At 40.1% G+C, this 286,520-nt stretch overlaps 22 protein-coding genes across 54 annotated transcripts; 10 read left to right on the plus strand and 12 right to left on the minus strand.

Annotated features, from left to right (window-relative positions):
- The first annotated feature begins 9,252 nt into the window (after positions 1–9,252).
- On the plus strand, positions 9,253–17,660 carry prr35 (proline rich 35). Its single transcript, XM_079487703.1, has 4 exons — positions 9,253–9,285; positions 10,083–10,149; positions 13,209–14,783; positions 15,367–17,660. Exons 3-4 carry the CDS (start codon positions 13,420–13,422, stop codon positions 16,031–16,033), a joined length of 2,031 nt encoding a protein of 676 aa, XP_079343829.1. The 5' UTR covers positions 9,253–9,285; positions 10,083–10,149; positions 13,209–13,419; the 3' UTR covers positions 16,034–17,660.
- Positions 17,661–30,242: 12,582 nt separating this feature from the next.
- On the plus strand, positions 30,243–35,478 carry metrn (meteorin, glial cell differentiation regulator). The gene is made up of 4 exons (XM_079487628.1): positions 30,243–30,571; positions 31,221–31,654; positions 33,262–33,321; positions 33,540–35,478. Exons 1-4 carry the CDS (start codon positions 30,471–30,473, stop codon positions 33,851–33,853), a joined length of 909 nt encoding a protein of 302 aa, XP_079343754.1. The 5' UTR covers positions 30,243–30,470; the 3' UTR covers positions 33,854–35,478.
- A 5,928-nt stretch (positions 35,479–41,406) lies between these two features.
- Positions 41,407–50,725, minus strand: ccdc78 (coiled-coil domain containing 78; the record flags this gene model as incomplete). Its single annotated transcript, XM_079487966.1, has 14 exons — positions 41,407–41,647; positions 41,718–41,818; positions 42,279–42,348; positions 42,421–42,446; positions 42,525–42,699; positions 44,321–44,508; positions 44,610–44,735; positions 45,101–45,179; positions 46,028–46,113; positions 46,245–46,286; positions 49,108–49,440; positions 49,512–49,598; positions 49,743–49,874; positions 50,651–50,725. 14 exons carry the CDS (start codon positions 50,723–50,725, stop codon positions 41,554–41,556), a joined length of 1,614 nt encoding a protein of 537 aa, XP_079344092.1. The 3' UTR covers positions 41,407–41,553.
- A 2,304-nt stretch (positions 50,726–53,029) lies between these two features.
- ift140 (intraflagellar transport 140 homolog (Chlamydomonas)) lies at positions 53,030–82,282 on the minus strand. 2 transcript variants are annotated; one of them, XM_079487770.1, is made up of 30 exons: positions 82,117–82,268; positions 81,368–81,525; positions 80,886–81,110; positions 80,639–80,760; positions 77,956–78,098; positions 77,700–77,875; positions 77,528–77,619; positions 77,341–77,447; positions 76,770–76,909; positions 76,336–76,539; positions 72,907–72,979; positions 72,746–72,837; positions 72,517–72,644; positions 72,302–72,419; positions 72,099–72,220; positions 70,276–70,414; positions 70,062–70,193; positions 69,906–69,941; positions 69,214–69,422; positions 59,167–59,344; positions 58,600–58,790; positions 58,410–58,505; positions 58,180–58,312; positions 57,811–58,083; positions 57,159–57,341; positions 56,810–57,016; positions 54,193–54,405; positions 53,906–54,072; positions 53,670–53,811; positions 53,034–53,533 (listed from the first exon to the last, which is right to left on the minus strand). In XM_079487770.1, the coding sequence occupies exons 2-30, from the start codon at positions 81,512–81,514 to the stop codon at positions 53,345–53,347; spliced, it is 4,377 nt and encodes a 1,458-aa protein (XP_079343896.1). In that variant the 5' UTR covers positions 81,515–81,525; positions 82,117–82,268; the 3' UTR covers positions 53,034–53,344. The 2 variants fall into 2 exon arrangements, with proteins under 2 accessions (XP_079343897.1, XP_079343896.1); XM_079487771.1 differs by lacking the exon at positions 69,906–69,941 and having other exon boundaries at positions 53,030–53,533; positions 82,117–82,282.
- Positions 60,026–67,769, plus strand: tmem204 (transmembrane protein 204). Its single transcript, XM_079487773.1, has 3 exons — positions 60,026–61,045; positions 62,136–62,291; positions 65,919–67,769. Exons 1-3 carry the CDS (start codon positions 60,799–60,801, stop codon positions 66,161–66,163), a joined length of 648 nt encoding a protein of 215 aa, XP_079343899.1. The 5' UTR covers positions 60,026–60,798; the 3' UTR covers positions 66,164–67,769.
- Positions 82,283–82,577: 295 nt separating the features above from the next.
- On the minus strand, positions 82,578–88,727 carry telo2 (TEL2, telomere maintenance 2, homolog). 6 transcript variants are annotated; one of them, XM_079447495.1, is made up of 21 exons: positions 88,426–88,727; positions 87,970–88,314; positions 87,612–87,892; positions 87,479–87,547; positions 87,246–87,393; positions 86,911–87,013; positions 86,285–86,353; positions 86,063–86,204; positions 85,787–85,923; positions 85,286–85,392; positions 84,977–85,057; positions 84,808–84,896; positions 84,614–84,705; positions 84,413–84,529; positions 84,266–84,337; positions 84,024–84,188; positions 83,855–83,943; positions 83,683–83,782; positions 83,507–83,571; positions 83,304–83,419; positions 82,578–83,218 (listed from the first exon to the last, which is right to left on the minus strand). In XM_079447495.1, the coding sequence occupies exons 2-21, from the start codon at positions 88,278–88,280 to the stop codon at positions 83,106–83,108; spliced, it is 2,466 nt and encodes an 821-aa protein (XP_079303621.1). In that variant the 5' UTR covers positions 88,281–88,314; positions 88,426–88,727; the 3' UTR covers positions 82,578–83,105. The 6 variants fall into 6 exon arrangements, with proteins under 6 accessions (XP_079303621.1, XP_079303623.1, XP_079303622.1 ...); XM_079447497.1 differs by having other exon boundaries at positions 88,529–88,693; XM_079447496.1 differs by having other exon boundaries at positions 88,504–88,590.
- A 625-nt stretch (positions 88,728–89,352) lies between these two features.
- rab11fip3 (RAB11 family interacting protein 3 (class II)) lies at positions 89,353–118,071 on the minus strand (the record flags this gene model as incomplete). Of its 3 annotated transcripts, none has more annotated exons than XM_079447278.1 (13): positions 89,353–91,434; positions 91,524–91,664; positions 91,740–91,895; positions 91,988–92,125; positions 92,396–92,477; positions 92,851–93,095; positions 93,786–93,873; positions 93,960–93,995; positions 95,176–95,394; positions 98,143–98,309; positions 101,407–101,480; positions 102,074–102,167; positions 114,586–118,071. In XM_079447278.1, the coding sequence occupies 13 exons, from the start codon at positions 116,944–116,946 to the stop codon at positions 91,321–91,323; spliced, it is 3,915 nt and encodes a 1,304-aa protein (XP_079303404.1). In that variant the 3' UTR covers positions 89,353–91,320. The 3 variants fall into 3 exon arrangements, with proteins under 3 accessions (XP_079303404.1, XP_079303403.1, XP_079303405.1); XM_079447277.1 differs by having other exon boundaries at positions 98,143–98,312; XM_079447279.1 differs by lacking the exon at positions 114,586–118,071 and adding an exon at positions 113,345–113,401 and having other exon boundaries at positions 98,143–98,312.
- Positions 118,072–118,425: 354 nt separating this feature from the next.
- decr2 (2,4-dienoyl CoA reductase 2, peroxisomal) lies at positions 118,426–124,657 on the minus strand. Of its 3 annotated transcripts, none has more exons than XM_079447646.1 (10): positions 124,274–124,657; positions 123,917–124,041; positions 123,707–123,775; positions 123,473–123,524; positions 123,254–123,389; positions 122,642–122,766; positions 120,020–120,113; positions 119,455–119,559; positions 119,184–119,372; positions 118,426–118,798 (listed from the first exon to the last, which is right to left on the minus strand). In XM_079447646.1, exons 2-10 carry the CDS (start codon positions 124,012–124,014, stop codon positions 118,764–118,766), a joined length of 903 nt encoding a protein of 300 aa, XP_079303772.1. In that variant the 5' UTR covers positions 124,015–124,041; positions 124,274–124,657; the 3' UTR covers positions 118,426–118,763. The 3 variants fall into 3 exon arrangements, with proteins under 3 accessions (XP_079303772.1, XP_079303774.1, XP_079303773.1); XM_079447648.1 differs by having other exon boundaries at positions 119,132–119,372; XM_079447647.1 differs by having other exon boundaries at positions 123,917–124,035; positions 124,274–124,433.
- Positions 124,658–148,042: 23,385 nt separating this feature from the next.
- On the minus strand, positions 148,043–160,666 carry chlsn (cholesin). Its single transcript, XM_079447721.1, has 6 exons — positions 160,607–160,666; positions 160,099–160,243; positions 159,355–159,480; positions 149,574–149,797; positions 149,224–149,305; positions 148,043–148,354 (listed from the first exon to the last, which is right to left on the minus strand). The coding sequence occupies exons 2-6, from the start codon at positions 160,231–160,233 to the stop codon at positions 148,172–148,174; spliced, it is 750 nt and encodes a 249-aa protein (XP_079303847.1). The 5' UTR covers positions 160,234–160,243; positions 160,607–160,666; the 3' UTR covers positions 148,043–148,171.
- LOC306889054 (G-protein coupled estrogen receptor 1-like) lies at positions 157,478–159,980 on the plus strand. The gene is made up of 2 exons (XM_079447720.1): positions 157,478–157,731; positions 157,908–159,980. Exon 2 carries the CDS (start codon positions 157,998–158,000, stop codon positions 159,114–159,116), a length of 1,119 nt encoding a protein of 372 aa, XP_079303846.1. The 5' UTR covers positions 157,478–157,731; positions 157,908–157,997; the 3' UTR covers positions 159,117–159,980.
- A 220-nt stretch (positions 160,667–160,886) lies between the features above and the next one.
- uqcc4 (ubiquinol-cytochrome c reductase complex assembly factor 4) lies at positions 160,887–161,980 on the plus strand. Its single transcript, XM_079447722.1, has 2 exons — positions 160,887–161,014; positions 161,526–161,980. The coding sequence occupies exons 1-2, from the start codon at positions 160,926–160,928 to the stop codon at positions 161,854–161,856; spliced, it is 420 nt and encodes a 139-aa protein (XP_079303848.1). The 5' UTR covers positions 160,887–160,925; the 3' UTR covers positions 161,857–161,980.
- An 8,371-nt stretch (positions 161,981–170,351) lies between these two features.
- On the minus strand, positions 170,352–172,989 carry h3f3d (H3 histone, family 3D). The gene is made up of 4 exons (XM_079487835.1): positions 172,889–172,989; positions 171,781–171,923; positions 170,992–171,145; positions 170,352–170,888 (listed from the first exon to the last, which is right to left on the minus strand). Exons 2-4 carry the CDS (start codon positions 171,906–171,908, stop codon positions 170,760–170,762), a joined length of 411 nt encoding a protein of 136 aa, XP_079343961.1. The 5' UTR covers positions 171,909–171,923; positions 172,889–172,989; the 3' UTR covers positions 170,352–170,759.
- Positions 172,990–173,403: 414 nt separating this feature from the next.
- cUnh8orf33 (chromosome Un C8orf33 homolog) lies at positions 173,404–175,340 on the plus strand. Its single transcript, XM_079487836.1, has 5 exons — positions 173,404–173,759; positions 173,937–174,142; positions 174,227–174,317; positions 174,417–174,563; positions 174,645–175,340. Exons 1-5 carry the CDS (start codon positions 173,735–173,737, stop codon positions 174,854–174,856), a joined length of 681 nt encoding a protein of 226 aa, XP_079343962.1. The 5' UTR covers positions 173,404–173,734; the 3' UTR covers positions 174,857–175,340.
- A 27-nt stretch (positions 175,341–175,367) lies between these two features.
- anks3 (ankyrin repeat and sterile alpha motif domain containing 3) lies at positions 175,368–181,865 on the plus strand. 4 transcript variants are annotated; one of them, XM_079487943.1, is made up of 16 exons: positions 175,368–175,481; positions 175,831–176,012; positions 176,247–176,445; positions 176,596–176,717; positions 176,863–176,944; positions 177,252–177,369; positions 177,489–177,626; positions 177,711–177,836; positions 177,927–178,039; positions 178,579–178,746; positions 178,835–178,959; positions 179,038–179,179; positions 179,272–179,503; positions 180,482–180,541; positions 180,609–180,700; positions 180,920–181,865. In XM_079487943.1, exons 2-15 carry the CDS (start codon positions 175,834–175,836, stop codon positions 180,689–180,691), a joined length of 1,887 nt encoding a protein of 628 aa, XP_079344069.1. In that variant the 5' UTR covers positions 175,368–175,481; positions 175,831–175,833; the 3' UTR covers positions 180,692–180,700; positions 180,920–181,865. The 4 variants fall into 4 exon arrangements, with proteins under 4 accessions (XP_079344069.1, XP_079344070.1, XP_079344068.1 ...); XM_079487944.1 differs by having other exon boundaries at positions 175,369–175,481; positions 175,819–176,012; XM_079487942.1 differs by having other exon boundaries at positions 175,369–175,481; positions 175,828–176,012.
- A 165-nt stretch (positions 181,866–182,030) lies between these two features.
- On the minus strand, positions 182,031–187,409 carry wdr24 (WD repeat domain 24). Of its 6 annotated transcripts, none has more exons than XM_079447290.1 (14): positions 187,155–187,234; positions 186,511–186,622; positions 186,235–186,325; positions 185,962–186,069; positions 185,521–185,881; positions 185,242–185,419; positions 184,670–185,094; positions 184,253–184,518; positions 184,072–184,181; positions 183,895–183,995; positions 183,502–183,606; positions 183,071–183,405; positions 182,808–182,992; positions 182,031–182,720 (listed from the first exon to the last, which is right to left on the minus strand). In XM_079447290.1, exons 4-14 carry the CDS (start codon positions 186,061–186,063, stop codon positions 182,552–182,554), a joined length of 2,337 nt encoding a protein of 778 aa, XP_079303416.1. In that variant the 5' UTR covers positions 186,064–186,069; positions 186,235–186,325; positions 186,511–186,622; positions 187,155–187,234; the 3' UTR covers positions 182,031–182,551. The 6 variants fall into 6 exon arrangements, with proteins under 6 accessions (XP_079303416.1, XP_079303417.1, XP_079303414.1 ...); XM_079447291.1 differs by having other exon boundaries at positions 186,501–186,622; positions 187,155–187,232; XM_079447288.1 differs by having other exon boundaries at positions 182,032–182,720; positions 183,071–183,408; positions 187,155–187,409.
- On the plus strand, positions 187,225–189,628 carry LOC306888814 (uncharacterized protein). 2 transcript variants are annotated; one of them, XM_079447295.1, is made up of 6 exons: positions 187,225–187,555; positions 187,652–187,793; positions 188,164–188,257; positions 188,426–188,585; positions 188,668–188,820; positions 188,977–189,628. In XM_079447295.1, the coding sequence occupies exons 2-6, from the start codon at positions 187,654–187,656 to the stop codon at positions 189,174–189,176; spliced, it is 747 nt and encodes a 248-aa protein (XP_079303421.1). In that variant the 5' UTR covers positions 187,225–187,555; positions 187,652–187,653; the 3' UTR covers positions 189,177–189,628. The 2 variants fall into 2 exon arrangements, with proteins under 2 accessions (XP_079303421.1, XP_079303420.1); XM_079447294.1 differs by having other exon boundaries at positions 187,335–187,531; positions 188,977–189,461.
- A 2,834-nt stretch (positions 189,629–192,462) lies between these two features.
- rhbdl1 (rhomboid, veinlet-like 1) lies at positions 192,463–216,836 on the minus strand. Of its 3 annotated transcripts, XM_079488146.1 has the most exons (10): positions 216,709–216,836; positions 212,888–212,996; positions 204,601–204,675; positions 202,327–202,485; positions 200,798–201,022; positions 200,529–200,677; positions 199,518–199,630; positions 197,097–197,197; positions 196,480–196,540; positions 192,463–193,566 (listed from the first exon to the last, which is right to left on the minus strand). In XM_079488146.1, exons 3-10 carry the CDS (start codon positions 204,601–204,603, stop codon positions 193,295–193,297), a joined length of 1,083 nt encoding a protein of 360 aa, XP_079344272.1. In that variant the 5' UTR covers positions 204,604–204,675; positions 212,888–212,996; positions 216,709–216,836; the 3' UTR covers positions 192,463–193,294. The 3 variants fall into 3 exon arrangements, with proteins under 3 accessions (XP_079344272.1, XP_079344271.1, XP_079344270.1); XM_079488145.1 differs by lacking the exon at positions 204,601–204,675; XM_079488144.1 differs by lacking the exon at positions 204,601–204,675 and having other exon boundaries at positions 216,504–216,766.
- Positions 216,552–218,077, plus strand: h1-0 (H1.0 linker histone). Its single transcript, XM_079488163.1, has one exon. The coding sequence runs from the start codon at positions 217,005–217,007 to the stop codon at positions 217,596–217,598; it is 594 nt and encodes a 197-aa protein (XP_079344289.1). The 5' UTR covers positions 216,552–217,004; the 3' UTR covers positions 217,599–218,077.
- Positions 218,078–220,153: 2,076 nt separating this feature from the next.
- On the minus strand, positions 220,154–228,725 carry rhot2 (ras homolog family member T2). Its single transcript, XM_079447379.1, has 19 exons — positions 228,530–228,725; positions 226,815–226,873; positions 226,652–226,733; positions 226,535–226,578; positions 226,397–226,450; positions 226,265–226,317; positions 226,075–226,183; positions 225,863–225,964; positions 225,685–225,783; positions 225,473–225,581; positions 224,636–224,756; positions 222,670–222,754; positions 222,440–222,585; positions 222,085–222,185; positions 221,868–221,998; positions 221,398–221,478; positions 221,200–221,322; positions 220,905–221,104; positions 220,154–220,622 (listed from the first exon to the last, which is right to left on the minus strand). Exons 1-19 carry the CDS (start codon positions 228,564–228,566, stop codon positions 220,505–220,507), a joined length of 1,854 nt encoding a protein of 617 aa, XP_079303505.1. The 5' UTR covers positions 228,567–228,725; the 3' UTR covers positions 220,154–220,504.
- Positions 228,726–228,964: 239 nt separating this feature from the next.
- On the minus strand, positions 228,965–242,362 carry wdr90 (WD repeat domain 90). Of its 5 annotated transcripts, none has more exons than XM_079488062.1 (41): positions 242,172–242,362; positions 241,878–241,975; positions 241,583–241,759; positions 241,299–241,440; positions 241,027–241,197; positions 240,813–240,939; positions 240,474–240,541; positions 239,848–239,966; positions 239,498–239,716; positions 239,061–239,123; positions 238,866–238,934; positions 238,683–238,793; positions 238,213–238,358; positions 238,089–238,146; positions 237,899–238,017; positions 237,645–237,806; positions 237,377–237,507; positions 237,056–237,172; positions 236,735–236,970; positions 236,481–236,626; positions 236,176–236,306; positions 235,926–236,056; positions 235,196–235,357; positions 234,858–234,986; positions 234,603–234,777; positions 234,361–234,480; positions 234,045–234,289; positions 233,776–233,878; positions 233,565–233,686; positions 233,271–233,427; positions 231,899–232,089; positions 231,646–231,814; positions 231,419–231,548; positions 231,175–231,346; positions 230,900–231,022; positions 230,647–230,827; positions 230,442–230,572; positions 230,206–230,349; positions 229,915–230,034; positions 229,683–229,767; positions 228,965–229,503 (listed from the first exon to the last, which is right to left on the minus strand). In XM_079488062.1, exons 1-41 carry the CDS (start codon positions 242,182–242,184, stop codon positions 229,346–229,348), a joined length of 5,571 nt encoding a protein of 1,856 aa, XP_079344188.1. In that variant the 5' UTR covers positions 242,185–242,362; the 3' UTR covers positions 228,965–229,345. The 5 variants fall into 5 exon arrangements, with proteins under 5 accessions (XP_079344188.1, XP_079344189.1, XP_079344186.1 ...); XM_079488063.1 differs by having other exon boundaries at positions 237,645–237,682; positions 237,782–237,806; positions 238,089–238,358; XM_079488060.1 differs by having other exon boundaries at positions 238,089–238,358.
- Positions 242,363–242,834: 472 nt separating this feature from the next.
- cluap1 (clusterin associated protein 1) lies at positions 242,835–248,683 on the plus strand. 7 transcript variants are annotated; one of them, XM_079487570.1, is made up of 13 exons: positions 242,835–242,896; positions 243,188–243,250; positions 243,454–243,565; positions 243,720–243,804; positions 243,947–244,123; positions 244,260–244,439; positions 246,644–246,777; positions 246,850–246,991; positions 247,186–247,258; positions 247,566–247,676; positions 247,882–247,934; positions 248,152–248,211; positions 248,324–248,683. In XM_079487570.1, exons 2-13 carry the CDS (start codon positions 243,229–243,231, stop codon positions 248,510–248,512), a joined length of 1,338 nt encoding a protein of 445 aa, XP_079343696.1. In that variant the 5' UTR covers positions 242,835–242,896; positions 243,188–243,228; the 3' UTR covers positions 248,513–248,683. The 7 variants fall into 7 exon arrangements, with proteins under 7 accessions (XP_079343696.1, XP_079343697.1, XP_079343698.1 ...); XM_079487571.1 differs by having other exon boundaries at positions 242,840–243,101; XM_079487572.1 differs by having other exon boundaries at positions 242,840–243,101; positions 243,440–243,565; positions 248,324–248,682.
- Positions 248,590–259,178, minus strand: nlrc3 (NLR family, CARD domain containing 3). 2 transcript variants are annotated; one of them, XM_079487569.1, is made up of 19 exons: positions 258,965–259,178; positions 256,562–256,736; positions 256,111–256,371; positions 254,212–256,033; positions 252,888–252,974; positions 252,677–252,760; positions 252,395–252,478; positions 252,059–252,142; positions 251,900–251,983; positions 251,315–251,398; positions 251,121–251,204; positions 250,965–251,048; positions 250,761–250,844; positions 250,019–250,102; positions 249,850–249,933; positions 249,686–249,769; positions 249,351–249,434; positions 249,187–249,270; positions 248,590–248,934 (listed from the first exon to the last, which is right to left on the minus strand). In XM_079487569.1, the coding sequence occupies exons 2-19, from the start codon at positions 256,650–256,652 to the stop codon at positions 248,844–248,846; spliced, it is 3,444 nt and encodes a 1,147-aa protein (XP_079343695.1). In that variant the 5' UTR covers positions 256,653–256,736; positions 258,965–259,178; the 3' UTR covers positions 248,590–248,843. The 2 variants fall into 2 exon arrangements, with proteins under 2 accessions (XP_079343695.1, XP_079343694.1); XM_079487568.1 differs by lacking the exon at positions 248,590–248,934 and having other exon boundaries at positions 248,959–249,270.
- Positions 259,179–286,520: the final 27,342 nt, after the last annotated feature.

Below are 286,520 nucleotides of genomic sequence, written 5' to 3' on the forward strand. Positions count from 1 at the left end.
CTGTCAATCACACATCTCCCATAGAGGTTTATATACAGTGCAAGTATAAAGTGACTCTTAACTCCATGGGCGTTAGTCAACATGTGTCAGGACCTACTCACCTTCGTAATCATACTTTAGATTTAATATTGTCTTACGGTATAAACGTGGGCGACGTAAAAATCCATAAGCAGAGCGAAGACATTTCGGATCATTATCTGGTATCATGCTTGCTTCACTACCCAATGGTGGCAAATCAAACTCCAAGTTACAAATATTGTAGAACAATAACTTCGACTACAAAAGGTGCGTTTCTTGATAATTTGCCTGAATTGTCTCAAATCTCTAGCATGTGTAATAACGTTGAAGATCTTGACTTTACCATTGAAAATATTAATGCCACCTTCTCGGAAACGCTAGATATAGTTGCTCCTCTGCGCTTAAAGAAGATTAAAATGACAGACCGACACCGTGGAATAATGAACACACTCTCGCTCTAAAGAAAGCGGCATGAAAAATGGAGCGCAACTTTAAGAAAACTAAATTAGAGGTATTTTGTACTGCCTGGAAGGATAGTATTAAAAAATACAGGAAAGCCCTAAAAACGTCTAGATCTGCCTACCTTTCATCACTAATAGAAGAAAACCAGCAAAACCCTAGGTTTTTATTTGATACAGTGGCTAAATTAACCAAAATAAATCGTCAGTGACTTCTGATTCTGTATACCAGCATAGCAGTGATGATTTTATGAACTATTTCACAAATAAAATCCAAGATATTAGAAAAAAAATTATAACTATGCAACCAGAAGTGAATCCCGCTGAACAAACGACTAACTACACCGGCTCTAATGAGAAATTACGTTTATTTTCTACTATAGATAACGATGAACTCTCTAAAATCATTAGATCATCTAAATCAACTTCATGCATGTTAGACCCTATACCTACAAATCTACTGAAAGAGATGCTCCCAGAAATTATAGATCCTCTACTTAGCATTATTAACTCATCTCTGACATTAGGACATGTGCCTAAAGCATATAAAGGTGGCTGTTATAAGGCCCCTTGTCAAAAAACCCCATCTGGACCCTGGAGAACAAGTTAACTACAGACCTATTTCGAATCTACCTTTCTTATCTAAAGTTCTGGAAAAAGTAGTCTCAACTCAAATATGCTCCTTCCTCCAAAGGAATGAGATTAATGAAGATTTCCAGTCTGGATTTAGAGCACATCACAGTACAGAGACTGCTCTGATTAGAGTTACAAATGATCTGCTTATGGCGTCCGACCGAGGTTGTATCTCCTTATTGGTGCTGCTAGATCTTAGTGCTGCATTCGACACCATTGACCACAGCACGCTCCTACATTGACTTGAAAATGATGTCGGTATTAAGGAAATAGCTTTGAAATGGCTTAGATCTTATTTATGCGACCGTTTTCAATATGTAGCAATAAACAATGAGGTATCACGCAAATCGCAAGTCCAGTACGGTGTACCACAGGGCTCAGTCTTAGGGCCTATGCTCTTCGCATTATACATGCTACCTCTAGGAGATATAATAAAGCGACACGGAGTAAGCTTTCACTGTTATGCTGATGATACGCAACTCTATATTTCCTCGAAGCCTCATGAAACACAGCAATTCCATCGAATAGTGGAATGCATAGTCGATATAAAAAAGTGGATGAGTAGCAATTTTTTATTACTGAACTCGGACAAAACTGAAGTGTTACTTATCGGAGCGAAAACCGCTCTACGTAACAACCAAGAATACTGCTTAACTATTGATGGATCTTCCATAAAACCCTCATCTTCAGCTAAGAATCCTGGCTTTATATTCGATAGTACTCTGTAATTTGAGAACCAGGTTGCCAACACCTGTAAAATTGTGTTTTTCCATCTTAAAAATATATCTAAACTACGTCATATGCTGTCACCATCAGATGCAGAGAAGCTTATACATGCCTTTATGACATCAAGACTAGATTACTGTAATGCACTATTAGGTGGTTGCCCTGCAGGCCTATTACAAAAACTCCAACTGGTCCAAAATGCGGCAGCTCGAGTTCTTACACGTACAAAAAAGTATGAGCATATTAGCCCGGTTCTGTCAACCTTGCACTGGTTACCTATAAAGCGTCGCATAAACTTTAAAATCTTGCTTATTACCTATAAAGCCTTGCATGGTTTAACTCCTCACTACTTGAGAGAACTTCTAACGTATTAGAGTCCATCACGTGCACTACGCTCTCAGGTGTCAGGTCAGTTGGTAATACCTAGAATTTCAAAATCAAGTGCAGGGGGCAGATCCTTTTCCTATCTAGCGCCTAAACTTTGGAACTGTCTTCCCTGCACTGTCCGGGAGGCAGACACACTATTTCAATTTAAATCTAGACTAAAGACGCATCTTTTTAATCTTGCATACACTACACTATCATAATATATATATTTCAAAGATCTAGGCTGCACTAGTTAGATCAACCGGAACCAGGGACAATTCCAATAACAACTGATGCATTTGTTGCATCAAAGAGTGCAGAACAGTACTCTACTCTCAGCTAGTCTTGTCTCATTGTTTCAAGGTTACTAGAGCGGGCAGGATGCAGTCCAAGGTTACCGGAGCGGGCAGGGTGCAATCCATTCCCAGACCTGACAAATGCTGGACGAAGGACGTGGCGACTCTACAAAACTTCAGTCGCTATTAGATTATTAATGATAATTTTAAATCTAACTTTTTTTATTTTGCCTTATTGTGCAAGCATTGTCGAGCTTGTGCAGAGGCTGCAGTTTTTGCCAGAGGGGAACTGGAATCCCCTGGTTAGGCCTGGTTTCTCTCTGAGGTTTTTTTTTCACCTCCAATGGAGTTTTGGGTTCCTCGCCACCGTTTGCATACTGTTTTCCACTGTTTGCCTGGCTGGGGGGGCTGCTAGAATTTGATAGTCTTATTTAATTAACACTGCATATAGGAATTTATTGTGTGTCTGATATTTTACTTGTGTTTTGACTTCCATAACCTTTTATGTTTTACTTATAGTCAATGTTTTCTAGTACAGCTGCTTTGTAACAATGAAAATTGTAAAAAGCGCTATATAAATAAAGCTGACTTGACTTGACTTGACTTGTGTTGCACTGCGACATTTGCTCCTTTAAAAACGGTTTCTGATTTGACAAAATCTTTCTGATTTTATGATTAAATGAAAACATTTTAACCACATGTGTTCCTGAGTCAATGTTTACACCAGTAAAGACATTGTTTGATAATGCCTGTCAATTTATGTGATTTTTTCTCATAAATTCCTGACTCCCTGACAAATCACCACAACACCCTATGACAAAATGTTTGTTTCAAAGTCAGCCCAAAACCAAGCCCAGCAAGTTATGAAAAAAACACCTTTTTAATCCAGGGAAAATAATTGTGTTGAGCAGGGGGGATTAGAGCCGTGAAAAATGCGAGACCGGTGCACGCACAGCTGATGCTCGATATCACTCAGGTGACCGGCATCGCGCCTTTCCCTCAAGGCTCTCGTCCTGCCCTGCTCACCACAATAATATAATATTAAAATGACATTATGATTATTATAATATATTTTATAATATATTTAATCTTGTATTATATTTGTAACTTATAATATATTAGATAAAAATAATATATATTATTAGAAATAAATAATAGTTCAAATATACATTATAAAAAGTATGAAATATAATACAGTATTTTTTAAATGTATAATAAAAGTCTTGGTACTTTCGGAGAAAATTTGATTCTATAGAACACGTTTCAAATGAAATGACCCAACAAATAATCATAATTCTTTCAGCAGACATCTGCTTAACAACCTGAAATTTACTTCTAAACTTAAGTTTGTGGATATAAACAAATCAAATTCACAAATTTACAAATAAAAACCACTTTCTCTGCTCCTAAGAGGGTTGAAGCAATTAAAAAGTCAAATCCAACCCCTCAACCAATGATCAACATCCAGGCTTTTAATAATTGTTGTGAGCATTGTGCCACACTATCAGACACAGAAACAGGACTGGCTAAAAACTAAAACTGGCCGTACTAAAAAGAGCAAAGGGAAATGATCAAGCGACATGAAGTGAGAGAGACAGAGTGAATAATATTGCAGCATGGCTTCCCTCTAGCTATGGCTTCTTGACTTGTTTATGTATGGCGGAGAGAGGGGTGAACATATGGTGTACTAAAGCGTGGACTTGTCTTCCCCGCACCCACAGGGCGGTCTGTCTCACTGCATAACTCACACATGAACACACAGGACCGGGCCCTGGTTCATCTCTCTTCAGCACCATTCTGCGTTTTAGTCAAAGTAAAAGTCATTTACTCAGTTGCTGGTTATTTAAGGCCAAAACCTTTAAAACTCCAGACATTATATCAGATGATGAAATCTCATCTCATATCTTCTGAACACTTTCAGTCTCAACCTTTTGAAACCTACGTGAGCAAATACGCTGCACTGAAGATCCTTTTACTTTTATTTTGGGCAGGATGACTTTTTTTATCTGCAAAAAATTATGTTTTTTATCTTGTTTTGTCTTGCTTTATATAAAAAATCTGAACTCTGAAAGTCTTTTCTTGATTAGAAAGTAAGAATTAATTTTCCTGCAGTGACTGAATGAATTAAATTTGAATTGAACAAAAAGTAATTACAATTTACAATAAAAGTTTCAATTCTACTAATAAAGTACATTTATTGTTTAAAAAAAGTGAAAAATTAAAGAAACATTTTTTGTTTCAGAATTTCAATACAAAAATCGAGTGAGAAGTATTTGAACCAGACCAACACAAGCTGACACACGGAAAGATGCAAAATCAACACACACATACACGCGCACAAACACACGTCCCTGAAGGTCGAAGCATTTACAAACACACACACACACATTTACTCCCTACAGGTCAGTGAATTCACACACAGCAGAACCCTGCAGGTTGTTTGCAGTGCGCGCACACACGCTCATGACAGCAACACACACTCGCTCCCTGCAGGGAGGGGTGATTGACAGCTCTCCTGATCGCGGGTGGCAGCAGCTGATGTTTCCTCTCATTTCCTCTTCCTGTTGCCTGGGTCAGGTGACACCCACAGGTGCAATGGTGAACAGCCCTACAGCGCTGGCGTTCCACTCTCATATGCCGTGTGTGTTTGTGTTGATGTGTGTGTACGTGCCGTGTGTGTGTGTTTGTGGGGTGGGGTGGGGGGGTCTGTTACTCATAGATCAGAATCACAGAGGCAGAAAGCAGATGTTCCCCATCACTGTCACACAAACAGATACACTGACATTAACAACACACCCGTTAAAGATCTAGTGCTCCGAACGCTCCTGGCCACATATACACACCGACACAAATGCCACTCGTAGATGTCAAGTGAAGTGATGCTGAGAAGAGCACACGACATACTACACTATTTCTGATGGATATACAATATCTGAGTAAAGCAAATATCCTACTGTGTAGTATATAGAGAACAAATAATATGATATCCCATAATGAAACACACTCGCCTGACCTTTGATTATCTAACTCATTATTGCATGACAGCCAAATCTCCCGTAAGTTTCTGAAGAGATGTGTCGAACAGAGCTCAGATTTGTCAAGTCTGCAATCAAAAGTCAATATTATTGAACATCTCAATATAATGAACTGTACCTTTACACGTGAAAACTATTACCTCATAATACCGAAAATACATTTTAATAATCCCACAGAAAGCACACCAAACACATGCTCTCTCTCTTTAAATGTAGTATTGATCCCAAAAATGTTAAAAGAGATAAAAGAGAAAAAGAGGCGGGGGAAAGAAAGTAGGGTTAGTTGAATAATTGATATTTGCTGAGAGCGATATGAGTTTTCCTAATGTGCCTCACAGCATTAGCTAAGAGTGCTGCTGTTAGCGTTCAACATCACAGGACTTAAAACACACCATGCCAAAGTCATACATTCACACACCAATTCAATTAAAATGACTGTTAACCTGTTATTAAGGGCTGTCAAACGATTAATAATAAATTTCAGAATACAAATTTTTGTTTACATAATATGTTTGTGTACTGTGCATATTAATGTTGTATTTATAAACACATTCTTGTACACATACATATACATGGATACATATTTAGGAAATATTTACATGTATTTATTTATATTTACCAATAATTCGAATTATATATAAATGTTTATTAATTGTATTTATTTATTAATTTTTTTTTCTTAAATATATGCATGTATGTGCATGTGTTTATAAATACAAAATTCACAGTACACAGACATGTATTATGTAAACACAAACTTTTATTATGGATGCATTTAATAGCGGTTAATCGTTTGACAGCCTTATTATAAATATATATTTCATTTATGACGTTTCGCCCAGTTAAGGACTCCACAGCTTTTAAGTTAGAATTACCATCTAGGACAAATCTTCTCGCTAAACCGGAAGTAACCCTTCAATTTAAACCTCAACTCACCAAACCTGTAATCAAATACTCTAATGAATTTAGCATTATTAGTAGTAATATTATATAAATCTACTCACTGAAAAGTCACATGCAGAAAGACTATGTGTCTAATTCACTGTAGCACCAACCTGTGTCTTTAGTCCTTTAACTATTCTCTATGTATGTGTTTGTGTGTAATGTTTTTTGATGAATGTGTTGATATTAAAATAATGATGTAGCCCGTGAAAATGTATGACTGCACAGCTGGATCGCTGCATCGGCCCAGCGGCCGCAGTGTCTGCGCGTGTGTCGCGTGCCTTGGGTTGCTCCATCTGACTCATAATGAAGACTAGCTGTCACGCTCACAGATGCTTCGACATACGGACACACAACGTCTACTTTATCTTCAGACACACATGAAGAGTACACAAACACTTCAAGGATGCTTGTTTGTAGCTTGAGAATGTGAACACCACAGTAAGAGTCATTGTTGAGGTCACTCAGATGAGATTATTGAGATGTTTTTTTTCAGAAGAAACATCTCAAGAGGCTGGACGTCTCTAAGAAGTAAAAAAAGTCTCAAAATTCTCTCCGTTTAAATTGATTGTTGTCAATGAGAATAAAAGTAATTTTGCTGTCATGAGAACGGATTCTTTCTTTTAAAGAAGCAAATCAATAAAACACTCTTTTTTGTAGATTTGAGAGCAAAAGGACAGAATTCTATTTTTGCAGTACACTCTTTCTTATAAATCTGTTACAGTACCTGTACAGTACAGTTAGTTCTAATAGAATCCACACTTCTCTCTCTCACCTCATCACGTAAGTCTCTCAATCTCAGTGTGTCCCTCCCTCTATCCCTCCCCCCGCAGCTCTCTTTCTACAGATGGTTAGGCCCTACGGATCACGCTGTCACAGTACATCTTCTCTTGTGTGTGTGACAGCACGCCTGATTCTCCAGGAAGGACTCACACCCCCCCACAAACACAATGACATTTCTCTGAGGACCCGTGTGCTCGCGCACATCTCTGTCTCTCCCCGTTCACATATACAGAGGCATAAACGTGTGGTTTATCGGTCACTGAGACCCTCTGATCTTCAGGTGAAGACTTTTTTATGAAATATCTAATGTTGTTTTTGAGGACTTTTGTTTTTTACTGCATACAATTATTTTCCTGAAATGAGATAAAACATTTTGAACAAACAAGATCACTAGCAGAACTGCGTAAAATAAAACTTGTTTTCAAGAGAATGTTTTTTATATTAGTTTCAATGTTTTCTTGTCATAACGTTGAAACATTTGAAGATATTTTTGCCTACAACAAGAAAATACGTTTGGCCATGGGGTAAGAAAAATACTTCAAAGTGATGAAGATCTATACCTAAAATTATCCATCAGGTTTTCATATGCGGACTGAATATCAAATCATGTCTGTTTCCTCCGAGACAAACCCTGAACTTCTCTGAAGTGATGTCGTGTTTAACTCTTACAGTCAAAAGTGAATTTTGCGGCGGGTTTGTGCTAAAGATATTAAATTATGCAGGTAGTGGAACCACGGACAGACAGACCTCACCACAAAAACACAGATAAGGAGACCATCAGAACATCTTTAGTACTTTAAATGGTTATTTCCAAGCTTTCTCCATCCAAACCATACACAGGTAATGAATGATTGATGTTTATTTACCTGAACTGAGCAGTGCGCATGAAAGCTTGATTTCGCTTGACTTTATCCACTCTTAAACTGGGTCAAACCGCAAACACAGAGAGAAGGAAAGGTCTGCTGACAGAATCAAGCCTGTAAATAAAAGATTCCTTCAGTGACTTTAAACTACACTATGGTCCAATTAAAGCAATAGTTCAGCCAAATCTGAAAGTTCTGTCAATGTTTACTCAACGTTACGTCAGACCAGATCCCAATGACTTTTGTTTACACTGTAGGACACAAAATACATTTGTATTTACAGTATATATACAGTAGTGACAAAAATGATGTCCATCATTTTGCATGTGTGTTGTTTTGTGTTTGGTTATGTAAACACATAACCAAAACTTGAGAAGAATGAACACCATGGCGTGGTAAAAAAATAAAGATCAGCTAAATGTTAATAATTGATTTAACATAAAGGCTTTGTTACCTGTGAGCTTGTTGTTTGTCTATGCATTTTGTGTATATCAGAATAAAGCCCATATTGCCTGATATATCCTAGTTTGTCAAATAGGTTTGTAAAAAAATATCTTAAACAGGTTGAAAATATCTGTAAATATCATCTCAGTTCTCTCTATTTTGTACCACACACGCCTGATACTTTGATGGTTTAATGCAACCTGAGGTGGCATTAAACGCAAATACTGTTAAACTGTAAAACACACATATTTTTATTTCTCACATTTTTTAATTGATTTATCAGTAAACACACCTTTCTTGTGACACAAAGACATGAAGCTGAATTCAGAAATGAGTTTATAAAGTGCAGCGTTCAGACTCCCAGAACTTCCACCTGTGATTTTAAATTGCACCCTGGCCCAATTAAATAAACTGTCCCAGTACACTCCTCATGTCTCCTGTATGGACTGTACCGGGACACTTTCCTAATTTGGAGCCACTTGTGCTTGTGCCAATAGCAGGGGAGGCAGGAGGGGCTGTGCATGATTGTACTGCCCCAAGGCAACCCTCCTAGAGAATATATATATATATATGCCTTTCTCTCTCTCTCTCTCTCTCTCTCTCTCTCTCTCTCGTTCATCCATGTGTGTGTGTGTGTGTGTGTCTGCATCTCTCCCCTCATAAAACATCAGAACGCACATCATCAGCCGCCTCTGTGGATCATGACACAGACACACAGCAGGTAAGAGAACATCATCATCTGTGGATAAAAGTTATACTGATGTTAACAGAACTGTTTTACGTTTGTTTAGAGTTGTGATGCTAAACTCGTCTGGTAAAACAGCTGTTTTAGAATTCTCATACACTGTTGAAAAGTCAGAAACTATATGTGTGCTTATTTTATAACATAAAAATGTAACATGATTTCATTTGAGATTTATTATTTTATGATAAAGCATTGAGCTTTTTCTGCAAAGTATGAAACTGTAAGTTTAAAGGCAGCAGTTGTCACATGGGCTATACAGCTGTATAATATCTATATAGAAATGCCAATGGTTTAATTCCAGTTTCATAAATGTTTGATTTCTCTGTAGCGGTTTCAAAATACCTAAATCTATGAAAAGAATATTATTGCTAGTGTTTTTTTTCTATGAGTATGAAAGTAAAGGTCTAGTGCTGAACATATTGTTTTTTTTTGTCTAGAATTTTCAATTAAATTCTAATCAATTACCTGCTATTTGCAATGTCATGGTAAATTTTATACAATTATATTACAGTAACGAAGACTGTTTTTTCACTTTTTTTCATAAGTGTTGAACAAATCATCTATTCACTGCAATATAATTACAATGATTTTCCTTCTAAAATCAGGATTTCTAAATTAAGATTTTTTTCACGTTTTACTTGATGCTGTAATAAAATGTAGAAAATTTAGAAAGGACTGAGTTCAAAATATATAATTTAATACCAAGTTTAATGAAAGCTATTAAAACCTGACACATTTTTCTATATTATTAATGTCATTCTGTCGATTTCCAGACACTTCAGTGGAATGAGAAGATTGCGTGTGTCATGACTAAAGTCATTCAGCACAACCGCTGTGGAGGTATAAAACACACACACGACACAAGATAACAGCACATACACATAAACATGATGACCTTCACTATAATTCACACAAAATGATGTCAAACAAAAAAAAATAATATACATTTCAATTAGAGCCACCAAAAACATTATCACAAAAATAGATTTTAAAAGACACGTTACATTTTTGTCTATTTTTTTTCAAACATTTTCGTTCTATTCATGCGATTGTTCACAGCTGTGGCTATTTTATGTGTGTAAGTGTGTTATCAGTGTTTAGAATTGTCCTGCATGTCGATGCTTTTAGTCTCTATTTAAGTGAGACAATACATTTATGATCAGAAACCGATCGAAGTGAGTCCATGAGAGTCATTATCAAACCCTGAGGGCCTTAAAACTTAACACAACACAAAGACTGTCCCGCAGTGAGAACATCTCTAAAATAATTCTATTGATTAACACTAACAGTAGCATTTCATGTCCATTTAAAACCAGAAAACAGGAAGAGGGGGACGTACACGCAATGACCACGCACACATATAGCTCTGTCCTGGGATGTTCCTGTAAATAAACTATAAAATACACGAGAGAATTAACCCAAAGATTTTAAAATCTTTCATCCTCTACTCATGTCATTTCAAACCTGTATGACATTCTTTCTTCTGCAGAACACAAAAGAAGATGTTTTAAAGAATGTTGATAACCAAACAAAACTGAACTCCATTGACCTCCATTGACATTTTTCAAAATATCTTCTTTTCTGTTCCACTGAAGAAAGAGTGATGATGATAAATAAACGGTGACAGATTTTGTGGTTTTAGGTGACATATCCCTTTAACGCTAAACTCCGAAACATGACGCTTAGTGACAATGCAACAGACAGACATTTTACATTTATGCATTTGGCAGTCGCTTTTATCCAAAGTAACTTACATTGTATTATCCTATACAGACACAAAGTTGCAGTTATGAGCTCCGTCTCGCTCTGACTGTTGTAATAGATGAAAGTTTGGTGAAATTTGTCCTCAATCGTGTTCTTTAGAACTAAATGACTGCAGGCTGTAACTGTACACAATAAGTAGAAACTCAAGCCTCCCAGCAACACATTTTCCTGAACCTCCTGCCTTCAGTTCTATTTCTTTCTGGCCTTTTACCTGAAGGATAATGCCAGAAGCAAAAAATAAATCATCAAGAAAATATATTTTCTACTGAAGATTTGGCATAAGAGAGAACTGTTTTAAAAAACGCTCTTGGTGCCATCATTAATTACACTGTAATTCTGTTTTTTTTTTTGTCGTCCCTTAAAAGAGAAAAATAACATATCTGTAATATCTCTATGATTTCTCTTGGAGATCAATGAGATTAAATGAAGAAAACTGAAACGATTGCTTGAATATCATCTGCATCTCAGATATTTTTCCTGAGATAAAGAGTAAGAAATGTCACAAATCTCTTTTTCAATGTGTCAAACTGAGCTCATTTATGTCAAGTCTGCAATCAAAAGTCAATATTATTGAAGATCTCAATAACTCATATAACTCAAATATTTCTCATCAGATTTACCCAAATCCAAATGATTTTACCTCTACAATCTGACATTTTTCACAACTCCATACTCTTCATTAAACCTTCCGAGCTATGAAAGACAAAAAAAAAATATTTTATCCCTTTACACTTTGGTGTTCAAATAATTTGTCATAATTAGAAATAAAGTGTAAAACAAATAGTGAAATACTGAATTGCTTGAATGATAGTAAGTGATTTGTGCATCAGCTTTAGTGTATTTGTTTTGTTTTAAACACTGATTAAAAGGACGTTTCTCTGATACAGAAACAAAATTAGAGTTTATGAGTATAAAATGTAAATTGGTGCATTCTTTAATTCAAGGAAACGCAGGACAAAGGTAAATCCTTCATAATGTCTTAGAACAAAAGGAAAGTGCAGAGGAATGGACAGATATGATCTAATGAATGAGAAGAGTGGTGGATTGTTGGTGGATGGTCTGATAGAATGAGAGTAACCGCAGTCAATCTGTCTTGACCCACATTCTTTCACTAATGATGCCTCACGGGCATCATGTCAATCTCTCATTAACACACATACACACGGACACGCTCGCATCCCTCTGCCCTTTATCAGCGTGTGCCTACAGCTGACCTTCAGGGTCTTACACTCAACATTAGAGCTCATGCACAGGTGCAGACCCCTCACAACACACACACACACACAATAGCAAATCACCTGTCTTTGCTAATATCGATATGTACACATATCCGCTATTATGTATTACTACTTGTGTAAAGCGAAAGATTTAAAATAACATACCTTTTCAGATGAAATCACCAAGTCTTTATTTTTTAACCCTTCATCTCCATCTACCTGTCATATAGAGACCACCAATCAGAAAGCAACAGATTCATATTTATGCAGAATTTAGTTCACTACAAAAAAATGATTTCTTTCCAAGCATTTTTGTCTTGTTTTTGAGTACAAATGTCCAAAAAATTCAATAAAGATACATTAATTAGATAAGGAAAGTGACCTTAGAAATGCAATCTTGTTAAAAGGAAATATAAGAAATAAGGATATTTGTAAAAAAGTTAAAAATCTGCAAATGTGGAAGAAAAATAAACTTGAATTTAGTTGTACATTAATGTTCTGACAGATAGACATTTGTTTTAAACATAATTAAATTTCTGCATTGTACCACATAAAATATTTGCCAGTAGGTTAAGAAAATTTTAAATATATGAAGTATTTAATAAAGAGGTAAAACTAAATTTTATATTTTCTCTCAGGAAACAAAATTTTTTGTCAGTTTAGATTTATTTAATATTAATGCATTTGGGAGAAGCATTTATTTAAAAGGACATAAAGACAGCATTCAAGGTATATATTTGTTTTTCAGTATGTGTGTGATCGAACCAACTACCTTTGTGTTGCTAACATCAGTTGAACCCAGATGTAATCCCACATTTTTCATGTTGATAATCCTCATTACCTTTTATCAGATTCTGAGATATTTAATAAAAACCTGAATACTCATGTTTTAACCAATTTCTTTTTTCTTCTCAACAGCTGACATGGAAACTTTGGCCATCTGATGGTTGCATCCCTCCATGACTCAATTCTGACCTGATAAAGTGCTCACACTCACAACACACACCATTTTTTATTATTGTTTCAAACAACACAAACACAAATCTATTCAGCCACACAACACATAGAAAACCATTCTCCTATAATCATATACACCTAGATTCTCTTTCTCATCTGTCCACGCCCCGCCATGTCGAAGGACGACTGTAAGGTGGGCTGTAAACACAAGGAACGAAAGCCCAAAAAGCCACACTACATCCCTCGACCGTGGGGCAAACCGTACAATTACAAATGCTTCCAGTGCCCCTTCACTTGCATGGAGAAATCCCACCTGTACAACCACATGAAATACAGCCTGTGTAAAAACTCCCTCTCGCTGCTTATCGAATCTGACTGGCCTTATAGAAAAGGCAGCCCGCTTCATCCTGATCAACTCCGGCTCCAGCAGGGAAACCCCCACTCACGCAGTCCTGGCAAGAGTCAGTCGGAGCGGGCTGTCATGCCAGAGGAACCTCCTCATTCAGGCTCGGGGGATGGTGGGACAGGAAACACAGAGGGTGAGACTGCGGAGATGGAGCGAGAGGCTGAGAAAGACAGCGAGGGAATGGAGAGAAGGGGATCCGGCGCAGATCCGGCGGCGACATGTTCCAGATTAGGAAACAAACGGTCCAAACAAGAAGCGGATTTGGTGATGGCCGACATGTTCTCGCTGGAGGAGCAACTCTTGCGAGCACGCTCCATTGAAGTTGAATCCAAACTGAGACACTACAGGCTCTCCAAAACATGCCTTGCTGGACCGACCGCCTTGCTTTCGGAACAATGGCGCAGCGTCCTTAGCAACCAGACCTCCAACACCAAACCTAAATCAGACACAGTCCCATCATCTCTGTCGTGTTACCCCCTGCCATCATCAACAGGACAGCTAGAAAGCTCCGACACTCCTGGTTTCAATCTGTCTTTGCTCGGGGTCGGATACCCGCTGGCCCCCGGACTCCTCTCATATCTAAACCCTGCGCTGGGCATCCCGACGGCGAGCGCGGCAACCACAACAGCACACGCTCAGATCTCTCCGCTGCCATTCTTAGGATCTAGTGCACAACTCGCTCACAGTCAGAGACACTCGGACAGACCTCTGATTTCTCCTCACCTCTATTATCCGTTCCTGTGTGAACACAGCTTTGGAGCTTCAAACATGACTTCATCCGAGACAGGTAAAATCATGAAACCCGCAGCCGTGAGTCTGACACCCCCTTTGTACCCCTCAAAACTCAGCCTGTGGAAGGTCCCGGCTTTACGGCCAAATGAAAGCTCACCAGCGGGCTGGCTGTCTCACACCTGTTCCTCAACGGAACCGAGTCTTGGTGTAAAGGAGAGGCACCGGTCGAGAGAGGGGAGGAGCGGATGGCAGCAGGACACTTCCAAAGAGCAAAGTTTGAAGAGGACGGCATCGTCGCTGGACTCCCACAGTGCACCCGTGGAGAAAAAATCAACATTGGGAATTTCCCTCGACTCGCTAAAACACTCTCAGAAATTCAGCCGGCTATCTGTACACAGGTAAGACAGAACATTTGAAAACACTTGAACAAGACAAATTGCTCAAAGGTTGCTCTTTTATGGCTCAGGAGATAATAGATGAGATTTCTTTAATATCTGTATTATTTATCCTAGACATCAATGAGATTAAATGGAAAGCCAATTGAAATGTTTGCTTGAGTCTCATCTGTGTCTCAGATATTTCTCCTCAGAAAAAGATGCCGATATCTCACAAATGTCTATGTCATTAGAGTTTCAGAAGAGATGTCAACAATGTCTCAAACTGACCTCAGATTTGTCAAGTCTGCAATGAAAAATGTAAAATGATTGAACATCTTAATAGGAACTCAAACATTTCTCTTCAAAGTAACCCAAATCCAAATTATTTTACATCTACAATTTATCATCTTAGAAACATCAGAGAGTAAGTTGATGAAACACAACTGAGGACTTCATAAAATCTCTTGAGCTCTGAAAGAGCAACATCTGTTTGACAGTCTATTATCTCTCTCTCTCTTTCTCCCTCTCACCCGCTCTATTCTGTGCACACTCAGGTTGGAGTTGATAAATGGTGTTTAGATTCAATTAAACTGTCTTTCCCCAGTGCCCACAGTGAAGCCGCCTCCCCGCTGGATGTGTCTGAACAGCTGGAGGTGAGACAGAGAGGAATGGAGACGGAGACTGACCCCGCGGCTGCACTCCTGCAGGATTTCACCACCCTGCTGCACGAGTACCAAAACACGGAACAGCAGGCTGCGTCACTTTCTGAGCAGAGCCACCTGTGGGCTCATCTGGGAAAGATCCGCTCGGAGCTGTCGCACATTCAACAGGCGCTGGAGCGGACGACTCGCTCTAACGACGGACCCCTTGACCTCTCTGTCAAAAAAGACCCGATGGGCACCACAAACGTGGTGGGGTACGGCAGAGAAACGAAAGACACGGCCGATGAAGCTTACACGGAAACAGAAGAGGAGGATGAGGAGGATGATGATAGCGAACAGACAGTGAGAGACAGACAGAAATGTTCTTTGGACACATTGATGAAGCTTCAGTCGCAGGGGCCAGTTGTTAAGACGGAGGTGATGTCTGACGGAGGGCTCACGATACGCTCTGACAGCGCTGAGGTTCTGTGGCACAGCAGGACCACGAAGTGTGAAGCCGATTCGAGCGTTCTTCTGTGTTCTAAAACCCCAAACAGACCTTCATCCATACAGCACATGGACACACTGTGTCCGACCAGCCCGCTCACAACCACTGATACCATGGTGTAGCAGACAGAACCGCAAAAAAATATGAAACAGAAAACATTTTGCGCAAATACAGTAAGGTTCAAAGTCTGAGAACACTCACTTAGTTTGAGTTAATCACAATTAACGTTTTAATTATTGTTTCAAGTGAAGCATTAAATTGATAATTGACTTTTTTTGCTGTAATGTGTACGAAACCTGCACGTTTTATTAGCACGACATGAGAACGTTCAAGAACATCTTGTGTGCTTCAATCAATGTATGAAAAACCATCTGCACTACTGTGCAAAACATTTAACACAAATCTGCTTATTGTGGCCAAAATATTTCGTATTCATCTGAATATTTCTTTGAAATTTTTTGAAATCCTACTTTCTATTTCTAAAGTAAAGATTGTGAATCACAGGTTTTTTATGAGGTCTCAGACATTTCAACTCCGCTGTATACCAAAGCTTACTGTAAAAAACTTTATATGAGATATTCAAAATGTAAGATAAACACATTCATTTGTGATTCTCTGGAACATTTGCTTTCACAAGAGTACACAAGCAGCTCTGAACTAAAGTGTATTTAATATTCATTGATTCACCGTAACATCTGTGCACAATAATTGAATTTAATTCTTTAATTTAATGAAGGACAAAATAAAGCGAAGAATCATCATACTTAAATGCCTTACAACAGAGAGAAATAAAAAGAAATAACTAAGTACATGGGTTTTGACCATTACAGTTCTCTCATGTAAATCATTTTGATAACTACATTACAAATAATCCAGTTTAAAAAAATCTGACATAGATTAAGGATCAATAAACTATGAAATGTATGTTTTATTATTCATTCTGTGTGATATAATAATGAATTAGTCTCACTTATTTGACACATTTGTTTAATTTCACATTAATTACCTTTACCTATTTATGTTAATATGCTAGGATCTCTCACAGAGACATTACAACTGTGATATTCCAAAGAGAGGATTGTTTGACATTAAAACAAAACATGCCAGAACATACTGCTTTAATCTGACATTACTGTTTCATCTCTGTGAATTTAAACTGTTTTCAGAGGTGAATGATTCAGCAAACAAATAAAAACACCCAGTAATAAAATGAAATTAGTGTGAATGTTTCAACCTGTTTGGAGAAAACAATTAACCTGTTTTCAAAGCACATAACAGAGTAAATAACAGAATACATAAAAAGTAGGTTTTGGGTAAATTTTTTGGTTAGAAGTTTTCAGCTCTGTCACACCATGAGGTAAAATGTGCTTGAAGATAATTATTTTAAAGCTAACATGTATGTGCTCACATGTTAACAGTATGTGTATTGGTGTTGACATTGTTTGATAAAGGTGAACATACCTGAGCAGAAAGGTCTCCAGTGCTCAAATGTTAAATCTCCAGAGGGCGGAACAGAAAAGCGGAAGACGGGCACTGAACAGAAGCTTTGAGCGTCCCCACACCTCTCTCACCGCTTCCACACACACCTCTGAAAGGTCACCTGACATAAACACAGGTGACAAACTGCAGCGTGGTCACACCAGACAGGACAAATGTGACTTTATTTCGTGTTCATGTATTTCATTTGACCAAACAGTTCTGTTAACTGTTGATTTAACGTTTTTTCAAATAAAATACAAAACAGTAGGCCTATAAGTGGTTAGATGCATTTCTGGATGCTGATTCCCTGAAAAAAACATAGTCTATCGTTATTCTATTTTAATATTATAATATATTTTTGATAGGTAGGCCTATATATAATTAAATGTTTCTATTTTCATGTGTAAACCGAGCCAAATACGTAAATTAACTTTATTTTCTATTAGCATCTTTATGAATACATTCTATTAAATCTTTTTTAATAGCTTGTTCAACAATATAGGCTAATGTTTGCAAAAGACCTAAACTGAATTGATGATATTTATATGATGTTTTAACCAGAGAAGACTTATTTCAAATTCAGCAATCGTCGTTAAGCGTCACACGTTCACACCTGCATACAGCACTCGCAACTTAAAAAGACGCTGTTTCACGTCTCAAAAAATCACCAAACAAAGGATTTTATAGTACACATGTTACACTATGTGCCTGAATATGCGATTTTAAATATCTATATACCACTATCTTCGAAAATACAAATTTCAGTCAATCACTTTTAACAGCAACCACGAAAGATGATAAACTTCCATAAACACATTTGTGACAGTGACGTTTTTTGAGTCTTTAAACAATCACCTCATATTTCCTGGATGAGATCAACGCGCAATTTGCTGTCTTGGTCAGCGCGTGATCCACCGGGGATTTTGTTGTCACGTGACTGTAGGGGGCGCTAGAGATCTTTCCTGCACTTGAAGCTAAAAAAATTGTTTTTTCAAACCCCGGGTTTTAATTAACTGGTCAATTATGAATGTGGTTTGTAATTCTGTATTATCAAAATGTTATACACATTTCCTAGTTAATTTTGTTTAATTATTTTCCCCTGATTATTGTTTTTCCTATAAAAAATCATGTAGCTCTAGGATGTCATTTAAACAATCTTTTTTGGTAACAATCTTTGGGAACTAGTGCCATACAAATACTAAGTAAAGAATCTCAGAATATTTCCCCTGACATGTCAAATCTTCCAAAGCACATGTTAAAATTATTCAGCATAACAGAAAAGCTTAGCAAACATAAAGACTTTAAGATTCTCTAGAACTCAGACAGACATCTTTCTGGTCAACATTTTATTTTACAAAACAGCTCAACAGACATCAAATCTAGAACGAGTGAACAGAATCACATATCTAAAGATCACAATCAGATCCTGTGCACAAAACAATTATTGTGTGTGTGTTCAGTTCAGCATAGCAGGGATTAAGACTGAGCCTATAGATAAACATATAGCTACACACACACACACACAAACACACACGGACGGACATGCAGTATTACTGAGCTCGACACAGCTGTGATTGCCAATCCCCAACAAATCCTGTGAAATGAGTCTAAACCCCACATTTGCTTTCAAGACTCCACGTCAGAGGGAATATATAAACATAAGCAGAAACAATTTAACTTTAGTTCTTTTATTTGTTTATGAATGATTTACAGATGAAGATTTTTATATCTCAATTATTTATCGTAGATGTCAATGAGATTATGAAGAGCAAATTGAAACGTTTGCTTGAATATCATCTGCATCTCAGATATTTCTCCTGAGATAAAAAGAGTCAGGAATGTCACAAATCTCCCTGTCATCAGAGTTTCAGAAGAGACGTCAACAATGTGTCAAACTGGGCTCAGATTTATCATGTCGGCAATCAAAAGTCAATATTATTAAAGATCTCTTCAATACTCTTTATTTTCTATTAACACTTACACCCTTCTTATTTCGCATTTTATTTATCTTGCCATTTGTAGAGAAACACCTGAGACTAAGTTGATACTTAAATGTAACATGTATCAAAACTCATGAGCTATGAAAGTGCAAGAACATTTAAAAAAAGAAGTGTTTCTGTCTGGTGGCAGTGTATCAGAGTTTGTGTCCGTGTGTGTGTGTGCGTGTGTGCGCCCGTGTGTGTTTTGGCAGTCTGACAGAATGTGAGGAGCAGTCCATTCATTAACATTCATTCATAAGAATCAGTCTCATTTATTAAATCAAAAGTTCAGTTAATCCACTTCAGTTTTCTTTTACAGTCATCACATACTAAATGTTGTATCTTAGTTTGTGTTGGGTCGCGTTCAGGCAACACTTTATGCATCCTGTAGTTTGGGTCACTGTTGCCCTCAGCTGTGGGGTCAAAGGTCACACACACCCTCTGATGAATGTTTCCTGTTTAAGGAGATATAAAAAACTCCCTGCCCTGGGGAGACACTTTTAGTCACAGTGTTTGAGCAATGACACTGGCTCATTACAGCTGCTATCCCAGCCAAGAATCACTATTATTACTGCCAAACATCGGAGAATGAAATATGCCCTCAACTCAAAAAAACAACTTATCTCACATAGTTTGTGTTGCAAATAATACAGATGCTGTCATGTTTCTAAATAAATTAGATTAAAAGGTAAATTAAATACTGATTTTCACTGATGGAGGGACCCGAGCCATATATACAGAGCAGTATGACATGGATTTGACAGTGAAAACTTGAAGGGATATTTCAGCCCAAAATAAAATTTATTTCATCATTTATTCCCCTCATGTCATTACAGTAACGAAGAGTGCACGCGATAAAACATATATATCTTGAATGCACTGCAAGTCATTTCGTATTAAACACATCTAACAAATGCCTAATGTAGTAAAAGTAAGCAACTTTAACAACCCAAAACCACCTTGGTAAGTTTTGCAAATGCACACATATCTCTCATTTGCAGAAAATTTAAATGTATAGTATTTCATGCACTTAATGTTTTCATTGTCTAGACACAAGCTCTGCTGACTCCTAACACATAGACAATCAGTCATGAATAAAGAGATTTTCCTCTAAAACCTAAACCCTAACCCCAACACATACACACACTGACAGAGAGAGACAGTGACTGAAATTAACTTAAAGTAAAGAATCCAGCAAGTAGCAAAACCAGGATTTAGTCTAGTCTCATTGGAACCTTTTAAGCTCCACAAAGAGGTTTTAATTTTCTTCAGAATGTATCTGAGCACCATCTATACATGAATGCTTTAAAGAAGAACTACATTGCTAAATACCAGTTAAGAAGATAATAAGAAACAACTGAAGAACTAAAAGTCAAAATCATTAGGAACAAAAGATTTCCATATGTAAGATTTAAGATGTACACAATTAATAAAACAACTGATATTCACTTGTGTGTGTTTACAGCTGAGGTCACGTGTTTACATGCCATATCAGCGAAATGTTAATAATAAACATATCTCCTATAACTCTTATTTGAATTCACATTTTACAGATTCCAAAATAAGGGGATTGTAACTCTATAGAAAATTGAAAAATGTCTCTTAACTTTTGTCTTGATTTCAGAAAATTGTGACAAAATGTTATTGTTTTGGATTTAAGAAAGAAAAAGCTGTTTGCTAATGGAGCAAAAAAATGATGTTATTCAAAAAGAAGAAACTTTTTCTAGTTTTAAGCCAAAACATTACTATATTTGGCCTGATTTTTCCAAAGCAACAAAGTAAATAACAAGTAAGAGAACCATGTTTACTACAGTTAGCCTACATATTCGAATGAATATGTCTTGTTTTAAGAATGTTAAGATAATAATAATAAACAGATACAATTAAAGACCATTTTATAGCCGTAAACACGCCCAAAAGCACATCCGTTTCACAATATTACTTATAAAGTCTTAATGTTGTTCATTTAATGTTTTATATAGTTGTAAATGTTCTGTTTGTTGTATCATCACATACAAATGTATAGTATAATGCAATGTAAGTCGCTATGGATATAAAAGCGTCTGCCAAATGCATAAATGTAAATTTATCATGTTCTAAGGTTTGTATAGTGTTAAAAACAAACAAAACAGGAAGTGTTTCTGGGCCAATAATAAAATAATCTATAAGAATAATTGATGTCACTTTGCTTCTGAAATAAATATATCTTGATTTAAACATTTCAGACTTATTTACAGTTTTTTGGCTAAATGTGTTTTGTTTGAAGATAAAATTATCATTTTCGTTTCATTCTGTGAACTACTAACAATATGTATCCCAAATGTCAAATAAATATATTGTTAATATTTGCATTTATTTGCAGAAAATGAATTCTGGTGAAACAGGTGAAAATAACAGAAAAGATGCTCATATTGTTTCGGATCCTCAAATACTCCAATGAAACAAGTTGTACGTATATTTAGGAAAAGTTAAAAAAAATCCTAATTAGTTTGTACTTCAGCTGTCAGTAACAAACAATTCAATGCAGACAGTCAATTGAGGCTTCACTGTTAATCACTGTAAATCTCACAAAGAGCCTCTTTTCTCATTACAATATGTTCTCTCTTGTACTCTTGTGGTCAGTAATACAGGTGACTGCATCTCTCCCCCGCTGTGACTGCAGTGGTGAACCCCTGTGAGGCTAAACACACAAATACACACACAGCACAGCCTCAAGCCGGCAGCGGATTGTTTGTGTGTGAGTGCGTGTGTGTGTGTGCGTTCATGTGTGTGTTTATCCCCCGAGGGAATGAGATGAGCTGATGAATGAGAAAATAAATTTTGGAGGGAACTTCTTGTTGAGTCAGGGGACACAACACACCCCCTCACACAAACACGCACACAGTGTTGCGTCTGGCCAGAAGGGGTGTGTGACCCTAAGGGCACAGTCTTTGGTGTGATGGAATGGATGTGTGTGTCACAGATGTGCGATCGGTTTCCCTCCAAAACTTACTGATTTACAATGTATCAATAACAAAAGAGTCACACAATCACAATCAGTCACACAACACAGACAAGACGACGGAATAACAATCACAAAACAACAAGCAACAGGGTATTGACAAAGAAGCCAAATCTCACGTCAAACTTTGTCAATAATAAAGTCCAGTTGTTAAGAAATTCATGAAAATCATTTTGACATCCGACAGGACTTTTTGGGAATCGTTTTAACTGTCTGGCATTTGTGAAGATTTTGGTAACAGTATATTTTAACAGGTACAAGTCATCACCTGTAATTTAATACTGTTGATGATGACCCTTTTGAAGAGCTTCAACTACATTTGGGCTTAGACCTTTTGGACAATGGGTCTAAAGAGAAAAAACTACTATTCTTTGTGAAACGACTCATTTTACAAAAACGGCTTGTCTTATAATACAAATAAAAGAAAAGAAATAGAGACACATTATTGTTGTGACGATATATATGACAAGCAGTCACGAGACACTCAAGAGCCAATGAGATTTAAAGGTATCGACATGGCGGTATATTTCAATTGTGTGCTCAGATGGGTTTGTTTCGGGTTCATTTTTGCTCAATAAGCTCCAAATAAGAATATTTTTCTCTTACAAATACTGTTTAAATTCAGATGGTCATTCGGGTGATTTTGGTAATGGATGTATATGCTTTTAGTAGTTTAACAAACTAGGACTTCGGACATAAAGTCACATGTATTTGAATAAAAAACTAAATGATTGTGTTTGACCGATGAAATGCAGTCATTTATATCAGGGATGGAAATAGAGAATTAATTATGAGAGATTTTTTTACTCTTTTCAGATGAGATTCCTATAATATCTCAATTTAATTTAATTTAGTTTAAAGATCCTTGAAATGATGCCAGTCATCTTCAGTGCCTTCTCCGGGTCAGAAATTAAATAAACAGATCTGCCAAAATACCTAAATAAAACGTATAAACTCAAACATTGCCAAAATATTTTAACTCCATAGACCCCTTAAGACGATGTAAACAATGATGGAACTTCCTGTTTCAGTTCTTTAACACTGCACAAACATTTTGAACCAAATACAACCAACTAAACATTTATAACCAATGTAAAATATTTAACAAATATCTTTAAGATTTAATTACATGTAAGATTGAAAAACCGCAGTGGTGCTTCAAGACCACTGTTTACATCTTGCCAAGTGGTCTATATTAATACTGCATGTCTACAAGCTAGACAGTAGATAGCAGACAACATTTTGGATCTACGTGTGTGAGTGTGTGTGCGTGCATGTGTGCGTTTCCTCACATCTTAAAAAACGCGGTCTTTTTTCTGATTGGTTAAAGTTATTGAAGTTATTAGATAAATGAAACCCACTGACAATAATCTTTGTGCAAGTCGGCCAGTGTGTGTGTATGTGTGTGAGAGAGCCAGTGTGTGTTTGACTAATGATCTCTGACAACACAGACTCAGGGGTCAGTCGCGGTCAAGGCAGGAGGTCAGGGGGCAGCTTTTCACAGTCACTCAATGGCACTGTCTTTAAATTGTGACATACTACCATTTACCTTCTGTGATCGAGTTTGGGTATAATTCTTGCAAAATTGGGTTCTTGAATTCTATTTTAAACTTACTGAAGTCCAGAGCACTGTTATAATTTATATCTTCTCGTTTTCATCCACACAACCTCTGGTCACACAGTTTGCACGGTCAGCTCTATTGTGCTTTTATTGATCCAACACACCCAAGCCCCCAGGGAAATCGTATTTATCCTGGAACTCTATTTCTGAATTCCTCAGGAATGCTAAATAGCACTAAAATTGTCTTTGGGGCTGATATCTACTCAGACTGACTCTTTATTTGTCCCGTCTTTGTATCTGAACCCTTCCATACGCATTACCATCACAAACGTCAGAACCTCACTGACCCCGGCACAAACACAGGCAAACCCGAGTCAATTAGAAAGCACATACATATGCAGACACATACACCAGTGCGGGTATGCTTTCTGTGTAGAGGGGACTTTTTGATGGTAAATCTGGTGGAAAGCTATTTGGACTGGCTAATAAGAAATGCAGACACAGAGGTGGGCCGCTGGCATTCAGGATATAACCACTGATTTGTGTTTATGTGTTAAAATCTCTAACCATGAGCAATAGTAATAGTGGCGCTTGCATTACTAAACATTAGCAATGACAGTCTCAGGGGCCACGGGACATGTCGCCTCATTTGAGAAAAGATCTCTCCCACCTGTTAGATGGTCCAGTCCTGGTTAGTTTGTGTGAAAAAGACCACCAACTCGAAAGGAAGTCCTTATTAGGAAAACATCCTGATAAAAGGATCTATGAGAAATAAAAAGAGAAACAAATGAGACTGTAGTTGTGAAATCCACAGAGAGTACAGAGATATAAAATGAATGTATGAATAATCTGGATTTTGCGTAAATTTGATAAGAAATGTTTGAGTTCATATTGCGATCTTCAAGAATATTGACTTTTGATTGCAGACATGCAGCAATTCCAGCGTAATGGATGTGACATAAAAACTCTAGGGGAATGTTTTTTTACCAATATACTGAACCATTTGTTTACATATGGAGACTAGACTTTAAACATCAGAAAAATACCAGTCTATGCACAAGTAGTTTTCTTTTAAAAAAAGGGAATTAAACATGCGTTATGGATGGAACAAAAAATGGACAAGGTTTTTGGGAGAAGACAAACTTTGTAGGATTTCTGTGAATTATAATGCACAAACCTGAAGCAATAATACCCAACAAATGCATAAGGGATGCTTCTTCATAGAACGTAAAAAAGATTTATAAAAATTGCCATGTGGCCAATTATGAGGAATGTGTACCGTTGTCGATATTTAAACCACCAAATGTTGATATCTGTGCTGTTATATCGTAAGAACCTTTGGTAAAATAATTTCAGACATTTTCACGGAATTGCCCACATCTCTTCTGAACTTCTAATGACAGAAACATTTGTCAGATTTCTGAATCTTTTTCTCATTATAAATGAAATGAAATGAAACGAAAGGAATGAATAAATAAATAAAACAGAATCATAGAATAGAATAGAATAGAATAGAATAGAATAGAATAGAATAGTTAGTGTTATCTGTATGCACCATGGGTCTGAGAGTAACGCAATTTCAATCCTCTATATGTATGTACTGTACATGTGGCAGAATTGACAATAAAGCAGACTTTGACTTTTGACTTTGAGACACAGATAAGACTCCATTTGACCTCATTAATAAATACGAGAGAAAATTAGATATTAAAGAGATCCTATCTGCGATTTTTACGGGATATTTTATGTATGTTTATGTATTATTATTAAATGTTGCAATTTAGGACACAGACACATTTTTTTTATATTTGTGCATTACCAAAAGGTATTTGTAATGCTCACATATTGCTCTTTGTTGCTCAGGAGACTTGGAAAAGGAATTTCTCAGATTTGGTTTCTTGAAAACAAATGTAAAAAGAAGCAGAAATACAAATAAATCAGATAATTATCAACATACAGTTAAGTTACAAAACATAGAGAACTGTTAGGTCAACAAGAATGGCACAGTTCAGATCATTTGGTCTCTGACGTTTGATCAAAGACTTTTGTATCTCACAAATCTGCTCAAAGTGTGAGACATGGTTAAGATGAATTTCTAAATGAAACACACAAATGACACGTTAGTGGTGTCTCATGCTCAGCACAAAAAAATCTGAGCGGTTGGAACCTTAAGCAAGAGTCTTCATTTACTCACAATGCTGTCTAGGAGACACAAAAGAGATATTAATGAGATCTTGTGATTTTCTTCTCCTACAATTCTTGCTAACGCAGGCCTGTTTAAAGAATCCTCTTTGACTTTTAGTTCTGAAAGGACGGCAGATATTTTAGATGCTGGTGCAGACAGCAGGGGGAGGGGCGACTCGCAGGGGTCAAACTGCATCGGCATGCGTTCATTGTCCGTGAATGAGAGTGGGTGAACGTGTATGCGAGAGGGTGTGAGCTAATCACGCTTAATGCGAACGGACACACAATGAGAGAAGAGTCCAGACTGAGGGAGCAATACGGAGACAGAGAGAGAGAGAGAGAGAGAGAGAGAGAGAGAGAGAGAGAGAGAGAGAGAGAGCGTAGATATCAGTTTAAGTCAATGATTGAAGAAAGGGGATTGTAGTGGGGGGCGTAATAGAAGATGGAGGATGGGTGGACACACTTAAAATGATGAGATGCAGAAATACAGCTTCAGACAGAGAGAGAGAGAGAAAGAGAGAGAGAGAGAGAGAGAGAGAGAGAGAGAGAGAGAGAGAGAGAGAGAGAGAGAGAGAGAGAGAGAGAGAGAGAGAGAGAGAGAGAGAGAGAGAGAGAGAGAGAGAGAGAGAGAGAGAGAGAGAGAGAGAGAGATGAGTGGAGTGGGAGATGGGGGGATGAGGTGGTGAAATACAAGCCCCAAAATTAAATGATTAAAGTTTCAAAGTTATCCAAACTCCAAAAGAATCATGGGATGCATCCTGTTAACTTTTTAATCGCTAATAACTGTAAAGTTGTGTTCTTAAAATGAAATGAAAATGAATGAATAAAAATCATAGAATAGAATTGAATAGAATAGATACATAAAAATAAATAAATACATAAATAAATAAAATATCCAAACGTTTCCTCTTTTTCAGGAGAAAAGGTTTAGTCATGCTTGTCGGTGTTGTGCTAAAGACAAGTCAAATATTCTTACAACATTTAGGAGGAAAAACAATAAATAAACATGACTACAGAGATGTTGTGTAACTGTGAAAGTATACTGTGATATATGTGTGAGGCTGAATGTGTGTGTGTTCAGTGTCGCTCGTGTTTACGGTAGATTCACTTTCACGTTTCTCCCGAGCTCTTGCTTACACATTCATTCATTTTCCCAAAGCATCACAAGACCAGAACAGTGTTCTCAAACACAATTACCTCAATGTTACCAAAATTTGACCCGGGCCGGTAAGCGACACCATAGAAACTCCCACACCAGCCCAACCTACCAATTCTGCCGAGCATCACTGACATTATGAAATGTGTTTGTTGTGTGTGATTTATTGTACCAACTAAAACCCAAATTAAAAGACACTATCACACATAGTTAACCTAGAAATTATCATTTACTTTTTTAGTAATGTTTTGTATGTTGCTATACATTTTCTATTAGGTTTTCCTGAATGAAACGTTCCTCTTGACCTTAGGAACAGTTTCACATCTTAAATTACTTTAATAGACAAAAATATTATTAACAGTCTTTCATTAGAAAAGTGAAATTAAATAACAAAATATATATATATATATATTTATTATTTATACATATAAATGCATGGCTTGGACTGAATAATAAAGAGAATCAGCCAATAAGAGGTCAGTCCTTCAATATTGCTTAAAAGCATCTTAGGGTCAGACCTCGAGAATCTGCTTCCTAAAATCACAACATTTCTGGAATTTTTACACAAAGACTGACATCACAGAATAAGTTTTAATTTATTTAGGTTTTTTTTAGTCACAGCATAATTCTTAAAGTTACATTTGTGTTATTCAACAGATTTGATTAGTTTACTATTAATGTGAAATTTGTTAAAAAGTGACCCTTAACTTTTGACCGGTTTTGGCTAGACTAGATGCTGTCAGTTGTATTCTGTTTTATCTGTGAAGAAGCATTTTTAATGTACTTTGTACAAAGTACTTTGAAGCCAAAAAAATTAAATGTAAAACAAAGCTCATAAACAAAAAGATTCCATGTACTCGAGCTAAGCCAGGCGTTTAGCAAGAACTTCACACAGACTGAAAGTTAAGATATAACATTTCACTCTTTCAACTCTAGATTTTCTGTCTTTCTCACAATGTCACAGTTTCTGTGTTCTTTCATCTTTCCATGGTAATAATGTAAGAAGTGGCTCATTGAGGAAACATACACAATGCTGTATTTGCAAGCAAACCCCTATAAGGGAGCTGTGAAAACGACACTGTTTTTCTCAAGGGTCTTTCACATGTGTGTGTGTCAAACGGAAAGACTGCAAACACAGCTGGATTAAGATCTGAGGACAACCGAAGCTAATACACCCCCACACACACAAACAGCAATAACCGGAACTGGACCTTTAATATCCATGGAACCTCTTTGTTACACAAAAGTGATTTTGTGGTGATAAAAGCTTTTTTTAGATTATATAAAGGTAAGAAAGAAATGGTCATTTTTAAAACCGTCTGAATGGTACTTCAAACTATTTTTTCTATGGCATTGCTATCCCTTTATTTTAAAGGGTACGGGAAAGGTACGGTTGATATTTTGCAGTTCCTCAACCAATTTTTAACTGTTTAGCATGTTAATAAAGCTAATTGAATCTTTAATCGTATCACACACAGACGTTGCCAATGTGTGAAATGTCTGATTTGCCAATTAATCGTTCATCTGAATCTTTTAAAAGGATTCAGTCGAACCGATTCGCATTTGCGAAAACATGTCAAGCAGGAAAAATCGAATTCAAACTTCCTTTTCAGTACAGTTTAGATTGCTTTTCTGTCATTAAAGTCAAGCATCACAACATCATCACATTTACACAAGGATTAATGGCATTCCCATCGCTTTTTGACATTTAGAAAAGAGATCAAGTCAACACTACTACGATTGCATTGCAAACATCACTGGAAATACAGTTGCTTGCAAAAATCACATGCAAACACGCAAACATGCACGTTCACTTTTGCTTTCATGCTTTACATTCTTTGAAGTGGCCAGCAGAGAACAAAAGCCTCACTTTACACACACAACACACACACCTCAGCAGGGCTACTGGACACAAGAGTTTGACTGTGTCAAAGGTCCTGTCATAACCACATCAAAGACACGCACATATACACACAATCCATAAAGATAGATTGCAATGGCCATACAAAAGAATATTTGATTTGCTTCTAATGCAGTGAGATGAAAGAGAGCCACAGCATGGGCCAGAACGAGGGCAGGGCAACACGCAGAGAACTCCATTTACCCCCGACCGCCGCACCCTTCCCCCTCAGCAGTTCTATCACCGCTGTGGATTTATCATGCCTTTAGATAACTTCAGTGGTGTGTGTCGCCAATCTTATCTTCAAACTTAATCCTAACCTTAAAACTAGAATTTACAGATATTTGTTCATTTGAATGCATCGTCTGCCCTTCAGATTAACAAAACCATTGCTATTAAAATGTAAATGAATGCACTTCTGGTCACCGTAACGGTGCAATTGTATTACCATTAAGATTGATTAGATTACAATGATGAATTTTGACTACATGCACTTTAAATGCTGGGTTGTTTTACCCCGTTGTTGGGTCAAATACGGCAAACCAGATTATTGGTTAAAATGAAGCTATAAATGTCCGTATAGAACATTGGGACTAGAAACAGTCCAGAATGTTTTGGGTTTTGTTTCAGTAGGATTTAATTATGTTCTTTTGTTTCCCATTTGCCAGTCGCCAGATAACATCCCACCAATAGAGACCCACATTAAAGTTTCTAAACTATTACAGTTTCCATTAAAACCATTAAGCTTCCCATTCCAACCAATAAATCCAACATAATTTCTGTGGTGGTTTCTATTTTTTTCAGCAACAGACAGTTGCATCAGATTTTAAAACCAGTTCACGCAAACTTCTAATTGGCTCAATTAGAATTGCGCCCCTAACGAAACAAATCCATGTTATCTTTCAAATCCTCCGCATAAATTCAGTGGAGGCTGATTTAATATTCTTCAGTCGTCTTCACCCCATGTATATAGAAGAGATGCCATTCATTGGACTCAATCCCCACGCCTCCAGCTCAGGGGGGTGGTTTAAAGTTTTGTCCAGTCTTCAAACTCTTGCTGGTCTGCTGCGAGACTTAAGTCTGTAGTTGCACTCACGGTGTCCTTTACGCGTACTGCGGGCACACTGAACGTGTTGATCGGAGGAAAAGAGAGTGGACGTTTAGTGTAGACAGATACTAAAAGAGTATGGGACCGGGAGACTTGTATTGTTTTTAACGACAGAGTTCGGAAAGTAGGGGAGAGAAGGGCTCGACGCGCGCTCGTCTCTGGATAACTGGAGTGTTTCTTCACGCGCAGTTATGGAGGTTTCGGGTTTTAAGAGTTTCGTGGTTTGGATTTCATTTCTGACGGGGTTTACGATGGCAAATTACTCAGAAGACCAGTGCAGCTGGAGAGGAAGGTAAATATCCCAGCCAAAAATATCTTAATATTTCTGGATTTATACGCATTCCGTTATGTTTAATCTGATTAAGTTTTACTATGACCTCCGCATTTTATTGTATCTGTTATGATTTTTGTGTAATTTCAAGTGTGCAAATGATGTTAAGAGGATAAAAATACTTCTAGATACAGTGCAATATGTTTTCAACTTTCTGTATCGTGTCGGAAAGGTGCAGCAGCTAAATAGAGTATGAATTGGCCTGCCTGCTGGATGCATTTGCGAAAAGACGTCTGCGCAAATGCAAGCATGTGCCAAACACAAAGCGCAAAAAAGTTTACTAAAGTGATTCGTTTTTAACATAGTAAAATAACGTGGATCGGTATGGAGGATGTTCCGTTACTTCGGTCTTTAAAAGGCTGAATGCGCATTTTAAGTAGCCAATAGGGGGAGTTTGCTTTTCCTTCAGCTTTTCGCATCAGCCAAATTACTCCCGTTTTGGAGTGACTATGATACTGAAATTAATTACATTCAGTTTCTGTTTTTAAACTGACTGCTTCACATATTGAGTTTTGGGTGTTGTTCGTTTAATGTCTTTCCATGCCTTTAGGTCAATATATTCTGTAATATTCCCTTAGTTTAATCTCTCACTTCTACTCTTCTTCTGCAGTGGTCTCTCTCAAGCGACCAAAAATGTGGAGCAGGTTTGGTTGAGGTGTGCGGAGGGCTCCGTTGAGTGGCTGTACCCCGCCGGAGCTTTACGTCTTACTCTTGCTCCCCGGCTGCCATGGAGTGCCATGGGCCCAGGCGAGTCCAGCAACCACCCAGTTTCAGCCTGCATCAAGCCGGATAAGCACTGGGGTGGTGCTCAGCTCTACCTGGAGCGAGATGGTGTCCTGGAGCTGCTTGTGGGAGACGGTGAGGAAAAACCCCATTCGGCACACGTGCGATGCTTCAGTGCCGTGCCAGGAGAACGACCGGCCCTATTCCTACAGGCCACACCTCACCAAGACATAAGCAGACGCATAGCGACGTTTCGCTACGAGCTGAGAGGGGATTGGACGGCACAGTTGTCAGCCAACACGGTTCCGATCAGCAACGAAGGTGAATTTTCTGCAAGCATAAAATATTGAATCTCATTGCATATTGAATGCATTTCACAATTACATTACATTTTACAATTTAGTATGTAGAAAGTTTAGAAAGTATTAGGAAATAAGATTCCCATAAAAAATTAATGTTCAAGACCTAAACTATGAAACGTCCAAGGTTGGAATCAAAGTTCTTTTAACATTAAATTTGGGTTTGCTAGTGACCTTTGAGTAGTTGGGGGTGGGGTTATCTGAGGAACCAGAAAAGATTTAAAGGACCGAACCCATCCAAATTTAAGGAACAGAGGATTCATTCAGACTTTGGCTCGACTTGAACTCTTCATTAGTTTAGATTTAAACTGTCACACAAACACAACAGAAATGGCAACAAAGTTTCAGGACAAGCATGAACGAGTTACAAAACTTTAACATTTAGCCAGGGAATGCGATTCTTTACATGCAAAGTTTGTAGGTCATCTCTGCCGTCCAGCAACTTCCAGCCAGCGGTGAGAAACGGGGGGTGGTAGTGTTTGGATTTGAAGAGAGGAAAAACGAGGGGGGGAGGAATAGGGAAAGACAGACAAAGGCTTAGAAAGCAGCAATCTCCATAGTGAGACATTTCAGAGAACTGCATGAGAGCGCAGTCGCCGTGGTAACGGGAGGGGGGGTCGGGTGAAACTGAAAAGCAGATCTTTTGTTCTGAGTTTTGGGAGCAGAGAGGATAAAGGAAAGGACGTTTAAAAGTTTTAAAGGGCCAGCGACTTTCTCTCCCTCGCTCGCCCACACACACCTGTTGCTTTCTTTAAAAATGCAAGTGGGGCTGCACTTTTAACTTGGAAATGGTTGGAAAATGTTTAGCAACCCAGAGGGGCTCAGAGGTTTCTCTTTCATGCCTCAGGAGATCTGATGGAGTTCTCAGATGTTTCTCTTAAAATTGCTTAGGAGAAACAAAAATGGAAGGAAATGTGACAATTGTTAAAATACACAAACATTATAGTGGTGTAAATGAATTTAGACTGTGGAGGAAAAAAATCTTGATTTTGGTCAATTTGATGAGAAATGCTTGAGTTCATATTGAGATCTCTTGACCTTTGATCTCAAAAGTGACAAATCTGAGCTCAGTTTGAGACATTGTTTATATCTCTTCTTCAACTCTAACAGAGACACTTTTGAGCAGAGATTTCTGGCTCTTTTTACTTAGGAGTAATATGACGCAGGTGAGACTAAAGCAAAATATACATTTTCTCGTCAAGTAATCTCTCACTGATGTCTAGGAGCAATAAGTGAAATATGAAAGAGACCTAATTTGTCATTTTATTATTAGAATTTCTCAAGGAGGAGATTTTGTGGGTGCTTAAAGCTACACAAAATGCACCATCTGATACCATTACTATACCATAGTACCGCAGTTATTTTACTGTCACACCTCACACGTGTTTGAGGGAGGTGCTAGTTGATGAAATGAGAGGATACACACCTCTCTCTCAGGCTTTGATCAGGTGAGATAGGTCACACCTATCAGGAGGTCTTTCCGCCCACACAACACTTAACAAAGCTATAAAGTAACAGCTGCATGTTTATACGCATCTCATGTTCTAATAGTTCTCATTTTCTCTACAGGAGCTTGCAGGCCCTGCAACAACACAGAGATTTTGATGGCCGTGTGCACTAGCGACTTTGGTAAGTGTTTGTGTTTTACTAAACACTTGTGTAGTTGTTCAATTGACGAAAGCAAAAAAAAAGCATTGCCCCTTGGGGGTTAAAACCAATCATTTTCATCACACGCCCCAATCTGCAACATCAACGCCCAAATTTTAGTTAGCTTTACAGCAGCTCACCTCTTTAGATATATCAAATGAAATCAGTTGCCAAACTTAAATTTCCCTCTGTTTTTTCAGTGGTTCGTGGAAACATCCGTTCTGTGGAGACCGACTCGAACCTGAGAGCAGCGGTGATCAAAGTCAGCGCTACGAGGGTCTACCGACAGAAGTTTGCTCTGTTTCCCGATTCGGGTCGTCTGACGCGGTCCGGGGAGATTCGGACGGCACTTCAGTGTGGTGTTCGTCCAGGACCCGGGAGCTTTCTGTTTACTGGTCGCGTGCACTTCGGAGAGGCGTGGCTAGGGTGCGCCCCACGTTATAAAGACTTCCTGAAGGCGTACGAAGAGGCCAAACAATCTCTTACTATTCCCTGCACCCTGGTCAACGACTGAGCAAAGAACCAGGATCGTGTGTGGATGAAACTTGACGGACCCTTGAACGGTTGGACCGTTACGCTGTGTGAGATGCACCTGAAATCTCTCCTGGATTTGCCGAAAGAGAGAGATGATAATGGTTGAATGACGGGTGAAGGATGGAGAGTCTGAATGTTTGATACCCAGAGGGTCCCGGTTTGTCTCTCAGTTTGGGGACCATGACAGGACCCCTTTCTTATCTCAGGAAGTCTTCCCTTTGGACACTTTGTGATATCAGAAATATCCAAAGTCCTTGTGACGTAGAGGACAAAGTAAAACTCCACCTGTGTGTTGAGTTCTTAAATAAGCTGTACGCAGTGCATGTAGCGCAGAACGCCAACGAAAAACATTTTGATTTGTCATATTTTATAGGAAAAGAAATATTTTAAATTCAGAGTTTATATATTTTCAATTTCATTCATTTTCTAAATTTGCACTGGTATGAAGATGAGGACGATAGGTGCGAGATATAAATGCTGCAAGCACTGAAAACCAAAATGAATTTGACTATATGTAGTATAGCAAAGAAAGAGGTTTCTATACATATATATAAATATATATATATTCCATAATATTGAAAAGTTATCAACTATGATCTTATCCAACAAGGAATAATAATAAAACAGATGAAACAGAAATAGAATGTTAATCATTTCACGGTTACCTCAAGCTTAACATCACCACTCCCATTTTACAACAAAAGTTTTGCGGGTAATGCATTCAGAGATAGAAATACAATAAAAGTTATGTTTGTGCTGGCCTAAAGTTGTTGTACATGGTAAAGGAGGCAGATGGAGCACTTTTCCTTAAAAAAAAGAAAGAAATTATTGTCTTTACCGTCTGTGAAACATGCAACAGTCAAAAATCTTAATGACCTTCTGTGAATAAACTTCTGTCAGTTTACGCACGCATCAACAGGGTATCCTCAGAAATCTAGACAAAGCTGGACTTCATCTTTAGTTAAAATATATATGTCAGTCCTTACTGTGTATCTATGAATATGATAAAGAGTTTAAAAACCAGATGTAATGCTTTCTAAATCCCAATACTGACACTAATGCTGCTTCTCATTGAAGTTTCACCATCTGTGCGCTGCTGTCCTTCATCTCATTCTGTTCTTCCACTTTTGCTTTTCGTTTCTTTATCAACTGTCAACGATGTTTGTGCACCAAACGAATGAACTGCAAACCAAATGTGAGCGAACAGAAATGCAAAGCTGCCGTATTGTATGCTGCCTGTGTGTGTTCATGTTCAATACGTCTTTAACTGACTGCTGTAAGAAAAAAATATATATATGTGTGTGAGTTTATGTGGATATTGATGTACATAAGATGTTTTAAAATGATGAAAAAACTGGACGAAGAAATGAAGACTTTGGTTCCAAAATGAGAAAACTCAAATTCAAAAAGCCTGTTTTTCATTTTGCAGTCCAATTAATATCAATCAAGCTGCAGTTGGTAACTAACACTATATAACACTATAAAAACCTGTTAACATGTAAAACATGATTTTTTTATTTAAAAAAAGAGTTATATCATTTTGGAACCAAAATCATTAAATATTCTGTTAACGTTGAAGAGTTTGTACGGACGTCTGTTTAAAGGAAAATAAATTATAAAAAGCAAAACTCATACCTGTTTGTCGGTTTCTGGTTAAAAGCTTCTCCATTTTGCCCACAGTAGACTCTTTGCACTCATATAGGCTGTGTGTCAAAACTATATTATTTTCATGTAATGATCATGTAATAACCATAAAGTGTAGTTGTAAGGTGAATAACAGGAAAACGAGGAAGGGTGTTGCTGAGCTATCCAGTGTGTGTGTGTGTTCAGGTGTACAGTTTGTGTGTCTGTGTGTTTGGGTTTGGCCTTCCAGAGATAGAATAGGAAATGAGTTTAGCCCGACCTTCATACAGCCGCTCTGACCTGCACACACAACACTGTATGTATGGCCACACACACATACAATTATCAAAGTATAACAAACTAAATTTAACAAACCCTTTTTTTAAACCTATTTTCTTTTACCTCTCACACTTAAGCAGTGAAAATATTGTCCACACACATGCTGAGCTGGGTGGGGCTGACTCGACAATCCCATTAGAACAAGCCGTGTCCGGTCGGGTGGTTGTAGACACGGTGTAAGGATGTAGAGAAGAGTAAAGGTTTAGAAATTTGATAAGTTAATGAAAGGATGGATGTATTTAGCAATTTTTTCTATATATATTAATTTATCTATATACGTATATACCACTGATCATAAATGACTGGATTGCTCATGACATCATTACACTGAAGCTGCCATGTTGGTATGTTCTTGCTAAATTAATAGGGAGTTATCACATCTTAATGATAAAACAGTAATTTACCAGTCCCCATTCTTAGAAGGTAAATGTCTAAAGCATGTAAATGGTTATTTATTCAAAGTCGGGATTTTTACCTTTCTATAAAATATTGAGTGAGTTACGTTCATTTACATTACAGTAGCATACTGTACATATCAGATCAACAGACTAACAAGACACCTCCACATGACAAATGTGCTTATTCTGAAATATAAAAACTGATAAAAACTGTAGAGTTTATTCATGTCAAGAAGCTTTATATCTAAACATTTGCATGTGCCACTCACTCACCTTATACTTTGATTTCTATACGTCGGTATTCTGCCCAAAATAAACACATTGGGAAAAAAGCATTCAGAAGTAACAATTGATTTAAACACACATGTGAACTACAAACGTATCGTGCGCCTAATAAGTTTTAAAACGGGTTATTTTACATAGTCATTTTAACTGTATGTCAATGGCGCTCTCTGTCAGTTGGGCATACCAAGATGGCGGCGCGATCGCTTCTGGTGGCTTAACCTCCTGCCGTTGGTTTAGTGTTCTAGGGGCAATCCAGGCATAGATAGAGATCAGCTGATATATACTGAATATATCTAATCTGAACTAATCTACAAACAATGTTTTTCTATTGTGCATCTTTTAATTTAAAACAAAGTATTTTAAAACAGAAATATTTTATTAAAACATATGTTTATGACAAATGTGTTGCTTCAAAATGTATTGTATAAAACATAATTACACCTCAATCACCATAATTCAACCGAATGTTCCATCTATTATAGTTTGCAGTTTAGTGTCCTCGTGTATATTCCTTGGCATATTTTTCGTATATGTTCTGTGTACATTGTGAATTGTTATTTGTACAGTATCTCTAATTGTCTAATTGTATTCTGCACTGCATGTCTGAAGCATACATGTGGTGTTGGTAATGTGACATTAAAAAATATTTGACTTTAACAATCGTTCATTTAAAATGCATATTAGACACTGACGATGAAATGTTTTTATAAAGTTAAACGTTATCATGACAAGTGTAATGTTCAGGAAAGTTCACGATTGTGCTTCGGCCTCTGGCGTGAGTAAATCAAAAAGCGGATGCAACACTTCAACCCCCCGTGAGAGCACAAGATCTCCAGGAACACGAACTTTTGTTCCTAAGAGTCTGCAGATGGCCCTAATCCCATTAAAATGCGGAGGGAAACCCAAGTGTGTGCTGGACTCCTCAGGTTGGGGTGGGTGGTCTTTCTGATTTCCCGCCAAATTGAATCTAAGTATCACCTTTCACACACATTGCAATTTTAAACCAAATTATAGAAGAAACATCACAATGACAGACGTATAGAAGCACCTTTATCACTACAAATTTCAATACCAGAGACACAAAAAAAGTCCTCTTTTACTGTAAATCTTGTTCATTTGTTTTTCCATTTCTTCATTCGAGGGGTTTCTTTGGTTACAAAAGTAAAAGTGTATAAAAATTGTGATGCTTTCCATAGCAAACCACTAATATAGAAAGTCAATGACAGGTTGGGTTTACAGCTCAGTGTTTGGCACCTAAGATCACTATAATTACTGGAAGACTCAACCTGTGTTACTAGTCAATCACGTTAGCGTGTGCAGGCGAAAAGTGTGTGAACATGTTTGGCTATATGTCATGAGTTTTGAAATGTTCTCACAAATATAATGAAAGATGTAGAAAACCAGCGTGTGAAAAGATTTCAGGTGTCTCGCTAGTTTCAAAAGCTCACAAATCATCTGATTTTACTTGAAAAGAAATCAAGTTTGCTGTAAATAACATGAATACGGTCAATACATGAAATGAATGAATAATATGATTGACGATCAAAATAAATAAATATCAATGAATAAAGCATCATTTGATTGTTATGAGACAATGTAAGAGATCAAATATTGCATAAACTTGTTTATGAGTACTATCCAAAAAATAAGAACCACTGCACTGACTGTTATATATAAAAAACAGACAAAGCTATTACAAGATATAATGAAACTGGGTCTGAAATGTTCTGCATGGGAAACAGCATGTGAAACACTTCAGTTTAAAAAGACAGATCTGGGTTACGGATTTTTCCCTGCGGTACAATCACGTTTGCTGTTAAACTTGTGTTATAATGAAGAAAATGTGCGAACACATGGAAACAGACGGTGGGAATTCTGAGAGAGAGGGGGGGTATGGAGCCAATGTGAGTTGTTGTACAGAAGGAAAGATTTAGATCTGTCAGGTCTGTATGTTTGACTGTGGGAATGTGAACGGTTTGTTCATGTGTGATTAGACAAGCGTGTGTATATGTGTGTGTTTGTGTGTGTGAGAGAGAGAGAGAGAGAGAGAGAGAGAGAGAGATGCCTGGTCTTTGTGTGGAGGGACTACAGGAGGGTGTCCGAATTCCAATCTAATCATGTTGGGATTACAGACGGGAGTATACTTACAAGGGCAGAGTGTGGGAAAAACTCTCCAACTCCCCCACCTCCCATTTTTTTGCTCACACACACACACACACACACACACTTTCAAACTTGGTTATATACTTTCTCTCACATGTGATTCACTTTCACAGAATCTTCGTCATCATTGTGGTTCCTTCCTACAGACATGTCTAAAGATGAACATCTGAAAACAGCAAGCAGGGGATCCAGAGAGAGTCGGAGAGAGATCATAAAATTATACATATTTCACCCTATATAACTTTAAAAGGTGTATAGAAATGAACTATTCCATAAAATCTATCCCTCAACTCCAAATATATATAGCATCTAAATGTTTCATTTGGGACAATTCTTTCCATTTATAGAACTGAAACTGAGCCAATAAAAAATAATATCTAGAAAAGGTTTGCAGTGTAAAATCTACCTGATTTCTGTTATTTCCATTGTAACTAATTTCAATTGCATACAGGAAGTATAAAAAGCATACACAACAATTTAAATAAAAATGACTAGATAAAAACAAAACGTTTTAAACCAAATATTGTGAACTAAATGCAAGCTGTCATTCATGAAATGTTCTGTGGACTGTATTCACTCAAGCATTATTTTGATAATCGAGTTAAGATCGCTCTCCGGTGAAATTCCTCTCTCACGCACCCCACATTCCATCACTATTGACCCCCCCCCCTCCACAGTCACCATCAGACTGTTCTCATGAATTACTGCTGCTCGCACGCCGCTCCAGTTCACACATACAGACACACTGCCAAAACACTTCCACCATCTAAACACAAAAAAACTCACATACAGATGCAGGTATGAAATCGTTCTGTTTGAGTTCTGCAAGATGATCAGAAGGAAAATATCAGAGCATTTCAAGTTTTAAGGACTGGTGACATCTAAATATTTAAGTTTTGTATATCTAAGAAAAAGATCAAATTTCCAATCGTGCCAGTTGAAAAAATTTATATAAAATGTGAAAGAGTACATGTAAAAGTGGATATAATAAATGTATGAAAAACAGAAAAACATTTCAAAGGTTTATGAAAGGTTCTTTTTCGGACAGTGTGGTTTTATATAAAACCTTTAACATTCACAGGATCTTTCTGTTGTGAAATGGTGGAAAAAAGGTTCTACAGACTATAAAAAATAAATAATTGGTTGTTTCAAGAACTTTTAATTGCAAGATTATTTGAGCATGCAAACATGTAAATATGTTTTTGTATTTATTCTTACGTTAACTTATTCAATTTGAGTTCAAATCTGAATTCTAGGTTTAGCGAAGGTAAAATAATGCTGAATAGACTGAAAAACTTTCTTTCATCTGCAATCCAAACTTTCAATCAGTCTCTTTTTCTCTTTGGTTTTACATTCTCATGATGTCAACGTGTCTTTGCGGCTGCCACCCAGTGTGAGCTGGCACACAGTCGGCCGGCCGGCCAACCCCCGAAAGCCCCTCACCAATTACCCGCTTTACCCGTGAGCCCCCTCCCCGCGCCTGCTCCTTTTCCCAGGGGTTCAGGGGCCACTGTACTCACTCCAGCCCGTTTCCCATACGCATAATCTGGAGTTTTTTCTGCCTCATGAAAGAGCCGCTCATACGCTCTCAGTCTGAAGCCCATTTCCCAAACACTCTCCTTTATCTGACAAACCCCACGGCTCTCTTTCTGTTTCTCTCTCTCTCTGCGGATAATCCGTGTTCTTTTTTCCCTCAATAACACGCTTCCCAGATTTTCCTGCAGCGTTTTAGGCTTTCATTTATTTTTTGTTTGGGAATGGGGTACACCGTCCCATTTGAGCTATCAGTCACACAGTTTGTCAGTGGAGAAGTTACAATCAGAAGTTTTGTTAGGAAGCAAAAACTTTTGCTTTAGTCTTTTTTTGTCAAATGTTTTTAAACTGTTTTCTGTTTGAAGTCCTTTCGAAGTTTGCATAAAAAACTAAAACAACTTTTTACTGTTGGTCATAATCAAATATTTATGGTATAGTTATTTTTTCTACAGCCAGTAAAAAGTTTATTTTAGAAACTGTTTGTAAGTGCCATTCTGGATCATTCTGAGTTAAGTATTAAAATGCGAAAGAAAAGTTTAAGAGATTAATTCTGGCAATTTGTTCATGTAAAAATCACTTGGTGTTGTCAACTTGCACGTTTTCATGAAAAGCAGGTGTGTGAACTGCATGCACTGTGATGAAATTACTCTAAACCGTCAGACAATTGCCGGCAGCTTTCAATCCTGCAGCCCATAAAATCGACATAAGTTATTCAAACATTCCACACATAGTTTCTCAGGAAGGAAGAGCAAACACAAACTCATACACAGACGCAGGCGCAGGTTGTGAAACGCAGCATCAGAATAAAGTGTTGTTGTGCCTTTCAATATTAAAATTAATGACCAGAACAAAAAATATCAAAAAAGTAACACTGCTTTCGGAATGAACATTTAAGAAAAATTGTCAATTATCTATCATACTGATAAAATCTAAGTGAGAAATGCATTTAAACATGCAAATGTCTGCCCTTATGTGTGTGTTTACGTATACAACCAAACATGATAACCATCTAAAAACTCCTAACGAACGCTGACAAAGATGTTTACACCCAAAGTGGCATTCATTAGTAAAACAGAGGCAAACATCTAGCCAGGTTGATCAAGTTTCGCCATACGTTTATTTATTCAACTTATTTGCATCTCACTTTTTACAATATTGACACCACAGGTTGTGTTAAAAGAAAACACTGTCAGCCTTAAGACATTTACATGATCCTACATGTTCTCTGTTTATTGGGTATCATCAGAATAAAATGTATTGTCTTATCATATTTTTGTTGTTTTTAAATCTTATAATTGTTTGGATTTGTAAAGGGGCGGGGCTTATGTACCACATTGCACTATATCTCATAATTGTTGTTTTTGATTGATGTATGCAGAGGGCGGCTGTTTGATCCAAGATGTCTGCGCAGAAGCATTATCTCCAGCTTGTACCTGCACAGAGATGTCACACTTGAGGATCACCTCCAGCCACACGATTTAACGAGGTTGAGGATTCACATACCTGCCCAGGTGGTTGTCCACATACTCCTTCAACTCAGACAACTGCTCCTCGGCAACAGTCGCCCTGGTGATGAGCTGGGCGCGTTCTTGCTCTTGAGCATCCTGTTGGAATTATACTGTTTTAATAAGGCTGTGATTTGGCTCAGTGGTTTTCAAACTTTTTCGTTGTAAGGCACCCTTTGTGTAGTGAGCATCACTTAGAAAAACTTAGGATTTGAATTCAAGCAAAACATATTCAGTTACACAATGCTGGAACATCAATTCTTTTGGTTCGTGGACTTATTTTTTTTACATTTGATTGCATAAAATTTATGATAAATTTCTATAATTCATAAAATTTAACAATTTAACACAAAATCTGTGCCCCCCTGTGTCACAAAATCTGTGGAGTCCCCCTGGATCAATCTTGGGGTCGCCCAGGGGTCCGCAACCCCCAGTATGAGAACCACTGATGTAGCTTGAACAGCTCTAGTCTGCATTCATTCCACTGTATAAAAACAGACACTCTGACATCTGCTAAATCCTTTTATCCCGGTTGTTAATTTCTGGTTGTTTTGTTTACCTGTGTGGTGTTTGTCATTTCTGTGAGCTGTTTTTTAATATCATTCCATGCCTCTTGGGTCAGTCCTGATCTACATGGTGAGAAACAGCACATGAATAATCCAGAAAATCAGCTAGTATGAAAGAAATGCTCCATTACTCACCTCTCAGACTCTGACAACACAGCCATCTGAAATACCAAACACATGATTCAAACCCACAGAACTAATCCATTACGTTACACACACACACACACACACACACACACCTGTTCTTGAGCCTGTCTGAGTTGGCTCTCCAGTCGAGCTTTGTCATCTCTCAGTCTCTGTAATTCTCTCTCTGTCTCTCCTCTCAGCTCTGAGCCCGCGGGACTGAAGTGGGCCTCTGGGGGTCCGGCATCTACAGCGCGACCCGGCAGTGCCAAGATCTGCTCACGTTGCTCCCTACAATACAAAGCCTCAACTTACCAGACCAATTCAAGACCTCTGTGTATGTGTGAGCAAAGTCTGTAATGCTTTTTGGGAAAATCTGGGACCGGATTCACCAAATGTTCTTAAAAAGAAAATTCTACTTAACTACCATATTTTTTCTTAAATTCTAATTTTAATTTCAATTCAATTTTATCTATATAGCGCTTTCCACAATGTGCATTTTCCAAAGCAGCTTTACAAGAGAAAATTTGAAAAACTGAAAAACACAAAAAAGGTAAAACACAGTATAGTGCATGTTGTTTATAAAACAAGCGAGATTATTCTAGTTAATCATATCTAATAAATGTAGTCTCCTGTTGGTTTATTTAGCATTTTTTGCATTAAGTGAATGCTTGGCTGAAAAGATGTGTCTTTAATATAGTTTTAATTCAAGAAAAAAGGAATGTTATGTTTTCCCGAAAAAAAATCTTAAAACAGTTCTTGAAATGTTTTGCAAGATTGATCTAAGGAAACAAATTAAGAACAATCCAAGTTCGTGAAACAAAAGCTGTCGTAAATATCATGTTAAAATTAAGACAGCCTCACGGTTGTCTTAAATCTCAAAAGGTAAGATGTTTAATACATGTATATGGTTGTTTCACATGTGATGTGTATTGTATTGGGCCAGAATCATAATTTTGAAGTTTCTTGTCATTAAGGAATATTACTATTGATATATTAATGATAAGGTCATGCTCCCTTGCTTTAGTTTTCATAATTAAAAACACCCTTTTTACATTCATTTTGGGACAAAGTGTGTCAAAATATTACACCATAGTAACACAAAAAAAGTATTAATAAGTATAATTTTTACACTTGCTAACTACGTTTGCTATATGACTAACATTTCAGCTTACATGCAATCATAAATGCCGTGTAACACATCACAAGTTAATATATATAGGCTTATTTTATTTTATTTTATAGATAAACATATGCATTTACCACACAAGCAAGCAAGTGTAATCATTGACAAAGTGTATCATTTTATTCTTACGATAAAAATTAAGATGTTCTTAAGGACATTTTTGAGAACTTTTTAAGAAATGTTTCAGAATCGAAAGTAATTTCACTTCAGCCTACGTAAAGATAAAAATGACAAGTAACCTGCAATTTTATATTTAAAACAGAGATGGCAAGAAACACTAAAACTACATCTAAACATGTTCAATACATAAATAAATCAATTGCAAATTAACAAAAACAGTTGATTATGAAATAATGGTTATAGATTTTATTGCTTACACTTAAACTCTCAACAGAAAGTGCAAAGTGCCTTTTTTGTATGCTACTTTCTTTCTTTATCTTAACAACAAATCAAAAAACTTTAATATCAGTGAGATGTTGGACTGTCCTTTGTTGTTTGATGAACATTATAAACAGAGATCATTATTATGCTGCTGCCCCTTTAAGAGCAACAGATTTTCTTGCGAGTATGTGATAAGGATATACGGATCTAATACTGTGACACATGCGTTTTGTTTACTTCATGACAACTTTACAATGATCCTTTGCTAATACGTCATTTTGAGTTTGTGTCCGTTTCAGAGTAAGAAGACCTTAAGAGCCCTGGTATATGTCATCATGGAATCACCTGTAAGCGATGAGCAGTCTTTGATACGTGTTGCTTAGACCCTGTATGCGTTTACGAGATATTCGGACCGCTCTGGTGAGCTGTTCCTCTCTGGAGCGATATGATGCTTTCATCTCCTCCAGCATTGACTCAACAAACCCCTTCAACTTGTTTCCTGTATTGCCAACATCTAGTGCGGTCACACACTCCTACAGCGAAAGATCAAAACACTGTGTTGTTCTCAAGAGGCTATTTCATTAGATTTCTGTGATGATGTTTTGTGTATATTGTCTGTTATGTGTGCACATACTGTGACGTCCTGTATGTAGCGTGCGAGTCGAGCTCTGTATTCTTGGTTGAGTGCCTTCAGATGGTTCTGTACTTTAGAGAGCTCAGCCTCGGATTCCTTCAGCTGGTGTTGAGAAATCATCAATGTCTGAATAAAGACAGACACAATACAGCGACCTGACATATACTGTTTGTGTGTGTGGACTTGGTTTTATTTGATAGTGGGGACCTAAACCTGAATGCACACCAGCTCATGGGGACCCGTGTCACTGTGGGGACCAAAATTGAGGTCCTTACGGGCACAAAAGCTTATAAATTGTACAGAAAAATAATTTTGAAAATCTAAAAATGCTAAATGTTTTCTACAATCTTTCGGTCTAGGGATTGGGTTAGGGCATAAAATATACAGTTTGTACAGTATACAAATGATTACGCCTTTGGACTGTCCCCACGGAGATAATAAACTAATAAACATACATGTGTGTGTGGGTGTGTGTGTGTGTGTGTGCTCACTGCAGATTGCTCGGTGAGTTTGAGTCGAGTATATTGAATGGCTTTTTTATTTTCCTGCTGCTCCTTTCCCAAAGCAACACTGAAAAACAAAACAAAGAACACACATAAACATTTCAGCTTAACTCACCACTCATACCACGTGACAACTGACAATTCAGAAACAATTCAGATCTCCTATCATAAAAACAAAAGCTTCCACGCCCAGTCACACACATTAAATTCAACATAGCAGATTTAAGATCAAATTCGTATTAACTCCTGAATGTACCAATAGCCCTTGTAACTTTATATTTATATTTCACGAAATTAAGTTACAGGTGGTCAGTCAGGACAAAGTGCCATTTACACATACATTCAGGATTTGCTCCTTCATACTTATGTGATTTATTTGCTTCATACATTCCTCCTCAACCTCCCCGCTCTGCAGATCTGCATCTCCTTAAACAGCACTCTTGCAGATTAAAAACCATGTGAAAGAGCTGCGGGCCGTAGGTTGTGCAATGCACTTCCTTTCATCATAAGGAATGCTCCCACTTTAGGTAGTTTTAAGAAACCGTTAAAGACAGCGTTTTAACTTTGCTAGGTTTCACTCATTTATTATTTATGATAATTTGTAGTATTATTGTTGTCCTTCTTGATGTTTTGTTGTTATATTTCTTAATAATGGATCTATTTACTTGTTGTAGCACTTTGGGTGCAAGAAAAGCACATTATAATTAAAATGCATTATTATTATTATTCATTATTACACCCGTGACAAGCATCACAAACACATCTCCAGGTACCACATCCGCGTTATAGGAATATTTTTTCATTACTTCGTAAAGCACAAAAAATGGCACAATGTTCCAAATATACTGCAAATGGCGAGACATAAACTATCAATGGCAAGTGCAAACTGGGCCTGTATGTTTGAATGTGTCTCACACTTTATCCTCTAGTTGTCGTTGTGGCTCTTCGTAACTTTTCTTGAGCTTCTCAAGCTCGTCTTTCATGATGTTGGGCACGTCCTGCTTAAAACACATCCAGCAATAGCACCACAAAATCACACAAATGACATATTTCATTACTACACAGACACACACTTTCATTACACAAACAAAAGCAAATAAGTAAAAACTAAGTTTATACTAATCATTCTTACATTTCTCATCAGTGGGTCCCTGTTCTGTTCAAACTCCTCTGGCTGTCAAAACAACACCAAAAACATGCATTTAAATAACTCTTTTAAGGCATTTGTGTATGTTATATCATATAAAGAATTCAATCCTTTAGATCTTTTATGTAATCAATATTATATAAAATCTTTAGGGTTCAATTAAAAAACAAGATCTGTATAATAAAAAAATCCAATAGAATTATAGAAATATTATATATAAATAATATAATGTAACATTAAAGGAGGGACCCAAGTAGTATTCATATATGTGATCTTTTTTCTATATATTGAAATGAAATCAATTTCCTAGCAACTTCCCGCAACATCATTGTATCGTTGACTTTTGCACAGTCAAGTATCACATATGCTGTGTTCAGACCAAACTTACGCGAAAGACATCATGCGACATGGTGTGTCTTCACTAGTCCGGAAATATATGGCAAACCGATGGTGTTACGATTACGCTATGGGATTAAATGTGTTTAATACCAAACACCGTATTTGACGGGTTTTAAACAGTATTTGCGCAACTTGCGCGGAAGAGGAGATTGACATTTCAGCATTTAATGCATATATAAAGATTTTCAGGAATAAGAGCTCTTTTTCCACAACAAACTAACATTATATTCTAAATTTCTTCCTTTCTTCCTAAATTCCTTCACATCACAATACAACACAGCACAAGTCAATGCCAAATGCCTTTCAATTTACCTCTGTGAAGAAACTGACGCTATACCATGTGTGGAACTGATTTTCAGCTGAGCATTTAGATATAAGTGATTTTGCTTTACAAAGCATACAAAAAAATAATAAAATGATGACCATGCTGCCTTGAGTGTTTATGCATGTCCTCTACGTTATTTTGTGGAGTCTGCTTTATTAACATTTGCATTTACATTTAGTCATTTAGCAGACGCTTTAATCCAAAGCGATTTACAAATGAGGTGAACAATGGAAGCAAATGGAACAACATAAGGACAACAAAAAGCAGAGGTGCAATAAAACAGGTCTCATATAGCCTATCAGAAAAGGTACTAAATCATTCTTCAGCTCATTATTTTTCACTGCTGCTTGCTCCTTGCTGGTGGAATGATCTTCCAAATACAGTACGGTCAACCACGTCTCTCACACTTCATTCAAGAAACAACTTAAAACATACTGTATTTTTTGTAAATAACTGGTAAAAGTTGACTTCTCTATACAAAAAATATTTGACACATAAAATCTGTGTATTCTAGGCGCTACAGGTGGCTTTTCGCAAGTTTTTTACGGCGTTTTGAATCGCAACGCATTGGGATGTAAACGCATTTAATCTATAGCGTAATTGTGACACCATCGGCTTTCCATACAAACAGTAGGTGTCAATGAGCTCTTTGCACGAATTTCAAAGAGCTCAAAAGTTTGTGCCTCCTGATTCGCGGCATTCGCATCGCATGTTGCGAGTTCACGTCTAATTTACTTGTGCAGATCGCTTAATGTGGCTTTCACTGTGCTGGCCGCTGGGTTCAGCGTAGTTCTGTGCTGGGCAAAGCAAAGTAGGCGGAGATTACAAAACTGGAGTTCTATACATTTTCTATAGAAAAAGAGCTTTTTATAAAAGTTTTTTTTCCGTTGATAAGTATCTTTATACAAACACAAGCCTTTTCATTAAGAATCTAAGAATATAATGTATGTTTGTTCTGGTTATAGCTTGTTTGATTAATTTATTAATGCAAATGCCACACCTTATAATATCCAGTTACTGTGGCTGCATAAATTGTCTTTTTTTTGTTTCTTTTGGACTCCGCTGTGTTCCGTTGTCCTTTGATTTGAGGCTCTGTATTTTTCATAAAAATTTTTAATAAAGGAAACACTTCTTTGTAATTGCACGTTGTTCCGCATTAAATAAATAATAAAAAAATATATTTCCTTTTAAAACTGCTGTCTTAGTCCTTTAAACACATTATAAAACAATAACCCCAAAATTGCGCCTTGGGTTCAGTGAATGAACGGCGCCTGGTAGGTCACAAAAGGGTACCAGTTGCCTTTTCGCAAAAAATTTTTTGCGCCGCAAACACTGTTTAAAACGCTGTCAAATAAGCCGTTCGTTTATAAACGCGTTTAATCTATAGCTTAATTGTGACCCCATCGGCTTGCCATACAAACAGTCTGTGTCAATGAGCTCTTGAACCAGTGAATTTCTGGTTTGAGTTGAATGCACAGCCGCTGGGTTCAGCTTAGCACTTTGTTTTGCTCTGCGCTGGCCAGAGCAAAGTAGGAGGAGTTCTATACATTTTCTATAGCAAAAGAGCTTTATTTTAAAGAAGAGGAGGTCCTACCTACAACAAGCTACCTGACTTAAAATACACCTGACATGCCAACTTGAATTGACATATGTCTCCACGACACAACATTTCTCCCGATGTCCCTATTCAAGCGCAAATTTGTGTTTTGAAGTTCAGAAAATGACGACACACACACAGTAGCTGTTCATTCAAAAGTTGAACTATTTTGACCTTTGACCACGGTGTGTGCGCAAGCTCGACAGCGGGGCACTCCTCTGCGTCGGCGCTTTGGTTGACGCAGCAACAAACTGCCCTTTTCCGCATTCTATACTGTATGAAAGACACATCATTTGCGTTTGGTGTGAACCCAGCATTAGAACATAAAAATCATATTGTTTTGTTTTCTCAAGGCTATGATCGATGTCGCCTGGATAAAACGAATTTATGATTCACATAAATACTTGAATTTTATATTTTTTAGAGGACTTATTCTGATTCACATCAGAATAACATAGGTATATGAAGGTACACATCTTGCCCAAGGACAGGTGTGATAAGAACAGGGGTGAAGTTAAATCTCTTACTCTGATTCTGTTCTGGGACGCCCTGCTGATGAGTGCTCGAACCTTCTCCACCTCTAGCATGTGTCTGTGTGTTCTCTCTCTCTCCTGCAGGAGGGTGTCTTGCGTGTGAGCGAGGGCGAGCAGCTCTTCGCTGAGCTCTTCAGAGTGTGCATGCTCTCTTTCATAAGCGGCGCTCAACGACCGAAAGTTGCTCTTTTGTACCACAAGCTCTTCAGCCAGGTCACGCTCATTTCTCTCCATCACTTCTAAACGTGCTGATGTCGCTGACACTTCCCGTCCGACATTATCTCGCTCCATCTGAAGAGATGATATTGTGCCCTCCAGAGACAAAACCTAGGAGAGAGCATTACATTTATACACAAATATATACGGTATTCATAGATGTATTTATCGATGAGATGTACCATGTTTTTTAGCTCAAAGATCTCCGCTTCATACTGCTCTCTCATTTTATTGGATTCAATCCGCACATCCACCAGATCTTTTGAGATCTGAAACACAAAAAAATATGTTTGAAGTTAGAGTAATGGCGTAATTCTTTTTACATTTGAGCTATACAGTTTATCTGCTGGAATTCAAACCCTTGACCTCTGCACTCTGAGCCAGGACACACAGCAGTGCATGTCGGTTCCTACCTTTAGTTTTTCTTCTTCACACTGGACCAGTTTGACAGACAGATCGCTCTTTGAAGCAGCCTGCTGACCAAGTTTGTTTTGGACCGAGCCGAGCTTCCTGAACAACTCTTCATTTCGGTCACGCAGCTGAGCCTGTATCAGCAACAACATACAGTATATCAAGATAATATACCACTACTGTGCACTTTAGTTTTATACAGGCTTTTCTCTGAAACACTACATAATAAATTGACAAATAATAGAAACATAGTTTATATAGATTTAAATATAAGCATATACAAAATATTGTCAAATTGTAAGAGTATTTGTATTTGACATACATATTGATCTGTTAAAGGTCCAATCAGTGAAATCTAGCGGCAAGGTTTGCAAATTCGCAACCAACCGCTCACTCCATCCCTCCCCCTCCCATTGGAAACACTACTACGGTTTACAGAACATGGCAAATTACATGCAAAGGGACCCGTGGCGCATGTACATAGCTCATTCTTATGTAATAAAACATAACGCTTCATTGTGTAAGCTCTTTGTACACCCCTGAAGACATAGTTTTGTATATTATACTGCATTTCTGTCAAAAGATCCTTCAAAAAATTCCACACTGGACCTTTAAGGGGTGATTTCAACCAAAAATAAAAATTCTGTCATAATTTACCTGTCCTCATATCACTCCTTTGTGACTTTTTTTCTGCAGAACACAAAACAAGATATTTTAAAGAACGCATCGACGTCCATCGGATGAACACAAAACCACTGAGACGTTTCTCAAAATATCTTATTTTGTGCTCTACTGAAGAAAGAGTCTTGAAGCACATCACGGGTAATAAATGATAAAAGAATTTTTTTGTGACGGGTGAACTAAACCTCGAAGCATGAAACATTTCTTAGAATATGATAAAATGTCTTACGTTCTCATCCGTTAACGTGCGAATTTGCTCATGCAGTTGGTTTATTGAGTTAGATTCAGTCACAGAGTCCATCATCGTGCAGGAAAAGAGTCAGTGTACAGTCTGGTTTCTATAAACACAAGTCGCCATGGGTCACCGTATCTTAGTCCCCATGACCTGAATAACACGAACAATAACTCATGTTAAACAAATACAATATTATTGTGAAGTGTTACCAAAATGAAAGATATGGAGCACCGGCGGTATACAGACAGTGTTGCAGCATTAAAATAAATGTTCAAATGGCATTTTAAAATACTGGATGTTTCAAATAATGTTATATAGTTTGTTTAAGCAGATGTAGTTATCAATCAATATTCACAACATAATAACACTTACATGTACTTGGATGTGAAAAAAATGTGTTAACTGAAACTTGTTTTATATACACATAAGAAGCATTACAACAATACACAGTCTCATCTGATATGACACCCAGCTAGCCAAAATACGTGTGACTGTTCCGTAACGTCAACTTAATCTTGTGACCAAATTTACGTTGTGGGGACGTATGCGTCCGGAAAAGTGAAATTCCTGGCTGGATTCGTCGCCACGACGTAACCTCGTGATCTAATCTGTCGGCCGTGGTCACGTTACGACAACGCAATGGATTAAAAAATATTTTACAAAAAAAATTGGGAACCAGTAAGTAATTTTTATATTTGACTTAATATTCTTTTGGGGCAAATGCAGTACAACTTACTTAAATTTAACTTGTCCTTATTTGCCCATAACTGTTTTAGAGACTTTTTAAATAATAACGCAGACTCAGAGTTGGAATACTTTTCATTTATATAGATAAAAAACATATTAACAGCTGCATATCAAATCTCAAACAATTCCAACGTGTTTAAAAACATTAAAATGAACAATTAATTAAAATGTTACCAATTAACTTTATATTGCAGTTTATTTAAAACATAGCATACAGCATGCTTTACGACGGATAGCCAAAATAATTACAGAAGCATAAATATTACAAAAATGTGTACGTTTATTCATTGAGTAGTAATACACTCACTTAAAGGATTATTAGGAACACCTGTTCAATTTCTCATTAATGCAATTATCTAATCAACCAATCACATGGCAATTGCTTCAATGCATTTAGGGGTGTGGTCCTGGTCAAGACAATCTCCTGAACTCCAAACTGAATGGGAAAGAAAGGGGATTTAAGCAATTTAGAGCGTGGCATGGTTGTTGGTGCAAGACGGGCCATGTCACAAAGCTTGAATCAATTCAAATTGGTTTCTTGAACATGACAATGAGTTCACTGTACTAAAATGGCCCCCACAGTCACCAGATCTCAACCCAATAGAGCATCTTTGGGATGTGGTGGAACAGGAGCTTTGTGCCCTGGATGTGCATCCCACAAATCTACATCAACTGCAAGATGCTATCCTATCAATATGGGCCAACATTTCTAAAGAATGCTTTCAGCACCTTGTTGAATCAATGCCATGTAGAATTAAAGCAGTTCTGAAGGCGAAAGGGGGTCAAACACAGTATTAGTATTGTGTTCCTAATAATCCTTTAGGTGAGTGTAGATCCTGAAGAAGAGTTGTTGCTTGGCAGAAACAACAAAAACATAATTCGTCACGACTGTCGGCTCGGCTGTGTGTGTTTTGGAAACAGTATTGGTGAATTGGATCAGCAAACCAGTTTGGTAAACGTGAGATATATCAAAGAGCTCTTGAGAAAGCTAAAAAAACGTTTGTCCTTCATAATGGACATGGGTTGTAAATCCAGAGCAAATAATGTTTAGTTTGTCGGCACTTCCAAGTTAAATGTTAAACAGCCCCCTGGTCCATCTAAATAAAACTGTGCAAGTTACACCGAATAAACTGTATTTAACATGTAAACTCTTTTGACTCAATTCATATATCCAATGGTTTAAAATTAACAGATATATATTTCAGTACATTTTAGCCGTTTTTGGACGGACGGTTTAATTTAATGCGCATGCGCGATGACCATCAGAAGCAAATAACAATTATTTAAAATAATTACAGTTATCCGAATTACAAAAACGCTAAGGTCGTTCTGCCTAGAAGAACATGAGAGCAAAAATAAAGGTGGTGCTGAAGATGACTGTTATCGGTTTGTGACTCAAATTGTTTTTGGCGCGAAACGGGTCCAGACAGTGAAAGTATCGATCGAACCGAGTCAGAGTTCAGGGGGGACTCAAACGGCAACGATTATCGAACCATCACATACGAGAAAAACGTGTAAAGCTATGTGGTCGCTATGATTTATCGCAAGCTACCTGAGTGAAAAACGTCAACGTACATAAAATCGACACCATCTGACAATTGTGAACAATTCGTCATCAACAGGTGAGATTATGTACAAATTTTTTATTAAAATGCGTACAAAGAAAATCATACAAATATAGCAGAACAGGTCTGGTTATTAAATAATTGTACAAACAGACACGATTCATGGTCCCTGTAGACTCTTTATAAGGCCGCACACACATTACATACATAATAAGTGCATTTTGTGCATTCACACACAAACTGCTGTACTTAAGGCAAAAGTTGCTTCACCAGTCACACAACTGTCCTATTACACTGCTTCTCCAAAAATCTGGTATTCCCTTAGTGAATATGGCACACTTTACAAAAGTGGGTAAGCAAAGCGAGAATCAGGCCGTTATTGATTAATGTTCTCATCTTCCTCCACCTCATCATCATCTTCACCAGCGTGTTTATTTGTGGTGTCTCCGTAGGGCAGACGGATTCCAGCGGCGTTCTGTAGGGCTTGCAGGCTGCTTTGACTCACATATAAACTGAGATTTATATTGGGACGTGCTGATCGGAGATCCTCCAGTTTACTCCATGCCTGATACACATACAAAAACACAATATTAAGAGTTATGTGATGGAAATTGAAGTTCAACATGAAACTGTGTTCACAACCCATTTCACATGAAGTAATGTGTAGTCTGACATTCTTCTTGTTCACTGCATGAACACACCAGTTGGAAGTTGCCGTGTTGGCAGTAGTGTTCCACTAAGAAGCCATACACGTCACCCACACGTACTGCAGGGTCCAGATCTTTCTCTTCCAGCAGAGACTCGCATCCACGCACTGCTTCCCCTGGATCCTCCTTATACATTCTACACACGTGCACAAACATGAACACAGGTGTTGACAGAATTTGATCAAAGGTGGGGAAAGATGAAGAGACACACAATGAGGTTTCATAAGTACCTCTGTGCCTGAATGAATCTCTTGATAAGGTCGAGTCTGTGTGTCAGTACAAGAATCCTGGCATCAGTCTCATCTCCACTGCGACCCTTTACTTTTGACAAACACTTACAGGCTTCAGTCAGAGCTCCGTACGCCTTCTCGTAATTCTGATAATCATCGATTTCAACCTGTGCATTCACACAAAAAGTCATTGTGGCATTTCCATTAAGATCATATGGAACGCTGGAGATACAGCAATTCTATATTGTGTTTGGTCTCTTATTATTTGTGAAATTATTTCTGAGTACCTCAGAACAGGCCTCATAGAAGCCGGCGAGCAGGTCAAGGGCACGTCCTTTGGTGTAGAAGCCAATAATGTTCTTCATGATCTCCGCATCATTCCTCCAGTCCAGAGACTGCAGGTAGTTTGCCGCCATGACGTATATTTCCTTCTGTCTGGAAACACCTGCAAAAAATATGATTTTCTCTGTGTCGCCCGATTTCAACAGCGCTCGCATCGCCTGTCAAAGTGAAACAAGAAAGAAAAAAGGCTTTGGGTGAAAATTGGTCTTAGTGATATACACTGCAAAGACGCGGATTTTGATAACATGAAAAGCCGAGAATTCCATTCAAAGAGTATAGACACCAACAGGTGAAACTCAATAGAATGTTCCAATGCAACACTCGCGCCATTTTGGGTTGAAAGCGACTCGGCAGTCCAATAGGTTTTTTCTGTCGCGATGGCAATATCAGCTGCTTTAAAAAAAAAATTGAAGCTGAAAACCAACATGACTGATGGCAATTCATGATGACAAAACCTTTGCTCCCTAGAAACCATGTGAATTATCATGTATTAGCATTATTAACACTTTATTAATACCAACAAATTAAGGACATGCATCAGACAAATTGGCACTGCTGAACAGTGAATAGTAGGTAGGTTAACAAACTGTAAATATTACATTCTTTTATATCAATAATATTTATGTTTATAATATAAAACAGTAAAAGAGAGATTTTTCTTCATTGCTTTTTTCCCCTAAATTTAAGCGGTCACACCATAGGACACATTTTTTTATGCAATAACGAAATTATAATAATTATAAATTTATATATTTTTTTTTTATAAATAAACAAATTATTTTGTAATTAAAAATAAAAGATCACTAGATAAAATCTGAAATTGATAACAAAATGATTTGCATTGCGTGGAAATCTTTGAATTTTTTTCTTTGTGCACTTCAAAAACTTTTCATCACGAAACTACAAATATTAATCACTCTTTTCAGGTTTAAAACTTTTGCTTGCCCGGTGTTGTGCCGAACGTAGTGGGCGTGATCATATTGATCATACTTCAATCGGGAATGACCAATAGAAAAAGCCCTTACATATTGGTGGGTGGAGACCTGCCACTGAGATACAGCTTCACTCGCAAAAAAATTCAACTCGCAACCAAAAGTTTTAAACCCGCAAAAAGACAATCTTTGTAAATATTTCTAGTTTCGTGATGAAAAGTTTGTGAAGTCCACAAAGAAAAAAAATTCAAAGATTTGCACGCAATGCAAATAATTTTGTTATCAATTTCAATTTTTTTTGCAATCTTGTATTTTTTTAATTGTAAAATAATTTGTTTAACTCTCAAACACAGAATTTTGATTGCATAAAAAAGACACAAAAACTCCATACAAATTTGCATATATTCATCTGTCAAATAACCACATTTTTATGAAATTTTTATGAAATTTTAATGAGAACAATTAGAATTGGGTTTCTATTGTTTTTCCAGCAGAAGTGCATCCTTGCTAAAAAAACACAGAAATTCTATTTGCTTTTTGCCATTAAAAGTTTTACAAAATTCCCTTTTCTAGTGTGTTTTTGTATTATTCCAATAGCATTTAACATTATTACCATTAAATCCAATAATTTCTTTAGCATGGTTTTATGCATGCAATTGAAATACTCAATAAAGTAGGCTAAATGGTTGGATTCGACAGCTGACAACATAAAACATATACATTGGGTAAAATAAGTATTGAACACATCACCATTTTTCTCATCCAAATAATCCATACATTCAAAGGAAACAAAACAAATAAATTCACAAATTAAGAAATGTATAATAAAATGGAATGAGATAGGGAAAACATATTGAACACATGAAGAACGGGAGGTGCAAAAGGACATGGAAAGCCAAGACATCATCTGAAATCTATCAGTTATTAGAAAACTATTCTGCCCCTTGTCAATGGACGTTAAAATCAGGTGGTTCAGCCCCAACTGATGGCATATAAAAGGGTGTCTCTCATTACCAAAGTGTCATCTCATAATGGGTAAAAGCAAAGAGCTCGCTCAAGACCTTCGCAACCTTATTGTTACGAACATACTGATGGCATTGGTTATAGAAGGATTTCTAAACTTCTGAATGTTCCAGTGAGCACTGTTGGGGCCATAATCTGGAAGTGGAAAGAACATAATTTCACCAACCATAACCAACCACAACCAGGACCTCGCAAGATTTCTGACAGAGGAGTAAAAAGAATAATCAAAAGAGTGCCATGAGCCATGGACCACTTGTGGAGAACTTCAGAAAGACCTGGAATTAACAGATACAATTGTTTCAAAGACAACAATAAGTAACACAACATATATTTACTGGGAAAAATGGTGACATGTTTAATATTTATTTTACCCACTGTATAAGACAATAAAATATTTACTGTAGGTGTCATAACATTTACTGATGACTTCATTTGAGAATTTTCTGTTGTGCTATTTTGCAGCAGGCATTTTCATCCCAAAAGCCGCTAATGCTACCGAAGTGCCATCTACTGGCTGTTTCAAAAAGCACCAGACATTTGCCTCTTGAAGTCTATTCTCTTTTTTTTCATCTATTCCAGTCTCTGATTCTAGAACTAGCCTTCAAACCTTGGTTTTGTTTCCAGCCTGTGTGTATTTTTTCGTCGCTAGATGGTAGTTGCCCTGGCGCATACAACAGTCGGCGATCTTCTCCAACAATTCTTTTCGTCCAGACTCAGACAGATGGACAGAGTCTCGCGGCACCGTCAGACTTTCAGCCAGATCTTCTGTGATGGTCAAACTCTGGTCCAGACACAACTGTAGCGCCTCATTGTACTACAAACACAAATGCACAACACAAACATTTTTACTAACTTAACTTATTCCTCACTGCAGTGTAAGTGTTTAGTTTGTGATTACTGTATATTAAAGTGAATGATTGAGACAGTTTGACAGTGTGGGTTATGTCTTTCTTCACCTTTTTGGCGGTCACCAGTAACTCCACGGCTTTCTGGTACTGAGCGTGTTTAATGAAGAAATCAGAGCAGCGTGTGAGTAAAGCAGGATCACTTCTATCATTCAGATCCTCTGCGATCAGCTGTAAAGCTCCAAACTGCTCTGTGGCAAAAGCCAGTTCCAAAGCCTTCGACACATGACCTGCCTAAATATACAAGACAGATGGCAGAGAGACGTTTACATTTATGCAATCGATTGATGCTTTTATCCAAATCAACCTACAGCGCTTGCCGCTTTCAATGTATGTGGATGGCAGGGTTATTATAGTAAACTAAAGCTATTCAAACATTTCTGTTCATTGAAATAAAATAAAATTCGGGCTTAAATATAATTTGGAAAAACTTCCATTAAATGAACATTGAAAATGTGACTTAATTTATTTCCCTTAATTCCTAAGGAACTAAAAACAGAAATAAACTAAATTAAACTTTAATAGCAAAATAAAGTCTATAAAGACAAGACAATCCTTAGAGGAAAAAAAGCCTTAACATAAGCTGTCAGCTTCACCGTGTGGTAAAGTTTATCACTGCATGTATCAAATCCAGAACCTCTGAGCATCAAGAGCATGTTTGTAGGTTTAACTGTGTGTGCGCGCATACAGGTGTGTATTATACCTTATGATAAAGCATAACAGCTCTGTCCATGTGTGTTCCTTTCTCTTCGTAGTACATTGCCGTGTCCATCATATCCTCTGGATTACTGAGCAACGCCAGATTCATGAGCTGCTCGTCCAAGTTATTCTCTTTACACAGTCGGATGGCATTGTTATAGGCCTGCGCTCGTGTGTAAAAGTGCACCGATTGGCTGATTTCGTCCTGTCCCTCATACTGCCGTGCAACATGATAGGATGCTGCTCTATTGCCAGTCTCATTGGCTATCACACTCGCCTGTCAAATGTACAGCAAAACATCAAATATAATCATAATTTATTTCTTTAGTAAATTAAAAGAAATGAAATACTAAAAGATGTTAATTTAATTTACCTTTTGAATGTTCCCTAGATAACAGTGAACACGCACTTGAGACAGGTAGTCCTGAGCGAGGTCGTAGTAATGCAGTGCTGCCTCCATGTCTGATTGGCTCTCCAGATAATGTCCCCACCACTTATACAAATCTCTGACCAATCACAACCCAGACAACACAGGCGTGAGAATATCAGCCAATCAGAGAGCAGGGGCTTTAATCACGAATCAGTGGATGCGTTCAAACTCACTTGTCTTTCATTTTATTGATGTAGACCTCCAACGAAACATTATCATCCATTAACATCCTTGGAACTTCGAATCGGTGTGTGTCGGACTTCTCATAACTACAAATGAGAGAATAAACGGACCACAATTTTGTTTTAAACCATATTTCATTAATTACAAATATTTTGCATTCAGATTTTTATGTCCACTTACTACTGTAGTGAGAGACTCTTGTCTCCAGTGGCTTCCAGGTGTTTTGCATAGCTGTAGTAAGTCGTGCGGAGGTGGATGCGGTCGTGGGTCTCTGCCGCTTCGATCGCCTGCTGCCATTGGCCGGCCGCTTGATAGAACTTATTCAGCAAATCAAACCTGCCACATGACTTATACAAGTGTTCTGCATCCTCCTGCCGCGAGAAAGATGCTGTGATAAATCTGAATGTTTAGTTCTTTTATTGTTAGTGAGTGAATGAGAGAGAGCGGCTCCATGCGCTAGTTTTACTTAGATAACTTGTGTTTGTGCTTGTGAACTTTAAACACAATGTAAAACATTCTTCAGATGTGGCACATGTAACGTCCGTTATGTGACGTCCCGGATTGAAGGGTATTTACAAATAAACACAAATACAGATTTACATATACATGTAGGAACTAATGTGGGGCTTTTATACATTGGATGGAATCCAATGACTTTTTATGTTTTCCTTCGGATATTGTTCACTGACAAATAACGTGCAATAAGTTTTTTATAGCACTGTGATATTTTGTATGTGCGTGTCTCACCAGCATGCCCAGTTGTGTAGCCAGCACTGCGACCTGTGCATCCACCTCTGGCTCTTTCTCTGCATCTCTGAGAGCTCGAGCGGCCCGAGCGTTCCCCATGTTCCCCAGACACACACGGGCCACGTCCAGCCGACGACTCTTCACACACATCCGTGCCATGTTCTCCCATACTGCCTCGCTGGACACGCCAACATATAAACATAAGATGAATTCAATATCAAAGACACACACAACATTTTATGAACAACATGAAAACAAAGCTGCTAACTGCGATCAAAAAGTGTCCAACTACGTTCTTAATGTGGAACAGAAACAAGCTATTATTTTACACCCAAGGAACAGAAATGAAAGATACGATCTCTATGATTTCTAGACATCCATGAGATTAAATTGAGAGCCAAGATCACATTCACCCTAAACAATTGTCAACAATTCTCTTCAAATACAAAAAAAAAACAGTGAATGTGTTGTTTAAATGTGCAGCTGCAGTCGGTGCATCAGAAGAGAATAACTTCAGCTATGTGTGGAATGACCCAACGTCATCCAACACTTTCTCCCACATTCTCTCCATCCCACTCACTCGACCTTTCATGCCCTGCCTCCTTTTTCATCCTCTCCCATCTGGTCTCAATTTAACCAAAATCCCCCCCCCGTTCTCTCGCCCTTTTCACTCTGTTCAGCTTTACTAGATACAGATGTGAGCAGTTTATTAGAGTTAAACAACCGGAAATTCTTTCAATCTTTGGGGGCCCAGAACTGAAGAAAAAGCAAAGCACAGAATGCAATAACATTGTGTAAATCTTATTGGTTGCTGAGGGTTCTGGGGGATTGTGATGTGGTTGCAAATCCTCAAATCTTTGATATTCCGCTCTCTAGACATGACCTGCGTCCCTCCTTCAACGCACAGTTCACCTCTCGCTCCATTAATAAGCAACACATCGAGTAAAAGAGAGAGAGGACGGGTGTTGTATTCTGTTCTGTCTGTTTTCCTTCCAGGAAACACATCCTGTAGCTGTGGAGTAACATGTTTGTCAGAAAGAGAGAAAGAGAGAGAGAGAGAGAGAGAGAGAGAGTTTCTTCTGATGTGCTCCCTGCCGTCCCATCTCAGTTCTTCTGGCCTTTTCATGGATAAGTACACATGTTCACACTCAGAGAAACTAGTCAGAACGAGTCAAGTAATTTGAGATAGCACTTCAAATTGAGCCAGTGATCGAGAGAGAGAGACAGAGAGAGCGAGAGAGTGAGAGAGGGAGAGAGAGAAGAAAAAAGAAGAAGCAGAGACCACATCACGCTGATCTTTCTGCATTCCTCAGCGTTCCCAGCAGGGAATCGAGGAGAAAAAAGGAGGCGCGGACGTGTGGGACTTCAGAATAAAGAAAACCATTTTGGATAAACTCAGAAGATCAACGATTCGAAAGAAATTTTGTGTGTTTATGTGATGGCCTTGGAGGTCTACGGTCCAGCCTTACGAGCAGCTGTGGCCCCGGATTCAGAGGAGGGCTAGAGACACCCGTCCCCCCGAAACCCCTCAAAGCACGAGAATGAGCGGTGATGTCCTCTAGCTAACTTCTCACAGTGCGAGTGTGCGTTTCGGGCGAGGGGGAGACGGGCGCAGCGGGTTAAGGGGGGCGTATGGCCGTGCGCAGGTTGGTGGTGGTGGCTGCAGTGGTGGCGCTGCTTTCTCTGGTTCTCAATAACGTGGCTACGTTCAGCTCCAGCTGGGTGTTTCAGGTTCTGAAGGATGGACACAGACGGAGTGTGGGACTGTGGAGAATGTGTCCGCAGGATGATACGCACGCTCATGGGCCAATGGCCTGCAAGTGGCTGAGCTGGGGATCGGACACGGCGGGGTACCAGGAGTCCCACAGCACTGTCAAACGTGAGTTTAGTGACACACTGTTACACAGAACTTTGACAGCAGCATAGATTTAAATTAATGTAGATGACTCCTTCTATTTCCTACCAGGAGTCCTTCTATTCTTGGAAGTCTAGTTCAGAGATATTCTCAGTCAGTCTAGAATCCAATTTATGTTTATGAATATTCATGTTTCCATAATACAGTACGTTGTGCTAACATCTTAATATTTTATTTCTTGTGGTATTTAAAATTGATTAAAAATGTTTTCCAATGTTTTCATTCTACCTGCAAATCTGTGGCTGCCACGTAACTTTAAAACACAGCAGATCCCCCTAATGCATAACAGATGACAACATGTTTAAATGCTTCTCAAACCTTCTGGAAAGAAACTGACAGCATTAAAGGATATTTTAGTACCACGGAAGTTCAACAAACACAACAGATTGATTGCAAACGCATATGTTGCTGATGTTTGTGTACCTGATGACATCCCTGACATTCCTGAACCATAATCTCATACGGACTGAGAATTCTGTTTTTGCATTATGGTCTCATGAATCCAAGATCTTATAATATTTTTATATTGGGAAATGTAGACAACTGGTCAATATAACAAACATGCTTACCATCTCTGAAAGAAAAAACTGAGAACTGCAGATTTGTGACATGTAGCCTGGCACGTCTGTTGATCTTATCCTGATTTAGAAATAGGAAACGGATGGACACGGTGAAGAATAGTGGGTTTTAGGAAGTGACACCCACATGGCAAAGCTGTGTCTATGACTGCACATCTGCAGCTGGATCTTCCAGTGATTCAGATCCTTTACCTACCACACACACACACACACACACACACACACACACACCTATATCTGACTCTTTCATCTGTGGAACACAAAAGAAGATATTTTGAGAAATGTGTCAGTGGCTTTGGTTCATTCAATGGAAGTCAATGGGGTTCAATATTTTCTTCACAACATCTTATTTTGTGTTCTGCAGAAGAAAGAAGGTCATACATGTTGAAATGAGGGTGAATAAACGAAAGGATTGTCATTTTTGGGTGAACTGCCCTTTACGAAATCTACAAATATTGTTGTTCTTGTGATTACAGTTCAGTTTGACATGATGCGGGCGTGTAACATGATGGCCACGGTGGCTCTGACAGTGGGTCAGCTGATCTTCCTGTTTGGGGTACTGGAGATAAGCCACATTACCCAGGATTCTCAGTGGTGGGAGGAGGCCATCGCTGCCCTGTTCCAGTTAGCCAGTGAGTTCACACTATCAAGTGTTCTACATCATTCAAACCATTTCGTTAAAAAGGTTCATCCAAAAAAGATAACTCTCATCATTCACCTTCAACCACTTTTCACACATCCTGTAAATGTCTCCTTTGTGTTCCATAAAAAGAAACACACTCAAGAGTTTAGAACAACATAAGGGGGAGTAAAAGATAACTACTGCATTTTAATTCTTGGCTGAACTGTTACTGCTTCAATATCTAACAAAGCTGTCAGCGGAGATACGGCCTCCATTGTCTTGGGTTTGTCTATTCTACATTTAGGGAAAGGAAAGGAAAGATGGAGCTTTGAGGATCCATAACAGAATAAACAGCAACACAACGATCACAGTGAGACTACACACATAATTCAACAGGAAACAACAAGAGCCCTGGCTGCCGTCCCACTGACCAATTAAATCAAGTCCCATCAGAGACGCAAGTCTCTCAAAACTTGTTGTTCGTCTACCACAAAAAAAAAGCACGCAGGAGGTGATCTTGTGTTACTGAGAGTGCACTTGCATGTGTCCAGAATTGATGAGAAATTTTTGAGGTCATATTGAGATCTTCAATAATATTGACTTTGAGCTCAGCTTTGTCAAGTCTGCAATCAGGTTTGAGATATTGTTGACATCTCTTCTGAAACTGAAACAGAGACACTTGTGAGATCTCGTTCCTCTTTTTCTCAGGAGAAATATCTGGAGACACAAATGAGACTTAAGCAAGTTTCCATTTGCTCTCCATTTAATCTTATGGGGGTGATCACCTAGCAACAACCAAGCACATCCTAGCAACAGTCTGTGTGAGCTCAGTGTTGGTGCATGCGTGTTTTAAGTGACAATAGTTATATTTAGCCCTACGGGGTCCGGAGCACCGGCGAAAGGCGCACAGCTCCAGAGAGCGACAGCCAGGCGCCAGGATATCCCTGCTCAGGACGAGGAAGCGTCTGTAACTACCTGTTATGCAAACCCAGAGCAGCAGAGGAAAGACAGGGGTGTGTGACAGCGCGGAACGGGGGGGGGGTGTTGACTGTCAGAGTTTTAGATCGGGAATTTACGATATTTAAAGAACTAAAGACCGGGGACAGAAGAGTGGACATACAGTATGTGATACCAATCGCTTTATCAGCTCTCTGGACGCATGTTCGTCCGGGTGTGTATGTGTGTTATGGGCGGACAAAACAATTGTCCTGATTAACTCTCTTCGTGTGTATACACAGTGTCCGGGGACAGACAGAGATGTCTGACGGAGATAAAAAAATTATGTCGTCTCGATGCCAAATAAATTATAAACACGCACAAACTACTTCCCTCAAGTAAATGGGGAAGCCCAAACAGACCCGTCGACTCTTCATACATACATCAAACTTCACACTAGTCAAACGACTGGACTTTCACACAATGTCACAATAAACTTATTACAGAGTGGAAACCCCTGGAGCATCCTGAGACCGAGTGCTTTGCTCCTGAGGGAAGTGAACCAGAAAGCCTCAGGATTTCAGCTTCACAAATTCCTGGTCTTTCCGTGCATCATTCATGGAAAAATATCTTTATAATCTTTATAATATCTTAGCAAAATATCATCACGTTATAACGTGCACACGAAAATAAGATGCACGGTAGGGCTGCACAATATATTGAAATGCATAGTTTGGTATAGCTCAAAAAATAATCAAACTTTTAGGAGTGGCACGTGAAAAATGGCAATATCATAAATAATTTTACAAACGTAAAGCATTAACAGATCACATTAAGTCATTTTACATTTAGCAGACGCTTTTATCCAAAGCGACTTACAGATGGGGTAAACATTGGAAGCAATTGGAACAACATAAGGACAACAAAAGTGCAATAACAAAACTGGTCTCATAAAGCCTACCACGGTATACAGAGCTAAGATCACGCATTGTTTATTGCATTATTTATCATTTATTTCTTCAATATCTTCCAGTCAAATTGCACGACTGAGGAAATCCGTATTCATTAATAACCAAATATTTGACTGAAATACATTTGCATATTCACAAGAGAGCTTCTATATGGACCATATGATGTGTACAAAAACAACACGGGCTGACTGAAACAGACTTCAAAATATTTTTCTTTTCACGCACTTCTTTCTAATTCTTTGCGAGCTACTAATGACTGAATTTAGATTTCTCTGTGAATTATTCCTTTAATGCAGGGGTGCTCAACCTCTTTGACTCCAAGGCCCCCCACTGAATTCAACAATATTCAAATCCCCCCCTTCACGCTCACAAAAACTTCCCAATAAAAGAAATCAGAGATTGATATTAACTGGAAGAGTGTTTATTTAATATTAAAATTTTACAAATAATAAAACATATTTTGTCATTTCGGGTTTTTTAATGTTAATTGTGCATCGCCCCACCTCATCTTGCGTCAGGGCATGTAGAGCAACCACTAAATTATGTTATAGAAAACCATCCAGATAAATAACCAGATCTTAGAAACAGAGAGAGAGAGAGAGAGAGAGAGAGAGAGAGAGAAATATTTTAAAGTCTATAAGAAAAAACTCACAGAGCAAAGCATCTGTTCCCAAAATAAATCTAGTATAGACTGTTATTGTACACCATGTTCCAGTTCAATTGTACGACTGTGTAAGAATGGCGAGATTAAACTGAATGAAATGGAGGGAAGGAAGGAAGAATGGAAGGATAGAGGAGAAAAGGAAGGAAGAGGGATGACACCGAGCCAAAAACAGTATAAAAACCCCCCTTCGCTCTTCTCACACACACAAATGCAATATGATCAGAGTTCTGTAAGTCTCCAGCCCGGATTCATCTCACATCCTCTGAGTTCTGGATTTCTGGGAATCTACCGGGCAGCTATTAAAAGCATGTGCTCTTACAGGAAGAGAGAGACGCACAACTCACATCAGCCAAAACCAACCCAAATCTGTCCAAAAGAAAGAGGTATTGGGCCATTCCACTTTTTTAATAAAAGCAATATTTCGGGTTCAAATTCAACAACAGAATCTGGTGTCTGTTAGCAAAGTGTCCTTCCTTCAGTCTATCAGAAATAAAAAAAAACTGTAAAACACTTAATGCACATACATTTATAGTAATGCACTTAAAACAGAGGTTTAAAAATGAAAAATGAGAGGCTCATCTTTTGATAAAATGCAATTATATTATTATTCTACATACAAATGTTATTGGAGATGTTAAGTTTGAACAGCTGCACTTCTTTTCTACATAGATAAACTTCAGCATACTGCTGTGAGATTCCTGTCATTTTCCTGCGAGCAGTTTTTACGGATAGTCACGTCATGTCAAGTTCAGAAATATAAATTTAATAATTTACTCATCCCCACGTCATTGCGCCCAGTATGAGTTTCTTTCTTCTGCAGAACACAAAAGAAGATATTTTGAAGAACGTTGATGACCAACCAACACTGAACCCCATTGACTTCCATTGTAAGAGCACTAAACCAGGGAGACATTTCTCAAAATATCTTCTTTTGTGTTCCACACAAGAGTCACATAGAGGTTTTGACAACAACTGGATTTTTATTTTGGGGTAAACGGTCCCTTAAATGTGTCAGAATTGACCTTTTTGACATTAAATAAAAAAATCTCTCTATCTCTCTGTGCAGGTTTCGTGCTGGTAATAGGTCTTGTGACATTCTACAGGATCGGTCCCTACACTCACCTCTCATACTCCTGCTATATAAACATCGCTGCATGCTTGTTTGCCACGCTAGCAGCTGCCATGCTAATCTGGAATATTCTGCATCGCCGTGACGACTGTCTGTCACCACCCATCATTGTCATCAGCCGATCCTTGACCACACCCTTCAGGCCACGACTAGACAATGACTATGTAGAGTCACCTTGCTGACATGCGCTTGAGACATATGGAGACATACGGCCGATACAAAATCACGAGGATTATTCATTTTTATATGAACGTCCTGGAACTTCACACTTCAGGACACAAGCAGTGATGGTAACTGGGAAATGTGACGGATCATGATTTTGGACCGAATGGAATACTTCTGAAACTCTTGAAGTGGGATGACAGAGATCAAGCTGGATCTTGACAGTTTATATTCATAAAAAGGAAAAGCACATCTGTCTGCACATGTATCTATTATAGTTCTACAAAATGTAAAAGCAAAACAGATTTCAAGAGGTGTCTACACGTGGCTTTGAATGTCGAGTCACAGATTCCTACTGAATTGTATAAAATCCTTTCAAGTCCCACACAGAATCTACAAACTTTCCACAATAGAATTGGAGGGGGAAATCTCTGAAACAGATTTAAGGTGCCTATACACAACAACAAAGTACAAAAAACAGAACGTTTACCTTTTTAAAACTTTTGCATACAGACAACTTTGTCAAAATGATTCCAGTTTTCTGAATGCAAAAGAATAAAAACGCTGTATTATGTATGTCACTTTGAAAGGAAACACTACAAAACTGCGCACATACATCAAATCTTACAATAAATTATTTTAAAATATAAGCAAAGCAGTGAACTTCAAACATGTAATATGTATGTGCATGTACAACACCATTTTCTAAATAAAAAATTTCCCTAGTTTAGACAGACAAAACTGTTAGGCCCCAAAACGTTGTGTAAATGAATGGCCAAAACACAGAGACTGTTCTGTTATTAGTTTTTTAAAATGTTGTTGTGTAAACATCCTTTAAATGGGATAAAAACCTTAACCTACCCTACAAAACAAACAAACAAACAGAAAAATTCTCAAAAAAATTATTTTACCTCAAGAAAGTGAAGCCTTTAGGGTTTTTTGCATTGTGGCATTCATGACAATAAAACATATCTCACTTTCCCATACAACTATTTTTGTGATTCATATTCTCATTTTACAGTGTACTTTAAATATTATAATACAATTAAACCATACTATGTAAATACTACAACAAATTTTCTAAATCTGCTCACATAAAAATATCACAATGCAAAAAAATCTTAATTGCCCTAAAAAATAGGCTTCATTTTATTTTTGTAATCGTTTTAAATTGACATGTTTCAAGAGATAAAATGGTCATGTAAACATTTTTGCCAAAATGTTTAATTACAGATGTACAAGAGAATGGAAATTTGGTGAAAAGCTGTTGGTTGAATTGCATGGATTCTGTGCTGGCTTAAACATCTGGTACCAAGATCTGTGGGTTTTTTGGGCTGTTTGCTCACCTGAGATTATTACAATTGACATTATTATCTGTGACCTGTCAACCCTGACCCGTAACTTAAAACCATGATCAATTTCAGATCGATCATTCTGATGCTTTTTTATCAATGTTGGAACTATGTAAGTTAATTTCTAGACACAGAATTTGCTAACCTATGCCTGTGGTACCCATATATATAAATTTATAATACAGAGCTATATTAAGTATGTTATTAAAATCACATTTCACTCTTAGCAGTGCTGATATAAGAATAATATTAATGTAATAAAGACATAAAGCCATATGAGGTGTGTATGCATGTGTGAGATCTCAGCTCTGAATGAAGGGAAATTAATGGAGACAGACACACACATTCAGTGACCCTCTCATTCCAGCACTGACCCTTTAAGACGATAACACGAGTCTGAATTTATGTAGGTACACAAATCGTGTGCATTACTCACTCTCATGTTGTTTCCTTCTTCTGTTAAACACAAAAGACTACCTGAAGGATGCCTTACCGTGTTCTTTTACATACAATGAAAGCGCTTTTGAATAAACTATCCGTTTAAATCGTATTTACTTCATTGCACTTGCACTAGCCACGTACCACAACATACCAATATTATTGGAAATTTATGCTATCAATTGATGCGAATAGAAAACGTACATTACACATTTGCCTAACCTGAAAATACATGACTTTAAACAGGATCTTATCTTATGGTGCTTCTGGTACGTTTTGACAGCCCCTGTCCTTCATCTAAACTTCTATTCTTCACATAAGAAAGTTAAACGTGTTTGGAACAACAAGAGACTCTAAGTCAGAATGATTCCTTTAAAGGTCATGCTTGACAGACCCCAGAGAAACCCCGGTGTGACCCGTCAGAATTCTGTGGTAAAGATAGGTATCAATAGATCACTCAGCTCAAAGTCTTTTCCTCTCTTCTGCGTTTCATCTGTTCCTAAAATGAACTCGAACAATACACAAGGAATGTACAGTACACACACCCCTTTGCAGTCATGGAAATCTGCGTCTCTTTCATTCATACACACACATCTTCATATAAACATCAAAAAACTTACAAGCACGCAAAGTACAATTACAATTCCCATTATAAACACCTAACGCACACACACCCTTCCCAAAGCCATTTCTGAATATTTCATTCAAACAGAGTGTGTGTGTGTGTGTGTGTGTGTGTGTGTATATCCTCTCTGGAAATAAGACTGGGAAATGTAGCTCGAGGCATCAAGCTTTCCATTACCAAATCTATTGTTGGTATCATTGTTGAGATCACTTAGGCAACTTGTTCACCTATTGACTGTAAAAGCTCTGGCACACAAACACACTTCACATTCACTACTGTAGTGTGTGCCATCTTGCACGTCCTATACAGATGAACAGCAGAGGATGTATCACTCACTCAGTCACCCAAACAATCTCTATGGCTGCCAACGATATCCTTTCCTACAACCCACAATCACACAAACTAAAATACACATACTATACTTTCAAATGATTTGACTGATACGATTTGTATTGCTTCTGACAGAGATGTTTCAAATTTGTCATTTCGCTGATAAAGAGTCAAATTCAAGTCAAGTCTCTTTAAAGCTACCTCGGGTTAAGAGCTACGATCAGATGTTGAAAAACTGGGCAAAAACTAGTAAGGGCCAAAATTAGTATTAAAGTGATTTATCTATCTAAAAAACGAGTCAATGATATAACAAACGTATTTGTACCTCTTGATGAGTTTGATGGCTTTGAATGCTTCGTCCATGTCTCCAATGGTGAGGTAGAAACTGAAGTTCAGCATGGCATCTCGGGTGGGTTTCTCGCAGCCCTCCAACCCAACGAAATCTCGGAGGGCTCGTCGCACCACCATCTGAGGTGTGGAGGACACCTGGGTGGGCGTAGCGACCACCTCACCCTGTTCTCCCCTCTCACCCAGCTGAGAGAACGCAGAGAAAAATTTCTTAAGATTCACAGCATCAAAAACACACATTCAACTAATCTGATACATAATGACAATCACAGGTTTTACTTCACAGGTTTTATTTACGCTGTTCTATTTTATTTGAACATTATTAACAAAACTGGACACAAAGATTACTTTGTAAAAAAAAGTACATTTACATTTACATTTACAATAAGTGTAAAAAATAAAAATAAATATCTAATAACATATTATTTAAAAAATGTATTATTAAAACATTTTTAGCAAATAATCTTTTAACAAGAACTTCTTGCATTTCCCTCCCACACCCCTACGGGTGCTGTTGGAAAACCCAATGCAAATACTCTTTTTAAATAACTTTGACACATATGGACGAGAGAAGTGACAGCACACAGCACACACATCAAATATGATGACGTCATAAAACAATAATCATGTGACAGGAGATCAGCATGGGGCAGGTGGAGGGTTACTTACATCAGGAAGAAAAACTCCTCCCCTCCGAAATAAGATCTTAGCAGATAAACCACAATAACAAGAGTCAAGAGATGAAAGAAATGAAGAAGGCATAAAGGGGTGAAAAACGACAGCGGTACACATGAAAACACAGATGCACAGTGTGTGTGTTTGTACCTTGCAGATATAATAATAATAGGGTGTATCTAGAGCGAGTAGAGACAAGAGTGTGGCTGGTTTAGACTGTGAGTCCTGCAGGAGGAGACCATGTTCCTGTGTCACAAAGAACGTCACCACTAACACGTCTTCCTGCCAAGACACATGAACAGATTTAATATAAAAACACTTGTTCAAACCTACCAAACAATTAAACACAGATGCTGTGAAGTACCTTCTCCGCTTGTGATTGGGTGCTGCTGTGGAGGTCAAAGTTCACAGGAACCGTTTCACACACGAACAGCCGTGGCTCGTTCTCCTCCCAGAATTGAGATATAGGACAGCGTGCGGATGACTCTCCCTCACATCGCGTTCTGTGACACATCCCAGTACAACACTCATACATTTGCATTCTACACCAATTCGCGAACTTTAAAGCAGGGATTCCCAAAGTAGGGGTCTGGACCCCATGGGGGGGTTAGGGGTCGCAAGGCGCTTTTTTTAATAATAAGGAATAAAGTATTTAACCTGTTCCACGTCAGGGCCCTTTTTGAGCATTCACATGAAAACGCACTGTTGGAATTAAAATGGCTGTAACTCATGAAATCTTTGGAATAAAGACCTACAGTTGGTCTTGTTTGAAAGAAGACAATTAGAAGATTAGTCCTAAAAAAAAATATCACACCAAATAATGTATTTTTGGAAAGGGATTTTGTTATGTTTATTATAAAAATAAATAAATAAAAGGTTTAGGGTATAAAAAATAATAAAAAAGACAATTAAAAAATTCAAATCAGATTTTTTTTTCTCGAAGGTCAAAGTCCCAAGGGTCAACAAGTGTTGTATCAAGTTTGGTCATGATACATAAAATTTTGAGGGGTCTGTAAAGTTTTTTAGCCGCCATACCACCTAAATCCTTTAGGGGTGTTCCACGGAATGTATTTATTTTTGATACACACTCTCGTCCTTTATGCATCAATTTCATTTCCTACATACTTTATTTTATAAAAATATCATAAAATATGTATTGTAGAGTCTCAGACCTTTCCGACGATATATAGTTTGTCATAAGAAGATCAGAATTATCACAAAAATATGGAAGCAAACATGGGTGTTCCGTATACGGAACGGTGACAAGTGAAAGGACATTAACAAATCTAAGCACACTCTTCGTAAAAAAGAAACAATTACTCTTCCTGAATAAATTATTTGAAAAAACACCAAAAAGAATTGTATTCTAGAGTCTTAGACCTTTCCAAAAATATATAGTTTGTCATGATTCGACTAGAAATTCCATGCACAATATTGAAGCAAACTCAGGTGTTCCATATATGGAACAGTGACAGTTAACGGGTTTAATCAGTAATTGTAGCAAAACATACAAATATTAGTCAAGTTAAACATAAAACCATGCAAATAAAAAGCTATCAGCCTTTGGTATTTGCTCCCCCTCGATCGTGCCCCCTGAGGTGATTACGTCACATTAGCAACCGCATTAGGTTAGGTGCAGCAAGTCAATTTATAGCACCACGTTAAACATTCCCTTATGTGCACGCAGTTTATTCAGGCTTTAAGTTTAGGATATTTTTATTTGTCGAAATAAAATGTTGGTTAATATCGACAAAATACAAAGCAGGGAGGCCAGCGGAGGAGGCGGAGAAGCGCCACAGACAGAAAGGCCATCATCCTCAGGTATGAAAAGAGGTTGGCGTTTGCATAAAGAGGACATCCATCAGCACTCAAATCAGTTTGGTGATATTGGACCATCTGTAGTAATAGTTCATGGTGTATTTATAACAACAAGTAAAATAATGAGTAAATAACTATGAAGTCACATTCTGTGTTCTTTTATGTTGTCATGCGCGTGTTTGGATAAACCTAATTAGCTCATGTGCGCAGATGCATGCAATGTTTGTATACTTTAACTACCTAGGATAGTGGGGGTCTCGAGTCCCTGGCACTGTTATTTTGGGGGTCTGAAAAGTTTGGGAACCCTTGCTTTAAAGTACTAACAGGAACAGGAAACATATGTTCACAGGCGCTAAAGCCTCATGGTACCTCTGACTGTCCTCTAACTGTGTAAGACTGCTCGCTGGTCGCCCCGTGAAGAAGTCAAAATAAGACAGGGTGTCCAGCTCAATATCATAGAAATACACTTTGTTGTCTGGCCGTCCATTAACCTACAACACATCAGCAGAATTGTTTCAAACGAGCAATGTTGTTTCACCTGATCCAGCTCATGTTATGTACCCGCTGTGTACCTGTGTAATGAGGATGCTCATCTGACTGCCGCTAGCGTTGCATTTGACAGATCTCAGAGCGCCTAGATCAGGAATGAGCTCGGCCAGGTTTTTAGTGATGCCCACAGATTTGGCTTCTCTGTGCAGACAACAATTAACATACAAAACTACATTATACACACTTGCAAACACAGGTGAGAAGAAATATGATCGGTTGATTTGTATTGTGTGTTCACCTGCGTGTGAGGTCAAACACTCTGACATGTGATGTGTCTGTCCCGACAGCCAGGTAAGATCCACACACACTCAGCAGTGTGGGATTTCCCTCTGCTTCAGAGAACACCAGCAACTGCTTCACTGTACCCTGTGTGCGCGCACACAAACACACATATGAAGAATTTCTAAAGTGCATTCAAAATTGGTTGCTGTGATGTGATTTGATCAGACAACCGTGTGTGTGTGTACCTGTGGTGTACGGATCTGGACGCGGTTTGGTTCTACAGTATAAATGTTCTCCTCGTGTACAGCGAGAGCAGGAGACTCACACAGGAAAGTACCTGATGAGGAAACGCAGCAGATTTCAGATGGAGTCATACAAGATAATTATACAGATGTCATGTGTTTACCTGTGCTGTGGAGAGTTTGACCTGATGACTCGTACACAGTGATATATTTCCCGTTCCACACGGCGATCATATCCTACAAACGTGAAAATGCCATGAAAATGTCAACTTTACCATGAAAAAATCTAGGTTTTTACTGTACTAAGAGATATCAATATTTGGAGGTTTAAATATCCATGGCTCTCTTCAGGTTTTTAATGCATTTGTTTTATTTTTAGTGCAGGATTTGTCACAGTCAGGGAAGTGCCAGGATTGTCACATCCATAGCGGTACACATTCCTCATAAATGGCCGCATGAAAATTTTAATAAAGTAACTATGTTTTGTGAAGAGGCATCCCGTCTCCATTCATTTGGTGTTATGGCTTCAGGTTTGTGCATTATAATTCACAGAATTCCTACAAGGTTTGTTGTCTCCCAAAAACCTGTGTCCTTTTTTATCAAATCTATATCGCATTCTTACCTTTTTTAAATATTTTTCTGATGTTTAGACTCTATCAACAATGGTTAAGTAAAATATAAACAAATGGTTCCGTATATTGGTAACAAATACATTCTCTGCGTGTTATTATGTCACATCCATAACGCTGGAATTGCCCATTAATAGAAATTGCTTTTTCTTTTTTAAATACTTAAAAAGCCGTTGTCTTTTAAATCTATTAAATTTAAAAGAGTAATAGTAATATAGTTTTCTCCAATGCTATCCAGTAACACTCTTATTAATCTGAGTGATGTCTAAATTGACTTCCGTATAAAAATTACTAATATATTGTGATCAATGACTTTTCTGGACACAATTTAACATAATCAACATAAATAAGCTAATTGAATCTAATATAGAAATGCCATTAATTATCAATCTTAAATTTTTTATGTAAATTTAAGGAACTATACCTTAGTTTAATGTCTTATGTCCCACGTTACCAGATGCTGTCCATGGCGGTGGTGCTGAATTAATGGATATCGATCGTTCGACAATCAATTATTCACTCTATACAAGGACTGCTTCACTGCGTTATGTGAGGTACAATGTGTTCTTTATAAAATAAGCACTTTAGAAATAGTTAAAGTAATGAAATTACTAATTAACCCTTAATCTCCTGCCCAAATGTATCAACTGGCAGTAGGGGCATTTATATCAGGTTCTCAATCTTGCGTCGGAGGGTCAAAAAAGCCACTTGCTGTTGTGGTGAATTAAAAAAGTTAAAAACAATTACTTGCATAGTTCACACGTTTATTGTGCTTGGACACTGGATTTCATATCATTAAAAAGCTATCAACCATCAGTTTAAAGTCAATGATATTCTTTGCATGAAAACACGTCCATATACTGGTATTTTTAACTTTAGAACTTTATTTGTATAGACTGCCATGTAAGAAGCTTTTTCCACAGGGGCCATTAGCGGGGTGAACTCTTAACATGGATAAGGTATAGCTAAGAGCGCTCCATACCAACCTTTCGAATGTATGACTTACTTCACTAAGAACGTTTCGGGAAACACATATTAACAATAAGGTGCCGCTTAAGGTATAACTTAAGAACGACGGAGCGATTAGGAAGGTTTTGGGAAATGCGGCCCAGGTTGTTTCAAACCTGTAAAATCTTGCTTATTGCCTATAAAGCCCTGCATGGTTTAGCTCCTCACTACTTGAGTGAACTTCTCTCATATTACAGTCCTTCACGTGCACTACGCTCTCAGGCGTCCGGTCAGTTAATAATACCTAGAATTTCAAAATCAAGTGCAGGCGGCAGATCCTTTTCCTATCTAGCGCCTAAACTTTGGAACAGCCTTCCCTGCACTGTCCGGGAGGCACACACTTGTCAGTTTAAATCTAGACTAAAGACGAATCTTTTAAATCTTGCATACACTACACTATCATAATATATATTCCGAAGGTTTAGGCTGCACTAGTTAGATCAACCGGAACCATGAACACTTCCAATAACTACTCTCAGCCAGTCTTGTCTCATTGTTCCAAGGTAACTAGAGCAGGCAGGACGCAGTCCAAGGTTACCAGACGCAGTCCATGCCCAGACCTGACAAATACTGTGATGATAGAGCTGGACAAAGGACGTGGCGACTCTACAAAATGATTAATGATAATCTTAAATCTAATTATTTTTTTATTTTGCCTTGTTGTGCAAGCCCTGTCGAGCTTGTGCAGAGGCTTCAGCTTTTGCCAGAGGGAACTGGAATCCCCTGGTAAGACCTGGTTTCCCTCTGAGGTTTTTTCTCCTCCATTGGAGTTTTGGGGTTCCTCGCCACCGTTTGCATACTGTTTTGCTCTGTGTGCCTGGCCGGGGGGGCTGCTAGAATTTTATAGTTTTATATAATTAACACTGCATATAGGAATTTATAGTCTGCCTTATATTTGACCTGTGTTGACTCGTATAACCTTATATATTTTGCTAATACTCAATGTTTTCTTGTCAGCTGCTTTGCAACAATGAAAATTTTCAAAATCCAAATCCTACAGTGACAAATCCTACAGAATGCTGTTATTTTTCATAAAGGAGCAGTTTGTAAAATCCGCCACTAGAGGGCACACACCTCAAAACAGATACTTGTATGTTCAAAAGGCGTGGCTTGATGACACTGTGAATCAGACTTGAATGAGAAATCACGTTTATGGATGATGTAATAATAACGTTTCATAAATGTTGCGTTTGATGGCTTGATTTTATTTCATAATAATAAATAATCACTATAATGAATTAGATGCAATTCATAAAATGTATTTATTACTATTTAGTCAGATGATCTAAAAACGATCACTTGTAAAAGACATTCAAACAATAAGACGAACCTTGCTGATCGATATAATAATCATACATTTTCTGTCAAAAGAATCGAAACATTTGCTGACCTGTATAGCAAAACACATACAAGATCAGCGTCTCCGTCTAATAAAAATGTCTTTGTTGACAGAACCAGCTGCAAACAGTAAAGAATAATTGTGTTCCATAGCGACTGCGCAAAACAAGATAGTTGCTTGATAGACCCTACAAAATTAAACTTTCACATTTGTCCACAAGACTGTGTTGTCATGGTTTCAACGGCAGCAAAAGCGGGAACCGAGGGTAGACTGGTCTAAGGGCATACATGAATCATGTGAGGGACCTTAGACAATTATATATATATATAACAGCCTCTAGTCTGCTTTCCTGCATTACGTGATTTTTTTTTACTAAAGATTGCAGGCTTTCCATCTAGTGTCTTTGGTAACGTGGATATGACACCTTTGACACTGGTTAAAATGACAACGATTTACAAATAGTTGGAAACATTTGAGATATTGTAAGTACTCAAATTTAAATATAGAACACAGGCCTTGCGCTTTCTATATATTTTACAGAAAAAAGGTTTCAAACTGTATCTTTAAGATATACAGTGAAAAGTCATGCTATTGTGTGATTGAAAACTGTGTCTTACCCTGGTGACCTGCACAGCTCTGATGTGTGTGTCAGTTTGAAAGGTGATGTGTGTGTTGGTGTTGAAGTTGGCCAGGCTGAGCTGTGCTGGTGCGAGTTGCACTACTGCCACCTGCTGACTGTAGTGAGAACACATCACATGCTCGGAGAGAATCATCACACAACTGCTGCTGCGCACCGCCAACAGATGAGAGCTCGAACCCCACTGAGAGAAAGAGAGATAACACAAACCTTTACGTGAATAAACTAGATCATTTGGTTTAAATGTTTAATATAATGCTATTGCTGCCACTAAGGCAAGAACCCAGCAGAGGCCACAGTGATTTTACCATGGTAAATGGGGTTGGAACTTTGAGTCAAAAACTACCCTTATCAATGGTAAAAATCACAGTTACACATCAGTTATCATGAGTTATTGTTTTATATTTAATGTACCTGCAGCTGTGAGATGTTTCCTTCAACCTCTGCTGGTGTTTGGAGTTTCCATTGTGTTTTTGTGTCTCCTTTCTGATCATTCACTGTCACCATTTGCCACAGAGCCACACGACCCCTGCTGGTACCTGCTGCCAGAGCGTCTGCAGACAAAATCACAGACAGCAACACTGATCAGTTTGAACAAATACACAGGTCTAATGTTGTTTTTCCTATTTAAAAGACTTGAGCAATGCACAATAAATATTATATATACAGATTTGATGAAAGCATTAAAAAATGATAAAAATAAAGAGGTACCCTACTGTGTGCCTGCAAAAAAATGAAACTGAGAATTATACTTAAATTAAACTTTTAACAAAAATAATGCTTCAAACACTTCAAGATACAAAGAATTTAAATGCCAGAATGACATTTAAGAGCATTGCCCACAAGGGCCAGAAGTTCTGTGGCCGTTTTCTGTCAGGTCACCTACTAGGATTCTGAATAAAATCTAGCTTTGTGTTGAGCAAGTATGGGTTTTGTGATTCACGTCTAAGTATATGTAAAGACAAGATCTGTACAAAGCTCTTACTTTTAAACGTGCAAAAAGACACGCAGTTGAGCAGTTCTCCCTTCTCAAAGCCCAGAGACTCATCCAAAGACAGAGCGTAGTTATCATCTAACTCTACATCCCAGAGTCTACAAACACACACAAACACACATATTAACACACAGTGACATCGGTGCATCTGTAGAGAAGATTTGAATCTGAGCCCGACCTGATGTGCTGTTCCCCGGATGCTGTGATCAATAAACCGTCTTCTGTCCACACGATGTCTGTGTGCTGCGCACCTCTACCACTGAGCTTCACCTTCACACACACACAATGGTTTTCTGTCAGCTGATATTTGATTGGCCGATACGGAATGACTGCATTGTCCGATTGGCTACCTTACTGATCTCCTGAGTGAATCCCTCCGGCCCGATACTGAACTGAGACAGCAGCAGTGAGTCCGTTACTACAGCGAGCACGGCTCTCCTCTTAGAATACCACATCTTCTGTACCGCACTCTCCACAGACAGGAGTGCAACGCTCCGCGCTTGATCATCCACGCTGAACACATTCCCTAAAACGCATGCAAGGTTTCAGCAAACCAAAATAAGGTGTTTACGATTACCTCATTACACCTTCTGTCGTATTTCTTACCATCCGCTGTGCTAATGTAAAACGACAGGCCTTCCTGCGACCCCAGCGCGAAACCGCCTCCTTTATTGCTCTTTTTCCAGTTGAACATGTCCAGGGCGGTTTCATCTCCGCTGACAGCTGCGCGTGCCAACATCGCCACATCCCTGCATTTACACACTGCACTTTACAAGTCTGAGGTTGCCAGATCATTCATTCATTCATTCATTTTCTTCCGCTTATCCGGGGCCGGGTCGCGGGGGCAGCAGTCTAAGCAGAGATGCCCAGACATCCCTCACCCTAGACACTTCCTCCAGCTCTTCCGGGGGGACACCGAGGCGTTCCCAGGCCAGCCGGGAGACATAGTCCCACCAGCGTGTCCTAGGTCTTCCCCGGGGTCTCCTCCCGGTCGGACGGGCCCGGAGCACCTTCCGGGGAAGGCGTCCAGTAGGCATCCGTAACAGATGCCCAAGCCACCTCAGCTGACCCCTCTCGATGTGGAGGAGCAGCGGCTCTACTCCGAGCTCCTCCCGGGTGACCGAGCTTCTCACCCTATCTCTAAGGGATCGCCCAGCCACCCTGCGAAGGAAGCTCATTTCAGCCGCCTGTATCCGGGATCTTGTCCTTTCAGTCATGACCCAAAGCTCATGACCATAGGTGAGAGTAGGAACGTAGATTGACCGGTAAATTGAGAGCTTCGCCTTGCGGCTCAGCTCTTTCTTCACCACGACGGACCGGTACATCGACCGCATTACTGCAGAAGCTGCACCGATCCGTCTGTCAATCTCCCGTTCCATCCTTCCCTCACTCGTGAACAAGACCCCGAGATACTTAAACTCCTCCACTTGAGGAAGGAACTCTCCACCAACCTGAAGTGGGCAAGCCACCCTTTTCCGACTGAGGACCATGGCCTCGGATTTGGAGGTACTGATTTTCATTCCAGCCGCTTCACACTCTGCTGTAAACCGTCCCAGTGCATGCTGAAGGTCCTGGTTTGAAGGGGCCAACACGACAACATCATCCGCAAATAGCAGAGACGAGATCGTGTGGTCCCCAAACCTGACACCCTCCGGCCCCTGGCTGCGCCTAGAAATTCTGTCCATAAAAATTACGAACAGAACCGGTGACAAAGGGCAGCCCTGCCGGAGTCCGACATGCACTGGGAACAAGTCCGACTTACTGCCGGCAATGCGAACCAAGCTCCTGCTTCGGCCGTACAGGGACCTGACAGCCCTTAGTAAAGGACCACAGACCCCATACTCCCGAAGCACCCTCCACAGGATGCCACGAGGGACACAGTCGAATGCCTTCTCCAAATCCACAAAACACATGTGGCTTGGTTGAGCAAACTCCCATGAACCCTCCAGCACCCTGTAGAGGGTGTAGAGCTGGTCCAGCGTTCCACGGCCTGGACGAAAACCACACTGTTCCTCCTGAATCCGAGGTTCTACTATCGGCCGTATTCTCCTCTCCAGTACCCTGGCATAGACTTTCCCGGGAAGGCTGAGAAGTGTGATCCCCCTGTAGTTGGAACACACCCTCCGGTCCCCCTTCTTAAAAAGAGGGACCACCACCCCGGTCTGCCATCCCAGAGGCACTGTCCCCGACCGCCACGCGATGCTGCAGAGGCGTGTCAGCCAAGACAGCCCCACAACATCCAGAGACTTGAGGTACTCAGGGCGAATCTCATCCACCCCCGGTGCCTTGCCACTGAAGAGTTTCTTGACTACCTCAGTGACTTCGGCTTGGGTGATGGACGAGTCCACCTCTGAGCCCTCAACCTCTGCTTCCTCAACGGAGGACGTGACGGTGGGATTGAGGAGATCCTCGAAGTACTCCTTCCACCGTCCGACGACATCCCCAGTTGAGGTCAACAGCCTCCCACCTCCACTGTAAACAGCGTTGGTAGGGCACTGTTTCCCTCTCCTGAGGCGCCGGACGGTTTGCCAGAATCTCTTCGAGGCCAGTCGATAGTCCTTCTCCATGGCCTCACCAAACTCCTCCCAGGCCCGAGTTTTTGCCTCCACAACCACCCGGGCAGCAGTCCGCTTGGCCTGCCGGTACCTGTCAGCTGCCTCAGGAGTCCCACAAGCCAACCAGGCCTGATAAGACTCCTTCTTCAGCTTGACGGTTTCCCTTACTTCCGGTGTCCACCACCGGGTTCGGGGATTCCCGCCTCGACAGGCACCGGAGACCTTACGGCCACAACTCCTAGTGGCCGCTTCGACAATGAAGGCGGAAAACATGGTCCACTCGGACTCAATGTCTCCAGCCTCCCTCGGGATCTGGTTGAAGCTCTGTCGGAGGTGGGAGTTAAAGATCTCTCTGACAGGAGACTCGGCCAGGCGTTCCCAGCAGACCCTTACTGTACGTTTGGGTCTGCCGAGTCTGTCCAGCTTCCTCTCCTGCCATCGGATCCAACTCACCACCAGGTGGTGATCAGTTGACAGCTCCGCCCCTCTCTTAACCCGAGTGTCCAAAACATATGGTCGCAGGTCAGATGAAACGACCACAAAGTCGATCATCGACCTGCGGCCTAGGGTGTCCTGGTGTCCTGGTTCAAGCATAAGGGTGTCCATCAGTACACGTTGCCAGATCAATTATATAAAAAAGCAACTAACAAAATATAGATGCATGTTTAGAAAGGCTTAAACGTTTCATTAATTTTTCAGTTGCAATATTTATTTCAATATAATTTAAGACGTACTCTGCAGGTGGGGCAGGTCTGAAGATGCAGCACGTCAGTGGTTTGCCGTAGTCGTGTTTTATTAGGGGAGATCCCTGCAGTTTACATCGAGCGTCCACCCTCCATACTGCCATCACACCCGCCTGCACACACACACACACACACACACACACTTTAACCTTAGACATAAGCCTTTATTATATGACATAATGAAATGTATTTAAGACAGTGAGTAATGTTGTGGCTAAAATGTTTGCATGTGCGAGACCTGATCTCCCGTGACCAGCCTGCTGCCCTTATTGCTCCACTCCAGTAGTGTGATGCAGGAGGCGTGTGTGTTTGCTGGCAGGGGTGTTTGTTCACCAGACGGGTGTGAGAGGAGCAACGTCTCGCCCGTCTCCCAGCCCACCGCCAGCAAGGGTTTAGTGGGGTGCCACTGAAGCAACGAGGGGCTGAAACCCCGTTCCACATGACACAACTTCGAATGTTCTCCCTAAACGCACACACACAGATATCACACGTATATCTGTGTAATATACACTCAGTTCTACGTAAATAAGTAAACAAGAATGAGAACCATATATGTTGGTTTATATATTTTCCACTCTTTAAATATATTTTAATATAGATCAAATTTAACACGTTGCACATCACATTATTTAGCAAGCTATAACATTCAAAATCGCACAGCCCTAAAAATTTTGAAAAGTGAAGAGAAACAAACAGAAGTGTATATAAATAACTTTTCACCTGTTGCAGGTACAGATCCACACTACCCCCCGTGGAGGCGTTTACAGAGCCCACGGCCAGCACACACATACTAGAGTGCCATGCGATGAGAACTGCCTCCCCACTGCTGTCAGGGGCCTCGACACGATGATCAAAGTACACAGCCATCACCTACAAGTCTATCAAAAAAATGTGTCATAAATTTCATATCTGAATATACATCCTACAACACTGTGACTTCAACACAAATCATACAGCAAATTCAAATAATCCATCAAAGTGATTGATATTTAATATATATGCTGGAATAAGAGCTGTTTAGAAAATACATTACTAGGAAGTTTAGTTTGGCTATCTGTTATAGGTGGCATCAGACGAGAATGCTGGAACTATGTCGACTGTTATGACTTGACTATATCAACATGACATGGTTCTTAAATGAACACCTAACGTATGATAAAGAAAAGCATATTATTGTCATGGCAGCATCAACAAATGTGGTATTTCCAAGCTGACATATGCAAAAAAACATGGTAATACCGTGATAACCATGGCTGGTCAGAGTTCACGGTTTGCAGCTCTAGTGAAGCTGTAGATAACTAACATACATTTCAATTTGAAATAATGTTAATAACTATACATGATTGTAAGAGTATTGTGTTTCTGTTTTGCTTTTTTTGCAGTAAATCTGTTGCTAGCGCCGCTAGCTAATCCACGCTGAGGCCTGTCGCTTAAACAAAGTCATAAATAACGTTTTAATTTTTTTTTACCTGAAACCTTCTTTATTCTGCACATGCGCGTCAGGACCCCGTGTTGTTCTAGCAGCATATGTATGATTTATAAAAGAAACAATTGTATTAGCCCTTCAATATTTATGAGACGCTTTAGCGACGAAGCGTCGTTTGTGGTTGCCCGGACAACTGAGGGAATAAGCGCATAGGGGTGGAGCCGGGTGACGCGCTGTGCGCCTCAGCCAATAAGGCTAAACCTTTTAAAGGGACAGTTCACCCAAAAATGAAAGTTCTGTCATCATTTACTCGCCATCAGGTGGTTCCAAACCTGTATAAATGTATTTGTTCTGATGAACACAAAGAAAGATATTTGGAAGAATGATAGTAACCAAACAAATCTCATTGACTCCCATAGTAAATGGGGATGAGATCTGTTACAGACATTCTAGAAAAAATCTCTTTCTTTGCGTTCATCAGAACACAGCGATTTATACAGGTTTGGTGAGTAAATTATGACATAACTTTTTTATTTTGGGGTGAACTATCCCTTTAAACCTTTTACAATTTATAACTGTCACATTTTTTTATATTACATAACAGATCTATATTTTATATACTTTTAGAAAAGATACCAGCAAGAATTCAAGCACATATTAACATTCACAGACACATAAATGGCCACTATGCGTAAGCCATATTGGAACAGTCAAAGTTGGTCTGTGATGGCTTTGAAAAACGTTGACTGTGTCTGCAACTGTTATATCACACATGTAGGAATATTAACTGTTACATACTGTTGTGTAGACTTAAAAATTATAAATACTAAACTAACACAACACAATAAGACGAAGGTATTAGCACAACATTAAAAAGTGACCATAGTTCGAAACACATGAAGAAACTGTGTCCCATTTATTCAGGATTATACATTAGGTTTTACAACATAAGTACAAAACAAAATTCAAGAAGCCATATGAACATTTGTATATGAAGACAGCATTATACAATTCAGTGTGTGTAAGTGCGTGTCAGGTTTCCACATCTGGTAGCTGTAGTTGAGTTTTAAGGTTTTTGTCCAGCAGTATTAAACCCTGTACAGCCAAACTCCTGCAGTCTGTGTCACAATCATTCTCTGCCACATCTGCACAGAAACACATTGTCTTGTCAATAACACACACACAGTCCCTACAAACATATAGAAAGAAAGAAAGAAAAAAAGTCTGTACCTGCTAGCCAAGCTCGGGTCTCCATCAGGTCATCACCGAGGTCCATCAGTAAGGTGTCACTGGGCATGCTCAGAAACACTGCACACACTGCAAACATAACGCCTCTTCTCACCATCCTTCAGTCGTAGAGATCACAAGACAGAGTTAAAGCAACAGACACAAAGATGGCATGGAAGGTCATGCATAGTGGAATACAAACTTACTGGTCAGTATGGAAACGCACAGCCCACACGAAGTTCAGCAGTGCTCTGCCCATCTGAGAGGCAACCTGTGACACACACACACTGATGCCTAAACGTAGTGCAGTATGCAGTAAACCAGTATCGCAGACCATATGGTCACAGCATGTGTGTTTTGTGCATGCATGTATGTGTTGTACCGGGGCGTTTGTGGACAAGTGCATGAGAAGTCCAAGTGTGTGCAGCAACCTTCCTAACACCAAATGATCCGTCCCCAGGAGGTCAAAGGTCACCTGTGACCTGAACGTAAACTAGAGGTGAATGCCCGCAATAAAAATGAAGAGCAAACATTTGCATGTACCGTAAGCACACCTGTCGTATTTTCTGAGCAGAGGGAAGATGAAAGATCCGGCTACTGGAGCGTACCGGTTGGGAACTGCTTTAACCATCCGAGTCGCACCCTGATCGGAACAAACAAACAATATATTATCAGACAAGACATTACAGATGCTAAACATGCACTTGTATGCGAGAGCCTCACCTTGCTAATGCGTCTTGTTTTGCTCTGAATCCGTTTCTCAACAATCTGCCGCCAGTGTGTGATGTCATCAGATGGATCCCGGGCCGCTACAGAAGCGATTGGCTGAGCTCCAGTGTGCTTGTTTGTGATTGGCTCAGACAATTCTTGGGCAGAGAGGGCCAAGACCTGAAAGAGATGCAGCACCTAATAGTGTCAGTAGTTTGCCTTAACCAAGAATTTATAAAATATGATGTTGTTCTGACCTCCAGAATGTCCAGTCTCTGTCTCAGACTGTAGTTTAGTGAATAAAACTCGGTAGTCAAATACTCCACCACCTACAAAGCAGAAAGAGACTAAATTTGTACATGTACACTTCAACAGAGGTTCATAACGTCTGTCTAATGTCTCACCGGTTTGGTATCTGTAACCGTGAGAGCCACCATGGCGTTCTGCCGCAGCACCTGGAAACCTTCGGTGTTGTACCTGTCGTCCAGGTGTAACAGCACCTTACTAAACTGGACACTCACCTGTGACAGATAATCATCCACCCACATAAGTGAGCTATGAATAAAACATTACCATCACGTGTGCTTTCCGTAACGACCCCTGACCTCTTGTGTGGCTTTCACGTTCTTCCTCAGAAGGCCTTCAGCCACCTGGAGACTGCACTCCACGCTTTCAGCATCATTAGATGACATCAAAGCTACACATAAAGGCCAATATTGTCATTTTAATCAGGTGAAGCAACGTGAATAGGTGAATAAACGTGCGTAACTTGTATGTGTCGTCTGGGATTTCACATTACCTTCCAGACAGTCTCGGACATAACGGGGCGGAGCTGATTTCTTCTTCTCTTGATCAGATGACATGTCATATGGTGTTAGATCATCATCACTTTGAGAAATAAATGTTGATGCCTTTAGTGATCAACACGCAGTTCAGGTGTGTTTGTGAATGTGTGTAGACATGTGTACCTGTCCAACTCCGAATCACTGTTATGCCCAGACTGTGATGTCACTGACTGTGTCAAACAAGTCTCGGACTCTGGCTGAAGTCTGGAACAAAACGTTAGTCATGCAAATGTCACATATATACAAATATTTCAATTCTATTTTATTTATATAGCGCTTTTCACAATGTGCATTGTTCCAAAGCAGCTTTACAGGCGCAAATAAAAAAAACACTAAAAAGATAAAAAACAGCACAGTGCACAAGCAAGTGTTTAGGTGCTACGTATGAGAAAGCTCTCATATTCCGGTGATGTGTGCGTTTTTGTGTTTGACCTGCTGGTGTCATCAGATTGATGTTCAGGTTCAGACTCCTCACTGTCTTTAGTAGAAATAGACTCCATGAGTGACTTCAGCTCTCTGATCTCCTCATCTGGCTCATACTAATAGAAAAAAACAGCGGAAATATGTGTATCATTAAACAATTAAACAAAGCCATTAAACAATCTTGAATTCACAATTTAAAGGGACAATTTTAGATATTTGGAAAAATTCTTGTAACAAAACTGTTCTTGGCCACCATTGACTTCCATAGAAGGTAAAATGACAATGGTAGTCAAAAGTGCCCCATAACTGTATACTGCTGTCCTACATTCTTCAAAATATCTGCTGCAGATCAACAGTTCAACAGAACAAATACATTTACAAATACATTTGTTCTACTATGGTAGTCAATGGTGGCCAAGAACCTTTTGGTTGCAAGTAAATAAAGTACAGAAATTTCATTTTTGGGTGAACTGTTCCTTTAAGTAGCGCAAATGCGACTACACAAATCACCTTGAATTTTAACTGTGAGCCTGGCACATCCAATCTGTGACTAAGACACTCGCCCACCAACATGCCCATCCGACGTATGCGTTCAATATTGCTGTCCAGTCGACACTGAACACCTCCCAGCATGCAGTGCAACATCTCTATAGAACATAAAATCCCAATAATAGACTAGAAAGAAGCAGCTGATAGGTGAAAAAAATCTAACTATAAAGTTTGTGAAAATGTTTGCCAAACTGATTTATTTGTTGTCATTTTAATTGAGACACAATTGTGTCTTACCTTCTCGTAGCTCCTCTATCTCTGAATGGTCGAGTAAAGCCACACACAGCAGTAAAGCCTTGCTGACGTACAGCTGTTGTTCAACACACGTGTGTTTTATAGCACTGCTGTTACACCACACCTGACACACACTCTGCAGAACCTACACACACACACAGATTATAAAATGTGTTTTGAAAATACAATTCAGATATATCTACTAAACAAACAAAGAGGTAACACCTGCTTAAGCAGTGGACGGCGTTCCGCATTCAGAGCCAAATACCCAAGAAGAGATTTCAACAGCTGTGTCTGTCAAAAAAAAATTGTCCAATTGCTTATGTGATACAAATCAAATCATTTTTCTGAATTTCTTGCTTTATTTCATTTCACTTACAAAAGTGTTGTGGTTTTTAACAAATGTAAACATGAAGCCACACTGAGGTCCCCATATCTATGGGATTATATGACATAGGTGGCCTTATAAATGTAGATACAAAAATTAAAGTTTGTAAAGAGCTAGAATCTCTAAGGATATTAGGACATATTAAATACATTTTGAGTTACAGCCATGCAAATGTTAGAAAAACAACACCTTTTTTTATTTTATGTCTGGGCTGTCACTGTTGGCATGCGACGCAACAAAGAATGGCTAAAGTCATGATATTCTACTAGTATATCTACCCATCCTTGTGGAAAAAGAAAATGATGCTGACAGTTTTTTCAATTCAATTTCAACCCTTTTTAGATGAAAATACTGGATTATTTAGTAAATATTCATCCGTGGCATTTGGAACTGTTGAACTTTGTCTTTCTTCATAATTCATGTGTTTTCTATGTGTAATTTATGTGTTGCCCCAGCAACTCACCGGGTGCTGATACTGCTGTAACACTAGCTTATGAGTGAGAACAAACTGAGCTTTCTTATTGGTCACAACCAGATTTCCCATCAGCCTGGAAACTGCAGCTGCCCTGAGAACCACACATTTCATTTCATTTCATTTATTTGCAAGTTACAAAACTCAAAGTTGACCGATGTGCCTCCCATCAGACAGCATATCAGAATATTTCTGAAAAGACCAACCAACAGGATCAAACAACTTGAAATACATCAAACTAAAATAAATACAAACATTTAGAGAAAACGAACTAATGCCTACACACACATCTCCCATCACTCACGATGCACAAACACACCACTAACCCTCTTAGGTTGAGTATGAGTCCTGTGATGACGGACTCCATGCACCGTTCTGGAATTTTCTCTAGTAGTTTCTGCATCACGCGCTGCCACAATGGGTCTGTGTGGGTTAGGGAAGAAAGCCGTGGTACCAGCGTCTCGAAAATAAATGCTGCACACAGACGGCAAACATGTGACCTCATAAGCCTTAAAAAATATGATGCTGAAATATGTTTATCGACAAGAATAAAACTTACAGCTGTATCCTTGCATACAAACTTTTCCCAACACCTGAGCCACAAACCCAAGAGAGCAGTCTTGCCCATCTAAACCAGAGACACGCATGAATAATGTGTTGTTGATGTGTGTGTGGCCATGTGTTTGTGTTACCTCTGAGAGCCCGGCACGTCTTTTCAAGCGTGCAGAGTATGTTGGTAGCGAGCAGTGGGTAGTATTGTCGTGGTAAGAAGGCATCGGGTGTTTTTGTGTGGAGACGGTTCGATGTGATGGAGGGTAAAGCTGCGAGATGACCAATGACAGTCTCCGTGAGCTGAGAGGAGTCTGAAGAAACTCTGCCCACTTTACACCTGGACCACAACAAAGCCTCAAGACGACCCACAGAGAGGAACTTCTCCAGAACAGACACACATCGATCCAGACCTGCACATTCACTGTATTTGTGATGGGGGAGAGATATCTATGAATACAAAATAATGAGACAGACCGGTAGAGACAGATAAACACTCACTCTGTGGAGCTGATGGTGTCCAGCAGAACCAGTAATGTCTGGTCCGGTGGACCTGTGAACACAAACTCGTGCCATGGTCTCCTGATTTCATCATCATCACTTGAACTGCTGAACCACTGACAGCTCCTGGCGCTCACCAACACCTTAAGCGCGTGCGTGTAGTGCAAACGCGTGAACTCGCCGTCCTCCAGGAAACGTGTGAGCGCGCTGAGCGAGTTTGCAATCTCCCGGGGGTCTCGTGAGGTGGAGAGTGTCCTCAGGCACGAGCCCACCTGCAGCCGCACCGGAACCTCCGAACCGGCGGATGCCATTTTTGCCTCCAGCGTCACTGCACGATGTGTTTAACTGTAACGTTTTATTTAAAGAATATATTTTATGCAGATGAACGAAGCTGGCCGTATCCGGATAATTTCATCAAAATATATTTGATACAAATTATGCAAGAATCAAAGGTACCTTTATACTATATGCTATCAATGGTTATTTACAGTTTTTTGAGATTTTTTTAAATAATAATAATAAGCGTAAAATAACTCAAGCATCAGCCGTGTTGACAAACCCCACGTGCGTGCGCTCAAATTAATGTCCGTCTGTACGCAGATATCCAGAATAAAGGTTCCTATCTGTGACTATCGGTCAATTCTATTATTATTTACTAGATGACGCTACAGGACAAGTTAAAATCCATCTTGACTACATCTTGACAAAATAGTGACTTGATGGCATGCTATCGACCTGTTATGAATATTTTATAACACGACTTGTTGATCCTGATTGGCCATCCCGACATTTGCAGGTTCGTTATAACCCTCAAAACTAATAACACACTGTATCCCGGATGCAGCTAATCATTTTGACAGGTTTTCTAAAGAAGTAGATATAAATATGTATTTTAATAACACATTTGACATTATATTTACAAATGATTTAACCAAATAGCCCGTTTCACCTTCATACCATTCAAAACCTGTATATAATTCTTTCTCCTGGATCAAAAAAAAAGAAAATATTTTGAGTATTTTCTCGGTGGTTTTGTGTTCATACAATGGGGTTCAGTGTTGTTCGGTTATCTGCGTTCTTCCAAATAGGTTCCTTTTGGAGAAGAAATTGGAATAACATGAAGATGAATAGACAAAGAATTTTATAGTTTCATTTAATTAACACTACATATAGGAATTTATAGTCTGTCTTATATTTGACCTTCATAACCTTTTCTTGTACAGCTGCTTTGTAACAATGAAAATTGTCAAAAGCGCTATATAAATAAAGCTGACTTGTCAATGAAAGAATTGTCATTTTGGGTGATTTGTTTTTTATAAATTCTTATGCATCTTCTTGTATTCGTTAAGTGCATTTGTAAAAACCAAATATTCACAAAGCAGGTGTTTTCACTTAATTTATTGGCGACTAATTTATTTTCAGTTTTCATTGAACCTCCATACAATTATTTGAAAATCTATAAGACCCCAAACAGTAAAAGATACATCTTTAGGGGCATCTTCAAAAGAAAGCAAAACATTCAACAGAAGACAATACTGATAGATTTATAATTTATACAGTAACCTTAATAATTAAGAGTAAACATCTGTACTTTTATCCTTGATTATAAGGAGTGCCTCTTCTTCGCTTTTATTCTGTATTAAGATTTATGTTGAACTATTATTAGTCTTTAAAGTCTAAGTGGCAAGCAGAACTCCTAAGCTGGGAAATGTTTTCTTTGGACACTGGAAACGTGTTGAATGTAAAATAATGTGCACATTTTCATTTGTTTAACATCATATAGATAGCAATAAATTCAGTTCTTCCTTCAAGGAAATTAAAGAATATAACAGTCCAAGACTAAAGTTCACAGAGGCAGAACTGTTTCTGTACTTTAAAGTGTCCATCATAGTAAATACAGTAAATCAGCCGTAAAGACGAGAACAGCAGTCGCCCGTATCGATGAGCAGGTCAGATCCTTTGGTCAAAGACTGAAGATAGCAGAACTTCTCAACTCTATTCCCCAATTATCCTTTACAAAACATCAGACAACAAATCTGAAATACTTTTGTATAAGCAGAAAGAAAAAAACAGCAGCGTGATTGTACAAATAAAGATGCTGCAGCGCTTTCACGATGCAAAATAAGATCAATAAATATCTCATGAGAACAGCATTCTGTCGCTCATCATTTAAAACTACAATCTCTGATCTTGGAAGTGTGACGAGCCGTGAGTATCAAAATCCCAAAGTGAAACTGAAGCATGCTTGTGCCAGCTGAGAGAGAGATGTCCATCCATAACATCGCTCGAGTGGAAGACAAAATCAAACAGAATCTCCCTTTTCTTTTGTCCATAAAAATATGTGAAGCAATCCAAAAACGAAGAAAGAAAATGTTTGAGAATAATATTTACAACCAAATTCCACAGAGAGAGAAACGAAAGGACAGTAGAGTGCTTAAAGCCAGAAATAAACAAACTGGCTCATGAAAAGTCTAATTTGTGTCTTGTCTCTGCTTGTCTTCTTTTGCATCTTCCCTTAAACAGCTTCACTTTTTGAGTCATCTTTTTACACTTTAAACCATTTAAATAGTAAAGAAATCTCTTTGAATAAAACACTGGAGTGCAGTGAATGGTTTGCTCCAGTGAATGTTTCTAAGGTAATCTCATTTCCAAGAGATTTTAAGAGTCTTTTTGTACAGGAAATCGGAATGACTCCAGGAAAGAGTAGACTGATATCCAGCAACAACTCGGGATCAAGAAAGTGATCTTTCTTGATTCTTGCATTCTGCATCATCGTAATAAATAAGAGTTTAAAAGTTAATGAGTTTAAAGACAACGTGTACATGAGAATTATATAATTTACATTATATAACTAATATATAAACTGCTAAAGGCAAAACAAATCTGGATCGAACTCAGTTAAGAGTCACAAGTCAAACAAACAGACACACGTTAAACCCTCAGGTCAAGCAAATGTCCCTCACGTGGGCTAACGGTGTGACTGTTTATCTTCAATAACACAGCTATTTAACTCAAAACATTTACACTGCACATCTATGTAACATGTGCGTATGAGCATGTGTGTAGATGTCTCACACGCAAAAAATGTGAAATTCAATCTATGAATATCTTTCATATTCACACATCATAAATGCAGAAAGAGAAATGGTGCCTCGAACCCAAAACACAGGGACGTCACAGGAACCAACAGTCAATCTGTCTCTCACACACGCGTACGCACACATCGACAGTGATCAGAATCAAATCATTATTGTGTGAAAGCGTTGTTGATCAACACAGAATTCTTCACATTCTATCCGGGTCTGTTCAATGTTACAGGTTATGAAACACTCTTGAATGCTTGTGTCTTGATTATTTGACCTCCAGGATGGAGGGGTTGGACTCCATGATGGCGACGATGATGCGGTCAATATAATCCTGCAGACGGAAGTTGATTTCCTCTTGTTTGTGTATCGCCTCCATCAGCTGCAACAAACAAGTCAACAAAATTAAAATGGTGATATCAAACTCCAAGCAGAAACGCATCATTGTACTGGTGTGTGTGTAATACAGACCTCAGTGCGGGAAACGTTGTTGATCTCAGCGGCGAGAGACTCAGAGAGAGACTCCGTAAACAGACTTTTTGCTCCCTGGATACTCAAATTTATAATCTGACCATTCAATTCATCATTCTGTTCTTTCAGACTGCGATTGTCCTGCACAAAGAGAAAGAGTGTCGCTTTACCTATTTGAGTCTGCATCTGTGTTTACCTGTCAGAATCTGTGTTTACCTGTTTGAGTCGGCGTATCTCCTGCTCCAGTTCGCTCTCTCTCATGTGCGTGTTGTACTCCTGCAGTCCAGAGCTTGCTGATCGGCCTCTTTTAGCTTCTGTCTCCAATTTAAACAGCTGCAGATGTTCCAGCTGCTTTCTCAAGTCCTCTATCAACTACACACACACACACACACACACACAAGCTATTAACACAGAGAGGAACACGCACACAATCCAATTTGTGAGGTCAACAGGAGATCTCTTACCCCCTGCGTGCACTCCTTCTCTTTATGATTGGTGTGATGTTCATGGCTCAGTTTGTCCGACATCTTCCTGCGAGATTCCATTTCTTCGTTCAATCGTTCAGTGGCATCGTCCATCTCATCCTGCAGCTTCCTTTTCTCCTACAAAAATTTTTAAGATTTGTTACCACAGAGATCTTAAGTGCATTTGTGTGCAGGATTCTAAATGATCACAAAAGCAAGTGAGGTTTTCACACCATGGTGTGGTTTATTTGTCAACCACAATTTTTTTTAAAACAGACCAAGCCATGTTTTTATTATAAAAATAACATTTAGAAAATAGTTCATAGTCAACGTTAAATATTAATAGGAAGAGATTTTTTCAATTCACCCATGAGTGGCAAAAGTGAATTTTGGACTGTTTTTCTATACCTCCTCTAGTCTCTCTATGTTGGCTCTCAGACAGGGAACACACGACCTTAACTCACTGTTCTCTTCATCCAACTGATGAAGCCTAAACACACAGGAACACGAGACAAAAATCGCAGAATGATATTTTCTTTTAGGGCAGAGCACACAGTGAAAACATTTAAACACAATACTGGGTGAGAGAAAACGGAGGATTATGTTAACACAGCCGGACTTCATTAAACATCGAGCCAAAACCGAGATGTGCTCCTCTTCACTAGATGGCAGGAGAGCAAACCAACCCAGACCCAAAGATTACAAAACAAAAGACATCAAACTGTTGTGGTGGGTTGTTGTTTATTCTCTTGGGTCGGATAGGTGAACAGATTTTGCTCAAATTATGTTCATTGGTCAAGTTTCAATAGTTATTTATTTATACAGAATATAAAATGCAGTGATTTGTCCACCTTCACACTGACCTGGCCTGAAGGTTCTCGATCTCCTGTTCTCTCTCTCGCTGGAGTTTGGCAAGAACGTCTCTGTGTTTGCGAGCGTGCAGGTGTAAGGTATCCTCCGTGTGGAGCTCCTGTTCCTTCAGCTGCTCCTCAAGAGCGTTCGCACGGTGAACCAGAGTGAGATTGTCCTGCCGCAGACGAGCGATCTGCTCCTCGCTCTCCGATGAATCCGTCTCCAGCTCGCACACGCGCTTCTCAAGCAATAACACCTGTCATACACATAAACACCCACATTAGATGTCTACACACACATAGAAACGCACATTCAAGAACACACAGACATACAAACTAAAATAGACACACATTACATGTGCACACACATACACATAAACCCATACACACACAAAAACTATAATAATTACAAACATGCACAGCACACACACAAAAGCACGTACACATACACACAAACGTCCACACATTAAAACACAGGCACATTACATGTGCACACACATACACATAACCCCCCATACACAAACACATTCAAACAAAGGCACAACACATGTGCGCACACACACACAGTAATACAGACAAACAGAACAACTTTTACATCACAAAGAGACACACATTAACAAAACACACACAAATCTAAAAAAGACAAATAACTTGTGCACAAACACACACACACACACATAAACATACATACACAAAACATACCAGACGCAGACACAAAAACATGCACACAAAAATGTACACCCACATAAACGTTCACACAAACACAGAGAAACATTACATGTGCACACATGAATACACAAAACGTACACACAGACACACACACACACACATATAAAGAAATACACAGTCGGTGGCTTTAAAACAATGTGTACAGCAAACCACTACACAAAACTGATCTGAAAACTCAGTACAGTTCATTATTTTGGACACAAAGTGAGATTCAGAACCTTGTCAGTGATGTCGCGATCCGCAAGGTCCAAAATATCTTGAGTCAGATCGCTCATACCATCCAGAGCACTGCACTGCTGCAAATGCCTGAAAAAAAACCACACACATACAACGCTCACATAATGTGTCTATAAAACTATAGACTTTGATGAATAGAGAGAGTAGATTCTCACCTCGCTGCTTTCTTACTGGACAGCCTTTTACTGGAACTAAAAAAAAATGAGAAAACATACACGAAAGGGTCAGGAAGAGAGAAGAGTGAGAGGAAAGTAAACACTCTCCAGGTCAAAAAAACATCCAGAGAGGTGCTCGGCTCCTTCTCAATGCTCTTCTTTCAATGCTAATGACCTCACAGCCAACGCAAATAAACATTTCTATGGAAGGTGTAGTAACAAGAGAGTGTGAAAGGAGATTTTGTCCCGGTTATGTAGGTCTGATCTCGTCGAAACTCCTTTGCCAAAATCCCCATGATTTTTAAGTTCCACTGTACATTGTTCATATTTACCTCGCAAACAGGCGATTGTGCATGCATCAAACACACAACAAAACACACAGATTCCAAATCAGATAAAGCAGAAGGTCACAGCACAAACATGCCATTTACAAACATTATGACCTTTTCGAAAGGCTAAACCAACACACCGTAGATTTCTTTGCATGTTAATGAAACACACACTGCAGGCAGTGACACATGTGTATGTGTGTGTAGAACACACAGGCGAACGAGCACACGGCTGGAGCGTGTTACCTATTCATCTCTAACAGCTGCAGTCGCGTGGACAGATCCTCCAGACGACTGATCTGCTTATGACAGTGAGAGCAGAAAAACTCCAGCGCCTCTGACTGAAGGAAGCTCTGAAAGCTGGCGGGGAAAGAGCTGGGGCTGAAGTGGAGGAGACCAGTGGAGAAATGAGGAGGTTAAAGGAGAGGGCGGCGTGGAGTGTGTAAGTGACATTATGAGAAAAAGAGGAAGAAAGCAGGAAACATTGAGAGAGGTGAGGCATACAGTGCACGAGTGCGTGTGTGTGTTATGTTAATACTGCGTTTCCATGCCGTCTTCAAGTGTGTGTTTGCTAAATCTCAAACACCTGACAACCAGTAAAACAATAGCCACAATGACCTAAACTTTACTCGCTGTTAATAGTTAACTTAGATTAACATTTTCATAATACACAAGGAGAGAGAGGGACTGGTCAACTAAACATTATTCACCTCTTGCCAGCTGTACCTACATCAGCTTTAGACTTTTAAACAACCACAACTTTAATCTGAAAGATTAGTTTAGCAATCTACATACACTTTTTATCATAAGCTGTTTTTATCTATATGTGTTAGTTTATACGATTTTAAGAAATCCCACATCTATAGGTTTTGTTTACTGTGTGTTACCTTGGTGACAGCAGCATCAGTGGGCGGGGCAGTGGACTGTCAGGGTGTGGGCGTGGTTCTGCATCTCCTTCGCCCTCCGAAGCACCTCTCCCCTCCTCCTGATTGGCAAAAAGCAGGTCTGAAGCGTTGTTGCTCTCGCCAAAATCCTCAAAGTGCTCCTCCTCTCCACCAATCACAGCAACCGTGGTGTGGCCATTCAGATCAGAGCCGAGCGTGAACCTACCATCATATCAAATATAGATGTGATTTATCTGCGATTTATCTATATATTTAAAAAAAACATGATTGATCAAATAAATTAAGATTAGCAACTACTGTAATTGAAACTGTAAAAGGTAAGAAATATATTCTTGTTGTTGTACATTAATGTGGCCGAATTTACAAGACTGAATTTAAGAACCTGAACCTTGATAGAAATGGTTCACTAAGATAACTGTACTGTAAATATTCTGTAAGATTAAACATGAGCCTGTAGTCATTCCACGTTATCCTTGTATATCATTTCATTTCCTCTAGCATGCTTTATACAAATTCTTTAAAAAAAATCATCAAAACTCAAAATCATCCTAATAGCTATTTTCTACCAACCCATGACTGACCCGTTTAAACAAGCACATTACAGAACATCACCTGTAAAATGTACAACTCTAAATAATCCATTTAATTCCTTCTGTTGAAACACAGACAAAACGTAATATATGTTTCTGTTTATAGGGGTTCAAGGCAGAGATTCATCAGTTTGGCTTTAGGACGATAATCTGATTATTCACTTTAATCTCCAGGCAGCCACAAAATGTCTGAAGAATTCAACTTGAACAGTGTTCATGCCAACTGTGTTAAACTTCACTTTGTGCATAATTGTATTTGTTATAGTAAAGATTTCACGAAAACACTCACTAACAGTTTACTGCCATCTGATTGGACGAGCCAGACTCTGATGTCCTGACAGTTAACCCGGTATATGCATTTGATTGGGGAACTTAGTGACCCAATACTGTAAAAATGTTAAAATGTTTTTACTTTTCGAACAGAACACAAATACAAAGTGACAAAGATAAACTTTACACACAATAAAAATGAGAAAAATAACATTATCGCGTATTTCCGCTGTTATATTATATAACATCCTACATACACACACAAATCCTTCACAAACTTACCCCCCCTCATAGTCACACTGCGGTTGGCCACACAAAGCGATCGCATCCTCAGGCAATTCGTTCTGTCTTCAAAGACTCTTAGCTATTGGGCTGACATTGCGACACAAACCAAACCACCACGCTCAGCAACGAAATGCTGATAAATCTTTAACAACAGTTAAAGCCTAGTTTATTAATAGTTAAAAGAGGCTTTCATAAGAAAATACGTTTATAGTTCGATCTGTGAACATTCCAGGCATTTGTGACCCAGTAAACCTGAATCAAAACCATATCACTGGATTAGCAACTATAAATGCTCACAAAGCACAGCCCTACTGACATTTGTGTGTATCCATAACAGAGAGCCGTAGAACCTTAATCTGATTAACTGTGTGTGTGTGTGTGTGTGTGTGTGTGTGTGTGTGTGTGTGTGTTACTGTAAGAGACAATAAAATCTACTTTGTGCATCAAAACAACTTCTGTTCTGGTAATAAAGAACATTTAAAAGTTAACAAATGTGACAGCTCAATGTAACTTCAGTCTATTTTAAAGCCCCAAATAAACTTTATTCGTAAAAATGAACTACGTAAACATGCAAAACTTGGACCGGCTATCAGTTGGAATATTACAACCAAAACACTGACATAACAGACTCATGGACATCAGTCACTTCACTGACTACTCAGCGATAAAATACTTCCTACTTCGCCAGTCCATCGTTTTCAAATCCATCTCATTTAAATATCACGACATGTATTGTGAATGTCACTTTTTGACAAACATTAATGGAAGTATTGACAAGAAGCAGAAGGCAAGGGTTGATCGCTATCTTCTCAGTGGTTTTTAATATTAAGGGAACAGTGAAAGTTTGATAAAATGTTTACTTTCCCAAAAAAACATGATACAACTTTACATGATTTGTAACATTATATCATATCTCATAGACTTCATATCTCATAGCTCTAGGAAAAAGTTATCGTAATACTGAATGATGTATTTCCCCAAACTCGAAATGTGCGTTTCGGGAACGGTAGCGTTGGCGAAACACAGTGACCCTGACATGGCAGGAATGCAAAATCAGGAGAAACACACAAGGACAGATAGAATGTTATGCAATGATAAAAAGTAACAGAGAGAAAGAGCATTAAAAATAAGTGATGAATAAACTCAGAGTCGCAGGAAAACCGAAAGAGCAAACTCCACACTTCCTCCAACCAGGAGACAGGAAAATAAAGATTGACACTGATAACACACACGGACGGACACACACAGGAAACAGGAACACCTCTGTCAGCTGAGCTCCATTCCATCAGCTCTTGGAAAATGAAAATCTCTAGTCAGCAGATACTGACATATACACAAATACACACACACACACACAAAAAACAGTCTTTCTTCAAACAAAACAACCGCCACAATTCTGCACTGAAACAAAAAATGAAGTCCGTATTATCCCCTTCCTTTAAAACTCCTGAAGTGTTTGTGGCGTTTGCTTCACAAACAAAAAGAAGCTAAATGCCAAAGAAACGGATTCATGGAGAACACATTGTTTTGTATTGCACCATAGTTTACATTCTTTGTGAGATTACAGATATAAGACAAAAACACTTTTTGCTGATACCTTCAAGGTCACTGAAACGTTGTGCTTTACAGGTCAGAGATCACAATTCGACAGGAAGACATGCAGCTGAATCACTGAATCAGCGTTTTACACGGATTCCCGAAAATTAACCCGACACGCTCATACTCCATCATCGTAAAAGAGCATTAACATCCAATATGTATTATGCCTAAAAATTTTTTCAATATTTGTGTATGAGTGTGTTACCTGTTGCGATCATCTCCATCCGTCACTGTATTTTCAATGCCGCTGTCTGTCTCCACATCCTCGTGAAGTTCTGGATGGACCAGAGCTGTCGTATCTTCATCTGTGAAGGTTTCACACTCACTGTATGCACTTTCTGATCCGAGATAGGCACTGTCAGAGACCTCCGCCTGCTGGCAACACACACACACACACCGATTACAAATACATCAAATGTGAACAGCAAATTAAACATCTGTTGAACAGAAACCATGTGTTTAACTGTCACACTGATATTATAATATTTGTGCAATTCACATTCTACAAAACCTCTTTCGTAATGAAAGTCGAACAGGTTTGAAACGTCATGCGGGTGAGTAAACAGCGTTTATGTTTTTGGGTGAAGCAGGTTTAGGTAATGAAGTGATCCAGTGCCTTATGACAAATAAAAGCTATAAAGTAATACAAGTTCAAAGATTACTTCAACAAAATGTAAAGATGTGTACCAAGAAAACATCATTAATTGTCTGCATGTAAATAAAACTACAGGGTTTTTGTCATAAGTGCACAAGCAAATGACTACACCTAACCAGTCTCAGACCGAGAAGTCACGCCCGCGGGCCTTTGGCTAAACGTCTGATGCATAAGGTACACTTTTCGGGAAATATTTCAGCACTTTCTAAATCGTCATCTGTTTGGTTGCGTTTCACTGCACCTCACGTTCTTTTACGGTCGCCTGGAAACAACACGAAGCCGTCAGATTTAAGCTGTCGTTTTTACAACGGTTGCTATAAGAATTGATCACAATCAACTAAACGCTTAACTCTAAGTTTATGACTTGAACCTCGCATGCTTTTATAGTCATTTTGTTGCTGTTAACTTTTGACATGTTCGTGAATGTACACCGGTCTGTTACTGCGGGGACTGTTCCACGACTCTAAACATGACACGGCACAAAACGAAACGTGATTTGTTGCTTAACCTGTCAGAAAAATTATCATGTTTTTTTGCCAAAGAAAGCGGTGATAAGTTCCAGGTCTGGCTACGCGAGACTAACCCGACACAAACAGTATTACAACAGTGCAGAGTTATCTCATATCTCATTTCATTATCAACACTTTCTATTGTTCTTTAGTTAAGTAAATATCTATATATCTCTAGACACTTATCTAACAAACGGTTTTATCATATGACCTTGTACTTGACAAAATGTGTTCGCAACTTCAAAATCATATTATCGGTTAAAAAACTGTATGTCCCCACAATAAACAGATTACAATCTACAATAATCCTAGTACATAATATAAAACATCCATCATCAGTCGACAGTGAGCCTGAAAAGTTATCTTTGATATTTGACTAGACTATGAACGCACACGTAATACAATGTCCCCAATATTTACCTGGCTAATATAAATTAGCAATAAAAGCTTCATCTAGTCACTCAGTTCTATGCAAAAATCCATTTAAATCTGTACTTTAAAACCTGACGTACCTGTGTGAGTCCAAGAGGGGCTCGTACAGCAGGACAGGCCATAATCAAAACCATTCTTACTATCACAGTACTGCCCTAACAAACCTTAACAACAACTGCTTCCTCTGCCGCTCTCACACACATACACACACACAGAGAGAGAGAGAGAGAGAGAGAGAGAGAGAGAGAGAGAGAGAGAGAGAGAGAGACTAAAGTCCAAAGGGCACCGGGTCCCACAGTGGGTGGGGTCTACGGGCAATTCAACATAAATGTGCCAATAGAAACTCACAACACACACAAGACTGTGTCATTACATTCTGAAGGTGTCTTAAACCCCAGTGAGCAGTCTTACTAAACACCATTTTAGACATCAGACACATCCGTGATGCCCAAACATGGTTGGCTGCCTACTAGGTTTTGAAACACAGCCACAACTGTTCTTCAGTACGGGCTGGTCTCACGTGAACTAACAGCTAGAGATATTAAAAACATGATCAACCCACACACAACACACTTAATTGTGACAACATGTTTAGCCAAAGTCTTATGATATGTGAATAATAGGTGTGTGTGTTTTAGTAAAATCTGTCATCAGAATGTCTTGTATAAGGTCAACTGTGTGTGTGTGTGTGTGTGTGTGTGTGTGTGTGTGTGTGTGTGTGTGTGTGTGTGTGTGTGTGTGTGTGTGTGTGTGTGTGTGTGTGTGTGTGTGTGTGTGTGTGTGTGTGTGTGTGTGTGTGTGTGTGTGTGTGTGTCTGTGTCTGGACGAGGTGTTACGCCACCTCAGCCTGAGTGTTTTGAAAGCAAACATGGAAACAGAACACTCATTCACTCCTAACAGGAAAACACACAGGTGTGTTTGCGTGCATGTGTTTCTTTGGAGCAGACGTTAAGACAGAAATAAGGAATGGAAAAAATAAGATTCCAGAAACAGCATTTGGAAAATTAGTTTGCAGTTTACATTTCTAAACATTCAGGCTGAATGTGTAATTATCATTTATATTTACTCCCTCATTATGGGATATGTTTCTCATATTATATTTCATATTAGGCAAGTGTATTTACTCTATAGTTATATAACACAGATCTTAGGAATGTTTTAATCTGATGAATCTCATTCTGCATTTGAGATGTGTTTATATGACTGCTGAATTGTATAATTTAACTCCAGTTATTTATTTAATGAGCAGTACTGAAATAAAGACCCCACCTTCATAACAAGGTCCTAGTTCCTAAACGTTTTGGTCATATTATTATAAAATGAACACTGTGCTTTTAGAAACCTATAAAACTCATTTGATCTGTATTTAATTATGTTTGACCGGACTTAATATTACTAAGCAAAAAGTAGCATTATATTACATATTTTGGAGAATCGCTTAGATACTTTGGTATATACATTTTTTTAAACGCTGGGTTGTTTTACCTATGGTATAACCTAAAGTGCACCAACTGTCCAAATGGGTTCAAACAACCCAACTTTTTTGTGGCATTTAAAATACACTTCTTTTACAACCATGGTATATCTCAAATTACTATGATGTTAACCCGTGATGGACATTACGTTTCTTTTTTGTAAAAAAATAATTTTAAGCAGAAACCAGAGAGAGGCGCTCCTGAAGAACAATACACACACTCCAGGTTTTCCATTTAGGAAAGTTCTCCTGCGGCTTTTTAATCTTTAAGGGAATTTGTGGAATGTGCTGGTCTGGATTCCATGTTTCTACTACAATGGTCTACAAATATTCAGATTCCTACAAGACAAGCATGGAGCGCGACATGAACGCTATAACTCCAGAATTGATGTGTGATACCTCATCGTATTCCTCTGGAGGTCCACAGACTTCCACTGAACTGAGCTGAGTCTTGTAGAGATATGGATCAGAACCTGTTAGAGAGGAAACATAAACTACAGTCATATAATAATCTGTTTAACGTAGTAGGAAATTGGTTATGATGTGAGGCTTAGATTCTAATATATTCATGAAGAGACAGAAATGTGACTCGTGAAATACAAGACGTCCGGCAGACCATTAGTTACATGAAACTAGACCAGCTCTGACTCTGACATCATTATCTACTGAAAACGCTTTCACATTGATGTCATTACAAAACCACAGGAAGATTGTTTATTTTAAACATTCAAGCTTCAGCTATGACATTCGACTATATTTCAATCTCAAATCTTTGCTACACCTGTTACTGTAACAGTTATTTGTTTTGTTTTGACAAATTCCTTTACCGGACCTGGCAGGTTAAAGCACTTTTAACAGAAGTGACTTTAAAGGAAAGCTAAAACTCAGTGGTCATTATTTATCTGTGTGCTTGCTTACAGATGTGATTAATGTGAGTAAATAACAAGATGCTGTGACTCATTTCCCACTGTGGGTTTTCCTAAACAGCATTTAAGGAGAAAATGACAGACTTTCTTGATCAGATATATCCGTCACATATCTTCAGATTAACAGTGAATGTCTGTACCTTCGCCGCTGATAGCGCTGATGCCTCTGTGGAAATCCTCGAAACTGATCACGCCCAGACCGCTGGGATCCAAGAACCTCGTAAGATCCTTCACCTGAAACAAACCACACTGCATCCTCAAATGAATGACCATACATCTGCTTCAAACAACCGACAAACGCACAAACTGACCCTCCCAAAAACACTGACAGAAAAAAAAGGAAGAGGAAGTAGTGGAATATGAGAAATGATAATTTGATAAGTTGGTGCATTCATCTAAAACAGACTCTATGTAGCAATAAAAAATTACTGCAAACTATTCCTGATAAAAAAATACAGATTTTGGGGGAAAATACGTTACCAACAAACACAAAATATACTACACACGCATACAGTAACTAAGCAACAGTAGATCTGATATCCAGGAAGTTCTTGATTCAAAACTCCCCCAAAACACAGAGGATAAAACAAAACACACACTAAAATACTTTAAATTCAGTATTAAGTGTTGCCCAAATATGTTACTGTCCGTGTGTGTTGAAACAAACCACAAAAACCATGTGAAATTATGACCCATGATCAGGAAGTGCGTCACTGATATGCAATCTATGAGTAATTTCGAACTCTTCAATATCTATATTGTGCCCTCCACTATCATTGGCATCCTTTGTAAATATGAGCAAAGGCGGCCTTAAAAATAACTCTGCATTGTTTCTCCTTTTGATCTTTTGTCAAATGAAATGTTGGAATATTGTAGATATTTTTTAAGGTAAGCAATTTGAAGTGGGGGGAATAAAATAATAATAATGTTTTTCTCTAATACACCATGGTCACAATTATTGGCACCCTTAGCAACTTAGTTAAATGTCTCCAATTCCTATTGATATTTGCATTTTCTTAGCACACCAATGTGACTCATGAATACATGTTGCACAGGAGAATACATATTAGTGACTCAAAGACCAAAGCCCCTTTATCATTCATCACAATGGAAAAAAGAATATAGTTCTGATGTGCACTATAGTTCTGTCCAGCTACAAAAATTCAAAAATAGTTACAACAATAAAAAATATATAATTTCCAACACCAGGGGAGTGAACATGAAGTTTTGTTGGACTGGAGAAAATCTGCTTGAAGCAGGATGTGTCTCTATATTGTCGCAATGCAAAGCGAGGAGAAGAATTTGAGTGGCCAAAGGCTCTTCAAAGAGCACAGACGGTGAATTGCAGTAATTATTTGCATAATGGGGTCAGAACGCATTTTATAATAATAATCCCAGTTCCCTGATCTGAAAACACTATAGAAAATGAGTGGGATGAACTAAAGATAAGAGAGCACCAACATTTAAAGGATCTCAAGAGATTCTGTATTAATGAATGGACTGGGACGACTTGCTAAATATTCTCAAACCTGGTCAGACATAAAAGAAAAGACTCAAGAGCTGTTTTTCATGCAAATTGCAGTGTATTAGAAAAAAAATCATAATGTGATATTCCCTCCAATTCAAGTTGTTTTACTTAAAATAAATGTTGGAATATTTTAGATTTTTTTTAATAAAGGTTCAAAAAGAGAAACAATGCAGATTTATTTGTACAGCCTTCTTTATTCATATTTAACAATGGTGACAATAATAGTTGAGGGCACTGTTTGTGTATTGTGATAGATAGTGGGTACGGAAAGTATTCAGAGCCCCTTAAATGTTTCACTCTTTGTTATATTGCAGCCATTTGCGAAAATCATTTTAGTTAATTTTTTTCTCATTAATGTACACACAGCACCCCATATTGACAGAAAAACACAGAATTGTTGACATTTTTGCAGATTTATCAAAAAAGAAAAACTGAAATATGACATGGTCCTAAGTATTCAGACCCTTTGCTGTGACTAGGGATGGGCGATATGGCCTAAAAAATGTATCCCGATAATTTAAGATATTTATTGCGATAACAATACCAATGACGATAATATATATACATTTATATACATAATTATTATACATTATTTTCTTTTGTAAAATTGCAGATTATGTTTTGTTTAAGTTAGGGCTGGGCGATAAATCGATTTTATCGATTAACTCGAATTTGACGTTTAGGGCGATTTGATTTGAATGAAAATCGGTTTTCTCTTTAACTTCTACGAACGACGCTCCCCTTAGGCTTCCGTAGTTCAGAGTGGGATCAGCCCTCCCCCCCGCTTTCCTTACAGACACACAGATAACATGGCTGTCAACAGGGAGGAGCTCGTTCCAAAGAAAGGCACAGTTACATCCGTTGTTTGGAATTGGTTCGCTTTTTCGGTGTCAGACGCAGAACAAATGACGCCACATTGCAAAGTGTGTTTTAAAGCTATTGCTACCAAAGGTAGCAGCACTACAAATTTGTTTCAGCATCTTAAACAGAGGCATGCAGCCGAGTGGGAGGTGTGTGCCTCTCGAAGAAACGAACAAGACCGCAGTTCAAAAACACCCGCCAAAAAACAAACTACAGTCTTGGAAAGTTTTTCGAATTGTGTCCCCTATGACAAGAAGTTGCCCCGGTGGAAAGCAATCACGGATGCAGTCGTGAAATATATTGCAAGAGATATGGTGCCCATATACACTGTGGAAAAGCCGGGGTTTATAAACATGTTAAAAGTTCTCGACCCCAGGTATGTGCTACCAAGCCGCAAATACTTTGCCGAAGTTGCCTTGCCTCGCCTGTACAACAGTACTCGCGAAAAGATCGCTAGAGAGCTGGAGGGGGTGTCGTTTTACTCCGCAACAACGGACCTGTGGTCCAGTCGAACGATGCAGCCCTATATGAGTTTGACGGTGCATTTTATTGACAACTGGACTCTGCAAAGCGTCTGCCTTCAAACAGCTTACTTTCCCGATGACCATAAAGGTGAAACAATTGCGCACGGTCTAAAAGATGCACTGAGCTCCTGGAACCTTGATGAAGACCGACTCATCTGTATGACAACAGACAGCGGCACCAACATAATAAAAGCTCTGAGAGACAATGAGTGGCCTAACCTCCAATGCTTTGGACATAAACTGCACAATGCTATAGGTAGGAGTCTAATTGCTATGCACTCAAGTGATGTTTTTTTACATATGATTGGAACAAATTAATTTTTACAATTAATGCATGTTGAAATTAATGCAATTTAATTAAATCAATAAAAATGTACATGCATGATTTATCATAATAACATGGAAATGTGAAAAACACTTGTTTTGACACTGACCAATAGTGACACAAAAAATTATTTTCATTGTGTTTTCATTCTTTATTGTACAGAGAATGGTGTGAAGGACCCCCGAATCGACCGTGCCATTGGAGTTTGTAAAAAGGCGGTTGCTGCCTTTTCCTATAGTTGGAAGAAAAGACGGGAGATGGGTGAAGTACAGGCTGAGCTTGGTCTACCCACTCATCAGCTGGTAACAGAGTCCCCGACGAGATGGGGTTCACGTCAAAAAATGATACAGAGATTTCTTGAACAGGAGAAGGCCATAGTTCGTGTCCTGGGGTCCGACAAGAAAAGCCGTCATCTTGTGCCCACTTGGCAAGATATTGAGGTTTTAGAGTCTGTAAATAAAGCTGTCAAACCACTCCAAGAATTTACAGATGCCCTGTCCGGGGAGGCTTATGTCACTGTCTCCTACATTAAACCAGTGCTGCATTTGTTCAAAACCAATCTCCTACAGCCAGAGGAGGAAGACACCGAACTCACTAAAAAAATAAAAGGAAACATAATGCGGTACCTTGATGACAAATACAGTGACCCTGTGAAGAATGAACTCTTGGATATGTCCTCACTGATGGACCCCAGGTTCCGTACAACCTACATTGACCCAGAAAAGGTGGAACAGGTCAAGAAAAGAGCTGTCACTGAGCTGATGTCTCTGCCTGCTGAAAAAAGTACACCACAGCAGCCTGGTCCAGCTGTGCAGGTGTGCAATGGAGAAGCACAGCCTCCGCCCAATAAGAAAATGACTTTAGCTGCTTTCTTCAAGAAGAAAGTACCAGAGCCATCTTCTCACCAATCAGAGGAAATGAAAGTAGAGACAGAGCTGGCAACCTACCTACTGACCCCTGAGGTAGACCCAGACACTGATCCACTTCAGTGGTGGAAGCGTCACGAACCGAACTTCCCAAGGCTCAGTAATCTGGCCAAAAAATACTTGTCTGTCCCTGCTACAAGTGCCCCATCAGAGAGGCTTTTCAGTGTGGGAGGGGGCATAGTTACATGTAACCGGGCATGCCTCAAGCCAGAGGTAGTAGACAGGCTTGTCTTCCTGGCTGCAAATGCGTAAATGAATAATGTTGTAAGTAAAGTAATGGATGCAGATGTTTAATTTAGTTAAATTGTTTATTTATATTATAAGTTATTTTGAAGGTGCGTTGTTTCACTAAGTTTGAGGTTGAGAAAACTGATAAGCTACATTTTCCCTGTTTACAATGGCAGCGCCTGCCATCTCGTTTACAAGCATGTTTTAAGGCTTGTTTCCTGTTATACTTATGCCCCAAGAGGAAATTTGCATAAAGGAAAATCAGAACAAAATAAAGAATACAATTGTTTTGAGCAATTTCTTTGTCAGATGTAGTTTGTTTTTAAAAAGAAAAAAATAAATCGATTAAAATCGAAAATCGGGTTTGGTGTGAAAAAATCGGAGATTTATTTTTTAAGCCATATCGCCCAGCCCTAGTTTAAGTGGTGTTCAGTGGTGTGCTGAAAAACATCAAACACAAACAATTACACCTGACAATTGGCCTCTCCTAAGTGAACACCTCTCCTAAAAAACATCTGAAGGAGTCCAAGATGGTGAGAAATAAGATTCTCTGGTCTGATGAGACCAAGATAGAACTTTTTGGCCTTAATTTTAAGCAGTATGTGTGGAGAAAACCAGGCACTGCTCATCACCTATCCAATACAGTCCCAAGAGTGAAGCATGGTGGTGGCAGCATCATGCTGTGGTGGTGTTTTTCAGCAGCAGGGACAGGACAACTGGTTGCAATCGAGGGAAAGAGTAATGCGGCCAAGTACAGGGATATCCTGGACGAAAGTCTCCAGAGTGCTCAAGACCTCAGACTGGGCCGAAGGTTCACCTTCCAACAAGACAATGACCCGAAGCACACAGCTAAAATAACAAAGAAGTGGCTTCACAACAACTCTGTGACTGTTCTTGAATGGCCCACCAAGAGCCCTGACTTTAACCCAGTTGCGCATCTCTGGAGAGCTGAAAATGGCTGTCCACCAATGTTTACCACCCAACCTGACAGAACTGGAGAGGATCTGCAAGGAGAAATGGCAGAGGATCCCCCGATCCAGGTATAAAAAACTTGTTGCATCTTTCCCAAAAATATTCATGGCTGTATTAGATCAAAAGGGTGCTTCTACTAAATACTGAGCAGAGGGTCGGAATACTTAGGAGCATGTGATATTTCAGTTTTTCTTTTTTAATAAATCTGCAAAAATTCTGTGTTTTTCTGTCAATATGGGGTGCTGTGTGTACATTACTGTGTTTCACATCACACATCTGCATTTGGCAATTTTCTGCCATTCTTCTCCTCAGATCCTCTCAAACTCTTTCAGGTTGGATGGAGATCATCAGTAGACAGACATTGTCAGGTTTATACAGAGATGTTCAGATGGGTTCAAGCCCAAGCACTAGCTGGGCCGTTCAATGACATAGATGGGGTTGTCCATTAACCACTCTTGCATTGCTTTATCTGTGTGCTTAGGATCATCGTAATCTCGGTATTTTGTGCCGTTGAGCTTTTCTTCTAGACTGACAAATCCCGCAGTACTTGCAGCTGAAAAACACCGCAGGTTGAGCAGTGGCTGGTTTTCTTCAGACATGATGCATGAAACTGAGATTCATCAGACCAGAGAAATCTCGTTTCTGACAGTTTGAAAGATTCGTTGAAAGGTATGTTTTTTCAAATTTCAAGTTTTCATGCGTCTTCACTCAGCAAAGGCTTGAGTATGGCCACTCCGCCATAAAGCCCAGATTGGTGGAGTGTTGAGGTGATGTTTTTCCTTTTACCAGAGTGATCGTCAGCTTCTTGGTCACTGACCTAACCAAGACCCTTCTCTAATCAAGACCCTTCTCCATCGATGGCTCGGTTTGGACTGGAGGTCATCTCAAGTAAGAGATCTGGGCCCGTATTTATCAAGCTTCTGAGAATTACTCAAAAGAACACTGCTAAGAATTGACTTAAGAAATTCTCGGCTCAAAGCTGCACTTAAAAGTTAGTTATAAAGCAGCTCAGTCGTTATTTAAGTTAAGTGTAGGACTAAATCTTACATTTCAGGCTAAGAGATGATTTACGACACTTTGTTGTGCCGCAAATGGAATTTTGGATTATGACACTGCCATGGACCAATCACTGAATAGATTTCCTTATTTAAGAATATTCTTCGAAACATTCACATTGAATGGTGAAATTCCACAAAGGTGTTTAAATTCAAAACACATGAAAATAAAGACTTTTCAAGAGAATATATTATGATATAGATAGACATTGGAAATGAAAGATAAACATGTTTCCACCACTTCTTAATTACCCATTATAAACCGGTGCTGAAATTAGGTTTTATTTGCGTTAATCTAGCAGTTTTGCTTTAAATACAATGATATTTTTGGCAGGAATCTTGTCATGCATGTTAAATTTCACTTACCATTGAGAACAATACAGAATAGGGAGAATGTGCAAAAATAATGGAAATCCATTGCAATAGAGCAGTCATCCTCAATAGGCGGGCCGCGTCTGGACCTTTGTTTCGTTCCACCGGGACCACGAGACACAGCCTAATAAACCCTTTAAAACTTTTGACTATTTTGGTTGTTTAATTTGAGCCGCATCTACACAACTGAGAATCACATCTCACGAGCTCTGAGGAACACTTATGTATTTTATCTTTTGCCGCTATATCCTCCAATATCTTTATTTAGCGCCAAGCACTTAATTTGAACCCTACTCTCTACTGTCAAAGACATGAAGAGCAGCAAACATGTACTTATTTTAGCAACACTAGTGCAGAGCAGGTAAAGGTACACACAACTGTAATATTCACTGCATTATGTTTAAAGCACTTGTATCAGTCAGTCTGTTTACTGTTTGCTATATGTCTCCAACCTTTCAACCAGATCATTATAACAAGCATCAAAGATTAATTTCAAGCAATGATTTGACTAAGATTTTGGGATTATTCCGTCAATATTGAAGATATTGTTATATTTTCACAGAATATTCTGTAGGATGATTTTATGAAGTTTTTATGATGTTTTTACAAGCAGGTTCATATTTGGTAATGAACAACGTTTTAATTGAGAAATTATTTAAAGATAGAAGTAGTTGTGGTATGAAAGTGAAAATGTGACAATGGCATCGAGAGGCTAATCTAGTTAGGAAATAGGAACTCGGTTTTCTATTTATGATTTTAATAGTTTTATAGCACTTTAATTGTTACATTATATTTGCTGTTTGCATGTTGTCAGTAGTTTTTGTATTTACAAATTATCACTTATACTTCAATTATAACTATCACTATTAAGATGGCCTTCCTCTAAAACCACAGAGCCTTAATACACTCACCTAAAGGATTATTAGGAACACCTGTTCAATTTCTCATTAATGCAATTATCTAATCAACCAATCACATGGCAGTTGCTTCAATTAATTTAGGGGTGTGGTCCTGGTCAAGACAATCTCCTGAACTCCAAACTGAATGTCAGAATGGGAAAGAAAGGTGATTTGTGCAATTTTGAGAGTGGCATGGTTGTTGGTGCCAGACGGGCCGGTCTGAGTATTTCACAATCTGCTCAGTTACTGGGATTTTCACGCACAACCATTTCTAGGGTTTACAAAGAATGGTGTGAAAAGGGAAAAACATCCAGTATGTGGCAGTCCTGTGGGCGAAACTGCCTTGTTGATGCTAGAGGTCAGAGGAGAATGGGCCGACTGATTCAAGCTGATAGAAGAGCAACTTTGACTGAAATATCCACTCGAAAAACATATTGTTCGGAAGAAAATAAAGACATGACATCTTGGAACTTCAATTGAATACCCTTGCAATAGAGGATAAAAAGATGATGATCCATAGCAATACAGCTTAACTAGAACGCGCAAAAGTACTGATTATCCATGTAGCATGTATAAACTAGACTATAAAAATGATGTGTAGATGTTATTTTAAAATCAACTTCCTGCCCCACCCGCAATAATATGCAGGGGAGTACAGAATTTATGTGTGTATAACGTGGAATCTATGGTTCCATTGGCCAATTCCTCTGTCCACCACATGTTTCGGTCTCCTAAGCACCATTACAAGCCCCTAGTGGGGACTACTAAGCACTTGAGATACCTCTCGAGCTGTCATAAAGCTAAGAATCATTCTTACTCTCCCAATTATTTAAGAAATTGTATAACTTGTACTCCTACTTCCAAACTTGAGTATGAAAGCATTTCATGAATTCTCAGCACTTAAGACTAAAATGGCAATTTGAGACGCTTGATAAATACGGGCCCTGGTGGTTCCAAACCTCTTTCATCAAGGATTAATGGTGGCTACATGCTTCTGTGAATCTTCAATACAGCAGATAAGTTTTCCATAAGTCTTCCCCAGATCAGTGTCTTCACACAATTCTGTCTCAGAGCTCTACTGGCCGTTCTTTTGACCTCATGTTTTGGTTTTAACTTCATGCATTTATAGCTGTTGCACCTTTTATTGAGAGGTATGTGCCGCTACAAATCATATGTATTCAATTGAATTCGCCACAGGTTAACTCCACTCAGTGTAGAAACATCAACAAGCTAAACTAATGCTTTGAGACAAATTTCAAGTGTCCCTGAAAAGGGTATGAGAGCAACGGACGTTTGAAATAAAAAACAACTTAAAAAAACTGCCTTAAGTAACGCAGACAACTGTTTTATCGCGCATTAATTAATGCGTTAACAACATTTGAACTTTCCCAGCCTAGGGATGGGCGATATATTATCGTTTGCGATATACCGTAGAAAAATTATCATCGGGGGAAAAAATTTGTCTCATCGCGATAATAAACGATAAGTCTAGTTGATGACGTAGTTTCGTGCGCGACTGACTCACTGTTCAGGTGCGGAGTGAAAACAAGCATAGCGGAAGGTGGACGTGAGGTTGAGGAGGAGCTAGTTGTTAAGTGAAGAGCTACCGCTACAATTTGGAACTGGTTTGGTTATAGAAAATCAGATGCGGAGCAAACTACCGTAATATGCAAGGTTTGCAGAAAAACGGTGGTTACAAAGAGTGGAAACCCGTCCAATTTGTTCCACCATCTACAACAAAAACCAGAGTACGAAGAAAGTTTGAAGCTACGTAATGCAACAACTACACATGAACCTAGGGGTTATAAAATTCCCACCCAGACGAAAATTGCCAGCGCATTTGCTAATTGCGTCTCTTATGATGAGCAAAGTAAACGATGGAACGAATTGACGTTTGTAATACAATCCATAAAAGGAAGGAAGGAGACGGGACCCGCCGAACATAAAAGGACTTTTAATTAATAAAAGCAACGTAAATAGATGGGCGACTGTTGGCGACACACACACAAACCATAGCAAAAATCTCCTCGCCGACACGAGACTGGCGTCATCAATCACGCACCGGCCTCGCATCCCAGCTCTCGTCCTGCCTACCTCACTACATCGTCAACATTATTTTATTGATTTGATTTTTTATTTATCATCTTGTATTTGCACTATTTTGTAAACTATCTGAAGACTTTGTTACTTTTTGATAACAATTTGTTTCACAATTAGTTCCATGGGACTTAAGTGTTACAAATATAACTACCTAATTGGTGGTAGCATGTCCCACATACGTATAAAATTTACATTCAAATAGTGTGTCGCTCTCACTGAACTTATTTATTTTATCAGATTACTTTAACATGTTTGTAATTTTATCAGGATTTATTTGCAGTTGTACTTGTAAATTTGAAACACAAGACATGGTTGGTGACTGTTACTTTTGCTGTTTGCAAGTTTTTTGCCACTGTTGCACCATGTGAGTATAAAGAAATACAGAAACTTTATTTACATTTTAAACTTGTATTTGATTTTAATTATTATTGTGTAATTGTTTGTGTGTGGTGTTTTTCAGCACAGTCACTGAACACAACTTAAACATAACATAATCTGCAATTTTACAGAAGAAAATAATTTATAATAATAATAATAATAAATATATATATATCGTCATTGTTATCGTTATCGCAATAAATACCTGAAATTATCGGGATACATTTTTTAGGCCATATCGCCCATCCCTATCCCAGCCCTAATATATGTGTGTGTATATACATACAGTAGGCCTATATATACATATGTTTGTACGTATTAATGTGTGCATTAATGTATGTATACAAGAACACACACACAAATAGTTTGTCTCTATTCTAATTTAACATCAATCCATTTCTACGTGGAACAATGTGTATAAAACACCAATGATTATTTCAGATATTTTATTGAAGCTTTTTCACATCAACCAAATATTTATTAATTCAAAAGCTTAAATTCAAGTATTAACATTCTGAGTCAAGCGAGAAGCTGTCTCAACCTTTGTAAAAAAAACATCTACATAGAGGCGTGAAAACCAGTGAGTCACGAGTGCTGCCACTTTATTTCACACTTTAAAAACCCTACATGACTGACTGAATCTAATGAAATCTGACTATTAAGGTAGAAAGAAGTCCTTGTCAACATCGGGGTTGAATAAAGTGGGTGAGATCCCATTATGAACACAAAAAAGACTATTTCAGTAGAGATTAATTTCTCTATTTTTATATATTTACATTACATCACACTCTTTCCGAGATTGTTAAACTCCAAAAAGTGCTGTAGCACCTTTAGCTAACAAGTTTTCCTCTGTTGCCTGATGTACCCCTACACTTCCTGGAAAACCAAAGTTCCGGGTGAGAATTTGCATCTTGCGTCAAGCATTTCCATAGACACCGTATAATACGGATAAACAGGCATAATAATTATTATCAAACTAAATGACACACACATACTCAAACACACACACTCAATCTTTCCAGTGTGTACTAAATATATTACAAATATTACACACAAGATTAGACTAGTCTATTTTAGACAAGACAAATATCTATTACAACAAGTTTAAGGTATCACACAAATAAACAATAGTCTCACAGCCCTGATATTTCAACCCTAAATTCAACAATTCATAAGTATAAGTAACAATTCATAAATTAAACTGTATATTTTACTTTGCTGTATAGTTTCTGATTCGGTCTACCTGTTTCTCCATCAGAGAATATCGCTTCAACCCATCAGCCTCCCGTTCATTAACCATCTCAGTGACCCAACCTGCCAAACAAGCCTTTACAATGTAAACTTGTATCACATGATCAACAGAAACCTCAAATCCTACCGTCTGAATTTTTATCCAATCACAACAGACATGCATACAAAGGAATGACCCTCGAGGCTGCAATGGGTTATGGGTTACAATTTCACCCATGAAACTGTAATCTACTGTAAATAGGACACTAAAACTTGCTTAATGTTGCAAATCTGTGATGCGTTGCATTTAACATCACTGGTTAAAATGTAAACTTGTTAAACAGTGTCACAAGCTTGTCAGAGACATCGTAAATCCAATCTAGAGAGACAAGCAAACAAATGCAAAGTGTTATATTTATCTTTAGGTGTCCAATGTGTATTTCTAAAATGAAAACGAAATTATGGAAAGTGTTCACTTCTCTTTTACTCCTGGCCAGTCTAACCTTTCAGCTGATCAGATCAGCAGTTTTAACATTAACAAAAGAACCAGACTTCCGGCATCAAATCCATCCTCTCTTAAACACACAATCACACGTGCCATGGGGGATGACAAGTTAACAGGGGGACGCAAGTCTATAGTCTCATCTGAACCACAAAATAGCCACAGGGGGATTTTGAGATCGGTACATTCAGTGTTTGACTACATATGATGTACACAGACTTTGCTGGGTGTCAAAAAATTATCTTCTTTCTGCTACTCACCTATAAACATTACTTCACAACTTACTGACATGCATCACAAAAAAACAACAAAAAGATGCGAGTTGTCACCCACACTTTAATATGAATTTACCCTTAATTTAGTGTCAATAATTTGCATTACTATCTTAAACAGAATGGTTTACAATTAACACGCACGCAAGTTTTTAGGTACTATTCAAATAATTAAAAAAAGAGAATTGATCACTCTAATTTGTTTTAGAACATTCACAAATTTGAGAATATGAAACATACGGTATTTAAAAGTAAAAAAGTACTTATATGTTATAGGTTGTCACAATCATCTCCAACTCCAACTCATTGTAAAATAGCTTTGAGAGAAATAACGAAAGAGAATGAGATACAGGGAGTGGTGGGCTTTGAATAATAAAAGAGCAGCTCTAGAGTGTCACACCATGATCAAGTGTCACTTGACCCAAATGACAACGTAGAAGAATCTAAAACAAACTGACACAAAAACACACAAAAACTAACCTGTTCAGCTCCATATGCTTTTGCAAACTCCATAAACTCCTCGATATGTACAAATCCATCGCCGTCCTGATCCAAAGCCTGGAAAACTGCCCGAAGAGCCGTGTGTTCTTCATCTCCTCTGGCAGTCACAGAAACTATAGGCACGTTTATCAAATCCGTGGTGACCCTCTGGGCATTAAATGAATTGTTGTGCAGAGCATCCGAGGCTTTGCAAAGATCCAGAGTCATTTCTGCATGTTTGGGAATGTTGTGAGTATCAGGTGTTTTCTCCATTAGGGTCAGGTAAGCCTCCCCGTCCAGACCGGCTCCACAGGGAAAGACATTTCTAGACGGAGAGCTGTGGATCACAGAGCTTTCTTGTTGCTCCTGTGGCAGGTCTGGTTGTGATAGTGTCACCTGATGGAAATCATCCTGATGAGTGTACTGAGAAGGAAGCTCCGCCTCTCCCTTACTCAACTTGCTGGGAACTTCTTGATCCCACCCCACAAGTCCACCCATCATAGTCAGCTGATCACCTGCGCAGGTAATGGGAGTGGACTCTGGAGAATCCAGATCGCTTGCACATTGAAGAATGAGTTGATTGTGAGTAGACGTCCTGCAATTCATTATCTCTTCTTCATGTAAAGTCACACTGTGAAATTTCTCTTCAGCATTTGATAGGGTATTGTGATTGTCATGGTGAGATGTTGTGTCGTCTGAAGGTGGATCTTTGACAATTGTACTTAAATTTGAAGTGAATTGGTCCGCAGGTGTAAGATTTTCCACCGGTGTGTTGTCTGTATTTTTCTGAGCAGTGATTTCTTCTTGACATGCTTGATTCAATATATTTGATTCTTGGTGGTCGTCCAGGATACATGCATTTAAGTGTAAATTATCATTGCAACCTAGGACATTGACTTTCAAATAATTTGACTTGCCTCTAAGAGCAGTTTCTTCCTGATTTTGATGCAAATCCGAAAAGATATTTGTTTGTCTAACGCTGTGTGGATCCTCTGTTGTGGTTGGATCGCCTGTTCGCTGTGTCTTCATAACCTCAGGAACACTGTCTGGGCTGCCTATTTCTGCATCTGTAATATTCTGAATTTCACATTTAAAGTCAGATGAGCTTGCACTACACTCTTGGTTCTGTTGTGTTGTGGGCTGCAAATCAATCTCAGGTTTACAGGAATTTGAAGATTGCACAACTTCACAGGAGGCTAGTGCACCAATGTCAAAAATGTCAGCAAAAAAGTCTTTGTCTTGGCCACGAGGGAGCTCAAATAAGGCTTCGGCGTCAGTAGTTGATGTGGATTGGCTGTGGTCCTTAGGCCATGTGTCAGACTCCGGTGAGAGATCAAGTAAGGCATAATGTTCAGTTGTGTTTAAGGCCGATGTGGATTCAACTCTTCCAAGATCCATTAAAGGATCTATAGAGGTGACTACAAGAGGGTTACCTGCTGTGGGCAAGTCATGTAACGTTGCTTCATAAGATTCAGATGACATCCAAGACTCTGGTCTCGTGCAGATGATTTCTTCTTCAGACATTAGCTGTTTTGTTTCTTCAGTAGTTTCTGTTGTCCCCAGGCTCTGAGGCTCATTGTCAAGGGTTTTGTTACTAGCTGAGGGTGTAGAATTCTCCTGTTCAGAGCACAGACCTCCAGCCACAATTTCAGGGGGTGATGGAATCTCTTTCTCGTCCAGTGGAAGAGGGGCCCCATCCTCATAACAGAGCAGGAGAGACGAATCTCCACATGTCACCGATGTGGTGGGTTCATGAATTATTGTGGAGGATGACAGATAGTTGGGTTTACATGTAGGGGGAGAAACCAACAACAAACCTGCAGATTTCACAATCAGATTAGTCCCATGTGAAGGAGAGCTCTGACTTTCCTCTTTTACAAATGTCCTTGCCACTAAAGAATTATGACTGAATTCACAGTTTATTAAATGTGTGTCCTCGAGAACAAGGTGGGTTTCTTGTAACAACGTTTTCTCATCTATGCTCACTTCTAAAGGATTTTCAGGTGTCTCAGGACTTGACAGAGTGGATGTAGAACTAAAATTGATGAGATCTCCAACAACATCGCCTGAACTTTCCGGATAATCCTCACCTTGGGTACGAGGTGGCGGAGTCTCCCAGTCAGGGCAGACACATTCCAAATTATTTTCCCATGGATATGACTGTCCTGAATATTGAGAAGCCCAAAATAAGTTATTTAAGTTTATAGTGTTGTCTTGAAAAATCTCAGAGGAATCCTGAACAGAACTGTTATCTTTATCCATAATGAAGAATCCAAGAGGAACCTGGTCAGATTTCCATTCTCCTTTCCCACTCACCTCCCACTCAGAACAACCCTGAGGGCTGGAGAGAACTTGCTCCATTGAGAGAATTCTGTCTCTCCTGTAGAGAATGTAAATATTCCAGAGAATACAATACTTTGTGTTAAAATCCAACAACGTAATAATGTTCGGAATTCAGCCCCAGGTGGTGACCTCTTCCAGCATACACAGAGAAAGGAATATACTTGTTCAGACCCATAAATGTCCACCAGTCTGTGAATAATCAAATGGTAATGTTTACTTTGGCAGACATCGGGACAATGTTTCACTCCCATAACATGGCTCCTTTTGACTGATAATGTATTTTTTTTCTGTATGCAAAGCTGCTATTGGTCACATTTTCCTGTTTCACTTCAAACAGTCTAATTTCCTTTCATTTTAAGAAAAATATAACCTGTAAAAATATAACAGGATGCATTAAGTGTAATTAAAATGTTACACTGCATGTTTGAATTCCATTTAAGTTTTAAACTCACAAGTTTAGACCCTCTCTAATGGTCGTAACAGTGTGAAACACACTGTCCCATTGAATAAAATAGATTAACTAAAAAAATAAAGCTTACAAATATCCAAAAAGCAAAAAACAATAAAAACAATGTTTCATACGGAGACCAAAGAATACAATGTTTTAAATCGCTGTCAAATAAAGGGGAACTGCAATAAACCGTTAAATCACGGTATGTACTAGCATCAGCATACTGCCCATCAGAGGTAAACCCACTAGCCGGTTAGCTAGCCCATCCGACACCTTCATTTGATTTCCCGGTTTGAAAATAACACGATCCTCGATGTGCCTTCGACTCCCCGTCAAAATCAATTGAATACTTCGATTCGACTGTACGTTTTATTCCTCAAATGATCTTTATTTTAAAGCAACACAGGCCAACATCCAGGTCGAGTCGCGCGAGTCATCCACCTGCGATTGTTATTAGCCTGTTAGCACGATAAAATCACCTCGAGACCACCGATAATCCCACAAATCGACCGCTTGTACTTGTATTACGATCCCTCGGAGACAGATGTATCCGTTATTATCTGAAGTCCGTGATTTAAGGTGCGCTCGTGAGGTGTTGTTTTTAATCGAAGGGTGATGTTTCGGTTATATTTATTTTCCTCTCCTCTCATCAGCAGCAATACACAACCGCTGCTGTCTCACGCATACACTCATATGTGAACACACACACACACGAATCGACGTCAGAAACACGCATGCGTAGCTTGGGAGCCGCAGTCTGCCTCTTTAAACCACAGCGCGTCAGAAATAATTCCTCGCGCGGTTATCTTCCGTTGCGATGGAACATTTATAACGGAACTTTCTGAATGGCACATTCATTCCCGCCTCTGTGAAGTAACGGTATGACGCATTTGTTTTGATAAGGAAGCACTGCTGGCGGTTAACACAATCGATTCGTGAATAAAACTGAAATCTTCTATTTGCTAAAATGTTCTCACTTTGGTTATACTGCACCCCCTTGTGTCTAAACAAAGATGTTACACGGTTAAAAACAGCCTGGACAATGATAAAGCATAATAGGTTTATTTCAAAAACGGTTTAAAATACAGCGAGTCATTCTACAGAAAATGTTCTACTAACAATTTAAAAAAAATTGTTTTTCAAGCAAATAGAGGAAATGGTCACTAAAGCAAAGATAAAAATGCAAAAATTAGGCTCAGTTCAAGTTTATCTTGCGATATAAATGTATTTTTATAAATGTCACCATCTTAACATATAATGATCTATAAAGTTAAGCATCACTTGGAGAAATAAATTCTAAACTTAATCACAAGGTCCTCATGCTTTTTTGTGAAATGTACAGATGTTTGATCTGGTCAGCTACTACGCAGTTGTCGCAGGCGAGCTATTTATCCTTTCTTTTTTCTGTTGACCAAATACCTAAAACACATGGAAGAAATACGAAGATCTATTGAGATATTACTCAGATATCAATACGATAACAAAACTACTAGGGAAATTTATATCAGTAAATATTGTTAAAGATTTTTAAGAATCCCTTTCACGCCTCAGATCATCAGAATCATCTTGCCCTAAAAATATTGGCTGACAAAAATGGATTTCTTGCACAATTACAATGTTGTTGTGTTTTTTGCAGTGAAGTCGCTCAAGCCTCTTTTCAAGATTATGCATCAATTAAATTCAAATAAATGTATTTAATTTAGTCTTGTGTAACTTAGAAGTGCCTGTCTTATCATGTACACATGCACACACCTGCGTGTGGTGCTGTCTTTTCAAAGTTTTGCAGAGCGAGAGGAGTGTATACCCAGCAGTCGTTCCACTTCATTGGCCGATGTGAGCCACGCCCCTCCATCAGCGACTAGTATAGCACCAGTGACGTATGAAGCAGCACGGCTGGCCAGGAAAAGAACTGTGTGTGCCATCTCAGTCTTATTGCCGGCTCTTTGTAAAGGGATGCTGTGGAACACCCCCGCTGTCTCTGCATGAGAACCACCTAAAAGAAAGAGATGAAAATAATTGAATCATGTAAAGGAATGATGACACTGAAATTTGGCTATAAGCTTAATATGTCTCACCCAGTCTACGGTATCCTTCTGTGCCAGAGATGGGACCTGGTGCCACGGTGTTCACTCGCACACCACTGGGACCCCACTCAACTGCCAAGTGACGTGTCATGGCATCTGTATAACAATATTTTGCATACAGTGTCAATTAAAGATTATTTGGACATATATTAAGGATGCACCAAAATGTTTGCCACTAAAGGTTTTCACCCAAAAAAGCCTCAAAATGTTATTTTCCTAATTTAGGCTGAATAAAAAAAGTAAATTTCAGCCTAATAAAATAGACAAAACAACCTGAGCAGATCCAAGATGGTGGAAATGAAGAAAATTAATTCTTACCACATTTGTAGTCAGTTTGAGAGGAACTGTAAGATAACTTTCTCTACACATCAACTTTTTTTTAATTGTTTAAATATTCTATCTAACATTGACCCAGCCGAATTTGAGACAGTGTGTCCATGAATACTGGTTTTGGCTCACAATTTCCCATCTGGTGCAAACATTATTAAACATTGAAATAGTCATGTGACTTTGTAAAGCTGCCATGCATGAACATATTGCCAAAACAGACACTTAACATTGGCTGCTTTTGCTGACCCAGCATGCACTTGGAGGGCCTGACCTCTGTACCCCAGTGTGGCAGAAATGTTCACGATTGAGCCACCATGATCCTAAGAAGACAAAAATAAACACAAACTATAACCCAGCAACTGATTCACCTTGAGAAAGGCACTTTTAATATTGTAAGTTGGGACCCCCCAGAAAACTAGATCATCTCGAATCTTAAGGAGTTTTCATGTTTTACATCCATCCATCCATCCATTTTCTACCGCTTATCCGGGGCCGGGTCGCGGGGGCAGCAGTCTAAGCAGAGATGCCCAGACATCCCTCACCCTAGACACTTCCTCCAGCTCTTCCGGGGGGACACCGAGGCGTTCCCAGGCCAGCCGGGAGACATAGTCCCACTAGCGTGTCCTAGGTCTTCCCCGGGGTCTCCTCCAGGTCGGACGGGCCCGGAGCACCTTCCGGGGAAGGCGTCCAGTAGGCATCCGTAACAGATGCCCAAGCCACCTCAGCTGACCCCTCTCGATGTGGAGGAGCAGCGGCTCTACTCCGAGCTCCTCCCGGGTGACAGAGCTTCTCACCCTATCTCTAAGGGATCGCCCAGCCACCCTGCGGAGGAAGCTCATTTCAGCCGCCTGTATCCGGGATCTTGTCCTTTCAGTCATGACCCAAAGCTCATGACCATAGGTGAGAGTAGGAACGTAGATTGACCGGTAAATTGAGAGCTTCGCCTTGAGGCTCAGCTCTTTCTTCACCACGACGGACCGGTACATCGACCGCATTACTGCAGAAGCTGCACCGATCCATCTGTCAATCTCCCGTTCCATCCTTCCCTCACTCGTGAACAAGACCCCGAGATACTTAAACTCCTCCACTTGAGGAAGGAACTCTCCACCAACCTGAAGAGAGCAAGCCACCCTTTTCCGACTGAGGACCATGGCCTCGGATTTGGAGGTACTGATTTTCATTCCAGCCGCTTCACACTCTGCTGTAAACCGTCCCAGTGCATGCTGAAGGTCCTGGTTTGAAGGGGCCAACGCGACAACATCATCCGCAAATAGCAGAGACGAGATCGTGTCGTCCCCAAACCTGACACCCTCCGGCCCCTGGCTGCGCCTAGAAATTCTGTCCATAAAAATTACGAACAGAACCGGTGACAAAGGGCAGCCCTGCCGGAGTCCGACATGCACTGGGAACAAGTCCGACTTACTGCAGGGAATGCGAACCAAGCTCCTGCTTCGGCCGTACAGGGACCTGACAGCCCTTAGCAAAGGACCACAGACCCCATACTCCCGAAGCACCCTCCACAGGATGCCACAAGGGACACAGTCAAATGCCTTCTCCAAATCCACAAAACACATGTGGATTGGTTGAGCAAACTCCCATGAACCCTCCAGCACCCTGTAGAGGGTGTAGAGCTGGTCCAGCGTTCCACGGCCTGGACGAAAACCACACTGTTCCTCCTGAATCCGAGGTTCTACTATCGGCCGTATTCTCCTCTCCAGTACCCTGGCATAGACTTTCCCGGGAAGGCTGAGAAGTGTGATCCCCCTGTAGTTGGAACACACCCTCCGGTCCCCCTTCTTAAAAAGAGGGACCACCACCTCGGTCTGCCATCCCAGAGGCACTGTCCCCGACCGCCACGCGATGCTGCAGAGGCGTGTCAGCCAAGACAGCCCCACAACATCCAGAGACTTGAGGTACTCAGGGCGAATCTCATCCACCCCCGGTGCTTTGCCACTGAGGAGTTTCTTGACTACCTCAGTGACTTCGGCTTGGGTGATGGACGAGTCCACCTCTTAGCCCTCAGCTTCTGCTTCCTCAAAGGAGGACGTGACGGTGGGATTGAGGAGATTGAGGAGCATTGGTAGGGCACTGATGGTTTGCCAGAATCTCTTCGAGGCCAGTCGATAGTCCTTCTCCATGGCCTCACCAAACTCCTCCCAGGCCCGAGTTTTTGCCTCCACAACCACCCGGGCAGCAGTCCGCTTGGCCTGCCGGTACCTGTCAGCTGCCTCAGGAGTCCCACAAGCCAACCAGGCCCGATAAGACTCCTTCAGCTTGACGGTTTCCCTTACTTCCGGTGTCCACCACCGGGTTCGGGGATTCCCGCCTCGACAGGCACCGGAGACTTTACGGCCACAGCCCCGAGTGACCGCTTCGACAATGGAGGCGGAGAACATGGTCCACTCGGACTCAATGTCTCCAGCCTCCCTCGGGATCTGGTTGAAGCTCTGCCGGAGGTGGGAGTTAAAGATCTCTCTGACAGGAGACTCGGCCAGGCGTTCCCAGCAGACCCTTACAGTACGTTTGGGTCTGCCGAGTCTGTCCAGCTTCCTCTCCTGCCATCGGATCCAACTCACCACCAGGTGGTGATCAGTTGACAGCTCCGCCCCTCTCTTAACCCGAGTGTCCAAAACATATCATCGACCTGCGGCCTAGGGTGTCCTGGTGCCACGTGCACTGATGGACACCCTTATGCTTGAACATGGTGTTCGTTATAGACAAACTGTGACTAGCACAGAAGTCCGATAACTGAACACCGCTTTTACATCATTATTTGAAATGCTTTGGTAAGAAAATCGTTCATAAAAATAATTCACTGCTCTGAGATCATGGAAATTTGCATCCTTACCTTGAACCATTTGTCATATATCACTTTACTCGTATTGAAAGTTCCCATGGTGTCAATCTCCATCACTGTTTTAAAAGCGTTAAATGACAGTGACGTAGCAGGGCACAGGAAATTACCGGCTGCATCTGTAAAATAAAGGAAATGCATGCATATATTACTATGTGAGACGTCTTTACTTACACAGATAACTCTTGTAATATACTTCATGTATGGACATGATTTCTAAAGGTTTGGGCATTGGGTTGGACTGGCTGTACACCCTAATACAGTGTTTCTCAAAGTGTGGGGCGGGCCCCACTGGTGGGGAATAGAAACATGACAAGTGGGGCGGGACAAATGGGTTGATATTTTGACATTTTTGTGCCTATCTCTATTAATTACTTTATTATTGACCATACACTCAAAACAAAACAACGACATTTAAATGTAAGCCTTACATTTATCTGCACCAGCAGAGAAAACCAAGACAGACAGTGGACCTAAAGTTTATTACCCTTATGTTTTTGGCTATCGGGGACAGGTGGGACAGGTGGGGCTCGGACCCCTTCCCTACCTCCAAAGTGGGGAATGGCAGAAAAAGTTTGAGAAACTCTGCCCTAATATAAACCGTACTGTTAATAAGTATGTCAATGCGTCCAAACTCTTTCAGGGTTTCTTCCACAGCAGTAATAATTGACTCTGGTTGACGGACATCCATCGCTATAGGCAAACAGCGTCGGTTTGTGCCACTGGATAACTTCCTTGCTGCCTAAACCACAAACAAAAAAACGTTTGCTCCAAACAAACAAATAAATGACATCAAAGTTATAATATATTTCTATTAGAAGGGACCTCAGAGAGTTTCTCCAGGTTCCTACTTGCAATGACCGTGTCACAACCGTGTCTGCAAAAACAGTAAGACAATATTCAAATAAGAAAGCAGAGCGAGAGAGAAGAAAGGCTGAATTTGATGCCTCAGATCATAAAAGTGTAGGATTAAGTTCAAAGATAAGAGATTATACGCAATTGAGATAAACCTTGGAATGAACGCGGCAGACAAACATGATGCTAAATCAGACCACCTACCTCATCAGAACTTCTGCAATTCTGAAACCAATACCTGATCCACCGCCAGTAATAAACGCCACCTGACCACTGCAGACACATACAGTACATTGAGAGTGAATACATTTGTTCTGTACATCACATCTATCAGAATGTTATTGCATGCATTTACAGCTTTTCAACAGACATCCTTCTACAATGCAGAAAAGCAAAACAGATGTTTATTATCACCTGAGCAGATCGGGACTGTAGATGTGTGTGTATGTGCTCAAGACGTCATCACTCTGAACGTCCTCTGGCGACTTATTAACCAGCTGTTTCTCTGCCATGACTTAACTAATAACAGCGAACTGTTACTAGAAAACAACATCCAAATCCCGTGTAGACACACACAAGAAACAAACTGTCTGTCAGTACACTGACAAATTATAGTTTAACATCAACTTTTACGACAGTCTCCTACAACATCGACTGAAATTTGAAAGTTATCGTGATTCAGAACGTAATGTTCCTTTTGTTTTGTGTATTCATGTGTTACCGCTTAACAAAATTACACAAAGCGTGAAATGCGTGGATGAATTACTTTACCTAGCCTGTTAATCCGTTTACCCAGGCGAATAGTGAAGTTTATGCGAGGGCTGTTTTCAATCTGCACGCTGAACTTCGGTCAGCCGCCACATCAAAGACGACGGTACACTACTGGCCCTCACTCTGTTTTGTTATGCTTGCATATACTGCGCATTACGGTAAATACGTATTTTTGGATTTCTTCCTCTTCGTCCAGTTTTATGGCCGATCACTCCTTTGGAGTATTACCGCCACCTACTGTATATCTTGGGCGATGAATCGGTATTGTTCTGTTATTGTTACTTTATTTGGAGAAGTGATGCCCCCCTCACCCAAGAGGATCATAGCCCGTGTTTCAGATGGCGCTGTGTCTCCAGCTCCTTCATCTTTCAAACTAGGCTCCCCCACCTCCAGGATGAAAAGAAGCATCCCATTCTCCAAGCACTATATTCTATCCTCTAATCCTGTACTTTTAAAAAGTTTAACAGAGCCCTATATATCCGAAAATCACTCAATCCCTTACCTAGAATGGCCATACCACATGTCTATCTTTAACATGACTAAGAAGACTATTTCGCGCTTCTTCATACCTGTTACATTTAAACAATACATGTTCCACTGTTTCTAACACATTTACACATACAACTTTCATGCTTCCCTACTCTTGCAAGTGTAGAATTTAAACCTGCTGTATGACCTAATCTAAGCCTGGAAATCATTCATTCTTCCTTTCTACATCTCCCGTAACATTGTCTTTTTCCTCCTTTTTTAATAAAACCATCTCCCTTTACTATTATTATCCCTTTCCTGCCATGTACCTATTAACTCCCTTTTAATTACTGTTTTAGCTTCCCTTCTCCCTAAATGTACCTTGACAGCCACCAACTCTTTCTGTAATGCCTTTTCTTTGCTTACTTATCAGCAGTTTCATTCCCTGCAATCCCCATATGTGCTGGAATCCAACAAAAGTGCACTGTAATACCCTCTGATTTTTGGATTTCAAAATAAAAGCAATCTATGGCGAACGCTGTAGCTGTGTCTCGTCTCATAAGTTTGCGTTCATGTGTCCTCCCGATGTATCATCCTCTAAAGGATGCAGTATATGGAGAATCCTCAATTTAGAATTAAATGAGACGTCCTTCGTAGGACATACTGACAGAAAAGGAAACAGGAAGTAAGAGTTAAACAAATGTAAAAAAAATTGCCTTATTTACTAAACGCTTTTTACTAGATCTGCCCGCCAAGATTGAAAAAACGTGATACAAATTTGTAAAACTTAATTGAATGTGCAGCTGTTGCCTTTATTCAAATAACAGACGTTGGCCAACTCAAAGAATTGTGGGTTATCTCTAGCAATGAAGGATATACCTCACGTGTCCTCCGATTTTTCTTGAAAGTAGGTTGCATTAGAAGGGTGCATACGGAGTGTCCTAGCAGGGATGGATTACTGACCGTGTCAATGGCCCTTTAGCCCGAGGGGGCCCTGGGCTTCAAGGTTACACCATCCGGTTTGGTACAGAGAACCCAACAATATAATATATGGGTCCCATAGCCTATACAAGGCCTCTCTGGATACCCTTTAAAAAACGAAATGATCATCAATTCATGACAACATATGTTTTTATGTTACTTTAACTTATTAAATTAAATTGAATTTACTTAATAAAATTACACCACATTCAAATTGTATTTTCTGATTCTTTTGCTTGATGATTTGATGTTTACAGACATGTGTCACAGGGGCATTTTGTGGTGAATTTTTAAATAGAGAAATATTTTTTAAATTATGTGATGCATTAAAATATGTGTATACTTGACAGTTTATTGTCAAGTGTGTTTCATACGTTGATTTTGCGCGTGAGCTAATATCAGACTTCTATATACCCTGTACAGACTATCTTTAGTGTAGCGCAGGCATTTAACGCAGAGCATCTTAACTTTCACTAAGGTAAAGATCAGAAAAACTGTGGGAGTGGGGGCCCTTGGAGGTAACTGGCCCCGGGACCTTTTGAAGTCATAATCCGTCCCTATGTCCTACCTGCTTTTATGAAACAGGACAGCCTCGATGACGTAGCAGGCTTCAAACGAGACACAGCTCCATATACTATTCCTTCTATAAGTTCAAATAAATATTTAAAGCACAGCCACAGGCCTATCCACTTTTGAGTGAGAGTATCCTACCTCAGTGTGTCACTCCAAACATAGCAGGACTATATATCATACAGCCCTCCAAAATGGCCTACATGTTCAACTATTTCTATAACTAAGATAAATATTCACAGAAAACTAACCAATGCACAGACTCATTTAACTTTTTAATGGGAGTATGAGTATCCCACCTCAGTGTATCACTTATACAATATTAGGACTGTATATCGTGGAATTTTTTAAATACAGGCCTTCAAAATGGCCTTTATCTACTATTATTTCTATAAGTTAAGATAAATATTAAAAGAAAACTATCCGATTGCACAGACTCACTCCACTTTTGAATGAGAGTACCTCAAACAATACCAGGACTGTGTGTTGTGGATTTTCTGAAAGTAGGCCTACCGGCCTCCAAAATGGACTACATGTACTATTATTAATATGACTCCAGGTAAATATTAAAATAAAACTATCCGATTGTACAGACTCATTCCACTTGAGTATCCCACCTAATTGTGTCACTCCAACAATATCAGGACTGTATATTGTGGATTTTCGGAAGCACTGGCATCCAATGGCCTACATGTACTATTATTTCTATAATTCTTACAAATGTTCACAGAAAATGAACCCTTTGCAGTGAGTATCCCACCTTAGTGAACTCAAACATTATTAGGATGTTTTTAAATACAGGCCTTCAAAATGGCCTACATGTACTCTTATTTTTTATAATTCATATTATTTTTCGCAGAAAATATGAGTAAATATGAGTATAAAACGCATGATACAGCGGTCAGGAATGGTTTAAAAAAGCGCAGCGCAAACAGTAAGGGTCTCGTAGGTGGCACTATTTTGATAACAGAAATTGCCATATGCCAATTTATTATTGTAAACAAAAGTTTACGACATTTGTCCCTTCTGATTGGTCGACTGCTGTGGAACTGACATTGATGAGCTGCACTTTGTGTAAAAGTCTAGATTATTTCAACTTGACGCAGCGTATTAAAACCATCCCAGCTAGCCAAAATACGTGACTGCTACATAACGTCAACGTAATCTTATGACCAAATTTACGTTGTGGCTACGTTCGTGATTTCCTCAGAGAAAACTCTTAACTTAAAACGTTAATCCAAATCCTCACTAGACTGAATTCAAGATAGTGGTTTGGTGCCCTGGGCACGTGCCCAGTAGGCCCATGCGTTAATCCGTCCCTGAGTTGTTGGTGTAATTGCTATTCCTTAGTGTAAACCCAGCCGGTTTTGTAGTTTATTTTGAAATACGCACGTACTTTTAGTTTGACATGCCGAATAACCGGAAGTAGCGTCTGTTAGCACCAGTAAACTCCGTAACCTAAGCCCAAAGACCAAGCGCACATGTAGCGGTAATGTTACCTGCTAGTTTAATCTTTTATTCTTTAAACTCCATGCTTCGTGGTGATTGTAACAACTGTGTTTAAGTTGAAGAACATATTTTTTGACACTGAAGATTGCTTCTGGAAAATGACTCTGCCGTTGGTTGAGAAGCAGGCTAAAGTGGTTAGTATTAATCTGTATTCTTTATTGTTACTTATGTAATGTTTGCAATATTTGATGTTGTTTTTTTTGTTTACCTGAACTTTTAGTTCTACGGTGTTAATGTGAATAAACATCTGTTTATGAACCGGAGTCTCGCATTCAATCGATGGGCGGCATAGTAGAACACTACTGCATCGGTGAAGACTCCGAGCGGACGAAGACAGGCTAGCTGCAGGCTGTGTGCTGTAGGGGAGAGGCCACCTTGTGAATTGTTCGTGTGCATCCAAAGGGGCAAGTGGACAAGGCTACACAAGCAAGCACATCGAAAAGAGTGTTTTGAAAGTAGCGCAAGTACTGCCATTATAGCACATGGACGAATCATTTGTGTTTCCCCCCCCCCCTTAAAGCAGCATTGGACATTATTTTGTCCTGCAGTTGAGTTGATTATCTAGTAAGAGTCAAAGAAACTAAGTAGATAAGTAAATTAACCATTCTCCCAGTTGAAACTAAGATGTTCTAAGTTAAAATCAAATCATTGTTCTTACAAGTAAGTTTTCATATTTAGACTGTGACGAGTTATTATTATTCATTTATTTTCTCACTTTGTTAATTGTCTTTTATTGCTCATTTATTGAAGTGTGTTTTTATAATACTGTTTTGTTTGATGTGCAATATTCCAAGGTTAATCTAAGGTAATCAAAGAGCATTTTTATTAACATTTTATTTCATATTTGCGCACATTATAGAACAGATCACAGTTTATTCAAATATCAACACATTTAAACTCTGCATTTAATATGTCACACTCAAAGGAAAACACCTTTCTTCCATCTGAAGAGGTCACTCATGAAGACTTTCAAGAAGATGGTGACGCAGAACAGACTACCCTATTGTAACAAAGCTGAAACACCAAAATGAAAACAAATATAGTCTCCACCCATTTCCGTTCTTCAGATTGGAAAAGGAAATGAGGTAAGCACATAAAAGGAGAAATGCAAACTGAAACGGAAGGAGGAAGTTAATTTTCGTGGGGTGTTTCGAGGTTGTGCTGGAGTGCGGGAGAGGTGAAATCCACGAAAAGCCTATATCCATGTGCGATCAAAAGCCAACACGTCTGCGTTAAATGGGAGACCGGAAAAGGAATCTGACGGTGAACGTGCTTCCCTTTACCGCTGAGTGAATGCTCTGCCTTTGCTGGAGTGGATGCGGGAGTGTAGTAGGAAACACACACTCCAAAAAGAAAAAATCACGAGGTTTCCAGCGCTGAGCGTTTTCAACCCGCGGGGTTGATGACCATCTGAATAGTCTCACCCTTTGCTGACAGTGGCGGCTTCCGTGCATACAAACAGGCTGGACTTTTCCCACACATAACCACACCATTGGCCTCAGCATTTTCCACACTTTTCTATTCACTTAGAAAACTACGACGTGAGTAGTGTACCTCAAATTTCTTTGTCAGTTATTGTATTTAATTTGTTTAATTTCAGTTGTTTCGCCATTGTTTTGTTTTGCTGAACATTTGTGACGGGGGGTTTTCCCTAGGAAAATTTGGAATCTGTGACTCTTGAAATAAAAATTAATGTGAGCTCAGTGTTTATATATTATGGTTGTGATTCTCAGTTTATAAATGAGTGGATTGTGTTTAATATATATTGGTTTTGGTTTGCTCTCTCTGTTTGGAAATACAACAAATTCTATGTTTTGGTGATTCTTTGTATGAATTTGTTATGTAACGAGTGGCAATACGGCTTTCTGGGAATATTTGGTTAACTATTGACAGGATTGATTGCCTGTCTGGCGCCCGAAATTATTTGACCTTCATCTAAATTAGTATTAGTAAATTCTTATTTTTTTTATCGGGCTGTCACCATTACACTATCACAGCAAGTTGGTGCTGATGAGCAAGTTGAAGACACAGCGCAGGGCACACAATCTCAGGTTGGTACAGATGACACATAAATGCCTCCTGTAATTAGGAAATCTGGACGCATACAAAAGCTCACTGAAAAGGGAAAAGCTCTGTTAGATGACAAATTGAAGGATCTAAATGTGATTTTTGTAAAGATGTACAGAAGATGGAAGTATCATATCAATGGCTTAAAACGGTCCATTAAGAATAATGATGCTAATGATCTGATTGATGAGATTCTAAATTCAATCAATACCACCCAAGTTTACATGGACATCATTTACCTCAAAATAAGAGCCATTTCAAGTCCTGAACCTGACATTCGGAGAATGAATGATGCCAGGCATTTACTAGGATTGCAAATTCAAATGTTCAACATTTCCGCAGTGGTGATGATTCAGAAATCATATCTTGGCCTGATGCTAAATCAGTGTTTGACAGCAAAGTGTCTAGTGTTTCCTCAGCTCAAACCACTAAGTCAAAGGCTTCTCCCAAAGTATCCAGACACTCTTCCATCCTGTTCCTTAATGCAAAACAAGCGGCAGCTGAAGTTGTGGCTACGCAAGAGGTGATAAAGATAACAAATGCACAACATCAACAGAAGGAAGAAATTGAAAGACTTGAGGTGGAAGATCAAATCTTGAAGGCTGAAAGAGAAGCTAAAAAAAAGGAAATTGAAGCAGAGTGTGCTAAAAAACGAGCTCAGTTCATAGCAGAAAGTGCTGATAGAAAATTGAAGCTGGAGGAGAAAAAAAGAGAAGTAGAAAGGCTAGAAGAACTTAAAGGGCATGTTGCAGCTCAAGCAAGACTGCAGGTTTATTCAGAATCTGTCGATCCACCACTTGCACTTAACCCTTTAATGGATCCATTTTTCCCCTCCTATCAAGCACCAGTCTCCCAAGCTCTTCTTGTGCAACAAGCCAAGCCCAGTCAAGTACATCACCCACAGGATGACACAGCCACTAAAAACCCTCTCCCATATTCCTCCATGTACACTTCATGTTCTGTTCAACAGCCAGCCACATTTTCTCAAGCCCCTACCACTCAAGCTCCTGCCACTCAAGCCTTTTTAACCTCTCGTGAAGCTTCCAATGAGCTTGTGAGAACTCTTGTTGAAGCAATCACAGCTAATCGAGTTCCAATCCCAGAACCTGAAGTTTTCAAAGGAGATCCTCTCAAGTACAATGATTGGAAGCTTTCCTTCTTTACTCTGATTGATTGCAAGAACCTGCTAGCTCAAGAAAAGCTTTTCTTTCTACGCAAGTGCGTTGGTGGCTCAGCCAAGAGAGCTATTGAAGGCCATTTCCTTGTAGGAACAGAAACAGTTTATCGTAGTTGCCAAGTCATACCGTGACAAGATACATACATGGCATGAAATTGCCCCCAAGGACAGCGAAAATCTTCGTGAGTTTGTTGATTTCCTGAGCAGTGTGGAATCAGCTTGCCATATGTTCAAGGTCTACAAACTCTCAACGACTGTGTGGAAAACCAAAGGATTACTGTCAAGCTCCCGGATTGGTTGAGCTCACGTTGGAATAGAGAAGCCACAATCTATCAAGATGGACACAAAATGTTCCCTGACTTTAGACATTTCGTAAGATTTCTCAATATGGAGGCTCGTATTGCATGCAACCCCATCACTTCATTATATGCAGTGAAGTCAACTGACGAAGAAAGATCAAAACCAACAGAACGAGAACAGTCTAAGTATCAACGAAATCAAAACTTTAGTGCTAAGACTTTCACCATTAATACAAGTGAGAAGACAAGCCTTTGCAAGAAGAAAGGCCATACTCTCCATAGGTGTTTCAAGATTAGGGAAAAAACAGTTGAAGAAAGAGTTAAGTTTGTACAACTGGAGATTGTGTTTTGGCTGCCTTAGGATAGGCCATAACTCCAAAGCTTGTACATCCAGGAGTGTGTGTGACTTATGTGGAAAACGCCACCCTACTTGCCTACATCAAGATCGTGGTAAGAAAGACCAAGAACAAGGAGTAAGAATAAAACAAGAAAGGCCAAATGAAAACAAAGGAGACAAGAAACAACAGTCTGAATCAATTGAAATACAGCAAGCTACCTCTAACCGAGTTGTTCAAGAGAAGAGCAGCACTCACACTTCATCTATTGTTTCAGTCTATGTCTCCACAACAATGGAGCCAAACAAGGAAGTTTTAGTGCATGCTTTACTTGATAGTCAGAGTGACACAACCTTCATCCTGAAGGGTGCAGCTGTAACACTGGGTGCCAAGAAAGTGTCAGTAACACTTAAAGTGTCCACGATAACATCAAAAACAAAAGTTGTTAATAGCCAAAGGGTGCAAGGACTACAGGTAAGAGGCATCCACTCTGACACTAAAATCAAACTCCCAACAACCTATACCAGAGATTACATACCAGCAAACATTTACATTTACATTTATTCATTTGGCAGACGCTTTTATCCAAAGCGACTTACAAGTAGTTTTTTTTATACAGTTGCACATTACTGCAGAGCAATCAGGGGTAAGGTGCCTTGCTCAAGGGCCCTTCAGTCATGACCTGCTTGTACTGAGATTAGAACCTGCAACCTTCTGATCACAAGCCCAACTCTCTAACCACTAGGCCACAGCTGACCTGAGTGTCTCCTGAGCTCGATTGTGAAGTGGGATTGTTAATCGGCTATAACTGTCCAGAAGCCTTACTTCCCAGAGATATCATCTCGGGCAATGAAAACCAGCCATATGCACAAAAGTCTGTGTTAGGTTGGAGCATTATCGGCTACACCAGCACTGAAGCTGATTATGATCATGAGGATGAAATCAGTGTGAGCCACTGTATCATCATAAAGAGAGTTCAGCCAGCTATCAAGCCCTTTATTGAGCTCAAGTCTGAGGTCCATTTTGTTTATAGAACTCAAGTCAAGGAAATGATCAATCCAGCAGATATACTCAAGGTCATTGAGGCAGATTTTACTGAGAAGTTCAGTGAAGAAGTTCTAGTATCACAAGAAGATATTAAGTTCTTGGTGAAGCTGAAAGAAGGAATCAAGCAAAAGCCAAATGGACATTACGAAATCCCATTGCCATTCAAGGAAGAGAGACCAAGCCTGCCAAACAACAAAGTGTGTGCAGAACATGGACTCCGATATCTGGAAAAACGTCTTAAGAAAGATAATCAATATCACAAGGATTATGTGGCTTTTATGGAGGACATCATAGCAAGAGGTGATGCTGAAAGGGTCCAGAGTCAGAGGTAACCAATCAGACCACGTGGTATATCCCTCACCATGGGGTTTACCATCCCCAAAAGCCAGGAAAGATTTGCGTGGTATTCGATTGCTCCGCTAAGTTTCAGAATACATCATTAAATGAGCATCTACTCACCGGGCCAGACCTTACAAATACCCTTGTAGGGGTCTTGTGTCGCTTTCGCAAAGTACAAGTGGCCATCATGTGTGATGTAGAGCGGATGTTCCATCAATTTCATGTTGCACCAAGGGACCAAGACTATCTCAGGTTTCTGTGGTGGGAAAGAGGCAATATGGAAGCTCCACCGTCAATTTTCCGCATGAGGGTTCACTTGTTCGGTGCTGCACCGTCACCTGGATGCGCAAATTTTGGGCTCAAACACCTGGCTGCAGAAGGAGAAGGCAAGTTTAGTGAAGCTACAGTGAGGTTTATTCAGCTCAACTTTTATGTTGACGATGGATTAACAAGTTTGGACAGTGAAGAAGAAGCTATCGAGCTTGTTAGAGAGGCAATAGGCCTCTGCAACACCGGTAAACTCCACTTACACAAATTCATTACCAACAACAAGAAGGTTTTTGCCACAATCCCAAAGCAAGAACTTGCTGAAGTTGCAGCTGACCTGGACATGGCCTTGGGTGAGCAAAAGATGGAACGGGCTCTCGGGGTTCAATGGTGCATTAGCTCAGATAAGTTCCAGTTCAGAGTGAGGGTAAAATAACATCCTTTTACCAGAAGAGGAGTACTGTCAACAGTGGCCTAAATTTTTGATCCTCTTGGATTTGTGGCACCTATCATTTGAAAGGTAAACAGATTCTACAAAGGATGTGCCAAGACAAGGTAGGATGGGATGAGCCGCTTCCTGACGATCTCAGGCCGTGTTGGGAAGCATGGCTCCAAGACCTTCATAATCTGTCTTCGGTAGAGATACCACGGCACTACGTGCCATTGGCAGCTAAGGAAGTTCAGCAGTGTGAGCTTCACCATTTTTCCGCCAGTGTTTCTGGTTATGGAATGTGTTCTTACCTTAGGGTTGTTTCGAGGTCTGGAGAAGTCCAGTGTGCTCTTGTTATGGGGAAGGCGAGGGTTGCACCAACAAAGGTAACAACAATCCCAAGGCTGGAACTCTCAGCTGCAGTCGTGGCCACAAGGTCGAGTGACCTGCTAGGGAGAGAAATGGAGATTGGAAATCTACAGGAATACTTTTGGACCGATTCCAAGGTCGTCCTTGGTTACATTAATAATGATGAAAAGCGATTTCATGTATTCGTAGCCAATCGGATCCAGCAGATCAAATCGAGCACAGATCCAAGTCAGTGGCAATATTTTCTATATCAGAAAATAACCCGGCTGACCATGCCTCTCGTCTAACTTGTTCACGGGACCTAGTTTCTTGTGGCAAAAGGACCTCCCTAAGGAAGAATAGTTTAAGGTGAGAGAACTCAATGAGGACGACCCAGAAATAAAAAAAAAAACAAATTCACACAACGAAAGCAAATGAGGAAAGGTCCCTATCAGACCGACTTCAGAAGTTTTCAGATTGGAAAAGAGTTGTAAGAGCTATAGCAAGACTTAAGCGTCTTGCAAAGGAGGTGAAAGGTCTTAAAACAAGATCCATTGAAGTTACGACACTTGAAGAAAGAATGGAAGCTGAACAATTCATAATCTATGCAGTTCAGGAAGAAGCGTTCAGTGATGAAATCAAGGCTTTTAAACAAAAGAAAGAGGTAAAGAGGAACAAGTCAACCAAACTGCACAAGTTGAACCCCTTTATGGACAGCCAAGATATCCTGAGGGTGGGAGGTAGATTGACACAAGCAACACTCCACCCTCATGTCAAACACCCAGCTATCCTCCCCAGAGGACATCATGTATCTCGATTGTTGATAAAGCACTTCCATGAAAAGGTGAAGCATCAGGGTCGTGGAATGACCATCGATGAACTACGCTCCAGTGGGATTTGGATCCTGGGGTGTAGTAGTGAAGTGTCATCACTCATTTTCAAGTACATCAAATGCAGAAAGTTCAGAAAATGTAATCAAGAACAAAAAATGGCCGACGTTCCCCCAGAGAGGATGGAAGCTACCCCTCCATTTACGTATAGTGGTATGGACTGTTTCGGACCATTTATTGTCAAAGATGGAAGGAAAGAACTGAAGAGGTATGGGCTTCTATTCACCTGCATGTGTTCATGTGCCATCCACATTGAAGTATTGGATGACCTTTCCACTGATGCTTTCCTAAATGTGTTGCGCTGTTTTATTGCTATAAGAGGCAATGTAAGTCAACTACAAAGTGATCAAGGTACAAACTTCGTTGGGGCACGCAATGAATTCCAAGAATTAATGAAAGGAATGGAGCGAGAACGTGTGAAAGAGTTGGGATGCAACTTTTTCATGAACACACCTGCTTCTAGTCACATGGGTGGTGTCTGGGAGAGGCAGATTTGGACCGTGAGAAGTGTCCTCACATCCATCCTAGATCAGTCTGCTGGAAGATTAGACAGCTCTTCATTGAGAACATTCCTGTACGAAGTGATGGCTATAGTGAACAGTCGACCATTGACCACAGAACATCTCAATGACCCTTTAGGACCTGAACCCCTAACTCCAAACCATAAATTGACCATGACATCGTCAATAACCGCACCACCACCTGGTGAGTTTGTAAGGGAAGATCTCTATCTTCAGAAAAGATGGAAGAGAGTACAGTTCTTGTCCAATGAATTTTGGACCAGGTGGAGAAAGGAGTATTTGCTGAATCTGCAGCAGAGGAGCAAATGGAACAAGGACAGGAGAAATGCTAAAGTGAATGACATTGTCCTGTTGCAAGATGATGGCATACCAAGAAATCAGTGGAAGCTGGCGAAAGCAGTTGAAGTCTTCCAAGGATCTGACGGAAGAGCCAGAAAACTCAAACTGTTACTTAGTGACACAACACTAGACAGTAAAGGCGCATGCTCACATAAGCCAGTTTACTTAGAAAGGTCAATACACAAAACTGTACTACTGCTTGAGGCTGAATAAGTAGGTTAGCTCTACAATAACATTGTTTGTTTATATTTGAAAGTATATGTGTGTATTTACATCAATGTTTACAAGGTTCTGTTAAGAATTTCAATTTTTTGTGTTGTGAAGCACACATTGTGTGATGGTGGGAGTGTAAACGCAGCTGTTTTTTTAGTTTATTTTGAAATACGCACGTACTTTTATTTTGACATGCCGAATAACCGGAAGTAGCACCAGTAAACTCCGTAACCTAAGCACAAAGACCAAGCGCACATGTAGCGGTAATGTTACCTGCTAGTTTAATCTTTTATTCTTTAAACTCCATGCTTCGTGGTTATTGTAACAACTGTGTTTAAGTTGAAGAACATATTTTTTGACACTGAAGATTGCTTCTGGAAAATGACTCTGCCGTTGGTTGAGAAGCAGGCTAAAGTGGTTAGTATTAATCTGTATTATTTATTGTTACTTATGTAATGTTTGCAATATTTGATGTTGTTTTTATTTTGTTTACCTGAACTTTTAGTTCTACGGTGTTAATGTGAATAAACATCTGTTTATGAACCGGAGTCTCGCATTCAATCGATGGGCGGCATACTTAGATAGATATTTTTATTTCTTCATATCCCTGCTGCTTTGTACTGACGGACTTTTTCGCTTCAGTCCTGCATGTTCAAAAATTTGAAGAAAAGTCAAAGAGACAGTTTTTCCCAATAAGTTTAAGTAGAATTTATTATCAGATGTAAAAGCTTCTTTCCAGCTGGGGTTGTCTCTCAACATATATATGAGCGAACAACTGAAAAACACACTTCCGGGTTACAGATATTTATAATTCAATCCTCTGGAACCAATCACCTCGGGACATGTTAAATCTGACTCCATTCCCCCCAACCGTTGGTTCCCTGCAAAACATTTTGAAAATAGCCGCCCTGCCGAAAAATGCGATTTACGCACACACACACACGTTATTTGAAAATCAGCTTCCGCATTCCTCAAAGCTCTCGTTTCACACTCCTGCCAACTTGTTTTCAAGATTTAGAAAACCCAGCACAGCATGGACATGCTCATATCATTATATTTGACAGTAAAACAACAGTAAACATAAACTTATAATACATAGAACATCGTAACCCCAATAATCCCTCTCTTGACCTCGAAAGAGGTCAAAATTCTTGGTCCTCCGTGTCGTTATTATAGCTAGATAACAATGGCATATTAAATGGTTTGGGGCTTTCCGGTCTCTCAATAGCTGAAATTATTAAGCGATTACACAGCGATCTAAGGCAAGGAATGCAACAACAACCACACGTAATCAAAATTGCTACAAATACCCCTATGGACATCACAATAGACATTACTATTGCTTTCCATCTTCCCAATGTTTTGTCTAGCCAATCTCCAATAGGATTATTTACTCCTGAATGTTCCTTCATTTCGATAGACAAAGTTTTCAAACCTTCCAACGCCCTCGTCACTGATCCATCTGGGGCAGTATTATTGGGAATGTACGTACAACAAAGATCACCAAACATTACACATACTCCTCCCTTCTCTGCCAACAGCATGTCCAGAGCCATACGGTTCTGTATAGCCATCAGTGAAGTTGGTGCTAGTTGCTCCGCTAAACCATCTACTGCATCCCTTGTCATATTTGCTAATCTCATCACATTATAATGCACATAATTAATCCTATCTACATTCTTGTTTGGGGTGACTGGAAAAAGAGCAGCCATTATTGGTATATTCTCAAAACCTGCTGCCACTTGGTTCGCTAGCTTATATTCATCTGGTACACCTCTGGGAATTCCTATCGCATCGATATACGTCGGACTATTTAATGATAAATCTACACTTGAACCTATTGCTCTCTGTTTAATGATGTGTCTCCTACGTCTTCTAGTCAATGTTGCTGAATTTATGTTTTCCGTTCTGACTGCTCTGTCACCTATCTGAGTTATTGGGGCCCCCAGTCTTACCAAAGCACACACTCCCTTTGCCTTCTCAGGTATCCTAGTAAATAATCTTCGATCTCCACAATAATAATACAAACCTGCCCTAGCCCACGTACCTATTTTAGTCCCATTCTCTACTATTATCTGATCACACCACTCCTTGTTTATCTCTCCAGGTTGCTGGTTGGTGATTGACGTTTAATATCATAACAGGTATAATTTGCTTTCTTTGGTGTAAATGGACCTGCCCGTGAAAGGTTGGTTATTGGTGGGAATATTGCTGCCAATGTGGTACAATTTTTTGGACTGGCCATCCGTGTCAGTGCCAGCATACACTCATAGCCCCACGTATCGTTTTGGTACAACGGGGCTGGTCCTATATATAAATGGGGTCTTGCATTAGCACATCCTACACAATCGTCTAACCTCTGTTCTCTGGCTGTGGTAATTATCCATTCCAGCCACAAATTATTTTCCCCATATCCTGTGGCTCTCTCTATCATATCTTCTGGTTTTAACATGGTGTAATCTATTTCTACCACTCCATTCTTTTGTTCTACCGACAATGGCTCAGCTATTGTCTCATTTCTTTCCTCCTCAGGTGAACTGTCCACAACAAATTTTATTACTGCTTTTCTATCTGTTCCTTGCATGTGCACCCCCATTATAAGGAAAAATTCCCCTGTATAATTGGCTGATCCCGTTCTGGTGGATATTGAAAGGGTGAGTGGATTTTGACTTGCACTGTAATCTCTTTGCATTTTGAAATCAAATTTTGCGGAGGATGGTCAAAGGCTAGGTTCTTCCGGGGTCCAACCACCGGTATATGCTATTACCTTATTCCATGACGGACACCATTCACCCCTATGGGTTTGCCTAGACTGGTACGCCTTACAAACACTGTCCATATTCCCGTCCATACATATATATATGTTGTACCCCCTCCATGAGCTATTTTTTCCCCCACAATTTATGACAGCGCATAGGTCGAAAGTGAACGATGTGGTCTTACCCCAAACATAGTTAATTACGAGTTGTTCACACGGTAACCTCGTATCGGCTATGGCTTTTTTGTGTCTCGATTTCAATATGGTGTTGTTGCTTCCCTGACCCTCAGCTAGGCTAAAAATTATTCCTACTATAACTCCTGAAATTATTAATAGGATCACCGACAGCTTACAGTTTTCCCACAGCTTCATCTTGTTGCCCTCTCTTGGACTTTAAAGGAACAAAAACACACTCTTGGAAATTAAAATGGTTCAACACAGTATACTTAATGGGAATATGCAATTAAGGAAAAATATATGGTTAAAATCCCTCAAAATAGAAATGTAAGGAATAAATGGTTATACGTTAATGAATATGACAATATAAAAATCACAATAGCAATATAAAAGTATGAAAAATAGTAAATAAACAAAATATGAAATATATGAAAAATAATAAATATGAAAATAATAAATATGGAAAAATCTGAATATTTAAAATATGAAAAATCACAATTATAACAATATATATTGATTATAAAGAATAAATGGTAATACGTATTTCCACCTCCGTTATTATTCACTCAAAGTTTGTTGCACTTTTGGAAAATGATTCTACCGTCCTTCTCTTTGGTCACAGGACATTCACCTGGTTGTCTGTTCTGTGCAATCACCTTTTCAGTACCGCATCTGTGTATGGACTTGTGAACACGACACCTGTCTTGTGAATGATTTGCAATTGTTATTGTACTGGTGGTGTTGTGATTTCACCTGTGGCTTCTTCAGCCTCTGGTTCTCCACCCGCACTTTCCCCCTCTTGGACCTGACTACTCAGGTCCACCCGTGTCTCTGCAAGATCCCTTGAGGGGGGGTCACAAGCTACACATGAGGTTAAATGAAACGAACGGCTCCATGTTGTGCCCACACAGAGACTTCTTCAGGGGTACAGCGCTGATGCTCTTTACAAAGGTATTCCCTTGTGAATCTCGGCAATAGATCGTTAGATGTTCTTTCTGATGTGCACATCATCTGCGAGGACAAATAACCAGCAGCAGCTTTTACCGCCAAGTCTGCTGCGTCATTGCCTCGGCTCAAAGAGCTATCCACCTTAGAGTGACCAGCGCATTTAATCACTGCCACCTCTGAGGGGATCATCAGAGCCTCTAAAAGGTCTCTGGCTTCACATGCATGTGTTATTGGTCGACCTGACGAAGTGATAAAGCCACAACGTTTCCACAACGGCATTTCTACATGTACAGCTGTAACAACATAAGCAGAGTCAGTATAGATGTTTACACGGTGTCCACCAGCATGTTGCAAGGCTTTGATCACTGCTACCATTTCTGCCCTCTGTGCTGACTGCTTCCCATCTAACCTTGCTGCATCCCTTGTAATCATCTCATGTCCTACCTGCTCTACCACTGCATAAGCCGCTTTCAAACTTCCGTCCTCAGCCCTGAAACAGCACCCGTCAGTGAACAAAGTCATGACTGGCTCAAGGCCAGTCAATGGTTTTGCAAACAAACCTGGTCTGACCACTGATGCCCTCTCTGTGATCGGTGCACAGTCGTGTGGTTCTCCCTCCTCCACCAAATCTGCCATGTTAATGCCCTCATGTGTGTATATAATATGGTCGGCGAGCAAAATTGCTGCAATGCGTCGCTGTCGCAAAGAGGAAAATGTGAATGATTCAGAATTAACAAAAGATGCGATTGAATGCGTGGTTAAAACAATTAGGTGGTGGCCCATAACGATGTGAGACATTTCTTCACTATCTTTGCCAGTCCTGCGACAAACCTGCTGCATGGTGGCTGTCTTTGTTCTACACTGTCCAACAACATGCTAACATACATCAACACTTTTCTGCCCCCCTGGTCTTTTTGATAAAGTACCCCATGTGCACTTGACCCTGTCTCAGAGACGTCCAAGTGAAATGGTGATCTGTGATCGGCACTGCTGAGATTAGCTGCATGTGCCATCTGTTGTTTCAGGTTAATGAACGTCCGTTCAGCTTCCTGTGTTCACTCAATGTCTGCTCTCAAATTCTTCATACCCTGTTGTTTTACAAGATCTCTCAAAGGGGCTGTTAATGAAACATACATTGGAATATAATGTCTACTATACCCTGTTAGGCCTAGGAATGACAACATCTCCTTAACCGTGGTTGGCTTTGGATGACTCAGAATTCCTCGTCTATGGGCTACCGTTAGCGTGGAGCCCTCTGGGGTGATCATGCGACCTAGAAATGTAACACAAGGTCTGCAAAATTGCAGCTTTTCTTTGCTTACCTTGAAGCCACTTTTGTGTAATTGTCTTAACACAGCTTCGCTCCCCTCCGGGCATCCTTGCTCTGTTTTGGCTGCCAAAAGGAGGTCATCAACATACATGATCAACACACAGTCTCCAGGCAAACTACAGTCCTGTAATTGTTGTTTTAGTGCATGGTTAAAAATTCCTGGTGATAAAACAAACCCCCGGGGTCGTCGGTTGTAAGAATATTGACAACCTTTGTACGTGAAAGCCACACACCTTGCATTCCTCTGCTAAAGGGATACAGAAAAATGCATTAGCCTAATCAATACATGTAAACCAATTGTGCTCAGGTGTTATCACAGAGAGTGCAGTATACGGATTAGGCACTGTTAACGATGGTGTAGCCACAACAGCATTAATTGCTCTCAAATCATGTACCAACCTGTACTTATTCGTGCCTGGTTTTGGCACCGGAAAAATAGGCGTGTTCCACCTAGATTTATATGGTGTAATAACACCCCTCTCTAGGAGACCTTTTACTGTTGCGGTCACACCCTCGTCCGCCTCAGGTTTGTTGCGGTATTGTGGAATCCAGATGGGGTCAGGTGTGCTTAACTGAAAGTAAACTGGAGACATGTTACAAAAACCTACATCTGTTGGGCCCTGAGACCAAAGATCCTCAGGTAAATTTTTTATGATATCTGGTGCTCCCACACTATCTGACAGCTCCCTGCCATGGAATCTAGAAACCTGCACATGCTCTAGAGCTCCAGTGTCTCATGTGGCACCTTCTATCCAATAGGCTTTGTGTTTAGGTGAATATTTAACATCCGTCTTCTCCGTGGGCTCCCAATCCTGGGTGGCCAACAGTGTTTTTGTAATCTTACCTAGCTCCCTGGCTTCATGGCTTGGGTGTAAGGCTAACGATATGTGAGGTGCTGCTGTGTCTGCCATCTCATACCACTTCAACTGCTCTTCTGTCAGCTTCATTGGAGCCATCACTCCTTCTTTACTCACAAAAATTCCGGCTCCCTCCAACACCCATCTGTCCCCCTCCACTTCCTGAAACATTTCTTCATAATTGGTGATGTCATTCCTGTCATAAAACAATGTACAATGCAATGGGTCTATGGGGGGTAAATAGATATCTAAATTTGAAATCCACGAACGGTATTTATTATACAGTTCCATTGCTGTGCCCCACTGTGTGTCATCATCTAATTTTACCCAGTAAAGATCAGCTGCCTCCTCCTCCCCACACGAGGTCAGCATCCACTGGCTGTCTGTCGTATTACCTGATAGGGAACAGTTAATGGTTGTACCATCTGGAAATGTAACTATAACCCCTTCTACTGAGCACAGAATGCTAGCCCCTAATTTTATTAATAAATCTCTACCCAAAAGAGGAATAGGAGCATTGCTGGAGAAAAGGAACGAGTGTGATAAGCATTGATTTGCCACTTCTACTTTAAATGGTTGTGTCATTTGCCAGCTTTCACTTCCCCCAGAGAACCCGATGACCGTCACAATTTTGTCACTCAGATCAGATTGTTTTATGCCGCCTGTGACAGTCGAATAGGTGGCTCCGGTGTCCACCAGAGCTTTTAATGGTTTGTTGTTTACCATAAACGAAATGAGAGGTTCAGCCCCAGCCCTCATTTCAGCTCTCTGGGGGTCCCATCAACAATCGCTCGCGCCACCTCCCGGGCCCCCTGTCGGGAGCAAGGGCACCTGTAGGTTGGAGGGTGGTGGAGGGTGTCGCCCTGGGTTGTATGGGGTTTGTGGTTCCCTGCCGCAACCACCGGCACCACCTCTTCGAGGACCCCATCCCTCCGCAGGTGGTCCGTTATACTGACCTGAAAGCTGTGGACACTCTCTCATCCAGTGGCCTGCCTCCCCACACACGTAACAATTTCCCCCGCCCTGCTGCCTCCCTCCATAAGACCCCCTCCCTCTATTACTACCCCTCCAATTGCTCCTTTGTCTATTTCCCCTCCCACCTGCTGCATGGGCTTCTGTATCATAGGGTGGGCCGTTATATTGGTAAGGGGGTGGCTGATAGGATTGTTGTGGCATCTGCTTACTCTTTTTTGTCCCTCCCTCATTCTTTGCTTGTTCTAACTGTAGTTTTAGCAACTCTATTTTTATCTTTTCTAATTGTTCTTCCTCTTTTCCTGTTTTCTCAACAGCCCTATCTGTGTGGTGGACTAAATGCCTTTCCCATATTTCGTTACTGGCAATTGGAATGTCAGGGTTATTTTCCATTATTTGTTTAACACCACTAGGGGCACCTGCCATGACTGCTGCTCTGAATATGTCACGTGTAATTGGGTTGGTTAAACTATTTTCGTCCACCATCTTTTCCCACTCAGCCGCGCACCTGAAATAATATGCTGCACCTGTCTCACCTGGTTTTATGCGAAACTTTATGTTTTGGTATACGGTGGTTGGCAAAGGGGACAATCGACCGAGTGCCCTGCCCACCATTGTGATTACCTTTGAAAAATCAAGATCATTTGGATATTGTAAAGTTTGGGCTTCGAGTTCAAAACTCCCCATCTGAGAGGCTGTCAAAATCTGACCCAACAGACACCTTATGTCACCCAAAGCCAGAACGGTACCATGACTCAAGGCCGTTAATTTACTCAACCACTTAGAGCCCCCTGATGTAATTGGAGGAAGTTTACTGGAAATAGCGGTCATGTCACTGTGTGACCAGGGCTGGTACTGCACCCCAGTGCTCTTTACTAACTATGGGGCTTGTACGCCTGGATATAACTGATTAGTATGGTGACTCATTGCCTGCTCTCTCTGCTCTGGCTCGTTAGGGGGGCAATGATCAATTGAAAATTTAGACAACTGCTGCTCTCTTTCCCTTCCCCTAGTACGTTTTGCTATTGGCTCCTCCTCCATTACCATCGTTCCCGTAATACATACTGTGTGCATTGTGCCATGGGCCTGACCTGTTGTTCCTACAGGGCTAGATGCTCTAAAACTGCCCCCTTCCTCTTCACTTCCTGCTCCGTTTTTATTACCACCACTTCCCTCTGGAAGCTGCATATTTTCTGCCACATGGCGCATTGTCTCATTCACCTGAGCTTGTGCCGCATGTACCTGTTCTGTTACTACCTTGCCCAGGTGTTGTACCTCTTGTCGGAGCTCTTCTAATTCTTTCAAATGACAGTCAAGGACCCCTTCTTTCACTTCAATCATGACCTGTTGTTTGCTGAGAGTCGATTTTGGTAAAATGTACGGTGGGGGCTGAGCGAGGATCGGATACAAGGGGCGGTACTGTTCAGGGGGCGGTGCTAGTGACTCAGTCTCACTGTTTCCGTCCTTCACTTCCTGTCTAACATCAGGCTCTGTCGCCTTCACTTCCTTTCTATCATGTCTATTGGGTGATAAAGCTGTTGCCACGAGGGCAATGCGAGTCCATTTTCTTAACTGATTTTCTAAGTCACACCCTTTACTCTTATGTCTGCTTGTATTATACCATTTAATTGTTTTTTCCTCACTTTTATGTCTGACTAACCTGCAATGAGCCTTTTTCTCCATATTCCTTACTTTTGGGGCCAGGGGCACTTTAAGTTTTTCGGCCTCCTTAGCCCATGCGTAATCATCACACAACGCTACCCAACATTCTTCAGATTCTTTCTGCCTTTGTTTCCTCTCTTTTGGTTCAGCTTGAGCTATCATAATCTCAGTGATATTCTGCCATTGCTCGAATACGGTTGGACTCTCGTATTCATCACCCTCCTTTTGAAACTCTGCCATTCTATTATATTTATTTACTTATATATATATATATATATATTCAATATAATTTCCCTACTGGTTTCTTTACGATCGTCTCCTCACCCCAACTTAAATTATACACATACACACAGCCTACACACACCACACATTCACACCAAAATAACGAATTTGTGGTTTTTCTCTTAAACCACGGGACTTTAACCCGAAAACAGACTTTAACTGTTTTACAATTTATGGCTTCCTTTGCCAAGAGAATCTAACCCGTAAAACAGGGACTCTAACCCGTTTTAAAACAAGACTCTAACTTGTTTTAAAAGAATCTTTTAAATCTGATTTACCTTATTTCACTATTTCAATTTTTACTCTTTTATTCACCGAGATGTTCATCAAATTCAACACAGAAATTTAGTATATCCAATTGCAGAATTCGGATTAACAGGTTTCTGCTTACCTCTCTTATTTAGCCGGCTTTTTGTGTTAAATCTGAATCCGTCTCGAGATCTTTTCCCTCCCCCGCAGGGTCTGCCGGAATGTGGCGCGAAAACTTCTCTTTGTCTTCAAATCACGTCGACGGTCACCATTTGACGGACTTTTTCGCTTCAGTCCTGCATGTTCAAAAATTTGAAGAAAAGTCAAAGAGACAGTTTTTCCCAATAAGTTTAAGTAGAATTTATTATCAGATGTAAAAGCTTCTTTCCAGTTGGGGTTGCCTCTCAACATATATATGAGCGAACAACTGAAAAACACACTTCCGGGTTACAGATATTTATAATATATGTGACGTCGATTCTCTCTTCAGGCTCCTCCCCTTCCTTGGGCGGGCGTTCAATCCTCTGGAACCAATCACCTCGGGACATGTTAAATCTGACTCCATTCTCCCCAACCGTTGGTTCCCTGCAAAACATTTTGAAAATAGCCGTCCTGCCGAAAAATGCGATTTACGCACACACACAGACGTTATTTGAAACTCAGCTTCCGCATTCCTCAAAGCTCTCGTGTCACACTCCTGCCAACTAGTTTTCAAGATTTAGAAAACCCAGCACAGCATGGACATACTCATATCATTATATTTGACAGTAAAACAACAGTAAACATAAACTTATAATACATAGAACATCGTAACCCCAATAGTACCAACATATGTGTGAGAATCACTAGATCAGTGGTGGGAATTCTGTGTTGTGACGACAGAACATAATGGTAAAGTAAAGAATTTTGGGGAAAACAATCCAGCTCCCTGGCCTGACAATGTTATATAACACATACAATCACTTTTACTTTAATTTAACACGAGTAGTTAAGCTCGATAACTTTGCCTCTAGTCTTTTGATAGTCCTATAGAGGGTATGGATGTGTCGTCACTTGACCACGAGAACACCACGTGAGCATGCAAGACCGCGCCCCCATGGCTGGCAAAATGACTGCTTACAATATCAGGAACACCCTGTTGGGATGACTCAAGTTGAACTATAGCAGCTGAGAAGGCCATTATTTGTGTTCTTTTTGAAGAATTTTTGGAGCCTGATGAAATCAGTATAAATATGTGTTGAATACTGCAAAATACATCTCTTCTAATATCATCAATTGTTGCGTATTCCGAGCCCTAACCCATTGTGCGAGCTGTCTCTTTAATACCACGTGGGTTATATACATGTAGCTGCTGATTGGGCTGACATTCTTGACACACCCACCAAACAAGAGAAAATGTATCTTGAAAGGCTGTTGCACACCGTAGCAGACCGTTTCCAGCAAACGTGATTCAACCCGGAAACGGCAGCAAAACACTGTGTCCCAACATGTTCAAGTGGTAAAGTGATGTCAATGCATACCCATATTGATAATAACTTGATGACGGCATGTTTTAAGTGAAAGTATTGATAAGGAAGCTTTACCACCTACTTTAACACAAGGTATCCTCACTTTACTCCCTAAATCTATGAAAGATTACTCTAATTTGGACAATTGGCGTCCCATCACACTTCTCAACAATGATTATAAAATTACATGATTTCAGCAAATGCCATATTAACCCCAATTTAGAATTTAGCCAGGGGTATTCAATTAAAGTCCCAAGAGGTCCTGACAATATGATTTTTGAAAATAAATATTGAATCAATTTAGCCCAGTTGGATATACTATAAAAGATATCTTTTATCAGGCCATTTATTTGATATTTTGATATATGTGATCCTGGATCACACAACCGGTCTTAAGTCAATGGGTATGGGTCAAAATTATAGATTTTTCTTTTATACCAAAAATCATTAGGATATTAAGTAATGATTAGATTAGATGCAACTTTATTGTCATTACACATATACAAGTACAGTGTAACGAAATGTAGTTTAGGTCTAACCAGAAGTGCAGTTAGCAAGTGCAGGATATACAGTTAGAATAAATACAGAATACATGTTGCATGAAGATATTTTTTAAATTTCCTACCCTAAATATATAAAAACTGTATTTTTGTGAGTGGGTGGCCTGCTAGAGTGCCTCTGATTAACAACTTCAAGACAATTTTCTCAATATTTAGATTTGTTTCGCACTCTCAGATAGCAGAGTTTGGATGTATCTCCGCCATTTATTGTCATATCATAACTGATACATCAGTAGAAAGCTTTATTGTTCAGCTTATATATGTAAACATTACCTGCGAAAATCAATGAAATACCTTAATGGAAAGAAGAGCTATATTTTGATGTGTGTGACAGTAATTGGCCACAATGTTGTCTAGGCAACAATGGCCACCGCATATGTCCCAGTGTGTGTAATCACTCTTGCCATGCACTCAGAAGTACCTACTATTCAAACAAAAACAGTACCTACTATTAGGCATAGTATAAGTAGGCGCATTGGAATGCAGGGTTCGTGGTTTTGGACGTGCTGTAAAATGGGCACATTTACAGGGACAGCTCCAGAACACCAAAAACAGGGACTGTCCCCAGAAAATGGGAACGTTGGGTCACCTTATCACACATAAACTGTGTGTTCCTTGAATGCATTGTGAGTGGAATTGAAAAGAACGCTGAAGAAATTGTTGAATTTAAAATGAAAACAAAATCTTTTTATTCAACGTGATGTACATATTTACAGATTATTACAATATGACTGCTCACTTGAATATGCGGAAATTACAGATTTATAGAAACATGGAGAAGTTCATTTCAGCCTTTCACAGCTGCTGCATGACCAGTTTGGCTCGGTTTCTCCTTGTTTCAGCATCTTCATCTCCCTCTCCCTCTCCCTGGCCTTCCCAGCGCACCAGCACTTCGGCCTTCTGCAGTGTCTTTTCTTTTGCAGATCCACGAAGACCCTCCATATAGGCCAGCAACACCTCAAAATAACTATCAGGCACCTTTAGAAAGAGAGAGATTCAAGCAATGAACATTAAGGACCTACCCGCAAGCGGTCTCTACTGTGACATCGTGTCTACACTGGACACAACACAAGACATAAGAAATGCATTCATTTTAAATTTTGTCCACACTGGATGCGGCATGCCAAGCCCATTATCGTCGCACCTGTCCCGTTCCGTGTAGACACGGTGTGAGACGCAACAGGACAATGATGGATGAGAACATTTATTAGTTTCATTTCTGACATTTTGCTACCACGAATAGTGTAGGTTAATGTTGTTTTTTTTGTCATGCAGTTTCAAAATACAACATCAGCATGTTTAAATGTAGGAAAAATCTTTGGGTATCTTAATTTTACTTATAAAAAATTCTTAAGTAAAAAAAAACCTTACATTTTTCCATGTATGGTTCTACATAGGCCATCTACTGAAGGTATTTTAATAGTTTATAAGTGAATACGTTCGTATACAGAAGTTTTTTCATGTGGGCAAATATATTGCTATTGTATAGTAAAGGACCGAAAACTCAGTATCCAGAAACATTAAAAGAGAAGAAACAGAATTTGAGAAAATAAGATTTCTTCTTGTTGTGTCATCCCTCATATTGCAAGCCATAAATCTCCATCCCCTCATTTGGGATGGTTTTCATGAACTGGCCCCCATGAGAAACTAATTGAATAGGCCTGGCCTACGTTGAACACAGCTCCATTGGAGACAATGGTCCTAAGATCAACTTAAGGTTACAATGCTTTTGGGAAACGCAGCCGTGTATTTTTCTATTTATAAAATTTTTAAACAAGTGATAAACATCAGTTTCATGTTGTATGACTGTAGGATGTGTGTAGAGTATGTTTGCTGATGTTCTCTACCTTCACTCTGTCAAACATGTTCTGAAGAAGCCATGTTTGCCTGGTTTTCTGAAACTTCCATTCATCTTTTCTCTCAGACCAGCTACACAGACAAACACACAGAAAACATCAGTTGACACAATGTCTTATAATCACTGGTAAAACGAGAAAACATTTACTATGTAGGGTCTAAAAGTCAAAAACCACACTGGAAATTTGCACAATTGTGACAGTGGTCATGTAAACTTATTAACATAAAAGGGGATGATTTGTTTTATTTGTTATGTCTATGATATAATTGGATAATTGTAATAAACATTTAGGTTCAATATTAGTAATAGATAGAAACAATAAATGTTTCTAAAAGTTACCATGACAGGTATTCCAACGCCAGCTTCTCAGCTACATTTGTCTTATTCTCGTCCTGGTCAGTGCTTTTGCCTTCATCTTTCATTTTCTTATTTTCTTCCTTTTTACGAATCTTCTTCAGCTTCCTGTCCAGCACTCGTGTTTCTTCTGGACTGAGATCTTCCTCGCCATCCTCCTGACCATCTGATTCCTGTGGCGGTGGGGTTTTCTCCAGATCTCCAGTACTCTATGATAGAAATGTTTAATGAATACTTCTACTACAATGAAGTAAATTTTATAATTCAAGGTTTGAAATAAATGGTGTAAGTGTAACACATAAAATGTGTGTTTGTATATTTAATAATCACAATCAAAGCTGTATGAAAATAGACAAGACAAAAGCATAGGGCGCTTGTGTTGATCATATACAGTGCATCCGTAAAGTATTCACAGCGCTTCGCTTTTTCCACATTTTGTCATGTTACAGCCTTATTCCAAAATGGATTAAATTAATTATTTTCCTCAAAATTCTACAAACAATACCCCATAATGACAGCGTGAAATAAGTGTGTTTGAAATCTTTGCAAATTTATTAAAAATGAAAACGTAAAAAGGACATGTACATAGTTTTCAAACTATTTGCCATGACGCTCAAAATTGAGCTCAGGTGCCTCCTGTTTTCACTGATCTTCCTGGAGATGTTTCTACAACTTGGAGTCAGCCTGTGGTCAATTCAGTTGATTGGACATGATTTTGAAAGGCACACACCTGTCTATATAAGGTCCCACAGTTAACAGTGCATGTCAGAGCACAAACCAAGCCATGAAGTTGAACGGAATTGTCTGTAGACCGTCTCCGGTTACTTTCGTAACCTCGGTTCCCTGAGAAGCGGGAACGAGACATTTCGGAGACCGCTTATGAAACTCCTCCTCTTTTTCACTTTTCCTGAAGTCCTATAGGATAACGCCAGTAAAAAACTGGCCAATTGTCGCAAGACATGCACAGTATGCAAATACTGACGAGTCTAGACAGTATAATTACAGTGCATGTGACGACAATCCTCAGAATCTACGATAGAACGCCCGACCGGTGATAAGCGGTGAAAACGGCGATCTACGCAATGTCTCGTTCTCAGGGAACCGAGGTTACGAAAGTAACCGGAGACGTTCCCTTTCGAGAGCGGTCACTTCGACGCGGAGACCGCATATGGAACGGTAGTACAATCCCGCCGTGAGAGCTAGCTAAAACCGCCCGATAACTGGGATAACACGCACACAGTATGCGGAGCAGACAAATCAACCATTCGCGAGGTCGCCCCAAGCGTTAACCGCTGATTGGCTGAAACCGGCCTATGAACTGCTAGATCAGTGAGCACGCCAATGAACTGCTAGATTGGTCTTTTGTCAAATTTGCATATCCAAACCAAACGAATGCAGCGGGCTGCGCTGAACAGGGCAGACACCACAGCAGTAGAACCAGCACGGAATCCCGGGCGATATAATAGCGAACATAAGTACACCAAGCACAGTGTAAACAGCAATGCGGCAACAACTGTGTAGCACAATACATTACAAGGTAGAAGATAAAGCTTAATCAGCACTCACCGAGAGGACTTGAGAAGCCAACGAGGACACATCCAATCTGTAGAACCTGGCGAAAGTATTCTGATAAGACCAGCCAGCTGCACAGCATATGTCCTGAATAGATGTGCCCTTAGACCAGGCCCACGAAGAGGCGATAGCCCTAGTCGAATGAGCTCTGATACCGAAGGGGCAGTTCTGACCCTGGCTTTCGTACGCCAAGGTAATAGCGTCCACTACCCAGTGAGAGAGCCTCTGTTTTGAGACAGCCCGGCCTTTAGTACCCCCACAAAAACAAATAAAGAGCTGCTCAGACTTCCGAAACCCGGCCGTGCGATCAATGTAAGCCCGCAAGACCCTTACCGTGGAGACCGCTCTCTGAGCATTAGCATCCTGCGAGTCTGACGACTCGGAAGACAAGGCGGGCAAAGAAATGACCTGTGCTCTAAAAGCGGTAGACATGGACTTTGGCACATAACCCGATTTTGGCCGGAGAGTGACGCTGCAGTCGCCGGGTCCAAAACGAATGAAATCAGCGCCGACTGAGAGCGCTTGTAAATCCCCTATGCGCTTAGCCGAAGCAAGGGCGAGAAGGAGAACGGTTTTTAGAGTGAGCTCTCTTACAGAAGCCGCGTCCAAAGGCTCAAAAGGGGGAGAAGAGAGAGCCTTCAACACCAGCGCTAAGTCCCAAGGCGGTACCGAAGGGGTTCGCGGGGGGAAAAGTCTCCTCGCTCCTCTGAGGAATCTGACCACCAGCATGTGCCTACCAATCGATTGCCCATCAACCGGGGAACGAAACGAGGCGATAGCCGCTACGTAAACCTTCAGCGTTGACGGGAGGCCGCCGTTGTCCAGCCTGTGCTGCCGGAAAGATAAAATATCAGACACGGGGCAGGACGCCGGGTCGTTATTGTTACTGCTGCACCATTTAGCAAACACCCCCCATTTTAGAGCGTATAAACGTCCGGTAGACGGCGCACGAGACTCCGAAATAGTATCCAGTACACGCTGAGGGAGTGCAGTTAGAACCCCCGAAGCGGCCAGGCATGGAGGTTCCACAACTCTGGGCTGGGGTGCCAAATCGTGCCGTTCACTTGGGACAGCAGGTCTCTCCTGAGGGGAATCCGCCACGGCGGTGCCGTCAACAACTCCCTCAGGTCCGGGAACCATGGTTGATTCGGCCAGAACGGAGCGACGAGAATCACCGACGCCTTCTCCTCTCTGACTTTGCACAGCACTAGGGGTAAAATCTTCACCGGAGGAAACGCGTAAAGCTGAACGACCGGCCAACGCACCGTCAGCGCGTCGCTCCCCATGGGGGAGTGGATCAGCGAGAAATACAACGGGCAGTGTGCGTTCTCGCTTGTCGCGAATAGATCTACTTACGCTTTCCCGAAGCGTTCCCAAATTAACAGGACTGTGTCGGGATTATGCCTCCATTCCCCGTGCTGAAGACCCTCCTTCGAAAGCATGTTCGCTCCGCGGTTCAGATGACCGGGGATATGCGCTGCTCTGATAGAGAGTATATGCCGATCTGCCCACAGTAGGAGACCCGCCGCCTGTTTGAAAAGAGCTCCGGAACGGATCCCTCCCTGGCGGTTTAGGTACGAAACCACGGACATGTTGTTGGTGCGAATCAGAACATGTTTCTGCTCCAGCCTCAACTGGAAAGTATGAAGAGCTAGAGACACCGCCTTTAGTTCCAGGCGATTTATGTGCCATTTCCTCAGAGACTGTGACCAAAGGCCGGATGCCGGCATGCCCTCGCACAACGCGCCCCATCCCGATGACGATGCATCCGTCGTAACGACTGTGCGTCTCGTCACCAGCCCCAGGGGAACTCCACGACTGAACATGCTCGGGTCGCGCCACGGACTCAGGGCGCCGAGGCAGCCGCGTGTAACCGGAACTCGCGCCCGACCCGAGGACCATTCTCTCCATGGAACCCGAGCCTTCAGCCAGAACTGAAGTGGTCGCATGTGCAGAAGACCTAGGTGGCAGACCGCCGACGCCATGAGACCCAAAAGCCTCTGGAACTCCCTCAGGGGAACAGACCGGCCCGGCCTGAGCAAATGTAGAGCTGAAGAGATGGACTCCGTCCTCTCTGGGGAGAGGCGAGCGCGCATCTCCACTGAGTCGAAACATACCCCCAGATACGTTATGGACTGACTCGGCGTGAGTTTGCTCTTCTGCATGTTCACGCGCAGCCCCAGGGATGTCAAGTGACAAAGCAGCATCCGCGTGTGACCGATTAGCGCCTTCCGAGAGTGGGCTAAAATCAGCCAATCGTCCAGATAATTGAGAATGCGCATTCCGCTCGCTCTGAGAGGGGAAAGCGCCTCGTCCACGCACTTCGAGAATGTGCGTGGAGCTAATGCCAGCCCGAATGGGAGGACAGCAAATTGGTACGCTGAATCCTCGAATGCGAATCGCAGGAACCTTAGGTGGCGCTTGGCTATCTGAACATGAAAGTACGCATCCTTCAGATCTACGGAAACAAACCAGTCCCCCGGACGCACTTGTGCCAGGATCTGTTTTAGAGTTGTCATTCTGAACGCTCGCTTGTGAAGCGCTCGGTTGACGGGTCTCAAGTCCAGAATCGGACGCAGACCACCATCTCTCTTGGGCACTACAAAATACCGGCTGTACAACCCGCTTTCCCGCTCGTTCGGGGGGACACGCTCGATCGCTCCTTTCGCGAGCAGGCTGCAGATTTCCTGCCTCAGCACAGGTGCGTTTTGCGCTGACGTAAGCGACGGGACCACACCGCTGAAGCGGGGAGGTCTGCGCCTGAACTGCAGGGAGTACCCGTGTTCTATCACGTTTAGCAGCCAAAGAGAGATGCCTGGGATGGCTTTCCACGCGTCCAGAAACAGACATAACGGCCGAATCTGATCGGGGTTACCGTCATCGGACCGTTTAGGGGAGCGCGCTGGCCCAGCGAGGCTAAATGCACTGGCAGGAAAATAGCTCGCGCGTGAGACTCCAGCGGTCACTCGTCCACGGAATGCAGGTTATAGTTGTGACTAGCTGCGGCTTCGTGCTGCACCGTGGCAGGGCAAGGGACGCAGCATTGTGTGAGGGGAAAAGAGCTCTTCCTGTGAACAGGTATGTGTTTTTATTGCATTCACACAAACAACACTTACAACATTGCAATAATCGCCCGCAACCGCGGGGGAAAACTGTTGCTAACAGCGGCGTTTGGGGGCCGCCGGCACGCTCACGGACTCTCTCCTCCTCTTCCCAGGTCCGTCAGGACGACGGCCGTGGACCTCTCTTCGGCCCTTACCTCTTCTTTGCTGGACCCGACCATTGTTTAGGACGGACGTCCGGCTCGTGACCTCGACTAGCCGGTGCGGGAGACGCGTGCTGTTTGGCGGGTCTCTGCGAGGAGTGAGGCGCGGATGAAGAGCGGGCTCTCGGAGACGGTTGGTAAGAGCGTCGAGGCAGCACGTGACTCATGGCCTTGGCGCGCTTTTGCGCCTCACCAAAACGCTCTACTACCGACTCAACGACGTCACCAAAGAGGCCGGAGGGAGTGATCGGTGCGTTGAGCAGGGACTTACGATCGGCGTCTTTTAGATCCTCCAGCATAAGCCACAGATGACGGTGGAGGACGACCATAAACCCCATAGATCTGCCGATAGCCTGAGCCGTGCGTTTCGTAGCCATCAGCGCGAAGTCGGTCGCCGCCCTCAGATCCCGCGTAGCGTCCGCCTCCAGGCTGCCGCTATCCAGCGACTGGAGGATCTTTGCCTGGAACACCTGCAGCACCGCCATAGTGTGCAAGGAGGAGGCGGCCTCGCCAGCGGACACGTATGCCTTACCGGCGAGATGGGCGGTAAACCTGCACGGCTTCGAGGGCAGGCCTGGGTCCGAGCCCAACGAGGTGGCGGAAGGGCACAAATGAGCGGCGAGGGTCTCCTCGACGGGTGGCATGCGCACGTAACCGTGGGCCTCGGCCCCGACCACGTGGGCGAACATGGCCGGCGTAGGAGCGTGGACGCGCGTCTACTGAGGTGCTGACCACGTCTTCAACACGTGCTCGTGGACATCTGGGAAGAACGGCGAACTCCTTTTCGACGCGGCCTGGCGGCGACTCGCCTGAAAGTACCAGGAGTCGAGCTTACTCTTCGCCGGCATCTCAGGTGGATCCCAGGTGATGTCGAGCTCGCTTACAGCTTTCTCGAGAACCCTGACGAACTCCTCGTGGAGGTCCGGGGTGCTCTCCGGATCGGGACGATCTCGCTCCGATCCTGCCCAGTCCTTGTCCGAAGCTGATATGGACATGGAGTCATCGTCCTCCTCGACGCCGAAGGAAACGGCGTCCGCGATGGAAGGCGGAGGACGAAGGCCCTCGTCGACGTAGAGGACTGGGGAACGAGGTGACGGCAGAGGAAGGGGGCCCGGAGCCGGGTCGTCGCCGCCACCTCGTGGAATGGGTGGACTCACCAGCGGCTCGTTGGCGGCGGTGAGCCTCGACCCTATGAGTCCACGAGTGATGTTCCTGTGAGTCCTCAAAACACACACCGGCAGGTCCGCACAGTGCGCGCAATCAGACTCGCAGAGTGCATCCCCTGCATGGGCAAGGCCCAGGCAGGCAATGCAGTGCTCGTGAGTATCCTGCGGGCCAATGGGGCCCGCGCAGAGACGACAGAAAGAAGCCATCGGATGCGGTGAAGAAGTATCCAGTTGCGTCTTCAACAATGGCAGCGTGAAAAAGAAGATTCTGAGGATTGTCGTCACATGCACTGTAATTATACTGTCTAGACTCGTCAGTATTTGCATACTGTGCATGTCTTGCGACAATTGGCAAGTTTTTTACTGGCGTTATCCTATTGGACTTCAGGAAAGTGAAAAAGAGGAGGAGTTTCATATGCGGTCTCCGCAATGTCGAAGTGACCGCTCTCGAAAGGGAACTTAGAGACAGGATTGTATCGAGGCGCAGATCTGGAGAAGGGTACAGAAAAATGAACACAGTGAGCTTCATCATCCGTAAATGGAAGTTTGGAACCATCAGGACTCTTCCTAGAGATGACCGCCCAGCCAAACGGAGTGATCGGGGGAGAAGGTTCTTAGGTGACCAAGAACCCGATGGTCACTCTAACAGAGCTCCAGCATATATCTGTGGAGAGAGAACCTTCCAGAAGAACCACCATCTCTGCAGCACTCCACCAATCAGGCCTGTATGGCCAGACAAAAGCCACTCCTTAGTAAAAGGCACATGACAGCCCGCCTGGAGTTTGCCAAAAGGCACCTGAAGGACTCTCAGACCATGAGAAACAAAATTCTCTGGTCTGATGAAACAGAGATTGAATTCTTTGGCCATGTCTGGAGGAAACCAAGCACCTCTCATCACCTGGCCAATACCATCTTCACTGAGCATGGTGGTGGGAGGATCATGCTGTGGGGATGTTTTTCAGCAGCAGGAACTGGGAGACTGGGAGAGCGCTCTAGACCTCAGACTGGGGTGAAGGTTCATCTTCCAGCAGGACAAAGACCCCAAGCACACAGCCAAGATAACAAAGGAGTGGCTACAAGACAACTCTGTTAATGTCCTTGAGTGGCCAAGCCAGAGCCCAGACTTGAAATCGATTGAACATCTCTGGACAGATCTGAAAATGACTGTGGACCGACGCTCCCCATCCAACCCGATGGAGCTTCAGAAATCTTGCAAAGACGAATGTGAGAAACCGCCCAAAAATTGGTGTGACAAGCTTGTAGCATCATACTCAAAAAGATTGGTGTCAAAGGTGCTTCAACAAAGTATTGAGGAAAGGCTGTGAATACTTATGTACATGTGCATTTTTTATTTTTAATAAATTTACAAAGATTTCAAACAAACATATTTCACTGGGGTTTTGTTTGTAGAATTTTGAGGAAAATAATTAATTTAATCAATTTTGGGATTAGGCTGTAACATGACAAAATGTGGAAAAAGTGAAGCGCTGTGAATACTTTCCGGATGCACTGTACATGCAAAATACAGTTCCAGGAAAACTAGAAAGTTCTGATCCTTTATGCTGCCATGTGCACAAGCATTTCACCAAACAAACTACACATAGAAGTTACAAAGTGTAAAACCAAATAAAAACCACCTTATTCACTCTTTTAAATGCTTTCATTATTAAACAATTCCTGAAAAAGTTATCACAGGTGGCTTTGAGACGAGATTCTCTAGAACTGTAAAAAAATACATCTCTTTCCACTGGCTAACCATACAGACAAACACACACATATTTCTTCACTATGCAACTCTAGATCTTGTATATTTTGATTTTCCACCCAGCAGGGGAGGTAATGGAGCTATTATCTATCAACGTTGTTTGGGGTAAACAGAAGTGGCCATTGTACATGTCTGTCTGCCACAACCTGCTGCTCCTGTATTTCGCATTTGTACATGAGACATCGTGACTTCAGCAGGAGAAACTTCTACTCCTTTAATGTAGCCAAACCGAGAAGAAGGAAAGAGAGAATGGAGAGAGAATCCAATAAAACCAAAGCAGGACATTCGTATTTATTTCATTGTGACCTTAAAGGACATATTTTGTGCATGTGAGGTCAAAGCACGAGTTACATATGTGGATGAAAGCGGATTATGGTAAGATCTTTCAGACCATATTTCATTTTCAAAATTTAGCTAAATAGCTCAATATCATTTTTGACAACAAATAACCTGTTTTTTCAAAAGTTCTTATTAATTGCACAGAAATGTTTTGCTAACTTACAGAGTTAACATCAACGTACAATTTATTCATGCATCTTTGTGTGTTTTAGCACTTGGAAAAGAGGAAAGCAATGCAAAGAAAAGCTTCAACTGTTTTCAAACTATGTGAAGGAGGAACAAAGCAAGTGTGAGAGATAAAGATGACGGAAAATCTTTTGACTTCCCACCCCTCCGTTTTTCAATCAAATCGCTCCAGGCTGCATCTGTCCATAACTGATGTCAACGAAACAAACTCCTCCTTTCCAGACACCTACATCATGAGTCTCGCCCTGTCCTGCATCTACACCATTCTCCTCTTCCCGCTCGGCCTTATGGGTAACCTCCTGATCCTACTGGTGAACTTTGACCCTCGACAACGGATGAGCACACCTGACCTGTACTTCACAAACTTAGCCCTGGCCGACCTAGTGCTGGTTTTGGACTCGCTTATCGAAGTGTTCAACCTGAGCGAGCATTACTACGATGACGCTGTGCTGTGCTCCTGCATGGCGCTGTTCTTGCAGGTAAACATGTACAGCAGTGTGTTCTCGCTCACCTGGATGAGTCTGGACCGATGCCTAGCGCTGACCGGACTGAGGACACGAGCGCTACCTAAAAACATTTCTGCCATGCACCGCACCCGACTCGCCCACAGGGCTTGCTGGACCATCTGGGCAGCCGCCAGCCTGTGCACCCTAATTCCATTTGCAACGGCACACATACATCACGGCTGGGGGCGTGGCTTTTGTTTTGCAGGCGTGGCTGAGGTGCAATGGCTGGAGGTGACGCTGGGCTTTGCTCTACCGTTCTGCGTGATGGGTGTGTGCTATGCCCTTATCGCACACATACTTTTGCGCTCTGAACGCCCGCAACGAGCCAAAGCCCTGCGCATGATCATGGCAGCGGTGACTGTATTTTTTGTGTGCTGGCTACCAGAAAACATTTTCATCAGCGTGCATCTGCTCAGTGGCGACAGTGCCACGCGTCGACGTGGGAACCACACCCTGTGGCAGCGCTACCCCCTCACCGGGCACGTGGTGACCCTAGCGGCCTGTGCCAACAGCTGTCTGAACCCACTTGTGTACAGCCTGCTAGGAAACACCTTCCGGCACAAACTGCAAGTGTTTGTCGCGCACCATGTGCCATGCCTGCATACTTGCATGCAGACCGCAAACAAAACACCTCCCTGTCCTTGTGTCACGTGCACAAACGTGCACCATTCTTGCTCTCATGAGAATAAAGACTTGGAGGAGTGTGACCTCAGGAGCGGAGTAGCCTGAGGGCCGGGAGTGCATGTGTGACAGAGTGGGTTAAACATTGTCGAGATGTGCATGTAGAGACAAAATAACACTGAAATGAACCAATAAAACCCCCATGAGATTTGCCTGTTGAAGGTCTTGAAATGTAATTTTGATGATGGCACAGCTGATAAAGTGCACATCATTATTTTGTTGTCTATTTTATTATAAAGTGGTAAAATAATTGGGAAATGAATTACTTTTGATTAATCTTACTAACCTCTGCTTTTCTTTTTCTCTTCATCTTAGTTTTCTCTGTGCTCTCTTCATCGGTTTGTTTCTTTGGTTTGCATTTGGCTTTCTGTGGCTTTAGCAGGTCCTCTTCTGGAACAATTACTTCACACACCTGCCAAATAAAACGGAAATCAAAAATATGTGAACTATATACTTAAATTCAAAGAATATCATGAAGAATGGTGCTCATCCTCTGTGATCTAAAGGAACACTGAAAGTATCTGAAAGTTACTTCGGTCGTATTTTAAAGTTTTAAGATATAATGATATTTGTTATAGATATCTATCTTATGTTGTGATTCCATATCAGAATTAAAATATGTTTAAAGTAAATTGTTTACATGTTGCTTTCAGACCTATGTTGTATATTCACATAAAATGCAACAAGGAGAAAAATTTTATTTTTCTTCTTCGGTGTGATCTCTTCATGGTCCCCATTTTTTAGCCATAGAAATATATTCTTGTGAAAACAATAACATTCTTAAACAACCGTAATTTAACTTTAAGATTTTTTTTATCTTTGCCCTTTTCTGTGTTTGCTGTATCAGTTGGTTGTATTATCTGAAATAATACTTAAATTAAATCCTTTTTAGTCTTCAAGTGTAAAGATGTGAACTCTGTTTCACTTGTTTCCTTCATTCTAATAGGCTTTTAATGTGCCCGAGATCAATTTAATGGTTTTTACATTGCTTATTAATTTCTCCATCACATTTCAGGACACCTTAACAAACCTCTTTATCAGTCCTCCTCTTTTTAGTTGTGACTTTCTTCTCTGTTCTCTCATTTTGTTCATCATCAACACTGGGTTTGAGTTTATTTTTCTTGGCAGAATTAGACTGGACACCTCGAGCTTGACTCTTCGTCATGGCAACAAATCTTAAAGGGAAATAAAGAGCACACATGGTGGCTTACCGCACATTTGAATCGTCACATGAATTCAATACAACAATATGATACTTAGATTAAGAAACTGTTGACAGAGGTCTCAAACTACAGCGAAATAAAAAGACACGAGTTAAACTAACTAAGAAGAAATCAATTGAATAAAGGCTGGTCAAATGAAAATGTGGGGATGAAAAAGTCACCATTACAGAAAGAGAGATGGTTCGACCGCACCCACATACAAACGAAATACTACCGGCTAATACCAACTCCTAATTGAAAATAACTTTCGTAGCAAACGAATCAAGTAACTTACAAACAAAATCGCAAGATTGACCAATAATTATTGAAGCTCACGTGTCGACGGCCACCACGCTGGATGACGCTGCTACTGCTCTGCAAAATCCTGATCTTTGATTGGTTGACTCTTGGACTTCCGGGGCATGTAACCTTATTGAGAGAAATAAATCATCAGTTCAATAAAACTTACTTCGTTTTTTAAAACTGTAATTATAATGTCATAAAATATTAAAATAAGTGCGTTATAACCCTGCCGCCTGTTGTTTTTTAATAAGGAACTATATTGCTTCCGGTTGAATGTATGTTCGAGCATATTTCGCAGTTGCACAAGTTACATGATCGGGGAGATTCACGCCTGATGTAAAGAAACCTCGAGATGTCAACAACAGGACGAATTTGCTCTCGGTTATCACACTTTTCTTTATATCATCATATTTGTACCAAAAGAGGAGACGTGACCTTAAGGCAAGTGAAGGTTTGTCATTGCATATTTTATGAAATTCACCATAAGAAGTGTTTAAACAGAATGTATAAGACATATATAAAGAGAAACCTTAAATGAAATGAAGTAATGATAATTCAGATGAATACATTTGTTGTCCATTATCATGTTAATATGTCTCTTATCACTTTTTTTCTTTAAATCATTTTCTATTGTGTATATAGCCTTATGAATTGACAGCTGACCTTGGCTCGACAGATCTGTATAGAAATATATTTTTTATTTAACACGTAAAACCCTTTAAACATTTACTATAAGATTTTTGTTTATAATAATGCTTATATGATGTTAAACTTCAAAGGCTATACAAAAGCACTAGATTTTTTCCTAATAGTAACTCATTTCTAGTCTATAGACTATTAAGGTTTATATAAGGTTTCCTAACAAAACCATGTTACATTTTAAGCTTGAAAGGGAAGTACACAATTACAGCCTTTACAAGTAATAATTCATCAACTCTTTTTACTTTTGTAGACCATGTACAACCAGAATGTTGTCCATGACATCACAGGTACACGCAAAGTCCAAAAAACCTCTAGATGATAATGAAGAAACATCAAAACCCATCAAGTTCTCCAGCAGCAAAGCCAGCAACCAAATATGGAACGTGGACCGCTCGATGGGTAGCACTTATAAGCGGCCATGGTGGAAAGTCCTACCCATCAGCATCATAGGAGTGGGCTTCCTTCTCTGGTGTGTCTTGAGAAAAGAGACCGAAATAGACGAGTCTCTGGAGAAACGCCTGTATGAACATTTACCAGAACTGTTGTCAGATGAAGAGGAAGCTGTTAAAAACAAGCCATGACAGTGGCTTAAACTTAAACTGGACATCTTATCTTTGTAATGTTTATTTATTGTTCTCTGATGCCTTCAGTTTTTTCTGTTAACTGCAGGGTTAAACATGTATAACCCTCCCAGACTCTCAAGGAACAGCGATTAAACTTTTGTCATATACCAAAAAAATCTATATATTTGTTATTCCTAAATATATGGTTACATGACATTTAGGGCGGTCACGGTATCAGATTTTCAACTATGAGGCTTTCATAGCCAAAATAATTCAAGATAATAAATTAAATCATAACATTATGCCATAAAACCAATTGTCTGTTATCATTGTCGTTGAGACTGGCACTGTATGAGCTTCCCCATGCGCTGTGCAAAACACGTGAATGTTTTTTTCTCCAATACAAAGCTTTTAATTTTTTATTTTATTAAATGCTTGTAGGAGATAACAAAAAAAAAACATTTTTCAACAACCATTATCATTGTCAATACAACCTCCAGATTCCCTCAGTCCAGACTAAATTCCTTCAGTCTTTCAATCCAGATTAAGTGCCAAGTCCTTAAACACAGCCACTTTTTTTGTAGCTTTTAAGTTTTTAGAGAACTCGACAGACTCAAAGTACATTTTCAACTCACGTTTAAACCTCATTTAGAGAGTGCATTTAGAGAATTTAGATTTGTGAATGTGAAATTTAGCTAACAGAAAAATAGGGTTTATAAAATAAATATCCCTTTTCTTTTCACATTCATGAAAACCAAAAATTACATTTCTGTATGTAAAATCAACATTAGGATTTACATAACAATTGATAAAATCACAAATGTCACACCAAAATGTAACCAGTTCCCAAAAAAATGTAAAGTGGTCTCAGGTTTCTCTGAACAGAAAGAACAGAGGGTATCAATGTCATTCTTAAGGCTTTTGAGAAAGCACTTAACTGGGTAAAACCTGTGAATTAATTTAAATGTGATCTATCTTGTTTTATTAATTATCAGGTATTTGTGAGATAATGTCATGCTCATCGGGATAATGTTGAATCAACGTCAGTCACGCCATTCAAAACTCACCGAACATGGACACAATTGGTTCACTTATCTTTGATTCTATACTGATTTCAGATAGTGAAAATTACGTTATATATAAAATATACATTTACAAATACATATTTAGAGCATCGAGACCTTCTATGCTAGACTGATTTAAATTTACTCTTAAATACACACAGAGGTATAAAAGTCTATAGGCTGCTATAAATAGTCAAAATATACAAATTAAGTGCAAAATTGTATGGGTCATTTTGTACCAACTGAGTATGTCTAGTATAATCAGTGAAGCAGAAAAAGGGATGTAAGGCAGGACATTAAGAGACTGACATCCTCAGACACGATACACTATTATTGCTTCTTTACTATAAAATAAATTATCCAAACTGCACTATGTGACTCTCCTTTTCGTTCCACAAAAACATCCATCCATCCATTTTTTACCGCGTATCCGGGGCCGGGTCGCGGGGGCAGCAGTCTAAGCAGAGATGCCCAGACATCCCTCACCCTACACACTTCCTCCAGCTCTTTTCCGGGGGGACACCGAGGCGTTCCCAGGCCAGCCGGGAGACATAGTCCCACCAGCGTGTCCTAGGTCTTCCCCGGGGTCTCCTCCCGGTCGGACGGGCCCGGAACACCTTCCGGGGAAGGCGTCCAGTAGGCATCCGTAACAGATGCCCAAGCCACCTCAGCTGACCCCTCTCGATGTGGAGGAGCAGCGGCTCTACTCCGAGCTCCTCCCGGGTGACCGAGCTTCTCACCCTATCTCTAAGGGATCGCCCAGCCACCCTGCGGAGGAAAAGAAAAGTGACTCCCCTTTTCTTGGCTTTAAGGTAATTATTATAAAAACAGTAGCTGTAAATCAGCTGTTCATGCTAAAACTGCAACGATGCAACCTTAAAAAAGATAAGAGCCGCCTGTATCCGGGATCTTGTCCTTTCGGTCATGACCCAAAGCTCATGACCATAGGTGAGAGTAGGAACGTAGATTGACCGGTAAATTGAGAGCTTCGCCTTGCGGCTCAGTTTTTCTTCACCACGACGGACCGGTACATTGACCGCATTACTGCAGAAGCTGCACCGATCCGTCTGTCAATCTCCCGTTCCATCCTTCCCTCACTCGTGAACAAGACCCCGAGATACTTAAACTCCTCCACTTGAGGAAGGAACTCTCCACCAACCTGAAGTGGGCAAGCCACCCTTTTCCGACTGAGGACCACGGCCTCGGATTTGGAGGTACTGATTTTCATTCCAGCCGCTTCACACTCTGCTGTAAACCGTCCCAGTGCATGCTGAAGGTCCTGGTTTGAAGGGGCCAACACGACAACATCATCCGCAAATAGCAGAGACGAGATCGTGTGGTCCCCAAACCTTACACCCTCCGGCCCCTGGCTGCGCCTAGAAATTCTGTCCATAAAAATTACGAACAGAACCGGTGACAAAGGGCAGCCCTGCCGGAGTCCGACATGCACTGGGAACAAGTCCGACTTACTGCCGGCAATGCGAACCAAGCTCCTGCTTAGGCCGTACAGGGACCTGACAGCCCTTAGTAAAGGACCACAGACCCCATACTCCCGAAGCACCCTCCACAGGATGCCACGAGGGACACAGTCAAATGCCTTCTCCAAATCCACAAAACACATGTGGATTGGTTGAGCAAACTCCCATGAACCCTCCAGCAACCTGTAGAGGGTGTAGACCTGGTCCAGCGTTCCACGGCCTGGACGAAAACCACACTGTTCCTCCTGAATCCGAGGTTCTACTATCGGCCGTATTCTCCTCTCCAGTACCCTGGCATAGACTTTCCCGGGAAGGCTGAGAAGTGTGATCCCCCTGTAGTTGGAACACACCCTCCGGTCCCCCTTCTTAAAAAGAGGGACCACCACTCCGGTCTGCCATCCCAGAGGCATTGTCACCGACCGCCACGCGATGCTGCAGAGGCGTGTCAGCCAAGACAGCCCCACAACATCCAGAGACTTGAGGTACTCAGGGAGAATCTCATCCACCCCCGGTGCGTTGCCACTGAGGAGTTTCTTGACTACCTCAGTGACTTCGGCTTGGGTGATGGACGAGTCCACCTCTGAGCCCTCAGCCTCTGCTTCCTCAATGGAGGACGTGACGGTGGGATTGAGGAGATCCTCGAAGTACTCCTTCCACCATCCGACGACATCCCCAGTTGAGGTCAACAGCCTCCCACCTCCACTGTAAACAGCATTGGTAGGGCACTGTTTCCCTCTCCTGAGGCGCCGGACGGTTTGCCAGAATCTCTTCGAGGCCAGTCGATAGTCCTTCTCCATGGCCTCACCAAACTCCTCCCAGGCCCGAGTTTTTGCCTCCACAATCACCCGGGCAGCAGTCCGCTTGGCCTGCCGGTACCTGTCAGCTGCCTCAGGAGTCCCACAAGCCAACCAGGCCCGATAAGACTCCTTCTTCAGCTTGACGGTTTCCCTTACTCCCGGTGTCCACCACCGGGTTTGGGGATTCCCGCCTCGACAGGCACCGGAGACCTTACGGCCACAGCTCCGAGTGGCCGCTTCGACAATGGAGGCGGAGAACATGGTCCACTCGGACTCAATGTCTCCAGCCACCCTCGGGATCTGGTTGAAGGTCTGCCGGAGGTGGGAGTTAAAGATCTCTCTGACAGGAGACTCGGCCAGGCGTTCCCAGCAGACCCTTACAGTGCGTTTGGGTCTGCCGAGTCTGTCCAGCTTCCTCTCCTGCCATCGGATCCAACTCACCACCAGGTGGTGATCAGTTGACAGCTCCGCCCCTCTCTTAACCCGAGTGTCCAAAACATATGGTCGCAGGTCAGATGAAACGACCACAAAGTCGCCCCTTTGTGTCACAGTCGTTGCCGACATGGGCGTTGAAGTCCCCCAGTAGGACGACGGAGTCCCCAGTCGGAGTACTTTCCAGCACCCCTCCCAGAGACTCCAAGAAGGTCGGGTACTCTGCACTGCCGTTCGGCCCGTAGGCACAAACAACAGTGAGAGAACTAACCCCGACCCGTAGGCGCAGGGAAACGACCCTCTCGTTCACCGGGGTAAACTCCAACACATGGCGGGAGAGCTGGGGGGCTATAAGCAGACCCACACCAGCCCGCCGCCTCTCCCCATGGGCAATTCCAGAGTGATGAAGTGTCCATCCTCTCTCGAGGAGTGTGGTTCCAGAGCCCAAGCCATGCGTAGAGGTGATCCCGACTATCTCTAGTCGGAACCTCTCAACCTCACGCACCATCTCAGGCTCCTTCCCCGCCAGTGAGGTGACGTTCTACGTCCCTAGAGCTAGCTTCCGTGTCCAGGGATCGGGCTGTCGAGGCACTCTCCTCCGACTGCCGCCCGATCCACTCCGCACCGACCCCCTATGGTCCCTCCCGCACGTGGTGAGCCCACGGGAAGGCGGCCCCACGTCGCTCCTTCGGGCTGAGCCCGGCCGGACCCCGTGGGGAAAGGCCCGGCCACTAGGTGCTCGCATGCAAGCACCGACCCCGGGCCTGGCTCCAGGGTGGTGCCCCGGTTGCGCCATACCGGGTGACGTCACGGTCCTTGTTATTTTCAACATCATAAGGGGTTTTTGAACCACTCTTAGTCTGACCCGTCGCCTAGGACCTGTTTGCCTTGGGAGACCCTACCAGGGACATATAGCCCCCGACAACATAGCTCCTAGGGTCACTCGGGTACTCAAACCCCTCCACCACGTTAAGGTGGTGGTTCAAGGAAGGGCCCACAAAAACAAACACAGAAAATATTTATTTATGTGACTTTGAGGGACCAGCACCAGTTGGACGTGTAAGACGTCTAAGAGTTGGAGATTCATTTAAAATTCCAAAGTCAGATTCTGGAAGATACATTCTTCAAGCCGTGTTACAAGTGAAAGTGGAGCTGGTCCCTATGGAGTCACTCTTAACCTGTCTGTCCTGTTAAAGACAACCTGTTTAATAATAATGCACATCTGAATAAAAGTTTATACCCCCATCACAACTACAAACTGCCAAAGGTGCTTAGTTTTACTTAGTAACATGGTAGTAGTCAGTCATTTATGAACAGCAGTGAAGTCACTGTAGTGTACATCTGTCCAGGCCAACATCTGATCTCTTGATATCATCAACTGGGTCTCATAGAAAAACTAAAGATCTGCAATAAAAATCAAACAATTCATAACCGTTACAAATCAAATCACAAACGGGCAGAAGAGAATTCACATAACGGTAACAATGCAACATTGTCTGTGACAACCACCTGAAGATAAAATCTAATCAGTGTTTGGAACCAAACAACTAGTAGTTGATGACATTGCCGTAGCCTACACATGGAACATCTGGTAACATGTAAAAGTTTAAAATAGTTTGAAATCCAATAGTCACACATTTTTCAGTAGCCATGTTAAAAGATTAGAGCATTTACATGTGAGCAGGTCATCCTTGTGTAGTAGGAACAGCGCTGAAGCAGAAAGCATCAATCGTTTAGAGTCTACAGGGGATACCAGGGGTGCAGATGGGATTTCTTAACTGGGGGGGACAAAGCTGTCAGCAAATGATTTCAGTTAGATATTTTGTATAATTTGGGCTTTAACTAGTGCTCAAGATTACACTTTTGCGTCATTTAGGCTAATGGTTTGCACTAGAATTAACTGTGCTTTTTTTTAAAAACTATGTGATTGTTTTTTGTTTCTCTATTGCCTTATGGGGCAGTTAAGTCAGTTCACCAACTTGTAGACGATGGCATTTGATCACTATGGTTACCACCACTACAGGCACAATTGAGGCAGCTGACAGCTCGTCAAAGGACCCCGAGGGTGGGGTCAGGAGTCCTAGCAGGCTAGCAGTGGAGTGATTTGGCTCCCTTAGAAGAGGCAAATGGCTCCTTCTATTTTAGCCCAATTTAGCAATTGTGAATCTTTTGGGTATTACGTTTTTTATAATTACTTCATAAAATACTTATTTTTACAATTTTTTTGTTACAAAAATACACAAGTCCTAATATTGATAAAACTTTAATTGAACAATTGAACACACAGAACCACAGCATAAATATCAAATAAATGCAAGTCTTAACATTAAAGTGATAGTTCTGTCATCATTTGCTCAACCTCATGTCATTTCATACGTGTATAAAACTTTGGTCTGATGAACACAGCGAAAGATATTTGGAAGAATGTTAGCAATTATCAATTACATCACATCATTGACTGCCATAGTAGGAAAAAATAATTGGCCACAAAACCGTTTGTGTCCCTAAATTCTTCAAATATGTCAGTTTGTGTTTAAGACAACAAAAAATATACATTGATTTTGTCCTACCGTGGATGATGTCACAGAACTGAAAATTGTTAACATTCTTACAAATATTTATTTATCTGATTAACAGAACAAAGAAATGTATAGGTTTGAAACAACCCGAGGGTGAGGAAATTGAGGAATAGTTCTAATAAAAAAATACTGTCAAGACACTTCTTTAGTGCAGGGGCCTGTACCATGAATGTAGCTGAACAAACTCAGGGTAATTGGACTAGTTTTGGGTTGACAAAACCAAACCAACGTGATCAAGCTTTGTTGGTACCATGAAGCAGCTCATGGAGTTTCTTTGTCAACTCAAGCTTTGATCCTGAAGCTAAGATTAGTTTGCGCATGAACGAGTGACGTCAGCATGGTTAAACCAGTCGCATTATAAATGGATAAAGCGATTTCCACAATATGAACACAAAAAAGAATTTCAGCCATGGAGTGATATGTTTCTGCTGTCTACGCAAGAGATAAGTGTTTCAGAAACACTGCTGATTGCTTTAATGCGCAAAGCAGGCAGCAGAAGCAAGAAAGTTAACCTTACATCTGCTTCATCATTTCCCTTCCGAGTACACATGAGAGGAGTTGCGTGCAAATAAAGTTAATTCACATATATTTCTGAACTTCTGTACAAATTTGTTAAAGCTGTAAACGGCTAATTTGACAAGCAAATGACACGCACCGCTTCTGCATTGTAAACTCTGACATCTTACGAGTTTAAAATCAATGAAACATGCACCGTGTACTGATGGGCATGTCAAACAAGTTGCCCCAAAAATAAAAAAAATTTAGTCTGATTTTTTGCAGAAAGACAACGGAGCTCAGAATTATAAAATAGCGGTGTGTTCTGCAACACAGAGAAGCGGAAGAAAATATAAGAATTACACTTAATATAACGGCCTTATTTTACAACAGAATGCATAAGCCTCTACCTTTAATAGACCTTGCGCCATTAACCAGGGTCAGTCATTTCATTGAAGCCTTAATAAAAACTACGGTTCAGGACAAAGAAAAATGTCCTAATACAGTGAAACTGAAAGTGTTCCTAGATGTTCTGCACCACACACAAGAATGTAAAAAATGCAATGCAAATACAAGTGATACAATAAAAGTGGAATATAAGTAAGTACATTGAATTTCATGTGAGATTTTACCTATATAGTAACTAATATTTGATTTTATATTTGAAATATATATTTATATATTTTTATTTTATTAAACAGTATAAAAAATAACTAGCCATTCGAACACGCACTGTGAGTCAGTTACGTCACCTATATATATATACATGTGTTTCTTTGCTCACAGCTGATTGGTCAAACTTCAGTCTGAGATCTCGAATCCAGAACATAGCCTGCCCCGGAGCAGGTTAGCCGTGCAGCGTAAGATACCATGGCGACGAAAACCGAATAAAACCGAGCTACTTTCATGGTACCCAAAACCCAGGGTTGGCTCAAACTAAACTGAAACATAGCTGGCTAGCCACCTAAACCAGCTTCATGGTACAGGCCCCAGGTTTGGCATTTTGAAATATTAGATAGCTCAGCTTGGATGGGCTGCTGATGCTATTTCTCCAGCTGCACGGATAGGTGGGAGGTTCTTAGACGTCTGTGCAGATTTGTTGTTGACCCTGCTCTGACTGATATTTTAATTTTACACTAGGCTGTGCAATCTTCGATGTTATTGACAGGCAGCCAGATGCGGATTCTTTTTTCACTCATTTCTTCCAATACGCTTTTAAAATCCAGCTCCCGCGCCACTCTCTGTTGCTCTGTGCTGGCGCCAACGAGTGCAGTTCCGTAAGATATTGATTCGTGAACGATCGCCTTCTTACTCTTACCCTGTTGGCTCTGGTAAGTTGATGGTTTGGAGACTTTCTTTGAACGAGATCGTTTCGTCTTATTGTTGGCGGACTTCACCCAAGCTACGTGTAAAACCGTATGCAGTAAAGCAGATGATGGGCGTGGCTCGTGAACCTACCCGCACACTAAAGTTACAAGGGGATTTCGGATAAATGGCAGGAAAATTCGTCTAGTAAAGAGTTGTGCTACCACGAAAATAATCCATCCCCTTTTCATGTAAATTTGCACAAACCTGAGTCCATGTTCTCTACAGTTCTGTGTGCGTTACAAGACCAAAGCAAATGTTAAAACCACAAGCATTTTCAAATCCTACAGATTAAAAACAAAGTTGAGGTAGTGGAAAGTTTATTTACAACCAAATGGCCACAATAGAAGAGAAACCCAATATAATACCGATAGAAATAAAAATGGACACGTTCTAATTCATCATGAAGCATGCAGACTAGGCAGAGGTATATGAAAGTCTAAAATACAAACTTTAAAACCCTGAGGAGCTCCCGGAATGTTCTGACGCTGCGTGCGCCCCCCCCCCCCCAACTAGTGAACTTTAACCACAAGATACCCCTCCCCTACCGCAACTACCAAAAAGAAAATACAAAAAATAAACTTAAACTACACAGGCATTTATAGTCAAGAGTGTAAGAACCCCAATGGCCCACCCGCCCCACCCACCCGACACAACAAACCCCCCCCCATATAATCCTCCACACAAAAGAGTTGAGTAAATAGTAAGAGTTCAAGCACGCTCTCCGCGGATTCGACGGGCCAGCTGGATATCTTTGGGCATGATTGTGACACGTTTGGCGTGGATGGCGCACAAGTTGGTATCTTCAAACAAACCCACCAGGTATGCTTCACTTGCCTCCTGCATTAACAGAGAATGTTAATTGTGTTAGAATTTGTTTTGTTTACAGGTACTAGGCGAAGCGCCAGCAAAACCTAATTTAATTCAGAACCAGAATACACACCTGCAAAGCTCCAATGGCAGCGCTCTGGAAACGCAGGTCAGTCTTGAAGTCCTGAGCGATCTCACGAACCAGACGCTGGAACGGAAGCTTGCGGATCAGCAACTCCGTGGACTTTTGGTAACGACGGATCTCACGAAGAGCCACAGTACCAGGGCTGGAAGGAAAGTTACAGGTATTCAGATTTTAAAATTGTATAATGAATGAAAGTCAAAGCAATCTTTGAATGCATTCGCTGTTTTTGCTAAAATCAGCAAGACTACAGTCTTTGAAAGCATTCAGTTTTTCTCTGTAAATACATAGACTAGGACTATAAACCATCTCCGAGGTTCTCAGACTACAAAACTTCCCAGGTTGCACCTACTCTTCACCAATGAAAATGCATGCAAACACAAATTCAAAATGTACATAATTGTAAACTCTTAATTTCCTAATTTATAGTTTGCATTATTGTGCCGTTATGGTTCAATATTAATGTTATTACCAGCAGCGTTTTCATACGATTTGAGTAGCCTGTTCTTGGTCTGCTGATCAATGATAAACGCATAAAACCATTACAATTTGACACCAGAAATTCCACATTTAACTTACAAAGCAAAAACTGTGTATACCAGCTTAAAAACTACTGGTCGTGTCAATAAATACACATTTAGAAGGGAAATATACAGCACGTATCAGGTGGTAAGCCACAATTTAAAACTTTGTTTAAACTAATATGAAAACTAACAACACCATGATACTTTGGTTACTTTTATGGAAAGTAAAATACTACCAAATGAATAGCTTTCTTACCGGTATCTGTGGGGCTTCTTGACTCCACCTGTGGAGGGTGCACTCTTCCTGGCCGCCTTGGTGGCGAGCTGCTTCCTGGGGGCTTTGCCACCAGTGGACTTACGGGCGGTCTGTTTAGTACGTGCCATGACACACTAATGAATCTGTATGAAAGAGATACACAGTGAGTACAACAGTCGCGGGAAATTCCACATGGTGTGACGTCATCCAAAACATAACCTCGGTTCACCCTTTAACAGCCATAAACTCAGCATTTAATGTTTAAGAAAAAGACACCATGACGACCACGACCTTACTACAACAACTGAAGTCGCCATTATAAAGAAATGCCTAAACGGGTCGTTATGCCAGACTAAAATATAAAGATGCCATCAATCGAATAAAATGAAGCGATAATGTATTGTATAAAATATAATACAAACTACATATTGGTACACGTTAAAGAGGAAAACTAACTATTGATGTGCCATAGTAACAACTCGCAGTGGGACACTAGGTCACACACACTCACTAAGGTTCACTCGGCGCGCGCACACAAACACACTGACTAAATGCAAAACTATACAATAGTGTTTCTATCACTCAGCAACTAATCTCAAAATAAGACCCGTTCATTTCCCAATTTCATAAAACAAATGCGACAATTTCAATTAAAACATACATACTAAAAGCCTGAATAATGGTGTGGTGCAGACCACCATCTCACGATGAGACTCAGACACGTTTCTGCCTTTATGTGTAACATGGCGCCCAAGACCACAAATTACAGCAGTTTCTTTGTCTACATCGACGGCTCGATACCTCGGTCCGAGAGCTCAGGTGAATAACGATGTACATGTTTCGTTTTTGGAAAACGTAAACATACAGTTAAAACACGTCGAATAATTTGAGATAAAACAAAAGTGACCGTGTAACTCGCGCTAGTTAGCTTTAGCATGAAGCTACCGCGAAAAAACCGAACCTAAATTCGGCGTTTCCCTTTGAAAACGAAGAGATCGAACTTAGGCCGTGAAACAAACGTTACTATAAACGGTTATTTAGTGTTACACAGTAACATGTACAGTAACTTGTATTATTTGGTTTAATAAAGAACTTTAACGTTACTTACGGTTTTCTGTCTCGGTTAATTCGTCAATTCCAAAACAAGGAACGTCGGTCACACGCAAAATGAGCTTCCCCATCTTTATACAGTTGGTGACGTCTGTACGCAGGGAAAGCCACGCCCTAATATTCTCTTATTGGCTGAAGGAGCAAAGATTTGCCAAGCGCGCGTTTGAAGTAATAGTAAAAACTATTTTCAGATTTCGGTTTGTGCAAACGAACAAGAATAAAAAGTCCATGTTTTTATACTAATGTTTAATAAAGGTTTATTAATTTGCAATGTGTTACACACCGTCTGGTTTTTGCCTTAAGTTTTACAGGCTCTAAAACGGACTGTTACATAACGACGTAAAACAGCAGTCTATCTACTATTTGTTTTTTATCATTTTTATTCTTTGCTAGTCTACTTGTTGACGATTGTGTGAATGATAAATTGATCAGAGTTGCTATCTGATTAATAAAGTCAGTATTATAACTTTTGTCATATTCGATGTCATATTTTTCATAGCTTTTGTTTTGTGTGCAAGAGTAAATTGTATTCTGCTGCATGCGGAACCCCTTTAGATTGTATCGTTTGTTCTTTGCAGCCGCGGATCCTTTAGACAGACGCACAGCTGCACACGCATTTGGATATTGGATGGGGGTTACTTATACATTTGAGTATTTAATCATTTTATAAACATGACCCGTTTTATTTCTATGGAGCACTGCTAATCACAGTCCAGCCCACACAAATCAACATTTAAACGTTTGTTGGGTTTGTGTTTTCTGTACACGTGAGAGGTGTAACGTTAAACGTGTGTGTTTTATCCAGTGCTAGTTTATTTGGATACCAGAATATTTAATTCCAGCTATGACAGAGAAATCAACTGAAACGGGTAAGCGTTCTCACAATAGTTCATAAACCATTTCAGAGGAACTCATTTTGTAGTGACACTTCAGCCAAAATCCATCAAACCTGCGGGTGAACCTTAATATTCTTTAGAATTCGTTTCAGAAGATAGAGAAAAACTCAAATTTTGCTGATATGTTCTCAATTTCTAAACCCTTTCTAGGAACACTTGGAATTGTCCAAAATGACAAGAACCCGGTTGTACAGAGTGCAGAGATAAAAAATCCAGCCACACAAAGCTCTGAAGCTCCTGCCAATGCTAAAAAAACCAAGAAGAAGAAAAAGAAAGCGAGTAAAGGAAGAGACGATCAACCAAAAGAGATGAAAAGCACTACAGAGGAAACCACTAAACAAGAAAACACTGAATTAGTAAGCAGGGATGATAATGCTATAATAATTTATTCATTGTTAGGACCATCAATCATTTTATTTTTACATAAATATGTGATTTAGACATCTGATGAGCAGCTGAGCCGAGAGTTGGACTGGTGTATCGAACAGCTTGAGTTGGGGCTAAGAACACAGAAAACTTCCAGCAAACAAAGTAATATACAGACATCATGCTATAGGCTATCTGAAAAGAATTAGATGTGACATATTAACCAAACTTTTTACGTCTTTCTTTACATATGTTTGTGTTTAGGGGAGGAAGCAAGTCGTGCTTTAAAGACGTTACATAGCTCCAAAGCCCCCCTTGTGAAGAAGAGACAGGTGATGAGAGCAGTCTCAGGAGACTACAGGAAAAAGATGGAAGAGGAAAGAGCCAGACAGTTTAAACTTATCAAGTCAAGTAAGTAAAATATTTCACAAAGTTAATTTTAGAGGATAGATATTAAGTAAGATATAAAAATGCTTTTTTCTGTCTCCTTAGCAATGAGCTCTGCCCAGGTCAGTGCTGTCTCTGAAGTCAAATCAGTGTTCCACCGGCGAGCTGAGAGGAACACGGAATCAACAGCCAAAACTGACAGAGGTCCCGGGGACACAAATGAACACACAGCCATGGTTAAAAAAACCCAAGGAGAAACCAAACCATTTGTTTTCACTAACACACGAGAGGAGTTCTGCTTCAACTTTAACTTGTGACTGGACTCTGTGAAATGACCTGTGCCTTTCTGAAGTAGACAATTTATCGAGTGTTATATAAATGCAATATGCAGTACCTAATCTTGAGGTTTTAAGTGCATTTCATTAAGCAAACAATACGGTCATTCAAAAGTTCAAAATGTTGTATATTTCAATCATGCAAAAGACCCATAAAATGTAAATAAAGTAAAAATCACAAACCTTTTCTTTTAAAACAGGCTTTTATTTTCTATTAAACTGTATTGTCAATATTTAACAAACTCGTGCATAATTTTAACGTAATTTTCCACCTCAGACAATTGCGCTACATTACAACAAGAAAAACAACAATATTTTGTTATCAGATGTATATGTAAAAAATTTCAGTTTAACAAAAAGCTTGTTGCTATTGAATGTCGTCAGGTACGCGAAACATCGACGCTTTAGCGCAGATTCTGTGGGGTGTGTAGTTTTTTGTGAAACACAGCCTATTCACCTGTAGTGTAATAAAAGACAAAAGACTACAACTCCCAGAGTCCTTCCCGCGATACACGCCCGGCTGGAACAAAACTTCCTTTGAGTTGCCGATACAAGTTACAGAACAAAACATTGTTCTACAATTTCGAAAAGTTGTATTTAATTAAAGGTTTGTACACGTTTATTTGTCGAGTATCTTTAGCTACAGTTACGCGTTTGGGATTTTACTTGAAAGAGGTTTAGGTTTTGTAACATGTTTTCGCAGTTCGGTTCATAACGTTACCGTTGTTTATCATAATTATGAATAACTCACAAACAAACGTTGGGTGTAAGCATTAACAGTTCAATTGATTTAAAGAGTTGTATTATCGCACGGACTGTTACATAAACTTATGATGCCAGGTAACGGAATGCATTTTAATTGATAACGCTCGGATTATTTGGTGTTGAAAAAAACCCATTTATTAAAATAAATTGACGCATACATTGTATAAACAACATATAAGTGTTTCCAGCAGAGGATGTCTGAACTGAGTGACGACGCCAGCAGTGAATCAGATCCGTTAGGATCGAGTCTGTCTGTGTGGCTGGCGGACGGTGGCGACGCTCTGATCAGTCCAGAGGAACTGAACGTGCCGCTGGATCTTCACACCGCCTGCTCTATAGGGCAATATGATGTAGTGGCTCAATGTATCAGCAGGTGAGCTGAAATAAATAAATACATCCGTCCTACACGTCTCCTCCCACTGCCCGTTTGTTGCCTGACAGACAGACAGCTATATAGATGAACTGATAGATATATTCTATATCAAGAATACATCTAATTCTATATATCTTTATAAAGACTAAACTGCAATATTGTATTACCATGTGTGTTATGTGTTCATTTGTGTCTCATTGTGGATAGTGTTGATGTTCTTTTGTGTTATTGTAGGGGTGATGTGGATTTAGATGAAAAGAACATAGGTGGTTGGACTCCTCTGATGTATGCTGCATACATCGGTCATGATAACATTATTAATCTGCTGCTGGAGACAGGTGTCAGCGTCAATGTCACCACGTCTAAAGGCCTGACGCCTCTAATGCTCGCCACCAGCTGTGGCAATGAGAGCATCGCTTATTTTCTACTGCAGGTGAGAGTCTTCTGTAATGTAAACACACACAGATCATACGTTTCTTTCTCAGTATCATGCATTACAGCACAGCTATTAGTTAGTAGTGAAAAGATGAGATTTTGTATCCGTTATACATTTTTGTGAGATAAAAAAATTCTCTATACAAAGCAAGGAGCACAACTTGAATGTAAGGATGTGCGTGGATGGACGGCTCTTCTGCACAGCACAGCTACTGGACATCAGCAAGTGGTCAAATTCTTATTAGACAACAATGCAAACGCAAACGTCAAGTGAGTCACATTTGCTCTATCTATGGCTTCTCAGTTGCTCCTGTTCTCTTAATTTTTCTCACACTTGTCTTACACACACCTAAATGCTCAAACATTTCAGAAACGTGCTAGTTTTGTTTTTAAACTTTGACCTTTGCCCCCTCAGGGAACCAATTTCAGGATTTACACCTCTCATGGAAGCTGCGGCATCGGGACATGAAATCATCGTTCAGTACCTGCTCAACCATGCAAGTGTGACCTTTATTTTGTGCTCGTGAACATCTTATATTTTTATCACAAGTTAGACTTATTTTTTAGTTGAAAGTAATTGTAATACTGCAGGAATTTAGATCCAGCTGTGTAATTCTTAAGAATTGTGGTCAGAAGTTGTTTAGCTTGTTCCGTTGTATTTGTTCAGGGCTGGTGTTAAACTAAACGACACTCCAGAAGCAGCTTTAATAACCCTGTAATAAAGAATAATATGAATCGACATAATAGCATTAAGCTTGTATGATTTCAGCTTTTTGATCACGCGTGTATGTTTGTATGAGGCAGGGTGTAAGTACTGAGGACAGAAACAGTGAAGGAGAGACAGCTCGAGCTCTGGCTATGATGTATGGACACAGTAAAGTCGCCAGCCTCATTGACATGCATGTGATGAGAGTCAAATCAGGTCAGTCACAGCTTACATTTCCATTTAACATGGTTATACTTGTAACCAATTCCAGTGTGTTGAGTGCATTTGGTCTTAGAAAAAATGTCTGTTAAATGCATCCACGTCTCTCTCTATAGCTTTGTTTGAGGAGTTGAGCTCTTCTGAAGAGGAAAGTTCAACCCCCAGGGTCCGCTCTGCTCGCAATCGAACGAGGGGTCCCAGTATTCATGACGGTCCTCAAGCTATAGCACGCTTCAGAGTCGGCTCAAAGCACGGTACTCACATGTGGTTAGAACCCTTTAGAACACTTACCACTGTGGTTTCGGTTTGGTTTAATCCGGTTTGCTCCTGTCCCGCAGAGGTACCGGTGACGCCACCCGGATATGTGACGTTCCGTGATGTCAGCGATCAGAGTGAGGGAATCTGCAACCGTGATGTCACTTCCCCTATTAATGAACTCGACGGCCAGAGCAACAGCAGCAGAGGTGATCTCACACACAGATTCATTGTACCGTGTAATTTTAATTAAATCTGCGTTAGAATGTGATGTGATTGCGTGTCCTGTGTGTGTGCAGACGAGTTGTTGTTTGATAATGACATGCCCACCATGAGGAGCAGTAGCAGCAGCAGTGAGGGTTTGTCGAATCTTCTTGGACTCAGCAGAGAGGCGTCGCTGGAAAGCAATGAGGTCAGAACCCCCACATGAAAGGAACAGTTTACCTAAAAATGAAAATTCTGACTTCATTGACTCACCCTCGAGTTGTTTCAAATATGTATTAATTTCTTTGTTGAACACAGAGAAAGATATTTGGAAGAATGCTTTTAACCAAACCCTTCTTGGTCACCATAGTAGGAAAAACGGCTTTATACATTTCTTTGTTCTGTCTAACATAAAAGAAGGTATTTTGAAGAATATAGGCCAGAAAACCGTCTAATACGGTAGTCAATTGTGGAGACATTTATACAGATTTGGAACAACTCGAGGGTGAGTAAATGATGACAGATTTTGTATTTTTAGATGAACTGTCCATATAACATCTGCTGTTAAAAACAAAAATAGCATACCTTAAAATGTAGCAACTGACCAATCAGAATCAAGTATCCCAAAGTGCCATGTTTTAATAGATGGTAATAAATATTTGTTAGATTTTCTCAGTTCACTCTCCATTGACAGGTTGTTTGTGGACCCTGTGTGTGTTGTCATTCCGTCTCGCTTTACACCACCAGGACTCAGATCAAGCCAAGAGAAGTTGTGTCCGCAGAACAAACAAACTCCAGCATTCCAAGAGCAGGAGTTTATACGGCAACAGCGGTTCTGTGGCCCAACGCAGCTCAGCCTACTGTGAAGAACCATCAACAACTTCTGGACACCCTCCCTCATTCACTGGACCTAAGGTGTTTGTGTGAATTTTCTTTTAAGTGTGTTCCTCATATCTTCATGTGTGTGTTTGTACACATAGAAAACGGTGTGTGTGCGTTGTAGGATCTTTCAGAATTCCTGGAGCAGATCGGATTCAGCAAATATCTCCCCCTGTTGAAGGAGCAAGACATCGACCTGAGAATCTTCCTGACTCTTACAGAGAACGACCTGAAGGAAGTGGGAATCACGTGAGTCCCTCTTTAGGAGCCTATCTTTTCCCAGCATTCTCTTCTGGTATTTTACAAGCTCTGCATCTCTCTCTACAGTCTGTTTGGTCCTAAGAGGAAGATGACATCAGCTATAGCCCGCTGGCACAGTAATGCACGGCCGGCCAGTGATGCTTTAGAGCAGGCATATGCGGATCAACTGGAGGCAGAGATGCAGGAGATGGCCATTCAGCTTCACAAGGTGCACACTCCATCAAAACTGCTGCTAATAGATATTTACTTTGTTATGGGCGATTTCAGTTTCTTTCATAATGTTTGTGTTCTTGTGTGCAGCGTTGTGTTGAGGTGGAGTCTCTACAGGCTCAGGTGTCTCAGGAGAAGGAGTTACGTGCCGTGATGGAGGGATGTCTGATGGAGGAGAAGATGGCGTGGAAGAGCGTTCAGGCAGAACTTCAAGAGAACGCAAAATACGTTCAGACGCTAAACGGAAAACTACACGCTCTATGCAACGCTCACACTCAACTCACCCAGGTCTTCCGGGAGGATGAACACTCCGTGGCTAAAGGTGTGAGATTATAAATAAACCAAGATGAATCACTTTACGACATTTAAATCAAAGCTAAAAACTTGGTTTAAAGGAGTCGTTCACTATAAAATAAAATTTAATGATAATTCCCTCCCCCACATGTCAGTGTTTTTATTTCTTCTGTCCAAAACAAATTGAGGCATTTGATGTACTTAAACGGGGGGGGGTTGTTGGTTAAATTTCAGTTTATTTGCGCTTCAAAGGGCTCTACACGATGGCAGCCGAGGTATACTAGTGTTTTCTAATGAAGCGATTAGTCCTTTTCCAATATTTTTTTTATATTCTTTTAAAACATAAATATATGGCTTGCACTGCCTGTGGAGTGTCTCCATGTAGCGTGTCCATGAGTTCACTTTGTAATGGTCACGCGGAAAGGAAGTTCCTACCAAGTGTGGAGAAAAAAGACTGTTCAAAAGTTCTTGGATGTTGAATGACACGTTTTATGTTCTTTGTGCAAGATTATTGTTTAAAATGGTCAGTTCGTTTGCATATCAGGGATGTTTAAATATTTTGAAATCTACATCACGCATAACCTTCCTAACGTGATTGCGTAATACGGAAGTTGTGGATGTGCAAGCCGTGTATTTATGTTTAAAAGTATATCATATTTTAGTTTTCTTGGAAAACGACTAATCGTTTCGCTAGACGACACCCTTATCCATCAGCTGGTGAACAGAAATTTGGACTTTTACCAAAAGCCCCTCGTTTAAGGGCTTTATTTGGAGAAGAACCCTGGAAAGCTTTCGTCATAAGCCCTTAATTTGTTTTCGACAGAAGAAATAAACACACAAATGGCTTGTATAACATATGGGTGAGTGAATTTTCATGAAATTCAAATTTTATAGTGAACTACTCCTTTAAAATGCCTGGGAAAGTGCAGTAGAAATATACAGTTCTCAGTTCTTCAAGATGCATGTTTGACGTCACAGACACATTCTGTGTTTGTTTCTGCTTTAGGTGATGGGGTCATGTGTGCTCAGCTGCTCTCTAAGATGGATTCATATATGGGAGAGCTCGGTAAGACTCATTAAGTTGTGTGTGTGTACAGAACACAGTGTTAAATCATATTTTTTCTTTTCTTTAGCGGACAGTCTAAAAGAAATCTTTCAGAATCTCCAGAGTTTGAGTTCACCAGAGAAAAACTCACACAATTGGGAGGAATCCTAGCATCAGACAGTGGGTTTCTCTCTCTCTCTCTCTCTCTCTCACACACACACATGCACACATTTTGAATACAAATGGGAGATTTTCAACTTTCTTAAGCTCTTTACAATGATGCAAGACTGTGTTTAATTATTTTGGAGTGAAATATGTCCATCCATCAATCAACCCATCCATCCATCCTTCTAACACAAGATGCACCCTAAATCCATTTAATTCCCTTTTTTTCTGCAGAATTTTTGGTTTTATTGACGGAGGGTGACAGACCACCCTGGACACACAAAAACCCGCAGGAACTGACCAGCGAGAGACATGGAGGTTTCAGTCGTGCCTGAAGAAAGTTCAAAGATCTGAAGATGATGGAGAGGATAGAGCCGTTTGACACAGACGGACGACCAGCCAAAGAAGGCAAGAAACGACAAGGAGGCGTAGGGAATCTCTCACGCTTGTGCTTCATGATATTAGAGAATCAACCAATCACAGACAGAGCAGTGTGACAGAGGGCGAAGCCAGAGACTGTCTGTCAGGAATTCAACTATGCACAAAGACTGACTATCAAAGTGTGAGTTTGTGTGAGCACAAACATTGTTTATTGATGTACACCAAATCATCCTTTTGATAATGCATTTGATGAACAATATGCCTATTTAAAGCTGACTTATTTTGTCAATTTTATTCATATTCATCTTTGAATTGGGATCCTATGAGCTTTTAAATATGATGTATCCTCTAAATACGCTGAACCTCATTTATGGAACGTAAAGAAATCTGTTATCTGATCAAAAAAGTCTTCTTATGTAAACGGTCGCATTTAATTTAGGCCAATAATTTATATAAGAATGACTTCAGAAACCATTCACACAGACATTTCTTCTGTTGTTTCATGAATGTAGCCGTCTCGTCACCAGGCTGTACTACAGATTTGTAGTTTATTTTTCAGAGTAGGCCTACAATCAATTGGTTTTTGGATCAACAGGTTTTTTAGTCCCTTAACACTTTGAATACTTCCAAATATCAGTTTTAAATGATCACTGATCTGTTTTTCAGCGTGATCGTGTCAAACTGTAAATGGCGACAGATTATTCAAATTAACTGAAAACAGATCAATTATGAAAACAGTGGAATGTTTACTGCAATTACTGTATCTTGATTCAGGTCTTGTAATAAAGCTCTACATCTATATCACACTTTTTATGATTATCACAACTACACATGCTGGTATTCAATAATACAATTTATACCTTAGTCTGTATGAATACTTGATTTTGAATGCACTTCGCGGAGGCAACCACTCTCTGCTGTGCCTCCTTTAATGCACGGCTAAGTGTGTGATCACACATAATTTAAAATAGAGAATAAATATAAGTACTTTATTATCTGAATGAAAATGGATCTGTGACAAAAATGTATAAGATTTAAAACAGGTAAAATATTTTACACTTATGATTTTCTGTGGATAGTAAAATCTACACAGGTGTTTTAGCTGAGTGAGCACAGGTGTAGATCATCACATTAATTATCACACAGCGGTGTCAAACAAAAAACCTAAGATTCACAGAGCAGCACATGGGTGACAAGCACAGTCCGGCTTTATTGTCAAAAACCAGGATTTATACAAAAATAAATTCAACACAACCACGTGTTCTTCCATTTGCACTCAATAATTCTATGGCAGTGGTACTTGATCCACATATTTAGGTCCTATAGCACTACACATTTTGTTTATAAAGACAAACCATGTGATTTGTGTTTTGGCACACATTCAGTATTTCTGTCATCTCGTGTTTGTCTGATTATTATCAGATCTTTAGTGATACTGTTTGTGTAGCAGCTTTATTCAGAAGTTCGTGCGCGAGTATCTGTGGATCAGGTGTATTCACACAGGTGTCCACAGCCGGCCGGACAGTGATCCGACTGTTTTAGCCAATCCATCACGTGTTCCAGGTGTCCTCCGTGACTGCATCCCTGACACCACACAAACAAACCCTTCACAACATGATGACACACCGCACAAACACTTGCACACTGGTGACACCTGAAGAGGGAAAGGCACAAACATGTATTACAATCACATGTGTATATATTAGTATTACTACACATTCCATGAAGTCAGAGTTCAAACCTGTCACAGACCCAGCCCTTATTGCTCATAGGTCGTTTGCAGTTGCTGCAGTTGATGTGTAAGGTGGTGGATGCTTGATTCAAGCATGTGATCGCACCGCACGTGCTAAGTTTGATTACTTCATTACTGACGTTCCACAGCTCAAAGCGCTGCAACAGATCGATGTATGACATGTACCAGTGTTCCTGAAACACAATCCAAACTCATATCATCCTCATGTTGGGTTTAATCTGGGCAAGCAACCTAAATCCACACTCTCTCACCTGTGTGAGCTCATCGATCTCCTTACGGATGCGTTCGCCCAACACGATCAACACAGACACGGCCATCTGCACGTCTCCCTGCTCGGCGTAGTAACACAGCATCTCCTTCACGATGGGACAGAAGAACTTGGGGGGCAGATGAGGTGAGAAGAGCAGCTGGGAGACAGAAATGAGACTGAAGGACTCCATAGGAGTCAGACACATGCTCTCGGCCTCGCTCCCGCTCACGTGAGGGGATTCAGGCTTCTCCTGCAGTGGTTCAGGGGCGGAAGGGTGGTCCATGATCTCATGGCGTATCGGGAAGGCCTCCTGAGGGAGAAGGTACTCCGGTTCCTCTGCTGGACGAACAGAGACCACACAACGTTTGAGAGACCTTAGAAGAGCTTGCGGGTGTGAATAACAAATCAAATGTGTATAGGTGTTTGACAGACCTGCCGGGTTTTCGTGTTCCATGCTGTAAAGGTCATCGTCATCCAGTTCAGCGTCTCCAAACAGATACTCGGCCTGACCCTCGCTGCCCTCCGTCTCTTCGTTCTCTGCACAGAAACGCTTGATTTGATTACTCCATCCACTCAACAGTGTTTTCTGTCATCTGAGAGCCAAGCGGACCGGCGAGAGCGAGCTATTAACTCGAGTAATAATCCATCTCTACAACAACTGTGCTCCCAGGGGCGAGATATTAACCCTGAACTGCTGTTTCAACGATCAGTTTCACTCCAAAATTAAAATTCATTCAACATTTACTGCTCTGAAACCAAACGACAGACCACATGACAGAAAGTTTGAATGTATGATTTCTCCAGGCTGTAAAGCTTGTGTCTCACCTTCATTATTGTTGTGGTTGGACTCAAGGTTGTGCATGTTGTCTTGTCTGTTTTCCTTGTTTCTTTCATTCAAAGCAGCGCTCATCTCTTTCATACTGAAGCTGTTGAGAAAAACAGAATTTAGAGATTCTGATCGAGTTCAACTGCGCCTGGGATTCAGACATCAAAGATGGATACCTGTTGACAAGTGGGAGGTTCCCTGATTTATTCAGATTGTGATTAGTTGACATGGATGGATTGGTGGGCTCGGAGAACATGATTCGCAGCATGGTCCACGTGGTCGATTCCTAGACAACCATGAGAATAAACTTCAAAAACTCAAATGTAAATAAAGAAAAGGGCTCAAATCGGTTTGTACCTGAGGTCTGTTGAGTCTCTTGGCGACTTGAGCGTTGTGCTCGCAGAGTTCAGCGAAGGGTTTTCCACTCAGCAGGTAACTCTGTGCCGTCTTAATAAACCAGTCCATCCCGACGGTACTGCCCGCATCACTCTCAAACACGCTGAGAGCGCTTGAGACCTGCGCAAACTGCTCCGTCACATCCGGCTTCTTGAAGAAAAATATGGGGTACCGACGATCTCCACCCGGGTATGTTTTACGCCCCACTTCACCTACAGATGAAGGAGCTGTAAAGATTAGTGAGATTAGTGTTTTACTCTTGATACACGTTAGAACAGACATGAGGGGCAGCAAATGCTCACTCACTCACTCACTCACTCACTCACTCACTCACTCACTCACTCACTCACTCACTCACTCACTCACTCACTCACTCACCCGTCATCAGACTTTCTTTAGCAGCGAATGCCAGGTCACCGAACAGGCCGAAACAGAGTCCCTCCGGGTTGGCCCGGTCCACAGGCCTGCTGGCGTCTTTAAACATGTGTTGGTAAAGCGTGCTGTCTTTTGACCCCGACAGCAGGTAATAGGGGTCGTGCTGGTGCCGCCACACGATTCCCGTGGTCACGTCTTTGTGCTCCTCAAACGTAGCGAAGGGAATGAACGGCCGGCGGACGTCCCACACGTAGATGTTGTGATCCACCATCATGGAGCAGGTGGCCAGGTGATAACGCCGTTCGGGACGCCACTTTACCCTGGCCACTGAAGCGATGGTCTGAACGCAGTAGATTTCCTTCACGCGATTGGTCGACATGTCCCAGACTTTCACCATTTTGTCACGGCCGCCGGTCGCAAGCCAGCCTCTTAAAAACAGTGATGTGATATGTTAAAAAAGAATCCATAAATAATTAATGGTTCATGATGAAGAAAATTTTATAAGTATTATTTTCAAAATATTTTGTTTTGACATTAAAGTCATTTGATGAGTGCGCAAACTAGAAAATACCCACCTGTCCTCTGGGTGCCAGTCGCAGCAGAACACGGGTCCCGTGTGTGCCGTGAACATTCTCTCGTATCGGTCAGGTCTCCGTATGTCCCACAGCTGCACGTTTCCGTTCTCGAAGGAGGCGGCGAAGGTGAAATAATCCTTCATACTGAACTGGACGTCTCGGACGCTCTCAGACTGACCTGAGAAACAAACACAAGCAAACTATTTTCTGCAACTAAATAAGGATGTCGTGTGACTTAATACAGACCAATTGGCTCACTTTATAAGTGTTCACACGTACCTGAAAACGTGCTGACGCTTTCCTTCTTCCTCAGGTCGAAACACTTCATGAATCCGTCCTGAGACCCAGACAGCAGCATGTGAACCTCAGTAGGGTGAAAACAGACTTTATTCACAGTGCGCTTGTGTTCTGTAAACAGTTGCTCTTGCTTGTTACGGCACGGCCGCGCCAGGTTCCAGGTGACCACGGCTCCATTAGTAGCAGCTGTGGCCAGCAGATTCTCCTCCATCTGATGCCACATGACGTCGGCGCAGCTGAAGTTGAGCGAGGGTTTCCTGCCCACCCGCAGGTTCAAACGCTCCACAAAACCATCTTCCTCCAAACCGTATATCTTGAAAATATTGCGGCCTGCGACCACCACCTGAGGCGAAGATCACAAGCAAACATGTCAAGCAAAATGGCATCTTGGCAATAACTTTCAACCAGTTTGGGTATTTTTACCTGAGTGGCATCTCGGCACACGCTGATGGCGTTGGCTGGAGCATCCAGGTGGCAAAACATGGTACGGCCACTGATGGTGCTCACCTTGGTCATCTTCTCCATCTCAGACTACAAAATGAAAATAAAGCAAGACTATATAAAGAGATCACAGAGGGGCTAACTGCTGCGGTTCCTTCTTCGGCCAGCAGGTGGAGTCTATACAACATGAACATATTATAAAAACAGATCTTTCATGTAATCCAAAGACATCATGGATGAGAGGTTAACACTCACACTTTGTGATCAAATCCTGTGAGTTTCAAAGACTTGTCAAACAACGTTCAACCTTCTCATTCACTCCAAATCAGGACCTAAAAGCATGAGGCTTGAAACACAAAGCAAACATGACAAAATAATTCTCAACAATGATTAGTTTTATTATTTCTTCATTTAAAAACCTCTACTCTATAAATAGCTGCAATAATCTTTATTTTATAATACATAAACACATACAAAATATCCAGTGGTGGTAAAAGTGTGCAAAGATCATATGAATATACATTTTATTACCACATGGACCGTTGTCTTCTTCACGCACAGCTCTGCGCGTGACAGTCGGGGGGCGTCACGCGCACGTTCACACAAGTGCGCTTGACATCTGTATACGAAATTACACACCAATCTGAAACAATATCAATATAAATTAATTTATATATAATACAAATATTTTATAATACATTAGTATTACAGATATGGTGAGACATATTTGGAAAAGTTGACTAGAAATAAATAAAAGAACTTATTTATTTTTATATTTATATTACATACGTTTTCTCACACAGAAACGAACGTATGTTATCAGGAATGTGGTTAATCGTCTGTAAAATACCTTTTGTAAAAGTAACTTTGAACATACACCAACAGTAACAGTAACATATTTTAATGCATGTTTAGATCGCAGATCGATCTGCATTACCTTGCAGATATGACATATATTCTTATTATGATTAAAATATATGAACCTGTAATGTCATACTTTACAATAGCACGAGAGAGGGAGTTTGAGCTAATATCAGTGAAGCTAATGCTAACAGCACAACACATTAGAGCAACATGACTGCAGCGCCCTTTTTTAATTCTGCTCTTTTATATTTCGAGACATAAATGTTCACATGTAACCCGAGTTTGAATGCTGATGAAATAGCAACACTTACCATATTAAAAGCAAATGTATGTCTTCTCAATAGAAGCGGAAGTAGTACCATTGTAGGCGTCATCGATTTTACGGGTCTGCGCAAGTCGAGCGGCGTAAAACAACAAAATACCGCGAGAGCGATGCAAAAGCGTTGCTTTCGAATCGCTCTCACGATATATCGCGTTCATACACGATCTGTCTGAGCAGTTCCGAGGAAAGTTAAACACGCCATGTTTACGTTTACTTGGTTTAACTGGCACAGGCGCATGTCTATGAGGCACGTGTTTTATTTTACACAAGCAATCAAAGCGCCTTATATTTCTTGCGGACGTCACGTCCCTTTCGCACGGCGCGGAGTTGTTTAGTAACGCTGCTCTCTTTGGTGTATGATCAGTGGTACATTGCTCAAAGATCTTTGAAGTACATATATATTTTAAAAGTCCCAGTATGCCATTCTTTGTATTTATATCTGTTTGAGGTCTGTAGTGAATGTTAAACTTTGCTGTCTCATGTCAGTCATGTCTGTGGATGAGAGGCTGTATAACTGTGAGGATCCTGCTGTGTGGAGAGGGATCTTTGGAAAATACTGGGATGTCGTGGAAGCAAAATCAGCTAAGAAGGGGAAGGATCCTGGAAAGCTGCTGGCACTGGACAAATGGTTTGATTTCAAACAAAACTGTACACAGCTATTTTAATTATAATAGTTTTACTCCTTGGTCAGGTCTTGTTGTAAAATATTCCATATTTATTTTACTAAATTGTTGATCCACAAGTGCATGTTTTCATATTTATTGTCCTGTTTTACACAACGTGTCTCAAGTGCACATTTTATTTTATGTTTATTGTAACATCAGAATAGAATGTCTTTCACAATTATGAAATTTGGCTTACTATTGTCTAATAAATAATTGGTATGCTGACGATTAGTTGCCCGTTTTAGGGCTTTGACTGTTATTACAATAAATTGTCATACATATTTATGTCCATTAAATTAAAGAATATGAATTGGCACACTATGTTTCCGTCAGGTTTCAAGAGGAGCTTCCTGCTGCGATCTCATCTCGATCAGAACGTTTTCTTACACATGCTGAGCTTGCTAAGATCATGGAGTGGAAACTGACCGTAAGCAAAAAACAAATACAATCGTTAAAGAAACGTGAGGGGTGGATGTCACATGTCATTGGTCACTTGCACAGATGTTATGACATCACTTAAAAAGTAATGCCAATTATACACCAGTGCACCCCTCAAAGCACAGCTCCCTTTTGACGATTGGCTGTTCTGTCCCAGAAAGGAAAGTTCCGCCCACGTTTGCAGCAGCTGATTGGCTCAAACAGCGAGGAGGCGGTTCAGAGTTTGACCAGCAAAGCATTTCAATTGTTTCCAGATGTCCAGGCAGCAATTACAGAGTTGTGCAAACTCAAAGGTGTCGGGCCAGCAACAGCATCAGGTACCTGCACATATAAACAAATCATGCATGGATAGAAGAACTGTAATAAAGCGTCCTCTCGGTCCTTCTCTTTGTGGATTAGCTGTGTTGGCAGCTGAAGCTCCAGATGAAATCGCCTTCATGGCCGATGAAGCTGTGGAGAGCATCGCTGGGCTGAGACCAGTCGAGTACACAGCCAAACATTACACTCTTTATCTTCAGAAAGTGCTGCAAAAAACAGCCCAGCTCAACAAAGGTAAGGCTCACTTTTAAAGGGAGAGTTCACCCAAACAGGTCACTTACTGTTTATTTATTCTCATGATGTCACACGCCCTGTATGAACGTTTCTGTTTTGCAAACATAATGAGAGTGAATCGGGACTAATAACCTCTTCATCTCCCTCGTGTCCCAGCGGACGACCAGCAGGACTGGAATCCTCATAGGGTGGAGCTGTGTTTATGGGCGTGGGCAGTAGCCAATCAGATTCAGCCCTCATTATTAAAGGAATTTAACTTTGTGGATATCACAGGCAAAGAGACCAATCAGAAGTCAGGGAAGAGAAAAGCAAATGATGAAAAGCCATCAAAGCGACGAAAGACTGACCGCTCTTAGTATCAGAATACAGCAGCTTTTCTCTTAGCAAAGTTTTTCGGGGAGTATGTTGTCACTGTCTTTATCACGGTGTTTCTATTCTTTTAAATGTTCACTGATCTTGTTGGAGATTTAGAAATCTGATGTTCGACAATGTTGTAAATCCCTGTCTGGGTTTTTATGTTTCCCATCTATTGTTACAAGCTAGCACTCACTCAAACTATATGTGCCTTATGTTCTAGACTGTTTATGTAACTGGTGTTAAATGTTATTTTAATAAAGCAATAAAAGTGTTGTTAAGAGTATAAACAGCAGTGTGTGTGTGTGTGTGTGTGTGATGGTCTCAGACGTACACAGAGACCTCCTCACAGTATGGTCTTTATTTCAAACAGCTGAGAAATAAGATCAAACACAAAACTGTACAAAATTAAACTTCAAAAACAAAACCAGCTCAGGTTCCAATATTTCAGCAGTACGAGACATCATGAAGTGATAACCAAGAATTCGATAGAAACTAACAATATTTACATTTCTTTTTTATTATAGTCATCTGATCCAGAGGAAACTAAAAGCCTTTGATATATTTTAACATCTTTTTGTAAACAGCATATTTTACTGCAACGAGTCTTCATCTCTCGTAATTTGGCACGATTTTGAAATCTTAGAAGTCTACAGGTTTGGCGGCAACACTGACACCGTCACTGCGGTCCGGTGAGGTGTCTAAGCAACACTTTTGATCTACACCTACATCCTCATGATGATTGGCCAGCTACAGATGTTGGGTGTGTGATACTAGAGCAGCTATTGGCTGGGACAATGTGGGTGGAGTTAAGAGGGGGAGTTCCTTGGAAAATTTATTTTTGTACACAATGACATACTACCATACTTATCATACCATTTTTGCAGTTTGCAATGGTTGTTTTTGTAATTTCTCGGTATGCATGGATCAACTGCTACAATTTGCAGTCCAGAGCACACTGGTTGGAATAATTTATCCCACAATGCAATATTCTTAGCCTTCCATTTCTATCTGACAAACATTAACCTCAAAAACGACTTTAAAAGGGATAGTTCCACCCAAAAATGAACATTCTTGCTTCATTTACCAACCCTTGTGTCGTTTCAAACCAGTATGACTTTCTTTTGCAGAACAAAATATTTTTTGGAATTAAGTTGGTAACAAAATACCTTTCTCAAAATATCTTCTTTAATATTCCCGTGAAGAAAGAGTCATATACAGGTTGTCAACTAAATGAGGATGAATAAATGTCATACTTTTTTTAGGTGAACTATCACTCTAAAATCCAAGAAATTGTCTGTATTTGATAGATTAAAGCTGGAGGTCACTTGCTGAATTAAAAGGCTACTGTTGAAAACCTCTCTCTGTTTCACATACTATTTTAAATAATTGCTTTCAAAATAGTATACAGTCAGTACACTAGTATGCCATTCTGAACAAAGCCTGTTTCAGTTTGTAATGAACAAACATTTCGACACACATGGCTTTAATGTGACTGCAACAGTCTGACCAACAGCACATTTCCAGAATCCAACAGATAATCGTTTAAATATAAAAGATCCAATATTTTGCATTTACCTTCCTTTTATCACCCGTATGCCTCTCACCTTTTATTTCTCATACATTTTTTATCACGTATATCAACACTGCATTTCACCTTCTAACTGTTTGTCTGATAAATATTCCTAAACTTTCATATTTCAACTGTCCATAATTGCCAGCCAAGTAGATTTTACACAGATTCTACGTATTCCACACAGACTCTGGATCAGAACATTACAATGTCACAATAAAATTACCCTTTTTACTTTCTTATACATTTCTAGAGTTACTATGCACAATTCATCACTGCATTGCTGCGTTTTGGTGTGTAATGGCCACTTTTCCCAAGTCCTGATGGAAAATACTTGCACCTCACAGAAATGTCAATTTATGAAAGCAAAACGAATCGCACATTGTTTCATGTTCACTTTAGAAGACTTAACTCATATTTCCTTAGAGGAATACTTCACCTTAATATGAAAAATCTGTCTTTCTACAGGTCTTCCTGTCAAGAATTTCTCTTTGTCTGCTAAACACAATAGAAAATATTTAAAAAAATGTTAGTAACCAAAAACTGTTGGTCCCCATTGACTTGCATTGGTTTTGTGTGGACCAACAGTTTTTGGTTACTAACATTTTTAAAAATAACCTCTTTTGTGTTTAGCAGAAGGAAGAAAATCACACAGGTTTAAAATGACAACATGATGACAGAATTTTAATTTTAAAGGTGAAATATACGTTTAAATGTCCTTTACCATTGTAAGAATTTATCCATTCAACATTTATTTTCTGTAAGTCAGGGCAATTTGTGTTAAATTGAGTATTTCTTGGGTTTTTCATCATTGCGGCCCTCGGTTTAAGACAACCTTCACAAACGGCAAGATCCCACAAGGACAACCACTCTGAAGAAATATAAATATAGACCTATGGCGTAAAAAACACACAACATCAGAGATATCAACCAAACACACAGTCGTGCTTTTCAAAAATGAAAAGAAATCAACTCAATGCGATAAGACGGTAATCTTATATAAACGATTTCATTAATTTCACCTTTTATTAACCTTTAAGCAGCTTGGCAAATGATAATTTGGCACTGCAGAATTGTGGGATTATTTGCCTATCTTTTTTCTCCTCCGGCGTTTTGCAGTCTTATCAATAGTTGACAACGGTTAAAGTAAATATTCATATAAAATCCAGTCACATTCATTTTCTGCTCCGCTGGCTACAAAATCTAGATGTCTGGGTTGCCGAACCCTCAATGTTGGTCGTGACATTTTGTTTCCATGTCAAAAGCATCTTGTTGCTGTTACCATAACAACCGTTATCTGCACAGCAATGACTGAAGTAATAATTACTGTACAGCACAGAAATATTGCCTGTAAATCTGTCTCTCCGTACTTTTTAACCCTTTCCCACATTGTTTATGATTAATTTGCAGAGGTCATGATAATGGATCAGTTAGTCACTCTTTTTATAGACGGCTCACACCATCTCGGATGGATCTTTATCATTGCAAACTACACAGCTGTAGATGCTATTGTAAAATTTGGCCAAAATAAGATATCGGAAAATTCTTCGCACCTGGAGGACGCCTGCAATACAGGGTAGGCCTGTCACAATATCAGATTTTCACTACACCATCATCATGGCCACAATAATTCATTATGACATTATCGTGATATCTATGAAATTCTTAAAAATAGATGCTCATAGTCTAATTCATTTTTATTTTGTTTCTCTTTTAATGGCCACACTGGAGTGTAGGGAGGAAAAGAGAGAGCTTGTTACTATTGCGGATCTTAAGGCAAAATGTCATACAGGTGCATAAAAAAATTTCAACACGATCCTGTCGCTGGATTATTTATGATATTCTCAGAATTAACACAATATCCATCGCGGTTATTGTGATATCCCTAGTAGACAGCTCATTGAGTTTTGGAACACCACTTGTGTTTTTGTGCACCCGGGAATAGCAAAATAAGGCAAAGAAATTGTTCCAAATCTAAGACCAAGATCATTTTAGATCCCGTAGTTTTGTTTTAAACCTGAAAAGATGCTATTTATATGATCTGTAATAAACCAACAGCAAACACTCAGAGATGACATCAATCCCGCTTTCCCCTGCAAACACTTTGCTGTATCATCAAGCGTAAGGCTTTGTTTTTGTCAGACACATTGTAGGTTCAGATGACGCTGTTTTATCTGTTAAGGGATCTGTATCTGTAGCACGTAACAGGCTTAGATGAGGCCAATGATTCAGAAAGGCAGCGTGAACAAGCCTTGGGCTGAATTCACGAACAGAAAAGAAAACAAACTTGATTTGTGCATGTTTTCGTGGGAAGATACGCAGACGGTCCGTTCAAAAGGCGCTCGCCGGACCGTGGAGTGTTCATTAAAAATACCACACTAGATATGTCCACTGTATGGAATGTGAGTATGCTTTTCATCTACGTTTCAAAGTCCTCCCGTCCGTTTGTCCACTGCTGGTCGAGTGGAGTACATCGAGGTCGAACCTGAATCAGACCGTTACAGAGGGTCTGGGGGTGTGGCTTTTCACAGCCACAGAGGCGTATCATCAGGGAGGGGGCGGGATTTGTACCCCGAGCAGCTCGTAAGCGAAAATGTTCCAGAAGATGGCGAATAGGAGGAAGGTGATGAAGGAGAAGATGAGAACCCACCAGGAACACTGTTTATGCAGGGATTCCTCGTAGCTGCGCAGGATGAGCAGACCCATGCTGATTCCAACCACAGCACCCGACAGATGAGCCATGAAACTGGGCTGCGGCCCGGACGAAGGGAGGGGCGGTGAGAAACGTAACCATACGGCGCGGCCCACTTCAGAACTCACTGCCGCACACGGACACAAAAAAAAAACAGAGAAAGATAACACGTGTTCAGAACAGAATACAACAGTTTTATCCATACTGTAAGCTGCTGTACGCAGCTTCACATTGTTCTTCACATTGCAAAGACAACGTGATCATGCCAATATGCTTTATTCAACACTCGAAAGGTTAGACCCTATCTCACTGAGCATGCGGCACAACTCCTTGTCCAGGCCCTGGTAATCTCAAAGTTGGACTACTGCAATGCTCTCCTTGCTGGTCTTCCTGCAAAGGCTATCAAACCACTCCAGCTGGTTCAAAACGCAGCAGCACGCCTCATCTTCATACAGCCCAAAAGGGCTCAAGTGACACCCCTTTTCATCTCTCTCCACTGGCTACCGGTTGAAGCCCGTATCAGATTCAAGTCACTGATGGTCTCTTACAGAACTATCACCGGATATGCACCAGCATACTTTCACACCCTCCTACACCCCATCAAGAACTCTGCGTTCAGCAAATGAGCGGCGCTTTGTAATGCCTTCTCATAAGGGCATTAAATCCCTTTCCCGCTCATTCTCCTTCACAACTCCTTCCGAGTGGAACATTCTTCCTAACGCGGTCCGGTCAACCACATCTCTAACAACCTTCAAAAACTTCTTAAAACCCATATCTTCTGTGAATACTTGACAGACAAATGAAAAAAAACTAACCTTCTCTCTTTATCTCAACAGGTAATGGTCTAGCTTTGTTGAACCTAGTAACTTTGTATTAGCACCTATTGTATTATTGCTCCTGTATGACATATCACTTATTGCTCCCTGAACTCTTTGTAAGTTGCTTTGGATAAAAGCATCTGCTAAATGACTAAATGTAAATGTTTTCTGTGAAAATTTGTAGTCCAGGCCTAGATCCATAGACACTCAAAGGCTGATATTATCCACAACGTACTGTGAGATGGCGGAGTTTAGTGACTAATAACTTTATAAAATTATAAATGATTAAATTAAATGAGAGATGCTTCACTGAATGAATTAGTATATGTATACTGTAAACATAAATGAGAAATAATGAATAAATACATACTTAAATGCAAAGAAAAGCTGCATTTTGATGTTCATAAGAGTTAATGATCACATAGTCGTCTAGGCAACAATGTTTTTTGTCGGTTTGCGTATACGGTTTTGGTACGTGCTATACTTTTCCATAACAAAAACAGTAGATACTTTTAGCGCATAGTATAAGTAAGTATATTGAGACAAATAGGTTTTTTATCAAATCCTATTGTTAATAAAATAGGCAGTGATAGTATATACTGTGCAGTGTGCAGTAAGCTCTACACTATTATTCTTGTCCAAACATTGGCAACGTGAAGGACTAGAACACAAGTCATGAACGAGTTTCTCCACACCTGAAATCGCCCACACACATCCTATATAAGATGTCAAAATTAGTATATGAAATAGATAGTATGAAATAATTGTAATATTAAATAAAATAAATAATTTTTCAATACACTTTACATTTTCATAACATTGACATTTATGCATTTGGCAGATGCTTTTATCCAAAGTGGATAAAACTTTAAATGGACACTTTAAATGGACACTTTTCTATCACATGAAGTCACAGGAGCTGAGGAGCCACCAAATTCTCAAATGTAATACATTTATAATAGTGAAAAAAAATTGAAGAAAGGTATCTCTTATCCAAGTGTTAAATACAAAACAAACCGACAAGTTGCAAAACTAAAAACAAATCATTCAAAGTCATCTTATCAAAGCTTTCCTGAAGCTCAGTAAGAGCATTGTGTTAACAACGCAAGGTTGTGGGTTGGATCCAAGGGGATTGCAGATACCTATGTAAAATGTGTAGGATAATACTATGTAAGTCTCTTTGGATAAAAGCGTCTGCCAAATGCCTAAATGTAAATGTAAATCTAGAAGCAAACAAAAAAATCCTAAATCAAAATGACAAATCTGAAAACCCGATAGCAAATCTTAAAACACAATGTCAAAAAAAATTGTCAAACAATTTGGAAAACTAAATAAGTCAGAAACCACAAAGACAAGTCAGAAAACACAACAACAATCAGTCAAACCAGAAAAGGTAGGTATTTTGTTGGAATGGGATAACTACTGCTGATTGGATAAAACTCCGGTCAATCAAGATATCCAGGCTTATGTTTATATTTACAGTATAAGCGAAAACAAACGATTGAGTCAGTCACTCTCTCACCATAACCAACAGGGACACAGTTTAAAGTACATATCATGTTATATGCTTATAATGTATTATATGCTTATTATTGTATTTATCTTCTGAGGGGAAGACGATCACGGATGGTACACATGCTGTCGCCTTTCAGCTGCACTATGAGTGCTGCTCAGGGGTCACGCCGCGCATGCATGCAGTGTGAAACAGACACGCATCAACTCCTAATGCAAGGTGAGCCCGTTTTAACTTTATTAACAAAATGTGGCATGTGATCCTTAATCAATGAATATGCGTTGTGTCACATATGCGTGTCCTTTCTCATAGTAACATTGAGCGTCCTGGATATCTTGATTGACAGGAGTTTCGTCCAATCCGTAGAAGCTATCCCATTCCAACAAAATACCTACCTTTTCAAAACAAAACTTGTCGTTTTGTTTTCAGACTTGTCGATGTGGTTTCTGACTTGTTATTTTTTTACAGAAATGTTGTTGTGTTTTATGATTTGCTATTTTGTTTTTAGATAAGATATTGTGATTTCAGATTTGTCATATTGATTTAGGGTTTTTTATTTTGCTTTTAGATTTGTTTTTAGTTTTGCGATTTGTTGTTTTGTTTTGCGCTTTCCGGCCACCGTAGTTAAAGGCATCAAAAAATGTATTCCTCGTAAAAAAAACAAAAAAAACGTATCTAATACATTTGAGTAAAACTGTTAGTTACTTACTACAAACTAGTGCAAGAATCATCCGCAGCAACTTGTATGGACACTTCATACCTGCCCAGTTCTGAAACGCACACATACACACACATTCATTTACATAATTTTACACATCATGTGTTAAAATACATTGGATATACAGATATACACAGACAAGGTTTATAAACTCCATATCAGTAGTCTCACATTAACACACAGAATCTTCTGCATAATCTTTAAAATCAGTGTGTAGTTGTAGTGTATAGCTGTAAATAAAATGTTCTGTTGTTTTACAAACTGAGAGACGAGACTAAATTGTATTCTTGTGGATATTAACAGCACGCCACCGAGGGAGCTTCAGCTGTGTTTAATTTCATTCACACAAATTAAAAAGCACTTATACTCCCGTAATAACATCCGTACAGCAAACATTTAAACTTATCCATCAGTGCACGGCAGACGATAAAAGACTTTACAGCTCTCTCAGGTCTGTTTTCATCTGTCTGCGTGCCAACGATTACAGACTCTTTAATCCTCAGGGAAGCCGCGATATGAAGCATCCGCCAGGCATCTAAATCTCAGCCTGCTCTCTCCTCTCATTCATTCTGACTGAAGTCTCCATGGCAGCGGTTAGTGTTGGTTACCATGACAACGTTAGCGAGATGTGCCGAGCAGAGAGCATAGACCCCTCCGGACCCTCCCACCACCGGAGCCCGCATATCCGTGATGGACACCGTCAATGACCCTGAGTAAACAAAGAGAAACACTCGGTTTAGTGTGATTCATGTTTCACACATTTGCATCATGAATCATTGAAATGATTCAGCGTATTTCATCTGCACGTGCGCCAGCCCGGTTTACTTGATTCATTTAGAGTTTAATAGGGAGCATCTCGCTGGTGTCACGTTTATTGACCCGTGAGATGAATGTAATAAAGTAAATTAATGGATACGATGTTATCAAAGGAGACTCCTAAGATTGTGTTCCTATCAACTAACCACTTCCAATTTACAAAAGTGCAATAACCCCAGAGGATAATGTTACTGGTCTTTCATAGCCCAGTAGGTTTTCATTGAAGTATCAACTTAGTTTTAGATAATTCTCCTAAATACTCAGGAGAACTAAAATAATTATCTGGATTTGGGTCAATTTGATGGGAATGCTTGAGATCTTCAATAATATTGACCTTTGATTGTAGACTTGACAAATCTCAGCTCAGTTTGACACATTGTTGACATCTCTTCTGAAACTGACATTTGTAAGATTTCAAACTCTTTTTCTCATGAGAAATATCTGAGATGCAGATGATACTCAAACTAATTTGCTCTCCATTTAATCCTAATGATGTTCAAGAGAAACAATGGAGATTTTTCTTTCGTATGGGAAACGTCTCCCGAGTTATGAAGGAGAGCAATACATTTTTTTGAAAAACTTAATTGTTTGTAATTATTGCAGATAACTAAATAATACACACAGACACTTAAACCCAAATTGCACAACTTATACCATAAACCTTATTTCGCCTGCCTTTGAATGCAAAAACATATGTGGCAAATACAGCAGAAAGTGTGATAAGATAATGAAATATTGACATACCCATTCACTCTCTCTGTATGTGTGTGTGTGTGACGGACACAACTTAGCACACAGTGTGTCCAGTACACTGGACACTGCCATCCTTTGCACTCTTTCACTCCTGATCATTTTCTTATTATTTGTCCGGGAATTCATCCTGTAATTCCCGTCACACCTCTTCAATACTGACGATTTCTTTACAGTGTTTGAGTGAGTCTTTGTGTGATTTTTTTTGGCTGCAGATGGTTAAGTGTGTCTCTATTTTATAATGACAAGAGCAAGATAACTGGTTTAAAATGGACATCGATTCTATTGTATCACCACATATGTGATCTTGGACCACAAAACCAGTCATAAGTCGGACATGTATATTTGAAGAGTTTGGTTCCAAAATGAGATTATAAATCATGTTTTTTTTACTGTGCATTCCAATGAATATAAATCAAACTGCAGTTGGTTTGTTTTGATTTCAGCCATAATAAAAAAATACAGCTAACTAACACAATGAAACTCATTAAAAACACGATAACATAAAAAAAATCTCATTTTGGAACCAAACTCTTCATTCCTAGCAATAGTCAACATTACATTGCATGGGTTCAAATTCTCGATAATTCTTTACTGACGAAAATCATTAGGATATAAAGTGAAGTCCATGTTCCATCAATGTAAAGCTTATATGTGACCCTGGATCACAAAACCAGTCTTAAGTAGCACGGGAACATTTTTAGTAAAAGCCAAGAATACATTGTGTGAGTCAAAATTATAGATTTTTCTTTTATGCCAAAAATCATTAGGATATTAAGTAAAGATCATGTTCCATAAAGAAATTTTGTGAATTTTCAACCCAAAATATATAAAAACTTTATTTTTGTGAGTGGATGGCCTGCTACTGTGCCTCGGATTAACAACTTCAAAGGCGATTTTCTCAATATTTAGATTTTTTGCACCCTTTACTTCCAGAGCTTTACACTCTTGTATCTCCACCAGATATTGTCCCATCCTAACAACCCATATATAAAAAAAGCGTAACTATTCAGCTTTCAGTTGATGTAAAAATCTAAATTTAGAAAAACTTACCCATAAGACTGGTTTTGTTGTCCAGGGTCACATATTTATATATCATAAAGTTGATATTTCATATGAAGTGTAAATCTTAATTTAAAGAATTTACCCCATGACTACTTTTGTGGTCCAGGGTTAGGAACTAACCTCACATATAAAACTTTCAATAGTGTGTGTGTGTGTGTGAGAGAGAGAGGGGGGAGAAAGAAAGAGATTGTGTAGGTTGGGGGTGTGAATAATTCAGAGATTATTGACTGGGTCATTGGCCCCTGGTGACATGTCCATCATAAATATGAGCACATTCACCTGGTGAACTTGTCACACTGCAAGGATAGCAAGACGTATGTGAACACACACACATATGAACACGCACGCACGCGCGCGCACACACACACACACACACACACACATGAACACAAACTCACCAGCGACAACTCCAGCCATGTACAACAGACTGATTCTCAAGATCCCATGAACCATCTCTAGTGGAACTCCTATCATCAGCTGGAGAAGAGCGTTGAAGCCCAACTGCTCTAACCTGCACACAAACACACACACATTTAGAACAACAACATATTGTGTGAGGCAGCTGTACTGCTGGGTTAAGACATTCGTTCTCTCCTAAATTTAGACCAGAGGAACACTTTGAAATCCTCTACAGCACTTTTATCTCTCAAATCTTGCTCAAAAGAAATCTTCACAAACACAGTGGAAGTTTTCAAACACATGACCCAGTGGAACACCAACTGGATGATATCTATTGAGTAATCAGCAATGACCACCAAACTCATTCAGAGGAATGTGTCCAATATTCAGATCTTCAGGTTTTTAATCAATGCATTCTGGAGACCTCAGTCGCAGGTCATGGGTCGTCCAACAGGATAATGAGCCAAAACACAAAGCTAAAATCACCCAAGAATGGATAAGAACAAAACATTGGACTATTCTGAAGTGGCCTTTCTGAGTCCTGATCTGAATCCTATGGAACATCTATGGAAAGAGCTGAAACTTGCAGTCTGGAGAAGGCACCCATCAAACCTGAGACAGGAAGAGTGGACCAAACTACCTGTTAACAGGTGCAGAAGTCTCATTGAGAGCTACAGAAAACGTTTGCTTGCAGTGGTCGCCTCTTAAGGCTGTGCAACAAAATATTAGGTTGGGGTCCCATCATTTTTGTCCATGACATTTTCATTTGTTTTATTATTTACAATATTATGCTGAATTAAAAAAATCTAAAGTTAAGTCTGATTTCTATTAAATATGGAATAAACAATGCTGGATGCCAATTATTTTTGTCAGTTTCAAGATATTTCACAGAAAATTGTGCATTCTTTGTTTTTTGTGGAGGGGTACCAACAAATTTAAGAGCACGTGTGTATCTCTTTGTGATGTCCAATGATCAATTACAGAGTATTTAAGAGTATGTGTTTTCTTACCCAACGTGCATGAACATATAGCTGAAGAACCTCCAGATCTGCGCCCGATGCCCGGGGTGATACACAAGCGGGCTCTTCATGAAATCCGGCTGGTACGTTTGCAACACCCATTTATTTAACATCACGCCATAACACATGAACACAATGATCTGGAACACAAAAAGATGATTGACATCATTTCAGGTCAAGAACATAAATCCACCCTTTCAAGGTAACCTTCTCTTATATGAATTGTAAGCTTGTTTCCATGGAAACAGTGGCAGGTGTACCTGTACAATAGTGATGATAGCCATGAACACGGGTGGAGGGCACAATCTGTTCTGATGGAAGTACCATCGGCGGTCTGTCTCGCACGGCAGAATCTCATAAGCCACATAGCGCACAAAGCGTTTGTACACACCCAGCCCCGTCTCGTCCAATAGGACCTCTCGCTGCAGCGTGCGACGCCCATTTGCGATGGCTCGGCGAAAACTACTGGAACGTTTACTGTTCAGCTGAGAGAGTGAGAAAAATAATAATTTGTTAACAGTAATATTTTAATATACCAATCTACTAATAACTTGGTTAACATACTGAAATGAACCCTATATAAATAACATAAAACATAATAAAATAACAATATAAATAACAAAAATGTATTACTGCCACTTTCAGATTCATATGTATTTATGATCCCTCACCACTTCTGTTTACCCCGCCTTCCTTTAGTCACCCTCCAGTCCCAGATTAAAATTTCACCAAAAGCCTTTTAATATCATTCAATCTCTGCCCCGCCTCTCTCTTTCTCATTCGAAACATAATTTAAAATCATCATGTTTCTAAAAATCCAGGAACAGAAAGTGAAAAACTTGTTTCTTGAGGAGATGAGGGTGTGATCACTGTACGTGAGGGTCTGTATCTCAGTGCACCGCAGCCTCGTGTGTGTGCGTGCGTGTATTAAACGAGCCTGCGGCAAAATTGATTCAGCTGTCTGTGCCAGAGCCAAAACACTTACACCCCCTCATATCAAAAGAGGGAGAGAGATATCTCGAGATCTTAAGAAGAACATGGATTAATTTCTGTAGGAACCAAGTGAAAGTTCAGAGAAACCAATAAATGAAGAAGCAATAATTGACAAATAATAAATGTGTGAATCATGATACACCTAAAATCAGGCTTCCACAAGGTACCATCCTATAATAAACGAAAATCACACGTGATCTTGTCAATATTTTAACTATTTATCCTAGACACCAATGATATTACATGGAGAGCAAATGGAAACCTTTGCTTATGTCTCGTCTGTGATCAAAGAGTCACAAATGTCTCTGGCTCAGATTGGTCAAGTCTGCAATCAAAAGTCAACATTATCTCAATATGAACTCAAACATTTCTCATCAAATTTCTCAATCCAGATTAGTTTACCTCTACACTCTTAAAAGAAAGGTGCTTCAAGAACCTTTTGGTTCCATAAAGAACCTTAAACATCTGAAGAACCTTTTTGTTTCACAAAAGGGATGGTTCACTTAAGATTCTTAGTTTGAATGGTTCTTTGTGGAACCAAAAATGGTTCTTCTATGTCATCGCTGTGAAGAACCTTTTAAGCACCTATATTTTTAGAGTTTACAATCTATATTCATTTACACTTCCATATTCTTTTCAACAATTACACTCTCATTTGTTTCTATTCTTATTTCCCCCGAAGCAGTTATAGGAGAAACATCTGAGACTAAGTTGGGACTTAAATAAAACCCAACTAAAAAATCTCCTGAGCTATGAAAGAGCAACATCTGAGCAGTAACATTTGTGTGTGTCTCACCAACTCGATGAGTTCCTGATAGCAGACGTGTCCGTGTTCATTGCTCTGGACCAGCGCGAGCAGCATCTCCAGTTTGCTGGGGTCCAACTGTAACTCATGATGCTCAGCTAGACTGGTGAAATTTTCCACAGCTATAAAACCAGTCTGCTCTGGGTCCAGCTGATCATCAACAAAAACAGAAACAGATTGCGTTTACTTTTCAACATTTACAGTAAACATTCAGGGGTGGTTTCCTGGACAGCGATAAGATTAAGCCGCGACTAGGGCTTAGTTAAATTAGAACATTTGAGTAGTTTTTTTTACAAACAGGCATTACAACAAACATTACTTGATTGAATTTTGAGACCAAACAAAGGCACTGATGTATTTTAATATATGAAAGTGAAAGCTTGCTACAGTTTAGATAGCTCTAACGTTTATTTTAGTCTAGGACTAAGGGCGGTTTCACACTTGCACTTTTGGTGCGCACCCGGGTTTGATAAACGTCAGAATTCGGTTCTTTTGGGTGATGTGAAAGCTGTCTTCTGTACCCGAGTCCGCTTAAAAAGGGAGGTCTAGGGTGCGGTGCATGTGAACTCCAGTACGTTTTGCTGCTGATATGAACGCAATCAAACTAAATCGCGGAGTGAACCGTTATTAATGGCGTATTCTTTGGTAAAAATGTGTGCTTGTGTGCGTTTCACTCACTTTTCTGACGTGCGTGACTGACGTGCTCCATGCAGAGAGCTGTAGCCTATAGGCTGTCTCATTTCTGTTCGCCTTCAGCGTTCTTAAGAGCATTTGCAGTACATTCACAGACGAAAGTGCCGCTATGTACTGAATCGTTGGAGACCAAACTAACGGTTCAAAAACATAAATGTATAAAAGTGACGCAATCAATGTTGCATTCAATGCATTTTGACACTTTCTCCTGTGTCGTCATTACAAGCGACAGGGTAAACAGCTGCAGGCCCGCGGTTCGGACCCAAAAATAATCATATGAACGCAGTCCAGTGGGTGTAGGGGGAGCAGGCAATCGAACTCAATGTGAAATCGACCTTACACCCTGTCCGGAAAGCCACCCCTCAGTGTATACGAGTTTATGTATTTATGGTGTGAACATCTCAGATTTGGTCATACTTGGGGTTAGTAAATGAAGCAAATCTCAAACCCTAAATATTAAACTTTTATAACTTGTCTTGTTTGAGCTACGCACATGAACTGTGCAGTTTGTGGTGCCGTTACGATGAGACAGAGTCTCATCATGTTAGTGATGAGACATGAGTCACACTTCATTCAAATAGTTTTAAAGCATGACATTTATCACAAGTGACTAATGGTAACATGAACTAATACGACCACATTTAGCGCTCGTAAAAATGAAATGAACAGTTGTTCAGAGAGCTGATACAGAGAGATGAGATTTTAGTCATTCCGCACAATTCCATCTGTCTGCCACACACACACATGCTGTGACAAAACAATTCATATAACTGTGAGTAACCCCCGGCCTGAAGCACTTCCCGATGAGATCCAGGCATAAAAGACAACCGGGAGCACATGCGTCTATTTTTACTTAATTTACTCTGTTTAATTATTCCTGTACGCTGTGTTCAAATTTCAATCGGTGGAGGAGAGAGAAACCCAGCTGAGAAAAACAACAGAACCACCTGAGAAATTCTGTTGGATTTATAGGATATAATGGGAATTGGATTGGTGAAAAAAGAAACTCTCCTGAGCACTATAATGGTCTCTGTGGGTCTCGATTGGAAATGTGTTGGGTTCTATTGGTGGGATGTTCTCTGGCGGATAGGAAACAACAGAAAACCATTAAATCCTACTGGAATAGACCCCAAAACACGCACAAAAAATGAAAACCATTAGAATTTATATAGTTTTTTTCACCCGAAAAAAAGGGAAACAACCGGAAAAACCATGTGAAAGAAATCAGACTAACAAATGATCTGCTGACAGTAATGAGGAAGAATGTGAGGGCAGGAGGAACAGGACCGAGAGAAAGTTAATGAATGAGAGGATGATGGAGTTTATGATCAGCGGTCATGTGTGAGATTCGGATGCAAGTGAAAGAATCAGTTAGTGAAGCGATTCCCGTTACCATGGTTACAGATGTACAATGTGTCACCCTGAGAGAGTGACACCGCATCTACACTGCCAGTGAGCAACGCCACTGAAGTTGTCACTTTATTTCTCATCTTCACATTACAACACATGTTTATGTTGACAGGGTGAGAATTGGTCAAATTGTTGTAGCACTACTACAGATATTGAACATACCATAGTGCTATGGGTTTATTGTGTGTGATGCCACCGAGGCGCCATTTTGGAGGTATCGCTGCATTGAGCCGTGAGCTGAAAGTATACGAAGCGGTACAGTAAAGACCAATTAAATCGTCATACTGGAGAAACAAAAGCAAACCAAGTACATACCTGTACGATACCGAAATAATCTCAGCTAAAATGTCAGGAACCGTAATTTACATAATTTGTAATTCATTGACAACAACAATATACCTGGCCGCAAATAGTTGAGTGCCTTGGCATTGCTGCCTCCAACCTAATTTTTGGATATGAATATCTTATTTAAACGTACATTTACGTATACTTAATGATGTGTATTGCATTTGTCAACCATTGATTGATCACAATTGTAAGTAATATACCTTTTGAGTCTCCAATGTCTGTAATTCAAATTATCAGTAATACTGATAACAATTAAAAACATATTTATGAATTATTATATTTATTATTTAAGCAACACTGGGTTAAAGATCCGTTTTAAAATGCATATCAGAATGTGTTATTACAAGATGTCTGTAATCTTAAAAGAATAATATAGGAAGATAGAAAATAGATAACCTCGGAGTTGATACCTTACAAATTGCGACGATACCCATAATGCACTTCGATTTTGGCGAGTGTGACATCACCTGACAAAGCCTGATTACTGTAGTCCCTAAAACATCATGTTAATACCATGACACATGATATTGTGCAGCAGAGAGGGCATCAGAAGGTTGATTATGGTACTTTGATGTGTACTATAGTATTTTGTGGTGGCCTAAGGAGCTGGCAAAGAACCATGAGATTCCCAAAATGTTTCATTCCAGGACCCACCAAAAAAATGGAGATTTAGGTCAAAATCAAATGACTTCTATTTGATTTACCCATCTTATCCAACCATAACACAGAGGTGAAGGGTGAAGGAAACCTGTTGACCATCAGCACCATCACCTCCAGACAAATATTAAAGATGTTGTAAAACATCAGTCAGTCAGTAAAATGTCTAATTTCAGTCTTACGAGTTTCAGTTTTACTCGCTGATGGTCTGATCATTGATTGAGTGTGAACAAAGCTTTTTCCCTCCACCAAAGTGTTGCCATGGTTTCCAAAAATACACACCATATGGCAGGAACCAGAAACATCAGCATTAATAAAGCAATGATTCGCCGATAGCAGAAAAAAAGCTGGTTATGGTAAGAAAATGTTTTGTTTATACCTTTAAACTCTTACTAAATACTTTTTTAAGGCCTAGTTTTATTAACCCCGATCACAGAGTTTCAAAATTCTTTGTGAAACCACACATTTACCATGGTTTTACTTGGATAGCCATAGTTTAACCATTTTTTTGGTAAAACTATATACAAAAATATGTTGAAACAATGGTGATGGCAATTGATCTGTCAAAAAACATGTTTACCACACTTTTCCAATGTATTCTTTACAGTATAAAAATACAATGAAGGAAAATGTTCAAAACCCTGATATTACCACAGTACTTTTTGTACCAAATAATGTAAACATTATTGCCTATTCACAAATCAAATATTTCTCTTTCATTACTAAATTAATTCTCAGTTATATATGAGAAGGAGAAGGATAAAGTTAAAAAGCCTTTATAAAGTGTGGCTTAAGTCATTTAAAAAAAATTATTTGTATAAGAGCCAACATGTTTCGACCAACAACTGGTCTTCCTCAGGGCAAAGTATCACAAAGAATGAGAATGACATCAAATTATAAATAAACTCCCACCCACAGTCAGACAATGGAATATTCAATTAACCTAATCAGGCCTTCTACAATCAATTAAGCCAATAAGGCAATCAGGTCTACAGGATAGGAGAACAACCATAATTAGCAACACAGCAAATGAAGAAAATAAATAAAACAAAGAAAATAAATATCCCTCAAACATAGGTCATCTGGAGAGGAAAATAACAAGTATCGACCATACATAAATAAATAAATACGTATAAGGCTAAACCAATATATAGGCATAGAAAACATATCATAAAAAACACTTAAACTCAATGTCCTCGTTCAGACCTGGATAACGAAGCGCATCAAGCTGATGGATCCAAAATGCCTCGCGCTGGTTGAGTCTACGAATCCTATCCCCACCTCTATCCAAAGGTCTCACATGCTCCAAGACCTATAAGCCACACTTTATAAAGGCTTTTTAACTTTATCCTTCTCCTTGTCATATTTGACTGAGTGCCTGGGACCTGCTTTTTTGTTCCGGTTTCGTTTGTTATGTTTTGAGACAATTGTCAACATACAGTAAGACATTGGCTTTAGAATTCTTTTGGACGGATTCAATTGTTTTTTTGTTGAAGAATTTGATTTAGTTAAAGTGAACAGGATTTTGTTTGCATGAAAATTTCTGCCTTTATCGCTGACATTATCTTGGCTCTAGAGGAGACATATGTGAGATTACTGGAGTTTATTTCTCAGGAGTAATATCTAAGAAAGCTCTCCAGTTGTCTTTGTCTCAGTTTGCTCTCCTGCTGATATTTCTGCTCATGTTGTGTCATAGAGGTAAAATCTTACCAGACCGACTGCTGCTATTTTATGCAAATATCATGCTAAATATGGTGCAGCAATGCAAGTATCAACTGCCCTCTTTCTCTCAGACCAGCTGGTGCCAAAAACAAGATTTGTACACTTTCTGAAAAAAGCACTGTTTGGCAGTGGCACGGGACAAGACACGTGTAACAGTAGGTGATACCATCAACCAAACAGCAGTTTGAGATGTTGTGTGATTTCCATTAATTCGGAGCACTGAGTGTGTGTGCACGTGTGAACTGTGTACGTTTGCATTCGAGACAGAAATAGTGTGAGCTCAGCACTGCTTCCTACAGCAGAAAATAAAAACACACACATTCACTGAAAGGTTAAGCGCATTTTCGCGATCACACCAGGCGAACACCATGCTGTCTGACTTCACGCTGTACACGCAAAACCAAAAATGTGAAAGCATAAGAAACACACCTACACCATTCAGACACAAACACTCCCGAGCAGACACATTAAACAGCCTGTGTGAACCGATGACCTGTGTGTGTGTGTGTTCCCCTAAGGGCAAAGATCAATTCTGCGCCTCTGACTGAATCATTGCCTTTCCTATCCATCAATCAAACTAATCTATCAGCATCAGCATAGATCAGACAACACACACACACACACACACACACACACACAGGCTTCTATGGGGTCCTATAGGTAGTTGTTGTGGTGTTGCTATAAGCTCGTTTGAGTGTTTAAGGTGGTTGTTAAAGCATTGCTAAGATGTTTCTGAAAAGTTTCTTTTTCTAGAGTGTTGCTACAGTATAAGCTTGCTCAGGTGTTTAAGATGGTTGCCAAGTCATTGCTAGGTTTATGGGGGATCTATTTAGTTGTTGTGGTGTTGCTATACGCTTGCTCAGGTGTTTTAGGTAGTTGCTAAGGCATTGCTAGGAGAATTTGAGGGTATTCTGTTTGGTTGCTTTCTAGCCCAGGTAAAACAATAAAAAATCCCCCAAAAAACCTAAACACAAGGTTTTTATGATATGCTGTTGTGAGATTCTAGGTTTCTGATAAAACACCTTGAGTCTGATAAAACACCTTTATATCATACAAAAATAAGGATAATGGCTGAATAATGTAACAGCACATCCCTCATTCAACAGCACTATGATTTATGTCCTCATTCCTGTCCATAGAAGAAAAAAAAAGTACGCTAACCCTCTTCTCTCAACAGGTAGTGGTCTAGCTTTTGTTGAAACTAGTAACTTTGTATTAGCACCTATTGTACTATTGCTCTTTTATGACACATCGCTTATTGCTCCCTGAACTCTTTGTAAGTCGCTTTGGATAAAAGCGTCCGCTAAATGACTAAATGTAAATGTCCTGTCCATAGCACAAACGGTGCAAAATGAGTTCCACACCCATTTCTAATACAGCGTGTTTAAATCACAAAGGTGAGAAATAGTCCCAGCAAGCGCTGCCTTCTTTAAGAAGCTTCACTTATAAGTATAATAAGACTAAGCAGAACACAGAAGTAATAGCACAGTATCAATAAAGTGCAGAATTAAACAAGCACAGCCAAGCTTCTCCTCCAAGAACCAAATAAATTAGCATATATTCATGCATATGTATTTAAAACAAGTCGATGTTTGAATTTTGATGAATTCTTGAGTCAAACTGAAGACGTGAGATCTCTGCAATGCCAGGAAATTATAAAGATTAAATTAAACTATAATTAAAGACATTTCATGATGTTTTGCCAAGAAAACTCAGCTAGAAGTTCTCATGGTTAACAGCTTTTCTTCATTCCACTGTGGAAATGAGCAAGTCATCTGTAAACGTGTCCCCGGACGGACTCTTTGTTCACGCTTTTACTGTAAAGTTCTCACAGGCTTCTTTCTGTTTGTGCGTCTCTACGGAAAGATTAATGCGTCCTGCCAGCTGACAGCTGCAAAAAAGGGTATAAATAAATCCAAGAGAAATTTCTTGCAGAAAGTACTCGCAAATAGAAAGGAACGCATTTGTTTATAAAAGACAAGGCACAAATGATCAGTATTAAGGTCACATTCTTTTTTTTTGAGGATTGGTTTTGAAAGACTGATCAGAGGTTGATGGATCTCTTGTATTGGTGTCTAAGAGGTCTTTCTTTGGTAACGCTTTAGATTACGGCCCACAATGTAACGCATGATTAAACAGGATTTACAGCGAAACAAATTGTAACAATAATGTACCTCTTCAGTACATATCTGTAGATACAGGGAAACAACATGCAATGTTTGGGGAAAAGTAACAAATGTGGTGTTCATTTTTAAACATTAGCATGATAAACAAAATGTTTAAACATCATAAATCACAGAGCTTATTTTTTGCGACTTTCCAAACGTCTATGAGAAAAATGCATAGGCTTACTTCAAGGGTTAGCCAACAAAAAATACATAATCTCTGAGGTACTGGATTATCAGTGGGCGGGGTCACACAGACCAAAACAAAAAGAGAAATTCCGGCACGGAACGCACATTTCAGAGCGGAATAACTGGATATAGAATTGTATTTTAGAAAAACCAATAAATGAAGAAAGCATGTTTCCTACATGTCTTCGATATCAAGGTATTGTTTCGATTGAATACAGTAAAATTATTACATCCAGCCCCTTTAAGAAGCCCGTGAAAAATATATTTTTTTAAAAATATGTGAACTACTTACAAAAAATGTTTAACCAAATATCAAATAAACATATTGTTTCTATTTGCAGAACATTAGAACTGGGGAAACAGTTGAAAATAAAAGATAAGATGCTTTGTATTTTTTCAGACCCTAAAAACTGCAAAGAAAACAAGTTTAGATTCACTTTTAAGGTGCATGTAGTTAGGAAAAGTTCAAAAATAATTTATTTACTTAATAACCTGGATTCTTTTTTCACACGTTTTATCACCGTGTCAGTCTTTCGCATTGCTGTTGGATGACTTTATATCACTCTTAAGGTTTGATTTTATTGAAATACAACTCAGAACTGGAATGGCCACAATACATCTAGAAATTATAATAAAATTATTCTGAATGGTTCCGCGGCAGTATATTTAAGGGAAATATATAATATGTAATGTATCATATCATCACTGTGCAACCTTGTATCTCCAAAAACACAGAAAATAACTTGGTTGACACATTGGTTAAATATTTGCAAAAGCAGACAGACAAACATGATGCTGACCAATAATGATATATATAAATAAAATCATTCAATAAAATCAACAGATACCACGTTTCGGCCTGACAGTGAGGATATGCAAATAAAAAATTAAAATATTACTTTTTTTTACTATGAAACAATATTAATATTGGATAACAGTAAATCATCTTGAGCGATTAATATATATTAGCATAAGCACCCAACCGGGTGTTGAACGGCATCAGTGCCAATGTCTAGTGTAGTAGTATGAGAGTAACAGCCAGAGACGGAACATAAGGACCACACACACACACACGCGCACACACACACACGCACACACTACCCATTCATTCAAACTGTCCATCTCATCGTAGTCATCCTCTCCCACATCCTTCCTTCGGTACGGGCCTCGAAACACATCAGCACACACATGCACACGGACACACGGGAGGATGCAGTAACCATAGCAACCTGCTGCTGCTTACCTGCTCTTGTATGAGCTGAAACAGAGAGCTTCTATCCATATACCGGGCCCTGGTGCACACTCATCCACAAAAATAAGCACATACGGAAAAATCACACGCAGGGACACATACGCGCACCCACAAACATGCACATCCGTCGGTCCGTGCGGCACGCCTCCCCGGTGGGAGTGAGACCCCCTCACGCGCAGGCGAGTAACGTCCAGCAGCCTATCCGCAGGATGGCCACGGGCTATGCCGTCAGGCCAGCTTCAGATGACCCGGGCTGAAAAAAAATCCAAGCAAGGCACCCTGAATCCACAACTATACCTTCATGGCACTTCAGACAGCCTTCTATCTCCACCTTTCACCCTGCAGCGATGATAACGTCTGTCTCCTTATCAATCTCTCCTTTATTCTTTCACTTTTTCGCCTCCAACCCCTGCACCTTTTACCTCTCGCCAGTCTTGTTGTGGCCGTATCGTCTTTACCTATGTAAATCCCTCTCTCTCTCGCTCTCTCTCTCTCTCTCTCTCTCTCTCTCTCTCTCTCTCTCTCTCTCTCTCTCTCTCTCACCCTCTTTCCTCTGTCCTCCACAAAGACTGTACTACCTGAATACCAATGAGGAAGGGGAAGGAGGTGGTGGTCTGCAGCCAATCAGAGGAGAGGGGGTGTGTCCAAAGGGCTGCAGCTCTCCGTCTACCCTGCAGGAGTCTTAAAATGAGACGCAACACACAAACGCACGTTCACTGCAGTGCACACACACACACGTCCACACACGTACACACAAACGGGGCACAGGCGCTCTCAGCTCGCCCAAATCGGACATTAATCACACGCACAGTAGATTCTACAAATCCTACACACATTCCCATGTCATTTGGCCAGTTCCTTATCTCTGCGGACGCTTTAATGGTGGTGAAAGGCTAATGGATAGAAAGAGAAATACACTATCGCTCCATGTCACGCAGGCTGGTATTAATGGCCTAAGTGGCCAAAATATGTTCATCACAACTGGTTTGCCAATAAAGCCATGCGGATGATCATTGGGGAATTGCTCTGACTTTTTTCTGTTTGCTTAAATGCTGTGACAAAAGTAGGATTGTGTACACCTGATCTTATGTTCAACCCTGAACATAGCACGCTGCTCTTCTTTCTAGAAATCTGGGTCATAACTGTAGTGCAGTTTGTTTGTGATTGACTTTATTGGGTAGCAGGTAAACTGGCAAACTGGATTCTCACCTATTCTCCATTAAAACGGTGTCTCTTCCAATATCCCAAACAATCGTGGAAAAAAATCTCAACAGATTTAAACCTAAGGCTAAACAGACTGTGAGGATTTGTGTTTCAGACACGAGCGTTCATTAGGATATGCTCTTATTGTTGGTGATTCCATATGAAGTTCACATGGAAAATAATATCACGCTTTCTAGGTTCTGTGGCGCAACACATCAAAATGATGGAAATATTGGAAATGGTTTGCAATATACATACTGGAATATAGGTTGCTTTGGATAAAAGCGTCTGCTTAAATGCATGAATGTAAGTGTAAACGCAATAACTGAATTTTTAGGGTTAGATATTTATTCAAATCCTGAATAAAGGTGTTTAATTTTTGAGGATCTATTGCCATATATGCAATATAATATACATAACTTTCTTTAGATGTGTATAAAGACATAATGAAGCGTTATGTTTTTATTACCTTAGAATGAGCTATTTCTATCTACATACACCTACAGGTCCCCTTGCATGGAAGTTTATACAGTAGCCGTAAATGGACAAACTGCTCTTTAGGGCGCTTACTTGATGACATCTAAGTGCTGTGTCAGTCGCCGTAGTGCTTCGAAAGGGAGGGGTGGAGTGAGCGGTTGGTTGCAATTCGCAACCTTATCACTAGATGTTGCAATGTTTATAAACTGGACCTTTAAAACCATGGCTTATCAAAAAAATTTTCAGACTGGAGACTGACTCAGGTGTTAATAGGAATGCGCTGCTATTACAGGTGATGTTACATTTCAAATGGTGAAAAGACTTGTATGGTCATTTTCAATGTTCAATCACAACCATTTTATAAATGTGCCTAACGGTTGTTTGAAAGATGGTGTGCGGCCAACCATTGAGATTTGCTAGATGATGTGCTGTTTACCTGCATGATGGCGGCACGTGGGTGTAACATCTACAGCATGTTCGGTCAGATTGATGACGCCAGTCGGACATCAATACTCGCACAGCTCTTGACTTGAACTCTACATGACCTAAAAAAGCAGAAAACACAACAATATGCTCTTTTCCCTTGTTAAATTTTTTAATTATTATTCATTCAGTGATAATTCAGGTATTTATTGTATTTTAGCGGTTATATCTTGGAAATGTGACACTGTACAGCTTTCACTTCTCTTTATCACAAAATAGTGTCTGACATTAAAGAGTTGCTAAGTAATTTATTCAGATTGTATGCATAATACTAAATAAAGAAAATAAAAAATTTCCTGCAATAAAAACTAAGTAATAGTGTTATATATCATGCTGATCATGTTTTTGGGGGCCGTACAAGACTGAATCCCAGGAACCCTCTAGTGGTAGACACAAAGTCACACACAGCATAATGCAAGTCAGTGCTGCCCTCTACTGGTAAAATAGATATAAAACATCCATTCTGCAATTTTCATAATTGAACGCATAAAATAATTATTATAGCGTTTAGGCTGTTGTTTGAAACGTATAGAATATTATACAATATACTTTTGTTTTTTTTATAAATTAGATCCGATTTAAACAAACAACTTAGAAACAAATAACTCATTCGTGTGAGATGTGCGGTGCAGTGGCTACATATATCACATACAGATCAAATATATGACTGACTGAATGGCCTACCAGCACTTGTTATCTGTCACTCTCTAAACATACCGTATTTAACTGGGAACACACGTGTGCGCTTCCATAGGCTGTGTATAGCTGTGATTTGTTATCTCGTAATTAGCTGCCTTTTCGTCCTCTGGGAAATTCGATAATTCCCACTGGACCCGGAACTAATTTATTAAACGGCGCTCTTTTAATGTTAGCAAATACTTTAAATGTTCTAGTGCTACTAAATCATAAGTAACACTGTTACTAAATACTTTTAAAGTTTTTAAATCCAGACGTTACTTCCGGGTTGAAAGCAGAATTCAATGAGGGATGCTCATGCTTTTTAGCATAAGGCAAACATCAACGGACATCCTGAAAATTTTTTCAGCACTAGGCACCTGCACTCACAGGGACACATGCAAACACACAAACATACAAGGGGTGTGTACAAGAGAGTATGAATGAAAATAGTGAGCAATTTAGTTTGTGACCGTCTTCCTATTTGAGTGGGATTTGAGCCGGAGCTCCTTTAAACCTTTTCTTAATATATTGTTTATTCTTGTTATATCTAAAGGATTGTGTTTTAAATTGTTATTTCATATAAATATCACATCTCAAATGTCACAAAACAGCTTATTCCACCTTAGAAATGTTGCCAAATTACGAAATATTCTATGTGTTGCTGACGCAGAGAAGCTTATTCATGCATTTATGACCTCAAGACTTGACTACTGTAATACGCTATTTAGTGGTTGTGCTACATCATCAATAAACAAACTACAGTTAGTTCAGAATGCAGCTGCCAGAGTTCTAACCAGGTCCAGAAAATACCATCAAATAACCCCAATTTTATCAACCCTTTACTGGCTACCCATTAAGTATCGTATTGACTTTAAAGTTATTTTAATCACTTATAAAGCCTTAAACGGTTTATCCCCCACCTACATAACAGAGCTTCTAGCCATCACGCTCTCTAAGATCTCAAAACTCAGGACTTTTGATAACATTTAGAATAACTAAATCCACCAGAGGGGGTCGAGCTTTCTCATACGTAGCACCTTAACTCTGGAATAGCCTTCCCGACACTATTCGAGGATCAGACACACTCGCCCAGTTTAAATCTAGATTAAAGACACATCTTTTCAGCCAAGCATTCACTTAATGCATTATATGCTAAATAAATAAAATATGAACAGCAGCTAATTATTCTCTTTCTGCCTTCCTTCCCTTCCTCCGGAAGCCCATCCCGAGGTAGGGTGAGATTACGCCAGGCCCGGATGAACGGCATATGCCCATCCCTAACTAGAGATTAAGCCAGCTCCAATTGAGGCAATTCCATCCCCAACCAAGAGCAAAGATGGACTACTTGTCACATTAATGCCAAATTTACAATACTTCATCACATGACAGCAGTTTGAAGTTATAGCTGCAAACAGTTAAATTATGCCATTACTATTTTCCCTGCTTATAACATTATTCCTCTTTTGTCAGATATCAATCAGAATTTTTTTTAAACAAAACAGTTTCAACAAATGAAATTTCCTATATCACAACTAATAAACTCTCACTATTGTTCGCAAGAATTTACTCAGTAACTTTTAATCAACCCTCCCAACTGAGACTGATTTCTCCTGAGGTTTTTGCTCTCCATTTATTTAGCATTGGAGTGTTGGCTTGCTCACCAGGAGACTGCATTTATTAAATATTATTTACTAGAATGATCTTACTTGTTCTATAAAGACCATGCAAAGCTGCTGTGTTTGACCTTTTCTGTGTTTTTCTTAATTTCTCCTGTAAAGCTGCTTTGGAACAATGCACATTGTGAAAAGTGCTATTTATATCACATTGAATTGAATTAATGACATTCTGTTGCAATTCAAATAAGTGTAACACCTGAATCCAACCACCCTTAAAATGTATTAATAAACCACAAGTCTAGCATTAATAATAAAAACTGTGTAAGGCAAAACAAGTTTATGCTCAGTTTCAGTGTTATGCACGAGAGTAAAGTGCCTTACTGTCGCGCTCGACCACTTAACCACAAAGTTATATTGCAAACCCTATTTGCTAGTTCAATCTGGTTTCATTTCTAATATCAAGTGTGCTATATAAATGTTGTGTGGTTGTGAAATAGGCTTTCATGGGGTGGAAACAGAAAACCCAAGTGAAGAAATTCAAGATGGCGCGTTCCGACTCACACACCATTAGCCCTTAAAATGTAAACTACAGAATGAGATCGGATGACCGAAATTAATCTATTCTGCACCCCGTCGGCAGTCCGATCTAAAGTGATTAACTAATAAATAAAGGGTACAGGGATAAGTGAAGATACACAGACGGAATACGCGTCTCCCTGCCAACGGAGATAACAAAAGAACGCTCGAGCGTTTAAAGCATCAGATCAGTTTGATCAGATTCAAGGTGTCAATCCGATCCATAACGTGCAAACCATCGAGAAGTCGATACGTGTACCCAGACAACGGTACCGTTGGGTTCTGGTCGATAAAGCCGGTCTTTGGGTCACTGGCAACTTTCATAACAGCCGACCAATTCTCCCTGAACACTCAGCATAGAAGCAGCTGGTTTATGCTATATCGTTTAACTCTTATCGATATTAAGCACATAAAAAACACACCGACGCGCAGTGAAATGTGTGAATATAATGCACGAGACGGGAGCCGTTTTTATTCGCGCACATTTAATTTATAGAAGGTTTAACAATAAATAATCGCAGCAACGTCACGCGGACTCGGTTGCCGGACTGTGTTAGTTCGTCAACTACATCGGCTTATTAAAAACGAAAACAACGTTTTTCGTCAATAAACCCCACCGTGTCCTCTGGAAGGTTTATTGGGCTTTCACGTGCGTTCAGTGTTTCCCGGCTCGGTTTCGTGGGTTTGGGCTAATTTTACCTGAATTCCGCAAAATACATCACGGCTCTCGCCGGTTTCAACGGATTTTCGTGGAAAAAAAGTTGATGGCTCGCAGAATCCACGCAGAAGCGACACACGCACTTGAAGCCCAAAGCCTCCACTCTCGAACCGTGGCCTCGGTAGGATCGATACCGAAGCAGGCTTTCTAAATTCGGCCGTATTTCGAGGAGGAAGAAACACAAACCAGCCCGCGCAGATTTCATGGAAGCCCGCTTGATCAGCTGCTGGCAGTTGGTGTTCTCAATCACGTCCGCTTGGAGGATTCATATATAGTACTGGCGCACTTCGGCAAATAATATACACACTTTCCGCAGCGTGGAGGCGCGCGTTTCTCTAATTTAAATAATTTGGTTGCAATTGTGACGTGGCTGAAATAATATTTGCACTACTTTCCGAGAAATTCCTCAAGTCGCACTTTTTTGTGTGTGAGAGTTTTTGACTTCTCGGTTCGGTTTTTGGTCCAAACCAAAACTCTACACCATGGCTGAGACGGCAGCTGCCCCCGCGTCCAAGCCCAAGAAGGCGAAAAATACAAAGAAATCGGCGTCGCATCCCAAATACTCAGAGATGATCAAAGCGGCCATCGCCGCGGACCGGAGCCGCAGCGGCGCGTCGCGTCAGTCCATCCAGAAGTACGTGAAAAACCATTACAAGGTGGGAGACAACGCCGACTCCCAGATCAAACTCGCCCTCAAGCGCCTGGTGGCCAGCGGGCTCCTGCGTCACACTAAAGGCATCGGAGCCTCTGGGTCTTTCAAACTAGCAAAAGCCGAAGACGCCAAGAAGCCCGAGAAACCCAAACCAGCCCCGGTGAAAGTCAAGAAGCCAGCCAAAGCCGCTGCCAAACCCAAGAAAGCCCCCAAGCCCAAGAAAGTGGCAAAGTCCCCGGCGAAACCCAAGAAAGCCCCGGAGAAGAAAGTGAAGAAGGCAGCGGAGAAAAAGAAATCGCCCGTCAAAACCAAGAAAGTCGCCAAGAAGAAGGTGGCAAAACCGGCCAAGGCGAGCAAAGCCAAGAAGGTGAAGGCGAAACCCAAACCCAAAACTGCAGTCAGGAAATCGACCAAAAAGAAGTAAAGACACTCGATTCATTCGGACTGATTGATCCCAAACTCAGTGTAAATACACTTTTTGAAGCAAATGTTTTTTGGTATATTGTTATTTTTGTATGGTCTTCGTGCGCTCGACATTTTTACAGCGTGTCTCCACAGAAACTTTCCATGCGCAGAATCGAAAAAGAAGAGGATTCAGCATATTTGCATATAAACGGCTAAACTTATTTATTTTTTTCCAAGGAAATTAAAGCAAACCTTATGTTGCACATTGTTGTTTTTAAAACATACTAGTTACATACAGCGCTACAATATATATTCTTAGGTTATTCTAGTACTGTAAAAATAAACATGTTTGTATGGAGAACGGTGCTTTATGCTCTGTGAAAATTATGATGTAGAGAACTGATGCAAATTTGTGACTGTTGTAATCTATAAACTGTCTTACTTCATTGCTGTCCAATAATACTCGCATTGCTGTGCATCAATAAACTTCTCATTTCTGAACTCAAGCGTTTTCTCAGTGTTCTGCTGCAGCACCATGGAGAGCAGAGTGCACGAGTTAAGATGGGGTGGGATGGGGGTCTTTGGGGGTAACACCCTCCAGCTGCGGCAACAGTCATTGGAGTAGCAAAGGTGAAGCACATCTTTTGGGGCACTCGGGCTCGTTGTTGCCCCGCAGTGTCTCAACGGTGAGCGGTCGCCCGGGGTAAGTATAAATGGGCGGTTCTTGCGTAATTATAGTACGTTCAGATTTGATGACGTCACGATAACAGACGCTGCACAAAATATTTGCACCCTTTAAAACTTAATTTTGCTACCATAAGTTAAGTAAAATCAAATTAACTTTAAACGCCATAACTAGTATTTTACATTTAAAATGTCTAAAATTTTCAGTTGACATGAAAAAATTTATCTAAAAATGGTTTTGCGCCTATTATGTAAATTTCAGAAGCTGTAGCTAAAATAAACAGACAGACAAGAATACAATCTTTCAAATATCTTTGCTCCTTTAACTTACATGAATTTGTTATTTATGGGAACTGCAAAATGTGAAATTAATGAAAACGAACACTTAACACAGTGGGGTCAAAAAAAGATTTTTTTTCCTATACAAATACATTTCAAAATAAGTTTGATAAAAAAATCTATGATAAAGCCACTGCACAATAAAAAATGTCAGATTGTATTACTTACATTGAAGGACATAAAGCTTAAAGCTGGCACATCTTGATGGGAGCATGTGAAACGTCAGTTTTTGAATGATCAAGTGCTGCTGGCAAGAGGAAAAAAACAAATACTGAGATATTCTCAGGTTCATACCAATTAAAAACTTTTGACCTAAAAAGATTTCCTACATGTTATTTGTCCTTACCTGAATTTCTTCTCTCATATGCATTTTGAATAATGCTCTTGAAATGCGTCATTGTATTAAATTCCAATAGTAATTAGATACAAGCTCATGGGCTACCTTCATCTAGATGCGGACCAGACATTTTTAACAACTTAATACGTTTGATCACATTTAAGTTATTTATAAACTGGCTGGATATAATGTCTAGTATAAGGAGATAAACAGAATAATGTTAAACTTAAGTCAAACACAGCGATTTAATAGGAAATTGGAACTGGAAAACACCATGTGATCCAACAAACCATACCCCATTTTCAACATTCTGATTTCACAGAGCACAATAAACAAGATCAGCAGGAAAAAAAGCTAGTTTATTACAAAATATTTCTATTACAACTTTAATTACGCTGGGTTCATTCCAAGCATTTCATGTAATATTTAAGATGGAAGACAATCGGGGTCAAGCAGAGACAAGCCTGCAGTATTGTACAGTTGGGCCCAACACCACGTACAGAAGTGAAGGTTTTAATACTGAACAACGAAATTGATATGAAAATCAATCAATCAAACAAACAACAAAACAAAAAGCTTAAGTTTTTCCAAACCTGGTTGCTGTAACAATAGAATGGTTCTAAACTGGGCCATGTTTCTCGAAAGCATTTTGCTCGAATGTAGTTTTAAAATCAAGAATCAAATCACCTCTTCAAACAATTCAAGCAAAAAAACCAAAGCAACAGTTTGGAACTATTGACTCGAGTTTAGTTTCCAAATTCGACAGCATGCAGGCTTCGACTCTTCTGCCATAAAAATAAACACATGAGCGCAATTTTAAAGTCATGGTCCATAAATAATAAAGTCCATCTGATGTGCTGGAATTGAGACGGGGGTCCTGGTTTATTCTGTTTTAATTCAGACACTTTAGAAGAATTTCTTAATGTTGCTTAACCAATTAAAGAAATATTTCTGGTTAAATTTAAACCTCTCCTATTTTATGTGGAATGTTTTGTGGATATAGACAGCATGCCACAAACCTCATCAATAAAGCGCAACCCTGAATATTCCCTTAATTTCTAAAAAGATTCAAAAGGGTAAATCTGAAATACTAGTTAAACTTGAGTATTACTTGCATTGGCCAGGAAAAAACACAATAAGTGACTCCAGCACTGAGAAGTGTCAAAACACATGGTTTATAAACAAAATACTAGTTTGAATGAATTCCCATGGAATATACTCTTGATCCATATTTATTTTGCAATCTCTTAAATACATTTCAAGTACAATTAAAAAAACATAAACCTTTCAAATAATATCTTAATATCACTCCTTATTACTGCAACTGTTTAGCTATGACATGGATTTGGAAAAATGTCCCTGTAAGGTCAGAAACTTCTACGTTTTAATGATTTAGGCCTCATAGTGAACCTTATCAATCTGCCCTTACGTTTTGAGTATGTGGGTGATACTCCGGTCCAAAAAATCTTTATACTGCTTGTTTATCACTGTGACGTTTTGGACGCAAAATACCAGTTGAGCCACAAATGACTCAGTAAGGAGTGTGTGTTTATCAGTACATGTCATTATTTGTGCCGACTGAAGGCTCGGTATAGAGCGCAGCCCAACATGGCTGCTATTGTGGTGCCCAAAGTCACACGCAGCCAGAAGGAAGTGCTGTTCATGTCTGATCCATTAAGGTGTCTGTAGACAGTAAGCGACATAGACAGAGAAACATTTAAAAACATTTTGTTTAGAATAATACTAGAGATATGTAACTATAAAAGAAATATGGTCACTTCATGCTGATATATTTTAAATCAACATTTAATTAATTGTTTCTAAGGCGAGACTCTGTATTTTTCATAACATTTTGAAATCACTTACATATTATGACAAATATTCTGGAAGTATTTGTTAAGAAATGCTTTGCCTATGAAAAGATTGTGTGTTTTAGTTTAAATGCATTCGTGTTTATGTACTTACGGGTACATGGCGGCCCAGGCGAGTCTGTTGTAGATATTTGTATGTGTGTTTGAAAGCAGCGCAGAGAAGCGAAGAGGTGAAGGCAGACGATGTTTGTAACAGAATTCGGATGGGCTCATGCCATGATGCTGTTTCACTTCTAATAGATCGGCTTTAGAGCCGAGCACCACACACGGGATTCCGCTGTCCATGTAGTGTTGCTACGGGCCAATTACACAAACACACTGTTACAAATCAATCAGGTCAGATTGTGTTTTGAAAAACATTTCAACACAGAAGTGATGCTTTTTCATACCTTATATATACTAGCACAGTAGTTGAATGATTCGGGGTCACTGACATCATACATCAGACACGCCACGTCACACGCTGCATCCACTGCTTTTAAAAACTCTGTTTCCACGTCCACCTCCTCAAGCTACGAGGAATGACACATGGGTCAGAGTCAGGAAACGATAAAGTAAGGTTTTTTTAACCTTGAGATGCCACTTACAATGAGATACTTCTCCTGATTGGCAACTGAGACTGTGTTGATTGCGTACACTGATGGAGGACCAGGGTTACGTTCCTTTCTCTAAAAATAAACAAAATATACCGTCATCGCTGACATTTGTAAATATCAGGTTTTAAATAGCTGGGAAAAATCTCAAATTGGGTTAACAGTTTTAAAACACACCATAAACTTATAAGAACCCAAAAACAGAAAAAGAAAACCTTCTTGAAATACCAGCATTGGGTAAAAATTTCCTGTCTTCAATTTTTGTATTTTTAATGTCATTTTAATATATTTTGTTGCCCAATACTGGTCCTAACCAACTTCACAGTAATCTGTTTTCATCCCAAAAAGGCACAGTCATAACAATCGATATACAAGATATTTAGATTTGTATTATTTTTTAATGTGTTACACTTGGTTAAGAGGTCAAGCCGAAGTTTGGCTTTCAAGACGAGCTGCTCTCTCACCATCACGCTCCGCTTTAGGAAAGCCTGAAGGAAGTCTGTCTTTCCCGTTCCACGGGGACCGATCACTTTACAGAGGAACACGTTGCGTTGGGTCTGTCTTTTGTCCATGTCTATCTCCTTTTCTCTCGATACTATTACACATGACGAAAAGACAGAAAACGTCAACATCAGTGAAGTCAAACACAGTTGGAATTAATTTCTGTGCGGACTTCATTACCTGTGATGGCAGAGGTCTGAGATTCTTGCTCCATTAGAATCGGGTAGCCAAGATAGCCCAGATGCTCCAGACAACGGTGGACGTCCAGATAAGCAGATAACCTGCAATCCAACAATACGGTTGATATAATCCATTCAAACACCGAAACCACTGAACTGAAATTAAAACTAGACATGATTTATTAAACTGTTACTTTTCACAACGATCATCATTCAAATAATCTACTATGAACTAAAATATGTTTATACTAAATATCAATTGTCCAACATATTTGTTACACATGTACAGGAACATCATATTTCAATAAATTATTAATGTGTTTGATAAACAGATTAATCACTGTTCCTTCACTCACATCCATTGGCAGAAGTAGCCGTGTTTGGAGATGTAGCTCTCCTCTGTTAGGGGGACATTACTGTACACCGCCGGACCCCAGGGCATGTAGGGTAAAACACTAAACAGATTTTTGAGCTCATCAGGAGAGAGAGCAGAATCTTTATCCTGTGCGAGGGACACAAAAGAACATTAGACCAATAAACAAATGTTGTTGTGAACTTTCAGGATCAATAGTTGGTCAAATTTCACCTCATCATATTTATCAAAGAGCCTTTGCAGGAACTGTTGACCCAGATGATTCAACTCTGTCGTACAACCGACAGGAACACGTAACCTGCAAAACATTTACATTTAGCAGATGCCTTTATCCAAAGCGACTTACAAATGAAGTAAATAATAGAAGTAATTGGAACAGAATAATGACAACAAAAAGCACAAGTGCTGTAAAAACTGGTCTCATACACTGCCCTACAAAGGCAAAGTGCAGTAACTACACAAACAATGAAAAATGCCTTCAAAGTTTTCACACCAGCCAGTCATAGCAGCCAGTTACTGCAATTTTGACACTTGTTTCCCTGAGATGAGACAAAATCGAACCAGGAGAGACAGAACAAATGTGTGGTGAGGAAGGCGGGACAAGAGCCGTGAGGTGGGGCCGGTGGCGTGAGTGATAATTGGAATCAGCTGTGCGCACACTGGCATATCTCACGGAGGAGACCAGGAGCTTAAGAGGACGAGTGGCAGGACGGTTGACGAGAGAGGACCGGACATATGTTAAGGTTGTGTTTATGTTTTGTCTTTTACTTCTGTGTTATTTTTTATTTGATTAAAGTATGTTAAATGTTCGCCGGTTCCCGCCTCCTTCCTTCCCTTTTATGGATCTTTATTACAAGATGTTGCCAAGCTCAAATAATTTTGACCAAATGTGTAGTTACTGCACTTTGCCTTTGTATGGAAGTATAGCCCGTTATTTTGTTTGTTTTTTGATAGAAAGAGTATATAAAGAAATATAAGTCAGTACAAATCAGTCAAGTGTTGATGGAAGAGATGTTTTCAGCTGATTCTTAGAGATGGTTATATAATCTTCTGATCTTGTAGTAGTGGGCAGATCATTCCACAAATGTGAAACCGATCCAGAAGAGGTACATGAGCGAGATTTACCTGCTCTGCGTGTCTGCACTACTGTTGTTGTAATAAGCAAGTGTCTGTTGTGCGTCATGCGGCGCATCTTTGGTGGGAGAAAAGCAGCACGCAGATCAGAAAGGGTTAATGTTTTAAATGGTTTATTAGGCTGTGTCTCGCGGTCCGGATGGAACGAAGCACGGGTCCGGATCCAGTCCTTCAATTGAGGATGACTGTTGTAGATGATGAATCTACAGAACCGGGTGGTGCTGGCAACATGATAGGTGAAGTGTAGCTGATCATCGATCACCACTCCCAGGTTTCTGGCCGTTGTAGAAGGTGTAATGGTGGATGTGCCCAGTTGAATGGAGAGGTTGTGATGAATCTTTGGGTCGGCCGGGATCACAAGCAGTTTCTTTTGCAATGTTGAGCTGCAGGTGATGGTCCGTCATTTAGTGTTGAAATGTCACTCAGGCATGCTGAGATTCACGCAGAAACTGTCAGATCGTCAGGCTGAAATGATAAGTGGAGTTGTGTATCACCCGCATAGCTCTGATAGGAGAAGCCATGTTTCAGAATGACAGAACCTTGGGATGTCATGAATACGGAAAAGAGCAGCGGTCCAAGCACTGAGCCCTGAGACACCCCTCTGGGACTCAAAAGACATCACCTCTCCAGGATACTCTAAATGACCTACCTGAGAGGTAAGACTTGAACCATTGTAGCACCATTACAGAGGCACCCATAGCCCTAAGGGTCGACAGGAGGATGTGGTGGATAACGGTGTCAAACGCAACAGATAGATCCAGTAGGATGAGTACAGACGATTTAGAAGCTGCCCTTGCCAGTCTCTGGGTTTCAAAGACTGAGCACAGTGCAGTCTCTGTGAAATGACCGCTCTTGAAACCAGACTGGTTGAAATCAAGGAGGTTGGACAGCAACCAGCAAAAACAAGGGCACATTTTAAATCAAGATTTTCATGCATTAAAAGACACTCATGGATACAGACAATGTTGGTACAGGAAATCATTGGTCAAACACAAACAGGCATTTACAATGGATACAGGTAATCATTGGTGTCACACACACGTACGGTGGGTACAGGAAATCATCGGTGAGCTCCATTGTGTCATCGTAACCAAATCTACGCAGGATGGTCCACGTGGTCTCATGACGTCCTCTCTGAATGAAGAGTGTGTTCAAGAATAGGAACCCTTCAGAACACACACACAAGATGATTGGGATAAACTAAACTGCACCAGAATGCCAAACTAAGCACAAAATGAACAGTCCTTAACAATTCCATGTGAAACAAACTACCTTTGCTTTCCTTTCCTATTCAGATTGCCATAAAAACATTACTTTTTCCTCCTCATTGATTGAAAACTAACCTGATGACAGACAGAATAATATGTGTACAGCTGCACTAAATAAGCGTTCAGAAGATGTGCACAGGAGCGCAAATTAATTGATGTCTCTTCGCAACTGCGGCAAAACCTGCGCAAACCCACCAATGGAATGTATGTCAATAATTTCTGTGTTAATGTAAAATCTTTTAAATTAAACCATCCCAAACGGAAAGGTTACAAATAGCAATCCTTATCGCAAATGTAATATCTATTACACATATATTTGGCACAGTGTCGTGCACTACCACCGTGGCAGTTCACCACTGTCATGGTTGTCACGGCCACTGTCACAGCCCTAGTCCTCACAAATTAAAAGTCTGAGAAATCAGACAAATCCTGCTGTACTCCAAGTATCAACTGATGTGTACAGGTTTTTGGAGAGATTTTAACATGAGAAGAAAGAAACCTGAATGTGTATGTGCGTTTGTATATATGGTTTACAGGAGAAATAAAAACAGATGAATAAACATTTTAAACAATGTTGGGTGTATATAGCGTGTACTTGTTCTTGTGTGCATTACCGTTGAGCGTGAGACCATTGTCCTGGACTCCTTCATTCGTGTTCTTCCACACAACTGTTTTAACATCCTCTAGAGCCTGTGGAGCCAGTGGATTCCCAAAACACAGTTTCTACACAAACACACAAACACAGTCTGATAATGTCATCAACACATTTTTGTATTTTATGCATCAGTACATTTACACTATAAAGGTATCACGGATGTCTGCTCACCTGAAAACAGTTAAGTTCAGCATCACTGAGTATGTGATCGTTGTCCTGATCTGAGATACTAAAGATCCGACTGAGAGCTCGGACACACGGTGGCTTCAGCTACACAAACACACATGCATCAATATGTGTGTGTAAATGAGATAACATAGAGCAGAAGTGTGTGTGTGTGTGTGTGTACCTGTTTGTCCTCAGGGTCGTAGAGCGGAGCAGTCGGGTGTAGAACAGCCTTCTGGGCGTAATAGAAGAGCTCGGAAATATTCTTCAGATTCTTAGCCGAGCACTACACACACACAAACACACATTCAATTAATATTACAAGTACAGACATGCCTATCACCGCTCTGTAGATTAGGCGTTTCATCATTCTGCTCAGTCCGCAGTGGTTCTGACCTCTACACAGGTCTCGATCTCAGAAAACTGGTTCATGATGGGCAGGATGGTTTCCATGGAGCTTCCAGAACGCAGGTCAGACTTATTGCCCACAAGGATGATGGGAATCCTGCAGCACCAGGAGAAAGATGATCAAGTCTGAAAAACACAGATGTACTAACGAGTATCAGATAGCAATTTAAAAACATACTTGCTGCCTTTTTCTGCGCCTTCATTAACTAGCGGGATCCACTTAGTCCTGATCTGGTAGAGAAACATTCATATCAGCTTAGAGAAAACAAGACACAAAAATACTGAAATAAAACTCACAGATAACGGATACCTTGTCGATGGTTTCCTCTTGTGTTACATCATAGACCACACACACAACATTGGCCTAAAACAAAACAAAAACAATCAGCATCAAGTATATTTGATGTTCATTTTAGGTCATTTGTTGTGGCATTTAGTCCCGTCTCACCTTTACAATCTCCTCCCTCAACACTTCATCAGTCTGCTCAGTTTCTGCAAAAACAAAAAGTATTAGTTTAACATTACACTGCAAATAACACGAATCCCATTCTCACACACAGATTACCTGAATAATCCACTATGTGTGTTGGCACTTTCTCAGGTGTGACATCAGCAGGTATGGTGATCTCCTCTGCACGGAGGGGAACCTGATATAAAAAAACCATCCTCTCATTATACAATAAAAGTGATGGGGTATTAAAAGAAGATCACAAGAAATCCAAACCCACCTGCTCGGGAAACTCCTCTCCAACCAAAGACATGATGAGAGAGGTTTTGCCCACTTTGGCTTTAAGAATGAGAGAAAAACTTGACAATAAAACTGGTGGTAGATTTACTTCAATAGCTCATTTGACTATGATAACCCCCATGTTGAATTTGCAAAATGCCACAAGTCACATGATCAACAACTGCACCATTCTAATATAAATGCGAAGATAACTTTAAATTCCAGTTTTATGATAACACTTGGTCTTTATTATCATCAGTGCATAATATTGACCAGGCTGCAAATGAGGGGTGAGGCTTTCTCCATTTCTCAGAAGTATGAAAATTGAGAGTCAAAACAAAGGTGGCATTATTCCGTCATCATTTACTCATCCTCACTCCAAACCTGTGTGTTCTCCTTTCTTCTGCAGAACACAAAAGAAGATATTTGGAAGAACGTAAGTATACAAACAAGCCCCATTGTCTTCCATTGTAAGAACACAAAAACACGTCTTCTTGACATTTCTCAAAATATCTTCTGTTGTGTTCCAATGAAGAAAGAGGTGTGTGTCATACAGGTTTTGAATAATATGAGGGTGAATACATGACAGATTATTATATTTCTATTTTCTGTTTAAGATTGACTTAAACTCCAGCTGATATAAAATGTTTTATCTACACTTTTTTAACGCACTGCAATGCTGAAGTGTATTAAATTAATATATTTAAGTATGTACAGTAAAATAACTGAACTTCATTTATTATAATAATAGTACAATAAAGTGACATGTAATTTAAAAGAAATTCATAGACCGATGTATTTTTTTCATTGTACCAGTTAATGTAACATCTATTCTGAAAATCATAAGACATCCCACAGGCTCTCATGGAATACGTGCATCATGTCACACTTGCAAGGTGATATATTGACCCTTTCAAGCTCATTTGATGTTTGTTTCACTGAGTGCAAACTCCACGCCCTGATAGTTACCATAACAACAAAATCCCCAATCAATCATTTAACAGTAATATTTGATAAATTAATCTATCCTGTTTTGATGAAAACAATACACATCAGGAAATGAATCTGAAGGAATTATTAGTAAGTTTTCCAGTTAGAAAAAGCTTTCTTAAATGGATAGTTCACCCAAAAACTCTGTCATCATTTACTCACCTTCAAGTTGTTTCAAACCTGTAAACATTTCTTTGTTTTGATAAACACGAAGAAAGATATTTGGAAGATGCTTATAACCAAACAGATCTCGCCCCAATGGGTTAACTGTTTGGTTATAAGCATTCTTCCAAATATCTTTCTTTTATAAAGTTAATTTATACAGATTTGGAACAACCAGAGAGTGAGTAATTCATGACAGAATGTTTATTTTTGGGGTGAACTGTCCCTTTAAACTCTAAAAACCTTTAGAAAACAACTAAATGTAAACGCATATTCAGCTGTCCAACACATCAATATTTCCTTGTCAAATTTAACTTTTAGAAATCCTCTGAAGCACCATTCGCCAGTAATCTGTGGAAAAAAACTGCTAACTAAAGTTATTCTTTGATGTCTAAAACGAACGTAAGCCTCAAAGAAAGCACTAATTTAATTGACCATTCAATTGTAGGTTGCGTTTATTTCTGCGTGTTTCCTGCAGAAGCTCAAGGTTGTGAGTTAGCGATCCTGCTAACTATCTTTAAATTGAAACGTTTATTTGCCTTGATATTAAAGACAACAACTTACGCTCCCCCAGCAGCAGTATCCGGACATCGCGTTTCATTTCACCCCGATCACTCTTCAATTCTGAGACAAGTTGCGTTTGTATTCTGCAAACAGTTCAAATCAATTCAAATCTTGCTGCTAGTTTCTCGCGAGCCCCATTCCATCCAGAGAAACTGGCGGCGCTACGGACTTCCGGTTCGAGCCGAAATGGAGCGCCCTCTACTGAATATCAACTGACAAGAAAAAAACTTTATACTTACAAATATTTTTATTTAATATTCTACTTGACTCTACTACTTTATTTTACATATGATTTATAGTTTTTTCTTTATTTTCAAAAATGTTTACTGCCTCCTAAAAATGTGCTACATCAAAAAGTTGAACATTTCATGAAACTTCGATTCATATATTATCACAGCATCTCATATAATGTTAGATTTTACATACACAGACATATTTTATTTAGTTCTGTGGATGTAATCGTTTATTTACTTTGTATCGGTGGATTGTTTTTGTAATCAAATGCATTAGATATTATATGATATACGATATGATACGCTGTTACTTCTTTTCCAAACCACTCAGGGATAAAAACAAGACAGAACAAAGTGTCTAAAAATTCCCAAACTACTGAACCGATTCAGAATTTATTACAAATACTAAAAACAAATAAAACATTTCTAAATCTCATACTGATAACTTAAAAGTTCAACTCAAAGAACAGGCTAGGAAACTATACAGGCGTATTAGGCAACGGCAAAAACTAAAACAAAATCTATACGCCCTCAGAAGAACTGTGAGGGCTAGTGTTATTTGAACGTATGTTCTGCATCAATGTTATAAGCCGTGTACAGTCCACAGTAAGAGCTCATTGTAAGCCGCGGTAAACAGCTGTGATCCAGACCAGCTGAAGCCACACACGTCAACAGAGTCACTGTGAGTTGAGAAATCCTGGAAACGGGCGCTGGTGGAATGAATCAACTTCAGCACAAGTTCTGAAACAAAAGAACAGCAGTCAGGTATCGGCAGTTATACATACATTGAGAACCTGCCTGTACGCTGAAGAAAGTCAATCATAGAGACAAAGAGACGGCCTGTTTAAATGTGAGTCTAAATTGTGTGAGTGTGTGGTGTGAAACAAGATTGCAGGATTAAAAATGCATTTCACACTCACTGTTTGAACCAACAGCCAACAGTCTTCCAGTAGAGCAGAGACTGAGACACAGCGGCCAGTCAGAAAGAGAGATTGTCCTCAAAACCTACAAAACACACTTATTAATCTTTAAAAAGTGTTTGAAAGAAAACAGCAAAACAAAAATTGGACGAAAAGTCCAGAAACACTTGATTTTAGTTTGATACACCTAAACATTTCTTATGTTTTTGCAGCAGTGTTTGTGTGCGAGCACCTGTTTTTTGTAGAGACTGTAAAAGATGATTTCTTTTTCCACAGCGTAGCCTGTGTAAACCACCACTCCTCTCTCACTGGGGCTGAATGCTGCCAGACTGGGTGGCAATGGGTGTGAATCCTGATTTAAATAGAGAGTTGTGTTAATCTCAAGACTGGACACAACAACTGGATAAAAAATCATTAATTTTCCACCAGCTGATTAGGACAAAGTGCTGGTAATAATCACATCTGAACCAAAGTCTGAGCACACTTCTTCATCTAATACTCAAATATTTAGTGTGTTGATCACCTCTGGTGGGTTGGGTGCTGGGAATGTCAGCCAATCAAGCAGCTCACATTTTTGCTTCATCCAATCAGCAGCCCAGATGCTGACACGCCTATCTGCACTTACGGCTAACCAGAGCTCATTCCCCTCCAGACCAAACTCCTTATACTAGAAACATTTACATAGAATTACAAAGATGCATAAAACCGTCCTAACATTCAAATAAAAATGTCTAAGTACAGGACCGTACATTCACAAACCTGTTTGCTGGTACACTGTACTGTAGTAATATGTGCCCCCTTGTGGTCACGCAAGGTACGTACAATGACTCCAGTTACAGGACTGCTGATTGTTATAAGACCATCACGACCACCAGACAACAGCACATGACCTACACACACATACAGTAAACATAAACACACAAGCAATCAAACACACAACACTGGATCTTACATATACACTAACCGTAGTGTGAGTACTGCAGGGCACACACGGCTACAGGATGAGGCTGAAGCTTCAGTTCCATCTCAGAAGATTCCAGACTGAAGATCCTTACAGTGCCATCACTGTAACCGGCCGCAACACGCACTCGCCCAGCCGGCTCATACACACCCCTTGGTGGACTCCAGCAAACACACTCACAGCTCTACGACACAAAACACACAATGACTATCTTACAAAAATGAATAGAGACAATCAATTCACGTGTCTTACTCACCTGGTTGAGAACTTGAAACTGTACCAACAGCTCGTTGCTCTGTAAAGCCCAAACTCTCACGCTACCGTCCTGCCCACAAGTGACAAAATGACGTTCGTCGGGACTACAAACCACTCCATTCACCTGTACACAGATGCAGTCTTTTTTTAAGTTTTCTTTGAAGTGATATTTAAACAATTTACTGCGCTTCTAAAACAATTAGAATTCAACTTAAGCCTTCTGTTTTTGACAAATTAAGCTAAGAATAGACTTCACATAAGTTTCTGAGGTTTAACCTTGGTCTTGTATCCACTGATAAGTCTTATGCTGCTGCTGTCTGCCCAGTTGATGTACCAAAGGGTTCCAGCGGTCGTACCCACAATCCCCATGTCCATGACATCATCAAATGTGGCACTGATCACCGTACCGTCCAAAAGCAGTTCCTGTTCTAACTGCACCTGAGTTTTTCTGCATGACACACCCAATAGTTCGGTTATATTCAAGGTGCAAACAAGTGTGGCCATTTTCATGTTAGCTTACCCATCATGCAGTGCACTGCTTTTCTTGTTATTTGGGTTCGTAAGATTCTGGACTGAAGCTATTGACCACAGCTTTAGTTTTTTGGCATTACTTCCAGTGATCAACTTGTTCCCACTGCACAGTAACACACCTACAGACACAAACATGGTTATTCTTGAGTATTTTCTGGCGACATCATTACACTATGAGCCAACAATGATTTTAATAAAACTAAAAAATCATGACACCTATCTCTCCATCATCTGCTTCCCAGGTCACGAAGCAACGCTGCGTGTCGCAGTCCCACACGCATACACTCCCGCTGTTCGTGCCCGTGTAGAGTATGCGGCGAGTGTTATAGCATAGTGATGTCACCTCTGCCCGCCCCACCTCATTTGGTATGCCCACCCTTTGAACCTGCAGAAGGAAAAAGACAAATTCCATCACTCACTGGATTGTTACCATATTTTTCTGTATTAACTGTTATGTGTTTGTACACACCTGAAGCTCCGTGCTGTGTTCATGTGTTTGTAAGTGAGTGAAGAAAACAGCATCACTGCCGATTAGCATTAGCTCATTAGCCGTGAACGGGCAGAAAGCAGCATCATGAAGCGGGACAGACATCTGAACAGTACAGAGAAGCTCAAATGATCGAGTGCTCCACAGCGCCACCACTGCCTCTGAAAAGTCACCTGCGGATACAAAACATTAGTTAATAGAAAACATTACCCATCATTGAGCTGAAGTCATGAAAACAATTATTAATACAATTTAATTTGCTACATACACGGTTAGTGTCTGGCTTTTAAAAAAAAATATATATATATATATTTGAAAACATATTTTTCAGTTTACATTTTCGTGCACCATCACGTGCACTATGCTCTCAGGTCAGTTGGTAATACCTAGAATTTCAAAATCAAGTGCAGGCGGCAGATCCTTTTCCTATCTAGTGCCTAAACTTTGGAACAGTCTTCCCTGCACTGTCCGGGAGGCAGACACACTCTGTCAGTTTAAATCTAGACTAAAGACGCATCTTTTTAATCTTGCATACACTACACTATCATAATATATATATTTCAAAGATCTAGGCTGCACTAGTTAGATCAACCGGAACCAGGGACACTTCCAATAACAACTGATGCATTTGTTGCATCAAAGAGTGCAGAACAGTACTCTACTCTCAGCCAGTCTTGTCTCATTGTTCCAAGGTTACTAGAGCGGGCAGGATGCAGTCCAAGGTTACCGGAACGGGCAGGGCGCAATCCATTCCCAGACCTGACAAATGCTGGACGAAGGACGTGGCGACTCTACAAAACTTCAGTCGCTATTAGATTATTAATGATAATTTTAAATCTAACATTTTTTATTTTGCCTTGTTGTGCAAGCACTGTCGATCTTGTGCAGAGGCTGCAGTTTTTGCCAGAGGGGAACTGGAATCCCCTGGTTAGGCCTGGTTTCCCTCTGAGGTTTTTTTTCTCCTCCTTTTGGGTTCCTCGCCACCATTTGCATACTGTTTTGCACTGTTTGCCTGGCCGGGGGGGCTGCTAGAATTTGATAGTCTTATTTAATTAACACTGCATATAGGAATTTATTGTGTGTCTGATATTTGACCTGTGTTTTGACTTACATAACCTTTTATGTTTTACTTTTTCTTGTACAGCTGCTTTGTAACAATGAAAATTGTAAAAAGCGCTATATAAATAAAGCTGACTTGACTTGACATTTTAACAACTAAATGAATGCTAGGTCTGACTATCTAGGCCACACCAAGTGAGAGTAAAGTCTTACGTTTTCCAGTCTACATTTTTATGCATATAGCAAACAATTATAGCAAAACAAACAGTTTATTAAGATGATGTCACACACTAACCTAAAGACAGGAAGTACATGTCATCCCTGGAGAAGGCTAGACTTTGCACCGCTCCCTTGTGGTAGGAGAGACGGTTACTACAGGACCCATCTGAAACCTTCCATATGCAGATGAGGCAGCTGTGTGTAGCTCCACCCCCGGATGCAGATGCAACCATCTATCGGATGTTTCATTCAAAAGGAATAGTTTGAACAACCAAGTCATGTTCTTTGTACATACAGACTGTGTGTTCTTGGTAACTCTGATTAAATGTTTCTGCAGTATACAGTATAGTAAATCAAGTGCTTGTGGTACCTGTGCATCGTGGGTGATGGCGAGCGTTGAAATCTCTTCTGTGTGCCCGAACCAGTGTTTCTGTGAACCAGTGTGGAGATCCTCAATGACAACAATGCGACCACAGGAGTACACAAATAAACCTACGGAAACACAGACATGATCAAGATGAGAGATTGGAAAATGACTCACGTTAGATTCAAATGTTGATCACTCCATCGCCAGCATTTACCGGTGTCTGGATTCCAGACCATATTGTTACGGCCATTGCCATTATAGCCAATCACAGCCTTCAGACTCAGCCCAGCCTGTCCTGGGGGCGGGGCTATTATAGTCTAAAGTCAATGAAGGGAGGGGTAAATAAAAGACACAAATATACAACTGGCTTGTTTAACATTATTTATAGTCATGATAGAAAGCAAAAGTCAGAAAATTTTGTTATTTCCATACAGTATACCAACAGAAGTAACATATTAATAAAAGATGGAACAAAAACATCACCTGGTCTAACGCTGAAGTCTTAAAACGTGGAGTGAAGTGTTTATAGCAGTCTGGACGCATTTGTGTGCAACTTTCCCCCGCTATCTCTGCCCTCGACTGATTGGTTGGGGTTGTGGGCGTGTCTTCATCCAGCACCCATTCAGTAATTCTGAGAAAGGAGGTATGTTTTGGGGAAGGAGAGTGGGTGTGGCCTGTTGTGGGCTTAAGCTGCAGTTCAGCAGTGGAATCACACATACGCAGAAAACCTGATGAAAATAAACAATTTAAAGAATAATTCAAGAGACATGAACAAATACATCTTGTCATAAAAACATACCTTCACTCTCCTTCCTCTCAGCAGAGCGATTCATAACCGGCAAAGAGGAGGTCAGCAGTGATGCCTCCTGAGGTTTCTCACTGGTCAGTGGGAATCCATTCAGCTCCACACTGTTATGGGCTGGACAAAAAAGTTAACCATGGTTCAACAGAACTAAAATCACTGACATCATATGGTCAGAAACTGGACCAGCTTACCATGAATGGTCCCTTGCAATTTTTCTATGTCCATAAACATTATACCTGATCTACGAGGAGAGATAACTGTTGCTCTGTGGGTAGGAGAGGGACTCAGTTCATCCTCCTGTGGTTGTGCCAGGAAGTCCCATAAGAAGAGGGCGTCACCCACAGTGACCACGCCCCTATGATCAGGTGTGAACCGAACCTGCCTGATCACTTCAGAGTGACCAATAAACACCTAGAAGAGAAACAGGGACATGCTTGATCTTAACTCAAATAATAAATAAAAACAATTTTGATTCCCCAAAACAAACATACCTGTGAAATGATATCTAGGTGCATGTTGTAGTCCCACACCTTCAAGGAATTCTGCCCGGTCGTGAGCAAATACCGTCCATCTCCACTAAGAGCCAGAGAAACACACTGACGCTTATGCACCTCAGACACCTATAAAGATTTTAGTCATTAATATAAAAAATGTGTATGTTGTGTATGAATTGTTGTGGTCCACACTAACTTAACTTGCAAATTAAACATCTGCTAGACATTGGTACATACTCGGCTTACTAAAAGTATATTGAATTTTGACGTTAAAATTAAAAACCATGTATAACATTTGTATAGTTGGACACGGATGTATAAACCCACTCTCTCACCTGTCTAAGCAGTTGTCCCGTGTGAGTGTTGATCCACAGGATCTTATTGGCTGATGTGGTGATTAGCAGATGGGACAGGAACGTGGGGGAGAAACACACATTAAGTGCGGAGTCCAGTGTTGAGCTCTCAACATCCAGAATGCTCACATCAATGCGCAGTAACTGCAGAGAGACAGCCAATGAATTCTTACAGTGTCAGCTAAAGTCATTTGATTTGTCAAAGTAATAAAAAAAGTTGGATTATCAGCATTATGTTCCCTGATTAACAAAAGAAGGTTAGTGGGAATAATGCCAGTTTAACGCAAATCAAATGTTTCTGAAAACATTGCATATAAATAAACTAGGGCTGTATTATGATTAAATGATTAATTGCCTCCAGAATAAAGGTTTGGGTTTACATAATATATGTCTGTGAACTGTGCATATTGATTTTGTATTTACAAACATACATGTTTACACATTTTGGAAAATATATACAGTAAATGTCAATTTATTTGTATATTTTTCTTAAATATATATTATGTGAACACAAACATTTAGTATGGATGCGATCGTTTAATGGACCTTAAATAAACATGAATTTAATGTGCATTTAGTAAAAGTGTTGAAAGCATGCCTTGATTCATTTGAACTAAATACATTTTGTTTAACACTTAAAATATACTTCATAAAGTCACCTATTTAAGTTATTTCAGAACAAACACATAAAGAGAGGTTTGCGTTTGTGTACCTCGTTGAGTGACTGCGCCTCCATGATGGTGACCGTGTATTCGGTTGGTCCAACCAAAGCTAAACAACGGCTGTCAGAACTTACTGCTAAAATATCCGGCCCATGATTTACTCCCTGTGCAACCACATTTCCTTAGAAACAGACAAGAAAGTTTTTTTTACTGAATGTAAAAACAAACTTTTAAATGTTCTGTGAAAGATACCATCTCTGTGATCTGTAAAGAACTTAAGCATTGAGAATCTGTACTCACCCAGAACACGGACCACATGATGGTCCTGCTTTAATGCTCGGTACAGGGCCAAATAACCAAGAGAACCAGCACTGAACAGCCACTGACCATCAGGAGAATAAATCACACATTCTACAGACCCACTGTGCTGCCTGTAATAACACACACACCTATTCAATTGCTTGTTCGTTTATGCCATTACATTGAAGTTAGCAAAAACAAGCAATTTGGATAAGCAGCACGTGAGATAAATCTTTTTTCATGTTATGGTGGATAATTTATGCTAGTCTTGAATGTGACCTAAATGAGCGTGAATGGGTTTATACCTATGCTGGGTGATTAAGCTGGATGTCTGTATGTCAAACACTCTCAAAGTTCCAGAGCTCGAACCACAGGCGAAGAAAGGCATAATGGGATGGAACGCAACTGAACAGGGGCTGTCATCATCATCATCAGAGACAAAATCATAAAGCTACAGAAAGTGCACAAGAAGATTTTAAATGATGTGTCAACCAAATCTACTTGCATCTCCAATGGCATACACGTTCAATGCATCCGCATGCATGTTTCTAAAACTGACCTGCTGCATGGTGTCCATGTCCCACACTCGTACTGTGCTGTCTTTTGACACCGTGGTCACACGCCGCCTAATTCCGTCCACACTAAACCCCATGACACTCGTTGTGTGTGACCTCATCAGTGTATGGTATCCACGACTACTGACATCCAGATAGCCGAGATTTCCTCTGGTTGTGGCCGCAAGTACTCTTGAGCCATCAGAGGACACACACACCAAACTGACAGGACCCTCATGCTCTGCAAAAACACAAACGTTTAATGTTTGCTTTTCTTTGTCAGCCAGGTGATTGTTTGGAAGAGTGATTATCAGGGGTGTGCCGACCCGCCTCTAAGAAAACAGATGAGAAGTCAAGAGGCCACAGGCGCATGAAACCGTCCTCTGAGCCCGTAACGCAGAACTCGTCACACACGCTGATGCTGTTCACTGCAATGCCAGCACCTTAAAACACAGAATTATAGAATATTTCACAGCTGTCATATATTTCAATAATAAATTGTGATAAATAACATATTCTAAATTTGCATTTAAAAAGAAATGGATACAATCCCAGCCTTTACAAATATATCAAAATCAAGGATGCTAAGGTTTTTTGTACTTTTTGCCACTGTACTGGTGAATTGGCTTTAAAACTAAATTTCTTACCTGAGCTAAAAGTCTGTTTTTCTCTGCGGTGGGTGTGGCTTTCCTGAGCTGGGAGGAGCCTCCTGATGTTTTTTACTGCCACAGCAATGTAGTCAATCTCCAGGATGTGACCACTCTTACTGCTGACAAACCTGATCCAATCACAAAAGAGCTCAAGGTGAGATCATCAGATGACATCATTAATTCGAGCAGGTCTGTATACTACACTCATTTAAACTGATTGTGTTTAAGCGGTCATGAGTTTGCGTAGGTATGTGCACACACTCACAGCGTGCGGTCGTCCACAGGTTGGTCCTGAGCATGACCCTGCTCAAAGGCAAAGTCAGTAAACTCCAAGCTGTGATACTCTCCCAGATTCACCGGACAAGAGCGTAAAGAACCACCACGAACGCGCCACAGACGTACATTACCTACACCACACGACACCATCCTGCATATAACATACACAACATATAGTCATATAACAAACACACTTACAGGGTCTGCCCATATAGGTTTAAGCCTATAAGTCTCTGTGCACACCGTGTATCATCAAAGAAAGTGATCTTCATCATCTGAATGTCCACATCCGTGTGCGCTTTGGCCATCACTGGGACCACGCCACCACCAGTCACATGCCGTGTGTTCCAAAGAATCACGGTCTAAATACAAACCAACACATTAAACCCAACAACCAAAAAACTACACAGCTTTCACAACAGAACTAGCTCACCGTTTTGTTGTGACTGTCCTTTCCCACACAACTCAGCGATGATCCACTGCGAGAAAAACTGAAACGAATCCCAACAATGAGCATCATTGTGACAGACCTGTGTTTTTCCATTTGTGTGTTGTACCTCAGGAGATGAAGAGCGTGCATGTTTGTCGGAATAATAGTTTGGCACACCCCATCATGGAAGCTCCAGAGACGGATCAGACTGTTCGAGCCTGTCTGAGCAGACGCCAGCAGGGTAGAAGCGGCATTGAGTGCCAGAGCTGACACCTGACAAGCAAAAAGACGATATTAAATGCAGAAATGTAAATCTTATTATAATGATCACGCTTTACCATAAACCCATCCTTTAAAAGATTTTTATTACAAATGAATGACATTTCTGTACATCCCTCTATGAGATTTTGCCAGATCACTTCTGGAAACGAATATGTCCCCAAACTAAATTACGCACCATCATCCCCGAGCTCAAATATTAAAATGTCTGTCATGGTTCAATTTATTGTAATAAAACATAAAAGCAATAAAATCTTGCATTAAATATAGCAAACTTAAATCTTAGATCTGCATTTTGCGGATACACGTATCACAAACCTTATCTGTGTGTCCAATGAAGAATCGCTGATGTCGTGAGGAAACCATCATGCTGACGATGATGGCGTGACAGGGATACACAACTTCCTCTCCATCTAAACTCCACACAGCCTGAGAGAGAAAGAGAAGATGAAAGAGAGCACACAAAATTGTGTTGTATGTGTGTGTGTGTGTGTAACTCACACATTTCATTGTAGCTCCACCAAAGCCAATGATCCTGTTGAGCTTCAGAATGGGGTCTGGAAATAGCTTCTGAAATTAACACCTTCCATATTAAAAAACAGCATCGACTTTAACATACAGCTTCTACCACACAAACGTGTTTAAGTTCAGGTAGTCTATGCATTTAAGAGGAAAACGTGTGTGTAACAGTTTAACCTGTGGTTGCTTTGGTTTGTCACAGCGCAGCGCAACAGGACGAGGAGACTGTGCATTGATGACCTAACAGGAACATTCTGATCATTCAGCAAGTCACAATGCAATTTCAAAGTTCATCGTTGAGTAGGGTTGGGAATCGGTTGAATTTTATCGAATTTTGATTCCTATTCCGATTCTGCTTATCGATTATCATTCTCAGTTTCGATTCCACAGTTAAACATTTAGATATCAACCTGTATGGTCCAAATTGGAACTGATTTTCAATTCCCAACCCTATTGTTGAGGCATGACTGTGTAACGTATGTTGTAGAACAAAACAGGACATAGACAGCTCTCTAGAAACTATGGTTAATGTGATCCATCACAGCTACAAACTAGACACTAATATTATCAGAATGTGAAGTAAATAATGTAAAGAAAGCCACCGATCTACGCACCGCAATTTCTTCCTCGCTGTCTGTTGTGTCGGAGTACACCCCATCTTCACATCGAGCATACACATGCACACCGTCATCGTCAGCAGCACACACCACTCTGACTCCCTCACCTGCCTGCAACCTTTGATCTGGTGACCCGGAGCTCTCTGACCGGTCAGAAGGTGTATAAATCGCCTCAGGCAGGCTGGTTGTCTGGACTGCTGATCGTTGAGTAGCAGTCTATACAGTCACAAAGATGAGAGAAATGCAGAAAAAGATTGAGAGAAGCCGCCAGAGCAAGTAAATGACCATATAGGTATTGATGGAACAGAAGTAAACTGAGGGGAAAGTTCACAGTCACACACACTCACTCTTGCTGGTTTGGGGGTGGTTATCTGCTGAATGAGGGAGATGCGTTCATGCACTGCTTTACTCATGCCTACAGTGTGACTCTGATCCCTTTGCGGACTCTGTTCAGCTGGTGTCTCCGCTGTAGAGACAGAGCAAGCACTCTGAAACACTAAAAGTAGTACTTTTAGGTACTTCTTAAAGGGACAGTTCACCCAAAAATGTAAAACTGACTCACCGTCGGGTTGTCCCAAATCTGTATAAATGTATTTGCTTTGATGAACACGGAGAAACATATTTGGAAGAACCTTGTATGCAAACAGTTCTTGGCAACCCAATGACAATGATTGTCAAAAGTGCATCAGACCTGTTTACTTTCTTACATTCTTTTGGAATATCTTCTTTTGTGTTCAACAAAACACAAAATGTATAAAGCACTATGGTAGCCAAGAACTGTTTGGTAACAAGCTTTCTTCCAAATTCTCTATAAGAATAAAGAAATATATACTAATTTGGAAAACTTCTGTGTGTAAATGAAGTCAGAATTAAATTTGTTGGCTGAACAGTTTGTTTAATATTTGATATAACATAATATATACTGTTGGGTGTTATTTTACGTGTTTAGAAATAGCAAATATGCAGGACTCACTTTTAGCTGTGCTGCTGGATCCTTTCTGTATAGAATCGAATGGTACATTTGCTCCATCTGAGGGAAACCTGTATGTCATAGAAATATTTAATTGCAAATGCAGAAAACAATGTGTGAATGCAATACTTACAATCCAAGTAACATTGAATGTGTCAAGCAAAAACAGACCAGTTACGAACACAGTCACAAGTCAGCAACACATACAACTTCTGTCATTATTTACTCACCCTCATGTAGTTCTGTGAAAGCCAACAACATTTAGATATTTCATGAAAGAAAGTCACCAACGTGGAAACGACAGTGAACCGTTCCTTTCATTTGGCAAAATGTGACTCTTACCTAATGTAATCATACAACTGATGCCAGCTCTGGCCTTTAGGCACAGGGAAAAACATTTCCCTGGGCATCGGTGCAGTGCCTTCCGGTAACACGATCCCTGCTTGCCTAAACTCAGCAAATGAGAGACCTAAAACACAAGATTGAGAGAGAGAGAGTATTACAAGAGAGTTCTTTGAGTAAATGTTTGTTATACTGAGTGCATGGTTGTATCTACCAGGGTCAAACAGCAGGTCACTGGCGATGATGTTTTTGACTGTCATATTGGCACAAAGTTTGATGCTTTTGAGGTGACTGTGTGTTCTGTTCAGATAAACCGACAACACGGAACGTAAATCCATCATCAGGCAAGTCCAGCATGGGTTCGGTGGTGCTGGGCCCACTAAACCTGAAATACACATGCTGTCTATTAACCAAATGTTAGCTGTAGATACAAACAAAAGATCAATTTTATACATACTGAAATAAAGCAGAACTTTATATATTTACAATGTTTTGCAGTCCTGGCCGTCTTCTCATACACTGAACCCTCTGTGGCTCCACACACAAAAAAAGGAAACTGCAGCCATGTTGCCGTGGATTTGAACTCTTTGAACATGTTAGAAAACGACACACGGATCACCTGACCCTCCTGAAAGACAGAATGAGGATAATCACAGCATGCACTTCTTACACAATAAAATTATTTAAACCTACTTATATTTTTTTAACAAGCAACTATGTGATGAGCTGAATAATGTACAGTGAGTTTTTATGAAAAGTTTATATCTCACCTCAGCACAAATGTCCATGTGCACGATGAAGTGCTTGTTCGGGCTGGGTCTGAACAGCAGATAGAGGTACCGTCCAGTGAGACCCAGAGACTGGCTGCTTGTTTTGGGCAGTAGGATGTAGTTACTGGCGGGTATGGAGCCACGGATCCGAAAGACGGAACACTTCAGGGTCTTATCCTTTCATTGAAACAACACGATAAATTAAAAGAATGATCAGATGTACTTTATTCAAGTCCAAGAACAAACTTCTGTACAACATAAAATGTAAGTTTTGTGAAACAGCCTGATGTTCTACCATATATGTGGTGACATCTCCCTCTTTGTTGACCTTCTTCCACTCTTCTATCCTCATGTGTTTGAAGATGTTCACATACGGATGTTGCCACAAAGCTGCTGGAGAGACACATTAAGCACTGCGCTGTGAACTGTTTTAGCTTACATAGATCGCACCGAGTGCTGTTCACTTTGCTTTATTAGCATGTCATGTATATAAGTGTTCTTTAAAGTGCAAACACATTTTTCACATTGTATTGTACTGCATTGTAAATCGTATTATACCAATCATCAATGTTTGTAAATGTAATCTTACCTCTGGAAGACATCTCTGAGTTCACAGACCTGATTCACCTGTTGCTCACAAACTATCAGAATTCATTCACTCCGGTATTCATGATGACAGCGTGTTTCGGTGTCGTACAAAACTGTCGACTTCGTCGCTGTTTGTTGTTTCTGTACGTTTGTTGTGTGGCGATGAATCGCGTCCCTCGCGCTCCAAAGACCGCCTTATTCGAACGGCATGACGAAAGAGCCACGTCATCAAGTTCCAACGCAAAATACCAAATCTTTTATTCTTAAATATAATTTGTATTTATGCTTTTATGTATGTATCTAAATGCAGTTTTGTTTTCCTCCTTGCAGTAAAAAATATTAAAGTTTATTTAAAGATTATATTTATGCTTTGTACGTAATTTCATTTTTGTACATTATTGTTTAATCACATCTTAAAAAATGAATTTAGTTTCAAATACATAATACATTTGTATTCAATATAAAGTATAATATTATTAGTCCACATTACGAATGACTGATTGCATTAACTTCATAAACATTTCATTCTGTTTTACAGTTTTCAAACATGTGTGTTATATTGACAATATTGTAACCACGTTACAATTATGTTTTCTAGGTTTTTTTTTAACAAACGCGAAGTTCAAATAAACGCGTTTTTATTTAGCCACGTAGTTTGACTTTCTCGGTACCCGTAGATGGCTTCGCTGCCATAGTGACGAATGCAGCTAGACGGTCGAGCTAAAGGCAAGAATATATCGGTTTACGTGCTTTATTATTGTTATTTGACGATTGTAGTTCTGCTATTATTATTAATAAACTATACTTAGACATACATTCGACAGCGAAGATGATGCTGATCAGAAGCCGAACCGTTAGCTGATATCATATTCGTCGTTTGTTGTCAATAGTAATCTTGCTCCAGAATATGCACATTTATGGATATAATTATGTATGTATTGATAAGGACCATTTATTTACGCTGTTGGTTTTATAATGAATTTAATTTAATCACTTTAATATTATCTTGTCTTGTAGGTGACAGTGTGTATACTTGATTAAAAGACAGGACAACAGTCATGTCTTTTAGAGATCTCAGAAGTAAGCCAAATATTTATATACATCTATTATGTACATTCTAACAATGCAGCAAATGCTAATTCCATGAAACACAAGATGGTCGATGTCCTTTTAATATGTTATCAATTTTTTTTAGCTGTGCACTGAATACTTGCCCTGTTGCATGAGATTTTTAAGTCTATAAAGTCATGTTTTTAAATTTATGTTGAGGTTTGCATATGTAGATTTTACAGAGATGATGAGAGCGCTTGGCTACCCCCGTCTCATCTCCATAGAGAACTTTAGAGTTCCAAACTTCCCTTTGGTGGCAGAAATTCTCATCTGGCTTGTCAAGAGGTGATGAATAATATTAACGTTAGTAAATGTGGCAATGTGTGTTTAAAAATGAAAAAATATGACAAAGAGACAAACAAAAAGGTAGTATTTGTAATTCAATTCAACTGCAAAATACATTTATTTAAAAAAATTATAAATACTTTTCTTCCTGCAGATACGAACCTCAGATGGAAATTCCAAGTGATTTTGACACAGAGTCAGACAGAGTGTTTTTCATCAAGGCTGTGGCTCAATTCATGGTATATTATAAATGTGTACAAATTGTTCATAGGATTATTTCCTACATGCATATTTACCTAACTTAACTCCTTGGAAGGAATTCATTTTGAAGCATAATTTATCAGATGTCAAAATCGCAGGACATTTTCTGTGTTTCTACAGGCGACCAAGGCTCACGTGAAGTTGAACCTTAAGCGTCTGTATCAAGCAGATGGATACTCTGTGAAAGAGATGCTGAAAATCACCAGCATTCTCTACAACGCAATGAAGACCAAAGAGAACGCTGTTGATCACAGCCAAGAGGAGAACAGCAAGTTCAAGTTTGATCTTGGGTCAAAGGTAAACGGGTTCAATTAATCAAATCATCCACATATGTTGACTTGTGCCATCCAATTATTCACAGTGTATATTTCTCTGTTCATTTTAATGTTTTATGAAAGTGTTGTTTTAGATGTTTTTTTGTGTTTGTGTGCAGATAGCGGATTTGAAGGTGGCACGTCAGCTGGGTTCTGAGATCACAGCGAAGGGTGCGACACTGTACGACCTTCTGGGGCATGAAGAGGACCTGAGAGAGAACAGGACAGCTGCCATTGCTCGACCCTTAGAAATCATGGAGACAGAGAGAGCCATGAGAGCAGCTGTGAAAGACGTCACGGTTTGTCATAAACAGGACAGAGGAGAAAGCTTAACGTGATAGTTCACCCAAAAATGAAAATTCTGTCATCATTTACTCACCCTCCTGTCATTTCAAACCTGTATAAATAAATCTTTTCTGACGAACACAGAGAAAGATATTTGTAAGAATGTTAGCAATTTTCAATTCTGTGACACCATTAACTGCCATAGTAGGTCAAAGGTTCCCCAGAACTGATAGTTTTCAACAGAACAAAATAAGATACAATGTTTTTTTCATCTATGGTAGTGGATGATGATATGCAGGACTGAAAATTGCTTACATTCCTAAAAATAACTTTCTTTGTGTTTAACAGAACGAAAACATTTATACAGGTTTGAAACAATCTGAGGGTGAGTAAATGATGACAGAATTAACATTTTTGAGTGAACTACCCCTTTCAGCTTGTGCACAAAAAACTCTTTATTTAAAAAGAATCCTGTTTCCCGGAATCTTTTTAGGCATTATAACATAATTAGGGCCCGAGCAAGAAAGAGCAAGCCACCGGCTTGTTTCTGTGTTGTTTATTATTCTTCTTCTTCCGAATCCGCTTTGATTGCTGATTTGAGGGCCTAAACATGCTCTAAAACTCACAATACGTTGCGCGCGCATCAGACGTTGCAGAAATTTACGTCTGATATGGGTTTTAAAACTAGGCGTGGCAAAATGGCTCTCTAGCCCCACCTAGAACTGCCCAGACCGCTACGCAAAACGTACATGCACCAAACTTGGTAGACACATGTAACACCCCGGATCATGAAGAAAAGCCTCTTGGAGCATATCTCTAAACCGAACAGGAAATCCGTAATTTAAAATTTTCTGTCTAATTTTGCAATATTTCTAAAATTCAAGCTGTCGTACTTTGACGAACTCCTCCCAGAGTTTTTATCCGATCGACATCATATTCATGTCATTCTCATCTTAAGGCCTTTGCGACGCTAAATTGCGGACATCTAAATTTTTCATGGGGAATCGTGACCCTGGCGGCCTCCCAAAGTTTGGCGTTTCGCCATGAACAGGAAGTTGATTTAACTCAGGCATTCAATGTCCTACAGGCCACAGACTTCACACATTTGTTCAAAGTCCTGGCCTGAATACATCTACATGGCATCTACATCTACATTCAGATACAGTTATAGCGCCACCTGCAGGAATCAGGAAATGGCATGTTTTATACAGTTTTTCAATGCTCATAGAGATTCAAACAGGAAGTTGATGTAACTCAGGCATTCAATGTCCTACAGGCCACAGACTTCATACATTTGTTCAAAGTCCTGGCCTGAATACATCTACATAGTAATATTCCAATACAGTTATAGCGCCACCAGCTGGCAACAGGAAATATGACACGTAAAAATAAATAACAAATACTACAGTAATTCGCCATCATTAATTGTATCACCATCATTTTCTTTTTTCTCTACATGGCAATATCCAGATACAGTTATAGCGCCACCTGCAGGAAACAGGAAATGGCATGTTTTTAACTGCTCATACAGATTCAAACTGGTCAGCCTCATATTTGAACAGTATAGCCAGTGTGATCTTCAGACCTTTGTGATGGAACATTAAAATCTACATTGTACATTGACTTTCTTTGAGGGGCGTGTCCGTGGTGGCCTGAAAAAGTTTGATGTTTCGCCATGAAAGATGAAGCTACAGTAACTCAGGCACACGATATCCGACCGGCTTCAAACTTCACGTGTTCGATGAAAGTCCTTGCCTGAACGCATACCCATGTCAGTGTTCACCAATAGTCATAGCGCCACCAGCTGGCAATGGGAAATATGGCACCGAAAAACCTCTAATGTAACTCCCTGTATGCACGTTGCCCACCGTTCACCGTTCCTGATGCCGACGGGTGGTGATGGCACATGGTTGCGGTGCATGCACGAGGGCCTGCACATCGCTGCTCGCAGCTTTAATATTATAATTGTGATTATATATAATTATATTATAATTGAACAAAAATAACAAAATAAAGCACAATTGTCCTATTAATGTTTTATAAAGGTATGTTATGTTACATGGCTACTCAAAAACGTTTTTGCTGCATTCATCAAATAACGTACATGATTTATTTATGAAGAAAGAGAAACAGAAGAAAGTGGAACGTCGTTGTTGGGTTGTGATGCTTTTTAGGATCTTGTGTACTGAATGTGTTTGTACTGTGTGTGTTTGTTTAGGAAAGCATCCAGATGACTAAAGATCTGCTTTATAATGTGTCGTCTGATGAGGCGAGTCTCGAAGCCAAAATCGAAAAAAAGAAACAGGACTTGGAGAGAAACCAGAAACGTTTACAAACTCTACAGAGCGTGCGGTGAGTCAGACACATGTAAGCATTAGCACACAAACTGTTTGAAATCTTCTCTGATGCTGTTTTGATGTGCAGTCCAGCATTTATGGATGAATACGAGAGGATTGAGGAGGAATTGGAGAAGCAGTACCAGACGTATGTGGAAAAGTTTAGAAACCTGAGCTTTCTGGAGCAACAGCTGGACAACTATCACAGAGCCGAGCAGGAACGGTTTGAGGTACGTTAATCAGACATTTCAAAGCAAAGATGCCTCTCAAATGAGTCTGATACTCAATCGGCAAAACTGACATTCATTTGGCTAAGTTGAAGTGACAAAAGTCTGTTCAAATCTGCAGTGTTTGTGAATTTAGCTTGAATATTGTAGAGAGTTTTAGGATTATAGAGTTATTGGTAATATTTCTGTTTTTTTAGGACGCAGAAATGACAATGAAAATTAGACAAAACAAATTAAAAGAGGAGGAGAAAAGGCTCATGAGGAGCGGAGGTGAGTCTCACACAAAGCTGTCTGAACCAGAACAAAACTTGAAATAAACAGACAACTTATACAGTAGGAATAACAATTATATAGAAATAGGGAATATATATGTAAGATATGAACATAAATGTAAATATATTATTATAAAAATATCTGCTTTGCAACACAGAGAAAATTGCTGTATAGAAATAAACATATAAATATACCTCTTAATAAAACAAAACCTTATATATACATGTAGAAATTTCTCCAAACATCTGCAAACAATTTTGTGTAGTGAAATGAATATACACACCTGAACATTTGACCTCTGCAGCAGGAGATGAAGACTCAGATGTTGACATCCCAGAAGATGAAGGATCCGACAGCGACATAGATGACGGACAGCAGACTAGGCCACACCTCACACGTCACGCCCATTTATCAGGTGATGGATACATTTAAATCTGGTTTTAAGAATCCTTTTAAATTAAAAACTTTTGGAATATAGTTTTAGGAAGCTGTAAACAAAGACCTACCAATATTCACACTTTCTGAAAGAATCATTTCATCATCGGTAGCACCAACATTTAAAAAACAGTTTTTTAAATTGTATTCTATAATATACTCACATTCATGTGATTTTGTTCAAGGTCGAGGTGGCACCCGATTCATTGGCAGTATGAGAGGAGGAGATAGTGAGGAGGTGAGCTCAGAAACAAATATAGAATAAAAAACACTATTTCAACTATACGTGTCTATACAGCTATCCAGTATTATTTTCCACTTCCCTCTCTACGAACCTCTACGTCTCTTTTGGAATCAACTTTTTTTTTCTTACTGTTATAACACCACCAGACTCACTTCATTTCTCCTTTAATCATTCCATTTCTCTTTCTTTTCATCTGCACTCGCTCTTCAAGCCCAGAACAAAGGAACACATCCGTCTCTCCGGCAGCAGCCGGAAGCAAGAGAGACGAAAGGTTGTCTGTTTGTGTGTAAATTAGGGATTTTGCTAGAGCCCTGTTTCAATTCCCCTCCACTGAGATGTGTGTGTGTTCTGTTATATTATTCACGACCTGCTTTGATTTGCAGTCTGAGGACAGTGAGATTGATGTGGACGATGATGATGATGATGGTGAGGAAGAAGATGAGGACGAAGAGGAAGAAAATGAGGATCTTGATGAGGATAATGACAGTCTGGAAGGTTCATCTGCCAAACCTGGACGACCAAACCGATCACTGCACCCTCAGATCCTCGAGGAGAGCGATAATGATTTTTAATTTATGACTCACGTGTTGAATTGTATGTAAGAGCTTCTGTCTTGAAAACATTTAACTGGACGTGCAGCAGAAATTTTGTTATTGTGTTTTATTGTGGTAATATTTCTGTCAGTACGGTTTAATGATATACACTTTTATTAGATATAATAAATATTTACATTAATCCCATGTAAAAAGGCTGAATCATATTTTCTCCCAAAATTAAAAAGAAAATAACATAAAATGATATTTAATGTAATGCAAACAAAAGAAGATTGTTTTACTTAAACTGTAAAATACTTCAATTGCAAAAGTTTTGTATTGACACAATATGGTGGTGAGAGCATGCATGCTAGATGTCCACCACACAATCTGGCGCTCCAGCTCTGATAGCATCCGAGACCACCTTTGCCCCCGACTCACCAATGCCATTACCCTGAAGACTAAAGCACAAATAAAACGTGTTAACACATCACAGAAAAATATCAACCCCAGTCACACTACACAAGTCTGCAGTTCAAAATTGAAACTACACATTCTCTTAACATACTATTTGAGGTAACTTTAGACTGACACTTAGTGTGGCAAAGTGTCAAACGTTTACCACACATGCCATGCAATCTAGTGACACACTGTGATTGAACCTGTCACACACATACGGTGGTTCAAACACAGACGCACAAATACACACTGACTTGATGTAAGTGAGTTGATGGTTTCCTCTAAGTGCCGTTGCGATAAATATCGCTCCATCCATTCCTAAAGAATTCTCCTGTAGACTACAAACACACTTTTGTAAGACATCAAGCTTTCAGGTGGTGAAAGATCTGTTTGAGACACGTGGTGTCTGAAAACATACTTTAAACTTCTCAAACTCCTGTTGATCTTCAGAGAGCTGGAAAACGCCTTGGCTCCTTCCATTCCGATAGAGTTCCCACGAAGACTAACACATCACAGCAGATACAAGGATCAGTCGTGATTCTTGTGTTTTTTAGTTTCAGAAAACATGTGCAGCTGAACGAAAAGTTTGCTTTCCCTAATCCAAATTAAGTTTAAGTGTTTCCAGAAGACAACTTGGAGAGATTTATTTATTTATTAACACTACGGGACCAAATGCAAATATAATCAAGAATGTTTTGCTTTTAAATCAAGAAAATGTTTGGGGAAGAGGAGTGTCCAAACGTGGAAACTTACTCTAGTGTGTGTAGACTTTCATTGACCACCAGAGCATCGGCCAGAGCCACAGCTCCTGCTTTACCCGCTGACACACCCTGAAGACTACACACACACACACACACAAAGTCAGACGCGTGCAGTTTTCGACTTGAAATCCTGAAGAAAAGTCACATCAGACTCACCAGAGCACATTGAGAGAAGAGTTTGTCTTTAAAGCAGAGGCCAGAGAAATAACACCACAATCACCCAGAGCGTTTTCCTGCAGACTGTCCACGCACACACACGCGATTATACAGCTTTATATTTATGAATATTTACAAGTTTAATGAATCAGGGTGAAGATGATCTTACTCCAGAAGTTGAATACAGCTGTTGCTCATGAGAGACTCAGACAGGGCTTTTGCTGCTCCGGCTTTCATAAAGTTCCACTGGAGACTGAAACACACACACACACAAACACGCACACACACATCTTCAATCATGATGTGTCATGCTTTAAACTTCTAGATGATACATCATTTCAAAGGAACACCGGCTATGTCAGTGTGATAGAATGAATGACATCACATCCCGACTATCACAGCCACAAAGTTCATCTTTCAGTTTTATTATTAGTCAGTTGTTTCATAGGTGACGTGTTGCCATAACAAAGGAAAATGACAGATGACATCTATTTAATATCTATTTAATATAATTCAATTAAATATAGAGCAAATGGAAATGTTTGCTAATGTCTCATCTGTGTGTTAGATACTGTATGTGTCTTAGAGAAAAAGAGTCTCCATTAGAGTTTCAACAATTTCTCAAACTGAGCTCAGATCTGTCAAGTCTGCAACCATAAATCAAGATCTCAATATGAACTTAAACATTTCTCATAAAATGTATCTAAATACATTATTTTACCTTTACAATCTACATTCATTTTACACCTCTAGACATGGATTTCAACTTATTTGTTTTTGCTTTACTTGTCCAAAGGAGAAATATCTGAGACTACGTTCATGCGTAAACAACTGAGAACTCAATGAAATCCCTTGAGAAATGAAAGAGCAACTATCCGAGCAATGCAAATTTTCCTCTGAGTTTTACTCACTGTAAGGATGTGATTGATCTGTTCAGTTTCACGGCTTCAGCAATGGCCGTAACTCCCTCATCATGAAGAAGATTAGCGGTCAGACTTTAACACAAACAGACAAAACAATTGTACAATGACTTGCACGTTTTTTGTATTGTGAGACTAACACATGCTCAACGGCTGACACACAGCATATACAGTTAAATGCTTTGTGCTACTCACTCAAGTTCTTTGAGACAGGTGTTGACTTTTAAAGCATTGGCGATGTCTTTGGCACCAGCGACTCCAATGGAGTTCTCCCTCAGACTATCACAAAAAATATTTCAGCTTGTGCAGGTGGAAAATGTGATAATTAACATTATGCAGACATGGACATACTTTAAACTGCTGAGGGCTCGGTTTGACTGGAGAGCGAGTGAGAGAGATTTAATTCCTCGATCACTAACTGAGCTGCTCTGAAGACTGAAACACAAATAGAAGTTCACATAAACATTATTATTCTGACATCGATGTAATAAGCATTGTTCTTTAATTACACAGAGCAAAGGATATTTGGTTTAGGAGTGTTTTACCTGAGTGTGTGGAGAATGTGATTGACCTTAAGAGCTTGAGCCAAGACCACCATTCCCACATCACCTAACTGATTACTAGACATACTGTCAAAACATACAATAAACATATAAAAACTCAATGAATGGAACTGTAATAAACATCAAAGATGAGTGATTATAATACGGTTTGATTTGTCTGTTTTTGTAACTATGTATAAACCACTACGAAAGACGTAGACAACGCTTGTCTCATGCTGGTCCAGGAGAACTTCCTGTTTCTGTTTTTTACACAAACGTTTGATCAGAATGCAACCAACAGAACGTTTTTTTTTTAAATCAATAGTTTATGTGTATAATTATGTATCCAAGATTTAAAAAATAAAATAATAAAACTGGAAGTTCTTTTGGGCCAGTGTTTACATCTTGCGAAGTGGTCTTTACACACACACACACACACACACACACACACACACACACGCCCGCACACGCACACGCACACGCACACGCACACGCACACACACACACACACACACACACACACACACACACACACACACACACACACACACACACACACACACACACACACACACACACTACTCTTACTTCAGATCCTGTAGCGTTTGATTCTTTACAAGTGCCTCTGCGATTCTCTTCACTCCATCTGGTCCGATACTGTTCTTGTGAAGACTGTAACACATGAAGATTTGTGTTTATGTCAGAAGCTGTGTTTATGACACAGATAACACACACAGAGAGACTCACTTGAGCGTGGTGAGCTTTCGGTTTGATTGAAGAACATCTGCCAGCGCTCGAGCACCCTCATCCTCTATGTGGTTACTTTGCAGACTAAAAACAGATGCACACAAAGCCAACGACATGCGCAAACACAATCAAAGCACAATCAAATTAAACACAATAGAAATCAAACTGAATTTTGTCACATTGTCATTTTATATTTATGAGCAATTCTATTCTACATGAACAAAATATAAAAACGACATGTTTTAATATCGTAAACACTTTACAGGTTGATATTCCTTGCACTTTTAATACATTACAGCTTACATTTTTTACAGTTGAAATGTTTTTAAAACTCACTTGACTGACACCAGAAACTGGTTAATTTTTAGAGCTTCACACAATGTCTTTGCTCCCTTAGAGCCAATGTTGTTGCCACGGAGACTATGAGAAAAAAAGATTTATTTCATTTTATTTAAAACACACGATTAAATGTGGATTATAATTTAGATTATTATTTAGATTATAACGATAAAAGACTCAAATTCATGCTTTATATTACATTATCAAACACTTATGCAACCATACAACAACTGCAGGTACAAAATCTGCTTGAGTGTTTGTAAAAAACTGGTGACTGACTCAAGAACTGTGAGGGTTCGGTTGACCAGCAGAGCCCTACTGAGAGGTTTGACTCCTTTACTGCTGATGGAGTTATCAGCCAAACTACAGAAGAGAGAGAAAGAGGATGTGAGGAAAGGTTTTAGTGTAGAATTGTGCTACAGACAATATCATTTATTTAATGATATTAATATCAAAACAATTCACATTTAAAACATTTGTCTGTGGGTACCTAAGGGTCTGAATATGACACTCTTTAGCGCTCAGGAGACTTCCCAACAACTCCATTGCATCTTCTTTAAATACATTGTTTTCCATCCTGTAACACACAGACAATAATATTTCCTCAGCTAAAAAGCAATACTCTACATTTGTTTGGTGCACAATAGGGGCCAAAACATTTCGTCATAATTTCCGTTGTGACATTCAAAAGTGCCCCGGAACGGTTTGCTTTCCTAAATTTTTCAAAATATCTTCTTTTGTGTTCAACGGAACAAAGCTATTCCTACTAAGTTAGTCAATGGTGGCAAAGAACTGTTTGGTTACAAGCATTCTTCCAAATATATTTCTCGGTGTTCATCAGAAAAAAATAATTTACACCGATTTGGAACAACTTGAGGGTTAGGAAATGATGACAGAATTTTTATTTGTAGGTGAATTCTTCCTTCAAGGGGTCATATGGCACGAATACGTGTTCTCTGTGTCTTTGGTGTGTTATAAGTTGTCACTGAATGTATTAGACATAAAATTGCAAAGATGTAAGTGTCGGAACAAAAGATGCATTTTATCTAAAAGCGAATGCTCACCCAGACATGCTTGAAACGCCTCATGCAACCACACCCCCACGAATGTACGTCATTTTGTGGTATGACTTGACTAAGACTGCCCAAATGTATACGCAAGTAAGGTGGGCGTACTTGTAAATCCCATTGTATCGATACCACCGCATTTATTTTCGAAAAGAAAGCTTATTTTTTTTACCTTCCAGAAGATGAGAAAACTAAAAACGAATGGTTACATTTTATTTACAGAACAGTACAATCCGAATATTCAAGTGTGTGCAGCGCATTTCACAGATGATTGCTTCACGAACCTGGAAGAGATCGCAATGGCAAAGTTGATGTATCGGCTTGATCAACTTCATTTTCCAGATCAAATTTTGAATCGAATTTATACAAGGAAGTACCGATGACATTTTATCACCTGTCAGTACAAATACCTGATGTTGCGAATATGGCAAGAGGCGTTACATTTCCGTCACACACTTTCAGTATTCAACCAATCACTACACACTGGTTAACTGGCCAATCAAAGCACACCTCTCTTTTCAGAGCGATGAGCAAAGAGGAGATTACATACATGCCCGGTATATGGAAAATACAGTGTTTTTAACCTTAAATCGTGTATACACATTGCATTACATATAAAACAAATGATAATATTCGTTTTAACCGTGTTATTTCACCCCTGTAAGGGATGTTACTATATTTTGCTGCTGGTTTTTGCAGTTTTGTGATGATTCTAGTGGTGGTTTACACTGTGCATGTGTGTTTTACCTCAGCTTACTGCAGTACAAGAGCTGTGGGAGAAGCCTCTTCAGTGATGTGGAGTCTAAACAGTTAGACAGTTGTGTCTCTTCTATACACGTTTCTGATACCTGCAACAAGTATGCAAGCACCGCACAAACCCCGCCCTTCAGTTTCCCCCGCAGGCTGCAGCTAATAAGATCCTCCTCCACAGACCTTAGCCATTCTCCCTGCTGCAACTCTGCTAGACATGTAACCATAGTGACACTGCGCATGCTGACTGCGTCACCTCCGGATGCCGTCACCGTACTCTGAAGCAAGGTTGTTGCCGTTGTGCGTTGGGTCACCTGCTCCTCACGGCCAACGCCCAGAGCGCTGCCCAACAACTCGCTTGTCGTGGCAGACAAGAGTCCTGACAAGAATCGCATGAACAGGTCAAGGTTGCCCTGTGTGGCAGCATCTGATTGGTTGGTTTTTTGCAGCGCAGCACGGTAGTGGCTGTGGAACCCGATACGTGGCCAGGAAACGCTGCTTTCTGAAAACAGATCGAACATTCCACGCCTCGATGAAACATAGTAGAACAACGCTCCCAGGTATTCCTGCACGGATGTGTGCGTGAACTGCCAGGCCACAGCGTCTGATGACCAGCTTTGCTTACGATGGAAAACTCTGTAAGCGAGAGTCCTGACCTGAGAGGGTGCATCAACACCGTAAGTTCGCAATTCAGTGTCACTGAACGTGTAGCGTCGACGCAACAGGTTGTAAAATGCCAGACGGCCTAGAGTGCTCAGCGGCTTTCTGACAGCTCCACCGATTGAATTTGATGTAGAGAGTTGTGGCCAGCAGTAGTGAGCGTACACTTCGGTTAGCGTTCGAGGAAGGGACGTTGTGTCTGCGTCAGAAACCTTCAGAAGGCGAGACAGCGTTGTTATTACAATGTGGCACACAGTGGGCACGGAACACAAAATGAGCAATGGTTTCTGGGAATTCAGGTAAGCCCACACTAGAGAGGAGACGTCCACGGGTACATACGTGTTAGAATTGCTTTGACTCGACGTTCTTGATGTTGAGTTATCTAGCGGTAAAGTGTACACATCCAAAGTGTTTGTGTTACAGTGATTAATATAATCCTGTATTTGCACTCGCGACAGAGGCGGGACCTCTGTCACCCGATCGACCAATCCCGCAGGCACTTTCGCCCCAACACCAGGTCTTGACAACAACCAAAGTGCTGCCCCTGGCAACAGGTTTCCCCGGACAATATTCGTAATGAGTTCCGACACTGGAACTTCCCGACGAGGGTCGCTAGTGGGTGGAGCGTCTGAAAAGTCAAGGGGCTGGCGGAACTCTTCCAATCCGTCAAAAATGAGCAAAACTTTGCAGGCTTCGTTATAAAGAATTATGTCAGTGTTTTCATATGGAACAAACAACCGCAGCAGCCTCTCCACAGACAGGCGATCGAAACTACTCAACTCCCAACATGCAATGGGGATCGCGAGACTGATCTCTGTGTAGATTTGCCCACTGCTCCAGAGGCGGACGAAACGATGGACCAGTCGGCTCTTCCCACTACCGGCCACGCCCACTGTCAGTGTCACGCGTGGGGCAGTGCTGACCCTTGTCAAAGGTGCGATCAGCTTGTCCAATCCCAGTCCTCGGCCGTGAAGAGGCCCCGCCCCTCGGTTGATGGACACCTGTACGAGGTCATGCTCTCGCTGCTGTAGGTCAGACACGCACTCTATGAGCAGGAGACCGCAACTGTGCGAGGTTCCAACAGTTTGGTGGGAGGAATTCTCATTTTTTTCTCTAAGTCGCTGAAGGAGAACATCTTTATGCTGACGAACCACAGAGTCTGAGGAGAGGAAGAGAGAGAGAGGGTCAATTCATCGAGAAATTACAAACACATTCAACCTCAACCCCTATACATACCATGTACACTTATGAGTTTATATTCAATTGGATGTGAACTTTGAAGATATGCCTGAAGGGCGGCGCCATTGGGATCAGACGCAGACAGAACTTCAACCAATAAATGTACTTTTTCCTTCAGAGAGCTCACTTCCTGGATAAGCCCCGCCTCCTGAGCGTTGATCTGATCTGCTTTTCTCAAACAATGGACCACGTTTACTAAAATGGAGGTGGACAGAAACCTCTGCAGCAACATCCGGTGACTCTGTAACCAACCAGGATCTAAAGACAAACACATTATAAACAATAAGTCTGTCGTCCAAGATACATTTGAAAATGTGTTTTAATGTATACATTTAGTTAATCCTGGCCATTGATCATTCAACAGTCCAACACATTACACAAGGATCTAAAAAAGCAAACCATCACAAAGAATACAAAGTCAATGGATTGAGTGGTTGTGAATCCGTACCATCCATATTTTTTCTTGTCTCTTGTTTTGCATTGGACTTCAAATCCAGGTAGCAGTAATCCTGCCAGGGAATTTGGGAATGCCTCTCCATCCCAGATCAAGCTAGGAAAGCACATCCAGTTGTGTGTGCCGGCTGTCGGAGCATCAGTGCCATTCAGACATTGAATCCATTTCTCTGAAAAAGACATCACACAAAAAAAATAACTTAAAGAGACCAAAACCAACAGCACGTGGCTTGGATGAACCAATGGCATCATCATATTTCAAATAAGTATTTTTGTATATCAACTGTGTTCCGTACATTTCTTTTTTCATTCAGTATCAATGATTGTGTGGTGATTATGGCCTTGACACACACAGCCCTTTGCACTTTGTATGCACTTTCTCTATAAGGGGTCTAGACACATTCCAGCTCACATTAGTTCTATAGAACACAGATATGAACTCGGATGTGACATCACTGAACCTCATAAGCCACATAAACCAACAAACACAGAGTTACCATGGCTACAACACGAAAGCTGTTTCAGACAGGCTAACGGACGAGAGGTGGTGATGCTTGATAAATTATTGGAAAATGTCTGATCCTATCAAAATAAGCATACTTGGACGTATCTTGAAATCAATACCATGATACCTGAATTTCAGTGGCATTGTAGCCTATATGTAAACATAGTTAAAGTACCAACACTTCTTAAAAGATATGATTAAAAATCTTAAAAGATATTCCACCGATTCCCTATAAACACCATATTTTTCTTGAAAAGAGAGTTAGAAATGACAGTGTCTTAAACTATTTTCATGGCAGACAGCGAGAAGAAACAGAAGAGTCAGCAGATGTGTTTGCTTTTGCAGACATCATCTGGTGTGCAGAAACATCTGAGGTTAATGCACAGAGAACCGAAGAGCAAACAAAAAAGCTGACAATTGACAATTAGGTTAAAGAGTTACATGCCAAACTAGAGGATGTGAAGATTGACACATTCACACAGAAATATCCCACACAAAATATCTGCTTCATCAAGGACATCAAAGGACACCATCAGTCCTACTGAGTTAAAAGCAAAACCTCCTGTTGTTTTAGTCAGAAGAATTAAATTAGGGATTAAGTCTTTTGGAATGATATATAGAAGAACTAAAGGGATACACTTATAGAGATGCTCTTATGGAGAGACTTAGAACAGCACTTACAGACAGGATCTTATAAAGAGACACTTACAGAGATGCTCTTATAGAGATGTTATAGAGAGGATCTCATAGAAAGCACATATGGGGAGAGAGACTTATAGAACAGCACGTATAGACAAGCTCTTATCAAGATAAGATACTTTCTAAGTCAAAAAGCCAATTTAGACTTCACTAGAAAAACAAAAATGTAGAATTATATAAAGCAGAAGTGTGTCAATGATTATTCCTTCAAAGGTAAAGAACATTTAGGTTAAATGTTAGCTTGACCGTCACCCCACCATTTTTTTAATATTAATTTCATTATTTATAATTAAATTGTCATACCAATAAAATGTCTACCATGTAATTTATTAGTATTTCCCCTTATTGTATTCTGTTTTTCTAAACACCCCTTGTCCTTTCTCACGCTGTGTTCACGAAATTTGGATTTTGTCTTTGAGCAGTAAAAATGTCTGTTCTATTCTGTGTAGCCTACTTAGCATTTCATATAAACAAAAAACGAACGTGCTATTCACCAAACAGGTAGAAATACCACATTTACCACACTTATTATTTTCTTTCTTCTGTAGAACACAAAAGAAGATATTTTGAAGAATGTTGGCGACCAAACACTCTGACACACATTAACTTCCGTTGTATAGACCCAAAACCACTGAGACATTTCTCTTAAAATCTTCTCTTGTGTTCCACTGAATCTTATACAGGTTTGAAACAACATGAGTCTTTAGACTTGAGTTTTCATGAAAGACATGAGTTTTTATTTTTTTCGTGAACTATCGCTTGAAGGACTCTTATAAGTCTTTTGGCATACGCCTCTCAATTATAATGTGGAGCCCAGAAGTTTTAACACAATATTTCTTTAAGAAAATAAGCAGGTTTTAGAATTGAGATACATTCTATATAATTTAACAAAGAAATTATGTAAAAGACAGAAACTGCACAATTACGGTCACTAATCAAATGTAGAGCAATTTAAACATAAAAATGCCCTCTAAAATGAATGAGGCCATACCAAATACTAAATCTGAAATTAATTTTCATTTAATGTTTCATTTAAACTGAGATACTATATAAACATTGAAATAAATAGAAAATAAAGCAAAATAGACGCACTGAACTAGTAAATTCAGCATTTTAGACTGCGCTGTAATGAAATTTTAACTTATGTTCAGACAGTTTCGCTGACAGAACACAAATACACATCAGGTTACTCACAGTTGATCTGGTGTCTTTAAGCAGGTCGTTGATCTTTAGATATGGATTCTATGATCACAGGGACTCGATCACACAGTTGTGTTTGGAGAACAGGACCTTATACTGTAATTGAAATGCTTCAGCTCATCTTTACCCTGCTGCCACACTTCAGTTTTTAAAATTTCTCTGTTTGACTCTGTCTGTCACACTATCTCTCTTCTCGTGTCTTTCCCTCTCTTTCATTTCTTCCTGTCACACCTCCATCACTTCCTGTGCTGCTGGCCACAGATGCACTTTTAAAATTTAGCATCATCTCCGACGTGCTGTCATTGTGTGCACAAACCACACACGCACACACACACAATTCCACAGCTTCAATTTACATCAAGCAATGGATGGATTACAGAGGTGTATATGATGAATACAAATTTACATTTAGGCATTTGAACAGAGTTTTTATTCAAAGCGACATACACTGCATTCTACTATACAATTGTTTCTGAGTATGTGCAATCCCTGGGATCTAACCCATGACTTCGGTGTTGCTAGTGCCATGCACTAACCATTGATGTAAAGGAAAGTTGTTATTTAAGGATCTGTTAGTGTTTTTAAAAGATGGCGTCTGATATAAACAGGACAGGATGTGCACATGAAGGAACAGGAACAAAGAGAGTGAAAGATAGAGACAGCTTTCTTTAGAAAAGCTATAAATACTGAAGAGTGAGAGTTCATCTTGAAGACAATTGGAAGCTTTCAATATATATATATATATATATATATATATATACGTACATGTAAATAATGTAAAAACCGTCACATTCATGATGGTAATGCACAACAAATATTACCAGACAGTCTTTTATTTTGATTGTATTTTACAAAATTTACAAATCAACAAAGAACAAGAAACAACTGACAATTCAAAATAACATTTCTCTAAAAGATAAAAACTTAAACCAAATGATAGAACACATACCAAACTTATTTCTGCTCTGGCAAAGACATAGAACAGCCTTTCACGCTGACCCTTTATTTCCTGTGCTTTTTCTGTTTTGTCTAGACTTCTCACTGCAGGCCAAGTGTGCAAGCTCTGGCTAAACCCTGCAATTCAAAGTCACTAAGATAACCAGTCTACGAGTAAAACTACTGACAATGGAAACAGATGAGCCTGACAAACCTAATAAAAATTATTCACTGATATCGTTCTGTGGACTCTCTTCCAAAACATCGATCTGATAAGCCTGAGAACTACTCACAACAACTTCAAAGTACAGATGACACCTCAAAGTCAATCTGTAAACAAACAAAAGCAGTGCGATACAGTGAAAGGTTGAGTTTGATGCTCTGAACAAAATATATTGCATATCTTAAAATATTTTGCATATTTTATTAATTTTGTTGATTCCTGAAGACAATGATTTGCAAAGGTTTAAGTTATTAAGTTGGAAAAGTAATTTGAATTGTGTTATCTATAACATTGTGCGTGTGTTACGCCGCTCGGCCGAGCACTAAGGGAAATTTCACAGGTAAAAAAACATTTTCCCATGTATTACTCATCCTCAAGGCATCCAGCTTGTTTTTCTGGCAAATGTTGCAGGCGTGTCGTATTGTGCATTGTTCCGAAACAGCTTTACAGGAGAATATAAGAAAAAACGAAACACAAAAAAGGTAAAACACAGCACAGTACATGGTGTTTATACACATATCATTCACTAGAAAAATTAACTTGTTATATCTAATAAATGCAGTTTCCCAGTGGTTTATTTAGCATATTTTGCATGAAGTGAATGCTTGGCTAAAAAGATGTGTCTTTAGTCTAGATTTAAACTGGGCGAGTGTGTCTGATCCTCGAACAGTGTTGGGAAGGTTATTCCAGAGTTTAGGTATGAGAAAGCTCGACCCCCTTTGGTGGATTTAGTTATTCTAGGTGTTATCAAAAGTCCTGGATTTTGAGATCTTAGAGAGTGTTATGGGTTGTAGTATGATAGAAGCTCTGTTGGGCTAAACCGTTTAAAGCTTTAAGTGATTAAAAGAACTTTAAAGTCAATACGATTAATAATAATGGGTTTAATTAATAAAATTGGGGTTATGTGTCATGAGCGTGGGGTGAGACACGGACAGAGGGCCCAGGTGCAGACAGCGGGTAAGGGGTTGTATAAAACAAACACCCGCGAGGGGGAAAACATAACAAAACATGGAAATATAATAACAAGACAGAACTAAGCCTAACTACACTGAAACAAAACTTAAATTAACTTTTGACAAACTACACATGACTAAACTGACAAGCATAAGAACTCAGCACACAACCACAATGAACCAGCACAAGACAGAAGACACAAGGGAATTAAATAAGGGACCAAATCAAGAGGGGAACAGGTGTAGGGCATGAATCAATAACGAGGTAACGAGAGGATGGGAACAGACATGGAGATAGTGTATGGAAGGCCATAAGAGCCATAACTGCCTCTCTCCACACAAAACATGAGACTCTGTCAAGTTCCTGCCACCAAACCAAGAGAAATATGACATGATGCGGCAGAATCATGACATTATGTGATCGTATTTTCTGGACCTCGTTAGACCTCTGAAATATTTTGTTTACGTGTCTTTGGTCCGATAAGTAATATTTCTGTTTTATTAGAATTTAGAATTATTTAAAAGAAGGAAATTACAAGTCATCCAATGATTTATATATTCGATGCACTCTGCCAATTTGGATAGCTGGGAGGAATCACCTGGTCTTGATGAGATACATGACTGAGTATCATCTGCATAGCAGTGGAAGCTAACTCCATGTTTTACATAAATGTTTCCAATGGGCAGCATGTATATGGAGAATAGCAAGGATCCTAGATCCAATCCCTGAGGAAATCCATAATTTACTTGCGTTGACATCTTTGATGATTCCCAATTTAAATGGACAAAATGATGTCTGTCCGATTCCCAATTTAATTGGACAAATTGATGTCTGTCTGATAAGTAAGATCTGAACTGTTGTAGTGCCTGTCCATCAATACCGGTATAATCGTGCAAGCAATCTAGAAGTATGTTATGGTCTACACTATCGAACGCAACACTAAGGTCAAGCAGGACTACGAGTGAGAAGTAACCTTTATCTGATGCTATAAGCAGGTCGTTTGTAATTTTTCAGTACTATGATGCGGTCTAAAGCCTGACTGAACATTTTTGTGTATGTCATTATATTGCTAGAAAAAGCACAACTGAGTGGACACTACTTTTTCTAGTGTGTTTGACAGGTAAGGGAGATTTGAAATAGGTCTATAGTTTCCTAGTTCATTGGGGTCTAAGTTTGGTTTCTTGATAAGAGGCTTAATGACGGACATTTTCTTTGGCCTAGATTGATTGACAAGTTGATAATTTTAAAAATGGGCTCAATTGCAATGGGTAGTAACTCGTTTAAAAATGTTGTTGGTATGGGGTCTAATAAGCAAGTTGTAGGTTTAGATGTTGTAATAAGTTTAATTAAATCTTCCTGTTTTTGACATGATTCTGCCACATCATGTCATGTTTAGTCAGCTGTGTCATAGGGTCAGCTGTGGCCTGGTGGTTAGAGAGTTGGGCTTGTGATCAGATGGTTGCCAGTTCTAATCTCAGGGCCAGCAGGTCATGACTGAAGTGCCCTTGAGCAAGGCACCTTACCCCTGATTGCTCTGCAGTGATGTCTCACTGTAAAAATTTTTGGATAAAAGCGTCTGCCAAATGAGTAAATGTTTCTCAAAGGCATTTTGGCCCTTATGGCTTGCCATATACCGGTCTCTGTTCCTGCCCTTACGGCGAGAGCCGTAAGATAACGAGCATCAGCTGTGCGTGCACCGGTCTCGCATCTCTCACGGAGGAGCTCTGGAAGCATTAGAGAGGAGCGGCAACAGGAAACTGCGAGAAAGGGTCCAGGCCTGTGCGACACTCTCAAAAATAGGTTTTGTAGAATTATTATGTTAAGTTTTCTTTCCTTTTATCACAATTTACATACCAGAATACACAAAGTGCGTTATTACATGCTGTTACACAGAATGGACACAAGGTGGCAGTACCTTTCAGCCGCATCACACTGGGACCCTTAGCGAAGCGCAGTGGAAAATAAGCTCATATTCCGGTTAAATGGAAGAAGAGCAACAGTTGTCCTGCGTCACTTTCTAACTCTGTCATTTTTCCAATTGTTCAGGTTAGTTTTACATCTTTTATATGACTACAGAGGGTTATAAGCCAAAATGAATCATAAGTGATGTGTGTTTGTTGAGCTAACGTTACGTTAAGTGTGTACATGGTAATGTCTAATGATAACGTTGTGAAGTTGGGAAAATGGCGGCCGACGCTAACGCTTATGTTTTCTTTTATATAGTCTTAATTGTTCGGGAATATTTCTGAGTTTATTACTGTGTGTGTGTGTGTAAAGTAACTGTGTGTGTAGGACTGCACATTAGTGTTATTTATTACCCGTAATACGTAGTTCAAGCAGTTTGCAGATGCAGCTTCGGGTGAAACGCACGTGGTAGTAATAGACGCACGTGGTAATATTGCACTATAATACAGTTTCGGTTCATTGGAGTTAAGCATTTAAGTTGAGACTAATATGTTTACTATTAAAGTTTGTAGGCCTACTCATGTCATGTAAATGCAATTTCACTTTACTGCAAATGGGATTTATTCTGTTACATAAGTGAACACTTACAAAATGTATAATGAATACAGAAACACTTGTTCCCTTTCTGTCGGTCTCTCGACGTTGTGTCGAACCGACAGATGGGGTTTGCCCCTGAGAACCTATCATCTTCTGACTATTTTGAAAAGGCCAATGAAATTGGCGAATGAAATTTGCATGCCGGTCTCCGCCTCCGGGTATAAAAGGGGAGCCAGCGTGCTCATTCATTCACCTTTTGTTCTTCGGAGCCTTCGCATCTGATGACATTCTACGAATTTCCGAATTCTACGACGCGGTGCAGCGGAGATTCCCCTGGGCAGTTCCAGAGGTGTTTTTCTAAAAGAGCAATTTCATCAGCGTGGCATTGCCCGCTGATCTCTTGGGTGCGGTACACTCATCGAGGACGGGGACGGACACGGTGGTTGCCGCAGGTGTTCGGGGGTCCGACCACTGTGGCAGCCTCGTGGATTCGTCCTGCCTTTCGAGCACGCACAGTCAGTGCTGAGCTGCTTGAACTTTCAGGCAGCAGCCAGCGGTCCCCTGAAATCAGTTTCAGAGGCTTCTGGGCATGGTGTCCTCGGGGTGGCCTGTCCCCCTCGTGTTGATGCACATGGGACCGCTACAGCACTGACTACAGAGACGAGTTCCCTGGAGAGTGTGGCGCACTGGCAGTAGGCGTGTCGTCATTACGCCTGCTGCGGTCGCATCCTAACCCAGGGCAGGTCTTGAGGCCGGTCGTGGTAACGACAGACGCCTCCCTACGGGGTGCGGTGTGCAACGGGCGGCAGTGTCGGGTCGCTGAACGGGCCCCCACCTGTGTTGGCATATCACTGCCTGAAGTTGCTAGCTGTCCTGCTTGCACTGATGAGGCTACGGCCTCTCGTGCAGAGCCAGCATACTGGCCCGGACAGTACGACCGGCGTAGCGTACTAAACCCCAGGGTGGCATTCGCTCGCTGCAGTCATCACAACTCGCCCAAACGCCTCCTCCCGTGTAGACAGCTGGTGGCAAAGCACAGCTGGCCGTGGGACAAGCGGAAGTATGCCTTCCCCCCAGTGAGCCCCATTGTGCAGGTCCTGTGCAAGGTCTGGGAAGGGAGTATCAAGTGCTGCTAGTTGAATCTTACGGGCCCAACTACCCTTGGTCCTCGGAGCTACTACTCCTGACGACAACTCGCCCTGGTGAAGGGCCCTCCTCGCAGGGGATGGGCACGTTGTGGCAGTCGAGCCAGACCTCTGGGTCTGGCTCCGGATGGGACGAGGAGTTCCTGGATGATCTACCCCCCACAGTGGTGGAGACTATCACTCAGGCAAGGGCCATTCCCACAAGGCTGGATGCCTTTATGTGGCGCCCCTTCTTGTCCTGGTGCTCTTCTCGAGAAGAAGACCCGTGGAATTGCTCGCTCAGGAACGTGCTGTCCTATTGCAGGAGAGGCTGGGGAGTAATTTTCCCTTCCACATTGGAGCGTGGATACCCGCTATCGCGGTTATCACGTACCAGTTGCTGGTGAGCCTCTGGGGCGGCATGACCTGATTATTAGGTTCCTCTAGGGCGCGAGGGGCTAAGGCCTCGTCCGCGCCCCGTACCCTCTTGGGGCCTTAAGGTGGACCTTTGGGTCCCCTTTTTTCGGGCCCTGCGGAGAGCCCCCTTCCTCGTTCTGCAAGGGGGTGGTCTCTCCTGCTGGGGCTCGAGTCCATCCAGAGGGTGAGGCACCTGCAAGCATTCCGTGTCCACCGATTGCCAAAATTCAGGCCTGGTGACTCTCACATGATCCTGAGACCCCGGCCGACTTACCTGCCCAAGGTTCCCGCCGCTCCCCTTCGGGAACTAGGTGGTGAACTTGCAGGCGCTCCCACACCGGGAGAAAGACCCAACCTGTATGTGGGGTGTCCAGTAAGCGCATTGCGCCTCTACTCGAACCACACGCAGGGCTTCAAAGCCCTGAGCAGCTCTTTGTCCGTTATGGAGGTCAACAACGGGAGTGCTGTCTCCGAGGAGAGTTGTTGCGCTGGATCGTACACGCAGTCACTTCGGCGTGCCCATCCTAGCCCGTGCCCATTTGAGTGACGGTACACTCCGCTCGGGGTGTGGCCTCCTCGTGGGCACCGGCTCAGTGCGCCTCTCTGGCAGACATCTGTAGAGTTGCGGGTTGGGCTACGCTTATTCTCGCAGAGGCTTGCAAGCTCCGTGGGGAACCGGCAGCTCGAGTCTTGCCAACAGTGAGACCAGCGGTCGTAGGGGGTACGCCTGCGCATAGCGCCATTCCCCTTCTTAGGTGGATCAGTGCGCTATGGGCTGCCTCCCTTCTTTCCCCGAGGGTGAAGAATAGGCAGTCCGTCCGTCCATCAATAAGCACTCAGGGCAGCGGGCTCGGTGGAGCAGCCCTGCCGCCTATGGCCGGGTATCAAGCTGAGTTATTACATATAGCTCTAACCGGACCTAGTGCCCCACACGTAGTAATCCCCCACTAGGGTGGTTCCGTCTGAGATGTCGTCATGAGATGGTTCCCCTCATGGCAACCCATGACCTCCCCCAGGTGGACATCCACCTTGCGGCATTCCGCTCATACCTCCCATGAGTTCTCCCCTATTTGGTGAGACCATGTTGGTGTCTCCACTTTATTCCCCCCTATGGTGGGAAGTGGTCTCTGTAGCGCACGTCCACATTGAGGGAACAGCGCTCACCCAGTAGCCCTACGGTACCGGACGGCTTCTCGCTTAGAGAAACAAGGCCTCCGTCTGTGGTGGCCGAGGGCAGGGGCTACTCATCTTTGCCAAAAGCTCTGGGAGCCCCTGCCTGCCCACTGGAAGGTTACAAATTTCGCGATAGCGCTCACGTGTGGCTCGCCCAGGCCGGTCAACGTCGCTTCGCTAGAGATTGTGACGCGGCCTAGTGCTGTGGCGTTTTCAATAGGAACCCCATCTGTCGGTCCCTCATGCCACAACACTAGCGGTCTGCTGCAGCAGTCGTGAGATGCTCTCAGGCTCCTCAGCACAAAAGGTGAATGAATGAGCACGCCGACTCCCCTTTTATACCCGGATATCCGGGGACGGAGACCGGCATGCAAATTTCATTGGCCTTTTCAAAATAGTCAGAAGATGATAGGTTCTCAGGGGCGAACCCCATCTGTCGGTTCGACACAACGTCTCGTTCCCTCCATCAGGGAACAGAGGTTACATACGTAACCGAGATGTTAATCAGCAATAGCAGAGAATATGGTTTAGAGAGAAAATGTGTGCTTGTGGGCTAAAATAAAACTAAGTTAATGTTGAGGAAGTATGTGATGATACATTTATGTGGAAATGTACTTTTGAAGAAAATGTGACTTCGTGTTATCCAATTGTGGATATTACCTGTGTTGCAATACAGATCAACAAAAGTTGGCAGTAATGATTCTTGATTGCAGAGATAAAGTTGAAATTATTTTGTTAATAAAAGATATTCCGGTTAAATGGAAGAAGAGCAACAGTTGTCCTGCGTCACTTTCTAACTAATATACATCTGCTAGCGGACCCCTGGCCGGGACCCGTTACACCTGGATGTTATGTGGTGTTTTAATGTGTTTGTATGTCCGGCAGTCGACCACGAGGGAGCTGCCAGCATTTTAAGTTTGTTTTATTTTTTGTTTATTTAATTTAATATTGTTTTCCGTCTGCCGGTTCCCGCTTCCTTCCTTTTATTGAACCGTGTTACATTGGTGCCAAAACCTAGGAGGAAGGAGAGACATGTTGTCGGAGAGCCCTCGCTGCTGAGGGGGATCGTGGTGCTGAGGAGTTCGAGCAGCGTGGATGAGGGAAGTCAGCGGGTACCCCACGGCCTGCGAGGGGCGATGGGGTATGTGGCGAGCAGGGCGGGATAAGAGCCGTGAGGGAAAGGCGCAAGGCCGGTCACATGAGTGATAACGAGGGTCAGCTGTGCGTGCACCAGTCTCGCATCTCTCACGGAGGAGCTCCGGAAGCATAAGAGAGGAGCCACAACAGGGATAGTGAGAGAGAGGACCAGGCCTGTTGTCTAAGACTAGTCTAGTGTATTTAAGTCTAGTGTAAAGTTTTGTCTATAACCACGCTCCCCTCGTCAGTACCTGGGGCCTCATTTATAAAACTGTGCGTAGGAACCTTACTAAAAGTGTACGTACGCACAAAAGCCAAAAATGGCGTATGCAAAAAAAAAATCTGATTTATAAAACCGTGCGTACGCACACCTGCACCCAATTTTCACTTTATAAATCACAGCCTACCTGATAATTTGCGCACGCAAAAAAAAAAACATTTACCGCCCTTTCTCCGCCCACATTCAACCATATATAGACAATGCAAATTACCTCATTAGCCATGCATATATTAAAGGAGCAAGGAAATTTGTGTTTTTTAAAAACAAAATCATGGCAGCAATGGAGAGCAAGGGCAAGAAGCGAAATTATATATACATATAATTTGCACATTTATTGAATGCACATGTTTGCGATTCACATAAATGAATTCATCCACATGAAGCCCTTTACATATGGAGCAATATGAGTGCAGTCGATTGCGCTAATTACATTTGGGAAACCGGACATTGCTGCAAATTGCCTTTTGATAGTGGCCTGTCCTCCAACAGTGTAAGGAAACTTTATGTATCGATTGGTCATTTGAATAATCCCTTTCAAAACTGCAGGCATTAATGAGTTTAGGGATGGCTGTGAAATCCCAGACCTATGACAAAGTAATAGGAAAGGTAAAATCAATAAGGTTTTGCTTAAAAAAAAGGTACACTTAGTTACCTGTCGCCTATTTCCTGCTGATATGTCCCGGTTGCCAAAAATCCTAAAACTGAAAGTACTTGGGTTGGTACCGGGATGGCGCGGTTCCGTGTTGTTGGTCTTTGTAATGCTGGGCCAAGTTCAGCACACAGATCCCAGATCATGGCTCTAGGAAATCTAAAGCGGCTTATTAGCCACTCATCATCATGGGCTAGGAAATCCTCATGGTCCCTGAATACTCTTTCCCTCCGAAGTCTGCCATTGGCATAGTCTTCCAGCAGTGCCAGCGCATCCATCATACAATATGCACTTAAATGTTGCTGCAGTAGGCAATTTATGTTTTCAGCGATCAGATTTAATCATTTACACCTTATCACATTAATCACATAATGAGTGATAGGCCTACATCCATTTAAGAATGGAAGTGAAAGAAATAAAATTTACGTACTTTCAGCATATAGTTCCTTTTATGTCTTTAAACTAAACATGCATGTATGTATCTTTAGGACCCATAATGTTGATTTAATGTTATTAAGTTGGCTTGAGAAAGCCAACTTACTGAAATCCTATGTAAACTTCTTCTTCTTCTTCTGACCCAAAATTTTTCAACTGCAACTCCTCCTAGAGCTTTAACTCTACAAACTCCAAACTCGGGTCAGACCTTCAGACTGTTCTGACTTGGTGTGCTATATCTTTTCAAACTGATTTGATTAAAAATTAATATTAAAAATCATAAAAATCCCATAGACTTACATTGCAGAGTGCTCAAATTGAGCCAAAACTACGGTGGGCCATTAGTGTACAAGCCAAAAACTAAAATCTAAAAACTCCCTGAAGCCCTAGACTCAATTAAACTACCATTCTATCTATCTGTCTGTCTGTCTGTCTGTCTGTCTGTCTGTCTGTCTATCTATCTATCTATCTGTCTATCTATCAAACTGTCTATCTATCAAACTGTCTATCTATCTATCTATCTATCTGTCTGTCTGTCTGTCTGTCTGTCTGTCTATCAAACTGTCTATCTATCTATCTATCTATCTATCTATCTATCTATCTATCTATCTGTCTATCTGTCTATCTGTCTATCTGTCTATCTGTCTATCAAACTGTCTGTCTGTCTGTCTATCTATCAAACTGTCTGTCTGTCTATCAATCTGTCTGTCTGGCTATCAAACTGTCTGTCTGTCTGTCTATCTGTCTAACTGTCTGTCTGTCTGTCTGTCTCTCTCTCTCTCTCTCTCTCTCTCTCTCTCTCTCTCTCTCTCTCTCTCTCTCTCTCGGGCTCGGGCTGTGGGTCCGGCGGCTTGGGCTCGGGCTGTGGGTCCGGAGGCTTGGGCTCGGGCTGTGGGTCCGGCGGCTTGGGCTCGGGCTGTGGGTCCGGCGGCTTGGGCTCTGGGCTATCCGGGGCCATGGAAAGACTGGTGGGTGCCGGACTCCTCGGATATGCAATGTGCACCCCCCCAAAAAACATTTGGGTTGGCCCCTGGGGTTCCTTGGGCTCTGGAGAGAGCTCGGAGACGGGTACGGAGGCATGGTGAGGCTCGGAGACGGGTACGGAGGCCTGGTGAGGCTCGGGCACGGGTACGGAGGCCTGGTGAGGCTTGGGCACGGGAGTGCATCGGGGCGCTGGCACGGGAGTGCTTCGGGGCGCTGGCTCGGAACACCAGAGGGGACCCAACTCTCGGAGTGCCTCTGGTGCAATCAGGACCGGTATCTGTGCCCGGAAAGGCCGGAGATTTTGACACTCATGGCCTTCCATATTCCGCTGCGGCGGGATCTCGGGAGCGCACTCGCGCTGCTTGCGCTGTTGTGCCCGCCGACGTGGATGGCGCCGACGGGGCTTCGTGGAGGAGTGGAGCGCGTTCCCGGAGTGAGTCAGAACAACCCCCACGCATATAACCGGTACCGGACGCGAACCGCTCAAGCCACCGTCCAGCTCCCCAACGCGGTCCACGGATTCCTCCCCCGGGAGAACCTGATTGATCAACTCCTCCAGGGGAAGGTCGTCCGCGTACGGGAGCAGAACGGCGGCGAGCAGGTCGTCGTCCAGACCGGTCAAAAAGACACGGTTAAGTGTGGGATCGTCTCAACCCACACGGTAACACACCTCAAAAAACTCCTCCACGTACCTCTCCAGTGGCCGTCCGTCTTGAAGAAGACCCACAAGCTGGTCCACTGGAGAGATGTAGATGTAATCCATCTTGGGGTCGGTTATTCTGTCACGGCTCACGTGCCGGACGAGACAGACGCGGATCCAGGAGTACAAAACGGATAACTTTTAACGAATCAAACATCTTCACTCGCTATTGCAGACTTATGTTCCTGCCAGATCCCTGCGGTCTGCAAAGGAACAACGAGGTACCATCCCAAAAAGGAAAAAAGTCACTCTCCCCGTACCTTCTCTGGATCTGTTCCACATTGGTGGGATGATCTACCTGCTGCTACAAGATCAGCAGACTCTGTTACCATCTTTAAAAAACGCCTGAAAATGCATATCTTCCGTCAACATGTAGCTGATTGATTTTAATCTAATTAATCTCCTTTCTTTCTTCTCATTCAAAAAAAAATTATACTACAGTTTTTTTATTCGCTTTGGTACTATTTTCACAAGTATGTGGTAAAACCTCACAACTGTTAGTACAAAACTCAAAGCAGATCATCAAAAAGACTGTTTTTTCAAACATGTAATCACATGTTCAATTGACAAAGTACAATGCACAAAATGACACAATCACTTTTTCACCACACCTAATCAGTGTGTCATCAAAGAACTACCTTTCATTTGAAGTAATTGTCTTTCACAATACAATGCCCATGATACTTTTGATATGCTTCTCATCTAATTTGGGTAAATACATTTGACCAACACTTAATCCAACTGATCTTAATGGTTAATCACTGAACCGTTTGGTAAACCTATATATTTTCATTTCAGCAATAAACAGTATATCGATTTTGAGAACTACAGAAATAAAATGTGTTTTTGTACGAATATATAAATTAACCACACATGATGAATACTCGTTATTGCTCATTGATTTCAGATAGGGGTAACCACAATTGGTCATTAGATATACAGTAAAAGTGGGGGTGTAAACACTGGCAATTTCTTTCAACATGGAGCAGGATAGACAACAAGGAATAGGAAGAGCTCGTGGACAAGGGATCCGTCAGAGAGGTGGGCATGGGCACCAACAGAGAGGTCAGAGAGGCGGGCATGGGCACCAACAGAGAGGTCAGAGAGGCGGGCATGGGCACCAACAGAGAGGTCAGAGAGGCGGGCATGGGCACCAACAGAGAGGTCAGAGAGGCGGGCATGGGCACCAACAGAGAGGTCAGAGAGGTGGGCATGGGCACCAACAGAGAGGTCAGAGAGGCGGGCATGGGGCCCATCAAAGGGTTGGTCATGAGTTCTGGGGAGGCAGAACTGTTGTCTCTAATGAAGTTAGAGAAAACCGGTAAGTGTGGAGGATGTATCATATTACATTCACAATAAATTGTATTGCATGTAAATTCATCAGACATGTTACAGTATTTATACAGTATGATCATAGTGGTGGTCATGGGTCAACAGGGGTCAGCTGAGGCCTGGTGGTTAGAGTGTTGGACTTGTGATCAGAAGGTTGCTGGTTCGAATCTCAGTGTCAGCAGGTCATGACTGAAGGGCCCTTGAGCAAGGCACCTTACCCATGATTGCTCTGCAGTAATGTGCCACTGTAAAAAAAAACCTACTTGGAAGTTGCTTTTGTCTGCCAAATGAATAAATGTTAATGTAGCCCGCCTTTTAAAGAGGCACCAGGTATCAATGAAACACATTTACCTGGTGCCTTTTGAGAGAAACAATGACCGGGTGAAAAGACTAAGGGCTGAGTATGTTCAGGTACAGCACTATATATTGTATTACTGCTACTATTTGATGCATCACTTACGTCATGTATATTGTACAGCACTGTAAAAAGAACTAACCAAACTATATTTTTTAGAGGGTTATGGTGCTTGACGCTGATGTGAACCATCACAAGTACATTTTTGTTGATGAAGCGGGCTTTAACCTTGCCAAAACTTGTCGCTGTGGACGGAACATCATCGGCCAACGGGCCACTGTCCAAGTGCCTGGACAACGTGGAGGAAACATCTCCATGTGCGCAGCTATCTCTGAAGATGGTGTCGTAGGACGTAGGCCATTACTTGGCTCCTATAATGCTGCACATCTTATGGAGTTTCTCAATGAAATTGAGCCGGCGTGTCAAGGTGAAGGGGTCACCTATGTAATTGTGTGGGACAATGTCAGCTTTCACCACGCAGAGGTAGTTCAAGCATGGTTTCAGGCACATCCTCGATTCATGACTCTCTACCTGCCTCCATACTCTCCTTTCCTCAACCCCATTGAGGAATTTTTTTCAGCCTGGAGGTGGAAGGTCTATGATCGCCAACCCCTTGAGCGTGCCATCCTCCTTCAGGCCATGGATGATGCATGTGATGACATCAATGTAGACCAATGTCAAGCATGGATTTGTCATGCCAAAAGGTTTTTTCCAAGGTGCTTGAACAATGATAACATTCATTGTGATGTGGATGAGAATCTATGGCCAAATGCTCAAGACAGGCTTGATCCAAACTAATGTAATGTGTGCACTAAATGTTATGTTTTGTTCTCATTTAGTTACATAATAGAAAGTATAACTATGTTACAATTCTATCTGAAAAATAAAAACAAATTTGTACAAATGATTGTAGAGGATGTGTTCATTGATCCTTCACTTGATTACACATAGGATGTATATTTGGGAAATTATAGATTATGTAAATGCAAGGTAATGTCAGTGTATTGCCTAATGTGAAACTGTGTAATCTGTCTTTTATAGTACTGTAGCATATTCATTTCAGCACTTCTAAGGCCGATTTGAAACCTGTATCTTGTATTGTTTGCTGTTGGATGAACTGATTGTTAAAAGTACTAAACTGAAAGAACCAAATGTTCCCATTACATATTACAATAATCTCGTGTTTGAAACCATGATTATGTGGACTGAAAACATGTGCAACTGACTGAAAGCATTCCATCAGGTTTTGAAAGAATGACTAGCTGCGTTACAAGTGTGAGAAGTTTGGATTTTTGTACTAAGAGTTTTGAAAATGTACACCTTACTTGTGAAAATAGTACCAAAGCGAATAAAAAAAACTGTAACCTCACTATTCTTAGCTTTGTATACTGTGCTAGGCTTTAATGGACTAGTTTTGATGCACTTATGTATTTTGTTGCCTATGTTTTATAATTGCTTCCAATGTTTCCTCATCTGTTAGCCACTTTGAATAAAAGCGTCTAAATGACAAAATGTAAATGTAACTAAATTAAAACGTGTTTGTTTTCTATAACGTTGTACTGACTTTCCATGACATATCTCTAAACATTTACTTTATTTCCATGAACTGAGAACAAAATGACATGAGTTTTTAACTTTAAGACACACATTTTTATATAGTCTTAATACAGTTTTTTTTATTCGCTTTGGTACTATTTTCACAAGTAAGGTGTACATTTTCAAAACTCTTAGTACAAAAATCCAAACTTCTCACACTTGTAACGCAGCTAGTCATTCTTTCAAAACCTGATGGAATGCTTTCAGTCAGTTGCACATGTTTTCAGTCCACATAATCATGGTTTCAAACACGAGATTATTGTAATATGTAATGGGAACATTTGGTTTAATCACAGAAACACAACAGTATGATCTTCTTTCAGTTTAGTACTTTTAACAATCAGTTCATCCAACAGCAAACAATACAAGATACAGGTTTCAAATCGGCCTTAGAAGTGCTGAAATGAATATGCTACAGTACTATAAAAGACAGATTACACAGTTTCACATTAGGCAATACACTGACATTACCTCGCATTTACATAATCTATAATTTCCCAAATATACATCCTATGTGTAATCAAGTGAAGGATCAATGAACACATCCTCTACAATCATTTGTACAAATTTGTTTTTATTTTTCAGATAGAATTGTAACATAGTTATACTTTCTATTATGTAACTAAATGAGAACAAAACATAACATTTAGTGCACAATTTACATTAATTTGGATCAAGTCTGTCTTGAGCATTTGGCCATAGATTCTCATCCACATCACAATGAATGTTATCATTGTTCAAGCACCTTGGAAAAAACCTTTTTGCAAGACGAATCCATGCTTGACATTGGTCTACATTGATGTCATCACATGCATCATCCATGGCCTGAAGGAGGGTGGCACGCTCAAGGGGTTGGCGATCATAGACCTTCCACCTCCAGGCTGAAAAAAAATCCTCAATAGGGTTGAGAAAAGGAGAGTATGGAGGCAGGTAAAGAGTCATGAATAGAGGATGGGCCTGAAACAATGCTTGAACTACCTCTGCGTGGTGAAAGCTGACATTGTCCCACACAATTACATAGGTGACCCCTTCACCTTGACACGCCGGCTCAATTTCATTGAGAAACTCCATAAAATGTGCAGCATTATAGGAGCCAAGTACATTTATTCATTTGGCAGACGCTTTTATCCAAAGCGACTTACAAGTAGTTTTTATACAGTGGCACATTACTGAAGAGCAATCAGGGGTAAGGTGCCTTGCTCAAGGGCCCTTCAGTCATGACCTGCTGGCACTGAGATTAGAACCGGCAACCTTCTGATCACAAGCCCAACTCTCTTACCATTAGGCCACAGCTGACCCCTAGTAATGGTAATGGCCTACGTCCTACGACACCATCTTCAGAGATAGCTGCGCACATGGAGATGTTTCCTCCACGTTGTCCAGGCACTTGGACAGTGGCCCGTTGGCCGATGATGTTCCGTCCACAGCGACGAGTTTTGGCTAGTTTAAAGCCCGCTTCATCAACAAAAATGTACTTGTGATGGTTCACATCAGCGTCAAGCACCATAACCCTCTAAAAAATATATTTTGGTTAGTTCTTTTTACAGTGCTGTACAATATACATGACGTAAGTGATGCATCAAATAGTAGCAGTAATACAATATATAGTGCTGTACCTGAACATACTCAGCCCTTAGTCCTTTCACTCGGTCATTGTTTGTCTCAAAAGGCACCAGGTAAATGTGTTTCATTGATACCTGGTGCCTCTTTAAAAGGCCGGCTACATTTACATTTATTCATTTGGCAGACAAAAGCAACTTACAAGTAGTTTTTTGATACAGTGGCACATTACTGCAGAGCAATCATGGGTAAGGTGCCTTGCTCAAGGGCATTTCATTAATGATCTGCTGGCACTGAGATTCGAACCAGAAACCTTCTGATCAGAAGTCCAACACTCTAACCACCAGGCCACAGCTGACTATGGGATTTTCTGTCAACAGAGTATACTGTATAGATACTGTAACATGTCTGATGAATTTACATGCAATACAATTTATTGTGAATGTTATATGATACATCCTCCACACTTACCGGTTTTCTCTAACTTCATTAGAGACAACAGTTCTGCCTCCCCAGAACTCATGACCAACCCTTTGATGGGCCCCATGCCCGCCTCTCTGACCTCTCTGTTGGTGCCCATGCCCGCCTATCTGACCTCTCTGTTGGTGCCCATGCCCGCCTCTCTGACCTCTCTGTTGGTGCCCATGCCCGCCTCTCTGACCTCTCTGTTGGTGCCCATGCCCACCTCTCTGACCTCTCTGTTGGTGCCCATGCCCGCCTCTCTGACCTCTCTGTTGGTGCCCATGCCCACCTCTCTGACGGATCCCTTGTCCACGAGCTCTTCCTATTCCTTGTTGTCTATCCTGCTCCATGTTGAAAGAAATTGCCAGTGTTTACACCCCCACTTTTACTGTATATCTAATGACCAATTGTGGTTACCCCCATCTGAAATCAATGAGCAATAACGAGTATTCATCATGTGTGGTTAATTTATATATTCGTACAAAAACACATTTTATTTCTGTAGTTCTCAAAATCGATATACTGTTTATTGCTGAAATGAAAATATATAGGTTTACCAAACGGTTCAGTGATTAACCATTAAGATCAGTTGGATTAAGTGTTGGTCAAATGTATTTACCCAAATTAGATGAGAAGCATATCAAAAGTATCATGGGCATTGTATTGTGAAAGACAATTACTTCAAATGAAAGGTAGTTCTTTGATGACACACTGATTAGGTGTGGTGAAAAAGTGATTGTGTCATTTTGTGCATTGTACTTTGTCAATTGAACATGTGATTACATGTTTGAAAAAACAGACTTTTTGATGATCTGCTTTGAGTTTTGTACTAACAGTTGTGAGGTTTTACCACATACTTGTGAAAATAGTACCAAAGCGAATAAAAAAAACTGTAGTAGGCCTATGTAAAATGAATGTGGTTTGGAATGCATACCCTACATCTGCTTTTTTAAACATAAACTAACATTGGTAAACATAATTAAATAGCTTAATACAAACAATTAGACAGCAAAAAGTACTATAATATCAAATAATTATTTATATTTTAACTACTACTACTACTGCTTTTGCACAGCTTGAATAGAAGACATGGATACATTTGCACACGTGTGCGCATGCGCAGGCGTGCTTCAATGAAAGCAGCACGTTAATTCAAAACTGCGAACTGCCTGGAACAAACCGTTTGGATGGACATAGCAGCCAATCAGAAACTGTTGGGTCAGTTGATATAATCGAGGTAAATCAAAGCAATGTAAATAAATATAGCTAGGATGTAATTTGTTACTCTCCCATGTTTTGTATAAGGTTTAAGCTATTGTCAGCGTGATAAATTGACCCAAATGTCATTTTAGCAGTTATGTTGACTTACTGTACAGTAGACAGTGGAGGTGATTGAAGGTGTTTTTATTTAGATGAGGGACAACTAAGTTGATGTGTTTTACTAACTTGTGCATAAAAACTGAAGACTAAAACTAGCCACATTTTTTTGAGAATTATACAAAATGTGGCTTAAAATGGACAGCGGTGTTGTAAAGTTAATATAAATGTACCAAACATTGAAAACAGAATTACCCGCCGCATATACTTAACTTACTGACACATACACCAGAAAAACACAACTTCACAAAGTCATCGATTGCACTGCAATCCAAATCATTATAAGATCCAAATTCAGTCAGCCGACTGCTAACGTCATTTCCCGCTTAAATGATACATTCAAAAACTGGCGCCTAAATGCGCATTGCATCATCTTAAACCGCGGTGAAATCAACGCTTATTGGCTCTCCTCTGACCTACGTTATAGGAGATTCGCCATCACCGAGTGATAGCTCTACGCCGCGCAGAGGACTGTTCCATATTCGTCATTTGAATTGGTTAATATATTTTAATGATTACATTACACTTATTTAATTGTTATTTTTAATAAGACAAATTATTTATTTTAATCTTGTTCGTTTTCGTATTGTTGAATACTTGAAATGTTTAGAAAAAGCCCCGATAAAGTTTGCTAACGTACCGCATTATTGATTGCACGATAGAACCGCAACATAAGACAAATGCAAAAAAGTATTTGTTACTAGCTAGGATCGTCTCCGGTATGCTAGGGCGAGGTGGAAGCAAAACCAGTTTATGCGCCAGCTCCCTCGATCGTCTGGGGAACGCGATGGCGTGTGCTGTGTGTGCGTTTTCTTTAGAGAAAGCAATTTTACCTTAGTCTGTGATCCAAACTGACCATAATCTTTCGATGCAACGGTATGAGCTAGCAGTCACGTATGACGGTGTACGTAGTAGTGAGCTGTCCCAAGTCGCAGACAAGTTGACATTCTGTACATTATGTATATTCTTAATATTTTTACACTCTTTATTTCTATTATAAATTGTCTTGTCATTATGTTGAATGTGTGTACTAGATCCGACACCATAGAAAATTATTTGTGTATGCAAGCACAAGTAACGTTAGTAATAAAGCTCTAATCTATTCTGATTATAGTTCTGCCTGTCATTATTATGATAAATGATGCACTTGACATGTTTACTCATACATTCAATTGTTTGTGTTCTTTCTTTACAGTGAAAGCAGCATGGATGCAACATTGTGCTCGGTATGATCAACTTCTTTTCTGTGTTTTCAGACTTATCTTTTATCAGTATATAGTTGGAATGTCAGATAGAAAGTACTCTTCCCTCTGGAATAGAGCAAAAAGATTAGAAGAAAAATGTGCAAGTGCTCAAACGCCTGCATCAGAGTTTTTGCCGACAAATGTCTCTCCTCCTTGTCCATCATTGCTTTCCCAAGAACTTGCACAAAAAGATTTGGCTTGAGTCAAACAGAATAGTGCAGATGACAGAGATGTTGAGGAGTTTTGGTCCCAGAGCAGCAATATGGAGACTAACCTACCACTTAGACATTCCATTGCACAGTGGACAAACGATTTTCATATAAAACACAATGCAGTGGATTCTTTGTTAAAACTTCTGATAGAAAATGGGCACACAGAACTGCCAAGGACAGCAAAAACACTGCTTGCCACTAATGAAAGTGTTGAGTTTGAGATGAAATCAGGAATGAAGTATGTCTACCTTGACTGCAAAGATCAGTTCCTCAAACATTTAAAAATCTATCCTTCACAGGATATTTCTGAATTGGATTTCATTGAATATTCGATAAATATTGATGGCTTGTCACTTTTTAAAAGTACCAAAGTGACACTATGGCCGGTATTGTGCAAATTAAATTTATCTCCTCTCTCCATATTTCCATTGGCTTTGTGTTTAGGTACGTCTAAACCAACTGATCTTGACTTTCTTATCGATGTTGTCAATGACCTTTCAAGTATTATACAAAATGGATTAGAGACAGACAGTGGTGTGATCAAGTTCAAGCTACGTTGTGTTACATGTGATGCCCCAGCTAAGGCACTTGTGAAGTCAATAAAACTTTGTTCAGGCTACTATGGGTGTGACAAATGTACCCAAAAAGGACTGTGGGATGGTCATCGTGTGATTTTTTCTGAAATAACTAATCTAACATTGAGAACTGATAAAACATTTAGAGATCAGTCTCAGGAGTACCACCACCTGCCTTCGGTTGTGTCCCCCTTCTGCCATCTTCCAGTAAACATGATTGAACAATTCCCTGCAGACTATATGCACCATTGTGAGAAGGCTAAGGGAAGGAGACAAACTGAGAAGAATACATTGCAGACCAAAAGAGAGTGAAAATAAAACAACCCAACAATGTTTTCACTCTAAGTGATCTAGAGTGCTGTGAAGTTGTTGCAGAATCTGGTGAGACTGAACATGGGGAGAAGATCTTTCTCTGTCGTGTCTATGATCGACTTGAGGCATTCTTCATGCAACCCTGTGACTCAAGTTTGATTGGAGTCTGCATAGGCAGAGACAGTCACACTCGGATGAAAACATTATCTGAGAGGCATTTGAGTAGGCAGGCATTTATGACCAAGGCAGAGCGTGGTTTGAGGATTGTAGTTTCATTCATTGCTTCATTCATTCTAAGAAGTTGACAGACTTTATACACTGTTCCATAGTTGTTTATGTATTATGTCTCTTTTTTTTGAGCAATGGTTCATTAGTAAATATTGGACACATTTGGCTGTTTTGTTCTAGTATTTTCAGTCATTTTTCATATACCTATTGCTCCTGTTTTAAATTGTGTGAAAATTCAACAACACACATACAAGTGGTGCGTACTTGTAAGATAATATCAATTTAAATCAGGAAATTGTTCGAAGAATCACAGTGTGACAACATTATTGTATTATATATTATATATTTTTCAGAGCACTGTCAGAAATTATGCTGTTGTCAAGTTCCTGAAGACAAACACAGTTGATGCTGTGCCAACTAACTGGCTAGAGAGAACTGATAAGGTATTTCCTACTTATTATTCAAGATATAATCATGTAAGCTTGTGCTGTCTTTAAGAAAGTGATTCAAAGCTCGTGATTTATTTCAACGGGGACCAATTAGCTATCAAGTGTTCTTGTCAGTTATTCTGCAGGTCTTGCAAATTTTTTAAATCCATAGTCAGGTACTCTTTATATTGTATAGTATTGTGATTGAACAATAGTGTAAAAAAGTTTACCCAAAATTAAGAATTCTGTCATTATTTGCTCACGTTCGAGTTGGTCCAAATCTGTATAAATAACTTTGTTTTTATTAAATTATATTTTAAAAAATGCTTTTAAGCAAACAGTTATAGGACCCTATTGATTACCATAGTATAGGAAAACTCACAATATAATTTTTTTATGTTGAACACGAAAGATAATATTTTTAATAATGAAGGAAAGCAAACAGTTCTGGGGCACTTTTGACTACCACTGTTATCTTTCCTACATAGTCAATTGGGTCCAAGAACTGTCTGGTTACAAGAATTCTTCCAAAAAAATTTCTCTGTGTTCAACCAAACAACTACAGGTTTGGTACTAGAGAATGAGTAATTCATGATAGAATTTTCATTTTTGGGCAAACTATATCCCTTTTTGCATGCACACCAGGTGCATAGAGCTGCTCTAACATCACCCGAATCCTCTGTTAAAAATAAGTAATGTTTTTGGTTTTTGCATCCATTGCTGACCAAACAAAATAGTCGATCTCACAACTGCATAGCCTGTAATTGCAGCAATTATTCTTTGAAGATTGGAAACATGAGTATTTTCATCATTTTTGAAAAAACACTGTTATCTTAATAATTATAAGTCATTATTACTTATATTACGCTTTATACAGTACAGAGTAGACAGTTTCAAAGCAGCTTTACAGTGGTAACAGGAAATCTTTTAAACTGTAAAAAGTCAGTTTAGTGCGGATTCTGTTTGTTTTTAAAGTTAATTTATTATTAAAGTTTTAGATTACATCTATAAACCATTTCTGCAAAAAAGCAGAATGTCATTGATTGTCTAGCTCAGGTTAAAAAACCACTGTCATAATGCAAAATGTCTGCTAAAGATCTGGAGATCTGCTGTGTAAAAACATCTGCCAAACAACTTAGAAAGAGCAGCTTTACATCCAATCTAAATCTTAAACATCTTACCATGACGTCTGACAGGAGACGTATCCGAGACGTATTGCAGATGAGCAAACAATGTATTACAGAAGTAAATGCAGACGTCAAATAGATGTAAGCCAGATGTATGTGTGCTCACAGGGTTGTTGCATTTTATAAAAAATTGAGAGGTCTGTGTCTTTTTTAAATCTACAAGTTAATGATTTTAATAAAGACATAGACAGACCATCTCTCATCCACCTGCAAACCCACCCTTAATTATTAGGCTAATTACACAAAGCCGCCATATTAGATTTCAGATCAGCGTGGGCATGCTAACTTCCGGTCATATAACACTTTTTGGAAAATACAGTATATGGATTTTTGGCCTGCAAATATGAGCGTTTTTACATAAAGATATAAACTGATATATCAGTGATATTAAAAAAAAACCTCTGTACATTTCTGAGTACCTCGTTAAGCCAACACAACTGGTTATAAAAAAAAGGCAACTGAAGTTTTATACCACCAGTTCGTGCAAATCCATGTGTTTCTCCTCATATCATCATCTTCTTTAATCATAACAACAATAACCTTGCATTCACTGCTTATACTGCTAGTAGATACATTTTATGTCTTTGTTTTAAGTCGTTACAAGTTCTATATGATAAAAGTAAGGCAGATGGAATACTCTACATTGTGGGCAAAAGAGCAACTCATTGAACACGTTTGCATGGACAACAGTAGTGTAATTATCTGCCTTATTCTGAGTAAACTAATATTTTGATGAAGGTGTTTACATGAGTTGCTTAAAGAATATACTTTCATGTTCATGTTTTACATGTTACACATGTTATTTTTAATATAAATAACATCTATATTTGTGGGCCAAAAATCCTAATTTTCCCATACATGGTTTTACTGAAATCTAATAGGGCGGCTTCGTGCAACGAGCCCATTAGAAAATATACTTTTCATTACTTGGTCTACCTGACCCAAGGATTATTAACACTGGATGTAACCTTGATTTTATCCTTAGCTTTTTAAAAAGTTCAGTCAATGTGTTTAAGTTATCAGCTTCTTTCGCAGCAACATTATACTGGATACATCCTGCAGCACCTATTGATTTCCCAAAATTTTCCGTTTGACATTTAGATTTTTTAGTCAAATTGACACCTGTGCTTGAAGCCTTTAAGCTACCTGGAGTGGAAATGGTCACACTTCTGATCTATTGTTTACTGTACAGAGACACTTGTTTTCTTATATTTTCTGTAGACTATACTCTGCTATTGGCCTCAGAAGAATGTCACAGCCAAAGTTAAAAGGAGAGAGACACCAGACAAAACACGTTGGGTCAAATGCATAGTCAATGTTTTAACTTATACAGGTATTTAATTTTTTCTTACTATTTTATTTTGGTATTTATACAAACATTCACCTTCTAAAGAAATCTTTCAAAGGATTACACTATTGTCACGTAGATAAAGGCATAGTTCATACAAATTGAATACATATTGAATATTGTCTGTCTCTGCTCTTTTATCTATTCTGACATTTTGTAGACACCTACAGCAAGGCCAGAGAAAAGGTCAACCAAGCAATAATAACCTCTAATTTGGAGAGTGACCAGGAAGAACAAACAGGGAGGAACATTGTTATTAAAAGACTGCTTAGCGCAGCTTAGATTTTTGTGGCTTTGCCCAATTTTTTTCTAAATATAATGGTACCCTGTACATGCTTATTGGACATGTATGTACAAATATTTCTCATTAGATACAGATATAGATGAGCCCTCAGCTAAGAAAATGAAGAAAAACCCTGCCACACCTGCCACAATGAATCATACTCCACAGATGCCAACAAAGCCTTCCTGTAAGTAAATAGGAATTGAAAACCACAGTGTTTATTTGTGTATCTATGTGTTCCTCATAAATTGGCAAATATAGATTACAGTGACCTGCACTGACTTTACAACTTGATATGACCTTGTGTTTTTTAGTCACTCCATCAATGGATTTATTTTCAGCCAGACACCACCAGGACAGTCCAAGTAAGTCTTTATTTTAGAACATTATTAACATTGTTTTTACCTCTGTCCAGAGAACATCTGTTAATTAATACCTTCTGAAGCGAATCTATGCGTTTGTTTAATGACACTTCTTTTATGTCCTTTTTGGAACTTTTTTGGACATCAGGATTGTAATCAAGAGCCCTTACAACACTAATTGCACCTCTATCCTTTTCCCATTTTTGTTTTGCAGGTTTGCTTACACATTTGGATGTATCCTCAACCAGGACTGTGCTACAGAGCAGTGGCAAAGGTATGTCTGTCATCACTGTATAACTTGCTCATAAGTACATAATTTAATTGTACATGTCTTTTATTTTGTACAAAATTAGATCCCTCCAACATCAGTGCTCCAAATACAAGTCAGGGCACTCCAAGTAAGTTAGACATTTTTCCTTTCCATTAACTTGTTTATGTTCAGTGAAGTGCTGCATGTAATTGATGTGTCGATGAATCTTCGTGTTCTGTTTATGCTGCGTTTTTGCGCATGTAAAAGCACATTTTTAATGGGTTACAGACTATTTAATTCTAACATATCATTATCTTGTTGGTTTATGGTTAATGATTGCCTAGTGCATTTTGGTTAACGTCACTATCTTTTGAGACCCTATCAGTGTTGCCAACTTAGCGCCTTTGTCGCTGTATTTAGCGAGTATTCAGACCCGTCTAGCGACACATTTTCAAAAAAGCGACTAGCGACAAATCTAACAACTTTTTCTGATGTTATTGGAGACTTTTGGAGACTCTGAAGTGAGAGCACATATTGTTCTTAATGTTCACAACGAGCAGCGGGTGCTGCCCTGAGCCGCACGCCCGCACCAAAGCACTCACGGGCGGCTCAGTCCTCGCGAAGCAGCCCCTCCCCCGGCTGCAGTCAGAGCAGGAGATGTTCACCCCTCCGCGTCCAGACTACAAATGATTAAAACTAATTAAATCACTGCAGAAAAATAAATCCTCTCACAACCTCAGTCACTTTACTCTCGTCCACTGTGTGTGTGCCTCTCTGTGACATAAGATAAATTAGCTTGCTAGCTCATCATGTCTCAGTCTAAATTTTGTTAATCTAGATTGTGTAAGCATTTAGTTTTTAAATGTTATGGTTAAAAAATTTCATATTTTACTGTGACTTTTGTAGGCTCCTAAGTAAACCATAAGGTTAAAAACCAAACATAAGAAAAAAAATGTATGGTTAAAAATTTTCATGTTTTACTATGTCTTGTTGTAGGTTAAAAACCAACCCAAAATTTAAAAAAATGTCTCTTTTGTGTCACTTTTGCCGGTCCCAAGCCCGGATAAAGTAGGAAAAATCCTCTCTCCTACAGCGTCCATCACAATTACATGCACAATGCACATGGTCAATTATGTAAAGTATGTGATGACATCATTTGGCGACTTCTAGCGACTTTTAGGACGGCCAATAGCTACTTTTCTTACTGAGGAGTTGGCAACACTGGACCCCATATTTGTATCCCTTTCTTTCTTTTTGAAGCTTTGGGCACAAATTTGTCTCTAACCTCAACCGGGACTATGTTACAGAGCAGTGGCAAAGGTATGTCTGTCATCACTAGAAAACTTGCTTATAAGGACATAATCGAATTGTACACAGTTTTAAAGTGTTATTTTGCAATTAAGGTTCCTCCAGCACTCCAAATACAACTTCAAGCACTCAAAGTAAGTTGGATTGTTGATCGTTGCCATGCAAGTATTTTCAAAGAATGGCAGACAGTTTAAGTGCAGTTATATGTAAATAAAGAGAACTATTCAGTACCTGTGCCCTGTTTGACAGGATATAAACACATAAAAGCCTTGTGTGAAGAAAATGTTTTATTAGCAAAGCTTTAAACTGTAATGTCACCTGAACACTACTGAATTGTAATGTGAATATTGTAGAGTGTATTATAATGTAGAGCATGTTATTATCTCTTGTGTTCAATATGGACAATTAAATGTTTTTTTTCTGCATTTCAGATGATTCTTGCACACCACCCTATGTGAGGGCAATCTTCACGAGACTAGACTAGATTGAAATGTCTCTCTCTAACATCCAATCAATTTTAACTAAAAACATCACTTCTGATGACCCTGAATTGGAACCGATAACCAGGCCACTACAGACTACAGAAGAACTAGAAGAAGCTTCAGACAAGCTGAAAGACACATCTCACAGAAAGAAAGTGGTATGTGAAAATATGTCATCGCTGTGTATTGCCGGCTTACCTTCTGTTTTTCTAATAATGTGTTAAAAACATTAGGTTTACGTTGTGGGAACATTATCTTCCTGAAAACTTCTTCAAATCATTTCAACACCTCCTTAATAAGCTGAATCAGTGAAAAGAAAAAAACACAACTGACTTCCACCTACAGCCTTAGATAAAATCAACTGAATGCTGACTTCCTTCCCTGACACAAAATCTCAATTTCAGCAGATAATTAATCAACTCCACAAAAATTACTATTTAGTTTGAATTTATATCTGTAATTAATTTAAAGGTTTAAAAAAATTCTCACAGACATTAGATTATTAAAATACCATAAAATGTCTAAAACATTAGAACAGCTAGCTAGGTTAGCTGTTTACCTTAAAAATCCATAGATATCGCCTACTGTTATACACTTTTTCCAACAAGCGGATGTAACGAGACCCGGTTACTGATTTAGTCATGTCACATTCTACATGTAACCTATATGGTGATGAAGAAAAGTTTTTCTGAAGATGAATACATTGTTTCGCAAGGGCGTAAAACTAATATTTTGTAAATAACCATTTTTTGGAAAGATTTCTGAGTGACTTGGAGCACAAAGGACCTCAGTTCTCTTTTTACATTCTTGGAATTGAGAGCCTTTGTTGTAAGCATCCAACATTAACCCATTTTTTGAGCCAAAAAGTAATGAAACTTTATCTGAAGAATGGTTTTAAAATACAGTTTTCTGACAACATTATGAGAACATTCTTCCAATAAAAGTAATAATATACTTTGATTTCTTTAACATTGTTTTAAAAGACTTTAGTTCTAACTCTTACATGACCTTTAAATAAAGATAGGAGAAAAGTTATGAACAATAACTACGGGACAGGCTGTAAAACTCTTCCACATTTCAAGGGTATTCTAAATCACCAGACATTTGAAGTTAGTTTGAATCTAAACATTTTAGC

Source organism: Barbatula barbatula (assembly GCF_947034865.1).
Source record: "Barbatula barbatula genome assembly, chromosome: 23".
In the NCBI taxonomy this organism is placed as follows: domain Eukaryota; kingdom Metazoa; phylum Chordata; class Actinopteri; order Cypriniformes; family Nemacheilidae; genus Barbatula; species Barbatula barbatula.

Bases quoted from the DNA above. Each gene is read 5' to 3' on its own strand.
- h1-0 (XM_079488163.1), top strand. From the start codon at position 217,005: ATGGCTGAGACGGCAGCTGCCCCCGCGTCCAAGCCCAAGAAGGCGAAA.
- ift140 (XM_079487770.1), bottom strand. From the start codon at position 81,514: ATGGCTGTGTACTTTGATCATCGTGTCGAGGCCCCTGACAGCAGTGGG. The intron at 76,540-76,769 runs GTACATTAAATA...TCTTTCTCTCAG, and splicing joins GAAACATCTCACAGCTGCAG to TGGGGTTCGAGCTCTCATCT. The intron at 72,221-72,301 runs GTACACAGCGGG...GATGTGTTGTAG, and splicing joins TGAGCATCCTCATTACACAG to GTTAATGGACGGCCAGACAA.
- LOC306889054 (XM_079447720.1), top strand. From the start codon at position 157,998: ATGACGGAAAATCTTTTGACTTCCCACCCCTCCGTTTTTCAATCAAAT.
- cluap1 (XM_079487570.1), top strand. From the start codon at position 243,229: ATGTCTTTTAGAGATCTCAGAA. The intron at 243,251-243,453 runs GTAAGCCAAATA...TTGCATATGTAG, and splicing joins GTCTTTTAGAGATCTCAGAA to ATTTTACAGAGATGATGAGA. The intron at 248,212-248,323 runs GTTGTCTGTTTG...TTTGATTTGCAG, and splicing joins GGAAGCAAGAGAGACGAAAG to TCTGAGGACAGTGAGATTGA.
- chlsn (XM_079447721.1), bottom strand. From the start codon at position 160,233: ATGACGAAGAGTCAAGCTCGAGGTGTCCAGTCTAATTCTGCCAAGAAA. The intron at 149,306-149,573 runs GTAACTTTTAGA...TTGTCTGTGTAG, and splicing joins GCGTTGGAATACCTGTCATG to CTGGTCTGAGAGAAAAGATG. The intron at 148,355-149,223 runs GTAGAGAACATC...CTCTTTCTAAAG, and splicing joins ACATGTTTGACAGAGTGAAG to GTGCCTGATAGTTATTTTGA.
- h3f3d (XM_079487835.1), bottom strand. From the start codon at position 171,908: ATGGCACGTACTAAACAGACCGCCCGTAAGTCCACTGGTGGCAAAGCC. The intron at 171,146-171,780 runs GTAAGAAAGCTA...CTTTCCTTCCAG, and splicing joins AAGAAGCCCCACAGATACCG to CCCTGGTACTGTGGCTCTTC. The intron at 170,889-170,991 runs GTGTGTATTCTG...CTGTTAATGCAG, and splicing joins CTGCCATTGGAGCTTTGCAG to GAGGCAAGTGAAGCATACCT.
- anks3 (XM_079487943.1), top strand. From the start codon at position 175,834: ATGTCTGAACTGAGTGACGACGCCAGCAGTGAATCAGATCCGTTAGGA. The intron at 176,718-176,862 runs GTGAGTCACATT...TTGCCCCCTCAG, and splicing joins AATGCAAACGCAAACGTCAA to GGAACCAATTTCAGGATTTA. The intron at 179,504-180,481 runs GTGTGAGATTAT...TTTCTGCTTTAG, and splicing joins TGAACACTCCGTGGCTAAAG to GTGATGGGGTCATGTGTGCT.
- telo2 (XM_079447494.1), bottom strand. From the start codon at position 88,280: ATGGCATCCGCCGGTTCGGAGGTTCCGGTGCGGCTGCAGGTGGGCTCG. The intron at 85,393-85,786 runs GTGATTTGTGTA...TTTTTCTATTAG, and splicing joins GCTCACAGTTAAAATTCAAG to TATGAGCCAGATGAGGAGAT. The intron at 83,944-84,023 runs GTGAGGCTCTCG...TGTTCCGATCAG, and splicing joins AAACAAGACGCATTAGCAAG to GGTGCGACTCGGATGGTTAA.
- wdr90 (XM_079488060.1), bottom strand. The intron at 234,290-234,360 runs GTATGTTTTTAT...TATTTTCATCAG, and splicing joins TGAGAGGAAGGAGAGTGAAG to GTTTTCTGCGTATGTGTGAT. The intron at 233,687-233,775 runs GTAAATGCTGGC...GTGTTTCCGTAG, and splicing joins GGTCTGGAATCCAGACACCG to GTTTATTTGTGTACTCCTGT.
- rhot2 (XM_079447379.1), bottom strand. From the start codon at position 228,566: ATGAAACGCGATGTCCGGATACTGCTGCTGGGGGAGC. The intron at 226,874-228,529 runs GTAAGTTGTTGT...TCATTCTTAAAG, and splicing joins GATACTGCTGCTGGGGGAGC to CCAAAGTGGGCAAAACCTCT. The intron at 226,451-226,534 runs GTGAGACGGGAC...GTTTTGTTTTAG, and splicing joins TGAGGGAGGAGATTGTAAAG to GCCAATGTTGTGTGTGTGGT.
- nlrc3 (XM_079487568.1), bottom strand. From the start codon at position 256,652: ATGGAGAGGCATTCCCAAATTCCCTGGCAGGATTACTGCTACCTGGAT. The intron at 251,984-252,058 runs GTGAGTCTCTCT...CATGTGTTACAG, and splicing joins CGAAAGCTCACCACGCTCAA to TCTTCACAAGAACAGTATCG. The intron at 250,103-250,760 runs GTGAGTAAAACT...TGTGTGTTTCAG, and splicing joins AGATCAATCACATCCTTACA to TCTCCAGTGGAACTTTATGA.
- uqcc4 (XM_079447722.1), top strand. From the start codon at position 160,926: ATGTCAACAACAGGACGAATTTGCTCTCGGTTATCACACTTTTCTTTA. The intron at 161,015-161,525 runs GCAAGTGAAGGT...TTACTTTTGTAG, and splicing joins AGAGGAGACGTGACCTTAAG to ACCATGTACAACCAGAATGT.
- metrn (XM_079487628.1), top strand. From the start codon at position 30,471: ATGGAGGTTTCGGGTTTTAAGAGTTTCGTGGTTTGGATTTCATTTCTG. The intron at 30,572-31,220 runs GTAAATATCCCA...CTTCTTCTGCAG, and splicing joins CAGTGCAGCTGGAGAGGAAG to TGGTCTCTCTCAAGCGACCA. The intron at 33,322-33,539 runs GTAAGTGTTTGT...CTGTTTTTTCAG, and splicing joins CGTGTGCACTAGCGACTTTG to TGGTTCGTGGAAACATCCGT.
- LOC306888814 (XM_079447294.1), top strand. The intron at 187,794-188,163 runs GTTTGATTTCAA...TGTTTCCGTCAG, and splicing joins CTGCTGGCACTGGACAAATG to GTTTCAAGAGGAGCTTCCTG. The intron at 188,586-188,667 runs GTACCTGCACAT...TTTGTGGATTAG, and splicing joins CGGGCCAGCAACAGCATCAG to CTGTGTTGGCAGCTGAAGCT.
- wdr24 (XM_079447288.1), bottom strand. From the start codon at position 186,063: ATGGAGAAGATGACCAAGGTGAGCACCATCAGTGGCCGTACCATGTTT. The intron at 184,519-184,669 runs GTGAGTGAGTGA...TAATCTTTACAG, and splicing joins TAAAGAAAGTCTGATGACGG to CTCCTTCATCTGTAGGTGAA. The intron at 184,182-184,252 runs GTACAAACCGAT...ATGGTTGTCTAG, and splicing joins AGAGACTCAACAGACCTCAG to GAATCGACCACGTGGACCAT.
- prr35 (XM_079487703.1), top strand. From the start codon at position 13,420: ATGTCGAAGGACGACTGTAAGGTGGGCTGTAAACACAAGGAACGAAAG. The intron at 14,784-15,366 runs GTAAGACAGAAC...GTCTTTCCCCAG, and splicing joins AGCCGGCTATCTGTACACAG to TGCCCACAGTGAAGCCGCCT.
- cUnh8orf33 (XM_079487836.1), top strand. From the start codon at position 173,735: ATGACAGAGAAATCAACTGAAACGG. The intron at 174,143-174,226 runs GTAAGCAGGGAT...TATGTGATTTAG, and splicing joins AACAAGAAAACACTGAATTA to ACATCTGATGAGCAGCTGAG. The intron at 174,564-174,644 runs GTAAGTAAAATA...CTGTCTCCTTAG, and splicing joins GTTTAAACTTATCAAGTCAA to CAATGAGCTCTGCCCAGGTC.
- rhbdl1 (XM_079488145.1), bottom strand. From the start codon at position 212,917: ATGTTACACCCACGTGCCGCCATCATGCAG. The intron at 201,023-202,326 runs GTGAGACACACA...TCACTCTCTCAG, and splicing joins ATCAGGAACTCATCGAGTTG to CTGAACAGTAAACGTTCCAG. The intron at 193,567-196,479 runs GTAAGTAACTAA...CGTGTGCGGCAG, and splicing joins GATTCTTGCACTAGTTTGTA to TGAGTTCTGAAGTGGGCCGC.
- tmem204 (XM_079487773.1), top strand. From the start codon at position 60,799: ATGGCCGTGCGCAGGTTGGTGGTGGTGGCTGCAGTGGTGGCGCTGCTT. The intron at 61,046-62,135 runs GTGAGTTTAGTG...TTGTGATTACAG, and splicing joins GTCCCACAGCACTGTCAAAC to TTCAGTTTGACATGATGCGG. The intron at 62,292-65,918 runs GTGAGTTCACAC...CTCTCTGTGCAG, and splicing joins TGCCCTGTTCCAGTTAGCCA to GTTTCGTGCTGGTAATAGGT.
- decr2 (XM_079447646.1), bottom strand. From the start codon at position 124,014: ATGGCAGAGAAACAGCTGGTTAATAAGTCGCCAGAGGACGTTCAGAGT. The intron at 123,776-123,916 runs GTGATAATAAAC...ATGTGTCTGCAG, and splicing joins TACAGTCCCGATCTGCTCAG to TGGTCAGGTGGCGTTTATTA. The intron at 119,560-120,019 runs TTAAGTGTCTGT...ATTGTTATACAG, and splicing joins GTCAGCAAAAGCAGCCAATG to ATGCCATGACACGTCACTTG.